The following is a 205,000-nucleotide window of genomic DNA, read 5'->3' as shown; positions in this document are numbered from 1 at the left end:
TGGTCTGATGAGTCCAAATTTGAGATTTTTGGTTCCAACCGCAGTGTCTTTCTGAGACGCAGAGTAGGTGAACAGATGATCTCTACATGTGTGGCTCCCACCGTAAAGCATGGAGGAGGATGTGTGATGGTCTGGGGGTGCTTTGCTGGTGACACTGTCAGTGATTTATTTAGAATTCAAGGCATACTTAACCAGCATGGCTACCACAGCATTCTGTAGCGATTACGCCATCCTATCATTTGTTTTTCAACTGGACAATGACCCAAAACACACCTCCAGGCTGTGTAAGGGCTATTTGACCAAGGAGAGTGATGGAGGGCTGCATCAGATGACCTGGCCTCCACAATCACCTGACCTCAACCCAATTGAGATGGTTTGGGATGAATTGGATTTCGGTTTTGCAGCAAAATGTGTAACTGTGTTTTTTTACATTGGATAAAAGCAGACACAGAGAGCTACAAAATGGTAGATCAAACACTGCATTTGAACAACGGGAAAGTAATTCTGCTTTGAAAGTTTTTTTTATTTAATTTTTACCCCTTTTTCTTCCCAATTTCATGGTCTCCAATTTTTTAGTAGCTACTATCTTGTCTCATCGCTACAACTCCCGTTCGGGCTCGGGAAAGACGAAGGTTGAAAGTCACGCGTCCTCCGATACACAACCCAACCAAGCCGCACTGCTTCTTAACACAGCGCGCATCCAACCCGGAAGCCAGCCACACCAATGTGTCGGAGGAAACACTGTGCACCTGGCAACCTTGGTTAGCGCACACTGCGCCCGGCCCGCCACAAGAGTCGCTGGTGCGCGATGAGACAAGGACATCCCTACCGGCCAAGCCCTCCCTAACACAGACGACTCTAGGCCAATTGTGCGTCGCCCCACAGACCTCCCGGTCGCGGCAGGTTACGACAGAGCCTCGGCGCGAACCCAGAGTCTCTGATGGCACAGCTGGCGCTGCAGTACAGCGCCCTAAACCACTGCGCCACCCGGGAGGCCCTCTGCTTTGAAAGTTGAGAGAATCGTTCACACCCTCTTAAGCTTTAGCCCCACCCACTGCTGACAACAATTTACACTTTTTGACAACGTTGACTGACGCCAGCCATATTCAGTTGGTGTTGAGCGTTTGTAAATTTGTCAGTTATTGTGTGAATTTACCAGCTACGTCTATCAACAGTTGTCGCAGTGACATTCTATTGAAATGGTTAATTGCAAAGTGGAGTCTTTTGTTAAGACATGTAGCTAGTTAGCTAAACAATGAACCATAATCCCAACTGATGACGTTACTACCCTGCATAAATCTGCAGGTAGCCAACCAACCAGGTTTAATGTTAGCTAGTTAACTATAACTAACAAAGCAAATGGCTCTTAGATACGCATAAGATCATACACGTAACGTTAGCTAGCGAGCCAGCTAGGTTCGTAATTTAACAATTTTATTTCCATTTACAGACGGCATACAAATCTGTTATTAAGGCACATGAAATGGCTCTCCTGTGAAGTTGTCACAATCTTGGAGGTGAGCAGACCAAGGAGCAGCGTGAGTATAGTTCCACATATTTACGAAGAGCGTAAGGACGTAGTGCCCAAACACACTAACAAACAATCAATATCCCACAAATGCAGGTGGGGGAAAAACCTACCTAAATATGATCCCCAATTAGAGGCAACGATTACCAGCTGCCTCTATTTGGGAACCACACAAACCACCAAACTAGAAATCTAATCACTAGATAACCCCCCCCCTGTATGTCCATTTTAAAGTGCTTAAAATTCATTAAAATGTTGATGGCGGTAGTAGACTGTGATAAACTAAAGAAAATAAAATGTGACAGTTTATTTTTTGTAAATATTAATGGACCAAAATACCAACAAATCTCAAGATTGATAGGTAGATGCAAAAATGTCATTGCAGCCTGTGGTACCTGGCCATAAATGAGTTCGATGTTCACAAATGTACCCACATTTCTGTGATATGAAAATTATTTATGATTAGTGAATGCCATCATGTAGTTATTTAGATTATTTTAGCTAATAGGGAGAAGTATCTAAGCACTTTCAGCTTTCGCGCTAGCTGTTCTGTCTGAACCTATCGTTGAATAATGGGCATTGGTTGCACGATACAGACGTTGCCTCCCTCCGAGGCAAGTGTTGTAGGCAACCCCCCCTGCAGTTGCCTGGTCAGGCGACACCTGCTAGCAAACATTTGTGTTCTGAAACTAAACAGATAATATACTCTGACCCACAAAATGTATTTTCTATATTCATGATCGCGTGGTGAGACAAAGCAAGGAAAGGGAACTTCAAAATGGGATTATTGGGGTTTGCAGCTGTTGTTGGTAAGTGATGGATCTGCTAGCTTCTGAAATGACTTACTCATCCTTTAAAATGTGCCTTCAACTGACACCAATAAAAACGAGTCATCTGTTCGTGTCTGTCTGTAGCGATGGGAGTATAATGTGCCTGTGTGTTGAAGAGAGAGGGATGACAGGAGGGAGAGAAATAAGCCTTCACTCCCTTAGACACTGGGATCTGAAAGATGAGTGATCTCCCACACATACTGCAGAAATGCTTACTCAAACATTGATCCCTGCTCTCGCTACACACACACACACACACACACACACACACACACACACACACACACACACACACACACACACACACACACACACACACACACACACACACACACACACACACACACACACACACACACACACACACACACACACACACACACGGCAGCTTTTTACGGACACTGCAAACATTGTGACATTGTCAGTAATGTCACATATTGAGTGTGTGAAAAATCCACATGCTGAATATAACTCAAAGCAACCCAGCCCACAATAGCTTTATTTCTAACTTTATTTTATCCGAGAGTGTGTGTGTGTGTGTGTGTGTGTGTGTGTGTGTGTGTGTGTGTGTGTGTGTGTGTGTGTGTGTGTGTGTGTGTGTGTGTGTGTGTGTGTGTGTGTGTGTGTGTGTGTGTGTGTGTGTGTGTGTGTGTGTGTGTGTGTGTGTGTGTGTGTGTGTGTGTGTGTGTGTGTGTGTGTCAGAGAGGGTGATCCCTTGTAGGCAGAGCCGTCCGAGAGCAGGGATGCCCATAGGCTGGCCATCACAGCAGCACCTCCATGGTAAACCCATTGATTTACTATCAGTTATCTGGCCCCGTTAGGACTGTAGATGATACATAGGGGCTGGGGTGAGTGTGCACATGACACATGCCAAGGTTCTGAGAAGCAGTGTGTGAATAGGTGTGCCTATCATAATAATAATTAACTATGGTAGCTATTGGTGATTTATGTTTGAGTTTCTCTATAGTATCTATTGTATTTCTGTTGTTCTATTCGGACCTGACTGGATTTGTATCAATGTGTGTTATTCTGTATCCCTGCTCCATGTATGTTAGAAGCCCTACCTTCACATCCCCTTCTCTCCAGGCCAGTGGCAAGTTCCCTTAGGGCTCAGAGCTCATATAAACACACACACACTGCAGTGTTGGCCTCTCTGTGATGGATGAGTCTTTCAGATAGCTCCACAGACACACCCAGAGAGAGAGGGGGGGGTTGAGAGGGAGGGAGAAGGACCCAGACAGGGATCCCCACCCCCTCAAACAGCCAGGGAAGGACAGAGCCGTAGAGAGAAATTTGTTGCGTCATTATTCAGCTACAGTTGTTCTACCTCTAATGAAGGGGATGTTATATTACATCTGCTTGTGTACTAATGAAGAACAAACCTCCTCATCCAGAACAAACAGACTATAACAACACAACACTTCCTTGACTACTGGAAGCCTCCAACAGGAGACACGGCCCATCTGCTTCCTCACAGTGTCTCATAGGACACACACAAACACACACACACACGCACAAAAACACACACACACACACACACTTATACACAAACACACACACACACTTATACACAAACATACACACCCGCTTATACACAAACACACACACCCGCTTATACCCAAACACGCACAAACACACACACACACCTATACACACATTCAGATACAGACACACACACGGACACGTGTGTGTACGTGTGTGAACAGTTGCAGACTAATTATTGTTGTGTACCATCTCTAGCCAAGCAGAAATAACAGGACAAATGACGACAACGCCACTGTGCTAGCCCAGCAGAAATAGACTTAAGTTTCAGGCTAACAAACTCTCAATAACTTTCGCAATGAAAGGTTCCCCTCTCTGTTGATTGAGGTCATTTCTGTACAGTATGTCCAATCTATATCTAACGTGTGGCTCCCTCTGTCCCCTTCCCTCTTTCCCCTTGTCCATATTTCACCTTCTTAATCCTTCTCTTAACCCTTCACTCTATTTGGGCTTTTTTTTTTGGTTTCCATGACAATCCCTCCATCTCTGCCTACCCTTTTCTAAACCCTTTTCTAAACCCTTTTTGCTTTATTCCCGTCCTCTGTTGATCTGCAGACCATGATGTCATTTTTCCTCCCTGCCTTTTATTTTCCTGCCACGCCCTGTGAAACACTGTTTCATTCCCCTCCACCCTCTCTAGGGGTGAAACACTGTTTAATTCCCCTCCACCCTCTCTAGGGGTGAAACACTGTTTAATTCCCCTCCACCCTCTCTAGGGGTGAAACACTGTTTAATTCCCCTCCACCCTCTCTAGGGGTGAAACACTGTTTAATTCCCCTCCACCCTCTCTAGGGGTGAAACACTGTTTAATTCCCCTCCACCCCCTCTAGGGGTGAAACACTGTTTAATTCCCCTCCACCCTCTCTAGGGGTGAAACACTGTTTAATTCCCCTCCACCCTCTCTAGGGGTGAAACACTGTTTAATTCCCCTCCACCCTCTAGGGGTGAAACACTGTTTAATTCCCCTCCACCCACTCTAGGGGGGAAACACTGTTTAATTCCCCTCCACCCTCTCTAGGGGTGAAACACTGTTTAATTCCCTCCACCCTCTAGGGGTGAAACACTGTTTAATTCCCCTCCACCCACTCTAGGGGTGAAACACTGTTTAATTCCCCTCCACCCTCTAGGGGTGAAACACTGTTTAATTCCCCTCCACCCACTCTAGGGGTGAAACACTGTTTAATTCCCCTCCACCCTCTAGGGGTGAAACACTGTTTAATTCCCCTCCACCCACTCTAGGGGTGAAACACTGTTTAATTCCCCTCCACCCTCTCTAGGGGTGAAACACTGTTTAATTCCCCTCCACCCTCTAGGGGTGAAACACTGTTTAATTCCCCTCCACCCACTCTAGGGGTGAAACACTGTTTAATTCCCCTCCACCCTCTCTAGGGGTGAAACACTGTTTAATTCCCCTCCACCCACTCTAGGGGTGAAACACTGTTTAATTCCCCTCCACCCACTCTAGGGGTGAAACACTGTTTAATTCCCCTCCACCCACTCTAGGGGTGAAACACTGTTTAATTCCCCTCCACCCTCTCTAGGGGTGAAACACTGTTTAATTCCCCTCCACCCACTCTAGGGGTGAAACACTGTTTAATTCCCCTCCACCCTCTCTAGGGGTGAAACACTGTTTAATTCCCCTCCACCCACTCTAGGGGTGAAACACTGTTTAATTCCCCTCCACCCTCTCTAGGGGTGAAACACTGTTTAATTCCCCTCCACCCTCTCTAGGGGTGAAACACTGTTTAATTCCCCTCCACCCTCTCTAGGGGTGAAACACTGTTTAATTCCCCTCCACCCTCTCTTGGGGTGAAAAACTGTTTAATTCCCCTCCACCCTCTATAGGGGTGAAACACTGTTTAATTCCTCTCCACCCACTCTAGGGGTGAAAAACTGTTTAATTCCCCTCCACCCTCTATAGGGGTGAAACACTGTTTAATTCCCCTCCACCCTCTCTAGGGGTGAAACACTGTTTAATTCCCCTCCACCCTCTCTAGGGGTGAAACACTGTTTAATTCCCCTCCACCCTCTCTAGGGGTGAAACGGGGTGAGGACAAGAGCAGAGGCACTTCATTAATCAATCAACCAACTTTGCAAATGAACGTCTAAGGATCTGGGCACCTCGCCAACACTCCTCACATCCTACGCCACCACCCCCGCCGTGCCCCAGACGTACACACACACCTCCTTATTCCCTCCATCCCTCCCCTCCCTCCCTCCATCCATCCACCTTCCTTTTCCTCATGCCACCAACACCCTCATCTGTTAGCTTTCTGAGAGGTAAATACAATTCCTCTTCAATCATCCATCCATCTGTTTTTATTCTCCATTAGAACTTTTGCCACTAAACTCTGCTGGCCCAACAAGGTAGTTTGCAGAGATAGCAGAGATAGCTCATTCATACAACCAGAAGCTCTCGGTCTTACCAGAGAGAGGTCCTGGCCAAACTCATCCATCACGGCTGTCTGGTAGGGCTCCAGTGACTCCGTCCCAAGCTGATGATGCATACGGTTCTCACAGTCCCCCTGCCAGCTCACTTTGCGGTACAGGGTGGCCCGCCAGGCCCGCTGAATTCTGGGTAGAAAAACAAATCTATAAATCACACATAAGGAGAGGTCAAATCTGGAACTGAAAAGTGAGAATGACTTTGCTGCTGCTTTTGGAATTGAGATAACTGTACAGACCACAATATCAGTATCATTCTATATTGTACAAGCACATTCTGAGATTCTCACTGGTCAAGGTCACACACAATGGAGGCTCCTCAGAGGAGGAAGGGGAGGACCATCCTACTCAGTGAATTTCTAAAAAAAATGTCAACATTAACCATGAAAAAAGTTATACTTTTAAGATACAACTATACTAAATATATTAACATGTAATCAAATAACTGATTAAAACACTGTTTTGCAATGAAGGGCTACAGTGGCGTCAACAGCACTCTGTAGGTTAACACTATGGTGTCTCCATTAGACAGCTATTTTCCTTCCTCTGATACACTGACTTCAATAAAAAAAACTAAGAGACTCATGGTTCTCACCGCCTTCCATAGACTTACACGGTAACTATGATGACTTTCAGAGAACATCCTCCGAACCTATCAGAGCTCTTGCAGCATGAACTGACATGTTGTCCATCCAATCAAAGGATCAGAGGATGAATCTAGTACTGAAAGCATAAGCTACAGCTAGCTGGCACTGCAGTGCATAAAATGTGGTGAGTAGTTGACTCAAAGACAGAGAAAAACAATAGTTGAGCAGTTTTGAACACATTTATTTCTTAAAGTTAAGGAGAAGCAGCAGAGAGAGAGACAGCTATAGTTCATTGGCAAGATTGTGCAAGGTGGTACTGCATGTGTCACTGTCTGCCACCTTGATTACTCCAATTTGTCTCTCAACCTGTGCAGCTCTATGTTATAAATGTTCATTTGTAGGCTAGGTTGTAGCAACCTCATGATGGGTACAGGGCAAATTCAAGTATCATGTCGTAGCCTAAACCTATCACTGTTACATTGCGCTGGGTGAATGGAATATGAATGGCCGTCATCAAATATGCTGTAATAGAAATAAGGCCATGCTCATGAAAAAATACATTGTCCTCCCTGATCTTAAACGGCACCAACCGCCATGGACATACTTAGAAGAAATCTCCTGGGCATTTCTACACAGCCCTTAAGTGATGCACTTCCAGATTAAAACACAAGATACAACAGAGTAAGTTTACCGTTGGTTAAGGGGAAATGGCGCCCATGATAGTGAGGACAGTGTGTCTGCTTGGTTCAATGGGTCATATCACTGCCCTTGTATACAGTGATTCCCTCTGGAGAGTGGAGAGAGGCTTGATAACCACATCACAGCGTGGCATATTGCATTTTTCTCTTTCTCTCCCTCTCCCACACTTCATCTCTCTCTTTATTTCTCTCTTCCCTCTCTCCTCTATCCCTCTCTCTATTTCCAATACCCCCAGCTCCAGGGTCCAGGGTGACGTGTAGGATCAATTACTCGATGGAGAAACACATTCACCTTCAGCGGAGCAGGGAGCCAGCTGAGCCAAATGGAACAAATTGAATTAAGCCATAACCCACCACTTCAAAACCAATAGGTTTACTCTTCCCACCTCCCTCACTTCTTCTATACCCCCCTCCATCCCACCACCCATATACCCTCCAATTCATTTACCCCCCCCTCTATCCCTTGTTCTGTCCACCTCCATCCCTCCATCCCTCTCTCTACCTCCATACAAATGTGTTTACTTTATCCCTCCATACCCCCCCGCTCTCAATCCATTCCCTCCTAAATGTGTTTACTTTATCCCTCCATACCCCCCCGCTCTCAATCCATTCCCTCCTAGATGTGTCTACTTTATCCCTCCATATCCCCCCCCGCTCTCAATCCATTCCCTCCTAGATGTGTCTACTTTATCCCTCCATCCCCCCCCCGCTCTCAATCCATTCCCCTCCTAAATGTGTTTACTTTATCCCTCCATATCCCCCTCCGCTCTCAATCCATTCCCCTCCTAGATGTGTCTACTTTATCCCTCCATATCCACCCCCGCTCTCAATCCATTCCCTCCTAAATGTGTCTACTTTATCCCTCCATCCCCCTGCTCTCAATCCATTCCCTCCTAAATGTGTTTACTTTATCCCTCCATCCCCCCCCGCTCTCAATCCATTCCCTCCTAAATGTGTTTACTTTATCCCTCCATCCCCCCCGCTCTCAATCCATTCCCTCCTAGATGTGTCTACTTTATCTCTCCATATCCCCCCCGCTCTCAATCCATTCCCTCCTAAATGTGTTTACTTTATCCCTCCATCCCCCCCCGCTCTCAATCCATTCCCCTCCTAAATGTGTTTACTTTATCCCTCCATCCCCCCACCCCCGCTCTCAATCCATTCCCCTCCTAAATGTGTTTACTTTATCCCTCCATACCCCCCACCCCGCTCTCAATCCATTCCCCTCCTAAATGTGTTTACTTTATCCCTCCATCCCCCCGCTCTCAATCCATTCCCCTCCTAAATGTGTTTACTTTATCCCTCCATACCCCCACCCCGCTCTCAATCCATTCCCTCCTAAATGTGTTTACTTTATCCCTCCATACCCACCCCCCCCGCTCTCAATCCATTCCCTCCTAAATGTGTTTACTCCAGCCTCATAGTCCTTCCAGAGCAGGTAACCTGGGGTGATAGCTGACCCCCTATAACCACGGCTATAAAGGTTGGGTTCATGTTCCTCTCACATGGTGTTGAAGGTAGGCTTTGGCTTCACACAGACGCTGTTGAACTCTGACCCTGCCGTAGAAAGCCAGTCAGAGGGTGAATTGGTTTAAGGCCACGGTGTGATTGATGTCATCACAATAACAACCACAACAACACACCTGGGAATGGATGGGCGACAGGCATACACAATGACAGAGGGGAGAGGGGGACAAACCTGATCATACCCAGGGGCACATGTACACACACACACACATAACACAAACTATTACATTCAAGGAGGAATACAACAACAAAAAAACATTTACAAACACTTCCAGGTGTTCCACTGCCACCAGTTTCTCTCCACAGTGCCCCCTCCTGGTGGTGTGTGTTAAACACAGTACAGTACTACAGGTGGTACTCACACAATGGCCTTGGTCTCCCAGTAGCGTTGCTGCTCAAGGCAACGAGGACTGTTGTCATCCGCTTCCTCACTCCTCAGGTAAACATGTCTACAGTGACACACAGGGGCAGAACAGTCAGGGAAGCCTACAGAGTTAAGGCACTTGAAAGTAACATTCCCTGCTGTGTCGAGTACACGGTTGGTTAAGTGTTTCATACCTCTCCATCTTAAGCATTTGTTGTCCTCCACCATGGTTGCAGAAGCGATGGTACCTCTTCTCCTCCTCCTACACGGGATCACAGAAAGACATGAGCATTTTCTTCTTGAATGGAGGATAAGAGGGAAGATGAAAATGCTCCTGCAAGATTCAGTCATAACTACTCTGTCCTGGTTTTACACCGTCTGTAATGGTACTACCACCCACTCACACTGTCTGGAGGAGCACGGAGGGAGACGCTCTCTATTCTGTCTGCTTGTTGAGACTTGTGTTCTCTCAAATGTGTTTTCTTGTTGGAATGATGTTGAAATGCAGACATTTCGATAATGACCAAGAAAATCACAGTGGTTGTCGATGGTGCAACAGGTCCGCACCTCACGAGTCAATGTCAGTTGGCTTTTCATAGCTGATCATTCAGAGAGGTAGAGATACTCTGAATGATCGGCTATGAAAAGCCAACTGACATTTACTCCTGAGGTGCTGACTTGTTGCACCCTCAACAACCACTGTGATTATTGTTATTTGACCATGCTCGTCATCTATGAACATTTGAATATCTTGGCCATGCTCTGTTATAATCTCCACCCGGCACAGCCAGAAGAGGAATGGCCACCTCTCATAGCCTTGCTTCTACACCTGCATTGCTTGCTGTTTGTGGTTTTAGGCTGGGTTTCTGTACAGCACTTTGAGATATCAGCTGATGCACGAAGGGCTTTATAAATACATTTGATTTGATAGCAGGGCAGAAAGGACGGTATCTGTGTAGACTATTCAGGATAGGAAGCCGGGTCAAAACACACAGTCACACACACATTTGCAGTTTCACATGTAAGAACACTCCACGTGTGAAAATCTCACTTTCACATGTAGAATTGCAAGTTCACATGTGGGGGTGAATTAGGGCGACGGAGCGTTGTGAAATGCCGCTTGTTGGAATTCTTGAGTCAACAAGGTGAAACATCTGTCGATGTTCCCTTAAGCAAGGCACTTAACCCTAATTGCTCCAGGGTTACTGTTGATAATGGCTGACCCTGGCCTTGACCCCACTCTCTGAGGGTGTCTCACGGGGAGTTGGGATAAGCAGAAAACACTTCCAGTTCACACTTGTGTATAACACATATTTGGGTGAAACAGGACAACTATAAGCACCCACATTATTATTATTATTATTATTATTATTGGGTTTTCACATGATTGTTGTGAACCTGCAATTCTACATGTGAAAGGAAGATTTATACTTATGGATTGTTCTTACATGTGAATCTGCAAATGTGATTTCACATGTTAATGTTTTTCAAACATGTGATTCTCCTCACGTGTTCAAATCTTGTGTTACCATGTTATTCTCCTCACGTGTTAATAGATGTTGCTATCATGTGAACTCTAAATGTAATACATGTGAAAATATGGTTTCACATGTGAAATGTAAGTTCAACATGTGAAAACAGCAATTTCACATGTGAAAACGTGATTTACAAAAGGGAAACTGCAGATTTCATGGTTTTTATTTTGTAAGGACACACACACACACACACACACACACACACACACACACACACACACACACACACACACACACACACACACACACACACACACACACACACACACACACACACACACACACACACACACACACACACACACACACACACACACACACACACACACACACACACACTATGTGCCCTGCCTGCTGCCAGAGCTGATAGGCCAGTGAATGGGAGAGATGGAGTGAAGCGGCTTCATGAATGCATCCATCTGTCTGTCCTGTCTAAGTGAAGTTTAGGAGGGGATGGCATAGACCCCACAGGCTCTCTGCCTGGCAGACACAGACGGGGCTGGCCCCTGGCAACTAGCCTCTGACTGGCTCCTGCTTGGCCCCTGTGGCTTCTCTGGCATCTGCACTTCCTGACTGCCAAAAAGCTGCACATTGCTAACACACACACAGACACAAAGAGATGATTCTGAATTAGGGCTGTCAGAGTTTCTAAGTTAACTTTTGTAAATTTAGTGCACAAATTGTTTTCATTGTGATTAATCGCATTATCTGAAAACATTCAAACTAAATACATCTATCAACTAAAAACAACAATGTAATGTCAAAACAAGTTGACATGGAGATGAAAGACAGTGTGCTTTATCAATTTACCAGATTTTGCCAACTGCCACTTTGGACAAAGTCAAGACGTTAAAATTGTTGTAATGCTTTTTGTATAAAATTCTTAAATTACAGCTCAATTTGCGCAAATTCTGAATTTGCAATTAATGGTGATTAATCACAGCAAATCCTTTGATTAAAGGTTTAAATGTTTGACAGACCTATTTTGAATTGAATGGTCAATACTCTGAGATGGATCATAAATATACATGGGAAGAGAAACCCAGTGTCTGCCCTCTCGGTCTAATCCCGCAGGTGACAAAAGCACACATGTTAAATGTAGAATATCACATATGCCTGGAAATACATTTTTACTCATTATTATGTTACGTTTTTCACTTGATTTGATCATACTGTACACGTGTGTTCATGTCTACACGTGTTATTTCTGGCATGTGGGTTTTTATTTTTGGAAGTGTGTGTATCGAGCTCCTTTCTGTTATCTGAATCAGGCTATTCTGAATGCTCCTCGCTCTCCATTAAGTCCGGACAACAGGGATTTCATGTTCAGACATGCCAACTGTAGGCCAGCCTGGTGTTGCAACAAGTGGTCTTATCGTTGGGGTCCTTGTGTTAAATTAAAAACAAAAGTATCTTTGTACGCACTGAGATGTTTTACACGAGAGATTACATTTTACTTAATCTCTGAGCCCCAAAGCACAAACGGAACTCTAACAATCTGTCAACTTTGTAGCACACGTTTATGTGTGCACATAATAGACTACACAAACAACTTCTCTGTAATACATTGTAGCAATTTCTTGAATCATGTAAACACAGTTATTTCAATCCCAACCTGTGTTTGTTGTTCTCCATATATGTGTTGCGCCACTGTTCAGAAACTAGTGCGCATGAATTACAGTGCTTTTCCACATAACACGATGGGGCCGATAGGGGCAATGCAAGCAAGGGTGAGGGAGCGGGGGCGGGACCAAAGTTAGGGAAAGCTGAACTTTATGCAAATACTCCACAATATCGCGACACTATTTACCAGTCAAAGCTCACTATAGCATCCAGTCTCTATTGGATTGGCTGTTTACACATAGCACTACCTATCCTGCTTTCTAGCTTGTTAGCACCCATATGAGGGCCAAGATAGCGTGGTTATCCAAATGATTGTGTTTTGTGGAAATGCACTGTTATAGGGGAATTTTACTATATAAGCAGCACTCGTATAGCCACGCTAGCTTCGCCCTCATGTGGGTGCTATCAAGCAAGCTAGGTAGTGCTATGTATCAACAGCCATGGTCAACCAATCTAGTAGGGTCTGGAAGCTATGGTGGCCTTCGTTTGGTCACTTGCGTTGCGATATAGCAGAGGACTTGCATAAAGTCCAGCTTTCCCCAACTTCAGTCCTGCCCTGTTCAGCTCCCTCGCCCCATGCTCGCTTCGCTCAACGATCCCTCGCCCACTCCGCTTCTCTTTTCTCCCATTGAAATTGAATGGCTTCCGATGTTTCACAGCGCAATGCCACTCTATATTTAACAGCGGCCGTTGCGCTACATTTCCTCACTATGTTGGGTTGGTGACACCGGTAATTCTATTGGTATATTTACATTTGGGATAAATGTTGTACCATTGAGAGGACACACGTCTGATCGGTGCTGGGGGGGTCCGTCTGGGAGTAGAGATGGCAGGCGGAACACTTCTCGGTCACCTCAGGTGAGTCAGCATCAAACTCACCCAGAACCCCTGTTGGCCACATGTTTGTCTTAACCTTTTTTCCTTCACTTTTTCCCCTCTTCCCAGCATAGGGCGCTAGTCAATTCAGGCGCAGCTGGGAACTTTATGGATCGCGGACTCGCCCTTAAGTTAGGGGTTCCCCTGGTGCCGATAGATTCTCCTTTCCCCGTGCACTCCCTAGATAGCCGGCCATTAGGGTCAGGGATGGTCAGGGAGACCACGGTCCCACTGGACATGGTGACACAGGGGAATCATAGGGAGCGTATCAGTTTCTATATTATTGATTCGCCTGCGTTTCCAGTGGTGCTGGGGACTCCCTGGCTGGCCCGGCACAATCCTAAAATTTCGTGGAGACAGGGGGTTCTCCAGGGGTGGTCAGAGGAGTGTTCTGGAAGGTGTTTGGGAGTTTCCATCGGTGCCACGTCGGTGGAGAGTCCAGACCAGGGTCCCACGGTGTGCATTCCCCCCGAGTATGCCGATTTGGCAATCGCTTTCAGTAAAGTGAAAGCGACTAAATTACCACCTTATCGACCGGGAAGGGATTGTAAGATATATCTCCAGGTAGACGCTGCGCTTCCCAAGAGTCACGTGTACCCGCTGTCCCAGGAGGAGACGTTGGCAATGGAGACATATGTCACAGAGTCGCTGGGACAGGGGTACATTCGGCCCTCCAATTCACCCGTCTCCTCGAGTTTCTTTTTTGTGAGGAAAAAGGAGGGAGGTTTGCGTCCGTGTATCGATTATAGAGGTCTAAACGCCATCACAGTGGGGTATAGTTACCCTCTACCTCTCATCGCTACGGCGGTGGAATTGTTCCACGGAGCGCAGTTCTTCACAAAACTGGATCTCAGGAGCGCGTATAGTCTGGTGCGTATTCGGAAGGGAGACGAGTGGAAAACCGCATTTAGTACTACATCCGGCCACTATGAGTACCTCGTCATGCCGTATGGGTTCAAAAATGCTCCAGCCGTTTTCCAATCTTTTGTAGACGAGATTCTCAGGGACCTGTGCGGGCAGGGAGTGGTTGTTTATATCGATGACATTCTGATCTACTCGGCCACTCACACCGCGCATGTGTCTTTGGTGCGCAAGGTGCTTTGTAGACTGCTGGAGCATGACCTATACGTCAAGGCTGAGAAATGCGTGTTCTCTAAACGAGCCGTCTCTTTTCTGGGATATCGCATTTCCACCTCGGGGGTAGTGATGGAGGGTGACCGCATTAGGGCCGTGCGTAATTGGCCGACTCCGACCACGGTAAAGGAGGTGCAGCGGTTTTTGGGTTTTGCCAACTACTACCGGAGGTTTATCCGGGGTTTTGGCCAGATAGCGGCTCCCATTACCTCACTGCTGAAGGGGGGCCCGGTGCGGTTGCAGTGGTCAGCAGAGGCGGATGGAGCATTCAACAAGTTGAAGGCGCTGTTCACTGATGCGCCCGTGTTGGCGCATCCGGACCCCTCTCTAGCATTCATAGTGGAGGTGGACGCGTCCAAGGCTGGGGTGGGTGCCGTGCTATCACAGCGCTCAGGTACGCCACCAAAACTCCGCCCCTGCGCTTTCTTCTCAAGGAAGCTCAGCCCAGCGGAGCGTAACTATGATGTGGGGGACCGGGAGTTGCTAGCGTTGGTTAGAGCTCTGAAGGTGTGGAGACACTGGCTTGAGGGGGCTAAGCACCCTTTTCTCATCTGGACTGACCACCAGAATCTGGAGTATATTCGGGCAGCTAGGAGACTTAACCCACGTCAGTCAAGGTGGGCCATGTTCTTCACCCGTTTCCGGTTTACTTTGTCTTATAGACCGGGCTCCCAGAACGTGAAGGCTGACACACTGTCCCGCCTTTACGACACAGAGGATGGGTCCACCGAACCTACTCCCATCCTTCCCGCCTCAAAGCTGGTAGCCCCAGTGGTATGGGAGGTGGACTCGGACATCGAGCGGGCGTTACGGGCTGAACCCACGCCTCCTCAGTGTCCAGCGGGGCGAAGGTACGTGCCGCTTGGTGTTCGGGACAAACTGATTCGGTGGGCTCACGTCCTACCCTCCTCGGGTCACCCTGGGGTGACGAGGACAGTGGGGAGCCTTCAGGGGAGGTATTGGTGGCCTACGTTGGCTAAGGACGTTAAGGGTTATGTCTCCTCCTGTTCAGTGTGCGCTCAGAGTAAGGCTCCTAGGCACCTTCCTAGAGGGAAGCTACAACCCCTCCCCGTTCCACAGCAGCCATAGTCACATCTGTCCAAAGATTTCCTGACCGATCTTCCGCCGTCTCAGGGGAACACCACGGTTCTAGTGATTGTGGATCGGTTCTCTAAGTCCTGCCGTCTCCTCCCGTTGCCCGGTATCCCTACAGCCCTACAGACTGCGGAGGCATCATTCACCCATGTCTTTCGGCACTACGGGGTACCGGAGGACTTCGTTTCTGATCGGGGCCCCCAATTCACGTCTCGGGTATGGAGAGCGTTCATGGAACACTTGGGGGTCTCTGTCAACCTGACCTCCGGTTATCACCCCGAGAGTAATGGGCAGGTGGAGAGGATGAACCAGGAGGTGGGTAGGTTTCTGCGGTCGTATTGCCAGGATCGGCCAGGGGAGTGGGCACGATACATTCCCTGGGCTGAAATGGCTCAGAACTCACTACGCCACTCCTCTACTAACGTGTCCCCTTTTCAGTGTGTGTTGGGGTACCAGCCGGTCCTGGCACCATGGCATCCGAGCCAGACCGAGGCTCCTGCGGTGGAGGAATGGGTACAGCGCTCCAAGGAGACCTGGAGGGCCGTCCAGGAATCTCTACAACAAGCTAGTGGATGGCAGAAGAGGAGTGCTGACCGCCACCGCAGTGAGGCCCCCGTGTTTGTACCGGGGGACAGGGTCTGGCTCTCGACCCGAAACCTACCTCTCCGCTTGCCCTGCCGGAAGCTGGGTCCGCAGTTTGTAGGGCCCTTTACAGTCCTGAGGAGAATAAACTAGGTGTGTTATCGATTACAACTCCCTTCTTATTATCGTATTAACCCCTCGTTTCATGTGTCTCTCCTCAGGCCGGTGGTAGCTGGTCCCCTGCAGGACAGTGAGGTGCCGGAGGCCCCCCCCCCCTCTGGACATCGAGGGTTCCCCTCAAGACGCCGGGTGAGGGGCCTGCAGTACCTCGTGGACTGGGAGGGGTACGGTCCGGAGGAGAGGTGCTGGGTACCGGTGGGGGACATCTTGGATTCATCCATGTTGAGGGATTTCCATCTCCTCCATCTGGATCGCCCTGCACCTCGTCCTCCAGGGCGACCTCGAGGCCGGTGTCGGCGCGCTGCGGGAGCCGCGCGTCAGGGGGGGGAGGGTACTGTCACGAGTCCGACCGAGGGTGTTTCCCCTTCCCGGGCGGGTGGAGCTCGGCGGTCGTCGTCACCGGCCTATTAGCTGCCACTGATTGTTTTTCCTCCCCCTCCTTGTATGTTTAGTGGTAGCACCTGTTCATGTTAATTAGTTTGTCTTTATTAGACAGCCGGCCTGCCTGGTTATTGTGCGGTTTTATTTCATTGTAACCTTCGGCTCTGTTGTAAAGGTACGTTTTTGTGCCTGGTCGTGATTTTTTCCATTGTATTTTTTGATTTCCTGTGTTTGGGAACGTAACTTTTGTGAGCACCCTGTGGTGCGTTGGTGCTATTAAAAGACACACAGCATTGAACTCTGTCTCCTGCATTTGACTGCACACCCACGACACCCGGAGCATTACAGTTTAAATGCTACCTGTTTGATTATGCTACGGTTATCAATAGGCTGCACTGTAAATAAAACCTATATTTCACCATGTTTTTATTCTCTGGTTTGCTCTGTGTACTCAGACCCTCCAAACAAGACTGACAGATCCTATTTAACAATGCAAACTACCAACTCAACTCTTTTCAGTCAAACTTTTAGTTCCTCCTTGCGTTTACCATTACCCCAGTCAGGAGGATAAATGAGGATAAGTGTACTCAGATTCAGCCTGGTTATTTCGGGAGTGACATTTTTCACGTCTCTGAGGTGGTGTCTGTCTGGCTTGTGTTTGACAACATTGATAGCCTGTCAACTTCAGCCTGATATGAACATGAAGGGAGATAGAAAGAGGGAACTAGAGAGGGGGGGGAGTACGAGAGAGCGGGGGGGCGGTATCAAATGAGCAGAGTAAGATAACTTCAGAGGGACTGTTTATAGGAATCTTATGTTGTGCCGTATGTGGGCCAACCATTGATCTAGTTCTCTTTAAACACAGAGTTCAATACATTATGTAGAAGAGCTGAGATGGCTCTCTACATTACACTGCCTTGAATTAAACAGTGCGACAGTAAGAGAGGAGGGAAGGAAGAGCAGAGAGGAAACACAGCACACACCAGCGACTCCCCCGCCCTTTAATTGAGTTATTAAAATCATCATTTCACAGAGGCCCAGTTCTATCAGAGAGATCGATGGGAAACACACATCCGATAGTTTGAGTATGCGCACACACACACACACACACACACACACACACACACACACACACACACACACACACACACACACACACACACACACACACACACACACACACACACACACACACACACACACACACACACACACACACACACACACACACACACACACACACACACACACAGTGTGTGAGGAATGGTCTGGTGGATGCCCTTCAGACTCTTGTATCGTCCTCCGTCCCATACACACACACACAGTGTGTGAGGAATGGTCTGGTGGATGCCCTTCAGACTCTTGTATCGTCCTCCGTCCCATACACACACACACAGTGTGTGAGGAATGGTCTGGTGGATGCCCTTCAGACTCTGGTATCGTCCTCCGTCCCATACACATGCTCACACACACACACACATAAGTTCAAGTTCAGGTTTATTATAGAACACACTAGTGGACATCAGTTCAAGTTCAGGTTTATTATAGAACACACTAGTGGACATCAGTTCAAGTTCAGGTTTATTATAGAACACACTAGTGGACATCAGTTCAAGTTCAGGTTTATTATAGAACACAACTGCATAACAGGTATGAAATGTGTATTACATGGAGGAGAACAGGAGAAGAGAACACACATTGAAGAATGCTACACATGGATAGACACACACAGGATAACATAACATGACGCATGAACGCACCTGTCGGTCATTACCATTAACGAGTCCACAATGACACACACCTTCAGAGGAGACGCCAATGACACTGACCAAGACCGAAACGTTTGTCCCATTAACCCACCCCTAAATGAAATAAACATTAAAAAGAAACCCCTTTTTAAGTGCGGACCAGCTACACAATTTTGGAATGCACACGCATCTGATTGCTGTGTAGCGTATGCATCATGGCTATCTATCTACCAGTCTTGGCCGGGGGAAATGTCCAATCAGGGAAAAGAGCTGTATCAGTACAGATTGGGAAATTGGAAATCAATTTAAATGAGCTGCACTGGCAGGAGCGGATGTATGGAATGCAACACTTACATTCGCATGACTTGGGAAAAGGGTCTCTTAGAACGCAATCACTTCCACTAAGAGGGATATGTACATATAATGGACACAATCATATGATTACACGGCTTGAGTGGAGACTGGAACAATTAATGTGGATGAAAGTCAATTTGCTGCCTGAATGTAATGACCGTGAGATAAAACAACAGCAGTGGCTAGATTAGATGCCTCCCAGTCCCACTCTCTGTGTCCATAGGAACATCTCTGCATGGTGAGGAAGACGGATGGACGGACGGACAGACGGACAGAGGGGGATGGGTGGACAGATGAACAGACACAGACAGATGACAGACAGGATGATGTGTGTAATAGCCCACACTGGTTCCCAGGATCCTCTGACAGAGCAGCTCCTTATCGCTCGTCTATTGAACACACATCAATAGACAAGCCAAGGAGGCAGGTGGAAACTGATCAAGGAAGCAGCGATAAGGAGCCACCTTGGAGGCGACAACACGCATGCAGATATGGAATTCATTTAATATTTATAATTAAGCAGTCCATTAAGGGTGAGACAACCCCATTTTCACGTGTTGGAGAAAGCCCTGGTATTATGGATGCGATTCAGAGATATCTTCTCCCCCGAAACTCATATTTACAGTACACACACACACCCACACATCTTCAGGGACTAGACATAACAACTCCTCTCTGAGGAGTAAGGAAAGAAAAGTGGATAAGACCACAATCCTGTTCGGCCCCTTAAAACGTACATTTTGATCAATAAATACACACACACACACACACACACACACACACACACACACACACACACACACACACACACACACACACACACACACACACACACACACACACACACACACACACATACACACACACACATATAAATGTACACACACATAAATGCAGACAGACAACACACACATAGCCACACACAAACACTGACAAAGTCACACACATATCTAGGCTGGATGCATGAGAATGGGGTGTTAGGGGAGGACGGAGATGGGAGAGCTGATGAGGAGTGATTGGGAGGGAAGGATCAGAAAAAGGGGAGTGAGAACCTGGGAGAAAGGGAAGAGGGAATGGAGAGGAAGAGGGATGGCTGGGGTGATGGAAAATGCGAGAGTGAGAAAATGATCATATGGTCTATCAAAATGCAAAATGGAGCGGTTGGGACTATTCCCCTGGTGCCATTAGCCAGTGGAGAGCTGCTTTGGTAAACATATGGTGAGAGAGAGAGGAAGGGCAAACCTGCATGGTTTCACACAGTGGAGAGCCTGGCTCTCACAGTGATCAAAGACTGAGCTCAGTCATTTAGTCCAAACCAGTCTTCCACAATATGCTAATGAAATGGAACGTGAGTGAGCACTGCATTGCCAGAAGTGCAGGGGAAAGACTGGCGGAAGGTGTGTGTGTGTGTGTGTGTGTGTGTGTGTGTGTGTGTGTGTGTGTGTGTGTGTGTGTGTGTGTGTGTGTGTGTGTGTGTGTGTGTGTGTGTGTGTGTGTGTGTGTGTGTGTGTGTGTGTGTGTGTGTGTGTGTGTGTGTGTGTGTGTGTGTGTGTGTGTGTGTGTGTGTGTGTGTGTGTGTGTGCGCGCGCGTACGGAATGGAAAGTGAGTGAGCCGCTGCATTGCCAGAAGGGCTGGGAAAAGACTGGTGGAAGGTGTGTGTGTGCGTGTGATGACTGAATGCTCCACTGAGCTCAGCTTTATCAGTCTGAGAGTCTGAGAACACACTTCAGTCATCTGCCTGCCATTCGAGAAACGTTGTTACACATGTTATTAAGAGAATAACCCGCTCAGTCAGTGTAGCGGAGCGAACAAACACACGCAACACATTCCCAAGTCAGATGACAAGGTGCAGCAGGCAGGCGGACGGCAAGGGGAGGGGAGATGTATGTGTTTGCGGGCCGCTGACGGGTTATTAAGACTCAAACCTGAAGCATTTCAGCTGGTGCAGACGACAGTCAGCAGAGTGGAGTCCCACAGGGAAATGGAGACGTTACTCAACAGAGTGGAGTCCTATAGGGAAATGGAGACGTTACTCAACAGAGTGGAGTCCCACAGGGAAATGGAGACGTTACTCAACAGAGTGGAGTCCTATAGGGAAATGGAGACGTTACTCAACAGAGTGGAGTCCCACAGGGAAATGGAGACGTTACTCAGCAGAGTGGAGTCCCACAGGGAAATGGAGACGTTACTCAACAGAGTGGAGTCCTATAGGGAAATGGAGACGTTACTCAACAGAGTGGAGTCCGACAGGGAAATGGAGACGTTACTCAGCAGAGTGGAGTCCTATAGGGAAATGGAGACGTTACTCAACAGAGTGGAGTCCGACAGGGAAATGGAGACGTTACTCAACAGAGTGGTCCTACAGGGAAATGGAGACGTTACTCAACAGAGTGGAGTCCTATAGGAAAATGGAGACGTTACTCAGCAGAGTGGAGTCCTACAGGGAAATGGAGACGTTACTCAGCAGAGTGGAGTCCTACTGGGAAATGGAGATGTTACTCAGCAGACTGGAGTCCTACGGGGAAATGGAGATGTTACTCAGCAGAGTGGAGTCCTAAGGGGAAACGGAGATGTTACTCAACAGAGTGGAGTCCTACAGGGAAATGGAGACGTTACTCAGCAGAATGGAGTCCCAGAGTGGAGTCCTACTGGGAAATGGAGATGTTACTCACAGACTGCGGAGATGTTACTCAACAGAGTGGAGTCCTACAGGGAAATGGAGCCGTTACTCAGCAGAATGGAGTCCCACGCGGTAACACAGACTGCACTCAGCAGCGTGGAGTCCCACGCGGTAACACAGACTGCACTCAGCAGTGTGGAGTCCCATACGGTAACACTGACTGCACTCAGCAGCGTGGAGTCCCACGCGGTAACACAGACTGCACTCAGCAGTGTGGAGTCCCACGGGGAAACGGAGACTGCACTCAGCAGTGTGGAGTCCCATGCGGTAACACAGACTGCACTCAGCAGCGTGGAGTCCCACGCGGTAACACAGACTGCAGTCAGCAGCGTGGAGTCCCACGCAGTAACACAGACTGCACTCAGCAGCGTGGAGTCCCACGCAGTAACACAGACTGCACTCAGCAGCGTGGAGTCCCACGCGGTAACACAGACTGCACTCAGCAGCGTGGAGTCCCATGCGGTAACACAGACTGCACTCAGCAGCGTGGAGTCCCATGCCGTAACACAGACTGCACTCAGCAGCTTGTAGTCCCATGCGGTAACACAGACTGCACTCAGCAGCGTGGAGTCCCACGCGGTAACACAGACTGCAGTCAGCAGCGTGGAGTCCCATGCGGTAACACAGACTGCACTCAGCAGCGTGGAGTCCCACGCGGTAACACAGACTGCACTCAGCAGCGTGGAGTCCCACGCGGTAACACAGACTGCACTCAGCAGCGTGGAGTCCCACGCGGTAACACAGACTGTACTCAGCAGCGTGGAGTCCCATGCGGTAACACAGACTGCACTCAGCAGCGTGGAGTCCCATGCGGTAACACAGACTGCACTCAGCAGCGTGGAGTCCCACGCGGTAACACAGACTGCAGTCAGCAGCGTGGAGTCCCACGCGGTAACACAGACTGCACTCAGCAGCGTGGAGTCCCACGCGGTAACACAGACTGCAGTCAGCAGCGTGGAGTCCCACGCGGTAACACAGACTGCACTCAGCAGCGTGGAGTCCCACGCGGTAACACAGACTGCAGTCAGCAGAGTGGAGTCCCATGCGTTAACACAGACTGCAGTCAGCAGAGTGGACTAGGCAGGATTTCATTAATCCTTGTGAACTCACTAACTACATGTTCAATGGGATTTAGTGGACCAGTGCTCTACCTACACCCTTCAAACGATTCTTCCAGGTTAATTCTGAAATCCATCTATACAACACAGGACACTGCGATAACCTTCACCCACCCCACTGCCACACCTCACATAATTCTCTGTCAGATACAGAGGTACCACAGTCTGGAATTGTTATCTTATCATTTACATTAGTGAATAGTATTCTAAGCATGTCCTACTTGTCTTGGCTGTATAAACATCCTCTGGTCGCTATAGGGGCTAGAGGTTACTGATTTCTTCACATTTTACAAAATACAACTGTCAAATCAAATAGTTTGAGTCTAGCCGGCTGCTGATTGGAATGGTTAGGAATTATTTTTGAGTGGATTAATGCTCTGGGTAACTAACACCAGTCTGTAGTTGCTAAGACCGTACAATGTTAGGAGATCCTATAGCCCACTATCCTATCCTTCAGGAGTGTAAGAAGGCTACAAAAAAACATCATTGATCTAGAATGAGCGTGGTGAACAACCAAGTAGCCTATATATCTGAAAACTAACAAAGTGAACAGGGACGAAAAGCACAGCATGTGATCACCACACTGACAGCGTGAGTATAACATAGCACAGCGTTAGAAGATACGGGATTGGGCTGTGCTTTCAGGCGTTCGTTCTCAATAATCCCCCAAACCTAATAAAGCGCTGCACTATATCATTGGCATTACATATTCAAGAGCTGCGCGCGGCCAGGTGGATTTGTTGTAGGCTGACACATGCACACGGACACACACACACGCACACACGCACGACACACACATGCACGGGCACACGAACGGACACACACGCACTGACACACAGACAAATGGATCAAGCATTGAAAGTTGTTTCTTCCGCTGTGTATCAGTCAGACTGTCAACTTTGGTGTGAGTCTTGTGACTATTTGCCTTTTCTCGACTGGAACATGTTGTTTGGAGTGTGGAGGTTGGTGGACAGGATTTTAATGAGACCTTTTTACAGCTGCGGCTGGCAGACGGAGAAAAGTGCCAGCACACGACTCGAAATCAACGATGAATGACACACGGAATTGATTCAGTCTACTGTACTATTTGAATTGGCTGGTAGACGGTTCACTAAATGACAGTTGGAAGACAATGAAAGTGTATGAGTGCGAGAGATAGAGTGAGAGAGACTACAGACACGCGACTTCGCTGTCCATGGTGCTGAAAGAACAGCTCCCATGCTTAATTGAGCGGGTTGGGTTTTTGTAACTTGGTGCAACTGAGTGCTAGATTGGAAGACTTTCAGCTTCACTGTAGGCTACCTTTTGCACAGTAGACAGCTGTTGAAGGAGACTAAAATGATGTTCTAGTAGTGGAAGGCTTTTCTGTGTGCCCAGAGACCACTCTTATCACATTATCAATCCCAGCAATGTGCTCAAACCACCTGAAATCAGCCAACCAAAGTCCATACACACAAAACCACCCAGAACAATAATTAACAAAAATGCATTTAAAAATCATAGAACTACCATAGGTAGGTTACAGAATAATCGTAAACATGGCGTAAGTCATTAACGCATAGGCTACAATGTCATCTTTAAACGAACGACGTAAATGCATTTGAAACAGCAACGTGACTGCTGGATACTGATGGGTAGCCTACCTGGTTGATGCACAGGGCAAAACGCTTCCTTTCCCGCGCGCCAGCTAGACTCCCGCCACGCAGCCCCGTGCCTTCCCCTTGATACATGTTCCTGGAATGACACAAGCAAAAGTTATGCCAATTAGCCTAATGTCCAAATTTTCACTGTAAATTTCTCCGAGTGAGAAGCAGCTGACTATAGTAAGTCTCTCCGTATAGGTGCTGGCAAAAACCTATAGAGCTTGTTCTGCTCGCTAGAGCCTGATGTAGGATTCCATTACTCAAACTAAATTGAAACAGAATACGTCACTTATCAAACATGCATGACGCATCAACAGCCTATATTATGATTGACTAACCGATAATTGCCGGTCCTCAACATAGCTGGCTGTGCCACTGTCAGATAGAGAGACAGCAGCGGAGAGTGCAGAGAGTAGAGTAGCCCCACCGTCAGATAGAGAGACAGCAGCGGAGAGTGCAGAGAGTAGAGTAGCCCCACCGTCAGATAGAGAGACAGCAGCGGAGAGTGCAGAGAGTAGAGTAGCCCCACCGTCAGATAGAGAGACAGCAGCGGAGAGTGCAGAGAGTAGAGTAGCCCCACCGTCAGATAGAGAGACAGCAGCGGAGAGTGCAGAGAGTAGAGTAGCCCCACCGTCAGATAGAGAGACAGCAGCGGAGAGTGCAGAGAGTAGAGTAGCCCCACCGTCAGATAGAGAGACAGCAGCGGAGAGTGCAGAGAGTAGAGTAGCCCCACCGTCAGATAGAGAGACAGCAGCGGAGAGTGCAGAGAGTAGAGTAGCCCCACCGTCAGATAGAGAGACAGCAGCGGAGAGTGCAGAGAGTAGAGTAGCCCCACCGTCAGATAGAGAGACAGCAGCGGAGAGTGCAGAGAGTAGAGTAGCCCCACCGTCAGATAGAGAGACAGCAGCGGAGAGTGCAGAGAGTAGAGTAGCCCCACCGTCAGATAGAGAGACAGCAGCGGAGAGTGCAGAGAGTAGAGTAGCCCCACCGTCAGATAGAGAGACAGCAGAGAGACAGCAGCGGAGAGTGCAGAGAGTAGAGTAGCCCCACCGTCAGATAGAGAGACAGCAGCGGAGAGTGCAGAGAGTAGAGTAGCCCCACCGTCAGATAGAGAGACAGCAGCGGAGAGTGCAGAGAGTAGAGTAGCCCCACTGTCAGAAAGTGCCGACTTGGGAATTGTTCTCTCATCCAATAAGATGTTTGGGTCGTGTATGATAGGTTATATACTGCATGTGTGCAAAGGGGGAGTGATTTAGTCCTGTAATCAACATAAATCACCAGTTTGTTAGCTCTCTCTGCAAAGCATGGCGGGAAAATATATATTATCTCACTTACGGCTAACCGGGAAGGAATTTACAATCCTCATGTGCCGCCAGTGGACCTTCAGTCGCGAGTCATGGAGTCAGACATGGGAGATGAATATGCTGGGCACATAGATTGAATACCATGTATTTATTTGACAATAGAATACTGATGAAGCTTTAGGCTTGTCTGAGGTGTCCTTGTTTGTGGCCATTATTGTTTTTCTCCTGAAAAGTCCTCATGAAAATCAAAGCACATTGATGATTACATTTTGTCAATGTAATGACAGCAAAACGCTGCAGTATATTGTGTAATGTATGACAGTGCCCAACCCTATAAATATGCGGCACAGATGGAACAAGGAGACAGATGTTTCACCGGATGTATACATCTGAAGCATCCGGTTGGAATCTCCGGCAGTGAGAGAGTATGGCGCGGGAGGGAACTGGAAAACCTTCTGCTGATTTTCTCAATGAAGATAAGCCCGAACTGAATAGTTTTCTGTTCCCCAAAAATATATTACGAAACAGATTGCACTAAGTTTTGTAGATGTGGCCCTTTGCCAAAGTTTTAAAATTGCGTTGTTTACAAGGGCAGCAAGGGCGAATTGAGTTCTTACACACACACACACACACTTCACAGAAATATTCAAATTACATGCCAGAACGCCAATAGGATCTCGCTAGCTTGTGCTTGGCGCTGCCCACCTCCTTGCTTGTTCAACCCACTATAATGAATTATGAACTATCTTGCGTTAGTTATAAATATATTTGTAGGCGGCTTGAGATGGTCTGAGTAGACTGACTTTCTGCGGGTCTCCAACAGTAAGTAGCCAGATATGTTAGTATCAGTGGCATTAACATGGAAACAATGTAATTCCTCATCAGTTTAGCTTCTTGGCTTAGCCTTTTAAATGTAGCTTAGTGTGATTTTATTGATCAAGGCAGGTCAGTTATGTTAGGTTTGACCTAACTTAAACCAGGTAAGCAAAGTGGACAAAAGCAGGTAAGGTCCATCTGTTACAGAGCAGCCAGTAGCTGGAGTCAAGGAGTTGTGTGTGTCTGCCGTCACAACCATGGCATCTTCAGGGACTAGACACAACAGCTCCTCTCTGATGAGTAAGGTAAGAAAAGTGGGTATGACCACCACCATCAGCCTCTAAAAATGTGCACCATCCTACTCAGTGAATTTCATCAAAACAAAAACAATGAAATGTTAAAAAAGTTATCCTTTTTAGATCACCGAATAACTGATTAAAACACCCTATTTTGTAACGAAGGTAGCCTCAACAGCACTCTCTAGCACCATGTGTAGCCGGAGGACAACTATTTTCTGTTCTCCTCTAGGTACATTGACTTCAATACAAAACCTAGGAGGCTCAAGGTTCTCACCCCCTTCCATAGACTTACACAGTAATTTTCAAATCAAATCAAATTGTATTTGTCACATTCACTAAATACAACAGGTGTAGATCTTACCGTGAAATGCTTACTTACAAGCCCTTAACCAACAAGCCCTTATCTCACTTATCTCATCCCCAAAGCCAACACCTCATTTGGCCACCTTTCCTTACATTTGTCTGCTGCCAGTGACTGGAACGAATTGCAAAAATCGCTGAAGTTGGAGACTTTTATTTCCCTATTTCTGCTAAATTGTAATTATTTGCTCATATGGCCTATTTATTGCCTACCTCCTCATGCCTTTTGCACACACTGTATATATACTTTATTTTTTCTACTGTGTCATTGTGTTATTGACTTGTTTATTGTGTTATTGGCTTGTTTATTGTTTACTCCATGTGTAACTCTGTGTTGTTGTCTGTGTCACACTGCTTTGCTTTATCTTGGCCAGGTCACAGTTGCAAATGAGAACTTGTTCTCAAATAGCCTACCTGGTTAAAGAAAGGTGAAATAAATAAAATAACAAATTATTCAGTTAAATAAATAGAGTTAAGAAAGCATTTACTGAGTAAACTAAAGTAAAAAATAAAAGTAAAACAATAAAATAACAATAACGAGGCTATATAAAGGGGTACGGGTACTGGTACTGAGTCAATGTGCGGGGGTACAGGTTAGTCGAGGTCATTTGTACATGTAGGTAGGGGTGAAGTGACTATGCAATGTAAATAGTCCAGGTGTCCATTTGATTAAATGTTCAGCAGTCTTTTTGGCTTGGGGGTAGAAGCTGTTCCAGGCTCCACTACAGCTCATCGACGTGAATGGGGGCGTGTTCCGCCCTCCTGTTCCTGTAGTCCATGATCCTGTAGTCCACGATACGACCACATTACCATAACGCTGTTTATATAATAGCCTCGGATATGAGGTTTACATCTAATTTTTGTATAAGATGAATGAGTGAGGATGATACTGTTTGTAAACTTGTGTAATGTGATTTTGGACTGTTTAATGAAGGAAACTCCAATTCCCTTTTGAGTTGAACTAAATCAGAGGACCGCCCATGAGCCCAGTTAGGGTCAGACATCCTGGAACAGGCCCTTTTCTGCAACTCCCAAATAAAAAACCCACTTTGAGAATTTCTCAACAGACCATGTTTCCCTCAATTACGAGAGGACAAAGGTTGCAGACCAGCTTACCTCGATAACGAGAGGGCCAAGGTTTGAGTAGATGGCTGAATCTTTTAACCATACCACATGGTTAAACTCTTAGACTATCGATACCGACAGAATAAGAACAAGTCTTTGATATTAATTACTAGTCTGCAGCTAGGAATTCGGTATCATTGAACGGTATCAAGACCGACAACCGCCGAAACATCTATCCATAACGACATGAATGAATGTCACTCTGAACTATCCATTCTAACCACGACAGAGAGGGCGGACAAACTCTCCAACAGAAACAAACTTTTCAACAGAGACCCTGATGACACACTGAGCGTACATATATATACTGATTGCAATTGTTCCTGAATGAGTGAGCGTTCATGTGCAAAGGATTAGCATTTCAAATGTTGTAATTATCAACTGTGTGTTGTCTTATCTCAGTTGACCCCCACTTCCCTTTTGTACACCAAGCTGCCATGCCAGTTTAGCCCACAGGGCACATCCCCCTATCATTTCTTGTAACCATATTTACTTTGTTTGTTTGTGTGTGCACTTCTGTGATTGTTTAGTTAGTAATACATTCATGATTTAAGACAATTGATGTCTGGATGACTCATAGTGAAGACTGGGTTCGTGCAGATAACCAACCATTTACAACATTTGGAATGAGACTAACGTGAGATAAAATAAAGAATAAGTCATTAATTCAGAAGACTATTGATCAGATATGAAAATATCTGAAAAGTTATATTAGGAAAATTATAACTTTGTAATCTGAATATTTTCCTTGGTGACCCGACTTCCTAGTTAATTACAGTTATATTATTATTATATTATTATTATTATATATTATGACAACAGAGAGTGGCAGTGGTGTGGAGAGGGGTGACGGCAATGTGAATAGTCTGGGTAGCCATTTGTCCAGATGTACATGAGTCTTATGGATTGGGGGTAGAAGCTATTTAGAAGCCTCTTGTACCTAGACTTGGCGTTCCGGTACCACTTTCCGTATGGTAGCAGAGAGAACAGTCTATGACTGGGTGGATGGAGTCTTTGATAATTTTTTGGGCCTTCCTCTGACATCGCCTGTTATAGAGGTCCTGGATGCTTGGCTCCAGTGATGTACTGGGCCGTTCACCCTACCCTCGGTAGTGCCTTGTGGTCGGAGGCCGAGCAGTTGCCATGCCAGGCAGTGATGCAGTCAGGATGCTCTCGATGGTGCAGCTGTAGGATCTAAGGACCAATGCCAAATCTATTTAGTCTCCTGAGGGGGAATAGGTTTTGTCGTGCACGCTTCATGACTGTCATGGTGTGCTTGGACCATGTTAGTCTGTTGGCGATGTGGACACCAAGGAACTTGAAGCTCTCAACCTGCTCCACTGCAGCCCCGTTGATGAGAATGGGGGCGTGCTCGGTCCTCTTTTTCATGTAGTCCACAATCATCTCCTTTTTCTTGATCACGTGGAGGGAGAGGTTGTTGTCTTGGCACCACACGGCCAGGTCTCTGACCTCCTCCCTATAGGCTGTCTCGTTGATATCGGTGATCAGGCCTACCACTGTTGTGTCATCTGCAAATTTAATAATGGTGTTAGAGTCGTGTCTGGCTGTGCAGTCATGAGTGAACAGAGAGTACAGGAGGGGGCTGAGCACGCACCCCTGAGGGGCCCCTGTGTTGAGGATCAGCGTGGCGGATGTGTTGTCCAGGAACCAGTTACATCCAAAGTGTAATTAATAACTTCACCGTAATCAAATGCATATTCCATTTTTATTTTTTCCACATCTACAGTACCAATAACAGCCCTACTTTGAGAGGCATTGGAAAACCTCCCTGATCTTTGTGGTTGAATCTGTGTTAAAATTCACTGCTCAACTGAGGGACCTTACAGATAATTGTATGTGTGGAGTGCAGAGATCAGATAGTCATTCAAAAATCATGTTATACACTACTATTGCACACAGAGTCCATGCAACTTATGACTTGTTAAGCACATTTTTACTCCTGAACTCATTTATGCTTAGCGTAACAAAGGGGTTATTATACTTGACTCAAGACATTTCAGCTTTTTATTTTGAATTCATTTGTAAATATTTCTAAAAACATAATTCCACTTTGACATGATGGGGTATTGTGTGTAGGCCAGTGACACCACATCTCTATGTAATCCATTTTATGTTCAGGTTGTAACAGAGCAAAATGTGGAAAAAGTCAAGGGATGTGAATGCTTCCTGAAGGCTCTGTAAATTCATTTGATCAGGTTTTTGCTTTGGCGGACCTTATTATATTGGTAAAAAAACAAATGAATGCAACTGTTAATGTCAAATTATTTTGTGTTCTACTTGTATCCCTGGTTGTCCTGAAAATACCATTTAAAAACACTTAATTACAAGGTCTGGACATGCAGATAAATTAAAGTCAGAAAAACGAAAAGCATATTTTTTGGGGGGGGTCTCAGAACTGATAGGGTTAATAGAAAATAAGTATGTATGTGTGACATTTGTCTACAAAGCTACATCTACACTGTCACTGGAAGTACAATAAAATAGTCCTGATCTACACATACGCCCTCTGGTAACCCACGGACTCTGCTGTGCAAGGTTTATGTAGCCCTGGTAATAATCGATTCCTGGAGCGCGTCCTTTATTTGCCCATTCGTCTAGGAGACGTTGATGCCTTAGTAATGGCACACAGGTTGAGGCTTGGGTCCTTACACAAGGCGTAAACAAACAGGGATTCAAGCATTCAGTCATCTCTGGTCACAGCAGTCTTTACACACTGTGTGTCATGAGAGGTCATGTAGGATTTCACTGAAGGCAAGCTTTGGAAAACCCAAACATATACTTGTAAATCTTTTCTAAAACATAGCTTTGGACACACAGAAGTGCACCGGTTCCTCGGGGGTGTCGTACCTGATCGCTGCGCTCCAGTTCAGGACCGAAAAGCTGTCCATTTTAACGTCTGGCTCGGTTTGGGTCCTGGTGACGATAGAGACATCACCAACCCTTGTGTTTGCCCACACCGGGTTTATCAACAACATGACTGTGTGCTATGGCATGACCGACCCTGGCCAGTTCTATACTTACTTTCCTTACGACATGTTTCTGGACATTGTTGGATTCCTGGAACCTTTTATGATTATTATAATCTGTTACTGCTCAATATGAGAGTGCTCTACCGGGCTGGAAGGGACAATTCACCGGGAGAGAGGGACAGAGATTCGAAACAAGTCCCTACGCAACATTCTGCCGGTGTGCTTGATGTTCGTGCTGTGTTTGGTGAAACATCACATTGCACGGACAGTGTACCTGTTCATACGAATCTATAGGTCCAGTGACTGTACAGTCCTCAACTTGGTGATGATCGGCTATAAGATATGAAAACCCCTTGTCAGCTTCAACAGCTGCCCAAACCCACTGCTGTCCTGGGTTGGACAGGCACCGGAAGCAGCTCTGGGTCCAGTTATTTAGGAGTAAGATGGTCCATCCGGTGGTGTGCAGGGTATAACCAGATATACAGTGGCGAGAAAAAGTATGTGAACCCTTTGGAATTACCTGGATTTCTGCATAAATTGGTCATAACATTTGATCTGATCTTTATCTAAGTCACAGCAATAGACAAACACAGTCTGCTTAATCTAATAACACACAAATAATTATATGTTTCATGTCTTTATTGAACACACCGTGTAAACATTCACAGTGCAGGGTGGGAAAAGTATGTGAACCCTTGGATTTAATAACTGGTTGAGCCTCCTTTGGCAGCAATAACCTCAACCAAATGTTTTCTGTAGATCAGACCTGCACAATGGTTAGGAGGAATTTTGGACCATTCCTCTTTACAAAACTGTTTCAGTTCAGCAATATTCTTGGGATGTCTGGTGTGAACGAATCTCGAGGTCATGCCACAGCATCTCAACTGGGTTGAGGTCAGGCCTCTGACTGGGCCACTCCAGAAGGAGTATTTTTTTCTGTTGAAGCCATTCTGTTGTTGATTTACAACTGTGTTATGGGTCGTTGTCCTGTTGCATCACCAAATTTCTGGTGAGCTTTATTTGGCAGACAGATAGCCTTACATTCTCCTGAAAAATGTCTTGATAAACTTGGGAATTCATTTTTTCTGTCGGTGATAGCAAGGTGTCCATGCCCCAAACCATGATGCTCCCTCCACCAGACTTTACAGTTGGGATGAGGTTTTGATGTTGGAGTGCAGTGTCCTTTTTCTCCACACATAGTGTTGTGTTCTTCCAAGAAACACAACTGTAGTTTCATGAGAATATTTTGCCAGTAGCGCTGTGGAATATCCATGTGCTCTTTTGCGAACTTCAGACGTGCAGCAATGGTTTTTTTGGACAGCAGTGGCTTCTTCCGTGCTGTCCTCCCATATACACCATTCTTTTTTGTGTGTTTTAGGTATCGTAGACTCGTCAACAGAGATGTTAACATGTTCCAGAGATTTCTGTACGTATTTAGCTGACACTCTTGGATTCTTCTTAACCTCATTGAACATTCTGCGCTGTGCTCTTGCAGTCATCTTTGTAGGACAGACACTCTTAGGGAGAGTAGACAATTTATAGACCATTTGTCTTAATGTGGACTGATAAACATCAAGGCTTTTAGAGATACTTTTGTAACCCTTTCCATATTTATGCAAGTCAACCATTCTTAATCTGGGGTCTTCTGAGATCTCCTTTGTTCACGGTATGGTTCACATCAGGCAATGTTCCATGTGAATAGCAAACTCACATTTTTATATTGCAGGGCAGCTCTAACCAACATCTCCAATCTCGTCTCATTGATTGGACTCCAGGTTAGCTGACTCCTAACTATCTTTTGGAGAAGTCATTTAGCCTTGGGGTTCACATAATTTTTCCAACCTACACTGTGAATGTTTAGATGATGTATTCAATATAGACAATACAAATACAATAATTTGTGTGTTATTAGTTTAAGTATTTGTGTGAGTTACAGTAGATGAAGTTCAGATAATTGTTTTTGTCAATTTATGCAGAAATCCAGGTAATTTCAAAGGGTTCACATACTTTTCCTTGCAACTGTAGTACCAACCTTCTCTGGTACTGCCAGATATCAATGACTGATTTTCTCATTTTTCTTCTCTGCAAGTCAGAAAAACAGCTAATTATTTTCTGTTAATAGGTAAATGGGCCATTTTGTTCTATGCCTTTTGGCATAGAATTGCCCATTTGTTCAGGCAGGCCTGCTTCATAGAGATGGGTCCATCTTAGCCTCTACTGGACTCTACTCAGCTGCTTAGTCAAAGTGACGAGAGGTTAAAAAAAACATATTATCTGATGTGTTCTCAAGGGCTTTTGTAGCCTATTCTGGAAATGAATAATATACAGGACAACTTTTTCTCGATAGTTCTTTGTAACCAGGATTTTCCATTTCACAAACAACAAAGTACAGAACTCATAACAATACCAAATCTAACACCTTCAAAATATTCAGTCACGAAGGTAATATTCTCACCTGTAGGCATGTTCAACAAAAGGTAGTCCATTCAAATTCACAGAGGTACTCTAACATTGACTTACATATCATATCGCAGATAAATAGTGCCCTCTGGTGTTGACACAGTTGAAAAACATATCCACATTGCTGAGGCACATGCAGACAACAATAAAAACACTCAGAGACTTCACACTTACAGGGCATGGAAAACACATATTATTACACCAAATAGTACTTTAAAGATACAAATATAGTTACTATGTATATATTAGCTCTTTTACACTACCAAATGTAATTCAGTGATTAGCTTAGAAACTGTAATAAACAAGCAAAAGGCATGAGTGTGGCTTCATAGCAATGTATACAAGGTACAGCAATAGCTTATCAGTAACTGCATCAATAAAGGACCTGAAAGAGCATTTAGACATGGACACAGACTCATAGCCACAGGAAGTAGGGGTGCAGCAGCACCCCCTAATTAAAAATAAATAAATCATTATATATATATATTCAATATTTTGTTACTTTACAGCCTTATTCTAAAATGGATGAAAGGAAGAAAAAAAAGCCTTAGCGATCTACACATAATACCCCATAATGACAAAGTAACACGTTTTGAAAATGTTGCTAATTTATTAAAAATAAAAAACTGAAATACCTTCTTTACATTAAGACCCTTTGTTATGTGACTTGAAATTGAGCTCAGGTGCATCCTCTTTTCATTGATCATCCTTGAGATGTCTCTACAACTTGATTGGACTCCACCTGTGGTAAATTCAATTGATTGGATATGATTTGGAAAGGCACACACATGTCTATATAAGGTTTCACAGTTGTCAAAGCAAAAACCAAGCCATGAGGTCGAACAAAGTGTCCGGTGAGCCCTGAGACAGGATTGTGTCAAGGCACAGATCTGTGTAATGGTACCAAAAGATTTCTCCAGTATTGAAGATCCCCAAGAACACAGTGGCCTCCATCATTCTTAAATGGAAGAAGTTTGGAGGCACCAAGACTCTTCCTAGAGCTGGCTGCCCGGCCAAACTGAGCAATCGGTGGAGAAGGGTCTTGGTCAGGGAGGTGACCAAGAACCCGATGGTCACTCTGACAGAGCTCCAGAGTTCCTCTGTGGAGATAGGAGAACCTTCCAGAAGAACAACCATCTCTGCAGCACTCCACCAATCAGGATTTTATGGTAGAGTGACCAGACGGAAGCCACTCCTCAGTAAAAGGCACATGACAGCCCGCTTGGAGTTCGCCAAAAGGCACCTAAAGGATCTCAGACCATGAGAAACAAGATTCTCTGGTCTGATGAAACCAAAATTGAAACCATGATTGGCCTGAATTCCAAGCGTCATGTCTGGAGGAACCCCGGCACCATCCCTACGGTGAAGCATGGTGGTGGCAGCATCATGCTTTGGCGATGTTTTTCAGCAGCAGGGACTGGGAGACTAGTAAAGATTGAGGCAAAGATTAATGGAGAAAAGTACAGAGAGAACCTTGATGAAAACCTGCTCCAGAGCACTCAGGACCTCTGACTGGGGCGAAGGTTCACCTTCCAACAGGACAATGATCCTAAGCACACAGCCAAGACAATTCAGGAGTGGCTTCGGGACAAGTCTCTGAATGTCCTTGAGTGGTCCAGTCAGAGCCAGCACTTGAACCTGATCTCTGGAGAGACCTGAAAATAGCTGTGCAGCAACGCTCCCCATCCAACCTGACAATGCTTTAGAGATCTGCAGAGAATAATGGAAGAAACTCCCCAAATACCGGCGTGCCAAGCTTGTGGCGTCATATCCAAGAAGACTTGAGGTTGTAATCATTTCCAAAGGTGCTTCAACAAAGTACTGAGTAAAGGATCTGAATACTTAAGGCAATGTGATATTTCATTTTTTATTTGTAATACATAAAACAAAAAAATTTTTTAAAGGTTTTTGATTTGTCATTATGGGGCATTGTGTGTCGATTTATGAGGGGCAAAAAACAATTTAATAAACGTTATAAGGCTGTAACCTAACAAAATGTTGAAAAACTCAAGGGGTCTGAATACTTTCCGAAGGCAGTGTATATATACAGTACTAGTCAAACGTTTGGACACCTACTTATTCAAGGGGTTTTCTTTTTTAAATTATTTTCTATATTGTAGAATAATAGTGAAGACAAACTATGTTTAACACTTTTTTTGGTTGCTACATGATTCCATGTGTTATTTCATAGTTTTTGATGTCTTCGCTATTATTCTACAATATAGTAAAAATAAAAACTCTTGAATGAGCAGGTGTGTCCAAAATTTTGACTGTTACTAATATATATATATATATATATACTGTATATGCAACAATTTCACTGAGTTACAGTTCATATAAAGAAATCAGTCAATTTAAATAAATGTATTAGGCCCTAACCTATGCATTTCACCCGACTGGGCAGAGGTGCAGCCAATCAGAATGAGTTTTTCCACACAAAAGGGCTTTATTACAGACAGAAATACCCCTCAATTTCATCAGCTGTCTGGGTGGCTGGTCTCAGACCATCCTGCAGGTGAAGAATCCGGATGTGGAGGTCCTGGGCAGGTGTGGTTACACGTGGTCTGCGGTTGTGAGGCCAGTTGGATATACTGTCAAATTCTCCAAAACTATGTTGGAGATGACTTATGGTAGAGGAATTAACATTCAATTATCAGCTCATGAAACATGGGACCAACACTTTACATGTTGGGAAGGGATATTTTTTTCTCACAAAAGTAATCCTGTATTAGCGGACTGACATAAACCTCCCCCAAACGATTCCTGCAGCTATGGACAGGCTGGGTTTAGATGTCGAGGGGGTTAAGTGCAGAGTAGGCCGCATTGCTTCAGTACACTCCTGCCAGTGAAGACAGGTGGCTACAGTACTGATCTGGGATCTGGAGGAAGGAGAAGGGAATTTAGCATCTATGTGTGTAAAGTGTGTGTGTGTGTGGGGGGGGGGGGGGGGGGTAGCAGTTGCGCAGGCCAAAAGCAGACATGGGCCTGAGTTTGGCCAGTTTCTCCTCAGTCTGCTGACTGACCCTCTGACTCCTCTCAACCCGACATGGACAGCAGTGGCAGTGGAATAATCATCATGGTGAAAATAATTCAAATGGGTCTGTTTTTACAAACTTTTATTTGCCGTCCTGAGACAATACTGTTGTATATAAAAGTCAATTTGATCTGACAGAATGACAATCAGATCTGGCAAGGACACAATGGCCTGATGTTATTTAACAACCACAGTGAACATCAGCTATGTAACAAGAACATCCGCTTGTTTTAGTTATTTTTTTAAACCAAATTGTCATTAAATGTGTAATATTCTAACTGTGGCGATTTAAAATTACGACAAGTATATTATGAAATGTAAGACTACACATGGTACCTCGAGGCCAGGGGGCTCTAACCCTGTTCCTGAAGCACTATCGTCCTGTAGGTTCACTCCAACCCTAATACAGCACAGACGATTCTAACAATTAGCTGGTTGATAAGCTGAACCAGGTTAGTTACAACTGGGGTTGGAGTGAAAACCTACAGGAGCGTTGTTCTCCAGGAACAGGGTTGGAGCCCCGTGCTCTAGGCAGTAGTACCCATAGAACATGTTATTTAGAGCTGGGGTTGGAGTGAAAACCTACAGGAGGGTTGTTCTCCAGGAACAGGGTTGGAGCCCTGTGCTCTAGGCAGTTCTAGGCAATAGAACATTTTATTTAGAGCTGTTAGACATTTGTTAGTTCAACTCAAAAACAGACAGCACTCTTAGTGAAATTTACACAGCCTATTCTACAGCTAAGACAAACAAACAGCCATCACAACTTCAATGGTATATGGATAGGCTTCCTCTACCACAATAATTTGACCTAATACTATGCTACGACAGGCCACTTGGTTCAAGCTCAGGTTGTCCTGCAGAAAACTGTCTCAGGATTAAAGACTGAAGAGATCCTTCATTACAATAGAAAAAAACTATCAAAAGTGATTTTGTCATTAGAATGATCATTTGATTTAGTGGTTTTCAACATATGAAAGTATCTCTTGGCAATTTCCTGAGAATAATCAATCAACATCAACAAAACAAAGTATTTATCCTTTCATTCAGTTGTACAGCAGGGGTTTCCACCCAATTGCCAATGTTATAGTATTGTTAAAAGTCCTCCTTCATACACATAAGCCAGGTCATTTTCTCAAAGGTCAATGTAAAACTGCTGCTTTCAAAATGTGGTGTTATTTTTGTACATTGGGTGAAATGAAATATAAAATGTTTCCCTTTAAAATTCCTTTATCACTTTGAAAGCCTTGACGGTGTGACAGTGTGACGTTTTACGAGCCTCTATGACCAGCCAGGAGCAAAGAAAAGAATTAATGAAGGAACAGCGCTATAAAGAACTAAACCCAATGCCGATTCTGAAATCCTCCAGGATAAATCTGTCAAACTAGATCATGTGTATATGATTACTGTTCAGAATGACCTCACGCTATACAAAAGCCGGGAAAGGAGATTGGTTGGTTTTGTGTTCCCAATTTGATGACATTTTCGTCATGATGATTATACATTTATGGGCGTATTAGAAGTTAAGCACACCAACTGCTTGTTTTGATAATCAAAAACTTGGAAGTGAAAATGTAAAATACTTCTCTGATCAATATTCCTTTTTCAAAACATACATAACATTGATAGACAATCGAAGTACTTTCTAACATCCTGGTTTTAGAGAAAGATGCTTAAAAGATGAAGAAATCTAACCATTTCACCTCTTATGGTGTGGGTGACTTTACTAAGCAAAAAGACATATCTGGATGTGGGTTATCGGTGAATAACTTTACATGTCTGAAGTAAAAGTCACTCAGCCTGGAGTCTTGTTCTAGACATTTATAAACCTTTTAAACAGTGCTTTCTGGTGCCCCACTCTACTGACATTAAAGTATGATTGGTGTGAGGTTTGAGGTTCCAAAGCATGCACACAACACCAATCAGTCATTAGCCAGCCCTTGACACAGCCACTGGAGGGAGCAGTCAGAGAGACGAGGCGGCGGCGTTGGTATGTGATGTCAGAGCAGAGGGGTCAGCATCTGAGCTGTGATGGGTCAGTATGTTGCTGGGAGGGGTCAGTGACAATGCAAGACTGGAGAAGTGAGTAGTGCAGACACGCCCCCTAGCAGGTGATTGACAGCTGTGGTCATGTCCGTGCAGCCAGCTGGTACAGAGGGCCCAGGACTGTGTGACCGCTCACCTGGAAAACAGTACAAGACAGGGCCAATGCATTAGTCTGGGATACTCAGCACACAGCCAGACACAGACCATCTAGAACCATAAATCTGGTCCTTCTCTACTGCCCTTGTTGAGAAGTGAAACAGCTTCATACTGTTTTTCACATCTGCATGGGCAAGTAAACAAGGGCAGAGGGAAAGGGACAATGTGTTGGAGAGGAATTGGGCTGAGGAGTGACACTACACACACGAGCAGAAGCAGGTTGGACAACACATGGGCCACACCCAGGAACAGTGTATGCCGACTTAGGAGAGCCAGAACTGGTTAAGGAGCATGAAAACATTATGCAGATTGTCTATATCAAGAGTTGCTCAAAGTCTAAATCTATTTTACTTAATCCAGAGCGGTCAAATGATATACTACGCTTGCACATGTTTATTCAGAATGTTAACTACAAACCTGAAATGTTTTCATTAAACCCACTTGGGATCATATATGGTAGAGCTTCTCTTACAACTATCTCTGAGCATTCAGATAAGGTGAGAGAGGTTGGGAACCCTAGTGAAGAATATCACAGTTGCAGGCTTTTCTTTTTAGTTCAGCACCAGTTGGATGTTTAATAATAGATTGATAATAGGTCCTTGCCTTCCTCATGAGTGGGTTGAGAACCTAACGTTCAGTGGCTCTTGTCTATTGAGTGCTTCTACACCTGCATTGCTTGCTGTTTGGGGTTTTAGGCTGGGTTTCTGTACAGCACTTTGAGATATCAGCTGATGTACGAAGGGCTTTATAAATACATTTGATTTGATAGCAGGGCAGAAAGGACGGTATCTGTGTAGACTATTCAGGATAGGAAGCCGGGTCAAAACACACAGTCACACACACATTTGCATATATGGCTATATAAATACATTTGATTTGATTTGAGTGTGAGAGGAGGAGAGGGGGGAGAAAGGTGAAAGGTCATGGACACTCACTCTGAATTGGAGTCCTTCAGGAGTTTGGCCCTGGCAGAGGCTGAGAGGTTCAGATCTCCTCCTGAAGAGAGAGAGTGGCAGGGAGAGGAAAAGAGGGAGAAGGACAGAAAGAGAAAGGGTGGGAGAGAGAATGGGAGAGGAATATTAGTGATGATATCATAAGGCACACTCCACTGTGAGTGGTTTAATGGTGTCAGGGGGGCAGGAGGCCCGCTCCCAGCTCTCTTACCTCGTAGATAATCAACAAAGTACAGCATCACTACCGCGATCAGCGCCACTGAGAGAGAGAGAGAGAGAGACATTTATTGGTTGACTCAACACACACACACACACGTTACTCACAGCAGACACACACGTTACTCACAGCAGACACAGGCGGTGAAGAAGACCTCCAGGAAGAGGTATCCCCTGTTGTCCAGAATAGATCCTGCTGCCATGGAGATCAGAGCCAGGCCCAGGTTCTGGATGGACTGCATGCTGGGAGGTAGGAAGGCCATGCGTCATCATCAACAACAGCAGCATCACCACCACCGTCATCATCAACAATAACTACAACAGCATCATCATCACAGTCACACATAATGGATAGAATGCAAACGCCTGTTGGTATGAAGCACTTCTCTCGTTACACAGAAAGGGTGGGTAGGAGCAGGTGTACTTACAAGCCATAGGCGGTCCCCAGCTGATGCTCTGGCACCACGAAGGCCACCATGGGCCACAGGGCACAGGCCAGCAGGGAGTAGGACAAACCCAACAGGGACTGGAGGACAAAGATACACAGTACCATTATCAACACCATTCACTATACCTGGTTACCCAGTCACAATACAACTCAATTACTATGTATAAACTAAATCTAAAATCTGACTTCATTCCTCTGGAAGCAGGATGTAATTGTCTTGCAGGACTAAACAAAAGCAACTGTTAAAGGACCCAGTGATCCAAGGTTGCGTCCAAATCTGGCCCACCGCTCATCACTGCATACACTAGGTTTCTAGTGAATTTCCTACTAAATGTCTCCAAGGTCATATTCTGCTGTGAACCACTCTGCGCCATTCTAACGGTAATAAAATGGAGAATGGTCATCACCATGGCGATCCAGGGGTTCCAGAAGGTGAAGGCGAGCATCATGTGGGCTATGAGTGTCGTGACGACGGCACACAGCACCCAGATCACGTTCTTCCCTGTCCTGTCCACCATGAAGCCCAACACAGGAGAGGCTGGGGCTGAGATGATGTACACAATACTGGGAGAGGGGACACGGAGGGAGAGGGTGGAGAGAGGGGACACGGAGGGAGAGAGTGGAGAGAGGGGACACGGAGGGAGAGGGTGGAGAGAGGGGACACGGAGGGAGAGGTGGAGAGAGGGGACACGGAGGGAGAGGGTGGAGAGAGGTGACACGGAGGGAGAGGGTGGAGAGAGGTGACACGGAGGGAGAGGGTGGAGAGGGACACAGAGGGAGAGGGTGGAGAGGGGACACGGAGGGAGAGGGTGGAGAGGGTAGAGAGAGGGGACACGGAGGGAGAGGGTGGAGAGAGGGGACACGGAGGGAGAGGGTGTAGAGGGTAGAGAGAGGGGACACGGAGGGAGAGGGTGGAGAGAGGGGACACAGAGGGAGAGGGGGACGGAGGGTAGAGAGGGGACAGGGTGGGAGAGGGGAGAGGGTGGAGGGTGGAGAGGGGACACAGAGGGAGAGGGTGGAGAGAGGGGACACAGAGGGAGAGGGTGGAGAGAGGGGACACAGAGGGAGAGGGTGGAGAGAGGGGACACAGAGGGAGAGGGTGGAGAGAGGGGACACAGAGGGAGAGGGTGGGAGAGGGGACACAGAGGGAGAGGGTGGAGAGAGGGGACACAGAGGGAGAGGGTGGAGAGAGGGGACACAGAGGGGAGGTGGAAGGGGGACACAGAGGGAGAGGGTGGAGAGAGGGGACACAGAGGGAGAGGATGGAGAGAGGGGACACAGAGGGGAGGGGGAGAGGGGGACACAGAGGGAGAGGGTGGAGAGGGGACACGGAGGGAGAGGGTGGAGAGAGGGGACACGGAGGGAGAGGGTGAGAGGGGACACGGAGGGAGAGAGAGAGGGGACACGGAGGGAGAGGGTGGAGAGAGGGGACACAGAGGGAGAGGGTGGAGAGAGGGGACACAGAGGGAGAGGGTGGAGAGAGGGGACACAGAGGGAGAGGGTGGAGAGAGGGGACACAGAGGGAGAGGGTGGAGAGAGGGGACACGGAGGGAGAGGGTAGAGAGAGGGGACACGGAGGGGGAGAGAGGGGACGGACGGAGGGAGAGGGGACACGGAGGGAGGGAGAGGGGACACGGAGGGAGAGGGGACACGGAGGGAGAGGGTGTAGAGGGTAGAGAGAGGGGACACGGAGGGAGAGGGTGGAGAGAGGGGACACGGAGGGAGAGGGTGGAGAGAGGGGACATGGAGGGAGAGATAGTGATTGTGTTTAGAAGGGTGGCAGAGACACAGTTACAATGTGTTGTGACGGTTCATAGTCTGAGGTGAGATGAGAGCTAAAACAAACCTCATTTGAAGAACTCCTCACAAAAAGTTGAGTGGCACATCCTCACTCTGTCCAAATTATTAGTTACTCCGGCATCTCAGACTAGGGTAAAGAGTTGTGTGTTACCTGTTAATTGCTCTTGCTTCTTGAGGTGAGAAGTTGAACTTTTCAATGAAGAAAACCCTGCAAGGGAAGACCGACAGAGGTGAGAAGAACAGTCCGTCACACCAGACCAGAGTGGTACGGTGTATGTCCATACTATCACTGCAAGATATCCCACCACCACATTAAGCACATCCCAGTTCTATAGGAATTCATTACAACTCAACACAGAGGAATGTGCTCTTTACGCTGCTATACAGAGCCTTTGGGAGCAATTGACAGTTCCTCAGAGTGCTTTAGCACACAAGCACATGCGCGGACACACACACCAATCACCCACCATCCCTTCCAGCCAGCTACCAAGTAGAGTTGCACCTGATCCACACATTGGTGAACCGCAGAACATGGTATTGAACAGGCTCCAGCAGCCATATCCCTCTCCCCCTGTCCCCCCATATCTCCCCCCCCCCCCCATATCTCTCTCTGCATCTCTCTCTCCCTAGTACTCTCTTTCCTACCCACTCAGGGGGTTAGATTACATGGTCTCTAACAGTTAATTATTTAAAATCAGCTTGGGAACAAAACATTATTCCAAAAGAGTTCATTATATTATATTCACTCAAGGTATTTTACATGATGGAGAATAGACATTGCGTTTGAGGGGACAGGCATGAACAAGTGGCAAAACATAATCCCTGATCTACAATCACCTTGCAGCCCAAATAACTACTTGTGATAAAGCTGACTGATAAGACATGATGACTGATGGTTCGTGTGCTACTCACTGTCCCAGTCCAATGAAAGGGAAGATGGCCACGTAGTAGCCCACACAGATGATGAAGATGAGCCACAGTGGGAAGGGGAAGTCCTTCACATCAGTCAGCTTGATCACTTCCCCTACACACACACACAAAACACACACACAAAACACATGTTCAACACACAGAGCCAGTCTTGGCTAAAGCATCCCCTTGGGAAAGGAGTGTGACAGGCAGGCAATAACCCACAGGAAGTAGTACTATGACCCGTGACCTCCGCCCCTGTCACACTAAAGCCAGCCCAGGGAAGCGCTGAGCACGGTAGAAACACAGGCTAACTTCCCAATAATCAATTCTGACAAGATTACATGCAACACAATGGGGAGTTTGATGTTTCCCAGTTGATAGAGCTCCTTAAATCAACTAAATTCATCAAGGCAAAATGAGATTGGCTAATAGTGACAGGTAAACAGAAGGAACCTACCCTCTACCACAGTCCTCCTCACACCAACATTGTCAGAATACAGTGGACATGATAACCATAGCACATAGATAATGACCATCATCCCAGTCAATGCCATTATCCTGTGTAGTTCAGCTCTGATTGGGACACACATCGGAGGCAGTCACTGACTGCCGTGTTAGCTCACCGGTCGCTCCCTGTTCCTTGTTGAGGATCCTCTCAGCCCTCTTGTCTAGGTAGCCCAACACCAGAGCACAGACCAGAGAGAATATACATGTCGCCCCAGCTGGAGAAGGAGAGAGAGATGGAGAGCACAAGCAAGAGAGAGAAAGGGTGAGGGGGGGATAAAGGAGAGCCAGGAAAATCATTACATCAGCTATGAACAGGTAGGTGTGGCTCATGAACCTACAGCAGTACAATAGGGTAAGTTCTCAGAAGAGCCTGCCAAGGATCTTTAAAGCCCCGTCTAGTTCAGTCTAAATAAGCATCACTGCTTCCTTTAGGACCAACAGTCAGAGTAATTAGATTAAAAAGTAGCTCAAAAAGTTTTACTTTAGATCTTGTGTCGAGAGCGATTGTCGGAATGCTTTTGATTTCTTGGGGGTAATCGAAGAGCTCTACATCACACTCCCTCACATCACATCACATCACACTCCCTCACATCACCTGCTCTACAGTAGAGGGGTTTGTAAGTATGTGGCAAAATCCAGTAGGCTTTGAATTAACAGTAGGATATGGACATATTAGACCCATCTCACAGGCTTAATGTTCATCTGTAGTTTCTGTAAAGCATCAGCACATATCTACTGGGGCTCCATTATTCCATTCTAATGTTACAGGACTGTATGGTTAAGTCCTGCTGGAGAGAACACAGACTGCTGGGCTCCTCTTATTCCCGTGGAGCGAGTGAGGACACCCACCATGAAAGGAGAAGTGAAAAGAGAAGTGAGGCGGAGCATCACGAAACTGAAACCTCCATCACGTGATTCATCAGACAAATGACAGGGGGGGGGGTTCCTCTCCCTCCCCCTCTGTCTGTACTGAGATTAGAGAGCATTTGTAATAGAAGTGGTATGGTGTTGCAGGCAGGGCTGTCTGGGCTGGAGATGTAACCTGAGGCTCAATGTAGACAGTAGGCCTGGGAATTTAGCTCACTCCCCCTCCTGATCAAATGTGGACACGAAACTCACTCACACACACAAAGGGTGGTTCTGTATTATGTCATGTTATATGTGGATCCTAATAAAATATTAAGCACACACACGTGATGCACGTGTTGACTCATAACCCGCAGTCCCTGCGGTTATATCAGCGGGGCGGGTGGGTTTAGGTTCATTCAATATAGTGTGGATGAAGGGCGGGTGGAATGAAGAGAAACAATGTTTTTTTTAAATACATAAATGTATAATTCTGGTAGTCTCACCACCATGAACAGAGGATCTCAGCAAAGGTAACTTTTTATAATAATAATTAGTATTACTATGCCTAGTCTTATTAAATATTCACTTTACAGTTGGAAATGCAAGCAACTAATCCGCAAAGAGACCAAGATTTAACTTCACGGACTGGGAGGACGAGAGATGCCGAAGAGATCGACGAAATCCAAAGGTACAAAGCACTCACTTTTCCCTGGAGGATTGTGTGGAGGAAAGTTTGCTTGCTTTCTGGGAGAACCAGGAGTGTACCTTGCCTCAACTCTGGTCTCTTGCAAAGATAATTCTCTGCATTCCAGCATCAAGCACAGAGTGAATGCGCCTTCAGCACTGCTGGGCGCGTTATTGAAACCAGACGCAACAGACTGAAACCCGGCACAGCGAACGCTATTCTGTTTCTTAAATTAACAGTGCTGCAAAAAAAAGCAAGACAAAGTAGGCAATTATAGCCTCCTAACTGGTCAGTGGGTACTTTCATTTTCTAAACTTTGTTGTGTTGTAGCCAATTGATTTTTGAAGCCATTTTTTTTTCCCCCATTCATTTTTTTATTTTATTAATTCATATACCGGTATAGGATATTAGCCCACACAGGCGGTCAGCCTACAAGATGTCCATTTATTGTTTCCTTTCAGTAAAACAATAGGCTACTGTTCAATAAGTGCAATCCTTTTAAAATGCTCAAGAGAAATGTAATGGTTCAATAAAGTGTGTAAGACAAAAATATATAGAGATTTTTGAAATTTGCTGGTTGGGGTCAGGTGTGGGGCTCAGATTTTCACATAGTAACCCATCCGCAGTCGCTCTACTATCAATTGCTGGTGGGTGCGGGTGAACAAACAGCCGACCCCCACATCACTAAACACATACACTTAACTCACCGATCATGAGCGAGACTCCCAGAGTGGTGTGTCCTGTGGAGCCGACCAGGTCAGCGACACGGTTGTACACCCAGCCCATGATGTTCATGTTGACAGTGCTACCCTGAGGGACAGGAGACAAGCCAACACTCCCTGATCAGCCACAGAAATAAAGCCTTAAGTATGTGCTTCTTTATCTATCTATATAGGGCGTTATATTTAGCTTCTAGCATGTTCTTACCAGCCTGGCCATGCTGAGCTGAAGACCAAACACCAAGTTGAGTTCCTTCCCCTTGAACCAGTTCACTGCATAAGTGTTCTGGGCCACAGCAAGCGACTCACCTCCAATCCTACCCAGAGAGAGAGAGCACTTAGTTAGGGGGAGAGAAGTGGCTTGGAGCTGTAGCAAGGACTAGCTCAGTGACAAAATAGTCTAAAATACATCTTACCCAAACACAAAGCGTCCAATCTCCATTAACCAGAATAGATCTAGAAGTGCCCCTACAGCAACTATAACCTGTGGAAATACACAGTGGTGGAAAAAGTACTCAATGGTCAGTCATACTTTAATAAAAGTAAAGTTAACTAAATAGAAGATGGCTCAGTAAAGGTCACCCAGTAAAATCCTACTTGACTAAAAAAAGTATAAAAGTATCTGGTTTGAAATGTACTTAAGTACAGTGGGGGATAAAACAGTCAATTGTCATACTGGAGTAAAAGTCTAAGTAAATGCTCTACATCAAATTCCTTACATTACGCAAACCAGATGGAACGATTTTCTTGTTGTTATCTACGGACAGCCAACTCTCACATAATGACAAAGTATTTGTGTTTAGTGAGTCCGCCAGATCAGAGACAGTAGAGATGATAACGCGTTATATTGATAGGTGTGTGAATGGGACCATATTGCGGTCCTGCCTGAGCATTTCAAATGTAAACAAATACTTTTGGGTGTCAGTGAAAATGTGTGGGAGTAAAAAGTACATATTCTCTCTGGGAATGTAGTGAAGTACAAGTAAAAACCATGGGGTATTGTGTGTAGATTAATGGAGGGGAAAAAAAACTATTTAATCCATTTTAGAATAAATTTGTAACATAACAAAATGTAGAAAAATTAAAAGGAGTCTGAATAATTTCTGAATTCACTCTAGATTACCACTGGAAATAGATCAATTGCATTTGTACGACACATTTTGTAGAAGAGCAGCTCTCAAACACATCTCCAGCATGTGGTGTGCACCTACCTGTCCAACGCAGACAAACAGGGCAAAGATTATCGTTCCTAGCCTACCAGAAGAGGAGAAGCACAGTGACAGAAACTATGTTTACATGGGGATCATTTGAAGTGAATATAAACATGTTAGTCACAATGTTATCTCTCCTTGTGTTGCTGGAGATGACAGCCCTAGTTCATTATGGATTCAGATTAACCCTCCATACACAATTACCCCTGCATCTGTTGTTGTCAGAGGTTCATGGTGAGACTGGAGATTTCCTACTAACACACTGGCAGACAAACACTACCCATATTACAGTAGGTACACAGGCTGTATTGGCCATGGAGGACAGTGTGGGGAATAACACACCTACAACCAGCATCCACACACCAGGGTGATTACAGAATCCGAAAACAGATTATACAAATGTGATGTAAAAAGGATCCTAGGGTATAAATCTCAAAGTATGTATTGTACACATACAGTTTCTGCTCCGAGAAGCACAGCACTATGCATGCGTTATGTGACTGTAACCAGGTAGTCACTGGACGCAAGAGGTTAAATACCATGTCCGCGCCAGTACAAGACAGTTATCCTTGGATGGCGATAACCAAGTATTCCATCATGTAGGGAACAGGTGTCAGTACAGTAGTGTTTAAGTAGTAACCTGTGGTCCTACCTGATGCCAAAGACCCTGTCGAGCAGGAAGCCCCCCAGGAAACAGAGCACCACGTTGGGCCAGGAGTACCAGGCATAGAGCTGCATGAACATGGACGTGTTGAGCTTCATGTCCTGGTGCAGACCAGAGAGGACAGAGAATGTCAGTGCATTGGTGGCCCAAATTACTAGAAAGGTCTCTTTAAGAAAGCAAAACAAAGGCAAAGAAAAAACACCAATATGAACTGAGAGTGCACGGACCAACCATACACTAACTGGTATGACCTGATATTCGTCTGTTGTTTACAGTATTAGAAAACCTTTGAGCACGATGACGAGAGAGAAAGGTAGCTGTGCTAGTTCTAATGGGCCATTTCCTGGTGACACACTGCTTTGTTTCACTTATCAGCAGGCTTACAACATCATGGTGGTGTCATGAAGAGTCAGACATCCATATAACTCGAATGTGTCCATAGAGTTAGAATAACTACAATAACTATAGTCATTTCCCATACTGAAGCATGCTAGGCTACAATGACGACAGAGTGACATGTTGTGACAGACGGACACTTCAGTCGTCCTTCCTCACCTGTATGACTTGAGTCTGCAAAGCAGCGGGGTTATCATAACAGAAGTAACTTCCTGAAACAAAGTAACGCTGTCAGTGGGTAGAATTGATACATCAAAGTGCTGATACTGTACATTCTAAACCAGCTCGTATTTGATTGACAGTCATAGAAGGCTACATCATTGTGAAAGATAATCAAAGTCTGACATCCAAAAGCAATTAGTCTGATAGTCAGTTAGCTGAATGAAGCCTAAACTCTCTCCAAAGAATTTGGTTGGAATTTGGTTGGAACCGCCCTGCTCACCGAATCCCAGAAAGCACATAAAAAGCAGGACGAAAATGCGGTGAGGCAGCCGCCTCGGGTCACAGAGCGCGGACATCGGTCTAACCGGTCCGCTTTCATTTCTGGGACCTGAAGACGAGATATCCCCTTCATCGTCCAAAAGGTTCTGTCGCTCTTCCGCCATCTTCGTCTGTGTTTTGGAAAGGAAGGAAAAATAATAATACGGCGCAGACAGTCATATGACATACACGTGACTCGTATCCGCTGAGCGCAGCAGTCAAAGGAGTGCAAAAGAGTTCAGCAACAAGCGAATGACCATAAAGGAGCAAAACGCTGATCTTTACATATTCCACTTTAGAATATTCAATACGATGGTGATTTCTAAGGCGGGTCATTCATATATTAGATAATTGAATGAAATTAATTAATTTGACAATATATATTTTTATTCAGATGAAGTCGGACGTTTTTCAACCACTCCACAAATTTCTTGATAACAAACTATAGTTTTGGCAAGTCGGTTAGGACATCTACTTTGTGCATGACACAAGTTATTTTTCCAACAATTGTTTACAGACAGATTATTTCACTTATAATTCACTGTATCACAGTTCCAGTGGGTCAGAAGTTTACATACACTAAATTGACTGTGCCTTTAAACAGCTTGGAAAATTCCAGATTATGATGTCATGGCTTCAGAAGCTTTTGATAGGCTAATTGACATCATTTGAGTCAATTGGCGGTGTACCTGTGGATGTATTTCAAGGCCTACCTTCAAACTCAGTGCCTCTTTGCTTGACATCATGGGAAAACAAATGGAATCAGCCAAGAACTCAGATTTTTTTTTTGTAGACCTCCATAAATCTGGTTCATCCTTGGGAGCAATTTCCAAACACCTGATGAACCACGTTCATCTGTACAAACAATAGTATGCAAGTATAAACACCATGGGACCACGCAGCCGTCATACCACTCTGGAAGGAGGCGCTTTCTGTCTCCTAGAGATGAACGTACTTTGTTGCGAAAAGTGCAAATCAAACCTAGAACAACAGCAAAGGACCTTGTGAAGATGCTGGAGGAAACTGGTACAAAAGTATCTATATCCACAGTAAAATGAGTCCGATATTGACATAACCTGAAAGGCTGCTCAGCAAGGAAGAAGCCACTGCTCCAAAAACCACCATAAAAGAAGCTAGACGATGGTTTGCAACTGCACATGGGGACAAAGATCGTACTTTTGGAGAAATGTCCTCTGGTCTGATGAAACAAAAATAGAACTGTTTGGCCATAATGACCATCGTTTGCAGGAAAAAGGGGGACGCTTGCAAGCCGAAGAATACCATCCCAACCGTGAAGCACTGTGGTGGCAGCATCATATTGTGGGGGTGCTTTGCTGCAGGACGGACTGGTGCTCTTCACAAAATAGATGGCATCTTGAGGAATTAAAATTATGTGAATATATTGAAGCAACATCTCAAGACATTAGTCAGGAAGTTAAAGCTTGGTCGCAAATGGGTCTTCCAAATGGACAATGACCTCAAGCATACTTCCAAAGTTGTGGCAAAATGGCATAAGGACAACAAAGTCAATGTATTGGAGTGGCCATCACAAAGCCCTGATCTTAATCCTATAGAAAATGTGTGGGCAGAACTGAAAAATCTTGTGCGAGCAAGGAGGCCTACAAACCTGACTCAGTTACACCAGCTCTGTCAGGAGGAATGGGCCAAAATTCACCCAACTTATTGTGGGAAGCTTGTGGAAGGCTAACCAAAATGGTTGATCCAAGCTAAACTATTTAAAGGCAATGCTATCAAATACTATTTGAGTGTATGTAAACTTCTGACCCACTGGGAATGTGATGAAAGAAATTAAAGCTGAAAGAAATCATTCTCTCGACTATTATTCTGACATTTCACATTCTTAAAATAAAGTGTTGATCCTATCTGACCTAAGACAGGGAATTTTTATTAGGGTTAAATGTCAGGAATTGTGAAAAACTGAGTTTAAATGTATTTGGCTAAGGTGTTTGTAAACTTCCAACTTCAACTGTGTATATAGTTTATATATATATATATAAACTAACACTGTATACTTATTTTTTGCATAACAATCATCTTTTCTTACTAGCACTGATTTTGCTGGTAGCTGCTTCATTTAAAAAAAAACTTGCAATGACTAATATATGGTTGTTTTTATCTACTTTCTTTGAATGTAAGTTGCTCTGGATAAGAGAGTCTGCTAAATTACCTAAATGTAAAAATCAATAGCTATATATAATTCATTCAAAATTAATAAAAATGTGCTGGCTAACATTAGCTAGCAAACAGTACACTTGAAATGAAACTACTTTCTGTCAAAATTAGAAATGTGTAATATCTGAAAATGTAGCTAGCTAGACTATCTGTAACATGGAATGACGCTGGAGAGACGAAGCAGGTACGGGGAGTAAAACGTTTAACGGACATGGAACGAGACTGGAACAGTGTCAGCAAACAGGTAGCACAAACAAAAGACAATCAATACAGCAGCAAGGGAACTGACAAATATAGGGGAGGAAACAAACAGATGATGAGTGAGTCCAGGTGAGTCCAGTATTGCAGATGCGCGTGACGAAGGAAGGCAGGTGTGCGTAATAGGTGATAGGAGTGATGCAGGGCAGCCTGTCGCCCTCAAGCGCCGGGTGGGGGGAACGGGAGCGGACATGACAGTACCCCCCCCCTCTTCAGGCATCACCCGGCATCCCACCTGGGTGAACCAGCTGAGACATGGGTGCTGGGCAAGCCGGTAGGGGTGTGGGAGCCTGGCGAGCCGGTCGAGGCATCGGAGCCTAACATCCGGCTTAGGAAAGACGCCTGTCAATCCCGCTGCAGAGAGGTAGCCCGACAATCCAGAGGAGCGTGAAGTGGGATGGAAACCTGCCGAGCCAACCGAGGGAACGAAACCTCTCGAGCCAGCCAGGGCGTGGATGCCCGAAGGGCTAGCTTAGGCAACCCCGGTTCCATCGGTGGCGGAATCCACCCCGACGTCACCAACAAAAACAACAATAAAACAAACTCCTGGACCGGCTGGGCAAACAAGAACTGACGATCCGGCTGAGGCCCGATGTGAGATGGGCGCCATCCAAGCCAACCAGGGCAAGGAAGCGTGGAAGCCCAACGAGCTGGCTAGGCACCCCCGGTTCGATCGGCGGCGTCACCATACCAACCGGAACGCCAATACTCCCCGATGCTTCGTATGTTGGCTGCTGTATTCTGTCACATGGAATGACACTGGAGAGACGAAGCAGGTACGGGAGTAAAATATTTCATAAAGAACGGACATGGAACGAGACAGGAACAGTGTCAGCAAACAGATAAAACAAACAAAAGACAATCAATACAGCAGCGGGGAAAAAAACAAGGGAACTGACAAATATAAAGGAGGAAATAAGCAGATGATGAGTGAGTCCAGGTGAGTCCAATACCGCAGATGCACGTGACGAGGGAAGCGGGTGTGCGTAATAGATGATAGGAGTGAGTGATGCAGGGCAGCCTGGCGTCCTGAAGCGCTAGAAAGTGGAGAGCATACACATAACGCCCACTCATTATCTCAGCCAGTCACAGCTAGTGGGAAGTTTTTCTGTGGCTAAACCAACCAGGCTCGTAATTTATTGTATTTGTATTTACAGATGGCATACAAGTTTGACATTAAGGCACATGAAAGTTCCCATGTTCGAGAAGGCATTTCTGACAAAAAAAAAACACATTTTGATAAAAACATATTTTTAAAGTTCAAACGGCTCCCCTGTGAAGTCCTGACTTACGACATACACCTAGTTCCCTGAATCGGGTCACAAATGATGACCCACACACATAAACACCATAATATAATTTGTCCTCTGATACACTCCTCCCCAACTATGAAGACAATTAAATTCAGATGATAAGTTATGACCAAATGATAAGGATTCAGAAATACAATAGACCTGATAAACTACACTCTTCAAAAAAAAAATGTTGCTTCTACATTCACTGGACCATGCAACTGTCATGGAGGTGTGAAACACACTCACGTGATGAGTAACCTTACCTGAGACTTGAGCACAGCGGGCTAACACAGTGTTGTGGTGTGACAGAGACACGGGTTTGAACCCAGCTAGTCACACAACCAATGACCATCTCCAAGGGCCAGCAAGGATGATCTGTTGTGGGATTGTTTCTGGTCAAATCTGCATAACATAAATCTATTTATTTTCATAAAGTGATTTTTCAAGAGGGGGAGGGGGTCAGTAACACATATTTAACCGTTGATTTAGGGAGCAGGATAGTGCAATAAATAAGAAGGTATGAATGAATACGTAAGGGTTTTCTTCTGGGGAAAGAGAGGCGGACCAAAATGCAGCGTGGTGGTTATTCATGTTTAATTTATAAAGACACTCTACATGAACAGACTGAACAAAACAAGAAAAGTGAAAACCTAAACAGTCCTATCTGGTGCAAACACAGAGACAGGAACAATCACCCACAAAACCCAACACAAAACAGGCTACCTAAATATGGTTCCCAATCAGAGACAATGACTAACACCTGCCTCTGATTGAGAACCATATCAGGCCAAACATAGAAATAGACAAACCAGACACACAACATAGAATGCCCACCCAGCTCACGTCCTGACCAACACTAAAACAAGGAAAACACATACGAACGATGGTCAGAACGTGACAGAATAAGCATGCGTTGGATTAGTTCAGGGCTGACCTGATTTGTTCCTTGATTACTAGGAGTGAGGAGCAGCTGAAAGGATGAGAGGCGGCTGGGCAAGTTTGTAGTGGATTGGATCATGGAAAACATGGATGGAACAGACTGGGCGATGACATTAGAAGCCACAGAGAGGGAGATATTAAATAAAACAAATGTAGATGGTAATGGTTGTTGACACGGGGACAGGCAAATCCTTTGTGGTCATTCAAACAGATGGGCAACCGTGGAAAAATAAGGGGAAGGAGGGATATGGGGAGGGTGCTAATAGCAGCTCTTCCAGTGATAAAAGAGGGTGTGTCTTTTTTTTGCAAATGAATGAACAGGCAGATAAGCACTGAGCCAGGCTTTGTAAAGGGTCTCAAAGGAGAGAGAGGCAGTGGGGAGAGCAGGCCACAGACAATAGACTCAACAGAACACCATTATCATTGGTATGTTGTTAGAGAGTCTGATTTCAGGATTCAGTCTGTCAGAAAACTAACATCAGGACAGTGTTTAAGACACTGGTATTTGTGGTGTGATTACTGCATGGTTTGGTGAGCACAGTTTAAACTGTGCACAGTGGAGGTAGAACGGGAAGTGCTTCTGGACCTGCTGAGAATCCGTTGCATGTAAGAAGCAGCCTCTTCACCTGGACTCTAGGATGATGCTCAAGATGGTCCGCTTCAAGGTAAGCCACTATTCTCTGAAGTTGTTGTTTTAGTCAGTGCATGTGCACGGTGCACAATTAGCATAGCGCCGTCCGGGTTTGGCCGGGTTAGGCTGTCATTGTAAATAAGAATTTGTTCTTAACTGACTTGCCTAGTTAATAAAGGTTAAATGTAAATACATGTGAACATTTTATTTAAAGCTTTTTTATTAAACTGTCCCCTTTCCTTTTTATGTCACATGGTCTAGCACCATTATTAAACAATTGCTTTCATATTTGGTCTAATTCTTATTTCTGGAAAAGGCTTAAAATAAAGGTTCAAATCCAGGTCATGTGACATGATGTGGTCCTTCTGTAGCTCAGTTGGTAGAGCATGGCGCTTGTAACGCCAGGGTAGTGGGTTCGATCCCCGGGACCACCCATACGTAGAATGTATGCACACATGACTGTAAGTCGCTTTGGATAAAAGCGTCTGCTAAATGGCATATATTATTATTATTATATTATGATTGACCAAAATACATGGTCCTAGTATGACGCATGGTTCTAGCTATGTTATTGCTTTATTACGTATTTGCTAAATCTGTATTTTCTTTTTACGTCCAGCTTAGTAACTTAAAACTAATGTAAACCTGAATACTTTATTTGTATTTGTTGTTTTATAACCGCTTTATAAGCACTGTAAAAACTTCCAACAATATTTGTCAAGTGTTAAGTACTAGAAAACGTAAATTGTATTTCTAAACTCTATATTTGAAATTCAACATTCAACAGTTGTGTAGTGTCCATGTCACCTGTGTCACATGTGTCACGTTTGGCCATCTTAAACTGTAATTGCCCATGCTCTGACAGACCATTATACGGTTATCCACCCTCTTGATTAATCCTATCTAATACTCACATAGGAGATGGAATGTTGTATTTACTCAGTAGATTAGAGATGATTAAGGCCACTTATTCACAGGCGGTGGACATTGACCTTAGGGCTGCAGTTCAAAGGAGGCCGGCTGTTGTGGCCCATGTGGTTACACCCAGGCGATAATTATGCCACCAGGCTTCTCTTCCTGGGAAAGATAACACAACCTGGTTGGAGGTTGCCTGGGTTAGGGCTTGGGGTTGAGTGTCAACAACGGGCAATCTAGTTACCTTTGAGTAGGAGTTTAATGGTGTAGTAGAATATCATCATAAGACTGTCAGTATCCTTTCTACTCTGAACAGTTGGACTAATCTGATAAAGACATCAAATCTCTGGCATTTCATGGACGCCCAGAGAAGCACTACACTGTATTGTGTCAATTAATTAGGCCTACTAAAATACATTTGCCACTGTATATACTGTATACATGGTGTACTCTGTCAGTACTTCTGCTCAGTAGTCTTTAGTGTCAGGTTGGCAGACCACTCACTTTTCAGTGTTGTTCTCTTGATTTAGGCAAATCAGGATAATGTGAACAAATGCAAACAGTATTGAGCTCTTTTTCCCTGAGAAGGAACTTCCTATTTTTGATCATTCTCACATGTCATCCAGGATGCCAGTTGCCTTATCTGTCCCTTCAAGTCTGCCACTTTTAACAAGGCATACCTGTTAACTGAAATGCATTCCAGGTAACTACCTCCTGAAGCTGGTTGAGAGAATTCCAAGAGTGTGCAAACTGTCATCAAGGCAAAGGCTGGTTACACGGGCACCCTCATGGATATCATCCTAACCAACCTGCCCTCCAAATACACCTCTGCTGTTTTCAACCAAGATCTCAGCAATCACTGCCTCATTGCCTGCATCCGTAATGGGTCTGCTGTCAAACAACCACCCTTCATCATTGTCAAATGCTCCCTAAAAGATTTCAGTGAGCAGGCCTTTCTAATCGACCTGGCCGGGGTATCCTGGAATGATATTGACCTCATCCAGTCAGTAGAGGATGCCTGGTTATGCTTTGAAAGTGCCTTCCTCACCATCTTAAATAAGCATGCTCCATTCAAAAAATGTTGAACCAGGAAAATATATAGCCTTTGGTTCACCCCAGACCTGCCTGCCCTTGACCAGCACAAAAACATCCTGTGGCGTTCTGCATTAGCAGAATTTTACGGAGGCCTAGCAATCCTATTTGTTTCCAATTCCATCGAATAGCCCCAGTGATATGCAACTTTTCAGGGAAGTTAGGAACCAATATACACAGGCATTTAGGAAAGCTAAGGCTAGCTTTTTCAAACAGAAATTTGCATCCTGTAGCACAAACTCAAAAAAGTTCTGGGACACTGTAAAGTCCATGGAGAATAAGAGAACCTCCTCCCAGCTGCCCACTGCACTAAGGCTAGGAAACACTGTCACCACCGATAAATCCACTATAATTGAGAATTTCAATAAGCATTTTTCTATGGCTGTCAATGCTTTCCACTTGGATACCCTTACCCCAGTCAACTGCCCTGCACCCCCCACAGCAACTCGCCCAAGCCTCCCCATTTCTCCTTCACCCAAATCCAGATAGCTGATGTCCTGAAAGAGCTGCAAAATCTGGACCCCTACAAATCAGCCGGGCTAGACAATCTGGACCCTCTCCTTTTAAAATTATCTGCCGAAATTACTTCACAACCATGGCCTAATTATTGCCTTACCTCCCTTATCTTACCTCATTTGCACACACTGTATATAGATTTTTTTCTACTGTATTATTGACTGTATGTTTGTTTATTCCATGTGTAACTCTGTGTTGTTGTATGTGTTGAACTGCTTTGCTTTATCTTGGCCAGGTCGCAGTTGTAAATGAGAACTTGTTCTCAACTAGTCTACCTGGTTAAATAGAGGTGTTCTCAACTAGCCTACCTGGTTAAATAGAGGTGTTCTCAACTAGCCTACCTGGTTAAATAAAGGTGTTCTCAACTAGCCTACCTGGTTAAATAAAGGTGTTCTCAACTAGCCTACCTGGTTAAATAAAGGTGAAATTCCTTTTTTTTCTTTTTTCACTTTGAAGAATATAAAATATATTTTGATTTGTTCAACACTTTTTTCATTACTACATGATTCCATATGTGTTATTTCATAGTTTAGAAAATAGTAAAAATAAAGAAATACCCTGGAATGAGTACTATAGGTGTGTCTTTTGACTGGTACCATATATATATATTTAAAAATGTGGGTCTCAAAACAGGTGGGTCTCTGCCCCACCTACCCTGAATGATGGGTTGCCACTGGCTTGGGCCATGAGAGAGAATGTATGTCTGGGAGAGACAAAAAGAGAGCGTCTGTGTGCGCGTGTGTGTGTGTGTGTGTGTGTGTGTGTGTGTGTGTGTGTGTGTGTGTGTGTGTGTGTGTGTGTGTGTGTGTGTGTGTGTGTGTGTGTGTGTGTGTGTGTGTGTGTGTGTGTGTGTGTGTGTGTGTGTGTGTGTGTGTGTGTGTGTGTGTGTGTGTGTCTGTGTGTGTGTGTGTGTGTGAGAGAGAGAGAGAGAGAGAGAGAGAGAGAGAGCAGAGATGGAGAGATGGAGAGAGACAGAGAGGAAGAAAGAGATGTATAGAGACAGAGAGAGAGAGAGAAAGGAGAGAGAGAGAGAGCAGAGAGGAGAGAGACAGAGAGGAAGAGAGACAGAGAGGAAGAGAGACAGAGAGGAAGAGAGACAGAGAGGAAGAGAGACAGAGAGGAAGAGAGACAGAGAGGAACAGAGACAGAGAGGAGAGAGAGACAGAGAGGGATGGAGAGAGACAGAGAGGAGAGAGACAGAAGAGAGACAGAGGAAGAGAGAGAGAGAGAAGAGAGACAAGGGCGGAGATGGAGAGAGAGAGAGAGACAGAGAGAGAGAGAGAGAGAGAGAGAGAGAGAGAGAGAGAGAGAGAAAGCAAGAGAGAGGCAGAGATGGAGAGAGACAGAGGGAAGAGGAAATTGGATGCATTCTATTAGAGTATGTGGAATTTCCTTCCCATGATGCTTCAAACCTTAGTGGTGCTGTTGTGCGTGACTGACCCACTCCCAAACAGACTGTCAGCCTGATTTTGTTAGGGTCTTCCTTATCGTAACACTCACATGTTATTTTACGGAGGCCAAGCAATCCCATTTGTTTTTCATTTCCTAAAGCAGCGCATGGTATACAAAGGTATATAGTGAAACTGCTATTTGAATCTTAAAACAAAACCACTGTTTTCTTTCAAGTATTTGTTATTTCTGTCAACATTTTTTTGAGATTCAATAATTTCACAGAGACAAGTGGAATGAATTGTGTATTGTACCTCCATTATCTGAATATATTTAGGTTTCTTGACTTAGTTAATCATATTATAGCCCATGTTTTATACCTGTTTAGGATTTCCACCTCTAATTTTAAACTGTCACTGTTTTACACTAAACTCCCACTGGGTGGCACTCTTGTTGCATCATATTCAGAGCACTTCTGTATATCTCTGTATGGTTCTGTGGCCATATGAATCAGGAAACTCAGAGTATGAGTGCGAATGTAGGATCAGTTTTGCCTTTTAGATCATAATGAATAAGATTTCATAGACAGGAGGGACCTGATCCTAGATCACAACTCCTACTCTGATATGCTTCATACAGTACATACAGCCCTCATGTTGATTAGATAGAATATCCAACTGATTCTTGGTCATTTCCAGCTGTTCAGCAGTCTGTTGCAGAGTGTGAACTAGAATGGGAGAAAACATGAAGGGATAGTGAGTTTTGCTGGTTGTTTAAATCCCTCACGGCAACACTACTCAATGTGGTCTGTTGTCATATTCCAGCATAACACTATTAAAATGGAGAGTCATCTACTAACAGTGATTTACCTATTCACATGGTCATCTTGAGTTCTTAATTTATGCTGATGTTAATGTAGAAAATACTAACTAACAAACGAGAAAGGATATGTGGCTTCAGAACAGTAACATTTTACACATTTAGCCTGCAGCTAGTAGAAATATTGAATAATCTACTTGTACTTCTGGAGAAACGGTGACCCATTTCCTTGGAATCTCTGAATTCCTACTCTATTGTCGTCTGAAATCACTCCATGAATTTCCAGACCTGACAACAGTAACTGTTCCAGACCTGGAATAGGTTGTTTTGTTCACCGATTGAGACGCTGAAACCAGCTCAAAGGATCAAGTCGGTGCCTATCAATCCCTTTGACGTCTGTAATGAAGGTTTACTTCAAATTAGGCCCTGGGCCATTCATACATGCCCCTAACAGCCAATAGGAATTGAGTAGGAGGGGGGTAGGCGAAATATGCTATTCATTTCAAATGAAACGAAAGCAGAGGCAAGCTTTCTACTGACACAGCCTGTTGTGTCTTCATTTAGTTTAACAGTGTACTGTATGGATGCATCCCAAATGAAACCCGATTCCCTACATAGTGCACTTGATTAGGGTGCAATTTATCTTGCAACCTATGTGTTTGCAGTATGCAGATCAATAGTGGGCTGTTAATAAAGGGTATATTTAATAGGGGCTCCTGAGATCTTTATGTGTATTTATAGGGTATTTACAGGGACATGGTCTGGAGTAAGTGAAGATCATGTGTGACATACCTACAATACATTCGGAGATGTTCATCCTCCCTAGTTCATGCTCAAATTACACCCACACACACACGTTAAATACTTCATTTGAATCAACCAATCAAATTTACAAAAAAAAAGATCAGGTGCCTGTATGCATGGTACAGAAAGCACCTCCTTCCCCAAACAGCTGGGGTGCCCACGACAGCTGGAACAGAGCAGAATCTAGCCAATTGCTTTGTCCTAGTTTTCGTCAGGCCCTCAATCTGGAGGCCATCCACTGCAAGCATGTGGATGTGGCCGAGACTGACGAATATCAGCGTCACCAGCTTGCACCTACACCAAGGCTGTCCAAGCGAGCCACGAGGGGCTTGTATTTAAGCAGCTTCTAGGCAAAGGCCTGCTCCATGTATCTGAAGATCCTCTATGCAATCAATAGAATAGTCATGGATGTGGATGTAGAGAAAGCACTCAACCACCTGGATGAGGAGAGGCACTCAGTCAGTATTGGTCAATACAACCACCTGGACGAGGAGAGGAACTCAGACAGTATTGGTCAATACAACCACCTGGACGAGGAGAGGAACTCAGACAGTATTGGTCAATACAACCACCTGAACGAGGAGAGGAACTCAGACAGTATTGGTCAATACAACCACCTGGACGAGGAGAGGAACTCAGACAGTATTGGTCAATACAACCACCTGGACGAGGAGAGGAACTCAGACAGTATTGGTCAATACAACCACCTGGATGAGGAGAGGTATTCAGACAATATTGGTCAATACAACCACCGGGATGAGGAGGGGAACTCAGACAGTATTGGTCAATACAACCACCGGGATGAGGAGAGGAACTCAGACAGTATTGGTCAATACAACAATCATTAATTGGGTTTAAAGAGATAATGAGGTACACCTTATTTTCTCATCTCAAGTCTAATATCTGTGTAATGTACATGGGCAGAGTAGCATTCATTATGAATCTTTTTGAAACAGGTACTGTATGCCATACCTACAATACATGTGCAGGTGTTCATTCCCTAGTTCAAGCTCAAAATAATTCCTCATCATTTACACACACACACACACACACACACACACACACACACACACACACACACACACACACACACACACACACACACACACACACACACACACACACACACACACACACACACACACACACACACACACACACACACACACACACACACACACACACACACACACACACACACACAGTGGTTTGGGGGGGAATTTGACTTTGTGCAAGCCTATCTCTGTGGGGAGAGTAATTACATGTAAATAGACGGTTTAGACTTAGCGAAGTACAGACCACGCAAGGTTGATGAAAGAGTGCTGCTGCTTTCCAATCCACAGCTAACTCTGTAGGCAAATAGTTCTCTCCATCTTAAATTACTTCTCCATGTTTGAAAGGACTTTCCAAACATCTGACCCACTTTTGCCTGCCTGCTGATGCTTTTCCATCTTTCATTGAATTTCACATTCATGTTCTTCAAAGTAGTCACCCTTGATGACAGCTTTGCACACTCTTTGCATACTCTCAACAAGCTTCACCTGGAATGCTTTTCCAACAGTCTTGAAGGAGTTCCCACATATGCTGAGAACTTGTTGGCTGCTTTGCCTTCACTCTGTCATCCAACTCATCCCAAACCATCTCAATTGGGTTGAGGTTGGGTGATTGTGTTGGCCAGGTCATTTGATGCAGTACTCCATCACTCTCCTTGGTCAAATAGCCCTTACACAGCCTGGAAGTGTGTTGGGTCATTATATTGTTGAAAAACAAATGATATTCCCACTAACCTCAAACCAAGTGGGATGACATATCGCGGCAAAATGACCTGCAAAGCATCCACATTCCACCACACTTCCTCCTCCATGTTTCATGGTGGGAACCACACATGCAGAGATCATCCGTTCACCTACTCTGCGTCTCACAAAGACTTTCACTGGTCTAATGTCCATTGGTCGTGTTTCTTGGCCCAACCAAGTCTCTTCTTATTGGTGTCCTTTAGTAGTGGTTTCTTTGCAGCAATTCGACCATGAAGGCCTGATTCACACAGTCTCCTCTGAACAGTTAATGTTGAGATGTGTCTTTTACTTGAACTCCATGAAGCATTTATTTGGGCTGCAACTTCTGAGGCTGGTAACTCTAAGGAACGTATCCTCTGCAGCGGAGGTAACTCTGGGTCTTCTTTTCCTGTGGCGGTCCTCATGAGAGCCAGTTTCATCATAGCGCTTGATGTTTTTTTGCGACTGCACTCGAAGAAACTTGCAAAGTTATTGACATTTTCCTGATTGACTTAACTTAATAACTTAATATAGTTTCTCTTTGCTTATGTGAGCTGTTCTTGCCATAATATGGACTTGGTCTTTTACCAAATTGAGCTATCTTCTGTATACCACCCCTACCCTGTCACAACAAAACTGATTGGCTCAAACGCATTAATAATGAAAGAAATTCCACAAATGAACTTTTAACAAGGCACATTTGTTAACTGAAATGCATTCCAGGTGACTACCTCATGAAGCTGGATGAGAGAATGCCAAGTGTGCAAAGTGTGCAAAGCTGTCATCAATGCAAAGGGTGGCAACTTTGAAGAATCTCAAATATAAAATATATTTTGATTTGTTTATCACTTTTTGGTGACTACATGATGCCATATGTGTTATTTCCTAGTTTTGATGTCTTCACTATTATTATACATTGTAGAAAATAGTCAAATAAAGAAAACCCCTTGAATGAGAATGTGTCTCCAAACTTTTGACTGGTACTGTATATATACACTACCGTTCAAAAGTTTGGGGTCACTTAGAAATGTCCTTGTTTTTTAAAGAAAATCACATTTTCTGTCCATTAAAATAACATGAAATTGATCAGAAATACAGTGTAGACATTGTTAATGTTGTAAATGACTATTGTAGCTGGAAACGGCATATTTTTAATGGAATATATACATAGGCGTACAGAGGCACATTATCAGCCACCATCACTCCTGTGTTCCAATGGCACGTCGTGTAAGCTAATCCAAGTTTATAATTTTAAAAGGCTAATTGATCATTAGAAAACCCTTTTGCAATTATGTTAGCACAGCTGAAAACTGTTATTCTGATTAAAGATGCAATAAAACTGGCCTTCTTTAGACCAATTGAGCATCTGGAGCATCAGCATTTGTGGGTTTGATTGCAGACTCAAAATGGCCAGAAACAAAGCACTTTCTTTTGAAACTCGTTAGTCTATTCTTGTTCTGAGAAATGAAGGCTATTCCATGTGAGAAATGAAGGCTATTCCATGTGAGAAATGAAGGCTATTCCATGTGAGAAATGAAGGCTATTCCATGTGAGAAATGAAGGCTATTCCATGTGAGAAATGAAGGCTATTCCATGTGAGAAATGAAGGCTATTCCATGTTAGAAATGAAGGCTATTCCATGTGAGAAATGAAGGCTATTCCATGTGAGAAATGAAGGCTATTCCATGTGAGAAATGAAGGCTATTCCATGTGAGAAATGAAGGCTATTCCATGTGAGAAATGAAGGCTATTCCATGTGAGAAATTAAGGCTATTCCATGTGAGAAATTAAGGCTATTCCATGTGAGAAATTAAGGCTATTCCATGTGAGAAATTAAGGCTATTCCATGTGAGAAATTAAGGCTATTCCATGTGAGAAATTAAGGCTATTCCATGTGAGAAATTAAGGCTATTCCATGTGAGAAATTAAGGCTATTCCATGTGAGAAATTAAGGCTATTCCATGTGAGAAATTAAGGCTATTCCATGTGAGAAATTGCCAAGAAACTGAAGATCTCGCACAACGCTGCGTACTAATCTCTTCAAAGAACAGCGCAGTAATATAAAACTAATGTATATTTTTTAATCAGGAAAATTGTGTGCTTTTTCTGAGGCTATGGGAGCTATATTTGTGGCTATGTTGTTTGGGTGTTTGTATTCTGTCTGTGTTAGAGCCAGGCTTTTTATGAGGCTATAGGAGCTATATTTGTGGCTATGTTGTTTGGGTGTTTGTGTCTGTGTCTGTCTGTGTTAGAGCCAGGCTGACCATCAGCAGCATCACTGGTTAGGTCAGCAATGACAGCTTGAACCAATTATGACAGCTGAGTCCGAGGCTCTGCGCATCTACAAAAGGCAGTTTATGTTCACTTTGACAATAATAGACATGTGATTAATAACTGCCCCAACTAGTTGTTATATTTTATGTTGTTTTCACCACTTACTGTTTTTCTCAGTGACACCTGGCCGCTTGCCCATATTTGACTCAGTCAATCTATATTAGCTGCAAAAAAATATAGTTTCCAATATAAAAGTTTAAGGAATAAATATAGTTCTTTATTTTATGTTGAAGAAGTGAGGTATCTGGTATTAAAATGCAGGAACACAGTAGGTTAAAATAACTAATTGGATGCGTCTTTGGGGCTGTTTCAGTGAAGAGTGCATGCATCTATCTATCTAATGGTTATAATAGTCAACCTCCTCCAAAATATGCCAGTGACTCAAGGTGAACTTGTTTCTGTTTCTGCTTTGTGAGAACAAGTAAGGATTTCTTTAGCCAGAAGAATGACTGCCTTGTGTCCTGCTAGGAGTGGTTGACAGCACAGGAAAACTGAGGGAGGGAGAATGAGAGATAGAGGGGGGGGGGGGAGACAGACCATGTCAGCAGAGCATAGCACAGGACACATTGCTTTGTCACTCTTTTCTTTTTGTCATGACAGTGTGATGTGAGAGAGTGTGTTTAGGACAGGGAGAGCCTCTCAAACATCAGAGCGACTGGCCGCAAAAACAAAACTCCTGCTGCACCTCTCGCTCTCCCCCTTTTGGATTCCATCCAGGCTTTTTTATTTGGGTTTTGCTGTACGTGAAGAAGACTGACAGTGGTGCCCTCTTTGTGACAAGCTGTGTTTGCGCTCAGTCCTGCCGTTTTTCTCTTGTTGTTGCTGGAAACGTACCCTCAGGTGAAGTAAACTTCCATTATGCTTTTTTAGAAGGGTTGACTTTTTCAGACTGACAATCAGCTGGGAGAGTAGCGTTGTCTGAAAGACTCCAGGTGAGACACATTACTCACTTTGTGTTGGCTGCATGTGTAGATCTGTCATTGTTCTAAAGGTCCCTTGACGAGAGTTGATCTATTGGCATGTTATTCAATATAGTTTATTCTTTATTTGCTGTTGCTGGTTTAAAAGAAGGAGAATCATGAATGAACAAATTAGTGGATCATATGCTTGTTTATCTTGGGATACTTTATTGTTGAATTGTAAAGGGTTTAAACAAACTTAACTAAATCTATAACAAAATGTTATAATTCATAGAGATCATGGGGGAATTTGTATAGTCACTCTTGGTTGGATATCATTGGTTGGATATCATTGGTTGGATATCATTGGTTGGATAGCATCTGGTTGTTTGTGTTAATGCCAACCTACAGGAGTGGGTCCTGTGACTGGCCTTGGTTTATCAGAGCCCCAGACAGACACAACACAAGCCTGGGTTGTCCTCCCCTGAGTCTGCACACTGGAAGCTGAGATCTACAGGGCAGATTAACTAGGTAATGCTTTGCTAGCTGGCTACGATGGAGACCAACAGACAATGATCATGTCTGTGTACCTCTGCCTCTTCTAACTGTTCTCTCATAGTCCCTTTGCAGCTTCTCTTTTCAGAGTGGGGGGAAGGAGAGGAGGATAGAGGGAGATGGAGAGAGAAAGGGAGACAGGGGATAGAGACAGGAGAGAGAGAGAGAGAGAGAGGGCAGGCACAGACCCGTTACAGAGGCAACAGTGATTGCCACGTTTAGTCCCTGCTTCTTCCCACTCCTTAAACAGTGGATGCTATTGAGAGAAATAGAGAGGGAGGGAGTGAGAGAGTGGTTTTGCAGTGGGTCAGACACCTTTTGGGGGCCTAGCAGAGAGAAATGTTCCCTAGAAACGGACTTAAACTGCAATAATAACTCCTTTGTTATGAAAGCTTGTTCTGTTCTGTTCTCACAGAAATCAGGGCCATGTTGTAATCACCCAGCCAGTCTTTCAGTGTGTCCTCTGTACTGTGTCAAATGTTACTGTGTTGTTCCACCAGTCCCACTTCTGCTGTGGGTACTGTGCACCGGCCTGTTAATTACTGCTGCTGGCTACCTTGAATGGGATCATACACTCAGAGTTTCCTGGGAATAACCTTTTTGATACTACATAATGGTCTAATAAGATGCATGGTCCCCTTTACACCATTAGAGAAATGCACAGTATTGACAGAACAGAAATAAGTGGTCTACTCTGGTGTGCTCAAGCGGTTAATGACGCTTGCTTCAGGGCATATGTATGCTGGTGCGAGGTCAAATCTGGCCAATGCCCTTCTAACACAGTAACACACTTTCTCCTCCTTACTTCCATGTCTTTCCTCACCGTCTCTTAAATAAACATGAAATGGGAAGTATATAAACAAGATGAAATAGGTTATTTTTGACAGATATATCTTATATATTGTATACAACAGAGCACAAGCTGTCATATACACTGAACAAAAATATAAACACAACATGCATCATTTTACAAAGATTTGACTGAGTTACAGTCAATTGAAATAAATTCATTAGCCCCTAATCTATGGATTTCACATGACTGGGAATACAGATATGCATCTATTGGTCATAGATACCATTTAAAACAAGGTAGAGGCATGGATTTAAAAAACAGTCAGTATCTGGTGTGACCCCATTTGCCTCATGCAGCGCAACACATCTCCTTCGCATAGAGTTGATCAGGCTGTTGATTGTGGGCTGTGGAACGTCTTCCCACTCCTCTTCAATGGCTGTACGAAGTTGCTGTATATTGGCAGGAACTGGAACACACTGTCGTACACGTCGATCCAGAGCATCCCAAACATGCTCAGTGAGTGACATGTCTGGTGAGTATACAGGCCATGGAAGAACATTTTCAGCTTCCAGGAATTGTGTCCAGATCCTTGCGACATGGGGCTGTGAATTATCATGTTGAAACATGAGGTGATGGCAGTGGATGAATGGCACAACAATGGGCCTCAGGATCTCATCACGATATCTCTCTGCATTCAAATTGTCATTGATAAAATGCAATTGTGTCCATTGTCTGTAGATTATGCCTGCCCATACCATAACTCCACCATGGGGCACTCTGTTCACAACATGTTTACAACATTGACATCAGCGAACCGCTCGCCCACACTACGCTGTACACGCTGTCTGCCATCTGCCCAGTACAGTTGAAACCGGGATTCATCAACCATGAAGAGCACACTTCTCCAGCGTGCGAAGGGGCCATCGATTTGCTCACTGAAGTCAGTTATGCCACCGAACTGCAGTCAGGTCAAGACCCTGGTGTGGATGACGAGCACGCAGGTGAGCTTCGCTGAGACGGTTTCTGACAGTTTGTGCAGAAATTATTTGGTTGTGCAAACCCACAGTTTTATCAGCTGTCCGGTGGCTGGTCTCAGACCACCACGCAGATGAAGGAGCCAGATGTGGAGGTCTTGAGCTGGCGTGGTTCCGCGTGGACTGTGGATGTGAAGCCGGTTGGACGTACTGCCAAATTCTCTGAAACAACTTATGGTAGAGAAATGAACATTAAAGTCTAGCAACAGTTCTGGTGGACATTCCTGAAGTCAGCATACTGATTCCATACTCCCTCAAAACATCTGTGGCATTGTGTTGTGTGAAATAACTGCACATGGGACCAACACTTTACACGTTGCGTTTATATTTTTGTTCAGTATAGTAGATTTGTCTTCCTTTTATCTAATGAGGACTTTCCCAAGCTGTGAGGATACTTGTCTGTGGGAGAGTGTTGTTGTTATAAACAGCTGTGTGTTCCGGGGACTTCAGGCCTTTCCAACAGCTGCGACATCTGAGCTTCACACACTACCAGGCGATATACATCTTTATAGATACTGCAGACTGGATGAAGGTCTTTCCTCATGTGATTTCCTTTCCTCGGTCTTGGTCTTTTTTTCCCTCACCTCGAGGCAAGTCCTTCATCCAAAACAAAGACATATAATCAGTGTCAGACTGAATCATCCTTTAAAATCTTTTTTTCTATTTCATAGTCAGTTATTTCCTGTTTGCAAGGACTTGAAGTGAGCTGATCATAAGTCTTCATAATGATATCTTCAAATTGGTGGTTCCAATGGCTCAGAGGGGTAGAGGATGGGGCTAGCAACACCAGGGTTGTGGGTTCCATTCCTTCTTGGTCCAGATATACACACACTGTCAAAATTGGCAGTTATATAAGTTGCTTTAGATAAAAGCGTCTGCTAACCATATTAGCATTCATAGATTTCTTTGGTGGTAGTTGAAACCCAACATTAGCTGATCATCATTATTACTGGTGCAATATCTGAGAACACGCAAGACTGATCGTTGGGGTGTTTTCCAGATGTGTTGTCACGGTAACACATGGTTGGCGGTCCAAACGAGATGTCATCATGTAAGTCACTGGTAACATTTAACACAGTTGAACATTGAACCTGTTTTCACTTTGTCCAAGGAAACCAACTCTCTCTCTGGCTGTTTGTCTGGAAAATGTCTCATTATAGGCCACATCATTTGACTACATATGAACACAAGATGCTTGTCCAAAACAAGAGCTAGAGTACTATGATATATTGCAGGCTTTCAATTCGTATTCACCAGGTCGGAATCTGTGATTTCACTCTGCATGTTGTCTGAACATGAACAATTCAAAATTGCAATGAATAGGAGTAGGAGAAAAAGGAGTAGATTCACCCGCAGAGCACGGCAGATGTCTATTAAGCCTTCGCAGAAGGCAGGAATCGTGGTCGTAGGCAGGCAATGGTCAAACACAGATAGGCAGTCAAAAACAAACAACACCGCACAAACATACAAACAGAAAGAACTGAACTAAATAGGGAGCTGATGAGACCAGGTGAGAAACAAACACAGGTGAAATCAATGAACAAAAATTAAAGACAAGGCTACGTTCCAGAACACAAAGAAACAATTCCAGAACACAAAGAAACAACGTTCCAGAACACAAAGAAACAGGGCTACGTTCCAGAACACAAAGAAACAGGGCTACGTTCCAGAACACAAAGAAACAGGGCTACGTTCCAGAACACAAAGAAACAGGGCTACGTTCAAGAACACATGCTTCACTGAGAAGGGAAAAGCACAACCTTACAGAAATAGAGTTGTTTTGGGAAGGAGATTCTTGAATGTCGTGGAGGGGGTGAAGAGGATGGCTGTCCGTCCATCCAGAGGAGCAGTTTCCATTACTCAAAGGGATATATCCCACACTGTCGTTTCCTCCCCCCACCCTGCTTCCACCTCTTCCTTGTTACTCTGTCTTCTCATAGTGCTGTCCTTAGCAACAACAACAGCCAACACTTTTCCCGTTTTCCTTTCTAGACCAGACTGGGTTTCTGAACTAATTTGTGAAGACCTCTCTCTTGTAACTGACTGACATTTGCCACTTGATGATGAGGAGGACTAAGTGAGAGTCAAAGGGAGAGAGGGCAGGGTGGGTCTGTGACACTCTTGACAAGCAGCATACTGTGTGAAAGGGCTGCCTTTCAACTCCAAAAAGGAGGGAGGGTGGCTGCTGTTTTGTTGCACTGACACACAGGGCCTTGTGTACTTGTTACTCAGCTTATTCTGGCAACACCACATTCAAATTCCTGGCTCGCCGCTCCTCTTTGTCTGTTTTTATTTCTTAAAGAGGGACTGCAAGATTAATGAATAGACCAATACGTCAGTCAAAATACTGTTGGAGAGGCACAGCCTGGTACCAAAGAGTTTGGCAGCAGTTGTGACTCCAGCCAAACGTCACCTGGCTGGTATGGAGTTACAGACTTTTGACTCACTTAGAGAGAGAGAGTGAGAGAGAAGTGCTGCATTTGCCTGCTGTTGTTTCCAGTTGGAGAATTTTCAGTTGAAAAGGGAGGAACTCTGTGTACACTGAGCAAGTCCTGGGACAGCCTGTTCTGAGGATCCAGAAAGCCATGGCACCGGTGTTTCTGCCCACTGACCAGCTGAGGACACTGACCTGAGAGATGGAGCATTATCTCTGTCCAGCTAACATTGGGGTCAGAGTACTCCTGGCGTGAAAGCTCCATACTAAAATCCAGGTTGTATCAAAGGTAAGAGGGAGCATAGAGCTGTAAACATGGAAATGTACAGTTGGATAAATGAGTTGGATTCTTTAGTGAGATTCATAGTTGGCATGTTGTAAGACATAGTGTAACTGACTGTCATATTATTTCTCATTGTATAACAAAAACAGTTAGGGGCCTCCCGAGTGGTGCAGTGGTCTAAGGCACTACATTACAGTGCTAGAGGCATCATTACAGATCTGAGTTCGATCCCAGGCTGTTTCACAACCGGCTGTGATTGGGAGTCCCATAGGGCAGCGCACAATTGGCCCAGCGTTGTCTGGGTTAGGGGAGAGTTTGTGCATGGCGGGCCGGGTGCTTGCTGTTGGATCTCTGTCCCTTGAACAATGTTTCCTCCGACCCATTGGTTAAGCTGGCTGGTGTTAAGAAGCGCAGTTTGGCGGGTCATGGTTCGGAGAATGCACGACTCTACCTTTGCCTCCCGAGCCCGTTGGGGAGTTGCAGCGATGAGACAAGACCAAAATTGGGGTGAAAAATAAAAAAGCTTTAAAAAAGAATTCATTAAAAAAATTTTTTTACAATAACAGTTGGACTGTGGAAATGGAAAGTAGAAATTTGACATTTGGATATGTATACTAATCAACATGGTTTTCCCTCACTCTATCTTTCTCGATTATTCTCTCTTTACATCATGAGGCTAGGATATCTGTTTTCCAAAGGCTGTCGGTCAGCTCTGTTCCCACACACATTGTCCAATAATTCCCTGGTGGTTTCCCTGGCCATGTGCTGTCTGTATCAGCATGTGTGGTGGGGCAACAGTGTGGGACGGCTGGGCCCTGTAACCTAGTGGAGTGGTGGACGGTCCAGTAGCCTAGTCCATTCCTTCTCTCCTCTGGGGGACTATGGACATTGAAAATAGCTTTTTGTGCCGACCAGCACAGGAATTCCTGTAGAGCTCTGTGTCTTTGGGAAACAAACAGCCAAAGTCAATGGAACTTTTGAGCAATGACCCGCATTTGGAGTACCATGGTACCACTCTAACTCTCAAACTCCCCCTGCCCTATCCCCTAATGGCAGTAAGGAAATATCGGAGCTGGAGAAAGAATGACTCACTCCCTAACGGTTGACCTGGCATCTAAGCCACGGGGTTTAGTTTTAGTCAAGCTTGCCTTGCTGGTCCTGCATGTATTAGATAGCGCTTTGTGTTCTGCATGTGAAGGACATATTTTTGTATGGAAACGTTAATCCAATAATTATAGCGTTCCTCTTCTATCCACTGAGCTACATCACTGTAGTTCCAGTATTTGCTGGTATGAGTTGTTCAGTGATGTCAGTGCAGTGGTGAGGAATCAGTCACACAGCATAACATGTAGTCACCCATATCGTAATGACCGACAAGTATTATGAGGAGGCTTGGCATAAGAATGTAAGACCCATTATACAGTCTTATCATCTCATAATGATCACAATTAACTGACTAATGGCCATTTTAAATCAACTGAAAATGTATAAATAAGTTCTAAAGCATTATGACACGTGTATGCTGTCATTAATTAAAGCGTCATACCTTCAACGGCTTTCACGAAGGGTATGATGATCTGTGAGCCTGTGTTCTGTAGCTTTGCTGTTCCCCCCGGTGGAGCAGGTGGTGTGTTTAGCCTGCAGCAGAGAGTGGCTGGGGTCCAGAACGGGCCCAGGGCCCTGAGCCTGTGTGTTTAGAGCACACCATCAGCTGAGGAAGGAATGACAAAAGCTCTTCCAGGCAATGCAGAGCATGTCAATATTGATACCATTGCTTTATCTTCGTTTTGACCCGTGTTTATATTTTTTGCTGCTTGCGGAACATGTTGTCGATTGGTTTGACACTCCTATTATTCCTACTGAATGATTCATTGTAAATCAGAAATAGCTGCACTTGTAACATATAACTCGGCATCAGGAGCGTAAGTGATCATTTAGTTGAGAGATCATTGTACATATCAAATCTCTAATTTAATGTTTAAAACATCTGCATCTGTTGTTAGTAGATGTTAAAAGTCCCGTTTGCATTTCAGTCTGTTGCATCCTGATCTCTTGGACGGGTTTCCCGAACTACACACGGAGATCCTTGTGCTGTCCCTTATATCCTTCTGTTCCTTATATGAAAGTGACAGAGGCCACTATCGGACCCTGGCCTTGGCCTCGGCCCTACAGGAAATGCTTCCTCTGTCGGCCACACAGGATGTCCACATATAGTGACACTCAGAAACGTTGTGGTCAACCTCTTCTAGCTGTCCGTCTTTGTTTGTCATCTTTTTCCTCTCGCTGTCACTCTGTCTTTCCGGGATCCTTCCATGAAGAGGTGCAGTCTCTTATATGGTTCACAGTTCACACAACACGTCCATCTATTGACTTTCTCAGGTCCTATTTTCTTCAACCTTATTTTAAAACCAGACAATAACTCTTCATAGGTGCTTTTGCTTATGTTATATGGAGAATTTTATGAGAAAGTACCATCATACTGGCCAGTTTTAGCTATACATGTCAACCATAACTTGAGTTAAATACTGTGCATTGGCTCACATAACAAATGGCCAAAGACAACACTCTTAGTCATATGCAAAAACAAAAGTGGAAACCTTTTATTCTGTCTGAAAGGCCACATCCATTGGTTGTATCCCATTTACCAATGCTGTTCATGAATCTATTCTTATATTTCAGTTATGATTTGAAAGCTTTGAATGGTTTTTACAATAAATTGTGAAAATTCTAAGTAAATCCAAACTTGTGGGGACCGTTATCTAGTCAAGTAGATCATCTCAGTTTAGACAAATTAAATGTACTGTTTCTCATTCTCTTTGTTACTAGGTTAGATTGACCAACCTCAACCACTGACCCTGACTGTCATTGTACCCTGCCTATTGCAGATTCCCTTTGTTCTATGTGGCCTATAATAAACAGTCATATATCTCACTGGTGTTAAAGAGAAGAAGAGTAGGGAGGGAAGCCTTTGATGCTGCTCACTGTTTAGCCTCCTGTACGGTTTACATATTAGGACATATACCCCTCCTGCCTGTCCCAGGTACAAATGTTTTGACGTTTTGAAATGGAGAGGTACTTACCTGAGTTTGTCCAATGAAAACTGTGTGTCCTACTGAACATGACCCAGATGGAAACAATGACAATCAGATTTTGTGATTATCAATTCAACTATTTGCATTAAAGGAAAACAACTGGTATGATGCATTTTACATCATATGAGGCTGCGTTTTGCAAAAACGGAAGGGATCTGTTGCAGCTCTGTAGAAGCCTGGGTCTGTACTTTGTCAATGGTAGGTTACAAGGGGACTCTTTGGGGAGATTCACCTATTGCTCACCTCTTGGCCACAGTACAGTAGACTATATGATTACAGACATTGGCCCTTTCTCTCTCAGCTCATTGACTGTCACCTCTGTCTGATCACAGCCAAATTACGTAGATCCTCAAAAGAACAGACGTGGAAACAACCACACATTCACAGCCCAGTAAGCTGTACAACATCAGACATTCATACAGATGGGCCCAAAACAGCACAGAAGAATACCAGTAAGCAACCTGTAACCAAAATATCCAAACACTCTTAGATAACTTTCTGGATACCACATTCACTCACAGTAAAGAAGGCATCGATCTAGCAGTACAAAACATCAACTATATATTCAGGCAAACGGCAAAAGAAGCACACTTGAAATTGATAAAAAATAAACAAAAAAGACCACAGATGACAACTGGTTTGTTGCAGATTGTAAAATTCTAAGGAAAAAACATAGAACACTATCCAACCAAAAGCACAGAGACCCAAATAATGGTGAATTACGCCTTCATTACTGTGAGACTTTAAAACTCTAGAAACGTACACTCAGAAAGCACAGTACAACAGCAAGCAGCTGACACTAATTGAGGTGTCCATAAACATAAAGACAACTTCTGGCAAAATTGGAAAAAAAATTAATAAAGCAAAACAAGAGGAATTAGCAATACAAAATGGTGACAGATGGACAACCCATTTTAAAGCACTCTAAAACACCGTTCAAATTAACACAAATGCAGAACAATGCAAAATTCATGAGGAGTTTAATGGATTAGAGAAAGCCATAAAGGACAATCAAAATCCATTGGACTCCCCAATTACTGACCATGAGCTCTATAAGAAACTTCAGTCCCTCAAATTTAAAAAAGCATGCAGACCTGATGGCATCCTAAATGAGATGCTCAAACTCACCAGTGCAAAAATTGTATTGGTTATATTAAAACTGTTTAATTTGATCGTGCGTGTAGGTCATTTCCCTGACATCTGGAATCAAGGACTCATAGCCCCAGTCCTTCTGTAGCTCAGTTGGTAGAGCATGGCGCTTGTAACGCCAGGGTAGTGGGTTCGATTCCTGGGACCACCCATGCGTAGAATGTATGCACACATGACTGTAAGTCGCTTTGGATAAAAGCGTCTGCTAAATGGCATATATTATTATATTATTATATTATTTAACAACGGAGACAAATTTGACCCTCTCAATTACAGAGTCATTTGTGTGAACAGTAACATGGGGAAGGTTTTCTGTAGTATTATAAATGTAAGAGTTCTAAACTTCCTTAATAAGCACAATGTCTTGAGTAAAAGCCAAATTGGATTTATACCAAAACATCGCACGACTGATTATATTACACCTTACACACCCTGATTGATAAACATGTCCACCAAAATAATACCAAAATATGCACTTGCTTTATCGACTTCCAAATAGCATTTGATTCTATTTGGCATACAGGACTGTTCTACAAAGTTATTGAAAGTGGTGTAGGGGGTAAAACATATGACAACAACAATTAAATCAATGTATACTGGCAATATGTGCAGTATTAAAAAACGGCAAGAAAATAACAGAATTCTTTAACCAGGGGTGGGGTCTTCGCCAGGGTTGCAATCTGAGCCCTGTACTCTTCAATATTTACTTCAACGAATTGGCCACTATTCTAGAAAAATCCTCAGCCCCTGGTGTTAGTCTCCACAATTCAGAGGTTAAATGCCTACTTTTCTCAGATGACCTATGCCTGCTGTCACCCACAGCACATGGCCTACAGCAGAGCCTGGACCTGCTAGAGCAGTACTGCCAGACCTGGGCGCTGTCTGTAAACCACAAATATAATAAAATAATGATTTTTTGAGAAGATTCCGATCTCAGGGAATTAGACCAAAGTTCTCATTTGATACAAAATGTATAGAGTACTGCACACACTACAATTACTCAGGTTTAAAAATAAGCTCAACTGGACACCTTAATGAGGCTCAGATTGATGAGACAGTGAATGAATAGAGAGAAAGCACGAAGGGCATTCTACGCCATTAAAAAAACGAATTCAAATTGAACCAATTGCACTTTAGGGCAGCGAGGTGTGGAGTCCACTTGCAAAACAAGATTTCACCAAATGGGACAAACACCACATTGAAACCCTGCATGCAGAGTTCTGTAAGATTCTCCTACAAGTCCAGAGGAAAACTACAAACAATGCATGCAGGGCAGAATTAGGCCAATATCCAATAATAATAAAAACTCAAAAAAATAGCAATTAAGTTTTGGAAACATCTAAATTACAGTGACCCCCTCTCATATCATTACCAAACCCTGCAATGCCAAGAGCTGAGCAAAGAAAGTCCCCTCATCCATCTGGTCCTGAGTTCACAAACCTGCTCTACTAACACACTGAAGCTCCAGGACCAGAAAATCCAATCAATCAGAATTAAACAAATTACAATACAATCAAAACAAAACTACATTGCTTATTGGGAAACACAAGCTAAATGCAGTGCTATCTGGTCCTAATTTTACAGTCCACCATGGCAAACTATTTGAGCATGGTTACTGATCAAAACCTTAGAAAAACCTTGAACAAGTACAAGCTCAGTGAGCACAGCCTTGCCATTGAGAAGGGTAGACACAGGAAAACCTGGCTCCCTGTAGAGGATAGGCTGTGCAACCACTGCACAGCAGCAGAACCTGAGACAGAGCTTCATTTTCCTTATAAAATGTAAAAAATATAAAACAATTAGAGACGGTCATTTCCCCAAATTTGAAACCCTTATTCAAGGTTTCAAATACCTCTCTGATGAGAGTTGGCTACCCATCCTGTTGGGGATGGACGCAGAGAGCTGTGGGTTGGCAGCACACTACATTACTGCTTGCCATAAGATGAGGGACAGTGTCTGACAGACCAATCAATCTGCACATGTCCTCTACTGTATGCTTATTGTTATTGTTCAATGTATGGTTATTTTTGACCCTTGGTTATTGTACCCTTGGTACACAATGCACAGGTACTTACAATAAACAATTCCCGACAAGGACATGGAGGAAACAGAGGGAACATATACAACATGTAATTTGGGAATTGAAACCAGGTGAGTGTGAAAACAAGACAAAACAAATGGAACATAAAAAATGGATCGGCGATGGCTAGAAGACCGGTGATGTCGACCGCCGAACACCACCCGAACAAGGAGAGGAACCGACTTCGGCAGAAGTCGTGACACCATAGCCACAGGCAGAACAGTTGAAATTGGAGCACGAACAGGTGGACTAGGTCCAGCCAGGACTCAGATCCACACAGGACACCCGATAAGACAGAAGAATTACACTGGATATAACAGACTGACCCTAGCCCCTCGGTACGTAGACAACTTCTTGACTGTCCCCCACAATGAAATCGGGGAGGGGCCTGTGGCTCTGTCTCCACGGGTTAGTAAGTGTGTATGTTTATCACACACAATATGTCAGACAGCACTGGCCTGATTTTGACTAAACTTGGGTGAATGATGCGTCTTGCCATAGAGATCTGGCGTTTACAAAAATACACTGATTGGCCAGATGGCGATTGAAACTGCAAACTTATAAAGGTCATGCCCCTAACCCCGCTATTGACCAGTAAACATTCACATGGGCGTGGTATGGCACATAAATGCATATAAATCAGTCAAGTATATTCGTATTGTAACCACAATTGGTACACATGTTTCAAACAATGTCAAGACTCAACATATGCAAGAACATTCATATTGACCCCACAGTGGAGCTATAACGGGCAGACATTTATATCTCTTGATCTGTTTGACTCGGAGGGATGAAATTTGGCACACATGCTCAGGGATATGAGTCTAGCTAACCCACTCGATATCTCAGACAAAACTTTGGCGAATGATTCGTCTTGCCATAGAGATCACTAATTGGCCCACGGAGGGTGCTGCATCATTCATGGGGGACGACATTTTTAACCTTTGCCTTCTTGAATTGTATTGTTGTAGGCATATCCTTGCATTGTGGATATCGCGCAAGTAGCATGAATCTTCTTTATACCATCTGATTTAAGGTATCTGGTAAAGGCTGCCTAAAAGATACATGCTGAAACTCTTCCCATGGTAGTTTGCTACATTTCTGTGGCCTCGCTCTAAAAACAGAAGGTGCTGTTTGGCTCCAGCCACATCCAGTTGTGAAGTGCCAAGGGACATTGCAGAGTACAATTGTCGCCATAAATATATGTTCCCTGAAATGCCAAGTATTTATGTGCAGCCACTTGGTTTCCTATAGTAGGCTGTACATGGTGCCTACTACTAGAACTACTGTCCTCCCCTCTCTAACCTGTTCCCTGACATGTAGGCTACGTTCCAATGTCCATACTAACATACCACTTAGCTAGAATATGTGCCCAATACATTGCTTCATTCTAGGTAGTATGCTAGTGTGAATATCAGAATGGATGATTGCAGAGATGTTTTCTCAGAGTGAAACATTTCCGGGTGAGAAACGCATCAGGTCTCAGGGAGAGACTGCTTTTTATGGAGACAGTGAATATTTCATGACAAGAACCATAAACTACAAGGAGTAGGATGCTATAGTAAATCTGTCATGTGAGCAGATATGGCATTTGTAAGAGAATTGATGGATTGTTCAGCAACACCAGGGTATTTGTGTGTGTGTCTTTTTTGTCTCTCTTTCTCTCTCCAGCCCATCTCAGTTCTAATGCCAGTGTTGAGTAATCCTCTGGGTAGGAAGAAACATGCAGCCAATCATTACCTTACTCCATACGAGACTATTCATTTCTATTTTAATTGCTATTTATTTCCGACGCATCCGCATATCGGAAGCGTACAAAGCGTCTCTTCATTGGAAATTCATGCCCATGGTTTGATAATCTGTGGATAATATTGTCCCATGTGTTTTCATATGCATGAAGAAACCTCCAAATGGTATGTTTGGACAGTAGTGAGATTATATTTTTACATAAGCTACCATAGGATGTCTACGGAGGTAATATCTTGTTGTTGTGTCGAGGAAGTTTGTTCTACACTACAGCTGATGTTTAGGAGTTTCTCTGTCTTGACTAGGGGAAGAAAATAGGGGAGAAATTCCCAAATTCCACAATTATCCCAGATTGTCATCAACGTGTTTGAGTGACGGATTTGTTTGTCTCCTGGGACAGTCGTGGGACTTCGGGTTTTGAAACAATATGCCCCGCTATTGCCCATACTCGCATGCCTTCAGCAAGCCACAAGCTTCCTCCCTCCCTCCAACATTTCTGCTATTCAACTCGATGGCTTCCCTCCCATATCCCCATCAAAAAAGATTCCTTCATGTGTGAGGGAAAGATCCATGCATGCTCGATAGAACACAATGCCTGCCTTTATAGCAGCCACTCCAGTTTGAAAAAAAAGAAAAGTGCCATGCTTTGCATTGTTTCTCCTTTAATCTATGTGTGTGTAGTTAGCAGTGGGCTGGTTCTGTAGAGAACATCTTTAGAGAAAAGGCCATTTTGAGAGAGAGAGAGAGAGAGAGAGAGAGAGAGAGAGAGAGAGAGAGAGAGATGGGAACTGACTGAGAATAGGGGCTGGAATCAGATCAAATCAGACGAGATCACAGAGATACAGTGGGGCAAAAAAAGTATTTAGTCAGCCACCAATTGTGCAAGTTCTCCCACTTAGAAAGATGAGAGAGCCTGTAATTTTCATCATAGGTACACATCTGACCATATGACATTCTCCCAATCTTCTTCTGGATCATCCAAATGCTCTCTAGCAAACTTCAGACGGGCCTGGACATGTACTGGATTAAGCAGAGGGACACGTCTGGCACTGCAGGATTTGAGTCCCTGGCGGCGTAGTGTGTTACTGATGGTAGGCTTTGTTACGTTGGTCCCAGCCCTCTGCAGGTCATTCATTAGGTCCCCCCGTGTGGTTCTGGGATTTTTGCTCACCGTTCTTGTGATCATTTTGACCCCACGGGGTAAGATCTTGCGTGGAGCCCCAGATCGAGGGAGATTATCAGTGGTCTTGTATGTCTTCCATTTCCTAATAATTGCTCCCACACTTGATTTCCTCAAAACAAGCTGCTTACCTATTGCAGATTCAGTCTTCCCAGCCTGGTGCAGGTCTACAATTTTGTTTCTGGTGTCCTTTGACTGCTCTTTGGTCTTGGCCATAGTGGAGTTTGGAGTGTGACTGTTTGAGGTTGTGGACAGGTGTCTTTTATACTGATAACAAGTTAAAACAGGTGCCATTAATACAGGTAACGAGTGGAGGACAGAGGAGCCTCTTAAAGAAGAAGTTACAGGTCTGCGAGAGCCAGAATTCTTGCTTGTTTGTAGGTGACCAAATACTTATTTCACACCATAATTTGTAAATAAATTCATAAAAAAATCCTACAATGTGATTTTCTGGATTTTTTTTCTCATTTTGTCTGTCATAGTTGAAGTGTACCTATGATGAACATCACAGGCCTCTCTCATATTTTTAAGTGGGAGAACTTGCACAATTGGTGGCTGACTAAATACTTTTTTGCCCCACTGTATATTGGATTACATTTACATTTACATTTAAGTCATTTAGCAGACGCTCTTATCCAGAGCGACTTACAAATTGGTGCATTCACCTTATGACATCCAGTGGAACAACCACTTTACAATAGTGCATCTAAGTATTTTAAGGGGGGTGAGAAGGATTACTTTATCCTATCCTAGGTATTCCTTAAAGAGGTGGGGTTTCAGGTGTCTCCGGAAGGTGGTGATTGACTCCGCTGTCCTGGCGTCGTGAGGGAGTTTGTTCCACCATTGGGGAGCCAGAGCAGCGAACAGTTTTGACTGAGCTGAGCGGGAACTGTACTTCCTCAGTGGTAGGGAGGCGAGCAGGCCAGAGGTGGATGAACGCAGTGCCCTTATTTGGGTGTAGGGCCTGATCAGAGCCTGGAGGTACTGAGGTGCCGTTCCCCTCACAGCTCCGTAGGCAAGCACCATGGTCTTGTAGCGGATGCGAGCTTCAACTGGAAGCCAGTGGAGAGAGCGGAGGAGCGGGGTGACGTGAGAGAACTTGGGAAGGTTGAACACTAGATGGGCTGCGGCGTTCTGGATGAGTTGTAGGGGTTTAATGGCACAGGCAGGGAGCCCAGCCAACAGCGAGTTGCAGTAATCCAGACGGGAGATGACAAGTGCCTGGATTAGGACCTGCGCCGCTTCCTGTGTGAGGCAGGGTCGTACTCTGCGGATGTTGTAGAGCATGAACCTACAGGAACGGGCCACCGCCTTGATGTTAGTTGAGAACGACAGTTTGTTGTCCAGGATCACGCCAAGGTTCTTAGCGCTCTGGGGAGGAGGACACAATGGAGTTGTCAACCGTGATGGCGAGATCATGGAACGGGCAGTCCTTCCCCGGGAGGAAGAGCAGCTCCGTCTTGCCGAAGTTCAGCTTGAGGTGGTGATCCGTCATCCACACTGATATGTCTGCCAGACATGCAGAGATGCGATTCGCCACCTGGTCATCAGAAGGGGAAAGGAGAAGATTAATTGTGTGTCGTCTGCATAGCAATGATAGGAGAGACCATGTGAGGTTATGACAGAGCCAAGTGACTTGGTGTATAGCGAGAATAGGAGAGGGCCTAGAACAGAGCCCTGGGGGACACCAGTGGTGAGAGCGCGTGGTGAGGAGACAGATTCTCGCCACGCCACCTGGTAGGAGCGACCTGTCAGGTAGGACGCAATCCAAGCGTGGGCCGCGCCGGAGATGCCCAACTCGGAGAGGGTGGAGAGGAGGATCTGATGGTTCACAGTATCGAAGGCAGCCGATAGGTCTAGAAGGATGAGAGCAGAGGAGAGAGAGTTAGCTTTAGCGGTGCGGAGCGCCTCCGTGATACAGAGAAGACTGATTTGGATCAAGAAGGTCATTCTGAGAGAGATAGCGGGAGAGCTGACCAAGGACGGCACGTTCAAGAGTTTTGGAGAGAAAAGAAAGAAGGGATACTGGTCTGTAGTTGTTGACATCGGAGGGATCGAGTGTAGGTTTTTTCAGAAGGGGTGCAACTCTCGCTCTCTTGAAGACGGAAGGGACGTAGCCAGCGGTCAGGGATAAGTTGATGAGCGAGGTGAGGTAAGGGAGAAGGTCTCCGGAAATGGTCTGGAGAAGAGAGGAGGGGATAGGGTCGAGCGGGCAGGTTGTTGGGCGGCCGGCCGTCACAAGACGCGAGATTTCATCTGGAGAGAGAGGGGAGAAAGAGGTCAGAGCACAGGGTAGGGCAGTGTGAGCAGAACCAGCGGTGTTGTTTGACTTAGCAAACGAGGATCGGATGTCGTCGATCTTCTTTTCAAAATGGTTGACGAAGTCATCTGCAGAGAGGGAGGAGGGGGGAGGGGGAGGAGGATTCAGGAGGGAGGAGAATGTGGCAAAGAGCTTCCTAGGGTTAGAGGCAGATGCTTGGAATTTAGAGTGGTAGAAAGTGGCTTTAGCAGCAGAGACAGAGGAGGAAAATGTAGAGAGGAGGGAGTGAAAGGATGCCAGGTCCGCAGGGAGGCGAGTTTTCCTCCATTTCCGCTCGGCCTTCCGGAGCCCTGTTCTGTGAGCTCGCATTGAGTCGTCAAGCCACGGAGCGGGAGGGGAGGACCGAGCCGGCCTGGAAGATAGGGGACATAGAGAGTCAAAGGATGCAGAAAGGGAGGAGAGGAGGGTTGAGGAGGCAGAATCAGGAGATAGGTTGAAGAAGGTTTGAGCAGAGGGAAGAGATGATAGGATGGAAGAGGAGAGAGTAGCGGGGGAGAGAGAGCGAAGGTTGAAGGATTAGACAGAGTTCGATGATGGCCTATTGTATGTTCTTTATCCAGCTCTCCAGATGACCTACATTGCCTTCATGGAGTTACACTCTGAGTTATTGCATGTTTATATTTCCCTAATAGTGTTAATAATACCGTATAATCACTCTAAAGGCTATTTCTACCCCTCACCTCTCATCCTCTCTCAATTTTCTCTTCCTTTTTTGTCTCTGTCCTTCTCTCCATCCCTCTCTCCTTCTGTTATCAGGGCTTGTGGCTGCCAGGCAAGAATGCGGGCTTAGTTCAGCGTAGCAAGGACAGACAGGTCCGTGCAGTGAATGGGAGCATGTAATGAATCAAGGGTGATTGTTGAGGTAGATGATACCTCAACAATAGTTATAGCAGCTGGCAAGTAGCAGGTACTGTAGCAGCTTTGAAGGAAGCTCTAATTTGCTCACTCTGTAGTCGAGAGTAAGAATCTTTTCGCAATGGAGGCCGTATATGTTATGCAGGTGAATGAGGACCCAAAAGCGACTTGGCGAAAACAGAGTTTTTAATCCAGTAAAGATACTTTACAAAACATTTAACATTTAACATTTAAGTCATTTAGCAGACGCTCTTATCCAGAGCGACTTACAAATTGGTGCATTCACCTTATGACATCCAGTGGAACAACCACTTTACAATAGTGCATCTAAGTATTTTAAGGGGGGGGTGAGAAGGATTACTTTATCCTATCCTAGGTATTCCTTAAAGAGGTGGGGTTTCAGGTGTCTCCGGAAGGTGGTGATTGACTCCGCTGTCCTGGCGTCGTGAGGGAGTTTGTTCCACCATTGGGGAGCCAGAGCAAAACAAAAGGCATAATACTACTCGTAAAGACGAGAACAGACTGGAGACTTGATCAAGAACTGCAGGTTGCCTCGGGAAGGCACTTGAACCTAGCAGACTCAGACACCTGCTCACCACGCAGCATCTGAGGGAAACACGACACGACAGGGCAATACATAGACACAGCACGGTGAATTATAGACAAGGATCCGACAGGGCAGGAACGGAAAACAGGGAGAGAAATAGGGACTCTAATCAGGGAAAAGGATCGGGAACAGGTGTGGGAAGACTAAATGATTGATTAGGGGAATAGGAACAGCTGGGAGCAGGAACGGAACGATAGAGAGAAGAGAGAGCGAGAGAGTGAGAGAGGGAGGGGGAGAGAGAGGGATAGAAAGAGGGAAAGAACCTAATAAGACCAGCAGAGGGAAACGAATAGAAGGGGAAGCACAGGGACAAGACATGATAATCAATGACAAAACATGACAGTATAATTGCTGGACAACTGGTGAAAGGTAATTCCCAGAGAGCCCTACAACTGCACTGTAAGATATGACAAGGGACGTGATGGCTATATCATGAGGTTACTCGGTCTCTCAGACACACAGTATTTTCTTAGTAGGTATAGTCATGTGAAATATAACTTTGATTGAAGTGTTTTGTTCTGATCATAGTGTTTTTTTAAACTGTTAGTTGACATATTCTTTTTGCCATTTCTATAGGTAATGTCAGACATTTTTGTCAATTATTTGGCAGAGTTCTATGACGTTAACAGGGTAAACTTGATGATAAAGAACATTTGAATCTATGTTGTGGATTGGGATACATCAAAAACATACACTATGTGGACATCTGCTCGTCGAACATCTCTTTACAAAATCATGGGCATTAACATGGAGTTGGTCCCCCCCCCTTCGCTGCTAAAACAGCCTCCACTCTTCTTTGGAGGCTTTCCACTAGATGTTGGAACATTGCTGCAGGGACTTGCTTCCATTCAGCTACAAGAGCATTAGTGAGATCGGGCACTGATGTTGGGCGATTAAGTTTGGCTCGCAGTCGGCGTTCCAATTCATCCAGAAGGTGTTCGATGTGGTTGAGGTCAGGGCTCTGTACAGGCCAGTCAAATTCTTCCACACTGATCTCGACAAACCATTTCTGTATGGAACTTGCTTTGTGCTCGGGGACATGCTGAAACAGGAAAGTGTCTTCCCCAAACTGTTGCCACAAAGTTGGAAGCACAACATCGCCTAGAATGTCTTTGTATGCTGTAGCGCTAAGATTTCCCTTCATGGGAACTAAGGGGCATAGCCTGAATCATGAAAAACATTATTCGTCCTCCACTAAACTTTACAGTTGGCACTATGCATTCGGGCAGGTAGTGTTTTCCTGGCATCTACCACTGACTTGTTGGAATTCTATGACAGTGCCATGTTGAACGCCACTGAGCGCTTCAGTACGGGCCGTTCTACTGGCAACGTTTGTCTATGGAGATTGCCTGGCGGTGTACTCGATTCTATACACCTGTCAGTAACGGGTGTGGCTGAAATAGCCTAATCCACTAATTTGAAGGGGAGTTCACATACCTTTGGCCATGTAGTGTATTCACCAACCCTGCACATCATTTTAGGGATGCTAATTACTCTGAGAACACTTATGTCCAAGGCACTTAAATGTACAAAAATGACTATAATTTTGTGTTGGACAACCTTACTTGTGATTTTCTCGACTTAATTTGCCCACAATGGGTGCATAAGTATTTTCTTAGTCTCACATACGCTCACTCTCAAATCTGGTCATTTATGACACGTGCAAATACAGACATGGAAAAGTATGTACAGCAATCTGTTCTGGGCTGACTCGGTGGAAAAGCCAAAAAGAAATGAATAAGAGAGAAGGAATTTGTTGGATAAGGGGAGTGGGGGAGATGGATGGGTGCAGTAGAGACTAAGGGGAGGGCAGAAAGACAGACGAAAGAAGGCTGCAATGCATTCCTGTGTCAGGTCTCAGGGGAGATCACCCTGTGTCTCTGTCTGTTGGCAAAGTGAGGTAATAGAGGATATCAGCAGAATCTGTACACTGTCTTCCTGTGTGTGGTGTATTCTCATCTAATGAATCACATTACTGACTCATCCTGGCTGAGAGGGGCTGAAGGGAGAATCCCAATCAGCAGGGTCTGCCTTTCTCTGAGAGTACTCATTGACCACTTGTAAGGTCTGACGTTTCACAGTCCCTTTGGCCATGGCTAGTTAAGCATTCTGGACCATTCTCTTTCACCTGTAATGTATAGACCCATGTGAATGACCGTGCATGTACAGTATAACGCCACATAAGACGAGACGAAAGACAGAGACACAAAAATTAGATTAAAAAGTATGATTCATGTTGCCTTTTGTAAACAGCAGGAGTCAGTAACGGCAGAAGGCCTTTGAATCCTTCAGAATCCTTTCATCTCTGTCTGTTAGATGTTCCTCTCACAGGTGTGTTGTGTTTTGTTCCATAGGATCCTCATGTGGCAGAGGGGGTGATTGACAACGCAGTAGATATGGACAGTCTGAACAGGAACCTGCCTGAGTGTGGACGGCAAACCCATCAGGTGTTACAGGTGAGTGTGTGTGTGTGTGTGTGTGTGTGTGTGTGTGTGTGTGTGTGTGTGTGTGTGTGTGTGTGTGTGTGTGTGTGTGTGTGTGTGTGTGTGTGTGTGTGTGTGTGTGTGTGTGTGTGTGTGTGTGTGTGTGTGTGTGTGTGTGTGTGTGTGTGTGTGTGTGTGTGTGTGTGTGTGTGTGTGTGTGTCTGTGTGTGTATATGTGTGTATTCTGCAGTCTCATCTCTCTAACCACAGCCTGCCCTTCACTACCACTCTGTGATGAGTGTTCTATTAATGGGGAGTGGGACTGTGAGGCCATTGTGTGAGCGATGCTATAAACTTGGCAAGCAACGTTGGAAACAAAGTCCTGGCCGTCATCGTGATGTGTAATTTTGTTAAATGTTTCCAATGTCAAACCATACCCACGGCATTTTCTCCTTCTCATTCTCTCCTCTTACTGTGTCCACTGGCGTGACATGTCAAGGCTCCCAGAAGACGATCTAGATAAGAGAACAATGAGTCTGTAACAAGCTGCCTCTGTAGCCACCTGGGGTTGGCATGGCTCTGTGTTGCTGAAACCTGGGTTCAAATACTATTTTAAATCATTTTTAAATAATTTAGCTGGGCTTAATTGAACTTGCCTGGCGCAATGGAACCAATAGAATAGTCAAAGTGCAAACTCCGCCCATCTGGCACTCCAGTCAGGCTAAAACCAACGCTTAAGGAATTTGAAAGATGTAAAATAGTCAGTGACTTGGACTTGGACTGAAATAGGTGGCGGTACTTATTTTTGGTCCTGGTACCATTTATATTTAGGTGCAGGAACTTCTCAAAACTTTTGAGCTAACATTTTAAAGAAGGTGCAGAAACTCAAGAAGAAGAACATTTTAGGTGGAGGTATTCAGTTCCAGTGAGCTCCTGCCCAAGTCAAGTACTGCTAATAGTATTTGAATGCAGGTGTGACATGATGCAGTGTAGCTACAGATCACTGTTTTTTAAACGTAGACATCAAAGTCTGAGTCTCCTAATGTGTGTTACAACTTTATAGCACAATGGGCTGCTAGTCTGCTCCTGAAAACCCCTGCTATAGATAAGAATAGATTGAAACAACCTACCAATCAAGGTAAAGGTGAAGGAACAGCTATAATGGCATGGAGAGCAAATGGCAGCGCTTGCCAAACTGCCAGGAATTTGGGTTTGTAATTAAAGGGATACTGACATTGAATGTCTTCTTCCTGTCTGGGTAATATAGTCCTACACCAGCTGTACATCAAGTCAGGTGGTCCATAATGCAATTTGCAATTTGTAGTTTGAAAGGGGGGAAGGGGAGGGTGAGAGAGAGAGAGAGGGAGAGGAGAGAGGAGAGAGGAGAGAGGAGAGAGAGCAGGGAGGGAGGAAGGTCATAGAAATGTGAAGTTGGAGAAAGATGAGGTGGACTTAGAGAGTGGAGAGAGGGAGAGGGGCTGGAGAGTTAGAGAGGGAACGGGAGGCAGGAGGATAGGCTCAGGGCTTAAAGCAGTAGACAGAGTTTCAGAGCTCTGGAGTGCCACAGGGGAGCAGTAGCACACAGGAAACTGCAGCTCGGTGCCACTAATACAGTAACCTATATTGACATGTAGAGAGAGACAATGACTAAACCAGCATAAGACATCAAAGTGAAAAATATCAAAGGGAGGCTGACAGAAGAGATTGAACTTGTTACAGTAGGTCTTTGGCCTATCAAGCAGGAAACACTTGGATGTTTTTTTTCAGAGACGTCTCAGTAAGGTTTAATGAGGATTTTGTGGGGTTGTGTTCAGTAGGGCACACTGTTGCAAAACAAATTGGCAATGGAAAATAAAAATGGTTATTTATATTGGACAGGTTTAGGTAGCATCTGTTTCACTCCGTTTCAAAATGTTTTGTCCCTACTGAACACCACCCTGATGACAGCCAGTAGACAGTGACAAAGAGGCCATGTGGGATTTCAACATTTCATCACCTACTACAAAATGGTGGCATGGTGATTAGGCCTATTACTAGTCCAAAATGTGATTACGCTATCCCCCACAGCACTCCTGGGCCCTCATCTCTGCATCTGGTCACTACTGCTAGCAGGCCTACGCGTTAAAACTATTATCATCTATCACCCCTATCCTCTTCACCCGGGCCCAGCTTTAACTGATCGATCTAATTGAAGGTAGATCATCCTATTTGGACAGCCATGGGTGGCCACCCAACGGAGAGGCTGACTTCATGATCTATCATACTGCTGCTTGGTGTGCAGGGGTTGATTGTAAAGCGGGTGAACGAGAAAGATTATCAGCAAGGATATGCAACAGACTCAAAATAGCATGCCATACATTGGGCTAATGATAACTGGGCTCAACCATTTTACTCCCTCTAGTCTTCTGCAGTACAATGTAAGAGTAGCCTAGGTATCAAATTAATTAATTTGGACTAAAATGAAATACAAACCCCAAGTGTGCTACACATTCAGAGAGATGTTATGATGATGATGACAAAGAGGTTCTTCACAACTTAGCTCATATGAAATGTCTTCCAGGAAGTAATCTCTTAATTGCAGCTCTCAGTGCTTCAGCGGTTTCAAGTGAGTGCTGTTACCATGGCAACTCCTTCTCCCCAAAGCCCAAAACCTCATGCTGGTGTTTTTGCTCTGCGGGCATAACTAGGCTCCTTCACAGCTCACACTCTCTCTGTATAAAGCGATATGTAAACAGCACCAGCAGCCAGCTAGAGCAATGCCATCACGCAGAGAATACATTCATACAGGCTGGATGTCCCTGGGCTATGAAATGGACCATAATGTAGGCCTGTGATCCAGTGTAGCTGCTAAAACAGTGTTGAAACATATTGTACTTATGAATAGATAAATAATGAAAGGGATCATTCTGAATAGCCGACATGGTCATATAAAGTCGTGTTTTGTCCTGACTGTTCGTCTGGATAGTGAACATGTATTGTGTGACTGTCTTTTGAAGTGTAAGGGAGCATCCGTCCATTGAGGATGTGTTAATGGTTAGTCAAAAGGCCAACTGTAGCTTGTGGGTAGTTGTCTAAAGGTCTTTTCTCTATCCCATTTGGCTTTTCCAAAATATTTGATGATATTAAGTCTGCTTCCAATCATTAACATACAACTTTACCCCTTCCCTTTTCCACACACCATACCCCATAACGACAAAGCAAAAACAGGTTCTTAGACATTTTTGCAAATGCATTAAAAATAGAAACCAGAAATACATTATTTACATAAGTATTCAGACCCTTTGCTATGAGACTCGAAATTGAACTCAGGTGCATCCTGTTAACATTGATCATCCTTGAGATGTTTCTACAGCTAGATTGTAGTTCACCTGTGGTAAATTCAATTGATTGGACATGATTTGGAAAGGCACACACCTGTCTATATATGGTCCCACAGTTGACAGTGCATGTCACAGCAAAAACCAAGCCAGGAGGTTGAAAGAATTGTCTGTACAGCTCCGAGAAAGGATTGTGCTGAGGCAAAGATCTGGGGAAGGATACCAAAAAATGTCTGCAGCATTGAAGGTCCCCAAGAACCCAGAGCCCTCCATCATTCTTCAATTGAAGAAGTTCGGAACCACCAAGACTCTTCCTAGAGCTGGCTGCCCAGCCAAACTGACCAAGCTCCAGACTCTGACAGAGCTCCAGACTTCCTCTGTGGAGATGGGAGAACCTTCAGAAGGACAACCATCTCTGCAGCACTCCACCAATCAGGCCTTTATGGTTGAGTGGCCAGACGGAAGCCACTCCTCAGTAAAAGGCACATGACAGCCCGTTTGGATGCCAAAAGGTATCTAAAGGACTCTCAGACCATGATAAACAAGATTCTCTGGTCTGACAAAACCAAGATTGAACTATTTGGCCTGAATGCCAAGCGTCACATGTGGAGGAAACCAGGCACCATCCCTACGGTGGAGCATTATGGTGGCAGCATCATGCTGTGGGGATGTTTTTCAGAGGCAGGGACTGGGAGACTAGTCAGGATCAAGAAAAAGATGAAGGGAGCAAAGTAAATAGAGATCCTTGATGAAAACCTGCTCCAGAGCGTGCAGAACCTCAGACTGGAGCGAAGGTTCACCTTCCAACAGGACAATGACCCTAAGCACACAGCCAAGACAATGCAAAAGTGGCTTCGGGACAAGTCTCTGAATGTCCTTGAGTGGCCCAGCCAGACCCCGGACTTGAACCAGATCGAACATGTCTGGAGAGACCTGAAAATAGCTGTGCAGCGACGCTCCCCATCCAACCTGACAGAGCTTGAGAGGATCTGCAGAGAAGAATGGGAGAAACTCCCCAAATACAGGTGTGCCAAGCTTGTGCTTTTTCAGTATGGGGTATTGTGTGTAGATTGAAAAAAAAATTGCAATCCATTTTAGAATGAGGCTGTAACATAACAAAATGTGGAAAAATACTGTGGAATACTTTCCGAATGCACTGTAGACTGCCATGTGAGGCCAAATGGAGTTAATACTCTGATAATTGAGTCTGTGACCTTTCTGTTCATAGAGCACGCCACTGGATCTGTTTGAGAGTGGCAAGGGGCTGAAGGTCCAGGCAGAGCGCCCCCATCTGGTCAGTCTGGGCAGTGGCCGTCTCAGTACGGCCATCACACTGCTGCCCCTTCCTGAAGGTGAGCTAATATTTCTTCTATCCAAATGTCAATAGTGAAATGTAAAGGAATTGAGTTACTCTGAGGCGTGAGCATTTGGTTGGTTCTTACACTTCTTTTGATTTTTCATGTGTGCTTTTGAATAATGGGGATTTGCGTGCACACACTCAATGGAGCGCATAATACAGGAACATGCATATGCTCACAGCCCCAGGAGATATATTATTATTTATATTAAAACTGACAGTGGCATGTCCCTCACCCTGCAGTGTTCACTTCAGTACCACTATAACCTCTATTGGCTATACACACACACACACACACACACACACACACACACACACACACACACACACACACACACACACACACACACACACACACACACACACACACACACACACACACACACACACACACACCTCAGTCCCAGCAGGATTAGATAGGCTGTGCTCTGACCCTGTTGTCACCTCAATTTCGGAACCATGTGACAGCAGGGGGAGGGGGCAGCACTCTGAAAGCCCCCACCATAACCCATCAGTGAAATTGCCCGAAGGCAGAACAGGTTGATTCGTCCCCCAAATAATTTATTTTAAAAAATGCCCCCACCCCCCGACATCATACGTCATAAGCAATGGCAAAATGCGTAGAATTGCAGGAAATGTTCTTTAATTGTCGACTTTGGGCTTGAAAAACTGTCCAATTCCTTCTCTTTCTCAATTTTCAAACAGAAATGGGGTGTGCCCTTGGAGGTTTATCGATATGTCATTCTGGTCATGCACACCGCAACCGATGTAGCTTGGTCGTTAGCTAAGCTAGCCACTTGTAGGTAGCCAGTAACTTCTCCAGTATGTATTGAGGTAATTTCACAGGATTTGTTTTTGGATGGAATAAGTAGAGACCACTAAAAAATGGCACTTCTGTAGCTAAATATCTTATTCACTCATTATAAAAAATGTTTTAGCATTAAATTACCTGATATGATGGTGCATTGATCATACCAGGTGAATACATAAAAAATGTCATAAATAAACATTTGAAATAAAACCATTATTTTTGCATTTATGCCCAAAGTCGACCTTTAATGTAACTGTCCAGTGTTTCCAGATTTCTGTGAAATATTACCAATAATTAAGTTAAATAGTTTTACTTCCTTTCACCAGTTGTCCAGCAAAATGGTAATTAATGATGCTAAAAAACAACTTTCTGTGTTGGAATGGTGCAAGCATTTTTTAAATAGTCTGTTTGAGTTACAAGTTTGAGGTGGGTTTTTTAAGTGTTTTTCTCTCCAATGTATGCTTTGGACAGAAATATGAGTATGGGATGAGTCAACCACATTATTTGGGTATGAGTTAACAGAAAATTAACTTTTAAAAGTGAGATTTTCGCTGGCCAGATGCGGCTACCCAATATACACAGGGTCCATTGTAGGTTCTGTCAGATCCATAGTTACGAATTACTATGTGGCTATGTTTGCATCAACTATGGGTAGCTACCGCAAGAGTTTGAACTTCTGTTAACATTACGACGATGGAAGTAGCTAGCTAGCTAGGACACCGGTACACAATGTCCTTCGCCCCCGTCTCGGAAGTGGTTCATTACTTTGGGTAGCATGATCACGGGCTACCCAATTAGGGTCCATTGTTAGCAAGGACATAATGTCGTAACGTTAACAGAATTCCATACCCTCACGGTAGCTACCCATATTTGATGCTAATGTAGCCATCTTGAGCAACGTACAGTAGCTATCAAAACAATGTCATTCATCACCATGGGACCGACGGAACCTTGCTAACAATGGACCTGGTGCATATTGGGTAGCCACACAGTTAATTTAAAACAGCAGCATTTTCTCTCAGCCTCATGGCAAAATATGTAGAATTGCAGGAAAATAGCTTTAAAACTGCAACATTTTCTCTCAGTGTCACGCCTTGGTCATTGTATCTTGTGTTTTTGTTATATGTTTGGGTAGGCCAGGGTGTGACATGGGTTTATGTTGTATTTCGTATTGGGGTTTGTATTAATTAGGAGTGTGTATTAGTAGGGGTGTGTCTAGTTAGGCTTGGCTGCCTGAGGCGATTCCTAATTGGAGTCAGCTGATTCTCGTTGTCTCGGATTGGGAACCGTATTTAGGCAGCCTGAGTGCGCGTTGTATTTCGTGGGCGATTGTACCTGTCTTAGTGTTAGTCATCAGATAGGCTGTATTAGTTTCATTCGTTTGTTGTTTTCTTCTTCCGTTATTTCATGTACCGTATTAGCTTCATTAAAAGTCATGAGTAACCTACACGCTGCATTTCGGTCTGACTTTCTACAAACAACAGACGAAGTTCATTACACTCAGACTCATTACAAAATGTGTAGAATAGCCTTATAAAACTGTACATTTTTCTCTCTGCACCATGGCAAAATGGGTTGAAATGCAGGTTAGCTGTCCCCCCCTTCAAAGATTGGGGGAGGCCTTCCAGCTATCCTTCCACTTATACTGTGTATTCAAAATACCCCTCCATATACCCCGCAAAAAAACCCAAGAGATACATAATAAGTCATATCGAGCTGTGTAGAATTGCAGGAAATGTGTTTTAATATATCCCCAAAAATGTCCCCAATGGCCGTGGACCCTCGGTCTACTATTCGTCCCCCCCCAATATCTACACCACAATTTGGCCCTGACCTCAACCCCCACCACCATCCCTCCCTAACACCCCTTTAGTACCCCCACCCCACCTCCTGCAATGTCCACCACTGCTACCCATTCATCTGGGGAATTCCTTTCTCCAAGCCCCTCTCGGTTTGTCTGGAGTTCTGCGGGGAGTTGGGTATGGAATGCAATGAAAAGGCTGCATCCCAAATGACACCAGATACCCTATATAATGGCAGCTTATTCCCTATGGGCCTTGGTCAAAAGTAATGCACGTTATAGGGATTAAGGTGCTATTTGGGAGGAAGCCTTGGTCCAGGGGGGAGAGAGGATGAGAATGCGTATTGCACTGTGATGTGACATTCCACTGGGTTTTCTCCTCTTATCTGGAGCCCCAGTAGAGATGAGGCTGGACAGGGTCAGTGTTGGGTGGAAGGAGGGGTTTGTGGAGGGTGGAATGTGATTTACCAACAAAGCATTTCTATTTAGCATGTCTGCCTAGTTTAATGAATGACTGCTGGATATGACATTGACTCTCGCCATGAGTTACAAAGACTTGTACAACGGATTAAACCAGAATGAAACAAGATTACGCAATCATTCACTTATTTTCAGGGTTTCACTTCTCTTCCAAGTTGTTCTGTCACTTAATTAATAGGTAACTTTGTCATTATACAGTAACAACATGGACGTTGAACACAATAAGTAAAACACCGTAGTTGAGGTTCAATTTACAGCCACAAACAACCACAGTCAACATACAGCCACATTCTTCTCTTGGCAACATAGTTTGATGAGACTGCTTCTATGAACATTGAGGGATCATTCTAGCCTGGCAGTAATATTTTAGTACTTCTTTAGCCGACTCCGTTTATTGTATGAACAGATCAGGCTACCACCAGGCTAGAATCTCTCAGTTACAGTGTCCAAAGTTTTCTCATACTCTTCTGGGTGTTGCTCCTGAAGGCAGGACCACGTTGGGCCATGGGGCGATGGACATCAGCATCCAGGGCCCAGGAGTTGCCGCCCAGCACTGCTACATAGAGAACCGGGCAGGGATCATCACTCTCCACCCCTGTGGGAACCAGTGTGCCACAGACGGGCTTCCTGTCACCAAACCGGTCCGCCTGTCACAAGGTATGGCTCCTTACAAACAAACTGACTCGTTGAAATAAACCTCAATGGCAAGGAGTATTTGTTGACTATATATATACTTTATATACAGTACCAGTCAAACATTGGGACACCCTTACTCATTTAAGGGTTTTTCTTTATTTGTACTATTTTCTACATTGTAGAATAACAGTGAAGACATCAAACAATGAAATAATGCGTATAAAAAAATAGGAGGAAGGGAAACTGGGCAAAATGCCAAGAATAGGAAAGCAATCTATTCCATAGTACACTAGAACACAGTAAACATGGACAACAACCGTCTAAACATAGCTGAGGGCAATGGAGCAAAATGTCCACTAGAGGACAATAAATAGACCTATCACAACCCTACAGGAAATGTAAGAAATCCATATCTTCATTTAAACCAGGGTACTTAGTGACCTGAAGTTTGTAAATCCATATCTTCATTTAAACCAGGGTACTTAGTGGGCTGCAGTTTGTAAATCCATATCTTCATTTAAACCAGGGTACTTAGTGGGCTGAAGTTTGTAAATCCATATCTTCATTTAAACCAGGGTACTTAGTGGGCTGCAGTTTGTAAATCCATATCTTCATTTAAACCAGGGTACTTAGTGGCCTGAAGTTTGTAAATCCATATCTTCATTTAAACCAGGGTACTTAGTGGGCTGAAGTTTGTAAATCCATATCTTCATTTAAACCAGGGTTGCATTTAAAAGAGCCCCTGGGTTTGTGGTCTAGCCAAGTTTTTTGAGAGTCACCAGGAAGATAGCTGTGGACTAATTTGTAATTTAGTGTAGGACATCTATTAAAGCTTATGACTGGTGGCTCTGGGAAGACTTGGCGTAGTAGACTATCACTTTGGATGATTCCCCAATTGTTTTTAATTATTATTTGAATGTTATCTGCTGTATTTTATAACAAAGTACACTCTCTCTGATGTATCACAAGTCTCTGATGTATCACGAGTCACTCCCCTGTTCTCTCTGTCAAGTCAAAATAACGCATATGGAATCATGTAGTAACCAAAAAAGTGTTAAACAAATCAAAATATCTTTTATATTTGAGGTTCTTCAAAGTGGCCACCCTTTGCATTGACGACAGCTTTGCACACTCTTGGCATTCTCTCAACCAGCTTCACCTGGAATGCTTTTCCAACAGTCCTGAAGGAGTTCCCACATATGCTGAGCACTTGTTCACTTCTTTTCACTCACTCTGCGGTCCAACTCATCCCAAACCATCTCAATTGGGTTGATGTCAGGTGATTGTTGAGACCAGGTCATCTAATGCAGCACTCCATCACTCTCCTTCTTGGTCAAATAACCCTAACACAGTCTGAAGATGTTTTGGGTCATTGTCCTGTTGAAAAACAAATGATAGTCCCACTAACTAAGCGCAAACCAGATGGGATGGCGTAACGCTGCAGAATGCTGTGGTAGCCATGCTGGTTAGGTGTGCCTTGAATTCTAAATAAATCACGACAGTGTCACCAGCAAAGCACCCCCACATCATCACAATTCCTCCAATCTCAAATTTGGACTCATCAGAACAAAGGACAGATATCCACTGGTCTAATGTCGATTGCTCATGTTTCTTGGCCTAAGCAAGTCTCTACTTATTATTGTGGTTCGTTAGTAGTGGTTCCTTTGCAGCAATTTGACCATGAAGGCCTGATTTACGCAGTCTTCTCTGAACAGTTGATGTTGAGATTCTTGACTTGCCTCGTTAAATAAAATAAAATTCCATATGTGTTATTTCCTAGTTTTGATGTCTTCACTATTATTCCACAATGTGGAAAATAGTAAAAATAAAGAAAAACCCTATAATGAGTAGGTGTGTCCAAACTTTTGACTGGTACCTTATATGTATATACATGGACGGATGGTGCTGGGCTCACAATTGGCCCAGCATCGTTAAGGTTTGGCCTGGGTAGGCCGTCAATGTAAATAAGAATTTGTAACTTGCCTAGTGAAATAAAGGTTAAATAACAAAAATATTGTTCCATTGGGAGGAAACCTCCTGATTTTCAATACATCACATTCTTTCACCAGGATTTGTGAATTTATGCTGAAGGAACAGGCCCTCCCCTCCCAGGCCCTTCCTCTCTGACATTAGTCACAGTACTTACATTATCTCAGCAGCTTCTTGGCTCCATAGAATCACTACAATTTGGTAGTCATAAACTAACTCATTCAATTTTTAGATAGTAACAAGAGAGCTAACAGTTGGATGCTGGTGTCCCCCAACCTGGATTGTCTTGTAAATCCAAGCGGGGATATGGCTATTTTTATTCCACACCTCTTACTCCAACAGATCCCCTTCTACCCCTGGGGGTGAAAGGTGAAATAATGATTTTTGAGGGAATAATTGTATTTCTATACTATATCTATATATATCTATATACAGTGGGGCAAAAAAGTATTTAGTCAGCCACCAATTGTGCAAGTTCTCCCACCTGCATAGTGTAACTATGATGAAACTTACAGGCCTCTCTCATCTTTTTAAGTGGGAGAACTTGCACAATTGGTGGCTGACTAAATACTTTTTTGAGGAATAATGGTTTGAGGCTGTTTTTCATGGTTCGGGTTAGGCCCCTTAATTCCTGGGAAGGGAAATCTTAACGCTACAACATACAATGACATTCTAGACGATTCTGTGCTTCCAACTTTGTTGGAAGGCCCTTTCCTGTTTCAGCATGACAATTCCCCCATGCACAAAGCAGAGGTCCATATAGAAAGGGTTTGTCGAGATCTGTGTGGAAGAACTTGTCTGGCCTGCACAGAGACCTGACTTCAACCCAACCGAACACCTTTGGGATGAATTGGAACGCCGACTGTGAGCCAGGCCTAATCGCCCAGCATTAGTGCCCGACCTCCCTAGTGCTCTTGTGGCTGAATGGAAGCAAGCCCCAACAGCTCTGTTCCACATCAGGTGTCCACATAATTTTGGCCACATAGTGTATCATAAACAGAAAGTCATGCCATGACTAACCTGGTAGACAGTCAGACAGACTCAGAGGATACACAACTACTATTGGAGGAAATGGGTGAGGTTGATTCAGACGAGACAGATTTGGGATTGCACAAAGGAGCTCTGACTCAGGGTTACCCCCCCCTTTCTCTCTGGTGTGGATATTAGTTTGAGCCTGTCGGAGACAGCTGCGGTTTCAACACCAACCATCTCTCTCCCGCTGCCAGGAGTCACGTCGAAACAATCATGCGCGTGTAGCCTACTGCGATAGTTAGTGACTGACTGTGAAATCGGGCAATACACGAGGCTGCGTTGGAAGGAACAATAGACAACAACGAATTGTAACGCAAAATATTTAACTGAAATGGATTGCATCCCTACGCGTTGAATTAACTAATTTTTCTGCTGGCTCCACTAGAAGGCAGGTGGAGAGCGCTCTTTGTGAAAACATAACGTAAAACTATATGAGTAGCCTGTGGAAGAATACTGATAAATATTATCATAACCAAAAGAATCGTCAAGACAAGCACGCATGAAAGCTTTCTGTTCTTCAACAATCATTTGCCGTTCAGGAAAAACACGTGGCTCGTTTTAAAGGAGCAGCTGCGATGTTAACAGCGGAGGGCAAGAGGACTTTCATTTGGATTTAAAGTAAGCTTTTCTTCAGAATTAAAGATAATGTGTATGCTGTAGAGTGTTTCAACTGTGTGTTGTATCTACATTTTTTTGCAATTGCTTAAACATCAATTAAGGCCCACAAACCGAAAACGAGTCGCTTGATTCGCTATAGTAGATGGGTGACGTTATACAGCAGGTATTACATTGTAACATCCAAATTATACATTTGACCCTAATCTCGAATCATGCATATATGATACAAAGTATTCTCAATAACGTATATTGTAAAAAAATATGATGTACCTGAACCATTGCACCAGTAAAATAACATTGATCTTTTGTATTAATATTGAGTAATGGCAATACATCACGCTGGTTCCGCACAAAATGTGTGATTTTGTTTTGTTTGTAATATATTATATATATATATATATATATATATATATATATATATATATATATATATATATATATATATATATATTTGTCAACTTTGAATATGACTTTTATCTCATATTTCTGCAATAGTATTGTTTATTCCACTGAACTTCCTCATCCACCTGAGTTCAATTTACAGACAGAAAAACGTACAAGGGTGAAATCACTAGCCAAATCCGGATGCCTGTTTACGGGATACATCTCTATTTCTGCCCTGGTCGATGTGACCTAAGCATGCTGTTAACCCTGTGTAGAATCGAGGTGCGGTCTATTCTCATATTAGCAAACCCACTCAAAACTCCCCCGTCCAACATTCTGTCATTTCTGACACATTGCATTGACCCTCATTGTATGCATAGGAAGTAAAGAGACATGAGGTGCACCCCCTCTGCAAACAAGCATCGGGCTGTCATACAGTTCCCTCCTTTTTTTCAGCTTGGTGAGCCCCATATCCTCCTGCTCATGCTTGGTGGGACCTGGACTCCTCTGTTTGTGAGGCCACGTCCACAGAGCGTGGACAGAGAAGTAACCCATAGCCATCTGTTTCTCTGACATGACCAGCAGGACTATTTATTGTCTTATGATGTTCCGGCAAAAGGAGGTGAGGGTGAGAGTGCGTTCAGTGCACATCTGTTACTAGACCCCCCCACACCTCATTGTGCCACTCACAGAAGGTGGCAGATAGTTTCAATATATTGTATCTGGGACAGATGTTATTGAATACATTTCTCAATTATGAAAGTATATGAAGAGGAAGAAGCTTATTGGTGGTATCAAATCCCACATGATATACTGTAGATGGTTGACTGTGTTACTTATTTTAGCACCAAATGAACAGCAGTGTGTCTTACCAAAATACTGACACCCTCATTCAATTTATTATTCACAAGCTTAAAATGTACTTTCTCATCGGGTATTGCTGTATAGGTTACCTTTAAAAAGTAGGCTGACATCCTAATTCTGACATCCAACTCAGTTATGTTGGTGAAAATAGAATGGACATATGAGAACGTGTTCTTCGCAGATGAACTTCCACTGCTTTCCTGTGAATCTCCTATCTATCTTTTGGTATTGTGTGGCCAAACTTTATGTCCTCTTCATTGGCTAAAGCATTGAGTGATTAACTGGCGAGCTTGAAAGTGTCTGGCCTTTCCTTAAGCAGTAAAACACAACAATGCCGCGGCAACTGTCTTGCTTACTTTTTTGGCATCCCTTTGTCCAGGATGTCCTCTGCTTTAGAGATGTCTGACACTCTAGGTCAAAGGGAGTCGTTCTTTGTTGAAGCCAACTGAAACATCTCAGCTGATCGCTATTTTTTATACATGACCTCACGCTATCAGAATAATCAGAAGTATTTGCTATCAGCCAAGTTTCCTATATCTTATTTCAGTGGTCCCAATGGCTCACTTTCCAAAGCGTAATAATGAAGATATTTTTGGCAAGCATTAAAATGATGATGTGAAAATGCTTTCATATTGTTGCTTGACAAGGTTAAAGCAAGGGTTTAACTCCAGGGAATGTGGTCTAAATGTGACTCTACCGTGATATAAGACAATGTAGTACCCCTCAGGTATGCCAACCCAACCTTCTCCTAAGGTTACTTTCATCTACCAGTTTTTCATGAAAGAATATCTCTTGAGGTGATGCTGTTGTCCTTGCAGATCAGGGTCTGTCATTTCCTGGAGATTTGAATCCCCGCCAGTGCCAATGTGTTTTCAGGGAATAATGGTCTGTGCTCGTTGGTGTCACTTCTAGTTGTGTCAAAGTGCCCTTGAAGTAAAGACATATCCACACCCATCTCAGACAACCTCATCTGTGCTTTTCGGTTTAGAATATTGAAAATATAGTCTTGTCAAATCACCCGTTGACTTCTCTTAAGTCTTTATTCTTGAGTAGGATACATGGTTCACTTTTTGGTTGTAATGGAATAACATGAATGTGGTAACTTGCAGAGACAGCCCCATACGAGATAAGAAAGATATACATTGGAGCCATTCCCAAAGTGCACTCACTGTGATGAGAACCCAATGACTTCTGCCATTAATGTAGTGGTAAAGGAGAACTCTGCCTCGCGATGTTGAGAGAATCAATCTCGCTGATTAACTGTGAGGATCTTGGCTGCTCAGCCGCCAGTCCCGTTCTCTTCCAACAGCCCCAATTCATTATTTTCTGTGAAGTTTTTTTTTTTTCATTTACCATTGAACCGTGTCCTCACCCAAATGACGTCATGAATTTTAATTATAAAAATGGCAACGTGTCATATTTTACTGTCAGGTCGCTTTAGCAAAGAACACTCTCGTGCTGTTTGGAGATCAGAGGTGAGTTTTTTTAAAGCTCAGCCTTCTGCTGAACAGCGTAATGAAATATTGCTCTTAATCCCATCTCTTATTGGAATCCATGAGATGCTTGTCTCTGGTGAAGGGGTTCTACACTTCAAGTCTGAGGAGAGCTGAAAACATATGATTACATTTTTTATTATTTTTATTAATTGAACCTTTATTTAACTAGGCAAGTCACGACACTGGGCCAATTGTGCGCTGCCCTATGGGACTCCAAATCACGACTGGTTGTGATACAGCCTGGAATTAAACCAGAGTCTGTAGTGATGCCTCTAGCACTGAGATGTAGTGTCTTAGACTGCTGCGCCACTTGGGAGCATGAGAGGAGCTGGGACCAAAAATCGTCCCTGGCATTTCTAACACCATACCCAAACCATACGCTTGCTGTTGCTAGATAATTTGTCCTGGGATATAAACGTTGAGTTGTTATTTTACCTGAAATGCACAAGGTCCTCTACTCAGACAATTAATCCACACATAAAATGGTCAACCGAATAGTTTCTAGTCATCTCTCCTCTTTCCAGGCTTTTTCTTCTTTGGACTTTATATGGCAATTGGCATCAAACTTTCATAGGTGTATTACCACGACCGACTGACCTCAGTTCATCTTTCAATCACCCGCGTGGGTATAACCAATGAGGAGATGGCACGTGGGTATCTGCATTTATAAACCAATGAGGAGATGGGAGAGGCAGGACTTGCACCACTTTCAGTATGGAACTGAATGGAACCGACTTCTATTTTAGCGCTTGTCAATACAGATGCTCATTGGCACGCGTGAGCGGTGTGGGTGCAATGATTGAATGACATGTATGTGTACATTTATTTTGCAATGCTCACGCACGCAACGCGAGTGGTGTGGTCAGCATGTAACACCCCTGCCCATTATTTTCCTTGAGGCCCCCACACCGGGCCATTTTTCCTCTTGAGACCCCCACACTGGCCCATTTTTGAGCCAGCTAATGTTAATTTTGCACAAAAAAATGTTAGGCAGACTATCTGGTCTAAAAATGGACCAGCCCAACTGGCATTTGCCAGAAGTATGTCCAGTCTGCCCCTGGAGTGAGATCCCTATAGGGGAACATGATCAACCAACGATCTATTCTACAACCCTGTCACTGGTTTAGTGCACCCACTGCCTATACTCTGTCCTCTCCTATGATTAACCAAAGGTGATTGACTAGGGAATGTCCAATGGGAATGTGACCCCTACAATGTTATGGAAGTGCTCTAGTGGAGATCTCCACGGACCACCTAGGGAGTTGGGTTAGGTATCTCTGTGTTATGATTTGGTATAATCGTGGTCTGGTTAATAGACAGTAGATTGACATTTGCTCAACAGCTCTGTCTCAGTAGAAATAAGCTGAGGATGAGCCCCTGGACAGAGGCATGGTGGGACAGCATGAACAGGGCATGGAGGTGAAGGGAGGTGCTGCAGTGAGGAGCTCACAACCTGAGGGTTTTTACATAGGGGAGGTCTCTCACACTTCAGTGTTGTGATGCCAAAATATTAGCAACATCCACACAATCACATATCATATCAATAATTTATCCTAAGGTCTTAGTAGGTTGCTCATTACTTAGTGCCCTGAGTTTTCCCCGGTCTGGTCAAATGGTTTGGAAATACTCTGGGCCCTACGCTTAATACAGAGAAATTGTGAATAAAGAGATTAAGTTAAGTATGGAAGCCTCCAGTCTCCAGACACAAGTTCACATCCAGGTAAGTCTGATGACAAGATGCAAATGATTCAAGCTCAATGTGTTACCACCATCGATCAATCTTTATGTCTCTAAAGACGTTCTCCATTTATCTGTTCCTCTGTACTGCAAAAGATGACTGCTAGATTTATTGAATTCCAGCATAGTGATTGCCTGGGGATCTGGCTAATGGTATTGACTCACTCAATTACTATTTGTTGTACATTGTAGAATAATAGTGACGACATCAAAACTATGAAATAACACATATGGAGTCATGTAGTAGCCAAAAAAGTGTTAAACAAATCATAATGTATTTTATATGTCAGATTCTTCAAAGTAGCCACCCTTTGCCTTGATGACAGCTCTGCACACTCTTGGCATTCTCTCAACCAGCTTCATGAGGTAGTCACCTAGAATACATTTCAAATAGCAGGTGTGCCTTGTTAAAAGTTAATTTGTGGAATTTCTTTCCTTCTTAATGCGTTTGAGCCAATCAGTTGTGTTGTGACAAGGTAGGGGTGGTATACAGAAGATAGCCAGCCCTATTAGGTAAAAGACCAAGTCCATATTATGGCAAGAACAGCTCAAATAAGCAAAGAGAAATGACAGTCCATCATTACTTTAAGACATGAAGGTCAGTCAATCTGAATCATTTCAAGAACTTCAAGTGCAGTCGGAAAAAACGTCAAGCACTATGATGAAACTGGCTGTCATGCTGCGGAGGATAAGTTCTAGTTAACGGCACCTCAGATTGCAGCCCAAATAAATGCTTCGCAGAGTTCAAGTATCCGACACACCTCCACATCAACTGTTCAGAGGAGAATGCGAGAATCAGGCCTTCATGGTCAAATTGATGCAAAGAAACCACTAATCAAGGACACCAAGAAGAAGAAGAGACTTGCTTGGGCCAAGCAACACGCGCAATGGATATTAGTCTGGTGGAAATCTGTCCTTTGGTCTGATGAGTCCAAATTTGAGATTTTTCAACCGCTGTGTCTTTGTAAGACGCAGAGTAGGTGAATGGATGATCTCCACGTGTGTGGTTCCCACCGTGAAGCATGGAGGTGTGATGGTGTTGCGGTGCTTTGCTGGTGACAATGTCTGATTTATTTAGAATTTGAGGCACACTTAACCAGCATGGCTACCACAGCATTCTGCAACAATATGCCATCCCATCTGGTTTGCGCTTAGTGGAACTATCATTTGTTTTTCAACAGGAAAAATGACCCAAAACACACCTCCAGGCTGTGTAAGGGCTATTTGATAAAGAAGGAGGGTGATGGAGTGCTGCAACAGATGACCTAGCCTCCACAATCACCCAACCTCAACCAAATTGAGATGGTTTGGGATGAGTTGGACCGCAGAGTAAAGGAAAAACAGCTAACAATTGCTCAGCATATGTGGGAACTTCTTCAAGACTGTTAAAGTTGGTTGAGAGAATGCCAAGAGTGTGCAAAGCTGTCATCGAGGCAAAGGGCGGCTACTTTGAAGAATCTCAAATATACATTTGTTTAACACTTTCATAGTTTTGATGTCTTACTCTTATTCTACAATGTAGAAAATAGTAAAAATAAAGAAAAACCCTTGAATGAGTAGGTGTGTCCAAATCTTTGATTGGTACTGGATATTTTACCGCTAATCTTTAAAAATGCTAAATCTCTCAGCTTCATGGCAAAATGTATAGAATAGCATGATAAGCTATAAAAGTGCGCACATTCCTCTCTGCCCCATGGCAAAATAGCAGGAAATTAGCTTTAAAATAGCAACATTTTCTCTTAGCCTCATGGCAAAATCTGTGGAATAGAGATTAGCTATAAAACTATATTTTTTTCTCTTTGCCCGATGGCAAATTGTGTTAAATCTATAGACACATACTGTTGATTAGTGTTTCCCTATGCCAAGGGATCCATCAATATAATTAGGTCTGTAATGGCTGAATTGATGAGTCTTAATTGACATTGATGTGGTTGACAGAAAATGACCCTGTCCTGTCACTGCAGGTGGCTACTGACTAGCCATTTATGCAGCTGTTGTATTGCAGGAAGATCTTCAGAATGTTGTTGTCTGTACACTAACTTACACTCAACAAATCATACGGTTATTTTGCGATATTTTCCTTGCATTGTTATGATCAACCACCGGTACATGACTAGATGTAATGGTTTTGCTCTCCTCCCTCTGAGGAAATTCAGAGATTAATTAATCTTATGAGTCATATTTCAAGGTTCACCCTAGCTAGCTATTCAACGGTTGTTAGTTGAGAGAGATTGGAAATTCTTGAACTTGTTATGTCCTTGACACACTTGATGCCTGTGCTTGTCCAGTGTGTTGTCTCACTCTGTTGTTCAGTCCTGGTTATAGGCTTATGAACACACACACACACACACACACACACACACACACACACACACACACACACACACACACACACACACACACACACACACACACACACACACACACACACACACACACACACACACACACACACACACACACACACACACACACACACACACACACACTGCTGTAGCTTGGAAATTGTGTAAACGAGCAGCTCTTTGTGTGGTTTGCTGCCTCATCCTGCCTGTCTGATCCCTGATGGCCTGTCGTGTCACTGCTCAGCTGTAGAGGCAGCAGGATGGGGCACTGTTACCCCTTTGCCCTGGGCCTGTGGTGTGTGTGCAGGCATGTGTAACGCTTCTTCATATAACGCTTCTTCATCCACTGCCTGTATTCCAATAGAGATGTACAGTTGTATTGGGTAAAGTTAACAGGGCCATGTTAGCCTGACAGGTTTTTTCTGCTGTGGGTGACCGATACAGTTCTGCATTCACAGTTCGTATCTGCATTCTGCACAGACTACATACTTTAAAAGCGTTTATTTTATTTTCCCCTATGGAACTTCATTTGTGGTGTCAGATACAACCACATACAAGTAATTGCAATCACACATAACTGTGTTTTTCTTCCTCACTCTGCAATTTTTACATTTTTATATGACCCTGATGGTATGATGTGCAACATCTATGCTATTAATACTTTGGATCAAGTCTGTACAGCACGCGCGTGCTCTCTGAATAGCCAATGAGTTGTGAGGTAGAGTTGGCTTACAGTGTGTGAGGGCTGTAGCCCGGAGCTATGTCATTTGAAGGGTGGGTCTGACACTGGGCGTGATTGAGTTTTCTCTCCCTCAAATCGTGTTGATGCAGGTCAAAGCCATGCCTCTGTTCTCCTTGGCTCTGACTCAGGCCTGCCAAAACGCACAACCTCTGTCTCCTGAAGAAGAACAGAGAGCGTGTACAGACAGATATTCAGCTGATGTGGCGCTCTCCTCTACAATTTTAAGTAATACTGTTATAAAATGTAATACGTCTCAGTACTACCCATCACATCACTTGTTTTTATGTTTGCCTCCCCAGAGACATTAATTTCATATTTTTTTTATCAAATGTAGACATAAACATAAACATCATATATAATAGAAAGGGCCTGCAACTTTTCAAATTTTCCCCATTAGTCAAACAATTAAAGCTAAGCTCAACTCTTTCGACATAAAGAAAAAAATGTATCTGCTTCTTCGCTGCATTGGCACCATCTCGTCTCCCTACACTGATGTGATAGCTACCACGGTAATTCAGCTGTGCCTGTGTCTGTGTCCTAATCACGTCCTGTCCAGTCAGAGCCTGTGAAGTAATCAACTGTTTTTCCCCACTGCCATGGAATAACAAGGCATCTGGATGCATTGTACACACTGTATGCATCCCAAGTGAAATCGTATTCCCTATATAGTGCACTACTTCTGAACAGGGCTCTATGGGCCCTGGTTAAAAGTAGTGCACTCTAAAGGGAATAGGGTGCATCTGGATCTCACCCAATGATGGTGCTCTGATTGAACAGTTTCCATGAAAGCCTTTTTACCCCCAGGTTCTCTGGTTGCTCAATCTAAAATATATTTTCAGCTATTCACTGTATAATGGGACTATATTTGGACAGTACAGTAGCAATCTTTGCTTTCTCCTGATTGCTTTTAGTTAGTAGGATACAGGACTGAATTAGAATATTTCAGATTGTTCAAACAAGGCTTTAAGTCGATCAGAATAGGCACTACAAGCACAGGGTCTTTTCCATAGAGATAAAACTAAATATATGGTCTTTACTCACAAGGCAATGTGCAATGCTTACATAGAAGTGAGTTACAGGCTTTTTCATATCCTGTTGTTATGCAATGTCTATCAAACCCCTCACTACCTTATCAATCTGTCAGACCCCAGTGACTTGTAATAACTGATGCTGAAAAGATCAAGTATATTTCCAGTAACATTGTCCAGACTAATATTGGATGTGTTTCACTCATATATTACAGAGGCAACATCAGTTGAAGCTAAAGCTGATGAACTGAAGATACAGATGACAGATATCAATGTGACAAGCCTGGCCTTAGGGAGTTAATGCAAGTCTTTAGGTCTCAGGCAAAGTTACTCATCACATGAGCATGGTTCACTGAACCACCTCCCTTACAAATGCTGTTTTCTCAACCTCCCATGTTTTCTTTTACAGGCTGTATGCTGTGTTTTGGCCAGTCAGTATTTTTCCGCTTCAACCACCCAGAGGAGGCGTTCAGGATGAAGAGCATGATGCCAGGGGGAAGCAAGGGCTCCGGTGGGAACTACAGAATCCACTCAGGTAATATAGTACTGTCACGGGTAATATAGTACTGTCACAGGTAATATAGTACTGTCACAGGTAATATAGTACTGTCACAGGTAATATAGTACTGTCACAGGTAATATAGTACTGTCACAGGTAATATAGTACTGTCACAGGTAATACAGTACAGTCATGACACACTCAAGGTATAGGCCCAACAGGTGTATGAACTAGATTAAAATATTTGCTGAAAAAATAAGCAGAAAATCTAACGTAGATGTCTATCTGGATGTTACAAGATACATTTTGTGAGCACTTTACTTGAACCCTCTCAAAATACAAAGCTTGCATAATACTCAGAATACATGGCCGATGTCAGCTTATGGCGACCAATGTTGGAGTGCAATGACACACATTGAATATAAACTACTGGGGTAAATCTAAAGGTAAGCAAAGGGTTAAAAGCAAGGTATTTTAAAGACATTTTTTAATACCCCTTCAAATGAAAATACACTGAATAAACTACACTTCCTCCACCAAGGTCCTTGTTTCTGTTCCACACAGCTTAAGGGCTCAGATTGTTACCGTGACTAAGGTGGCAGCTCCCTTACAGGTGCTGAGTTTCACACTCCACAGATGGCCCCCTATTGCCTTTCCATTTCCGGCCTTGGTGAAGACAGGGTGCAACAGAACCCTGGTTGCCTGGCCTGCTGGCCCTGGTTTCACACCATGCATGATTTATGAGCACCTCATTCCTCTCTGGGTCTCTAGGCAGAAGTGTTCAGCTGCCTAGCCCTGCCCTGTCCTCTTCTCGCAGGCACAGTGGAGTGTGTTTCCCCTTCTTGGCCGCCTTTGGGGGATCTTGACTACCCGGTGTCTGTATGTAGCCTCGCTACTTTTATAGCCTGTCTTTTTACAGTTTTTTAAATTTCTTTACCTACTTATTGTTCACCTAGTACCCTTTTTGAACTATTGGTGAGAGCCTGCAAGTAAGCATTTCACTGTAAGGTCTACCTACACCTGTTGTATTCGGTGCACGTGACAAATCATTTTGATTTGATTCTTGGGGATCTGTCCCGGCATCTTGTTATTTCCTTATTTTTTTTGTGCGTTGACGATGTGCCCCCTGCGATAAGTATGGAGCATATACATATTGGGTGTTGAACTTCCCCGTTTGTTAATGAATGCTTTCCGCTGTTGTTAAAAAGGATTCATATCTCCTTAGATGTGCATTCCTTGGTGTGGTCGCTAGAGAGGGTCTGTTCTTACCTTTGATGTACTTAAACTGTGTATTATTGTGTGTCACATTAAGGTTGCTAGATCTGATTTATGAGTGTAATTTCTAGTAACCCCCACTCACATATCGTACATTGCAGTAGGCCCATACAGTAGTTAGAGTTCTGACAGGCACTACTAGTCTCTTCAGCCACCCTCAGTGAGCAGCTCCGACACATTTCCTACCAGGCTCATTCGTATGGCAGCCAGGCAGACAGCTTTGTTGGCTACACACGGCTTATTTTAAGTTGAGGGGTATCTTTTACGGTTTCTATTTTTAAACCTCTACCCTATTCTACTATCTTCCCATCTCCACTTCCTGTGTGTTTCCTCAAACGTTCCTGCACCGCACCATTTCCCTGTGTAGTTAACAGGGGATTTAAATGCCTTCTCTATCTTCATTATCTCCATTTACTTCATTATCTATTTACTTCATTATCTCCTGGCCACATCGCATCCATTTTAATATTCCATCATTTCTGCCTAAAAAGTCTAATATAGCTTACACATTCTACAACTGTTATTTGATGTAGTCAAAATCCATTGGTTCATTGTCTATGCAGTAAAAATTACATTAGGCAAGGAAATGTATCACCGTTTAGATAACTTAGAAGACTCACTACTATATAGCCTAGGCATATTATTAAATTAAGTATGAATGACAGTATGATTTCATACTAGTTTCAAGTTTTAATATCACATGAACAAGTACAGTGAAATGCCTTTCTTGCTAGTGTCAGAGTCGTGTGTGTATAGGTGGCAGGGAAGTCAGGCGCAGGAGAATCAAACTGAGTGTAATGGAGTTATTAAATAACAATAAACAAAAACACACTCCAAACACTAAATGTAACAATAAACAAAGTGGGTACGAGGACCCGTCGCGCACCAATACAACACTGAATAACAAACAATCTCTGACAAAGACATGAGGGGAAACAGAGGGTTAAATACACAACAGGTAATGCATGGGATTGAAACCAGGTGTGTAGGAAGACAAGACAAAACCAATGGAAAATGAAAAATTGATCAATGATGGCTAGAAGACCGGTGACGTCGACCACCGAGCACCACCCAAACAAGGAGAGGCTTTGACTTCGGTAGAAGTCGTGACAGTTAGCTCTAACCCCAACAATGCAGTAATTAGGGATGCATAATATATCGGTGAACATATCGAAATCGGACGATATTAGCTAAAGATGTCAAAGCTGATGTTCATACCTATTCAATGTAGGTACATGCCGTAATGACACCATGTAAAATGTTGCGCTACATGTGCAACACAGCATTCCTAACCTAGCCCACAATGTCTGCTGTGTGGATCGAGCAGTCAACAAGTCGAGTAGTCATTTAAAAGAGCAAGTACATTTCAGCGAGACAATGGTGAAATCCATTAAAGCCAAGATAATGCAATTAATTGCCCTTGACAATCAACCGTTCTCTGCTGTAGGTGCTGTTGGCTTTCGCCGACTGGTCGAGCACCGGTACACACTACCAAGTGAGCTATTTTTCAGATGTTTCCCTACTAGAGTTACACAGTAATAGCGTCACTGCTATTACCTTCAAGACATACATACTATGGAACGCCGTCTGTGTCTTCGCACGTCAAAAAAGATACAGTAGCATTGTCAAAGCTGTACAAAAAAGTCTGCAAACACTGGCCACTAACAATGTGTTTACAATACTGCATTGGTAATAAACCATCTGTTCAACTGCAACTTCTGGGGTAGCTAGCTTTAGCTTGGTACCTAGCTAGCACCAATACAACCAGCCTGAAAACAATGACCAGTAGAAACTGCAGTCATTTTCATTATTCTTAGCAATGATTAGTATTAGCTAGGTTGCCACTTGTTGTTCGCCTATTGAAAATGAACTTCAGTTTCTGAAAATAAATAGCTAGCCAGCTACTTAACCCGGTTGCCTAAGATAACGTTATAAGCAGCCAGCTAGCTTCATCTGGCTAGTGTGGCTAGACCGGACTTGGTTATGTGTTGTGAAACTAATAAGGATTAGGCACAATATTGGAATTTGTGGCTTGCCTTCAAAATGAAAGTATGCCATTGACAGTGATGCAAATGAATACAAATAGAATTATGCAATACTTTTATTTTGAAGGCTAACCGCAAAGTATATTTACATGATGGGAAATGATGTAAATATATCACTAGCCACTTTAAACAATGCTACCTTATATAATGTTACTTACCCTACATTATTAATCTCATATGCATATGTATATACTGTACTCTACATCATCGACTGCATCCTTATGTAACACATGTATCACTAGCCACTTTAACTATGCCACTTTGTTTACTTTGTCTACACACTCATCTCATATGTATATACTGTACTCGATACCATCTACTGTATGCTGCTCTGTACCATCACTCATTCATATATCCTTATGTACATGTTCCTTATCCCCTTACACTGTGTATAAGACAGTAGTTTTGGAATTGTTAGTTAGATTACTTGTTGGTTATCACTGCATTGTCGGAACTAGAAGCACAAGCATTTCGCTACACTCGCATTAACATCTGCTAACCATGTGTATGTGACAAATACAATTTGATTTGATTTGATTTGAAAGTCCACAATTGTGGCTAATCCTTATTGTGGCTAGCTTCACATAGATGGGTCCGACCACGATTAATCAAATAAAAGCTGTCTTATAAATTAGGGTTATTTTAGAGAGGATGACCCCTAGCTATATAGTTAGCTAGCTAACTATTGCTACTGAAACAGATGTCATTTTGCTATGTTTTTGGGGAAGAACATTGTTTGCATCCATGAGCTAACTGGCTTTTTTTAATGACCAGCACTGTAGGTGCGCGAGACAACTTTACCAGCATCATAGCATACGTATCGATGAATCGTTGTGACATGAAATACAAGTGATACATAAAAAATGAATGGATGCGTTAAATTATTATGTGACGTGAAGTCATATTCAGGTCCTGATTGGTCAACAAGCTTATTTGACACGGTGTTAGTGTTATAGTGTTATCTACTGGTCATTGTTTTCTTTTTTGACACGCAAAGACCCGAACGGCGTTTCATAGAATCCTGGTTGAGAATGAAACGACTGAACAAATGACCAACAAAATAGCACGTAAGCAAGTAAGTGAAAGAAATAGGTTGTCACGTTCGTTGAATGGAAGAGACCAAGGCGCAGCGTGATATAAATACATCTTCTATTATTTAATGAAGAAACATAAACAAACGTGACGCTATAAATATAACGCGTGCTGACACAGGCAACTAGACATAGACCATAACCCACAAAATACCCAAAGAAGATGGCTGCCTAAATATGGTTCCCAATTAGAGACAACGATAAACAGCTGCCTCTAATTGAGAACCAATCTAGGCAACAATGGACATACATAAACACCTAGATAGTAAATGACCCGATAAACCTACAAAACAGTACAAAAACACATACATCACCCATGTCACACCCTGACCTAACCAAAACAATAAAGAAAACAAAGAATACTAAGGTCAGGGCGTGACATAGGTTTTGATTATGTTTTACTGGTAATGGGGGCATACGTAAATGCCAACAAAATAACAGTTTGGCCAGTGTGGTGTGTGTGAGTGTAACCTTTATTTAACTAGGCAAGTCAGTTATTCTTATTTACAATGACAGCTTACCCCGGCCAAACCCGGATGACGCTGGGCCAATTGTGCGCCGCCCTATAGGACTCCCAATCACGGCGATACGGTGATACAGCCTAGATTCGAACTTCGGGACTGTAGTGATGCCTCTTGCACTGTGATGCCGTGCCTTAGACCGCTGCGTCCATGTGTGTGTGTTAACTATTTAACTGTACTAGAATGCTTAAAAGGCAGCTAAAATTGTAAATATCGGTTGTCGGTATCAGGGTTTTTGACAAGGAAAATATTGGATATTGGTATCGGCCGAAAATGTAATATCGGTTCATCACTAGCAGTAATCATTAACAATGTATTACAAAAAATAACAAGGGAGAACAAAAACACACAAGATATTAAAAATAAGAAGAACACGATAAAGTGAGTAAGCATACTATATACAGGGTCAGTTCCACTACCATATTTACAATGTGAAAGGATACTGGATTGATAGAGGGAGATACTGTATGTACAGGGGTAAGGTGACTAGGCATCAGAATATATGATAAACAACTTCTAACAGCTTCTATCTCAAGGCCATCAGACTGTTAAACAGCCACCACTAACATTGAGTGGCTGCTGCCAACACACTGTCATTGACACTGACCCAACTCCAGCCACTTTAATAATGGGAATTGATGGGAAATGATGTAAATATATCACTAGCCACTTTAAACAATGCTACCTTATATAATGTTACTTACCCTACATTATTCATCTCATATGCATACGTATATACTGTACTCTACATCATCGACTGCATCCTTATGTAATACATGTATCACTAGCCACTTTAACTATGCCACTTTGTTTACTTTGTCTACATACTCATCTCATATGTATATACTGTACTCGATACCATCTACTGTATGCTGCTCTGTACCATCACTCATTCATATATCCTTATGTACATATTCTTTATCCCCTTACACTGTGTATAAGACAGTAGTTTTGGAATTGTTAGTTAGATTACTTGTTGGTTATCACTGAATTGTCGGAACTAGAAGCACAAGCATTTCGCTACACTCGCATTAACATCTGCTAACCATGTGTATGTGACAAATAAAATTTGATTTGATTTAAGCAGAGTAGCAGCAGCATATACTGTGCCTTCGTAAAGTATTCAGACCATTTACATTTTACATTTAAGTCATTTAGCAGACGCTCTTATCCAGAGCGACTTACAAATTGGTGCATTCACCTTATGACATCCAGTGGAACAGTCACTTTACAATAGTGCATCTAAATCTTAAAGGGGGGGGGGGGGGTGAAAGGGGGGGGGTGAGAAGGATTACATTATCCTATCCTCCTTAAAGAGGTGGGGTTTCAGGTGTCTCCGGAAGGTGGTGATTGACTCCGCTGTCCTGGCGTCGTGAGGGAGTTTGTTCCACCATTGGGGGGGCCAGAGCAGCGAACAGTTTTGACTGGGCTGAGCGGGAACTGTACTTCCTCAGTGGTAGGGAGGCGAGCAGGCCAGAGGTGGATGAACGCAGTGCCCTTGTTTGGGTGTAGGGCCTGATCAGAGCCTGGAGGTACTGAGGTGCCGTTCCCCTCACAGCTCCGTAGGCAAGCACCATGGTCTTGTAGCGGATGCGAGCTTCAACTGGAAGCCAGTGGAGAGAGCGGAGGAGCGGGGTGACGTGAGAGAACGTGGGAAGGTTCAACACCAGACGGGCTGCGGCGTTCTGGATGAGTTGTAGGGGTTTAATTGCACAGGCAGGGAGCCCAGCCAACAGCGAGTTGCAGTAATCCAGACGGGAGATGACAAGTGCCTGGATTAGGACCTGCGCCGCTTCCTGTGTGAGGCAGGGTCGTACTCTGCGGATGTTGTAGAGCATGAACCTACAGGAACGGGCCACCGCCTTGATGTTAGTTGAGAACGACAGGGTGTTGTCCAGGATCACGCCAAGGTTCTTAGCGCTCTGGGAGGAGGACACAATGGAGTTGTCAACCGTGATGGCGAGATCATGGAACGGGCAGTCCTTCCCCGGGAGGAAGAGCAGCTCCGTCTTGCCGAGGTTCAGCTTGAGGTGGTGATCCGTCATCCACACTGATATGTCTGCCAAACATGCAGAGATGTGATTCGCCACCTGGTCATCAGAAGGGGGAAAGGAGAAGATTAATTGTGTGTCGTCTGCATAGCAATGATAGGAGAGACCATGTGAGGTTATGACAGAGCCAAGTGACTTGGTGTATAGCGAGAATAGGAGAGGGCCTAGAACAGAGCCCTGGGGGACACCAGTGGTGAGAGCGCGTGGTGAGGAGACAGATTCTCGCCACGCCACCTGGTAGGAGCGACCTGTCAGGTAGGACGCAATCCAAGCGTGGGCCACGCCGGAGATGCCCAACTCGGAGAGGGTGGAGAGGAGGATCTGATGGTTCACAGTATCGCAGGCAGCCGATAGGTCTAGAAGGATGAGAGCAGAGGAGAGAGAGTTAGCTTTAGCGGTGCGGAGCGCCTCCGTGATACAGAGAAGAGCAGTCTCAGTTGAATGACTAGTCTTGAAACCTGACTGATTTGGATCAAGAAGGTCATTCTGAGAGAGATAGCGGGAGAGCTGGCCAAGGACGGCACGTTCAAGAGTTTTGGAGAGAAAAGAAAGAAGGGATACTGGTCTGTAGTTGTTGACATCGGAGGGATCGAGTGTAGGTTTTTTCAGAAGGGGTGCAACTCTCGCTCTCTTGAAGACGGAAGGGACGTAGCCAGCGGTCAGGGATGAGTTGATGTGCGAGGTGAGGTAAGGGAGAAGGTCTCCGGAAATGGTCTGGAGAAGAGAGGAGGGGATAGGGTCAAGCGGGCAGGTTGTTGGGCGGCCGGCCGTCACAAGACGCAAGATTTCATCTGGAGAGAGAGGGGAGAAAGAGGTCAGAGCAGAGGGTAGGGCAGTGTGAGCAGAACCAGCGGTGTCGTTTGACTTAGCAAATGAGGATCGGATGTCGTCGACCTTCTTTTCAAAATGGTTGACGAAGTCATCTGCAGAAAGGGAGGAGGGGGGGGGAGGAGGATTCAGGAGGGAGGAGAAGGTGGCAAAGAGCTTCCTAGGGTTAGAGGCAGAAGCTTGGAATTTAGAGTGGTAGAAAATGGCTTTAGCAGCAGAGACAGAAGAGGAAAATGTAGAGAGGAGGGAGCGAAAGGATGCCAGGTCCGCAGGGAGACGAGTTTTCCTCCATTTCCGCTCGGCTGCCCGGAGCCCTGTTCTGTGAGCTCGCAATGAGTCGTCGAGCCACGGAGCGGGAGGGGAGGACCGAGCCGGCCTGGAGGATAGGGGGCATAGAGAGTCAAAGGATGCAGAAAGAGAGGAGAGGAGGGTTGAGGAGGCAGAATCAGGAGATAGGTTGGAGAAGGTTTGAGCAGAGGGAAGAGATGATAGGATGGAAGAGGAGAGAGTAGAGGGGGAGAGAGAGCGAAGGTTGGGACGGCGCGATACCATCCGAGTAGGGGCAGTGTGGGAAGTGTTGGATGAGAGCGAGAGGGAAAAGGATACAAGGTAGTGGTCGGAGACTTGGAGGGGAGTTGCAATGAGGTTAGTGGAAGAACAGCATCTAGAAAGATGAGGTCGAGCGTATTGCCTGCCTTGTGAGTAGGGGGGGAAGGTGAGAGGGTGAGGTCAAAAGAGGAGAGGAGTGGAAAGAAGGAGGCAGAGAGGAATGAGTCAAAGGTAGACGTGGGGAGGTTAAAGTCGCCCAGAACTGTGAGAGGTGAGCCGTCCTCAGGAAAGGAGCTTATCAAGGCATCAAGCTCATTGATGAACTCTCCGAGGGAACCTGGAGGGCGATAAATGATAAGGATGTTAAGCTTGAAAGGGCTGGTAACTGTGACAGCATGGAATTCAATGGAGGCGATAGACAGATGGGTAAGGGGAGAAAGAGAGAATGACCACTTGGGAGAGATGAGGATCCCGGTGCCACCACCCCGCTGACCAGAAGCTCTCGGGGTGTGCGAGAACACGTGGGCGGACGAAGAGAGAGCAGTAGGAGTGGCAGTGTTATCTGTGGTGATCCATGTTTCCGTCAGTGCCAAGAAGTCGAGGGACTGGAGGGAGGCATAGGCTGAGATGAACTCTGCCTTGTTGGCCGCAGATCGGCAGTTCCAGAGGCTACCGGAGACCTGGAACTCCACGTGGGTCGTGCGCGCTGGGACCACCAGATTAGGGTGGCCGCGGCCACGCGGTGTGGAGCGTTTGTATGGTCTGTGCAGAGAGGAGAGAACAGGGATAGACAGACACATAGTTGACAGGCTACAGAAGAGGCTACGCTAATGCAAAGGAGATTGGAATGACAAGTGGACTATACGTCTCGAATGTTCAGAAAGTTAAGCTTACGTAGCAAGAATCTTATTGACTAAAATGATTAAAATTATACAGTACTGCTGAAGTAGGCTAGCTGGCAGTGGCTGCGTTGTTGACTTTGTAGGCTAGCTGGCAGTGGCTGCGTTGTTGACACTACACTAATCAAGTCGTTCCGTTGAGTGTAATTGTTTCTACAGTGCTGCTATTCGGGGGCTAGCTGGCTAGCTAGCAGTGTTGATTATGTTATGTTGCGTTAAAAGAACGACAATAGCTGGCTAGCTAACCTAGAAAATCGCTCTAGACTACACAATTATCTTTGATACAAAGACGGCTATGTAGCTAGCTATGTAGCTAGCTACGATCAAACAAATCAAACCGTTGTACTGTAATGAAATGAAATGAAAATGTGATACTACCTGTGGAGCGAAGCGGAATGCGACCGGGTTGTTGAGTTCTATTCGGAAGACGTTGGCTAGCTGTTGGCTAGCTAGCAGTGTCTCCTACGTCAAGGACGACAAATAGCTGGCTAGCTAACCTCTGTAAATTAAGATAATCACTCTAAGACTACACACTCTAAACTACACAATTATCTTGGATACGAAGACAGCAAAGACAGCTATGTAGCTAGCTAACACTACACTAATCAATCAGACCAATTGACTTTTTCCACATTTTGTTACGTTACAAACATATTCTAAAATGTATTAAATCAGTTTACAGACAATACCCCATAATGACAAAGAAAAAACAGGTTTAGAATTTTTTTCTAATGTATTATTTAGAAAAAACTGAAATACTACATTTACATAAATATTCAGACTCTTTACTCAGTACTTTGTTGATGCAACGATTACAGCCTCGAGTCTTGTTGGGTATGACACTCCAAGCATGGCACACCTGTATTTGGGGTGTTTCTCCCATGCTTCTCTGAATATCCTCTCAAGCTCTGTCAGGTTGGAGGGGGAGCGTTGCTGCACAGTTATTTTCAGGTCTCTCCAGAGATGTTTGATCGGGTTCAAGTCCGTGCTCTAGCTGGGCCACTCAAGGACATTCAGAGACTTGTCCCGAAGCCACTCCTGCATTGTCTTCACCTTGCAGTGAAATGCTTACAAGCCCTTAACCAACAATGCAGTTAAGAAAATACCTTTAAAAAAGTAAGAGATAAAAAGAACAAATTCTTAAAAAGCAGGAGTTAAATAACAATAGCGGGGCTATTTACAGGGGGTACTGGTACAGAGTCACTGGTGTCGAGGTAATTGAGGTAATATGTACATGTAGGTAGAGTTGCTTCTTGCTTTTTCCCCAACGCAGTTAAGCCAAAACCACGCCCGTTATCCAGAGCGTTCTACAACGCTTTGCGCTCTCTCCAAGTCCGGAAGTGAATATCACGTAGTGCTGTATAATAACATTTGCCCTTGTATTTCAAGATTGAAAAGTATAATAACATAATGTCGTGGACCGAACTAGCCATTAACATCCCTTAACGCTCAAAGACAGATTCAATGGCTGTAGCATAGCGTATTTGACTGAATAATTAGCTAATAAATATTTGAGAAATTATGAATAATAAGTATAAGCTTTTACCTGATCATTTTTACCTGATAATAGACTACTAATGATAATATAACAACTTCAAATACCGAGCTAGTAACGTTAAGTAGCCGAGGTTAACTTAGCTGACCTTCAATTGAGGAAATTCAGCAGAGTTCTGAGACATTTTTACAACTAATTGGAACTCTGAAAATAAATACATGGGCAATGTTACCAAACATGATAATAATAGGCCTGCATTATTGTAGGCAGTGAATTGATTAATTACACTTTACATCCTTACCTTGGAAGGTCACTGTCTCTAAGCTGAGAGGTCCAGGATGGCAGGAAGCTTGGCCCCAGTGATGTACTGGGCCGTACGCGCTACCCTCTGTCGTGCCTTGCGGTTGGAGGCCAAGCAGTTGCCATACCAGGCAGTGATGCAACCCATCAGGATGCTCTCGATGGTGCAGCTGTAGAACCTTTTGAGGATCTGAGGACCCATGCCAAATCTTTTCAGTCTCCTGAGGGGGAATAGGTTTTGTCGTGCCCTCTTCACGACTATCTTGGTGTGTTTGGACCATGTTCGTTTGTTGGTGATGTGAACGCCAAGGAACTTGAAGCTCTCCACTACAGCCCCGTCGATGAGAATGGGGGCGTGCTCGGGCCTCCATCTCCTGTAGCCTACAATCATCTCCTTTGTCTTGATCATGTTGAGGGAGAGGTTGTTGTCCTTGCACCACATGGTCAGGTCTCTGACCTCCTCTTTATAGGCTGTCTCATCGTTTTCGGTGATCAGGCCTTCCACTGTTGTGTCATCGGCAAACTTAATGATGGTGTTGGAGTCGTGCTTGACCGTGCAGTCATGAGTGAACAGGGAGTACAGGAGGGGACTGAGCACGCACCTCTGAGGGCCCCCCCTATTTACGATCTGCGCGGAGGATGTGTTGGTACCCACCCTTACCACCTGGGGGCAGCCCGTCAGGAAGTCCAGGATCCAGTTGCAGAGGGAGGTGTTTAGTCCCTGGGTCCTTAGCTTAGTGATGAGCTTTGAGGGCACTATGGTGTTGAACGCTGTTCTGTAGTCAATGCATAGCATTCTCACATAGGTGTTCCTTTTGTCCATGTGTGAAAGGGCAGTGTGGAGTGTAATAGAGATTGCATTATCTGTGGGTCTGTTGGGGTGGCATGCAAATTGGAATGGGTCTGATGGTGTTGATGTGAGCCATGATCAGCCTTTCAAAGTATTTCATGGCTACCGACGTGAGTGCTACGGGTCGGTAGTCATTTAGGCAGGTTACCTTAGTGTTCTTGGCCACAAGGACTTTGGTATTACAGACTCAGACAGGGAGAGGTTGAAAATGTCAGTGAAGACACTTGCCAGTTGGTCAGCGCATGATTAGAGTACATGTCCTGGTAATCTGTCTGTCTTGTGAATGTTGACCTGCTTAAAGGTCTTACATCGGCTGCGGAGAGCGTGATCACACAGTCGTTCGGAACAGCTGATGCTCTCATGCATGTTTCAGTGTTACTTGCCTCGAAGCGAGCATATAAGTTATTTAGCACGTCTGGTAGGCTCGTGTCACTGGGCAGCTCTCGGCTGTGCTTCCCTTTGTAGTCTGTAATAGTTTGCAATCCCGGCCACATCTGACGAGCATAGGAGCCGGTGTAGTATGATTCAATCTTAATCCTGTTGTGATGCTTTGCCTGTTTGATGATTCATCGGAGGGCATAGTGGGATTTCTTAAAAGCTTGCAGGTTAGAGTCCCGTTCCTTGAAAGTGGCAGCTCTACCCTTTAGCTCAGTGCGAATGTTGCCTGTAATCCATGGCTTCTGGTTGGGGTACGTACATACAGTCACTGTAGGGATGACGTCATTGATGCACTTATTGATTACATTTACATTTTACATTTAAGTCATTTAGCAGACGCTCTTATCCAGAGCGACTTACAAATTGATAAAGCCAGTGACTGATGTGGTGTACTCCTCAATGCCATCAATAGAATCCCGGAACATATTCCAGTCTGTGATAGCAAAACAGTCCTGTAGTTTTGCATCTGCTTCATCTGACCACTTTTTTATTTACCGAGTCACTGGTGCTTCCTGCTTTAATTTTTGCTTGTAAGCAGGAATAAGGAGGATAGAATTATAGTCAGATTTTCCAATTGGAGGGCGAGGGAGAGCTTTGCTCGCATCTCTGTGTGTGGAGTAAAATGTGGTCTAGAGTTTTCTTCCTCTGGTTGCACATTTAACATGTTGATAGAAATGAGGTAAAACTGATTTAAGTTTCCCTGCATTATGTACCCCGGCCACTGGTAGCGCCGCCTCTGAATGAGTGTTTTCCTGTTTGCTTATGACGGTATACAGCTCATTGAGTGCAGTTTCAGTGCCAGCATCGGTCTGGGGTGATATGTAGACATCTACGAAAAATACAGATGAAAACTCTCTAGGTAGATACTGTGGTCTACAGTTTATCATGAGACACTCTACCTCAGGCGAGCAAAACCTTGAGACTTCCTTAGATATCATGCACCAGATATGGTTTACAAATATACGTAGGTCGCTACCCCGTGACATAGGCCACCGCCCGTGACATAGGCCGCCGCCCCGTCTTGGCTGTGTGCTTAGGGTCGTTGTCCTGTTGGATGATGAACCTTCGCCCAAATCTGAGATTCTGAGTGCTCTGGAGCAGGTTTTCATCAAGGATCTCTGTACTTTGCTCTGTTCATCTTTGCCTCGATCCTGCTCGATCCTGACTAGTCTCCCAGTCCCTGCTGCTGAAAAACATTCCCACAGCATAATGCTGCCATCACCATGCTTCACCGTAGGGATGGTGCCAGGTTTCCTCTAGGCGTTGCACTTGGCATTCATTTCTCATGATTTGAGAGTCTTTAGGTGCCTTTTGGCAACTCCAAGCGGGCTCTCACGTGCCTTTTACTGAGGAGTGGCTTCCGTCTGGCCACTCTACCATAAAGGCCTGATTGGTGGTGCTGCAGAGATGGTTTTCCTTCTGGAAGATTATCCAATCTCCACAGAGGAACTCTAGAGCTCTGTCAGAGTGACCATTGGGTTCTTGGTCACCTCCCTGACCAAGGCCCTTCTTCCCTGATTGCTCAGTTTGGCTGGGCGGCCAGCTCTTAGAAGAATCTTGGTGGTTCTAAACTTTCATTTAAGAATGATTGTGGCCACTGTGTTCTTGGGGACCTTCAATGCTGTAGAAATGTTTTGGTACCCTTCCCCTGATCTATTCCTCAACGCAATCCTGTCCCGGAGATCTATGAACAATACCTTCAACCCCATGGCTTGGTTTTTGCTGTGACATGCACTGTCAAATGTGGGACCTTTTATAGACAGGTGTGTGTCTTTCCAAATCATGTCCAATCAATTGGATTTACCACAGGTGGTCTCCAATCAAGTTGTAGAAACACCTCAAGGATGATCAATGGAAACAGGATGCACCTGAGCTCAATTTCTAGTCTCATAGCATTTGGTATGAAAATATGTTTTTATTTTTTAATACATTTCAAAAAATGTGTAAAACCTGTTTTTTTGCTTCATCATTACGGGGTATTGTGTGTAGATTAATCACAGAATGTGGGTTCTGGGGTCTGATTACTTTCCGAGGGTACTGTATGATGATTGTATTTTTTTATTTAACCTTTATTTGACTAGGCAAGTCAATTAAGAACAAATTCTTATTTACAATGACGGTCTACCCCGTCCAAACCCGGACGACTTTGGGCCAATTGTGCGCCGCCCGATGGGACTCCCAATCACGGCCGGATGTGATACCGCCTGCAATCGAACCAGGGACTGTAGTGACGCCTCTTGCACTGAGATGCAGTTCCTTAAACCCCTGCGTCACTTGTGAGTCACACACGCCGTGTGTTGGAGTATCAGTGTGCGTCGTGTGTAGAGTCCAGTGAGTGTGCATAGACAGTGCAATAATAAGAATAAAATACAAAGGTCAACTCAGATAGTCTGTTGAGACATTTTGTTAGCTATTTAGTTAGCTATTTAGCAGTCTTATGACATGGGGATAGAAGCTGTTCAGGTGCCTGTTGGTGTCAGACTTGATGTACCGGTACCGCTTGCCGTTCAGAAGCAGAGTGAACAGTCTATGGCATGGGTGGCTGGATTCTTTCATGATTTTCCGGGCCTTCCTTTTACACCTCCCGATACAGAGGCCCTGGATGGCAGGGAGCTCAGCTCCTTGGTCTTACTGATGTTGAGTGAGAGGTTATTGTTGGGGACACTGCCAGTCACTGACCCCTTCCCTGTAGTCTCTCTCATCGTCGGCAGTGACCAGGTCTACCACCGTCGTGTCGTCATCAAACTTTTTTTACCTTTATTTAACCAGGCAAGTCAGTTAAGAACATATTCTTATTTTCAATGACGGCCTGGGAACAGTGGGTTAACTGCCTGTTCAGGGGCAGAACGACAGATTTGTACCTTGTCAGCTCGGGGGGCTTGAACTCGCAACCTTCCGGTTACTAGTCCAACGCTCTAACCACTAGGCTACGCTGCCGCCCCAACTTGATGATGGAGTTGGGGTTATACGTGGCCACGCAGTCATAGGTGAACAGGGAGTACAAGAGGGGTCTAAGCACACACCTCTTTGTGGCCCCTGTGTTGAGGGTCAGCGTGGCAGAGTTGATGTTGCCTACCCTCCCCACCTGGAGTTGGCCCGCCAGGAAGTCTAAGATCCAGTTGCAGAGGGAGGTGTTTAGTCCCAGGGTCCTAAGCTTGGTGACGAGTCTGGAGGGGACAATGGTGTTGAAAGCTGAACTGTATTTAATGAACAGCATTCTCACATACAGTAGGTATTCCTCTTATCTAGGTGGGTGAGGGCAGTGTTGATTGCAACTGAGATTGCGTCATCTATTGATCTGTTGGGGCGTTATTGCAAATTGGAGTGGTTCTAGGGTGTCTGGGGTGATGGAGTTGATGTGTTCCATAACCAGTCTCTCAAAACACTTCATGATTACAGATGTGAGTGCTACAGGGTGGTAGTCATTGTGGCATGAAGCCTTAGAGTTCTTGGGAACAGGGATGATATGATGGTGGTCATCTTAAAACATGTTGGGAATACAGACTGGGACAAGGAGATGTTGAAAATGACCGGGAATATACCTGCCAGCTGTTCTTCACATGCTCTGAGAAAGCACCCTGGAATACTCACGTTGGCCTTGGAGAGCGAGATCAAACCCAATCTTCTGGGTCGGTGGCGGCCCTCACACCCGGTACGATGTTGGTGTTATCAAGGCGTGCATAGATTGCATTGAGTTTGTCTGATAGAGAGGCATCTGTTATCGCTTTTATCCATAATCTCATGTAGACTGGCCTACCCGCACTGTATCTGCAAGCTGTGGGCTAGAGCGCAGGTTCCCAGACCAGAGTAGAAATTTGCATATTTTCTTCATGCAGATTCTAGAATATTTACATGAAAATCTGTCGCCAATTGGATGGAAACCTAGCTACGGTGATAGTTTTAAATTAAAATGGCAAAAATAAACAAATATCTTCTTAGCAAAAGGCTATTTCTCATACACAATTTATCTTGGACAGTCTGGGAGTGGTTTGAGTTAGGGACCTAATTGGAGTAGCCTAATGGGAGGGATATGTAACTTGAAAACTAGCTGTCATTGACAGAGGGTCGAAACGCTCTTTGTTATTGGTCTATTAATTTACTAATTTACTTGCTTTGGCAACATTAACTTATGTTTTCCATGCCAATATAGCCCCTTGAATTGAATTAATTTATACTGCCTAATTTATTTATTTTATTTAACCTTTATTTAACCAGGTAGGCTAGTTGAGAACAAGTTCTCATTTACAATTGCGACCTGGCCAAGATAAAGCAAAGCAGTTAGACACATACAACAACACAGAGTTACACATGGAGTAAAACAAACATACAGTCAATAATACAGTCGAAAAATAAGTCTATATACAATGTGAGCAACTGAGGTGAGATAAGGGAGGTAAAGGCAAAAAAAGGCCATGGTGGTGAAGTAAATACAATATAGCAAGTAAAACACTGGAATGGTTGATTTGCAGTGGAAGAATGTGCAAAGTAGAGATAGAAATAATGGGGTGCAAAGGAGCAAAATAAATACAGTAGGAAAAGAGGTAGTTGTTAGGGCTAAATTATAGATGGGCAATGTACAGGTGCAGTAATCTGTGAGCTGCTCTGACAGCTGGTGCTTAAAGCTAGTGAGGTTAGATAAGTGTTTCCAGTTTCAGAGATTTTTGTTTTGGGGGTGACCAGAGAGATACAGTGGGGCAAAAAATTGTTTAGTCAGCCACCAATTGTGCAAGTTCTCCCACTTAAAAAGATGAGAGAGGCCTTTCATTTTCATCATAGGTACACTTCAACTATGACAGACAAAATGAGAAGGAAAAAAAATCCAGAAAATCACGTTGTAGGATTTTTTATGAATTTATTTGCAAATTATGGTGGAAAATAAGTATTTGGTCAATAACAAAAGTTTATCTCAATACTTTGTTATATACCCTTTGTTGGCAATGACAGAGGTCAAACGTTTTCTGTAAGTCTTCACAAGGTTTTCACACACTGTTGCTGGTATTTTGGCCCATTCCTCCATGCAGATCTCCTCTAGAGCAGTGATGTTTTGGAGCTGTTGCTGGGCAACATGGACTTTCAACTCCCTCCAAAGATTTTCTATGGGGTTGAGATCTGGAGACTGGCTAGGCCACTCCAGGACCTTGAAATGCTTCTTACGAAGCCACTCCTTCGTTTCCTGGGCGGTGTGTTTGGGATCATTGTCATGCTGAAAGACCCAGCCACGTTTCATCTTCAATGCCCTTGCTGATGGAAGGAGGTTTTCACTCAAAATCTCACGATACATGGCCCCATTCATTCTTTCCTTTACACGGATCAGTCGTCCTGGTCACTTTGCAGGAAAACAGCTCCAAAGCATGATGTTTCCACCCCCATGGTTCACAGTAGGTATGGTGTTCTTTGGATGCAACTCAGCATTCTTTGTCCTCCAAACACGACGAGTTGAGTTTTTACCAAAAAGTTATATTTTGGTTTCATCTGACCATATGACATTCTCTCAATCTTCTTCTGGATCATCCAAATGCTCTCTAGCAAACTTCAGAATGGCCTGGACATGTACTGGATTAAGCAGAGGGACACGTCTGGCACTGCAGGATTTGAGTCCCTGGCGGCGTAGTGTGTTACTGATGGTAGGCTTTGTTACGTTGGTCCCAACCCTCTGCAGGTCATTCATTACGTCCCCCCGTGTGGTTCTGGGATTTTTGCTCACCGTTCTTGTGATCATTTTGACCCCACGGGGTGAGATCTTGCGTGGAGCCCCAGATTGAGGGAGATTATCAGTGGTCTTGTATGTCTTCCATTTCCTAATAATTGCTCCCACAGTTGATTTCTTCAAACCAAGCTGCTTACCTATTGCAGATTCAGTCTTCCCAGCCTGGTGCAGGTCTACAATTTTGTTTCTGGTGTCCTTTGAGAGCTCTTTGGTCTTGGCCATAGTGGAGTTTGGAGTGTGACTATTTGAGGTTGTGGACAGGTGTCTTTTATACGGATAACAAGTTCAAACAGGTACCATTAATACAGGTAACGAGTGGAGGACAGAGGAGCCTCTTAAAGAAGAAGTTACAGGTCTGTGAGAGCCAGAAATCTTGCTTGTTTGTAGGTGACCAAATACTTATTTTCCACCATAATTTGCAAATAAATTCATGAATAATCCTACAATGTGATTTTCTGTAGTTGAAGTGTACCTATGATGAAAATTACAGGCCTCTCTCATCTTTTTAAGTGGGAGAACTTGCACAATTGGTGGCTGACTAAATACTTTTTTGCCCCACTGTATACCTGCTGGAGCGTGTGCTACAGGTGGGTGCTGCTATGGTGACCAGCGAGCTGAGATAAGGGGGGACTTTACCTCGCAGGGTCTTGTAGATGACCTGGAGCCAGTGGGTTTGGCGATGAGTATGAAGCGGGGCCAGCCAACGAGAGCGTACAGGTCGCAGTGGTGGGTAGTATATGGGGCTTTGGTGACAAAACGGATGGCACTGTGATAGACTGCATCCAATTTATTGAGTAGGGTATTGGAGGCTATTTTGTAAATTACATCGCCGAAGTCGAGGATTGATAGGATGGTCAGTTTTACAAGGGTATGTTTGGCAGCATGAGTGAAGGATGCTTTGTTACGAAATAGGAAGCCTATTCTAGATGTAACTTTGTATTGGAGATGTTTGATGTGAGTCTGGAAGGAGAGTTTACAGTCTAACCAGACACCTAGGTATTTGTAGTTGTCCACATATTCTAAGTCAGAGCCGTCCAAAGTAGTGATGTTGGACAGGCGGACAGGTGCAGGCAGCGATCGGTTGAAGAGCATGCATTTAGGTTTACTTGTATTTAAGAACAATTGGAGGCCACGGAAGGAGAGTTGTATGGTATTGAAGCTCACTTATACAAAATTAGTTGAAATTTCAGGCACTTTTCAAACTGCTCTTACACTCAAAATGTATTATAAGAATGTAGACAAATTCACAGTAATATTCCAAGCTCATAGTGTGGAAATATATATAAAACACGTTTTTGACTGCACTGCCCCTTTAAGAAGAAAAACAGACGCCATAGTTCCCGCCCCGGTAAACTACCAGGCTGTCACATCAGCACGGTGGACAGGGAAGGGAGGGAGAGCGAGCTAGCAGGGTAGCGGAGCCTGGCACACGAAACCTGGCTGGAATATCACTCTGTCAACCTTCCCGGGTGCGGAGAGCCGGGTAGGCTACGACAGGCTTCGTTAAATGCATCTTTATTGAGGTAGAAATGCCGGCTCCAGCGTTTGGGTTTTTAGCTGGGTTAAAGGTCATTATATCTTAGTCGCAGGCTTGCCCATTCATGTAAGTACTGATAATTATTCATATTTACCGCTGTCCAGGGACAGAGACTAATGTATTTTCACGGTCATTCTCTACGTTTTTGACATTGTGGGTCTATTCATCTTCTGAGACGTTTGACAATCGGAATGCTGGCGACATCCTACGACCATGTGGCCTGTTCTGGGATGAATAAATAACGGGGAAAATGAATAACCAAGTAACCGACAAAATATCCATATAATTGTAATTTACACCAACATGTATTGGGGCCATATGGTGGTCGCGCTGTCACTCAAAATTACATGATGCTTGAATAGTTTTTCTGCTTGGCAGATGAAGAACTCTGGTTGAGTCATTGTAGAAAGACCAGGCAGATAGCCTACTCCCAGCTCTTTGCTGAACAAATAGTGCTTATGCATTATTTGTAAAGCCTCTTCATCATCCAGGGCTATGAGGTCATATTTATGAATAGAAATCAAAATGAAGGTGGTTATTTACTGCAGTGATACACAGTAGCTTGTTTATTCTAGACTGAAAGTACCCTATTTGAAACAGAGCTGTATTTGGAATGGCTTTCATATTTGACATGTGCATGATGTCTATGTTACAAAAATATGGTCATATACATATTCACATGCATACAGTACATATTTCCACATACAGTACATATTTCCGCATACAGTACATATTTCCACATACAAGAGTTGCCAAAGATGCATGATCTCACTAATTTGTTTATACATACTGAGTATACCAAACATAAACAAAAATTATAATATTAAGTTGCACACCCCCACCCCTTTGCCCTCAGAACATGTCTCAATTTGTCTAGTTGACAAGGTGTCGAAAGTGTTCCACAGGGATGCTGGCCCATGTTGACTCCAATGCTTCCCATAGTTGTGTCAAGTTGGCTGGATGTCCTTTGGGTGGTGGACCATTCTTGATACACACGGGGAACTGTTGAACATGAAAACCCAGCAGTGTTATTTTCACATACATCAGATGGGTGCAGTGAAATGTTCTATTACAGGGTCAGCCATAGTAGTACGGTGCCCCTGGAGCAAATTAGGGGTAAGTGCCTTTCGGCGCAGGTATTCAAACCAGCGACCTTTCGGTTACTGGCCCAACTCTCTAGGGTTACCTGCCATCATACAAATGATCACATTGCTTATTCCTGATTTCAGCCTATTAGCATATCATATTAATACCATAGATTACACCTGGATGTCCCCTTGTGCTCCCTAATCTACAACGTTGACATTATGGGGAGACTGAGGGTTGCCTGCGATTTTGATTGAATTACCACTGTGCCCTGGCTTGCGCTGCTCTCCAGCCACACAGTAATTGAGTTCTACTGGCACATTTTCCCCTCAATCTTTCCAAAGCCTGTCTTTTGCTGCCTTTGTCACTCTCTCACTCTCTCTCAATCTCTCCCCCTGTTTCTCTCACTCTCTCTCAATCTCTCCCCCTGTTTCTCTCACTCTCTCTCAATCTCTCCCCTGTTTCTCTCACTCTCTCTCAATCTCTCCCCCTGTTTCTCTCACTCTCTCTCAATCTCTCCCCCTGTTTCTCTCACTCTCTCTCAATCTCTCCCCCTGTTTCTCTCACTCTCTCTCAATCTCTCCCCCTGTTTCTCTCACTCTCTCTCAATCTCTCCCCCTGTTTCTCTCACTCTCTCTCAATCTCTCCCCTGTTTCTCTCACTCTCTCTCAATCTCTCCCCCTGTTTCTCTCACTCTCTCTCAATCTCTCCCCCTGTTTCTCTCATCTCTCTCTCAATCTCTCCCCCTGTTTCTCTCACTCTCTCTCAATCTCTCCCCTGTTTCTCTCTCTCAATCTCTCCCCCTGTTTCTCTCACTCTCTCTCAATCTCTCCCCTGTTTCTCTCACTCTCTCTCAATCTCTCCCCCTGTTTCTCTCACTCTCTCTCAATCTCTCCCCCTGTTTCTCTCACTCTCTCTCAAATCAATCTCTCCCCCTGTTTCTCTCACTCTCTCTCAATCTCTCCCCCTGTTTCTCTCACTCTCTCTCAATCTCTCCCCCTGTTTCTCTCACTCTCTCTCAATCTCTCCCCCTGTTTCTCTCACTCTCTCTCAATCTCTCCCCCTGTTTCTCTCACTCTCTCTCAATCTCTCCCCCTGTTTCTCTCACTTCTCTCAATCTCTCCCCCTGTTTCTCTCACTCTCTCTCAATCTCTCCCCCTGTTTCTCTCACTCTCTCTCAATCTCTCCCCTGTTTCTCTCACTCTCTCTCAATCTCTCCCCCTGTTTCTCTCACTCTCTCTCAATCTCTCCCCCTGTTTCTCTCACTCTCTCTCAATCTCTCCCCCTGTTTCTCTCACTCTCTCTCAATCTCTCCCCCTGTTTCTCTCACTCTCTCAATCTCTCCCCTGTTTCTCTCACTCTCTCTCAATCTCTCCCCTGTTTCTCTCACTCTCTCTCAATCTCTCCCCCTGTTTCTCTCACTCTCTCTCAATCTCTCCCCCTGTTTCCCCTGTTTCTCTCCCTGTTTCTCTCTCTCAATCTCTCCCCTGTTTCTCTCACTCTCTCTCAATCTCTCCCCCTGTTTCTCTCACTCTCTCTCAATCTCTCCCCCTGTTTCTCTCTCTCTCAATCTCTCCCCCTGTTCTCTCTCAATCAATCTCTCCCCCTGTTTCTCTCACTCTCTCAATCTCTCCCCTGTTTCTCTCAATCTCTCTCCCCCTGTTTCTCTCACTCTCTCTCAATCTCTCCCCCTGTTTTTCTCTCAATCTCTCCCCTGTTTCTCTCTCTCTCAATCTCTCCCCCTGTTTCTCTCACTCTCTCTCAATCTCTCCCCCTGTTTCTCTCACTCTCTCTCAATCTCTCCCCTGTTTCTCTCACTCTCTCTCAATCTCTCCCCCTGTTTCTCTCACTCTCTCTCAATCTCTCCCCCTGTTTCTCTCACTCTCTCTCAATCTCTCCCCCTGTTTCTCTCACTCTCTCTCAATCTCTCCCCCTGTTTCTCTCTCTCAATCTCTCCCCCAATCTCAATCTCTCCCCCTGTTTCTCTCACTCTCTCTCAATCTCTCCCCCTGTTTCTCAATCTCTCCCCCTGTTTCTCTCACTCTCTCTCAATCTCTCCCCTGTTTCTCTCACTCTCTCTCAATCTCTCCCCCTGTTTCTCTCACTCTCTCTCAATCTCTCCCCCTGTTTCTCTCACTCTCTCTCAATCTCTCCCCCTGTTTCTCTCACTCTCTCTCAATCTCTCCCCCTGTTTCTCTCACTCTCTCTCAATCTCTCCCCCTGTTTCTCTCACTCTCTCTCAATCTCTCCCCCTGTTTCTCTCACTCTCTCTCAATCTCTCCCCCTGTTTCTCTCACTCTCTCTCAATCTCTCCCCTGTTTCTCTCACTCTCTCTCAATCTCTCCCCCTGTTTCTCTCACTCTCTCTCAATCTCTCCCCTGTTTCTCTCACTTCTCTCAACTCTCTCTCAATCTCTCCCCTGTTTCTCTCACTCTCTCTCAATCTCTCCCCCTGTTTCTCTCACTCTCTCTCAATCTCTCCCCCTGTTTCTCTCACTCTCTCTCAATCTCTCCCCCTGTTTCTCTCACTCTCTCCCCCTGTTTCTCTCACTCTCTCTCAATCTCTCCCCCTGTTTCTCTCACTCTTTCTTGGTCTCTGTCGCCGCTCTGTATCTTTCTCTCACTTCTCTTTCCTTTTTCTCATTAGCATTTCTTCATGCAAATTGTGATTTGGGTGGATTAAGTTGGACAGTGGGCAGGTTTAAATGTAGAAGCGCTCGAAGGTAATTGATGGCTTAAACCAACCAACCAATAAAACATAGGAGCCAATTGAAGGTACTTGTGCTAAAGGCTTAGGTTCTATAATAAAAGTAACAAGGCACTTTATGTAAATGAGTGGTGGTGCAACCGCAAGATACAGTCCATTTATGAACTTTACGGTCCATTCAATTCTCTCAATATCATCTCATTATCTATTCAGCTCTTAGAGCTCATGTCTGTTTCTATTTGTCATGTTTTCAGGGATATACCATACTGAAAAAAAAATGTTTTAACCGTATATATTGCAGTGGTCATAGTCTTCACTCATAGTATAGCCTAGTGAGTGATATTAGTTCTGTTTTACCTACAGACTCAAAGAGCCTGGTCAATGGGAACCATCAATCAGGAGCATCCCAGTCGCACCACCCAGCCCCCGGTGAGAGAGTCCCACGCTCCGAGCATAGTGCCATCGTCAGCTCCATCGAAAAGGACCTCCAGGACATCATGGACTCCCTAGTCATGGATGATCCCCAGCCTTCCTCTTCAGACTCAAAAAATCCAGACCACCCCATCCCCCACTCCCCGCTGTCCCCCATGGTCAACGGAGGAGGCCGCTACCTCCTCTCCCCTCCCACCAGCCCGGGGGCCATGTCAGTGGGCTCTAGCTATGAGAACACCTCCCCGCCCTTCTCCCCTCTGTCCTCTCCCTCGGCGGCCAGCAGCGCAGGCAGCTACACCAGCCCTTCTCCCAGCGGCTGCCTGGACCCCCAGGACCTATCCCTGCCCCCCGTGCCAGTCCGCTCATCCAGCTACAACTACACAACTACACCACCCATCCCCCAGCCAAGGACCATAATGACAAACTACAGCCCCGGTGGTGGGGTGCAGAGGGTTCCTGAGAGCCCCAGGCTCCAGAGGAAATGTCTCCTGGAGGCCCCCCAGAGCCCCAAGCCGGCCCGCAGAGGCCAGAGCCTGGACAGCCCAGGGGTGATGGGTTCAGAGAGCCCCAGACTGACCCACCTATCTGTTGCATCAGCCGATGCCGGGTACATGGGCAGGAACGCAGTGCCAAGTAACCCCAGACTCACCTCCAATTTCTCCTACGCCGCCACGTCTTCCTCCCCATCCAGTCCCAGGACGAAAGCGGGCAACATCCTCCAGGAGCGTCCGGCCAGCCCCTTCAGAGAGCAGGTGGACCGCTCCCTCACCTCCAGCGCTTCCAGACAGCTGCTATCCCAGCCCAGCAGGGCCTTCCAGCCTCCCCTGGACCCCATCGTCCACATAATCCAGGGGGGCTCTCCACTCCAGCAGCACCACCCCTTTCCCCACCCTCTCACGCTGCAGCCACCAAAGAGCCCTCGGCTCTCCCACAGGAACCTCGACCTCAGCGGCGGTGGTGGCAGCAGCATGAGGGAGCTCCCCCCTCTCAGCCCCTCCATGGCTCGCAGAGGTGTGCCTGTTCTCCCGGGGGCTCTGCCTGGAAGTATCCCCATGTTGAGAACGCCCGAGAGCCCATCATCATTGGGGAAGCTGGGAGTCCCGGAGAGCCCCGGGCTCCGACGCAAGGCCGGCTCCCCCCCGGAGGACCAGTTTGGCGGTAGTGTGGTCCGAGCCCGCAGCCCCTCCCCTACCTTGGGGCTGATGATGATGGAGAGCGGGGGAGGGGGAAGGAAGGCCAGCTTTGGGAACGCCCTCTCCCCTGCTTACAGCCTGGGCTCCCTACCTGGCTCTTCGCCTCTCGCCAGCCCTAGGGGCCATAGGAAGATGTCCGGGGGCCCCCGGGATCAGAGGGGCCCCCACCCGGGCATGCGGGAACGGAAAAACAGCATCTCTGAGATCAGCGACAACGAGGACGAGCTGTTGGAGTACCACCGGCGCCAGAGAGAGGAGAGGCTCAGGGAGCAGGAGATGGAGAGACTGGTAAGTGTAGTAGCCTACTGTTAGCTTTGAGTTAGGCTACCTATCCACACAATTCATCATTGACCTATGTGGTACAGGGTAATAGCAAACTAGAAGTTATTCGAAGTAATGCTATCAATTCAATTACCATTCATTTTGATACTTGTCCTCAAGGAGATAACTCTGCTGCCTGGGAAATATGCCCCTTATCCAGCTCCTGACGTTGACACAAAAATCTCTGTCTTTCTTTCTCCGTCTCTCACGCCACTATCTATCAAATAAAAATAAAATATGAAAGGGTGTGAATTCCCACCCTAAAAAACAACAACAAAACCTGAAGTTTTTTAGCAACTGGATCTGCTGAGCTGTAGTTCGGCTTATAGCCTTTTTTAACCAACATTTTTAGTCTGTCTCCACTCAAGTGTTCCTCCACATCACCAGATAACCATTTGTTTAACCTAAAATGATGGGAGTGGAGAGCACCGTGAAGTCCAAATTTGTGAGGAAAAGCGAGGAGTGAAACTATCTTAACTGCTGACGTGTGGTGACGGAGCGGCCATGTTTTTCCAAAGCAACCCCATTGTTTGTTGTCCCTTTTGCGCTAAAGGGAGGGAGGGAGCAGTAGACTTGGACATATGTCCCTAATGAAGTGCCTGAGACAATGACCCGTAAAATACTTTTGTATGCTTTTATATTATGCTGTGTGATAAACTATTTTCTACCTCCTTGTATTAGTAGTAATAGAATGACTAGAATGGGGAACCCCCTTCAAAACATGACAATATGAAGGTACAGTCATGGGTACATTCTATTTCTATGAGTAGGGTGCTGCTGCCAAAATGAGGGTCGAGGAGGAATGACGTGCCCTAGCCTCTCTGTGTATACTGGGCTACCCTATGGTTCCCAACAGGAGCATTACTTCCATTATACAGCAGTAAAATCATGCCTGGCAATCCCAGAATGGACACAATCTGTCTTTGTCTCCTCTGTCACCCCCATGTGTTGGAATAGTCTGTAGCCCTAAATGTTAGAGAAATGTCTTTCTCAATTCAACGAGAAAAGCAATTGTCAGGAAGAAGGCAATTTTCAAATCTAGATCAAGTTAATGATAGTTCCTTTTTGATTAAGGACAACAAGATCCCCCAACCTTTAGGCCTATCAGTTCAATTGTATTTGCGATTCTCTCTGTATGCATGGGGTTTCAATTGAAATGATGGTTATTACAGCGAACCATATATTTTTGACAACTTTTACTTCACGACATTCCTAAAGAATATAATGTACTTTTTACTCCATACATTTTACCTGGCACTCAAAAGTATTTGCTACATTTTGAATGATTAGCAGGACAGGAAAATGGTCTAATTCACACCTTTATCAAGAGAACATCTCTGGTCATCCCTATTGCCTCTGATCTGGCCGACTCACTGAACATGCATGCTTCTTTTGCAAATGACGGCTGAGTGTGCCCCTGGCTATCTGTAAAAACAAGAAAATGGTGCCGTCTGGCTTGCTTAATACAGTATAAGGAATTTGAAACTATTTATACTTTTACTTTTGATACTTAAGTATATTTTGGTAATTACATTTACTAGTAATACTTATTTAAAACCAAATACTTTTAGACTTTTACTCGTATTTTACTGGGTGACTTACTTGAGTCAGGTTCTATTGAGGTATCTTTTGACTCAATTATGACAATTGAGTACTTTTCCCACCACTGTACATAAACCATGCAGATACGTAATGTAACTTAGAAAGGGAGGTACTACGAATGCAGACAGGTTGTAGAGACTTTGTCACCTGCAGGTCGGACTTTCAAAATGTAAGAGGGGTGGTTTAGTGAATTACGTAATGCCTGCGTGATTAGTAACCTAGTCTGAAGCCAGAAGGTTTGCATTAGCTCCCTGAGCAAATGCCTAGACTTTAGCTTAGTGCCTAGGCTTTAGCTTAATGAGCTATCTATCCCAGTTATAACAAGATTAAGCCCCTGGCATATGAACTTTGCAACTGGTATGCTAGTATTTACATTGCGGGATCAAGAGGGGAGTACGAGTATTATATGCATTCATTGTGAACCCAGGTGTGCTCAGCTCATGCAGCACTGAATTAAGGATTTGGATCCCGTAACCATTATTACCATGAGGTATTTCTGCATCTGTTTAAATCCACCCAAAGATTCTGTTCTGTCCTGGTCTTTGAGATCCAGCAACAAGACCCAGACCGAACTGTGCAGAGCTAACCATGACATACGGTCCTTGTAAGTGGAAGGCGTTAGACTCCTGCCGTGGTGAGAGATGGCGAGAGGCAGTGCCGCGAGCCAAGCGTGACACAGGTCCTCAGTGTCTCTCACTGGAGCTGCCAGTGGGGGGGTGGATGGGGACATCGCCATGTGACTGGACATCATTTCTTTTGGAGGGGGAGGGGAGGTGGGGGGCAATTTACAGTCCATTCATCAAGGATAGATTTGCTACACTTTCTGTACCCAAGGACCGTCTGTCTGTCTGCCTGCTCGCCGTCTGTCCATCTGTCTGTCAGAAGTCAGTCTGTCAGTCTCCCAGCAACATGCTGCAGGTCCGGCCAGGGGTAACTAACTGCACTTTGTCGCTGAGTTATTTCCGGATGCAGTCAGTCAGACCCTGGGGATCAGTGTCATGCCTGAAGCAAAGGGGTATGCTGGGTACAGCTATCTATCCCTGCAGAGAGAGGCAGCACAGGCTCTCTGGCGTCCTGATAAAATAACAGCGCTGTTTATACATAGGACTTGTTTACTGTACCAAGGATACTCAATTATTTCTGTGATCTGGAAAGACGTTTATGTGTTCTGTGGCCCGAGAAAACATAAGTGTTCACCAGGGACGACGTCATTCATACCATCTGTTTACAATGTTTATACAGCGCCTTTATTCTCTTTCATCCAAGTAGCGTGTGTCACATAAACCAGTGAAACGGTATCTTAAGATGTTATTTTTTGCCAGCCAATCAGAGGTAAGCTCTATGTCATGTAGGAGTCCAGGTAGTTAAGGAGATAATTTCTCACATCTGAGCTGCATTTGAGTTGTAGTGCTATACATGGTTGATTAGTGAAGCGCTGCCTTGGCCAACACACTAGGCATATGGCGTTCGTCACTGGCTGACTGTCAGACAGACAGGGTTATGAAAACGGCAGTCTACTGAAGATGACCTCAATGTTGTAACGAGTGGTCCAAGGATGACGACACCACATATTCCATTACCTTATAATTCTGACGTTTCGTCATGCTCGCAGGGACATTTCTAAACGTAGCTAAACAAAAATAGCCACATTTCTTTCAGCTGACTATCTCAAAATGTGCATGGATACAATTTAGACTATTATTGTTAGTTCTCTCTAGCTCAAGGGGAAATATTTGTTCTCCCGAAGAGTTTAAGACCTTCATTGAAGTTTCTATACTGCTTTACCTTGAGAGCATTATTTCCTCTCTACGTCGGTCTCTTTCGGCCCCTCTCTTTCCCTGTCTCTTGTGCAATTCTGTCCGGGAAGAATTTCCATCGAAGGGAAAGACATTTCAGAGTCGGTGAGAATGTCAGAGAGAGCGGTCGCCTCTTCACGGGAGAGAGCGAGGTCTTCTCTGCATGACTGGCATCCTTGTCAGTGTACACATGGATTAGCACACCAAATATACCCAGCGCACCAAACATGTTCTCACCCGTATCGTCCTGTCATCGGGCAGCATGGCCTAGGTTTAGACCGAGAACAATGGCCTCTCTGTCACTGGTCTAGTTCTGTGGTCAAGCAGCTGGGGTTGATTTTAATGCCGTTTTTATATTTTGTAGTTGTACCAGTATATGACTTTATAATTGTAACTACCATTAGGCTAGAATATGAACCATCCGTGAAGGCTTATACGTGCGTGTGTGTGTGGCGGGGTTGAAAGCACGGTGGGTATCGAGTTTACTAGCCAGGGCAGATTATAGTGATCCTCACAGCTGGATTGAGAAAAGAGAGTGAGAGAAAGGGTGGGGGAAGATACTGTCTCCTCACTTCATAGATAATCTGGGTCAGTGGCAAATCTCTCATTCATACTCCTTTTGAAGGGACGCTGTTTTCATCTAGTCTGTGTAAATATGCTCCGTGTCTGTGTGTAGGTTCTCTGTGTCAGTTCTACCGCGCCATTGTCATGATTTTCCAAATACGACACGCTACCATGCTGTTTTAAAGCAGTCGTTGGTTGTTTCAGACGGCATGTGATGGGGGCACGAAGATATGTCAGGCTATCTGCATTCAGAGAACATTCAGGGAAGGGGGGAGGTCATAGGGCTGTCACAATTATCATGGAAACGGACAATTATGGGCATAACCGTGAACTGAAAGATGTTTTCGTCTTAATACATTAATTTTAGATGAAGGGGGATTCAACTTTATATTCAAGTAGATAAAGTTGACCCAATAGCGGTTTTTAATTTTTACGTTTAATTGGGTGAATTATTTTACAAGCAGATCGCCACGGTTGAGTGGAGACCCATAATTTCCAAAAGTTGCAAGCGATCAAAACATTTGTTTTTGAGACGGGTGTCACCAAAGCTGCTGTTGTATTCCCTCGTAGCGAGTTTTCAAAGATGCATTACAAGAGCAAAACATTTTGTTTTTATCCAAATGTAAATTATGCCAGTAACCGCAGCCATTTTCATGACAATTAATTGTTACCAAAAATTCCACAATTGTCACAGCCCTAGGAGAGGACACCTTTGTCTGAAAAAAGGAAAGTTCAGCAATTTTTAACAGGAAAAACAAAAAAAAACATTGTCTAAGAAAGGCTAGTCTTTCCACTAGAGTTGGTATTCTCACCTTACTCTGTTTTAGTAGAGCTCCATCTCTACAGTCTCCCAAGGGAGTGCAGAAACAAGTCTCAAGATCAGAGCATTGTAAACAAATACCTCTGACCCCTCTCCCTAGTTTGTAAGCCCCTCCCACTTGGCCTGAGGACAGGGGAAGGATCTCCATCTGAGCTCGGTTCAAACGTGAGGTGAATGACTGAGAACAGAACCTAGCAATAGAACCATAGTACAGCCACAGTTTACTGTACATACTACACTGATCTAGGACCAGTAATAGATTGACGTAAAGTCCTCAGTGGAAGCGGATCGGAAGCACACAGAGCGGGACAGAGCAGGGACCAGCAGGGGTGTGTGTTCCTGCCTATGCTGAAGTTGGTGGGTGTGTTTTGTTCAGGGCTTTTTACAGTTTGAAACAGTTTTTAGACTTTGGAGATTTGCACAACATGCACAGCTAGATTACATGTGTATTTGTATTAGTAGAAGCAACGTTTTACATTAAGCCAAGTCTGTATTGTTGAATTAACAATGGTTGTGCTAAAATGATTTTACTTGAGTTGATTCAATTCTCCCAGAGAAACATACCATGAAACTCTTACGCTTCCTTTCAAAGGGCATCCTATTCACTCACTGTCAAACACCGTCAGCTTCAAGACACCTGCGTTTGTCACTGAGAGATTGTCTTGACTCTAGAGTCGTGTTCATTAGGAACCAAACAGACTGAAACGGGGGAATAATTTCCATTGTAAGGAAACCAATATGTGATTTTGTTACTTGAGTGAAAGGACCCTTTTAATGAACACAACCTAGGCCACAGTGAACTCCAACCTGAGGGTGTAAATGCTTGGAGGTCAGGGGTCATTCTTCTGCTGTGTAGCTGTGAGGTCTGAGTTTAGCTAGTCGACATCCTGCCGTGCCAGTGGGTTCTGTCTTCTCAGACGGACCCAGCTGAGAGAGGGAGGAAGAGAGCGCGAGAGAGAGACCGTATGTTAGTTCAACCTCACCTGGCCAAACCTGGTCTTAGGAAGATCATATAAAGCATGCTGCAGTATCAGAAAAGCTGTTCTAGTTGTATGGTGGTGTAGACTTGGTGCTTCCATGGACTCCTGTAGTGCATTGTTTTGCCTTTTAGATGTTGTGGAGTGGATGTCGGGCACAACACACATTTGCTGCCCTATAGAACTAGCCTATAGGCTAGCACATATCTATTTGTAAAGCTTATGCAGTACCCAGGGGTTGGAAAGGTTTGTCAAGCTAGTTCGCTTCTAAAATGGCACCCTATTTTACCCTATGAGACCTGGTCAAAAGTAGTGTACTACAGAATATAGTGAATGGGGTACCATTTGGGACAGCACAACATGCTGCTGGAGGGCTCGTCTTCCATGTGGCTGTTTGAAGCTGCCGCTCCAATTAGCACTCAGTGTACATGAAGGGGAGGAGACAGGTTAAAGATCATGGATTGTGTGTGTGTGCCATTCAGAGGGTGAATGGGCAAGACAAAAGAATGAAGTGCCTTTGAACACGGGGTACGCTCAACAGTTTCCCGTGTGTATCAACAATGGTTCACCATCCAAAGGACATCCCGGCCAACTTGAAACAACTGTGGGAAGCATTGGAGTCAACATGGGCCAGCATCCCCGTGGAACGCTTTGACACCTTGTAGAGTCTATGCACTGACACATTGAGGCTGTTCTGAGGGCAAAAGGGTGGAGTTTAAACTCAATATTAGGAAGGTGTTGTTTTGTACACTCGGTGTAATTTGACCATGCCATCAGAAAAGGCATCATAATGACGTCACTGTAACTAGTTTGCTCACTGGGAAAAGGATGCAGAAGTGCATAGCAAGAAGGACAGAAGACGGAGAGAGAGAAAGAGGAACAGAAAGTAGAAAGAAGAGCAAGAGACTGACATCACTGATTCACATTGGAAAGAAGGCAAAAATGAGGAAGAGATGCTTGGATACAAAGAGTAGGCTTCGTCGTTTTAATTGTTAGGGAGAGTGGGAAAGATACTGACTTACTCAAAGGAAGAGGATGTTGCGAGAGTGAGGGAAAGACAGAGTCCCGGTGCTCGGGGAATGCCTGGAAATAGCTGGCTAGAAATGAGTGTGCCGGAATGTCCCAACGAGGAGCATCAATCACTTTCTGTAAGATGCCGAATCCATGCCATTAATCCTCACTCCAGACTCTTTTCCAGATCTCTCACATGCCAAGCAATTACCCTGACATTTTACTGCAGCGTTATCTTCTTTGACATTCTTAACTGTACACTTCATTTACTAGTTTCGTCACTTTCATTCGGTTAGCTTAACAGGCTAAATACATTCTGCTAATATGATAAGGAAAGCTAATGATGCATAGAACGCTTGCCGCGAGTTTGTGTTGTGCGGTCACAATTTGACCAATTGTAAATGGCGGTGGGAGGAAGAATGACTCCGTAAACATAGCAGAACAACATGTAATATCCAGGAATGAGTCATGGCTAATTGGAACGTTGGTGGAAAGAACTGCCATCTCTGAATTGCAACCAGTTTGACTATAGAGCAGTACTGTCAACCTGGACCTAGGCTTTTCTGGGTCTGTGGGTTCAAATCCCAGGTTGGCCATAGTAGGGATGGACCCTGCTATGGGTCAGTATTTCTCTTCTCATAAAGTATTTTCCTATGGAGCAGACAGACTCTGGATGTGGCTTAGGCTTGTGGCTGAGCTTATTCCTTGAGTCACACTTTAGCAGATAAGGAAAGAGGCCCATATGGAATAAGTCTCTAGTTTGGCTGGGAAATCCAGTCCGTGTTCCTCCTATTAGCAAGCTGGACCTGCTACTACCGCACAACGCTACCTCAACGCTGAGGCAACATCGAATTAAACTCCATCTGAATAGGTCGGAAATGAGAACATGCAGTATGTACACTAGGTAGGAATGTGAGTCAGAGGCTTGTTGTTTATTGAGGGCACTAAATGTCTTTTATTGTCAGCCCAACACCTCCCTGTGTACACAGGTCTGGAGACAGTGGAAGGGTTTGAGGGTGGGACTCTGTAGAAGGGTTGTGTTTGTTCATCTGTCTCAGGGAGAGAGACTTGGATTTGCTTGAGTGTGATTTCAATGAGCCTCACTGACCTCCTAGAGCTGTGCCTTTTCACATGTCCACAATGAGAGTAAGTAGCCCACTTGGATTTGCTGACTTTTATTTGCTGTACTGTAGATAATCAAATTGAATTTTCATTGGCTGATTAAAAGTTTGGTTGATTTCATAATTGATAGTTGTTTTTAAACTCTTGAACATGGTGAACTTTATACAACTAATTAAACAACTTAGTTATGAGGGAGTCTAATTGAATAATCAAAATCTATAACACAATCTTTGAAATCGGTTGACCAGTTGTCTCTATTCAGATTTATGTAGCTTTTAACCCGTTTCTGATTATTCTCACTGCTTATACTATATAAAGCGTTGCAGATATTGTTTAGTATTAGGTCTGTGGCCTACATATACTGAAAAAATATATACATTTGTGCACAAAATGAGAGTAATGCGCTATTAGTGCGTCTTGAACAATTCTGGGATCTTTTATTTCAGCTCATGAAACAGGGGACCAGCACTCTACATGTTGCATTTATATTTTTGTTCAGTGTATATTTGACCTACATAGTTTTGTGTGGATGCTGGTTGTGGAACTCAAGGAAACTCTTGGAATTCTATGGGTCACATAATGAGTGTCAATGCACTAGACTAGTGGGAGCTAGACCATAAACAGCCATGTGTTTAATAGACAGTGGATTGGAAGCCATATGCTACAGTATGCTGTGATTGGAACCAGTCAGTAACTTAGACCTACAGGGATCGGAAGCTGCAGGATCAGAGTGGGACTCCGTGTGGGCCAACTTGGAGATCCACACTCCGTGTGGGCCAACTGAGTCGCCCTCGCCTCCTCTCCACGGGTTCCGACTATGCCACCAGGTCTTTGTATCATGTGCATTAAAGGTTCTAGGAAATCTCTAGTAACACCTTGCCTCTGTCGTGCCTTTCCCCCGGGGGAGCCAGTTAATGACATCTACGGAGACCGTTTGAGGCTCATAAACTGAGGGAATGTATTTTTTTTTTTTAAGGTTGCACTATGCAGAAATCGCTCTGCCGTTTTCTGGTTGCTAAAATGTTAGTTTGCCTAATTTAAATTTGTGACAAAATAAGCTAGTATAGTGTAGAGAATCATTGTACCATCTAAACCGCTGTTAGATGTATTTTCCATAACCAAAAATATTGTTTCAGCTGAGGTACAAAACCGAAAGTATAAGACGCATAAAAAAAACTTAATAACGTGAAGCATAGAAATGACTCAAAACAAGAGACTTCATGCTCAAAGAAGAGTAGAGGTGCTGAAGCAGTGCATTAGAGGTGAGGTGCTGAAGCGGTGCATTAGAGGTGAGGTGCTGAAGCAGTGCATTAGAGGTGAGGTGCTGAAGCAGTGCATTAGAGGTGAGGTGCTGAAGCGGTGCATTAGAGGTGAGGTGCTGAAGCGGTGCATTAGAGGTGAGGTGCTGAAGCGGTGCATTAGAGGTGAGGTGCTGAAGCGGTGCATTAGAGGTGAGGTGCTGAAGCGGTGCATTAGAGGTGAGGTGCTGAAGCGGTGCATTAGAGGTGAGGTGCTGAAGCGGTGCATTAGAGGTGAGGTGCTCCACCATTAAAGCTATTTTTAGGAACTAGCTCTGCTTGCAAAAAATGTACTAGAAATTTGCTGGAGAAAGCAATATCCCATAATGTGCAGGTTGCAACACTGTCATGCTGATTTATGTACAGATAAACACCATGGTTTTTATTTATTTTTATTTAACTAGGCAAGTCAGTTAAGAACAAATCCTTTATTTACAATGAAGGCCTAGGAACAGTGGGTTCAAGGGCAGAACGACAGATTTTTACCTTGTCAGCTCTGGGATTCGATCTAGGAACCTTTCGGTTACTAGTCCAATGCTCTAACCACTAGGATACCCGCCGCCCCCGAGCTATTACAGCAACATAAATCTGTCTAGGCTCTTTGAACCTAGCCAGACAGTAGGCCTACTATGTTCAGTCTGGTGGAATGACACAGCGATTATGTTGACTGTCGCTTAACTTCTAACCGTATCAAAGAGACAGTCTGCAAAAAGTAAACATGCCCAAAGTGAGTTGGTGGGAATAGAGAGAACATACAGTATACTTTCTCTGCAGACCTGGGTTCAAATAGTATTTTATTCCAAGTATTTAAGCAGCACTGTCTGGCAATGGTATAGTCCCAAAAGTGCAAACCTGCCGGTATGGCACTCCAGGCAGGGTCGATCAAATGCTCAAAGTATTTGAAAACCAAAACAAATGCTATTTGAACCCAGTTGTGATTCTCTATAGCCCAGGGCCTTGCACTACCAGCCAGGTCCTGTTACATGGTATGAGAGAAAAAGAGAAAAGCTGCTGGATTTGTTGTGCCATTCAAACTTTAAAACCCCAGGAATGCCTGCTGTCTGTATACTTTGTCCCTTAGTAGACTACATTCTTAGCAAACAAAAAATGCAAGAACAGGAGACGCCACATTTCCTATGTTTGCGTCAGCTGTTGATGTTGTCAGGCCTGCATTTATTAGGCTTAATTCCCTAATCATTGAATCCAGAGAGGGAAGGCACGGTGTCATTTTCAGACGAAAGCCAGTGAGATGTGGGTGTTGTGCATTGCAAATGGAGGGTCCACTGTTGTTGTGCTTCCCCCTCATATCTCTAGTGAACATATTGTAGCCCAGGGCTTGTTCTTCTAACCCTCTGTTAAGTAAAGCTGGCTGGCTCAGATTACAGGTTAAGCTAATGTAGGGTTTGGTGTGTAGAACCCCCATCAGAGGACCCCACTTACCTAAATCACAGGGAATGAGGGCACATCAAACAGGTCTAGAGCCTGCCTCCCCCTACCACCTGACAACATTAGTCATATACTGCATGTATCCATAGTTAGTTAGGTGTAACTAGTTTGTTTTGGTTGAGTAATGTTGATCTCATGGAAATAAAAACAGCACTACAAAGTTGATCAAAACGTCTCCTTCATATGAAAATGCAAAACATACCTCATCTGAAAAAAAAAATACATTTGTGATTTACATTTTATAATATTATTTGTCTGTGTTTCTGTCCGATCATTGTATTCTACTGATTGCCTAATACCCCTTTCACACTGCTTAGTCGAGCCGAGCTGTACTGAGCTGGCCCGGTTACCTTAACTGTGCTGGAATGAATCATGTAAAAAGACAATCCAAGTTCAAGTCAGTACAGTTGGTTTCGACACAATAGAGTGAAAAGGCTACTAGTGTCTCTGTCAGACCAGAGACGCTGTGTCTGCAGCCCGGGGTTAACAGCAGGGGCCAGTTGACCTTTAGGGGTTAGAGGTCACCTCAGATGTCACCTGGTGATTCAGCAGTCCATCACTGCTCAGAGGTGGGCCAGCACAGAGCTTAGAATGTCACCTGTTTCTACAATCACTGTGTTTGTGAGACCCCCTGAGAAGGAGCTCTGGAGATTGGCAAGCTGTTGTTTCAGGGGTGCATGGGCATAGAGGTCAACCGAATATGATTTTTCAACGCCGATACCGATTATTGGAGGACCCAAAAAAGCTGATACAGATGAATCGGCCGATTCTATTTATAAAAATAAATAAATAAATACATTAAAAAAATATTTTTTTTATATTTTTTTTACATGTATTTTATTTGTAATAATGACAATTACAACAATACTGAATGAACACTTATTTTAACTTAATATCATACGTCAATTAAATCAATTTAGCCTCAAATAAATAATGAAACGCGTTCAATTTGGTTTAAATAATGCAAAAACAAAGTGTTGGAGAAGTAAAAGTGCAATATGTGCCATGTAAGAAAGCTAACGTTTAAGTTCCTTGCTCAGAACATATGAAAGCTGGTGGTTCCTTTTAACATGAGTCTTCAATATTCCCAGGTAAGAAGTTTTAGGTTGTAGTTATTATAGGACTATTTCTCTCTATACGATTTGTATTTCATATACCTTTGACTATTGGATGTTCTTACAAGCACTTTAGTATTGCCAGTGTAACAGTATAGCTTCTGGAACACATCGACAACAGCGTTACACATTTTTTATTATTCCGTTATTTTACCAGGTAAGTTGACTGAGAACACGTTCTCATTTGCAGCAATGACCTGGGGAATAGTTACAGGGGGTGAATGAGCCAATTGTAAACTGGGGATTATTAGGTGACCGTGACAGTTTGAGGGCCAGATTGGGAATTTAGCCAGGACACCAGGGTTAACACTCCTACAATAAGTGCCATGGGATCTTTAAGGACCTTACATTTACATTACATTTAAGTCATTTAGCAGACGCTCTTATCCAGAGCGACTTAGAGAGTCAGGACACCTGTTTAACGTCAGAAAGACGGCACCCTACACAGGGCAGTGTCCCCAATCACTGTCCTGGGGCATTGGGATATTTTTTATTTTTTTTGACCAGAGGAAAGAGTGCCTCCTACTGGCCCTCCAACACCACTTCCAGCAGCATCTGGTCTCCCATCCAGGAACTGACCAGGACCAACCCTGCTTAGCTTCAGAAGCAAGCCAGCAGTGGTATGCAGGATGGTATGCTGCCGGCACAATACCTTTGACCCATGCAGCCCAAGGGTAACAACTACTCCAAGTCTCAGAGCGAGTGACGTTTGAAACGCTATTAGCGCGCACCCAGCTAACTAGCTAGCCATATCACATCGGTTACACCAGCCTAAATCTCAGTGGTTGATAGGCTTGAAGTCATAAACAGCGCAATGCTTGAAGCATGAAAGCATGCTGTTTGAATGAATGCATGCAAGCCTGCTGGTGCCTACCATCGCTCAGTCAGACTGCTCTATCAAATCATACACTTAATTATAACATAATAACACACAGAAATACGAGCCTTAGTTCATTAATATGGTCGAATCCGGAAAGTATCATCTCGAAAACAAAACATTTATTATTTCAGTGAAATACGGAACTGTAATGGGTGGCATTCATAAGTCTAAATATTCCTGTTACATTGCACAACCTTCAATCTTATGTCATAATTACCTAAAATCCTGGCAAATTAGTTCGCAACGAGCCAGGCGGCCCAAACTATTGCATATACCCTGACTCTGCGTTCAATGAACACAAGAGAAGTGACACAATTTCACCTGGTTAATATTGCCTGCTAACCTGGATTTCTTTTAGCTAAACATGCAGGTTTAAAAATATATACTTCTGTGTATGGATTTTAAGAAAGGCATTGATGTTTATGGTTAGGTACACGTTGGAGCAACGACAGTCCTTTTTCGCGAATGCGCACCGCATCGATTATATGCAACGCAGAACACGCTAGATAAACTAGTAATATCATCAACCATGTGTAGTTAACTAGTGATTATGATTGATTGTTTTTTCTAAGATAAGTTTAATGCTAGCTAGCAACTTACCTTGGCTTCTTACTGCATTCGCGTACAGGCAGGCTCCTCGTGGAGTGCAATGAGAGGCAGGTTGTCAGAGCGTTGGACTAGTTAACTATAAGGTTGCAAGATTGGATCCCCGAGCTGACAAGGTAAAAATCTGTCGATCTGCCGCTGAACAAAGCAGTTAACCCCACTGTTCCTAGGCCGTCATTGAAAATAAGAATGACTTGCCTATTTAAATAAAGGTGTAAAAATATATATATATATGCCAAATCGGTGTCCAAAAATACCGATTTTTCGATTGTTATGAAAACTTGAAATCGGCCCCAATTAATCGGCCATTCCGATTAATCGGTAGACCTCTAACGGGCAGCCTATATGTCTGCTCATTGGGATCAAAACATGGTCGTAGGATAGTACCTACTGTTAGCAGTTTAACTTCCATTGCCTTCGATTTGGGTTTTTCCCTGACCACGTGACCTGGCTCTTGGCGTCAGCTATAGACAATGACACATTAACTATGAACACACCAACATCCACAGACATGTCGGTTAATGGAGTTTTGTTATGTTTGGTAGGAGTGTGCTCTGTACTTCATATTAGACAGGCTTGGGCTGGCCTAACCATGGCTGGAGCTAGATCTGTCCCTGATAAGACCTGGTTCCTCCACACAGGAAAGATGCCATCACTGAGGGGGAAGGTGGGTTCTGGGGAAGGGTCCTTTTAATCTCCACCCACCTCTGAATTGCTCATTTCCAGATTGGCATCAGTGGCAGCCACACACACAGGAAATGAGATTTGGGGCGAGGAGGAGGACATATTTGCCTTTGCAGCAGAGGCTGGATGTAATCAGTTCCTCTGCTTCTGTCTGTCCACAGGAGAGGCAGAGGCTAGAGACCATCCTGAACCTGTGCGCTGAGTACAACAAGGGCGACGGGCCCTTTGGAGGCGAGACAGAGGGGAGGATGGGCTTCCCTGGGGGCCTGGGACCGGGGGAGGGGGCGGCCAGGAGACCCTCTATGGACAGCTTGGTGGGGGCCGGCTCGCTGCATCGTAGCATGGCCCAGAGACAGCAGAGGGAGAGCGATGAGGAGAACCTCAAGGAGGAGTGCAGCAGTACAGAGAGCACCCATCAGGAGGTGAGGACGCCACTTCCTCCACAGGCCCTCCACAATGGAGACCGATACCAGGTCAGACGTAGGGCCGTCTATTATCACTTTCATCATTTCTACTACTTACTATGAGAACTACAGGCATGACATACTAGTACTTACTATGAGAACTACAGGCATGATATACTAGTACTTACTATGAGAACTACATGCATGACATACTAGTACTTACTATGAGAACTACAGGCATGACATACTAGTACTTACTATGAGAACTACAGGCATGACATACTAGTACTTACTATGAGAACTACAGGCATGACATACTAGTACTTACTATGAGAACTACAGGCATGACATACTAGTACTTACTATGGGAACTACAGGCATGACATGACATACTAGTACTTACTATGAGAACTACAGGCATGACATACTAGTACTTACTATGAGAACTACAGGCATGACATACTAGTACTTACTATGAGAACTACAGGCATGACATACTAGTACTTACTATGAGAACTACAGGCATGACATACTAGTACTTACTATGGGAACTACAGGCATGACATACTAGTACTTACTATGAGAACTACAGGCATGACATACTAGTACTTACTATGAGAACTACAGGCACAACATACTAGTACTTACTATGAGAACTACAGGCATGACATACTAGTACTTACTATGGGAACTACAGGCATGACATACTAGTACTTACTATGAGAACTACAGGCATGACATACTAGTACTTACTATGAGAACTACAGGCACAACATACTAGTACTTACTATGAGAACTACAGGCATGACATACTAGTACTTACTATGGGAACTACAGGCATGACATACTAGTACTTACTATGAGAACTACAGGCATGACATACTAGTACTTACTATGGGAACTACAGGCATGGCATACGAGTACTTACTATGAGAACTACAGGCATGACATACTAGTACTTACTATGAGAACTACAGGCATGACATACTAGTACTTACTATGAGAACTACAGGCATGACATACTAGTACTTACTATGAGAACTACAGGCATGACATACTAGTACTTACTATGAGAACTACAGGCATGACATACTAGTACTTACTATGAGAACTACAGGCATGACATACTAGTACTTACTATGGGAACTACAGGCATGGCATACTTACAGTACTTACTATGAGAACTACAGGCATGACATACTAGTACTTACTATGAGAACTACAGGCATGACATACTAGTACTTACTATGAGAACTACAGGCATGACATACTAGTACTTACTATGAGAACTACAGGCATGACATACTAGTACTTACTATGAGAACTACAGGCATGACATACTAGTACTTACTATGAGAACTACAGGCATGACATACTAGTACTTACTATGAGAACTACAGGCATGACATACTAGTACTTACTATGGGAACTACAGGCATGGCATACGAGTACTTACTATGAGAACTACAGGCATGACATACTAGTACTTACTATGAGAACTACAGGCATGACATACTAGTACTTACTATGAGAACTACAGGCATGACATACTAGTACTTACTATGAGAACTACAGGCATGCCGTTGATATAACAGCATGAAAGCACTTACTGCATGCATTGAAAGTGGAAATTGTTAGACATGGCCTGGCCTAGACATGGCGTGACCAAGAATTCTGAAACGATTGATGGACAAAATGACACAGCATGAAGATAATGACATTTGTTTGCCAAGCAACAGTGTTTTACATGGAGACATGTGATGTGTATAGTCCCTCCTTAATGTGTGGATCAGTGTGTGTGTGTGTGCATGCAACATAGTCTGAAACAGTTAACTACTGCACATGGGCCATGCTCTTTGCACTTATATGCAACAATGTGCCTGCCTCTTCTGTCTCTCTCCCCCTTCAGCATGAGGAGCAGTCTGTTTCTGGCGGCGTGGAGCGGACAGAGCTGGGTTACCTGGAGGACGAGAGGGTCAGAGTGCTGGCCCGAGTTGACGAGCTCAAATCACAAATCACAGAGCTGGAGCAACAGCTACAGGAGTCCAAGCAGGAGGTAAGAAAGTCCATCAGTTCAATTTCCAGATAGTAGGCTACTAATATAAGGAATGATATGTGGGGAAGATAAAATTAAACTGGTGTGTGTGTGCTTCATGCATGTTTAGTGACACAAACAAGCAGAAAGTGATAGAATGTCACACGCACCGCTAGGCTGTGATTGGTCTGCTGTCTGTGGGGAAGCCATGTGATTGGAGCAGGGGGGCTCATGTGTGACGGGTGTGTCCCGTTCCCAGGCAGAGATGGAGCGGGCCCTGCTGCAGGGGGAGAGGCAGGCAGAACTGGACCAGGTAGAGGCAGAGACGGAGATCATCGGACAGCTGCAACACAAGCTCAACGAGCTGGAGAATGCCATCCAGAGGGAGAAAGACAAGGTCGGACCCTGGGGGAAAACACACACACCAAGCATACTGTCCTGTACACATTAAGCAGTCTTACCACCTGCAGATTAGTTCTTGCTCAACTTATAAACTTCTCATTCCAATGTTACGGTGTTGTATTTTAATGGAGAAAACCAATAGGAAAAGTGCATTTGTTAGTGAGCTGTTTTTGCACTCTGAGACAGTCCTTATTGGGAAGACGGTGGGTATGCAGACAGGGAGGTGAGATTTTCGTTGATCTCAACATTGTGTTTAAACACAACAGACACAACCCAACCCGCTTTTCCCTGCGCTGGACTGTCTGTTATAGGGCCTGTTCAGGAGGATGGAACGTTACAGAACGTTCACATAGAAATGTATCCTGTGGAACAGATATACGATCTTCTGACGGATAGAAAAGGGATTCATGGCAGTTCTGTTCGATATTTCGATCTGCAGCGTTCCGAACGTTTCACATCACTGAATATACATCTGCTAAGCCTCAAAGGGACTGAACAGCCTTTCTGGTCTCTTGTCATTCCTTAAAGACATTGCCAAATCCTGGATGGCCTCCCAAGACCGTATCTAGTTGGTTTTGCCATCCCAAGGTACAGGCATAGCACTCGCTCTTCAACCCCTCCCCCCCAGCGAGGAATGCTCCAACCTTTCACCTGTTATATGCATTGATGTTTTACCTTAGAAGAGCTGTGGATGAAGGTGCTTAGACTTATGTATGGGTGTTTTTTCTGTCTTTTTTTCCTTTATTTTCCCTTGGTGGTTTCTCTCTCGCCAGGGCTTTTCTTCTTCTTCTGCAGCTTCACTAACCAGCCTCCATTAACTTCTAATCCTCTCACTGCTTCACTCAGCAACCTTCTCTCCTCCCCCACTGTCAGCCTGAAATCCATGTAGGTTATTAGCACTTGTCTTAAATGTGTCTCAAATGGCACCCTATTCCCTATATAGTGCACTACTTTTGACCAGGACTCATAGGGCTCTGTAGGGAATAGGGTGCCATTTGGGACATAAGTATGAATCGGTCCTTTGGGTTTGTACTTGGCTGAAGCTGGGACTGGATGCTAGTGGGTATGAGTGGCTGGCTACTAAAAGTATATCTGTCCACCATATAGTTTACAACATTACAGAGGGTCTCTATTTGAAGGCTTTACACAACTCTGTTGTTTCAGCTAGTCATGTCACTCCACTCTTATAGGCTTTATGTAGACACACTTAAACTGACAACCTGAAATGGGGGATTTTCTTGGCTTTCCTTAAGGCTCTTTTAAATCTTGTGATTTGTATATTACTTACCATTTCGGAGAGTGTCCAGCTTCCTGTGTTCAAGTTAGACCGTCAGGGTCTCACGGTTCTGTCTCAGCTACAAATTAAAACAAAAGCTTCAACTAGGAAAACGACCTGTATTGTCGCCTTCTCTACTTTTATTGCCATTGGTCACAGACAGAGGTGGAGCCAGAGCAGAAAAGGAGTGCCACTCAAACCCCAAAGCACCACCCACACCCCTCTCCCACCCAGTGACTTTAGAGAATGTAGTAATGATAAAAAAGATTCTGCAGAACGTTTCCCTCTCTCTCCTGCATGGTCTAGTCTACTGGCTATACAGTGGTGGCCCTCTAGAGGTAGTTTACAAGACGCTTTCACGACAATCAGACCCAAACTCTGTCTCTCCTTATTCCACACATCCTCTCTTCTTCTCAAAACATGTTGGAGGAAAAATATCCAAGGTTTTTCCATTTTGACCATCCATTGCGTTTTGAAGGAGGTCGAGGAGAGCCGACGCGGGGAGCCTATTGCGAGCTTCTATTCCCTCCAGGGGTTTTGATATCACAGCCTGGGTGTCAGTAGGGCAGTGGTGTAGAGCACTAGAGTTACCCATGCTGACACCGCCTGCACTCAAATGCAATAACAACAAAGACCATTCAGGCAATACCTACATCCAGTTCTAAACCTGTTCAAAACTAACTGGACTGGCCTAAAGTATTCATACCAAAGTCACATGACAATCTGGATGGGCTAATAATAATAATAATCATCGTCATTTTAAAGCCACATGAAAATCTCTTCAGAAAAAAGTCACCACCCAAAATAGAGCAATCTGACGTGAAAAAACAGCTGAGCCAAAACAAATACACTTCCCATTTCATGTTTGATGAAATAGCAACATCTCGTTTTCAATCGCAGACCAGTGTTTTCATGAGCATCGAACCCTGCAACTTAGAAATGTCTGTGAACAAGAAGTCTGTTCAGACCTGTTTGAGGCATGGGACATGTTTTATTAGGCACCGAATGGTGGGGAAAACTGACTTAAACAAGGAGGACATTTTTGCTTTCTATTGCAAAACATTTTGAAAGGTTTTCAGCGTTGTGCCCTAATGAACACGGCCCTACAGTCCAGCACTTTTAAAGCTAGTCTCTGGGGGATTGATTTCACAGTATTATAAACTCCATAGATGCCCCATGTCACTTTTGGCTTATCCACTGTTGTGACCTCTAACATCGGAAGCTTTTTGCATGGCGTGGATTTGAGCAGGTGTGCTTTTTTTGCTTTCTCTCTGTTGTCCCCCACTTCATCTCCTCCCTCCCACCCCGGACGGTGTGTTCTCTTTCTAGGAGAGGGCAAATGTTGACGCAGAGCGCCGAGACCTGGCGAGCCTCCAGGAGGGTTACAGTGAGCTGAAGAACCAGCTTCATAACTGCCCCGAGTCACTGAGGGAGCAGTTACAGGAACAGCTCAAAAGGGTCAGTCGTCAATCCACCACCAAGACCGTCAGCCCAACCACCCCTGAGATCCACCACCAGAGACAGCAAGCGTACCACGCCCCCACCCACTCCCTCCACCCTTGTCTCGGAGCTACACCTATCCACCATTTATCAAGGGAAATTCCAGCAGCGCCACATCGCTATTAGAGTATACTTACCTCCAGATTATTAAAGTACCCCGTAAGAGAATTACATGTTCAGGAGAAGTAGAAGTTGTGTACTTATGGATTTACAAGTATGTCTACTGAGCTCCTGGGTATAGTGCATAGAATGCTGCACTTAACTGTCAAAGATACTGAACTGGAATTCTAATTCTATGATAACTAATGTAAAACATTCCTAACATCCAAGAAGATGGCATACCAATTTAGGATAGGTTTCCTGGACACAGATTAAACCTAGACCTGGACTAAAAAGTATGCTCAATGGAGATTCTACATTGAAAGTGCTTTATAGCTCTGGGCTAAGCTTAATCTTTGTACGGGAAACCTGCCCTTAATGATTATGCCAGATGCCAGTCAGTGATTGCTGCATAGTAGGCTACACTATCTTGGTATGATAAGACCTGGTGCATATCTCCTCAGATAGAGTTACTGGGACCTTTACCCCTTTAGCCCCTTGCCTACGTGCTAATGCCACAAGCTGCTGGAATTTCCCCTCTCTCCGCCACACCTATGTGCTTTGCCTCTGAGCAAGCGGCAGGAGTGTCAAAATGGCTTCTGGTGACGTCGGGGCGAGGTGCTGCATTGTGGTGATTCCTGGGTCATATGTGCATTGCATGCGTTTCATACAGGAGTGTGTGTTGTCTGTCTGGTTGATACCATCTCTGAGTCTGGAAGCATCCCTCTCTTCTTGATTTGTGATGGCTTATAACCCCTTAATAACTGCTTACTAATCTATTAATGTTGACACCTACCCCCTCCTTCCTGTCCTACTCTCTTTTCAAATCTTTCCTCTGAATGGAAATGTGTGTTTTGTGTCTGAATAATGTTTTATATCGTCAGCTCTCTGAAAAGTCAGTCCATAGAAAGTGAATCTTGCATTTTGTCAGGCGGTGCAACTATTTATCAGCCAATTACATTTAGCACGTTAGCTCTATTCACTTTGCTGTCCTATCCACGTAGAGTAGCATGACACATTGGCTGACTGACTTGACATGAGAAAAAATGGGGGGAGCACATGGACAAAAATACATGTAAAAATGTTTTCCGTTGCGTGCACTGATGAACACGTCCCAAGTTTGCTGAAGACATCCTTCAGAGGTACGACAGGGGCCCTTGAGTGACCTGCTCTCCAAACACGAGGGTCTGGAGATGTCAGTGACGACATAAGTGTTCCGACGCCCCGAGCCTTCACTCGTTATCGTCAGTAACGCTCTGATGAACTGACCACAAGGGCAGGCCCTAGTCTTTCCCCCTCCAAAGCATAAGTGGCCCTCTCTCACAAATATGTGTGTGTGTTTCTTGGGTTTATCGATCTAAAGGGTCAAGACATTCAGTTGGGCTCTCACATTCAAATCAGCTATAAAATGCAGTATAGAAGGTAGTACTTAAGTATTACTACAGTAAAAGCACAGTATTACCTTTCGTAACATATAGATAGTGGCCCTTTTGGTTTCTCATTTTTGGGATTAGTATTGGTGCAGCAGAGAAGACTGCTTGTCACCAATCAATCAAACTACTGGGCTATAAAATGTTCCAACTTATTAGACTCACATGAGCAGAATGCCTGTAATATTGATAGCTGTGTATACCACATCATTTTCACAAGGGTACGGTGCTTTTGTATTGGTGGCATAGTGAAGTACAAACCTAGGACACAATAAAGAGTCGAATAGTAAAGTTAACCCAAACAACATAATATTCAAGTCTATCAAAGTAGTCATATAGTGCTAAACAGAACTCCACCAATCCTTAGATAGAACCTCCATATGCAGCTTAGTCTGTCTAAAATGACAACGCAGTACTCTTTTGAATCACGTTCTTTCTCTGGCCTACCACCCCTGGTTGTGCTGGCTTGGCTTGGGCCTTGACTGCCCTGGCTCAGGAACATGGTCATTGGAGAGAGCCAGGGGTGCGGAGGGGGTGACCCTGTGGTGACCTTGTGGGTCTGTCTGTCTGTCTCTTGGGGTTGGTAGTTGTTGGTACTTTAGAACCCTTTTCACACTATTGTGCCAACCATACCAGACTCTGCTGGCTCAGGTATTTTCTCCACACATTGTGCTTTCTAGCACAATTCTAGCATCTATGGCGAATGGATGAATACGTTACCAGGCCAGCCAAATACAGCTTGGCTCGGCTTTGCTTGGCTCAGCAGTGTGAAAACGGTATATTATAGGAGGCTGAGGCCTGGTGTGGTTGTAACCCATTGTGATGGGCTCTGTGTGGGGTTCAACAGGAGGGAGAAACCCTGGAGTCAGAGACAAAACAGTTTGAGGACCTGGAGTTCCAGCAGCTGGAGAGAGAAAGCAGCCTGGAGGAGGAGAGGGAGACCATCAGCCAGCAGCTGCTGCAGGAGAGGGCCGAGTACCACACCAGCGTGGCCAAGAGGAAGGTAATGGACTGGACCACAATGGCTGCTCCTATCAATTCTGGCAACCCTTCATCATATCTGGAGCTGTGAATATGAATGTCTGTCAGATAAACTTCCTAATTTCTGATGATGGCCAAATACCTTTCCAGGTTGAGTGTAAATAGTATGATTATTCACGTCAAGAATGGTGTTGGTGGGGATACCTGACAAAGACATGATAGACGATTACTGCTTTGTTTTTGGTGTAGTGTATATTTGTCATCTTGTTGAGTACCCCTTTAATTCCGCAATAACGCTCTAAACATGTCTTCCAGGACAAGGTGGCAGCTCTGGAAGGCCAGGCCAGTCAGCTGGGACAGCAGGCGTCTCAGGAGTGTGATAGGCTGGCTAAGGACAGGAACCTTACCCTGCAGATTCTCCATAAGGTAACATTACAATACAGTTCATATCTGTCCCAGCAGCTACTCTACAATCTACACATATACAGAAATGACATTGTTGGTTATTACTACGTTTTTTGTCATTGGACTGGTGATTCCCATGAAACCACTTTTGAAAATAACTAATTTGAATCATTATCGCTCTCTGGTCTTGTTTGACAATGTGAGAATCACACACAAAGGCATTACCACCTGCAGGGCAATGTGCCATGCCAGCCACCTCATATTAAGTCAATTAATTAAGAGCTTGTTGGCGGATTTCCCATTTGTTGACATTTCACTTCATTACTCGGCACATGTGCTGCCTTGTCCCCGGCTTGTCCTCTGCAGTGGCACATTTTCTAATTTGGTAAAGAAACTATGGCAATCCATAATCAGGACAGAGTCAGTAATGTAAGGTACAAGAAGCTATGTCTTAATACGAGCATACTGTAACCAGGGCATAGTGATGGGTGAGGTAAGCTGTCCTTTGGTCTTGTCACAGTCTCATGTGTTTCTGGTGTCTCTGTGTTCCAGGAGAAAGAGAGGCTATCGGCCTTAGAGAAGAGGTACCTCAGCCTTACCGGAGGAAGATCTTTTCCTAAGTGTTCCAGCAACATGAAAGAGGTGAGGGGTGTTTATCTTACCGACTAAGAGGTCACTTCTACATATATCAGTTATCTATCATGACCCAGACGGATGAACGGACCTCCACTCTAATCACTTGTCTAAAAGCCACACTCCTTCATTTGTGAAAGACCAACAAAGACTACCAACAAAAATGAACAATGGAGAAAATGCACTCCTAGATATTTTCATTTGCAAATAGTAGGCTACTAGATTTCTATGATACATCTGTTGTCCTCAATGATTTATTTCCCATGAGTGCAACATTACTTCAAGTACAAAATGACAGACTGTGGCTTTAAAGAGAAATGTTATGGTTTTCATAGTTGAGGTTGTTTAACTGGTCAATGGGACTTTTTTTTTACCTCAGGTGTTGGTCTGGTGTGTGCTTGTTCTACTGCTTGTGTGCCAGAGTAACCGTTTATTTACTGTGTTTAACACGATGTGGTGTCGGCTTGTGAAGTATGACCTTGTTTTACATTGTGGTCGGATACAGTTGATAACATCAGTCAAACTGGTTTGATCGGATAATTCAGATCCGACCGATGTATTTTTTGGGATTGGAAACATCTGCAATTTGATGGTGGATTGCACATAATATCTCAACTCAGGCCAGCGAGATACGAATCTGGCCTGAATCCCTGGGCTGCATTGTTTATTCTGAAAACATGAACCAATTAGTCTCGTGCTAAACTCCCATTCGGACATAACCTATCAACCTGCGTTCTCATGCATTTAGAGCAAGTTCATTACATGAGATGCCTATCAGTTTCTTTGTTGAATTGGATATAATGGGCTCTTTTAGACCACTGTAAACTAGCCCTATTAAACTGAGTATAACCCTTACAGGGGCACTCATTGTACATAACACCTATGTTTTTCAAATCAAATCAAATGTATTTATATAGCCCTTCGTACATCAGCTGATATCTCAAAGTGCTGTACAGAAAGATTGACACTTATTTTTGTGATTGACACTTATTATCCCAGTACTGTATTGACACCAAGTGTAAGTTAGAGGGACACACACCGTAACTGTACACTACAGCAACAGGAGATGAAACCAGTGTCCCTGACTTCCTATTGAAACAGGAATTGCTCCATATCAGCCAGACTGACCTGTTAGAGGACTCCCACTCCCAGCATCCTCTCTGCCGTCCCGCTGCTTCCTATTTAAGCGCCGCCTCTCAGTTATACCCAGGGGGCAGCCCGACAGAGGTAACCAGACTGTCAGTGTAACTGTCCCTGCACGACACCTGAGCTCACTCACTGTAACCCCCCTATGCACAGTCTGTTCGTCTAAAACTTAAAGGCCCACTCTGTGATATTTACAGCTTTATAGGAAACCAAGTTCCAACGCTGGTGTTTTTAATGTTGTTTTTTCATTAAGGAGTGGGTCTTTCAGAAGTCTGAGTTATGTCTTGTTACACCCAATCACTCCCAGCAAATTGCACCCCATCTCCCATATGTAAAAACACATTCGGTCACCCTGTGAGACCCTGGAAGTACAATACTGATTTGAATGCCGTCATTGTTTGTCTTTATGAAATACTTGGTCTGTTGGATGAACTATGGACATTTTAATTGATGTTCTCTTCAACTTGTAGAATGGGGAAAAAGCATAAACAACTCTTGCTACAACTGGGATGTTAAGATGCTGTGTTTGTGTGAAGGTTTAGCCAGATGCTCACATGCACAGTGCTTTCTCTCATTGAAGTGTACTACTCTGTTTGGTTTGTGTAGTGCACTTCTCTCTATTAGCATTTTGCTATCCTTTGAAGATGGGTAGAGCTTGTTGACATCTCTGTTATTGTATTCTTTCACCACGTGTTTTCACCTCTCCAGCTCGATGTGAGCCTTGGGGAATTATAGGGTAGAGAAATGCTGTGTTCTTTGTTTTTTTCCGTTCATATAGTTGTTCGTGCTTTTCACACAGGCTTATGTGTTTGTTTTAAAAACACGATAAAACAGCAGCTTGTCCCGGAAGGTTGTAAAGTGTGTATCTGCACGAGTACATTTTTGACATGGGTGCACATCCGTGTGTGTATGAGAATGCATATTATGAAAAGGACGTGTCATGGAGTGAGCTCATGGCCTCTTGTCCTGTTTGGTCTGCGTTGCTTTGCGTTGGCTCTCAGGAGTACATGAAGCTATCTGATGTCTATGAGAAGTTTGGGAGTGATTGCCATGACACCCAACTCACCACCTCTGCTCAGCACGGCCTCTCGCTCACCCTAGATGCAGCTGTACCCTGCGAGGTACCATTGCCCTCTCTCTCTCTCACTATGCCTCTCTCTTTCTCTCCTTATCACTTGTCCTCGGTTTCTGTTTCTCTCTCTCTCTCACTATGCCTCTCTCTTTCTCTCCTTATCACTTGCCCTCGGTTTCTGTTTCTCTCTTTCTCTCACTCCGTCTTCTCATTCTTTCACCTGTTGCTCCTCTCTCTAGCTGTCCGCTTCTAGGTATCTTCCTGTAGTGTATTGGCTTTCTGCTAAATGGCCCTGTCCTTGATATAATCAGCTCTTCTGCATTACTGAATGAGGATAATGTTACCAGACCTGGATCAACTACATACATTGCATTCGGAAATTATTCAGACTCCTTGACTTTTTCCACATTTTGTTACGTTACAACCTTATTCTAAAATGGATGAAATAGTTGTTTTCCCTTATCAATCTACACACAATACCCCATAATGACATAGCAAAAACAGGTTTTTAGAATTGTTTTTTTAAAATAAATTAAAAATAACATTTACATAAGTATTCAGACCCTTTACTCAGTACTTTGTTGAAGTACATTTGGCAGCGAGTGCAGCCTTGAGTCTTCTTGGGTATGACTCTACAAGCTTGGCACACCTGTATTTGGGGAGTTTCTCCCATTCTTCTCTGAAGATCCTCTCAAGCTCTGTCAGGTTGGATGGGGAGCATCGCTGCACAGCTTTTTGATGTTAGATCGGGTTCGTCCGGGCTCTGGCTGGGCCACTCAAGGATATTTAGAGACTTGTCCCGAAGCCAGTCCTGCGTCTTCTTGGCTGTGTGTTTAGGGTTGTTGTCCTGTTGGAAGATTAACCTTTTCCCCAGTCTGAGGTCCTGAGAGCTCTGGAGCAGGTTTTCATCAAGGATCTCTTTCTACTTTGATCCATTCCTATTTCCCTCGATCCTGTCTCGTCTCCCAAAAATGTCAAAAAACCTGTTTTCGCTTTGTCATCAATTTTAGAATAAGGCTGTAACGTAATAAAATGTGGAAAAAGGGAAGTGGTCTGAACACTTTCCAAATGCACTGGATGTCATATGCATTCAAGTACTTGCCAGTATTTTAGGTGAGCTTGATTTAGCTTGGGGCTTGCACTTTTGGAGCTTTTTCATTGATTCCATTGTACCAGGCAAACTGAATCAAGCACAGCTCAAGTATTTGACATATGTATTTGAGCCAGGTTTGGATGGTACGATGGGTTGATATTATAGAAAGACTATCCATGTGTGAGTCAGGTTTACTGCCATCTATTTCACATGCTGTCCTTGTTGCTGCTGTTTTTTTCCCTGTTGACGTGTCCTCTGCCGTTGTTTCCCTCTTTCCTTCTTTGCCCTTTGACCTCCTGTCTGCCTTACTATCTGTGGCTCCCTGAATGAAAGGAGTACGTGACTGTGGGCCAGTTAACTCAGTTCTTTGGGATGCCGAAGGTCGAGTCCTCCCCTACCTCTCCTCTCCGGCCCCTCCAGTCAGGAGCTGGAGACCCCGCCTTCTCCTGCCTCTCCTTTCGTCACGGCTCCTCCCCCCCTCTCTCTGTTGAGGTGTGTCTGGTCTCTCGCTCTGTTTCTTCTCACCCACCTCTCCTCCACCCTTTGTTTGAAGATGCCCTGAATGCCCCGTCTACCCCAGTGGCCAAAGCTGGTTGGAATGACGTCATTACAACCAGTTTTCAATCATGTTTGTAATTGGTTGTAAACTGGTTCTATTGACGTCATTTCAACCAGTGTTTCCCCATTGAGGCACTTTTATGTTAGCATTTGCTGATATTTCAAGAAGATGAACATTGACACACACAAAAACCATAACATTTAGAAAAAGTATGTATATTTCTATCACTTTAACAGATCCTCTTATTTGCTCATTAATGCTTTATTTTCTTAATTCTCTTCCTCCTCCACCCCTTGCTCTGTCCACTCTGTTTTTTGTCTCTCTGCTGCCTCTTACTGTGGACTCTTAACTGCGGCCCTGCAGTATCAGCCTGAGTGCAGTAGGCCTCAAATCCCCACTCTCGATTTAGAGCAGTGGTACCAGGAGGTGATGGCTGCTGTGGAGAGCAGCCAACACTGCCCCCCTCCCCCTCTCCCAGCTAAACCTCTCTCCACTCGCAGGCCTATGCAGGTAATTCTGAGGCGCTGCTGTCTCCTCCTTTCTCTTCCTCCCCTCTTCCATTGTTTCTGTTCTGTCTTCCCATGAAAATGGCTTTTCCAAGTGCATTGTGCTTTGTTGATTGATTTAATACATCAATGATGGTCTGTCTGGTCTTGCATGTCACTCATGCGTTGTGAATTCTTTGAGCACCTTCCACATGCTTTACGGTAATCTGTTAGTATGTTTTATCAGTATTCAATCAAGCAGTAGTACCACTCATGGATGTCATTACATTGCACTGGAATATAAAATGTTCAACCTGGTTGAATCTTTAAAAATTATTCTGTATTATGTGCATTGTATTCGATTTACTACCAGGTTTTACTACAGTACACACAAGCACAGCCAAAGGGTTGAGGTCAATTCCAAGTACTAAATTGACCCTAACCTGGGTATAGCCTAGACTGCAATCAATCTCTGATGATTTACTGGCACAATGAAAAGCCATAAGACCTCATACTGTATGGCCAACTGAGGTTGTGGGACAAACCACCTGCAGGTTGTGGTTACACACCGACATCTGCCAGTATAGCACTTTGACACTGACTCTGTCATTACACCTGTGGGAGGAATCAGAGCCCCAATAAAAGGGATGCTGCTGGTGCTGACGTAATAATCACTGTCTCTGGCTGTGTCTGATGACAGTAGTAGTAGTAGTAGCAATTAATGTTCACTCACCAAAAGTAGGTTGCTTTAGCATTTCAAAGATGTCAATCAATATGTTGGTTGAATTGAAATGTCAATAAATGTGCCTTTTTTTTGAAACGCTAAAGAAACCTATTGTTTTGTATTTGTACTCTCTCTACTTCTCACAGCATCTCCCACCAGACAAGTTTGGAATAAGCACCACAGTTTATATTCCTCATTCCATTTAATGTAATACATGTTTTACTATGTGCGTGGTAACTGCAAAAAAATGTGTCTACGGCGTTTTGATAGCTGATCCTGGTCCGTCTTCACTCCTCCTCCCAGGTGTTCCGTTCCAAGCTGGACAGTGATGCTGGACAGACGGTACATCAACCCAAAGCAGGCTCCGGATCCCATCTGCAGTACGTAGCCACTACACTGGGACGCAACACGACCTCCAAGGTAAACCTCATCACCTCCGCTCCATCACTACTGGTTGGTTAGTAGAGTCTTCAGTGATTATGTAGTAATCAACTATTATTATTTAAGGTTCATTTGAATAGTACACATTTGCTGCTAAATCTGAATTGCAGCCTACTCAGGCCTAAAATGCATACAACCAAATGAAAATAGAAGGTACTGGTGTTGGCGGGTGGTCAAGTTCGTGGCTGGATTGTGTAGTACTCTTCTGAGGCAGCCATTTGCTGTAATCTTGTGATTTAGCTAGCTTCATCATAATAGTTCAGTTTCCATGAGAAAGGCCACAAGCACATAGGGCCCTTGTACACAATCAATTTGAAGGTACACTACATGTGGACACCTGCCAGTTGAACATTTCATTCCAAAATCATGGCCATTAATATGGAGTTGGTCCCCCCTTTGCTGCTATAACAGCCTCCATTCTTCTGGGAAGGCTTTTCACTAGATGTTGGAACTTTGCTGCGGGGACTATCTGCCAATCATCCACAAAAGCATTAGTGCGGTCGGGCACTGATGTTAGGCGGTTAGGCCTGGCTTGCATTCAGAGTTCCAATTAATCCCAAAGGTGTTCGATGGGGTTGAGGTCAGGATTCTGTGCATGCCAGTCAAGTTCTTCCACACCGATCTCGACAAACCATTAATTTTTTTCCTTTTTGTGAATTTTACCCCTTTTTCTCCCCAATTTCGTGGTATCCAATTGTTTAGTAGCTACTATCTTGTCTCATCGCTACAACTCCCGTACAGGCTCGGGAGAGACGAAGGTTGAAAGTCATGCGTCCTCCGATACACAACACAACCAAGCCGCACTGCTTCTTAACACAGCGCGCATCCAACTCGGAAACCAGCCGCACCAATGTGTCGGAGGAAACACCGTGCACCTGGCAACCTTGGTTAGCGCGCACTGCGCCCGGCCCGCAACAGGAGTCGCTGGTGCGCGATGAGTCAAGGATATCCCTACCGGCCAAGCCCTCCTTAACCCGGACGACTCTGGGCCAATTGTGCGTCGCCCCACAGACCTCCCGGTCGCGGCCTGTTGCGTCAGAGCCTGGGCGCGAACCCAGAGTCTCTGGTGGCACAGCTGGCGCTGCAGTACAGCGCCCTTAACTACTGCAACCCGGGAGGCCCGACAAACCATTTCTGTATGGACCTCGCTTTGTGCACTGTGCATTGTCATGCTGAAACAGGAAAGGGCCTTCCCCAACAAAGTTGGAAGCACAGAATCGTCAAGAATGTCATTGTATGCTGTAGCGCTATGCCTTTTTTAAAAGGGGTATAGCCCGAACCATGAAAACAGCCCCAGACCATTATTCCTCATCCACCAAACTTTACAGTTGGCACTATGCATTCAGGCAGTTAGCATCCTCCTGGCATCCGCCCATATTTTGTCTGTCGGACTGCCAGATGCTGTAGCGTGATTCATCACTCCAGAGAATGCGTTTCCACTGCTGCAGAGTCCAATGGCGGCACACATTACACCACTCCAGCCGACGCTTGGCATTGCACATGGTAATGTTAGGCTTGTGTGTGGCTACGCTCGGCCATGGAAACCCATTTCATGAAGCTCCCGACGAACAGTTCTTGTGCTGACGTTGCTTCCAGAGGCAATTTGGAACTCAGTAGTGAGTGTTGCAACCGAGGACAGATGATTTGTACGCGCTTCAGCACTCGGCGGTTCCGTTCTGTGAGCTTGTGTGTCCAACCACTTCGCGGCTGAACCGTTGTTGCCCCAAGAAGTTTCCACTTTACAATAATGGCTCTTACAGTTGACCGGGGCACCTCTAGCAGGTCAGAAATTTGACAAACTGACTTGTTGGAAAGATGGCATCTTATGACGGTGCCACGTTGAAAGTCACTGACCAATCTACTGCCAATATTTGTCTATGGAGATTGCATGGCTGTGTGCTCGAAATAGCCGAATCCACTAATTTGAAGGGGTGTCCAAATACTTTTGTGTATATCGTGTATGTATCCTGCTCCGGTCACCTGGTGATTGATTAGACCTAGCATAGTGTTTACATACTGGTAAACAACGGTAGGCATGTGTTACATGATAGTATCAGATTACATTTGATAGTATTAGATTATACTGCTCACAAGAACGAGAGCTTGATGTTTATCTGTAGCTGTTGTCATGCGTCAAAGGTTAATGCATAGCATATTCCATGTGCAACTCTGTGTTGTTGTTTGTGTCTCACTGCTTTGCTTTATCTTGGCCAGGTCGCAGTTGTAAATGAAAACTTGTTCTCAACTAGCCTACCTGGTTAAATAGAGGTTAAATAATAACATTTTAAAAATGTTTTATGTAAGTCCCATTCACTGAATGTCTTCTTGGCCAGTCAGTGACGACCACGTTGGAAGTAAGTATTTTTGTGTAAACCTTGATGGTTTTTAATATGTGTACTTCCATTGCATTGATATGTTGTTGTATGTGTTTTTAATATATATATATTTTTTTCATTTACCTTTATTTAACTAGGCAAGTCAGTTAAGAACAAATTCTTATTTTCAATGACGGCCTAGGAACAGTGGGTTAACTGCCTGTTCAGGGGCAGAATGACAGATTTGTCAGCTCGGGGATATGAACGTTTCGGTTACTAGTCCAACGCTCTAACCACTAGGCTACCCTGCCGCCCCAATTTTGAATTTAATCAATCACTCTCCTTCTTTTGTGTCCTTCCAGAGCCCACTGATGGTTCCCAACAGTACAGGCAGTTTGCCACGGAACTTGGCTGCCACCATGCAGGACATAGAGACCAAGAGAGCGCTAGCCTTACAGCAGAAAGGTAACCGCCTTTTGGGAGGTTTACACCAGGCTACTCTGTCCCATGTTCTGGTCTGAGGCAAGAGTTTCCTTCTAGGGTTCCAGCAGTAAACATCAACATGGAACTAGTATAGTTATGTGTTTAAGATGGTCCTCTCCAGGTTTCTGTTAACCACATTTGTTGTTTGTTATTTCAAGATTTCCTGTCATGCTTCAGAGAAACCACACCCTGTCCCTGTCTCCATCACACCACTTCCCCCTCACCCAGTCTCTTCCTCCATGGTTGCGACCCCTCCCTCGCTTGCCGCCTCCAGATCCTATTTAACCACCATGTTGTCCTGTTTGTCTCTCTGTCACCCTGTCCATCCGTTCCTCCATCCCTCTCTCCATTACTGTCCTCCACTCTCTGTCACAGAGTTCTCCTTGCCTTCCACGTCTGAGTCTCCCTGCTCCACCATGGACAATCCCACAGACAGACAGATAGACAGACAGACCACTCAACCTGGGAGTGGGTTTGGTCTCGTGTTCAACTCATATAAACTCTCCCTTCTTCTCCATGTTCTTGTCTGTCTCCATCCTCCTGCTGAGAATCAACAATGCATGCATTTGGTGGAAGCAGTGCTTTTCATCTGTCGGGGCCACCTTTTGTTCCCCTTTTAACTTTTCAGATGTTTTTAGATGTCTGTCAGTTATATCATGGATAGCGAGCATGGGTTTGAATTGAAGATGACTTGATCATGTAGTATTTGTATTTTTGCTGCTACTGTACATACGGAAGCTTTGGTGATGAGGAAACATGTTGCTGGCTGAATTGAGCTTGGGCTTTTGATAATGCCAAGTACATATATGTTGTATGTTTGATGTATGTGTGGGGCCTGGTTTCATCTGTCGCATGGACACCAGCGTCTCCACAGGCAACAACTCGGCCTGCTCCCCCGACAACATGTCCAGGTCAGAAAAACACACACATGCATATCCTGGAACACACTCACACTGGCTAATTTCTGCCAAGGGATCTCCGACAAGTAACCACATGGGTCAAATGACTCCTCCCCACGTCCTGTCTGACTGTGAATTGTGCACCATCTGTTAAGCTGTGTCGCGTATCATTAGTCTGTCTAATAGTGACAAAAGAAGCCTGTGTGTCTGCTCAGCTGTTGTCCATCCACTGTTATCACTATTCCAGTGGATATTTAACGTACAATAGAGGGCTTTTTACACTACTGAGCAGAACTAACCCAGATTGTCTGTCCTGAGCTGGCGTGCTGGAACCATGCGGAAAAGGTCGATGTGTAAAGTATCCGAGGCAGCACAGTTTGGTTTCAGTCGACACGATAGTGTGAAAAATGGAAAATATTTCTCTAAATCTAGTTCAAACATGCTGTCTTTATCACAGTCAGAAGGTATTCCCAGTTCATACAGAACTCGTCAAGTTTGTTGTCGTGCATGAATTATCGCCGACCATAATGAACAGCGAATCGCTCTTCCATAAACACATGCCAGAGACTGTTTGCTGAACACTGCCTTCCTCCCAAATAATTTATTCACCATATTTTATGATCTTGGCCTGGGTGAACACACTGCGTTGTGCCCAAATGGCTCCCTATTCCTTATATAGTGCACTACTAATGACCAGAGCCTATGAGTTTTGGTCAAAAGTAGTGCACTATATAGGGAATAGGGTGATATTTGGGATGCAGAACTGGATACATGTGTAGGCTACAGCAGATGGGATGTTCCCTTTACTGTCTGTGATTGGTTAAAAGTCAACATTTGTATTTTGGCCAGTTAAACATCTGGGTGAGTGACTGCTGAAATATAGTCAAATGACTAGTTAAAGACACTGCACAGATAGTGGTTGCTCTGAGCCAGTTGATATGAAAGGTAGGGTGTGTGTGGTTGCACATAGACAAGACAGATGTGTCCATTCCCTTTGCACCTGGTGAAAGCACAGCTGTTTCTCCACTTTAAAACAGGACATCAAAGATTGCTTGTAATCATCGGGCCTAAGCACTCATTAGGGTTGTGTTCAGTAGGCAGGAAATGGAAAATAAACTGTCCAAAGCGGAGTGAAGAGGGGAGGTTACTATCTGGACATGTCCAATGAGACAGTCATTTGTCTTCTGTTGCAAAACGTTTTAGAATGTTGACCTTAATGAACACAACCTTGCACCACCTGGCCAAGACGGGACATTTCCAGTGTATACAGCATTGAATCTCTAAACAGTTACACATTTCATGACCCATTTTATAACACTCGTGATAGTTAATAACTGTTTGCGGTAGTTAGTGTCCACATAGTAAGTTACTGTTTTTATGACCAGTGATGAACAGCTTTTTAGGACTTACTTAATCCTCTTTGTTCCTATGTAAGAAGCTTGATGATCTTTAGCCATTTTGGGGCTGGTTTTTCAGAACGGGACACAGTTTGACTTTTTAATACACTGTAACCCATAAATATATTGAATGATGGATGTCATTGCTATTTGAGATGTATCTCTGTGTCTGGTTTGCAGTGCCAGTGGGATGGATGCGCTGAAGATCGAGGAGATGGAGAAGATGCTGAAGGAAGCCCACCTAGAGAAGGCCAGGCTCATAGAATCCAGAGTAAGACATTACCTCACATGCCATGGCTAGCTTCCTATCAGATCCCATACTGATGTCTTACTTCAGTGTTACAGCCAGATTAGGACTGGCCACCCCTCAGAGCCTGATTCCTCTGTTTCTTCACTGTTTCCTGCATTCTTTCCTGTGCCTCTGAATTGCCTGGTCTTTGAGGTATTAGGCTGGGTATCTGTAAAGTACTTTGTGACAACTGCTGATGTAAAAAGGGCCTATGTTCATGATCTTTTTCCACCTTTTCTCCAGGAGCGAGAGAGCCATGCCCGTAGGCAGATGCTGGAGGAGGAGAGGAGGCGGCGCGAGGAGGCTGAGAAGAGGCTGCAGGATGAGACGGTGCACAGGCAGCAGCTGGTGGACAAGGAGGTGAAGATGAGGAGCAAGAACTTCTCCCAGGTGAGCCTGAGGCCCAATAACAAAAAAAATAACAAAGAATATACAGTTTGAGATCTCTCTCTCATCCTGTTAGTCGTACAGACTTTTGAAACACTCGTTACAAGTTTGTTTCCTCCTTTCCTCAGGCCCGTCCTATGACTCGTTACCTGCCCATCCGCAAGGAGGAGTTTGACCTGCGCTCCCACATCGAGTCATCCGGCCACAACGTGGAGACCTCTTACCACGTGATCCTCACAGACAAGATGTGTAAGGGTTACCTGGTCAAGATGGGCGGCAAGATCAAGTCGTGGAAGAAACGCTGGTTTGTCTTCGACCGCCTCAAAAGGACCTTCTCCTATTACGTTGGTAAGGAAAATGCTGCCATTTATATACAAACACATTAGTGCGCTGATCGAGCCAATGGGAGATACAGTAGATGGCATATTCATACCCTTTGACCTTAATGTAGACTGTATTTGTGAAAGGTGGTGGAAATGAGTTTGATAGAGATGAGCATTAGGATACAGAAGGGAAATACACATTTGTGGGTAGAGCTTTGGTAGTAGACAGTAATGTGCAAATTATAAAATAATTATTCAATTTAAAATTGCAACTACTTTTCCTAAAAAGTTAGTTTTATTATTTTTCTGTAGCAAGGATCTAGTGCAGTTTATGCCTGAAGGTAAAGGGGGCATAAAGTTACCCCTGGTTGTGTTTTTGTAGTGGTTGATGAAATGAGCTGCTATATTTTACCATAAGGGTAGAATTTCGAAATCAGGGGCTCTATTCAATCTGCAACGCTGAGGCGTTACAAATTCTGCAATTTATGAATGAAAGGTCATTTCTGATTTAAGCAGACATTCCGTGTTTATTCTGAATGTAGTCTCCACTAAAGGGGGAACATTGCCCCTTTACACTACATATAGTATATTCCATGACTCTCTATCAAAGAAACTACTCTAGGAATCGCAAATGTGATATTTTTACCCAAGCATTTTGTCATGTTAATTTACTCAACAGACAAGCACGAGACCAAACTGAAAGGAGTCATTTATTTCCAGGCCATTGAAGAGGTTTATTACGATCACCTGCGTAGCGCCACGAAGGTACTTTCTACCCAACACTCTGAGAACAATCTTTATACGGAACCAAATGAAATCTTCTATAATCACTTTTTATACTTTCACTGTACTGATGCAATATTTGAGATGTTTAGTTTTACACACATTCTGCTTCTTCCACGCTTTCATTTCTCTTCACTCTTTTACTGACTGGTTTCACAGAAAAGATTTTTCAACCTCAATTTGACCAATGTACGTACTACTTGTCTCAGTGAACTCACCCTTTGCTTGTTCTCTACCCTCTTTACCCAAGTGCGTGTTTGGTTGTTTACATGGAAGTGTATCATGTGGAATAAGGATTTGTCAGCTCTACATATTCCATTGAATACCCACCAGGGATGTGATCATGCATGTTTAATACAAGACAGAATGAAAACCCACAGCCATTGCAGAACAGCGCACCTCTGGATCCTCACATTCGTCTTTAGTTCCTGCATTGGAGTTGTTTGCCAAAGCAAGCCTTAGTGATAATTCCCTTCCTCTGTGGAATTGGTTGTTTGAATCTGTCCCTTCAATTAAAACAGACCAAATATGGGTGGATTATCCAGGTGTGTGTATATAGCTTATGAACTCTAAGTGCATGTGTGCAACTGTAAAATGTGCATTGGGTGTCTTATGGTATGTGGACTGTCCTGCATCCTGTTTTGACTGTCTCCTTCAGCACTTTTCTGAGCTCCTGCCTTAGTTTCGAAGAGAGGCGTGTGTGGTGGAGCAGCGTAAGGCTGAATTCTTAACAGGTTCAGTTGTGTGACTGTCGGCATAGACTCCCCATTGTCCATCGAGACAATCAGTATTTGAAAAAAAAAGATATGGGCAAACGTAATACACAGGTTTTGGGGTTGTTTAAGATATTTGATTGTAGTGCACCCATTGTACTAATTCATTTAACCAAGCTCTAGTACTGTAGTTGAATCGGAGACTATGTAACCTTTAACCTACTGTTCTTAACTGACTTGCCTAGTTAACTGCCTGTTCAGGGGCAGAACAGATTTGTACCTGCAACCTTTCAGTTAGTCATTAAATGACCGTGTCATCTCCACATTACTGACCTTCTGACCTCTCTCCCCTGCAATCCCAGAGCCCCAATCCCTCGTTGACCTTCTGTGTGAAGACTCACGACAGACTCTACTACATGGTGGCCTCTGCCCCGGAGGCCATGAGGATATGGATGGATGTTATAGTAACTGGAGCAGAGGGCTACACGCAGTTCATGAACTAAGAGACTTGTGTACGGTGGCCTAGCAGTGAAACGATCATAAGGAGACTGCTGGGACACACTTCAATAGACTCAGGCCTTATCCCTCCCAGTATTGGGAAATTGCCTTTTACGTTCATTGTATCTATTTTTTAAATCACTTTACAATAGACGTTTTCTACTTCTGCCCGCAGATTGAAAAAGACACTGTATATAACCAATGTCAGACTTTCCGCTCAAAAGCCTTTATTTTTGCCAAATTGAGTGTTACAGGCTCTTGCTTGTGAGACCTACTTTGTGTATCAGTGTCTAATAGTTCCCTTTCTTTCCTTACACTGGAATAGTGGAGAATAAACCTAATTGAAACCAGTGAGGAAGACGAACTGTTGAGCCATCGGCTTACTGCTGAACTAGATTCCACTAATGTTGCCAAGTCCTGATGACAGCCATTCCACTGAGACCAAACAGTACAATAATGCTAATCAGTCTGTGCCTTGAGGTCATAATCCTAGTCGGTTATTGTCACTGAACAGTTCCAGCCCCCCTGTAGATCTGATTGGATAGGTGGTAATGTCATGATCTGGTAGCTTGACGTTTTAAAGGATGCTGAATGCGTTTAGGTTTATAGTACCTCAGGCAGGTTAACCATGTCACTCAAGTGTGAGAAAAGACCGTGATATATTTTCCCCACACCGTAATGGGTATAACTAAATGTTCAGTGTTAGAAAAAGGTTTTATACTGTAAAATGTCACTCATTCAACCAGTGTCGTACAAAAATACATTTCAAAAGAAGTCTAATGGCCAAAGACACTGTAGAACATAGCTCCCATCTGAAACACCATATGTTGACTGTACACTTTCATGTATGGATTCTCAATTCAGATCTATTAAACCAGACTCTGTAACATTTGTTTTTAATCAATAGCATGGTTTTATTAACATTTCAATTTGCAGTAGAAACACTACAATCACTTCAGCAGGATTACAACTGAAGTAGAGGTAAAATCTTAAGGCCCAGCTATTCAATTGTGTTCACTTAAAGTTAAACAGATTACAAGTTGGTCAATGGGTAACCAGGAACTGTAAGCACCAAATAGAACCCCTCCATTTTATGAGCTCTTCCTAAATAGGAAAGCAATTGGCTGAGCCCAGGTCCAGTCAGCTTGATCGGCTGTCTGTCACACTTCATTGACGATCACCTGTGAAAATGACAATCAATAGAATATTCCCTGCTTTGCCTAGGATTTTACTCCCTATAAAAAACAGCTTAACTGACAGATTTAGATATGACAAATGTCAGTTTGTGAAATTCAAGTATTAGAGATGTAGTTTATGTACCTACTCTGCACACGGGGAGCTGTATTCACTCACAGCTTCATCACCTGAGAACAGAAAAGAGGAACGCAGAGGTCAGTTCCTTTAGAATGATAATTCCCACTGCAGGGGTGAACAAATGGGCCCATACTGGTGATGTCTTGTTTCCTTTTAATGAACCGGAGTTATGTACGTAACCTTGACACGTATGCCAGTAGCAAATATTTCAGAGAATGGGGTGGTTTGGAAACTGGTATTCCATTAGACAAAAAAAAAAAAAAAAAAAAAAGCATCCCTTTGTTTATCAAAGATTAGTAAGAGTTACACTTTCCTATGCTTCTGGAATGGTCGTTAATACACTAACAGCTTACAGACAGCGTGAATGCGCCAGAGGCATGAGGACTGCAGATGTGGCCATGGCAATAAATTGCAATGTCCGTACTGTGAGACGCCTAAGACAGGACGGACAGCTGATCATCCTCGTTGTGGCAGACCACGTGTAACACCTGCACAGGATCAGTATGGCAACAACTGCCCAAGTTACACCAGGAACGCACAATCCCGCCATCAGTGCTCAGACTGTCCGCAATAGGCTGGATTGAAGTCTTATAGGCCTGTTTAAGGCAGGTCGTCAGACATCACCGCCAACAACGTCGCCTATGTGCGCAATCCATCGCTGGACCAGCCAGGACAAGCAAAAAGTGCTCTTCACTGACGAGTAGCGGTTCTGTCTCTTGGATCGGAGGGCGAGGGCCATTCCCACCAGAAGTGTCCGGGAACTTGCAGGTGCCTTGGTGGAGTAACATGTCTTAGATGTTTAAATATTTGTATGAACATGTTAAGTTTACTGAAAACAAATGCAGTTGACAGTGAGGACATTTTTTTGCTGAGTTTATATTACATCACAGTGCATTTCTAGTAAAAGCTAACAAGTTGACACTTATTGTCTAATCCAAGGGGTGTCACTCATTTAATGGAGGGCCTCATCTGCTGGATTTAGTTTCTCAAGTCGTAGACCAGGTGAGGAGACTTCCTTACTAATTTCATCCCACTCCTCTTCCCTGGAACTATTCCCCAGGTACTTGCTGCAAATGAGAATGTGTTCAGTCAACTTACCTGGTAAAATAACAAATAAATAGGTCACCTTAATTCAAAATTTTACAAGGGCGGAGCAAAAACTCCCACTCGGCCCTCTGGAATGGGTTTGACACACGGTCTAATATCTAGTTGAGTGTTAATATTTTTCCATTTGAGAAAGAGTATCAGTTTATGATAACCCTTGGGGAGCACAATGTTTTCTGCGAATGACATCACTTAAGGTTGCAGAATTACAGGAAACTTAAATACCCTGGTATTCCATAAATCCTGATAGGAGGATAATGAGATCCTGCTTATTCTCCCTTTTCTGTGAAAACCACGTCATTTATTTAAAGTTCTTGGCAACCCTACACATTTCACTGTGTTAAATGGAATTCTTACTTGTCTGGTAGTAGTCATACACTTTCACCACAGCTGGTTTCAGATTCCTCACAGGCACATCCTCCTCTATGGCCAGGCTGTAAGTCTTCGTTTCCTTCTGCTTGAGCTGGAAGAAAAGGAATAATACATTTGACATTGCAGTTCAATGTTAGATTCACATAGTGTTACTGTGTAAAACCTCCACTACAGTCTTTGATGTTACTGTTCAAGTTAAATCCAGTGTGTAGATGCAAATGAGACCACATCCAACTAGGTTCTGTAACCGATAAAGACAGCCCCGTTTAGATGCAACATTCATGTTCCTACCCCATCTAGGTAGATGATGACATGTCCTTCCTCCAGGTCAACACGTTTGACAGTGGGGTCATTTTTCAACTGGAAGAACAGAACACAGGATAAGATCGTGTCAGACAGTTCAACTGATACGTTCGAAGGACAAATACAGGCATTACAATTAGAACAGACGCCATTATCATGTTATACATCAACTAATCCTCAAGGGGATTATACTTAGGGCCAGGACTGTTCCCTAAACTGGTAACTCCTGGCCCTGTTTAAAGGGTGCTCCCTCAACTGAGGTTCTCTTATTGACTCACAGGCCCAAGGGAGGACTTGTCCAGGACGAAGCCGGAGAGAAGCTTGACATTGATGATCACCATGTTGGTCTCCTCTCGCCGACCATTGTACCTGTCAGTCACAGAGTCAGATGAAGTTAGTGCAGCTTTAAACACGCATTTTAAAATGCATCTACACACTGGTGGTTCAGTCATTATTTTCAGCTGCCATTTCAAGGGTAAAAGGAATACCACTGTACCTGACAGCCACAGACACGATCAGAGATTTCTTGGTGCCGTCACATTTCCCAAGCGTCTCTGTTGAGATGTTGAAAGCAGAGAAGTCAGGAGGAGGGGGAATATTGTAGTGCATGGCGATCTGAAAAGACAGACGATACTACTGAGATGCATGAAATCAACATACACATTTCAATGAACAGTAGCACACACGCATTTCCATTAATGCTGAAATTCTAGGGTTGAAACGTTAGTTTTTGTGCAACAGTGTGCTCTACTGAACACAAACCAGATACTCAGTACATGCAGTACTGAGAGGCAGCAAAGGGAAAAACGACTGGAGCCTGACCTGCACAAACACGCAGCTCTTGCCCTGTGCCTTGATGTTGTAGTCCCCAGGGACCTCCCTCAGCTGCACCTCCTGATAGAGCAGCCGGTTGTTCTGATTCACAGTAAACTTCATCTTCAGGCCGCCGGCCGAGCTCACACTGACTGTACTGGCGCCCTCTGGACTGAAGGTGGCAGCACCGTACTTGGCCAGGGCCTGCAGTGCTACCACTGTGTCCTGGTGACAGAGGGCAGGGAATCAAATTCAGCACAACAATTCAAGGAAATCCATGTGTTGTGAAATGATTGTTAAGGCTTTAATACAAATGTCCAATTTGCTACATTTCATATACAAATAAGGATGGTGTGATCCATGTTTGACCATGTACTAACAGTAGGATCTATTGGCAGAGGAGTTGCTAGAGTGAATAAATGTCTACCAGACCAATAAAGTACCTGTGTGGAGGCGAATCCTCCGTAGGGGTTCTGCTGCTGGGCCAGCCATCGGACGATGCCAGTGGAGTATTCCAGCCCAAAGCCTGGCATGGTGGGACCGGAGAGCAGCGCCAGCAGCACATAGGATGTCATCTCCACCTCCAGAGAGTCTGTCTTTGTCCCAGAAGCCTCTGCTCTCTCCCAGTGACGATTGCCACCTGTGGGAATTTTCATTGTCAGTTTCCCAGCAGTCAGAAAGGTAGAGAGACAATTTCACAAAGAGACAAGACATACCGGAGGTAGCAGATATCTTGTCCAGGTGGGTGATGAGCTTCGCCCTCATGTCCTGGTTTTGGGCCAGGGTGAAGGTGTAAGATAGCAGGGCTATGGTGTAGGTGTTCTCCAGCTTGTCAGACACTGCTGCCTTCAGACACATCAGACTCTTCTCCACCATGGGGTCCTGACACACCCACAGACAACAGGATTGTGTTTATTCGGCACCAAACAGAGGAACACTGATTGAAATTACGGAATATCTGGACCAATTAAAATGGGTTGTCCATTCAAGTCTCATTGCAGAAGATCTGAATACTTGTGTAAATAAGGAATCTGTTTTTTTATTTTCAATAAATTTGCAAACATTTCTACAAACCCGTTTTCACTTAGTTTTTATGGTGTATTTTGTGTCGACCGCTGAAGATTTAAAAAATGTTAAGGCTAATGTAACAAAATTCTGAATACTTTTCCAGAAGGAACTGTATATTGGGATGTTTAACAAATTAGAATATATGACAAGTGAGGCGTTGTGTGGGTGATATCGTCTTACTTAGAATTGTGTGAAGTAGTTGGACATATGTATAAAACTACAGCACCTTTCCAAATATCCACTAGGGCAATGAACTTGTTAAACATGTTGTGATAAAAGCACCTGAGCTCAATGTGGCCTTGTTATTCAATAAGATTTTTAAAATACATTTGGATATGGAAGAGGTGATAACTAAAAAGAAGTGTTGCCATCCAGCTCCAGCAGTGACAGCGTTGTGTGGGTGATGTCAGGCAGTGAGTGACACTTGATCCCAGAAACACACTCCCTATGACAGCAAAGGATTCAATAAGATTTTTAAAATACTTGGATATGGAAAGGTGTTAGTTTGCCATCCAGCTCCAGTCACATTGATATCAACTGATATCAGGTAAAAACATTGCACTGTATAACACATTCACATAATGGTGCACAAAGATAAAAAACAGGGGGCAAAACAACTGTGTATTGTTTTGGAGATGCACAAATGCTGTTGGGACTAGTCAGACTGAGGTCCCTTTAGGGAGGTGGTGTGTTCTCAGGACCGGCTAAAACATGCTTGGGATTCTTGTGCTCAGTATGTGCTCCTTTGGGGCACACGTGGGGTCCTAAGGTCCTCCTGAACAGTACATTTTGCTACAAGTCAGTGCAATATGAAGTATGTAAAGTATTCATATTTGATGTTAGACTATGTATTATCAAGTCTTTTGTTAGTCATCTAGGATTTTATGCAGACTCCACCATTGCACTCTAAATAGAAGGGGACACTTGCACCAGAACCTCCTGCTGAATCTCTGCCCATAACGTTACCTTCTCACATTTGGTGGCAGCAGTATAATACTCCTCTTATTACCCACTGAGGTCTGACTCCCCTTTACCTTCATGCCGTTATGGAAGAGTTTCCCCACTGACGCGATGCAGCCATCCGTCTGCTGGTGACTGGCCAACCAGGCCTTGGCCTGGGCAATGTGTGCGGGGTCCACAAAGATGTAGGGCTTGGCCCCTCCAAAGGACTTCAGAACAAAGGAGGTGAGCCTGAGTGGACACGGGTCAGATGTCACTGGAGTTACACGGACTAGATGCCGTGAGCCTTGCCTAAACTATGAATCATAGACTCGATAACAGAAGCTAGTAGCCATACTGTATGTGCTGAAGCCAACTATATTTGCGATAGCACATACTAGTATGGATTTGAGACCATCACATTCTTACCTTGATAACATACTGCAACCCCCTATAATCTAACGTCATTTTCATGACTTAAAAAAAGAAGTAAATTGAGGAATAATCTAAGAGAAGGTATTAGGACTGTGGACAATTGAACTGACCACGTGTTTCCAGACTCATCGCTCTTCCCAAAGGCACTGTAGGAGCCATCGTCATGCTTGTAGTTGAGCTCTCTCTGGTAGCCTGCAACACAAATGGCCAAGTGAACAAAGACACTCCTTCTAGGGACGTGTACTGTATGTGGAAGATGACGTTAACTGGTTCAGAGCCAAATATAAAGAACAGGTTGTTGCTAGTCAGAGGTGAGATTCACACAGGACCAGACTGCTTATTTAAAAAGTACAAGGCTTACTGCAAATTATATTGTCATATCCCAGGGCATGCCATGTGTGCCATTAAACATTTCATTAACCGTTGCAGTCCATGTCACCAGGGTTGTGTCCAGTAAGAAGATTGTAATTTTAGGCTGTAACTGAACAGGTCGGATAATAATTGCTTGGTTTTCATTGCAACACATGTTGTGCCTTACTGAACTGGATCCAGCTCACTCACCACTGTCTAGGAAGCCTGTGGCCCTGGTCTGGATCTCCTCGGTGAGCTGCCTGGTGCTTTGCAGGTAGTTGAGGATGTAGATGTTGGGAGCAAAAAGCACCATGTTCTGCTCTCCACAGCCATAGGGCATCTGCAACAGGCTGTCCAGGTTCTTCATGGCCCGACCCATCAGGTCACCTGGTGAAAGAGACCAACCATTGAGACAATCGCAGTGGATAGTCGACCAGCAGAGCTCCATTTCTTACCTTAACCATAAAAATAACCAATGCTTATCCTGATCCTCACCCATAACCTAAAGGCAATCATAGATCTGCAGGTGGAATATCCACATCCATGAATAGAGGGATGAAAAATCCTTGCCTACACTTCATCTGCACCAAAATGGAAAACATATCCTGAAAATGTTATAAAACTCTAAATAATTTGGTGTGAAAATTCAGCAAAACAGATGGATAATTCTCACCCAGTACTGAGAGGGAGGCCTTGGCAGAGCCCTCCACAAACACCTTAGGCAGCTTCAGAGAGATGTCCTTCTCCACCGGGCCCTCTGGTGACGCGAGACAGATAAACGAGACAGACGGAGTGACTTGAGAACCGTTTTAACCAATTAAAAAGTATCTGTCATCTAAACCACAACAAATGCACGTCAACTTAATCATCGGGGTAATTATGAGAACGTATGACTGAGACGTCAGGAGATTACCTGCAGGGCAGAGCAGAGCGTTGTGGCTGACCGTCTCCTGGGTTCCCTCAGCCTGATAGCGGGAAAGGGAAACGGCACCAAAATAAATGTAAAACATTTTATTTAAAAAAAAGTCTCATGATGACAACACAAGTTAATTTCACTCCAAAGTCTAACTAGAAACACCAAAATTTGTATGGTCAAAAACAACATAAAATAAGGGGATATACATTTCACTGCCCTAGTGTTACTGAAAAAGAACTCTTTTTAATTAACTGCATTTGGGCTTGAAACACCAAACCATGTTTGTCTCCTCGCATCAAAATATGCAACATAAAATAGCAGGGGATATAAATTCTACTGTAGTCACCCTTGCCCTAGTGTTACTGAAAACCCAGAACTCTTTTTAATTAATGTGGGAGAAAAACAGTGGACTTGATATACAGGACAGACACTCACCTCCACCAGCAGTGTTTGCACAACGGTGTCAATACGTCCTTTCTCTGGCACCGTGGCCACCTCTTTGCCGCAGAGCTTCTCAGTTTTCAATGCCTCGGCGCTCACTTTCACACTCACCTCCCCTATAGTTCAGTCCAGGGAAACATTAACATTCCAGTCTAGACCAGTCACACATGAACCTGCCCCTCCATCAGCTTGCTCCCTTTTACCCACTCCACCTCCAGCCTCATGTACTCTGGCTCAACTGTTCCCTCCCTCCATTTCTCTGATAACCCCTGAGGGAGATCTTTGAGCATGTCATATTCAAGGAATTTGTGTATCAGATAAACGTCAACAACGTACATTTCAGTTCAACGAGAGCCGTGTGAAGTCAACAACCTGTCTTACAGTAGCATCACTGCTTCCAAATCACTCCCTACCCCTCTGGCCATAACCCTTCACTATTTGAAAGGTGTGGATGGGTATAAGCAGTGTAGTAGAGCTTCTACCATATTTCTAACACCTTACAGCTCTGCAAACATTGAAGGGTTAGGAGGTAAGGGCCTAGGTGTAGGGAGTACATGGAGTCTATTGCAAGAGCCTTGTGATAGATTGACAGAGTACTGTATGGCAAACCTAGAGCAGTTGGGGTGAGGATCCACGTGAAGGTCCTGCTCTCTTCAGCACACAGACACAGTGTGTACTGGCAGCCTTCACATGTCCTGGCTTTGAACTGCTTGGACTCAGCTAGAGTCACCTTCACCTAGGAGAAACACATGGGGTCAATTGCAACTTTACTAGATTTCTCAAAAACAGAGCGTCTACAGATTGTCGGCAACAGGCAGCTCATGGGCAAAAACCAGCCCGTGAGTGATTTGTTCCCCCAAAGTTGAGCAAAAATAACCCATTCAAGGGTTTCTTTATATTTTCTACATTGTAGAATAGTGACGACATCATAACTGACATAACCAAAATAATAATAATTTAGATTCTGCAAAAAGCACCCTTTGCCTTGATGACAGATTTGCACACTTAGCATTCTCTCAACCAGCTTCATGAGTAATGCTTTTCCAACAGTCTTGAAGGAGTTCCCACATATGCTGAGCACTTGTTGGCTGCTTTTCCTTCACTCTGCGGTCCAACGAATCCCAAACCATCTCAATTTGCTTGAGTTTAGGTGATTGTGGAGGCTAGGTCATCTGATGCAGCACACCATTGCTCTTCTTGCTCAAACAGCCCTTACACAGCCTGGAGGTGTGTTGAGTCATTGTCCAGTTGCACTAAGTGAAAAACAGATGGGATGGCATATTGCTGCAGAATGTTGTGGTAGCCATGTTGGTTAAGCGTGCCTTAAATTGTAAATAAATCACAGACAGTGTCACCAGCAAAGCACCCCCACACCATCGCACCTCCATGCTTCACGGTGGAAACCACATGCGGAGATCCGTTCACCTACTCTGGGTATCACAAGACATGGCGGTTTGGACTCAGACCAAAGGACAGATTTCTACTGGTCTAATAGCAATTGTGTTTTTCTTGGTCAAGTCTCTTCTTATTAGTGTCCTTTAGTAGTGGTTTCTTTGCAGCAATTTGACCATGAAGGCCTGATTCATGCAGTCTCCTCTGAACAGGTGATGTTGAGATGTCTGTTACTTGAACTCTGAAGCTTTATTTGGGCTGCAATTCCTGAGGCTGGTAACTAATAAACTGATCTTGTGCAGCAGAGGTAAGTCTGGGTCTTCCCTTCCTGTGGCGGTCCTCGTGAGAGCCAGTTATCATAGCGCTTGATCGTTTTTTCAACTGCACTTGAAGAAACTTCCAAAGTTCTTGACATTCTGTTTTGACTGACCACCATGTCTTAAAGGAATGACACTTGTTTCTCATTGCTTATTTGAGCGGTTCTTGCCATAATATGGACTTGGTTTTACACCAAATAGGGCTCTTCTGTATACCACAACACAATTGATTGGCTCAAACACATTAGAGGAAAGAAATTTCACAAATTAACAAGGCACACCTGGTAATTGAAATGCATTCCAGGTGACTACCTCAAAGCTGGTTGAGAGAAAGCCAAGAGTGTGCAAAGCTGTCAAGGCAACAGGTGGCTACTTTGAAGAATCTCAAATACAAAATCTATTTTGATTTGTTTAACATTTTGTTACTCCATGTGTTATTTCATAGATGAGTTGTCATCACTATTATACAATTTACAATTTTGTAAAAAATAAAAAATGAATTAGTAGGTGTCCAAACTTTTGATTGGTACCGTACACTGCCTTTCAAAAGTTGAGTCCTTGTTTTTGAAAGAGCACATTTTGTCAATTAAAATATCAAATTGATCAGCAATACAGTGTAGACATCGTTAATGTTTAAATGACTATTGTAGCTGGAAACGGCAGATTTTTTAATGTAATATCTACATCAGCCCATCACCAGCAACCATCACTCCTGTGTTCCAATGGCAGGTTGTGTTAGCTAATCCAAGTTTAGAATGTTAAAAGGCTAATTGCAATTATGTTCGCACAGCGGAAAACTGTTGTGCTGATAAAACTGGCCTTCTTTAGACTTGAGTATCATTTCTGGGTTTGATTACAGGCAGAAACAAAGGACTTTGTTCTAAAACTCGTCAGTCTATTCTTGTTCTGAGAAATGAAGGCTATTCAATGCGAGAAATTGCAGAAACTGAAGATCTCATACAACGGTGTACTACTCCCTCAGAACGCAAACAGTCTCAAACCAGAATAGAAAAGAGTGGGAGGCACCGGTGCACACCTGAGCAAGTACATTAGTGTAGAGTTTGAGAAATAGACACCTCACAAGTCCTCAACTGGCAGCTTAATTAAATAGAACCCGCAAAACACCAGTCTCAAAGTCAGTGAAGACGCAACTCCGCGATGCTGACCTTCTAGGCAGAGTTGCAAAGAAATATCCATCTCAGACTGGCCAATAAAATTAACAGCTTAAGATGGGCAAAGTAACTGACAGTGGACAGAGGAACTCTGAGTCGATGCTGTTACGTTATCGTCATCATCTGCCCCCCCCCCCCCCACACATTTGCTCCAACACAAATTGGCCTGCAGCTGAATCTAGTTGCCTACCCCTGGTCTACCCAAATGAAGTGGGACTGGAGAGGTAAAGAAAGAGACAACCCTGGGAGGGCTTACCATGATACACTTGGAGAGGTAGTTGAACACTGTGGCCTTGAGTGTGAACACCTCCCCCCGGATGACAGAGTAGGGCAGCGTCAGGCTCACAAAGAAGGGTTGGAAGGCAGTGAGGCCAGTGTTGGGAGCCAGGCCAAAACCCACTGGGGAAGTACAGAACGCCCCTGCAGCCCACTTAGTGATGGTGTCTGGGACAGTCTTCTCAACATTCACTTTTCCTGTAAGTCTGGTCGTGGCGAAAAGGGCGCAATAAAAACCATGTTAATATACATCAGAACACATAACATGGTCAATAAAATAGCGGACTAGGTGATTATTTTTAAATCAACCCCTAGGACAATGACATGCCTGTGGTTTCAGTATTGCCATTTCAGTAGGCATGGTCAGCCCAGCACCCCATGGAAAGGAATGTGTGTTGGACTACAAATATGGCGTCTGTCAGAAAGCTTACCCCACAGGAACCAGGTCCCAGATCCAGGTCTCAGGGAAGTACGTGCGGACGGTCTCCTTAGGCCTGTCAGAGGCGCCAGAGGTTGGTGCATTCTCCTCATTTGGCATCATGTTCATGGGACGAGCTGTAAATAGAAACAAATCCTTCATTAGGTTGAGACTAGGAAGGTTTATACATTAGCATATCAAATACAGATTTGCAGGCGTAGCGAAATGCTGGCATTACTAGCTCCAACAATACAAAATAAAAGATTAAGAACAAACAATCCAAGTAGATATTAGAGTGGGAATATAAATGGTGTGTAGACAGAATACAATTTGGAAAAGGTACAGTAGTAGTTATATTAGGATGAGCCATGTTGAGAACACAGTATTATCATACACATTATATAAACAGAATGAGGTGACCAGCATTCAATGACTGTATACAATACCTTCTATTATATCATTTTCGTTCCTTGCAAAGAATGTGTTGCAGTCGTAAGGTTTTTTCACGTCAGAGTTGGTCAGGATCTTGATTCCAACTTCCTAAAATGCGAAGTAAAGCAATAGAACAGTCAGTGTAAAGGCCATACCATACCTATATTTCAGTTTTGCTCAATTATGTGGGTATTGGTTGAAGCAATTTAAAACCAAACATCTTTACTTATTTCTGAAAAGTCAATTCATAGACTGAATGAATTAAAATGGAATGCTGTGTCTACTTTACAAAGACGCCATTTTAGCCTGAGTCTTTCATATACATTTTCAAAACAGACACATTTATTTGAGTCTCGTACTTTAAAGATGCTGTAGACATCGTTTTTGTCGTCGCTGGGGCCAAACCTGAATGAGTGTCTCCCCCAAACAGGTACAACCAACTCTGGTACAGGTGGAAGGGGCCTAATCATCGCCTCTTCAAATCTTGGAGGATATCGAAGGCATGGGTAGGGGTCTTCTACCATGTATGAATATCCAGACAACTTCTGAACAGGCAGCTGACTGAAGACCTGCAGAGAGGAAAGTAATATACTTCTAGTAATACTGACTTAATAACCCGCAGCATCTTGACAAGTCAGAGAGTGGTCGGTGCATGATCAGAGCGTGGTCGGTTCATGGTCAGAGGTTATAGGGTCAGTACATAGTTAGGACAATGTTAGTGCATAGGATAACACCTGGGTTAAATGCGTATAGCCAATACTTTATCTGCACTCGATTTAGTGGTACAACAGAACCAACTAAATAGTCCCACAAGTTAAAACTTCTAAACTTTAATTATCAGACAGTGGTTTAGACATGATTAGAGGAAGCTGAAAATGAGCCAAATCCCATCTTGAAAAACATGGGTGCACAAAAACAATGCCAAAGGTGGTGTGTGTGATCATGGTTAGGCTTCAGCTTAGTGTGTCGAGTCAATGGTTAGTAAGTGAATGTGATGGGCTGTGTCTTGTCCCAAATGGCCCCCAAAAGTAGTGCACTACATAGGGTATAGGGAGCCATTTGGGACGCAGAACCATGGAGAACGTACAGAGTCTAGGCTGAGCTCCCGTTCAGGCTGCAGCAGCAGCACACTCTGGTCAATGGCCCTGAGAGAACACAGAGACCCTGGGTGGGCCTGGAGGCTCAGAGAGGTCTTCTCCCCTGGCAACTCCTGGAGGGACGAGAACTTCAGGGACACCTGGAGAGGAGAAAAGGAAGAGACATCACAGCTATGTTTAAATATATCTATACTAGCATACATGTCTAACGCATTGGTTCATTCCAAGTATAGTAGCATACTGGTACAGAGCCCATAACATAATGGTAGTACTGTGTAGAACAGGGGTCTCCAACAGGTCGATCACAAGCTACCAGTAGGTCGTAGGCCACCTAGGAGTAGCTTCTGAAAGTACATGCAATTCTCACGTGTTCTACAGCAAACTATCAAACACCGTGTATCTGTGGGGCTGGCGCAGCAAAAGCCTCAGCTTAGATATTCATACTTTTTCAGGACGCTACTCCTCCTACACCATTTAATCTAGACACGCAGTTCAAACTAAAATGTGCGGAATGGTCTCACTCAAGTTACTTGTATACAACTTTGTGTTCTGACTGGAAAGAGCAGGTTAGGAATAGCTTCTATCAATAAAAATAATTAGCCGTTTGTCAGAGTTCAGAATTACAAAAAAAAAGTGGCATGCTGAGGTCTACTAACAGCTGCGTGTCATTATGGAGCAGCCCAAACAGAGCCATTGCTATGGGTACTCGCCAAACAGAGGGCAAAAAAAGAGGGTGACCACAATCACACAAATATTGACCACAACTGCTTACCAGATCCATTGACCACAACCACACAGCTAGTTATCACTCAACTGCTGCCCACAACTACATATCTTCCGACCATTCATCTTCTGACCTCAACCAACACAACACCTGGTGACCAAAACCACTGACTTTCATCTACACCACTACTGAGCACGCAACAACTGACCAACGAATTTGTGATGATCTAAAAGGTGCAGTTGAAAGACGCCTAGTTGCCTACCTTGTTTTTAAGGCAGAGTTGAATGGGGAAGTCTCGGCTGTCTGCTACTGCCTCCCCATCAGGCAACACGGTGTACACCACTACCTGGGCAAAAGGGGTCAGCTCAGGCATCCGCTGCAGCGAGAGCATCAGCTGCCCTTGGTTAACTGAAAGAGATGGACAATGGGATGGCCATTAGCCACCAATACGGACAAAGGCTAGTCACTGAACACTTTGAAATATACTGTGCAGTAAGAGCTTGTATTGAAGATGTAATCTGGATGATTGAATCCTGTCGTGACAGCTTTTTATCCCATGCCAGCTTAATGCCATTAGGCATGTTCTCTAATCAAGTGGGGTTCTGAGAAGTTCTAAAGAAAAAAAAAGTCAGGAAGCAGTCGGGAGAATCCAAGACCACTTCATTTACCTTTTCTTTCTTTAATGGTCACAGGAATACGGCCGTGCTGCCGAATGCTGCCTCTAGATATAACCTGGGACATAAGAGACAGCCAGGTGGCAGCGTCAACATTAATAACCAGAGAGTTACTGGCCAAAACCTGGAGATCAGATATATTACTAAAGCAATGTATTACTGTGTATCAGCTTAGGTGAAATATTCAACTGGAAGTGAAGTACTGTATGGTTTTCCCAAGCCATTCAAATATTTCCAGACAAAACAATCAAATACTGAAGTAAAATATCCCAAATCTTGTAGTGGAATCAATAAAAAAAAACATATTTTGAGTGAAACATCCCTTTAATCTTACCAGATAGAAAAAGTCCAGGGTCGTCTGTCCCTTTTTCAGCTCCACCCCTTGGATGATGTAGTGAGCAAGAACAATACCGTCCTTCTCACAGGAGAACTTCCCTTCGCCCTGCATTATCTTCACAAAGCTCTTGCTCTTAGAATAAAATTCTCTTACGAAGTGGTAATCCGATGAATATTCTGGTCTACGCACACCCTGCTCATACAGATAATCCTCCTCAACCTTTTGATAACGAGCCTGGTTCGAGAAACACAGAAAATATATGAAAAATAAACTATTGTAGTAACCTTGGAGAATACACTAGGAGAAATTGATCAGTCAGAAATGAATATTTACAGTAAATAATATATGATTAAATATTCAGAGGAAAACATGAGTGAGTGACCACTGACCGACAGAGAGACAGAATCAGAACTCCATAGAGAAGTGTCTAGAGAGAAGGAAGCAATGCCCTTGCTGTCTGTGGTGAGAGTCCAGTTCTCAGATTTGCCACTGTTTTGTAGGAAGAGATACACAGGCTCATTGGGAACGGGACTAGAGTCGGGACCGGTCACCTTGATCTGAAAACACAGGACAGGATGACTACAGACATCCAATATACTAAATGTACACTCCCATTGCAAACAAGACATCAAAAGCCCAGTTTAGACATCCAATATACTAAATGTACACTCCCATTGCAAACAAGACATCAAAAGCCTAGTTTAGACATCCAATATACTAAATGTACACTCCCATTGCAAACAAGACATCAAAAGCCTAGTTTAGATGCTCCAAATTACATGTTAACATTTATCACCACTTCATGTTCAAATCCATAAAACATTCTCTGCAGTGTTATTAAAAAGGCATTTGTTAATATAGTTTGTCCTCACCTTCCCCTCGTATGCAATTCCTGGTTTATATGCTTGGGGCACGTCCTCAAAACGAACAGTTACGATGACATTGGTGAAGCTTGCCTTGCCACTACCTTTAAGGATGACCCCTGGAGAGAACACAGGCAAGGTCAGAGGTTAACAGTTCAGCATGTAAACACCTCTACGTTCAAGATAAGGTTCTCTCCTACCAGTTCCATATTCTTCCAGCTCAGTCTCCACTTCGAAGTCCCCAAAAGATTCATGTAGACGGAACCGGGTCAAGTCGATCATTTGGGTTGCACAACCAGTTTTGTCAGTCTAGGATGAATGAGTAGTTGTAGGTCATCTTAGCTAAGCTACAGAAACCAACATTTTGTCCACAGTGTTCTTCAAAGAATTCGGCGTAACAATAAAAACACTTACTTTGATAAGATACACCTCGCAGATATTACTAGAATCAAATAACCAGTAATATTGAACGGCAATTCTGCAAACTTTTGCAGTGACAGACCCAACCACTGGTTTTCCATAAGTGTATCTACAAATAAAGTCACCAGAAGACAGACAATTAACTGTTGCAAAAAAGTAGAAAAAGCTTTGAACATGAGCAAGTATCAAACATGGCACAGTCTCTAAAGTGGTCTATGCAACACACAAATTAAGGCTTAATATTCTGTCCATAAAGTGTCCCAGTTTACATTATCATCTTACTGTCTATCATCTTATGCACTTACTTTCCACAAACTCTCAGTGTTGCTTGCTTGTCCAGAATAGTGATTGTTTGGGGTAGATAGACTTTGACCTCATATTTGGGTAAAACTGTAAAAATACATGATGTTATTTCCTCATTGTCTATTAAACTACACAAAAAAACATGGAATCACCATGTAAAAACAATATAATCTGATTTTTTTTTATCCCATGCCAATTTCCTCACCATATTCTTTGATGTCAAAGGTTTGGGAAGTTTGCTCTCCCTTCTCATTCCATGCAGTGATGATGTAACTTCCTTGCGTTGCCTCTGCAGACATGGGGTGGGACAGGTCCAGAATTCCACTCACTGTTGACTGGTTCAACCACTGAGCAATGCGGTTGGAGTTCGGGTCCTGTATACAGATTCATAATAGGTTGAAGGTAGGTATTTTTGTTAGGCATTGTATAATATCATGCCACAGTACATATTGGCAGGTAACATTTTTTTTTTATATACAGCTTTGGCTTTTAGTTGCAATGGATTTTAAATTGGTCTCACCTGAAGCTCCACTGTTAGATACTAGAAAAGAGAAAAACATTCAGCATTTAGCCCCCCCAAAAAATGCCAACTTTATTATTTCCCAAAATTGTTTTTACCGTAAGCCTAACTGAAACTTTAGTTTCACGACTCCCCAAAACAGTTTCTACAGTAAAGGCATCTTTATCTACAGAGTTACAGTAGAGAGCAAATAAACTCTGACCACGTTTGCCGAGCCAGCTACACAGTCTCTCTGACCCAGACAATACTGAAAGAGTAACTTACCATCTGATTGAATGACAAGAAACTGGCATCCAGCGAGACGATTCGGAACTTGACTGGAAAAGGGGTAGAAACATTTGTCTATATGTGTACAGTATATCCATCCTCCATTTCAGGAATGACCTTTCCTCAAGCTTATGGCCTCACAAATATACTGTAAAGTACACAGACATTTCAGTGTTCATCAAAGATTGTAGCTAACTACCTGTCTGTCCAGGTTTGTAGACTGGTTTGTCGGTCTGGAAAATGGTGAGGAATCTTTTAGGCTTGATAAGGATCTTGGTCTTGTTACTCATCTCATCCTTTCTCCCCTTGATGCTGACAAGAACAGTGGCCACACTGTCAGCCTTCACTGGGGGTACCTACAATGAAGATCAGAAGCTTGGTAAAACTTCTACAATCCTCTAGCTCCTAACCAAAGTATGGCTCTCTGATGGAGTAGCTTGAGAACAGAGGGCTTTTTGTTAAGTGGTAGATAGCAAAGTATGATTAATATAACTGCTATTGCCTTTCATAGGATCATTTTCTATAAAACATGATTGACTACTCAGAATAAAATAATTAAGTGTTGAATGAATGTGCATAGCCAGCTTGAGTCTAGTAAGACTTGTATTCTTTAGATGATGGTAGAGGATGACCAGTACTAGTTTCCATAGTATTATAGAAGATCCTGATATATAGCGCATCACATCATTGTGGAACCTTGCAGTTAGAAATGTCATACAGAGCTGGCTTGATGCCTCTCTGACATGTAAAGTATGTTGGTTCTACATGAAATATTTATATCAGAGCGGTCCACAACGTTGTAGCCTGCTGAACACAGCACAGTTACAGCTGACCTGGAAGGAGATGCAGCGATAGAAGTCCTGTGTTACGTCTTCCTCCAGTAGAGTGGTGCCGCTGCCACCCTCCATTTCCAGCGACACCTTCAACAACAGAGGCTCTGTGGCTTGGTAGACCTGAGCACAAAGTTTCTCTGTGGTCCCTCCTACCACCTCCGAGCTGACCGTCACCAAGTAAATCCTAAAAGGGGAAAGAGTCAGCATGAGTGCAGCTGTGGTAATTACATTTACATTTAAGTCATTTAGCAGACGCTCTTATCCAGAGAGACTTAAAAATTGGTGCATTCACCTTATGACATCCAGTGGAACAACCACTTTACAATAGTGCATCTAAATATTTTAAGGGGGGTGAGGGGGGGGTGAGAAGGATTACTTTATCCTATCCTAGGTATTCCTTAAAGAGGTGGGGTTTCAGGTGTCTCCGGAAGGTGGTGATTGACTCCGCTGTCCTGGCGTCGTGAGGGAGTTTGTTCCACCATTGGGGAGCCAGAGCAGCGAACAGTTTTGACTGGGCTGAGCGGGAACTGTACTTCCTCAGTGGTAGGGAGGCGAGCAGGCCAGAGGTGGATGAACGCAGTGCCCTTATTTGGGTGTAGGGCCTGATCAGAGCCTGGAGGTACTGAGGTGCCGTTCCCCTCACAGCTCCGTAGGCAAGCACCATGGTCTTGTAGCGGATGCGAGCTTCAACTGGAAGCCAGTGGAGAGGGCGGAGGAGCGGGGTGACGTGAGAGAACTTGGGAAGGTTGAACACTAGACGGGCTGCGGCGTTCTGGATGAGTTGTAGGGGTTTAATGGCACAGGCAGGGAGCCCAGCCAACAGCGAGTTGCAGTAATCCAGACGGGAGATGACAAGTGCCTGGATTAGGACCTGCGCCGCTTCCTGTGTGAGGCAGGGTCGTACTCTGCGGATGTTGTAGAGCATGAACCTACAGGAACGGGCCACCGCCTTGATGTTAGTTGAGAACGACAGGGTGTTGTCCAGGATCACGCCAAGGTTCTTAGCGCTCTGGGAGGAGGACACAATGGAGTTGTCAACCGTGATGGCGATAATAATACTTAAGTGGCAGTGTACTCAAACAGCTCTTTAGTTCCTTTGTACCCTACTGATTTTTTAAAGTTGGGGACAAAGTGACCTTATTTGTCTCTGGCTATGTGCCCCACTCAGTCCAAAGGAGGGCACAATTGATTCTGTTTTGGAGAGTGTAGGAATGGATCCCAATGAGTTGTTTTCATGGACTGTCAACCATGTGTTGGGGATGATTAAACAGAGGGAAAGTGAAGGAAATCAGACCAAAAGGGGGAAGTGTTTCAACATCTAAGATGCACATACAGTGCATTCGTATTCAGACGCCTTGACTTTTCACATTTCTTTACTTTGGCCTTATACTAAAATGGCTTAAATAAATGTTTAACCGCAATATAATTGAATTTACCACAGGTAGATGCCAATCAAGTTGTAGAAACAGCAAGGATTATCAATGGAAACAGGATACACTTGAGCGCAATTGCGAGTAATTTATTAATTTAACCAGGCATGTCAGTGAAGACCAAATACTTATTTACAATGACGGCCTACCGGGGAACAGTTGAGTGGCCCAGCCAGAGCCCTGACTTGAGCCCAATCGACATCAAAGGAAAGACCTGAAAATAGCTGTGAAGAGATGCTCCCCATCCAACCTGGAAGAGCTTGAGAGGATCTGCAGAGAAGACTGGGAGAAACTCCCCAAATACAGGTATGCCAAGCTTGTAGTGTCATACCCAAGAAGACAAGGCTGTAATCATGGCCAAAGGTGCTTCAACAAAGTACTGAGTACAGGGTCTGAGTACTTACCGTTGAAGTTAGAAGTTCACATACATCTTAAAGCATTTGTCTAAGTCAGTTTCACAATTCCTGACATTTAATCCTAGTAAACATTCCCCGTCTTAGGTCAGTTGATCACCACTTTATTTTAAGAATGTGAAATGTCAGAATAATAGTAGAGTGATTAATTTCAGCTTTTATTTATTTCACCACATTCCCAGCGGGTCAGAAGTATACATACACTCAATTAGTATTTGGTAGCATTGCCTGGCAATTGTTGAACTAGGGGCAAACGTTTTAGGTAGCCTTCCACAATAAGTTGGTTGAATTTTGGCCCATTACTCCCGACAGAGCTGGTGTAACTGGGTCAGGTTTGTAGGCCTCCTTGCTCGCACATGCTTTTTCCAGTTCTGCCAACAAATTTTCCATAGGAAAATGAGGTCAGAGCTTTGTGATGGCCACTCCAATACCTTGACTTTGTTGTCCCAAAGTTGTTGCAAAATGGCTTAAGAAGTATGCTTGGGGTCATTGTCCATTTGGAAGACACATTTGCGACCAAGCTTGAACTTCCCAACTGATGTCTTGAGATGTCGCTTCAATATATCCACATCATTTCCCTACCTCATGATCTCATCTATTTTGTGAAGTGTACCAGTACCTCCTGCAGCAAAGCACCCCCACAACATGCTGCCACCCCCATGCCTCGTGGTTGGAATGGTGTTCGTCGGCTTGCGAGCGTCCCCCTTTTTCCTCCAAACATAACGATGGTCATTATGGCCAAACAGTTCTATTTTTGTTTCATCAAACCAGAGGACATTTCTCCAAAAAGTACGATCTTTGTCCTTACGTGCAGTTGCAAACCGTAGTCTGGCTTTATGGTGGTTTTGGAGCAGTGGCTTCTTCCTTGCTGAGCGGCCTTTCAGGTTATGTCGATATAGGACTCGTTTTACTGTGGATATACTTTTTTACCCATTTCCTCCAGCATCTTCACAAGGTCCTTTGCTATTGTTCTGGGATTGATTTGCACTTTTCGCACCAAAATACATTCATGTCTAGGAGACAGAACGAGTCTCCTTACTGAGCGGTATGACGGCTGTGTGGTCCCATGGTGTACTATTGTTCGTACAGATGAACATGGCACCTTGAGGCATTTGGAAATTACTCTCAAGGATGAACCAGACTTGTGGAGGTCTACAAATTATTGGTCTTAGCTGTTTTCTTTTGATTTTCCCATGATGTCAAGCAAAGAGGCACAGAGTTTGAAGGTAGGCCTTCAAATACATCCACAGGTACACCTCCAATTGACTCAAATGTCAATTAGCCTATCAGAAGCTTCTAAAGCCATGACATCATTTTCTGGAATTGTCCAAGCAGTCAACTTTGTGTATGTAAACTTCTGAAGCACTGGAATTATGATATGGTGAATTATAAGTGAAATAATGTCTGTAAACAATTGTTGGATAAATTACTTGTCAGGCACAAAGTAGATGTCCTAACCAACTTGACAAAACTATAGTTTGTTAACAAGAAATATGTGGAGTGGTTGAAACACTTATGTTGCCGTCATTAACTTGGTTTATGTAAACTTCAACTGTATGTAACATGTGAGCGTTCTCTTTAATACATTTGCAAAATTAAAAACAAAAAACAGGGTTTGCTGTGTCTTTATGGGGTTCTGTGTCTAGATTGATATTTTCTATTAAATCAATTTTAGAATAAGGCTGGAACTTAACATTTCATAAAAGTCAAGGGGTCTGAATACACTGTATAACAGCTATCACAAGTAGGATTTTTTTCAACCCAAAAATCTATAGTTCAATTTGGCAGCATGTCTCATAACAAATGAAAAGCCTCACATGCAGAGAGACAGAGGTACTGTATGTATAACAGCGACGTCCTGTGGCCTGACCACCATCTTATTTTGTATTATTCACAGAGATGCTTGCAATTGTCTCTATTCAGTTGTCAGTGCAGTGAGCATAGAAAATACTGTTTTATATTTAATATGTTTATAACTAAAATATTTACATCGTTTCAGTTGGCTATTCTACACCTGCATAGCGTGAAGAATTCGGAGTATAATTAATTCCTACATTTGAAGTCTGTTGCATCCAGCCAGACATGTAAATACAAATAGATGATTGTGTGTTTAATCTACTGCTTTCTTCATCAAATGTTTTTTGGTGTACTTACGATTTGAAGGTGCGCGATGTCGCGGTTTGTATAATCACTGATGTGATCAATACAAAGAAAAGTGCATTGAGAGCCATAGCTTCGGGAAACAGCCAGTCTTCCTCCGCACTTCGTGATGACCCCTTCTCTTCCTCGCCCAGGGAGATTGTCAGAAAAGTTGCACAAACGGTGCTATATATACCCAAATGCACCCTCCGGTGTCACTCCCTTCCAAATAGTTTGGAACACTGCAGCCAGCTCCCGTTTCCCCCCAATTACCGCTGAAGTCCTCAACTAGTCACAGCCCCCGACCAATGGGATGGTCAGAATGATGATGAAATCACCTCAGGCTATTTTGGCCGGAACACCTGAGGAAGAAATACCTATGTAGCCTGGCTAACCTGTCGATTTAGTCCACCTGTCAATTTCGCCATTATTCATGTGAAAAGCCACCATAGCCTACAGCTTTCTGCGTTGACTGATAAAATGCAACACATTAGCTAACCAACTTTACTTTACTATTGATAGTTTTGACAACTTGTACTTTTACTTCACTACATTCCTAAAGAAAATTATGTACTTTTACTCCATATATTTTCCCTGACACCAAAAAGTACATGTTACAGTTTGAATGCTTAGCAGGACAGGAAAATTGTCTAATTCACACACTTATCAAGAGAAGATACCTGCTCATCCCTATACTGCCTCTGATCTGATACTCACTAAACACATGCTTCGTTTGTAAATGATGTCTGTAAATTTAAAAAACAAGACAATTATGCTGTCTGGTTCCATTTATACTTGTACTTTTACTTTTGATACTGAAGTATATTTTAGCAATTACATTTACTTTTGATAGTAAAGTATATTTAAAAACCAAATACCTTTTACTCAAGTAGTATATTACTGAGTCACTTTCACTTTACTATTAATTTTCTATAAAGGTATCTTTACTTTTACTCAAATATGACAACTGGGTACTTTTTCCACCACTGGTTATTGTAAACATTTGTTTCTGGGTGCTGAAATGAGTCACATGTCAATGTGAACAGTTGTTATGCCATTATAATGTGGATATCAGGCCCTGCTGGGCATTAAGAAGATAGATACATGGGGTCAGATGTTCCCCCAGGAATGAAGAGGAGTAAGTTAATAATGTGGATATCATGGAGAGAGTTTTCCATAAGCCAACCATGGCTGATATAAATAATATGAAGATGGTGAAACTAAAACAATGACATTTCCTAAAGAAAATATGTATGCTTGCTCGTCTTGAAGTATTATGATTTAGTTTAGTTTACTAGGATCCCCATTAGCTGCTGCACATACAGTAGCCACTCTTACTGGGATCCACATGAAATACAGTCACATCTGAAATGTATTAGCACCCTTGATAAAGATGAGCAAAAAAGACTGTATAAAATAAATAATAAACACTGAGCTATAATGTATGCTAAAAAAAAATTCTGAGAAAAATATTTACTTTAACAGGTATTGTTTTTGAAATCTAAAAAGATAGGTGTGGCCAGTCCTTGCAACCATAGCTCTGTGTATGGATGCAGAGAAGTTCTCAACTCGTCGCAGCCTTCTGACCAATGGGACGGTCAGAATGACGACCAAAATAACCCCAGGCAAAAAAAACATTTTTTTACACATGTTGGCAGTAACACTTGAGAGAAGAAATACCTGTTTAGCCTGGCTAACCTGTTGATTTAGCCCACCTATCGATTTAGACATTAGCCATGAAAAAGCCACCATAGCCTACTGCTATGTGCTTGGACGGATAAAATGCAACATATTAGCTCACCAATAGCATATTTATTTCCCATTGTGTGAGCAGGAAATGTCCTTTTCTAGTTTCACTATCTTCATATTATTTATATCAGCCATGGTTGGCCTATGCAAAAGTCTCTCCATGATATCCACATTACTGACTGATTTAACAGTAAACCTAGTGGATCAATATACAACAACAAGTGTAATTTCATACAATGGCTATTGTATGCTCCAATGCAGGAGGATTAGGCCTCTTGTTATTCTAAACATTTGGTTCTGGGTGCCGAGATTAGCCTCCGCAATCCAAAATGTGTTGTTAGGAATAATGTGGATATCAGGCCATGTTCCTTCAGGAACTAAGAAGATTAAGTAAATAATGTGGATGTCATGTAGAGAGTTTTGCATAGGCCAACCATGGCTGATATAAATTATATGAAGACATTGTGAAACTAGAAACGTTGTATGCTTTCTAGTCTTGAAGTATTATGGTTTAGTTTCATTTAGTTTATTAAGATCCCCATTAGCTGCTGTAACTCTTCCTGGGTCCAACATAAAACTTTACATACAGTCACATCCAAAATTATTAGCACCCTTGATAAAGCAAAAAATTACTATAAAATAAATTATACAAATACTGAGCTGTATTGTATGACCACATTTTTTTGTACATATATATATATATAATATTTATATATTCAATTATATTATTTTATACTAATACAATTTCCTGGTAATGACTTAAACTACCCAAGGAGGTTCTATCAAAATAATTATATTAAAATAGGTGAAATCAACACATAAAACCAGACACTTTATCCTTTCAAACCCTTCATTCTATGTTGTACAATCTAACAAGTAAGTCATACCGTTACACACATGCTTCATTACACAATTTCATTCATGGAAATACTATCATCATAATAAAGCTTAAGTCTACAGGCAAGGTATTACTTCTGTCAACGTGACACATACACAAAGGATCTGTAGACACAAGAGGTAAATACATCTCAATGTTTAGCCATTGTTTTCATAGCTCTTACCACAATGGGGTTGCATTGACATACAGTACCAGTCAAAAGTTTGGACACGCCTACTCATTCAAGGGTTTTTTCTTTATTTTTACTATTTTATACATTGTAGACTAATAGGGAAGACATTAAAACTATGAAATAACACATATGGAATCATAGTAACCAAAGAATTGTTAAATAAATCAAAATATATTTTATATTTGAGATTCTTCAAAGTAGCCACCCTTTGCCTTTGCACACTCTTGGCATTCTCTCAACCAGCTTCACCTGGAATGCTTTCCCAACTGTCTTGAAGGAGTTCCCACATATGCCGAGCACTTGTTGGCTGCTTTTCCTTCACTCTGCGGTCCAACTCATCCCAAACCATCTCAATTGGGTTGAGGTTGAGTGATTGTGGAGGCCAGGTCCACATTCACAGATGTGACAGGCTTAAAAAAATAAAAATAAAAAGTCTAAAAATATTATAATAATACATTTGAAAAAAACAAACAATTAAAATGAAAGATTAAGAAAAATAACAAGTGTTTTTATTTTATTTTATTTATTCATTTTCCTCGGTTCATATATATATACATACATACCCACACATACACACACACACACACACATATATATATATACATAAGCACACGTACTCAAAAATAAAAAAATATTTAAAAAAAAACATATATAACACTTGCAGCAGCACTATCAAGGTTCTTATTAGCTATTTCTAGCCTTCGTTGAGACGACGGGCCAATAATTAGTTTTTAGATTTTACAGCACCTTACACAACATGTATCTGCACATTTCCCTAGTCACCCCGTTCACTCTGTCCAGTTTGAAATATAGTTGAATAGTAGAGACCAGAGTCTATCCAACTTGGGCTGTCTCTTGTGGAGGTCATAAGTGAGCTTTTCAAGAGGAAGAAAGTCAACAATCTGGTCAATCCACATTTTAAATGTAGGAGGGGTATGAGAGGCCCACAATAGAAGAATACATTTCTTAGCAAAGTATGTAATAGTCATAAGCAAATTTTATCTGTCAGGATCAAGAACAAAGTCCTGCTGGGCATTAAGAAGATAGATACATGGGGTCAAATCAAACTGTACATCTAGTATCAGAATCTGGCAATCTCTCTACAGCTCCAAAATACATGCATATAGGTTCCACTTTACATCTTTTACTCAGAAAGGAGTCTATAGATGTAAGATATTTTGTCTTTAATGGATTGTGCTGTGACAAGAAGGGTTTCAACTTCATTCAACTGAGTTCTAAACCTCCTCTTGGATGTAAATGAGGAAATTACATGTCTAATTTGAAGATATTATTTTTTTTTAATGGGATCTTGGCACATCAAATTCACTGCAGAGCTCTTGAAAGGATTTCAGTGTAGTGGTTTTCTGATGAAATATGTCATGCAGGTGAAAGAGGACCCAAAAGCGACTTGGCGAAAACAGAGTCTTTAATCCAGTAAAGTAAATACAATCAAAAAACACAACTTTCACTCGAAATGACGAGGACAAACTGGAGACTCGATCTTGAACAGCAGGTGAACAGTAGGTTGCCTCGGGAAGGCACTTGAACCAAACAGACTCAGACACCTGCTCACCACGCAGCATCTGAGGAAAACACGACACGACAGGGCGATACACAAACACAGCACGGTGAATTCTAGACAAGGAACCGACAGGGCAGAAATGAATAACAAGGAGAGAAATAGGGACTCTAATCAGGGAAAAGGATCGGGAACAGGTGTGGGAAGACTAAATGATTGATTAGGGGAATAGGAACAGCTGGGAGCAGGAACGGAACGATAGAGAGAAGAGAGAGCGGGAGAGTGAGAGAGGGAGGGGGAGAGAGAGGGATAGAAAGAGGGAAAGAACCTAATAAGACCAGCAGAGGGAAACGAATAGAAGGAGAAGAACAGGGACAAGGCATGATAATCAATGACAAAACATGACAAAATAGGTCTGAAACGGTCCTGATTCCTAGAGTATGCCAAAGATTAAAGTTGGCATCCCTCAGGGCTTTTGGCAAGTCTGGGTTGCCTACTATAGGCGAGTGAGAACATATTTGGGAGGAAATGCCCAGGTATTTCTTACAGTCCCTCCACGCTAGTAGGGTGCTGTAAATCACAAAGGTTTTGGATATGTTGCCCACTTCACTAAAGTTATTAATAAGTTGAGAGCATAACGCCAGGGAGTGGGCGATTACGTAGAATGTATGCACACATGATGAACCTTTGGACTAAATGGCATATATTATTATTATTATTATAATTGAGCTTAAGGGCAATGAACCACAGGATTGGGCTTCTATCTGAATCCACATTGACTCTTGTCTGTTTGTGATCCATGTAAGCATGTTGCGGATTTGGGCAGACCAGTAGTACAATTGAAGGGAGGGAAGGGCAAGACCACGCTTAGATTCAGGTTTCAATAGAGTGGAAAACTTGATCCTAGGTTTTTTATTGCCCCATATAAATTTGGTGATGCTTTGGTTAGTTGTTTTGAAAAAGGAAACTGGGAGATAGCATGGGAGCATCTGAAATAAGTAGTTCAGTCTAGGGAGGACGTTTATACGGATGACATTCATTCTTCCTACTAAGCTAATTGGGAGGGAGATCCAGGTTTGGAGATCGTTCTTGATTCGATCCAGGAGTGTAAGATAATTTTCCTTGAAAAGGCTATTCAAATCTGGTGTTATGAAGATCCCGAGGTATTGAAACTCCTGTGTTTTCCATTGGAAAGGACATAGTGTCTTCATAGACCTGGTGAGTGTAATATTGAGAGGGCAGACAGTGGATTTGTTAAAATTGATCTTATAACCTGAAAACTTGCCATACTGAGCAATTGTGTCAAAAATGAGAGGGAGGGATTTCTCAGGGTGGATATGTGGAGCAAGACATCATCCGCGTAAAGCGAAATCTTGTGCTGCAGGCCGCCTGCAGAAACACCCATAATACTTGGATTGCTCCTTATCAGCTCTGCCAGAGGCTCCGCCCCCAACAAGTAGAGCAGGGGCGACAGCGAGCACCCTTGTCTTGTGCCCCGTTCCAGAGGGAATCTGTCAGAGTTCAGTCAATTAGTAGTCACCATGGCATTTGGATGAGAGTATAGTGATTTGATCCATTTAATAAAATTTGGGACCATATTGAACTTTTCTAAGACTGAAAACAGAAAGCTCCACTCCATCCTCCTCCAACACCTTCTCAGCATCCAGTGAAGCCAGCAGGACAGGGGTCTTCTGTGCGTTTACTTGATCAATAATATCAAAAAGACGACGAATGTTATCAGAAGAGTATCTGTCTCTAATAAATCCAGTTTGGTCCGCTTTTATTCTTTTGGGAAGAAGAGTGTTTTGTCTTTTGGCAAGCAATTTGGTAATTATTTTATAGTCGAAATCCAACAAGCTTATGGACCGGAAGGACGAGCAGGATAGGGGGTCCTTGTCCTTTTTTAGCAACACTGTAATTGTCATGTTTTGTCATTGGTTATCATGTCTTGTCTCTGTGCTTCCCTTCTATTCGTTTCCCTCTGCTGGTCTTATTAGGTTCTTTCCCTCTTTCTATCCCTCTCTTCCCCTCCCTCTCTCCTTCTCTCGCTCTCTCTCTCTATCGTTCCGTTCCTGCTCCCAGCTGTTCCTCATTCTCCTTACTACCTCATTTACTCTTTTCACACCTGTCCCCTATTTTGCCCTCTGATTAGAGCCCCTATTTCTCCCCCTGTTTTCCGCTTCTGTCCTTGTCGGATCCTTGTATGATGTTCGCTGTTCTGTGTCCTTGTTTCGCCCTGTCGTGTTTTACCTTCTTCAGATGCTGCGTGTTAGCAGGTGTCAGTGTCAGCTATGGCCGGTGCCTTCCCGAAGCGACCTGCAGTCTGTGGTCGAGTCTCCAGTCATTCCTCTCTACTGACGAGTGGATTTCAGTTTTCCTGTTTTTGCTTTCACCAAGATAATATCCAGGATTATCACCTTTGTCTAAAACTGGAATAAAGACTCTGTTTTCGTTAAGTTGCTTTTGGGTCCTCATTCACCTGCATAACAGAAGGATCCGACCAAGAATGGACCCAGCGACTACGGATTCTCGCAACACTGCCGTCGAGATCCAGGGAGCAATGCTCGGCAGACACGAGCAGGAATTGTCTGCTGCTCGTCATGCCGTTGAGACCCTGGCCGCCCAGGTTTCCGACCTCTCAGGACAGTTTCAGAGTCTTCGTCTCGTGCCACCAGCTACTTCCTGGTCTTCCAAGTCTCCGGAACCTAGGGTTAATAACCCACCATGTTACTCTGGGCAGCCCACTGAGTGCCGCTCCTTTCTCACCCAGTGTGATATTGTGTTCTCTCTCCAACCCAACACATACTCAAGAGAGAGAGCTCGGATTGCTTACGTCATTTCACTCCTTATTGGTCGGGCTCGGGAGTGGGGCACAGCTATCTGGGAGGCAAGGGCTGAGTGTTCTAACAATTATCTGAACTTTAAAGAGGAGATGATACGGGTTTTTGATCGTTCAGTTTTTGGTAAGGAGGCTTCTAGGGCCCTGGCTTCCCTATGTCAAGGTGATCGATCCATAACGGATTACTCTATAGAGTTTCGCACTCTTGCTGTCTCCAGTGACTGGAACGAGCCGGCGTTGCTCGCTCGTTTTCTGGAGGGACTCCACGCTGAGGTTAAAGATGAGATTCTCTCCCGGGAGGTTCCTTCCAGCGTGGACTCTTTGATTGCACTCGCCATCCGCATAGAACGACGGGTAGATCTTCGTCACCGAGCTCGTGGAAGAGAGCTCGCGTTAACGGTGTTCCCCCTCTCCGCATCTCAACCATCTCCTCCCTCCGGCTCAGAGACTGAGCCCATGCAGCTGGGAGGTATTCGCATCTCGACTAAGGAGAGGGAACGGAGGATCACCAACCGCCTTTGCCTCTATTGCGGTTCTGCTGGACATTTTGTCATTTCATGTCCAGTAAAAGCCAGAGCTCATCAGTAAGCGGAGGGCTACTGGTGAGCGCTACTACTCAGGTCTCTCCATCAAGATCCTGTACTACCTTGTCGGTCCATCTACGCTGGACCGGTTCGGCTGCTTCCTGCAGTGCCTTGATAGACTCTGGGGCTGAGGGTTGTTTTATGGACGAAGCATGGGCTCGGAAACATGACATTCCTCTCAGACAGTTAGGGAAGCCCACGCCCATGTTCGCCTTAGATGGTAGTCTTCTCCCCAGTATCAGATGTGAGACACTACCTTTAACCCTCACAGTATCTGGTAACCACAGTGAGACCATTTCCTTTTTGATTTTTCGTTCACCTTTTACACCTGTTGTTTTGGGTCATCCCTGGCCAGTATGTCATAATCCTTCTATTAATTGGTCTAGTAATTCTATCCTATCCTGGAACGTTTCTTGTCATGTGAAGTGTTTAATGTCTGCTATCCCTCCTGTTTCTTCTGTCCCCTCTTCTCAGGAGGAACCTGGTGATTTGACAGGAGTGCCGGAGGAATATCATGATCTGCGCACGGTCTTCAGTCGGTCCAGAGCCAACTCCCTTCCTCCTCACCGGTCGTATGATTGTTGTATTGATCTCCTTCCGGGGACCACTCCCCCTCGGGGTAGACTATACTCTCTGTCGGCTCCCGAACGTAAGGCTCTCGAGGATTATTTGTCTGTTTCTCTCGACGCCGGTACCGTGGTGCCTTCTTCCTCTCCCGCCAGAGCGGGGTTTTTTTTGTTAAGAAAAAGGACGGTACTCTGCGCCCCTGCGTGGATTATCGAGGGCTGAATGACATAACGGTTAAGAATCGTTATCCGCTTCCCCTTATGTCGTCAGCCTTCAAAATTCTGCAGGGAGCCAGGTTCTTTACTAAGTTGGACCTTCGTAACGCTTACCATCTCGTGCGCATCAGAGAGGGGGACGAGTGGAAAACGGCGTTTAACACTCCGTTAGGGCATTTTGAATACCGGGTTCTGCCGTTCGGTCTCGCTAATGCTCCAGCTGTCTTTCAGGCATTAGTTAATGACGTACTGAGAGACATGCTGAACATCTTTGTTTTCGTCTACCTTGATGATATCCTGATTTTTTCACCGTCACTCGAGATTCATGTTCAGCACGTTCGACGTGTACTCCAGCGCCTTTTAGAGAATTGTCTCTACGTGAAGGCTGAGAAGTGCGCCTTTCATGTCTCCTCTGTCACATTTCTCGGTTCTGTTATTTCCGCTGAAGGCATTCAGATGGATCCCGCTAAGGTCCAGGCTGTCAGTGATTGGCCCGTTCCAAAGTCACGTGTCGAGTTGCAGCGCTTTCTAGGTTTCGCTAATTTCTATCTGCGTTTCATTCGTAATTTCGGTCAAGTTGCTGCCCCTCTCACAGCTCTTACTTCTGTCAAGACGTGTTTTAAGTGGTCCGGTTCCGCCCAGGGAGCTTTTGATCTCCTCAAGAAGCGTTTTACATCCGCTCCTATCCTTGTTACTCCTGACGTCACTAAACAATTCATTGTCGAGGTTGACGCTTCAGAGGTGGGCGTGGGAGCCATTCTATCCCAGCGCTTCCATTCTGACGATAAGGTCCATCCTTGCGCTTATTTTTCTCATCGCCTGTCGCCATCGGAACGCAACTATGATGTGGGTAACCGCGAACTGCTCGCCATCCGCTTAGCCCTAGGCGAATGGCGACAGTGGTTGGAGGGGGCGACCGTTCCTTTTGTCGTTTGGACTGACCATAAGAACCTTGAGTACATCCGTTCTGCCAAACGACTTAATGCACGTCAAGCTCGTTGGGCGTTGTTTTTCGCTCGTTTCGAGTTCGTGATTTCTTATCGCCCGGGTAATAAGAACACCAAGCCTGATGCCTTATCCCGTCTCTTTAGTTCTTCTGTGGCTTCTACCGACCCCGAGGGGATTCTCCCTGAAGGGCGTGTGGTCGGGTTGACTGTCTGGGGAATTGAGAGACAGGTAAAGCAAGCACTCACTCACACTGCGTCGCCGCGCGCTTGTCCTAGTAACCTTCTTTTCTTTCCTGTCTCTACTCGTCTGGCTGTTCTTCAGTGGGCTCACTCTGCCAAGTTAGCTGGCCACCCCGGCGTTCGGGGTACGCTTGCTTCTATTCGCCAGCGGTTTTGGTGGCCTACTCAGGAGCGTGACACGCGCCGTTTCGTGGCTGCTTGTTCGGACTGCGCGCAGACTAAGTCAGGTAACTCTCCTCCTGCCGGTCGTCTCAGACCGCTTCCCATTCCTTCTCGACCATGGTCTCACATCGCCTTAGACTTTATTACCGGTCTGCCTTCGTCTGCGGGGAAGACTGTGATTCTTACGGTTGTCGATAGGTTCTCTAAGGCGGCACATTTCATTCCCCTCGCTAAGCTTCCTTCCGCTAAGGAGACGGCACAAAACATAATTGAGAATGTGTTCAGAATTCATGGCCTTCCGTTAGACGCCGTTTCAGACAGAGGTCCGCAATTCACGTCACAGTTTTGGAGGGAGTTCTGTTGTTTGATTGGTGCTTCCGTCAGTCTCTCTTCCGGTTTTCATCCCCAGTCTAACGGTCAAGCAGAAAGGGCCAATCAGACGATTGGTCGCATATTACGCAGCCTTTCTTTTAGAAACCCTGCGTCTTGGGCAGAACAGCTCCCCTGGGCAGAATACGCTCACAACTCGCTTCCTTCGTCTGCTACCGGGCTATCTCCGTTTCAGAGTAGTCTTGGGTACCAGCCTCCTCTGTTCTCGTCCCAGCTCGCCGAGTCCAGTGTTCCCTCCGCTCAGGCTTTTGTCCAACGTTGTGAGCGCACCTGGAGGAGGGTCAGGTCTGCACTTTGCCGTTACAGAGCGCAGACTGTGAGAGCCGCCAATAAACGTAGGATTAAGAGTCCTAGGTATTGTCGCGGTCAGAGAGTGTGGCTTTCCACTCGTAACCTTCCCCTTACGACAGCTTCTCGCAAGTTGACTCCGCGGTTCATTGGTCCGTTCCGTGTCTCTCAGGTCGTCAATCCTGTCGCTGTGCGACTGCTTCTTCCGCGACATCTTCGTCGCGTCCACCCTGTCTTCCATGTCTCCTGTGTTAAGCCTTTTCTTCGCGCCCCCGTTCGTCTTCCCTCCCCCCCTCCCGTCCTTGTCGAGGGCGCACCTATTTACAAGGTACGGAAGATCATGGACATGCGTTCTCGGGGACGTGGTCACCAGTACTTAGTGGATTGGGAGGGTTACGGTCCTGAGGAGAGGAGTTGGGTTCCTTCTCGGGACGTGCTGGACCGTTCGTTGATTGATGATTTCCTCCGTTGCCGCCAGGGTTCCTCCTCGAGTGCGCCAGGAGGCGCTCGGTGAGTGGGGGGGTACTGTCATGTTTTGTCATTGATTATCATGTCTTGTCTCTGTGCTTCCCTTCTATTCGTTTCCCTCTGCTGGTCTTATTAGGTTCTTTCCCTCTTTCTATCCCTCTCTTCCCCTCCCTCTCTCCTTCTCTCGCTCTCTCTCTCTATCGTTCCGTTCCTGCTCCCAGCTGTTCCTCATTCTCCTTACTACCTCATTTACTCTTTTCACACCTGTCCCCTATTTTGCCCTCTGATTAGAGCCCCTATTTCTCCCCCTGTTTTCCGCTTCTGTCCTTGTCGGATCCTTGTATGATGTTCGCTGTTCTGTGTCCTTGTTTCGCCCTGTCGTGTTTTACCTTCTTCAGATGCTGCGTGTTAGCAGGTGTCAGTGTCAGCTACGGCCGGTGCCTTCCCGAAGCGACCTGCAGTCTGTGGTCGAGTCTCCAGTCATTCCTCTCTACTGACGAGTGGATTTCAGTTTTCCTGTTTTTGCTTTCACCAAGATAATATCCAGGATTATCACCTTTGTCTAAAACTGGAATAAAGACTCTGTTTTCGTTAAGTTGCTTTTGGGTCCTCATTCACCTGCATAACAGTAATGCGAGCTGTGTGCATTGAGTCTGGGAGAACTCCGTTTTTGCAAAAATCCTCTAGCATTGGCATGAAGACAGGGCTGAACTGGGGCCAAAAAGCTTTGTAGAACTCTTTGGGGAATCCATCTGGGCCTGGGGACTTATTAGGTGGCATGGAGGTAATTGCCTCCAGGATCTCCTCAGGAGTGAAGGGGTAAATGAGATCTTCTTGATCGGTCTCTGATAGTTTAGGTAGCGAGATTCCCTCTAGGAAAGAGTGGAGTTCTGCCTCCGTGTGTTTTCTCTCAGAGTTATAGGGTTATAGTTTGCAGTAAAAATCATGAAAAGTTAAATTGATCTTTTTTGGGTCATATGTGACCTCGTCCTCTGCTGTTCGGATAGCCATGATTGTACGCTCTGACCGCTCCTTTTTTAATTGGTAAGCAAGCAATCTACTGGGCCTATTGCTATACTCGTGGTATTTCTGTTTAGTAAAGAAAACATTTTTTTAATATCCCGAGTGTAGTCCAAATTCAGTTTGGCTTTGGCTGCTTTAAGATGACTCCAGGAGGTGCTGTCTGGGGATTGTTTATGTATTTTTCACAGCATTCCAGCTCCCTCTCAAGATCTAGCCTGTGTGCTTCCATTGCTTTTTTCTTAGAGGAAGTATATGCAATTAGATGGCCCCTTAGTGTGGCTTTAGCAGCGTCCCACATTGTGGCCGGAGAAACAGGAGAATCTTTGTTGTCTTGTGTGTAGTTGTCTATCCATGTATTTACCAATGTATGGAACGCTTCGTGTGATAACATGGAGGTGTTGAATTTCCAGCTCTTTGACCTCGGGGTGTTTTTGCAGAGGTCAATGCGGAGGTGGACAAAGGCGTGATCTGAAAGTGCTATGGGTCCGACTGTACTTGTCGCTGAATTTATGAAACTCTTTGGGATTAAAATGTAATCTATACGGGAGTAGGTGTTATGGACATTAGAGTAGTATGTATAGTCCATAGATGAGCTATTAGTCTCTCTCCAGATATCTATCAGCCCCATCTCTTTAGTAAGAGAGTTCAACATCTTTGCAGATCTAGGATTTGTGGTGGGGACTAGAGATGATTTGTCGAGGGTTGCGTTAAGGGTACAATTAAAATCTCCGGCCACCACGCCAAAGGAGACACAATGCTCATTGAACAGGGTTATCATTTTTGACATGAAGGCAGGAGTATCTGTGCTAGCGTTCAAGAACTCATCGTCGATCCTAAAAAAACAAATTAATGTAAGTCTACTGTTAGCTTGCTAGCTAGTTAGAATAACGTTAGCATGCTAATTAGTTAACCTAACATTAGCTAACCTAACTAGCCCACATTTGCGAATGCAACAAGCAGTGTTAGTTGTTACTAGCTAATCCTATATAGTTCACTAGCTAGTAGCTATCTACTTTAGCTGGCTAAAATGTGCCCAGATTCAGAAGCTTTGTTAGCTAAAGCAATCTTTTTGCAAGACGGTGCCGATAGAGATGGCAGTTTCGATTCAAGTCCTTGGGAACCTGCAGTATTTTTTGTTTTTTTAGGTGGTATAATTTCTTAAGTGTTATTACACACACGGGAAGAACTATTGGATATCAGAGAGATGTACATTTACCAAAAACAATCAGCACTACGACCAGGAATACGACTTTTCCAAAGCGGATCACTAGTCTGCAATTGAACTGATTCCAGAAGTCGACCAAAAACAACAACGTTGGAGGAGAGGGTGCTGGAGCGGTCTTCTAGTGAGGCTGCGGATCCGCGCACACCACTCACCGCTTCCGAGTATATTACTCACTAATGTCCAGTCCCTAGTTAACAAAGTCGATGAAAATAGGGCAAGAGTTGCTTTCCAAAGAGATATCTGGAATTGTAACATAGTCTGTTTCAAGGAGACATGGCTAGCTGGAGACGGCTAGCTGGGGACATGATGTTGGAGTCCGTACACCCAACAGGATTTTCAGTGCATTGCGCAGACAGGAACAAACATCTCTCTGGTAAGAAGAAGGGCGGGGTGTATGTTTCATGATTAACGACTCATGGTGTAATTGTATCAACATAGAAGAACTCAAGTCCTTTTGTTCACCTGACCTAGAATTCCTCACAATCAAGAGAACTCTCCTCGGTTATCGTCACAGCCGTGTATATCTCCCGCAAGCGGACACCAAGACGGCCATCAAGGAACTTCACTGGACTTTATGCAAACTGGAAACCATATATCCTGAGGCTGCATTTATTGTCGCTGGGGATTTTAGAAAAGCTAATCTGAGAACAAGGCTACCTAAATTCTATCAGCGTATCGATTGCAGTACACGAGCGAGTAACACACTCGATCACTGCTACTCTAACTTCCGCGATGCATACAAGGCCCTCGCCAGTCCGCCTTTTAGCAAATCTGACCATGACTCCATCTTGTTGCTCCCCTCCTATAGTCAGAAACTAAAACAGGAAGTGCCCATGCTTAGGTATATCCAACGCTGGTCTGACCAATTGGATTCCACGCTTCAAGATTGCTTTGATCACGTTGACTGGGATATGTTCCGGGGAGCCTCAGAAAATAACATTGATGTACATGCTAACTCGGTGAGCGAGTTTATAAGGAAGTGTATAGGAGATGTTGTACCCACTGTGACTATTAAAATTTCCCCTAACCAGAAAACGTGGCTTGATGGCAGCATTTGTGCAAAACTGAAAGTGCGTACCACCGTTTTTAATCATGGCAAGGCGACTGGAAACATGACTGAATACAAACAGTGTAGTTATTCCCTCCGTAAGGCAATCAAACAAACAAAGC

At 44.2% G+C, this 205,000-nt stretch overlaps 4 protein-coding genes across 5 annotated transcripts in view; 1 reads left to right on the top strand and 3 right to left on the bottom strand.

The window, feature by feature from the left end:
* The window catches only part of LOC124004896 (IQCJ-SCHIP1 readthrough transcript protein-like), a 396,927-nt gene extending 372,381 nt beyond the window's left edge, over positions 1-24,546 (bottom strand). The window contains exons 1-4 of the mRNA XM_046313718.1: positions 24,472-24,546; positions 9,716-9,783; positions 9,520-9,606; positions 6,327-6,474 (exon numbers count right to left, since the gene is read on the bottom strand). Coding sequence (XP_046169674.1) covers positions 6,327-6,474; positions 9,520-9,606; positions 9,716-9,732 — 252 coding nt within the window. The 5' untranslated portion in view covers positions 9,733-9,783; positions 24,472-24,546. The remainder of the gene's footprint in view (positions 1-6,326; positions 6,475-9,519; positions 9,607-9,715; positions 9,784-24,471) is intronic.
* A 12,378-nt stretch (positions 24,547-36,924) lies between these two features.
* On the bottom strand, positions 36,925-49,081 carry mfsd1 (major facilitator superfamily domain containing 1). 2 transcript variants are annotated; one of them, XM_046315204.1, is made up of 16 exons: positions 48,861-49,078; positions 48,578-48,630; positions 48,011-48,123; positions 47,359-47,401; positions 46,564-46,631; positions 46,356-46,464; positions 46,136-46,238; positions 44,011-44,109; positions 43,388-43,499; positions 42,627-42,683; positions 41,083-41,239; positions 40,656-40,753; positions 40,358-40,470; positions 40,223-40,270; positions 39,994-40,054; positions 36,925-39,038 (listed from the first exon to the last, which is right to left on the bottom strand). In XM_046315204.1, the coding sequence occupies exons 1-16, from the start codon at positions 49,021-49,023 to the stop codon at positions 39,035-39,037; spliced, it is 1,401 nt and encodes a 466-aa protein (XP_046171160.1). In that variant the 5' UTR covers positions 49,024-49,078; the 3' UTR covers positions 36,925-39,034. The 2 variants fall into 2 exon arrangements, with proteins under 2 accessions (XP_046171160.1, XP_046171161.1); XM_046315205.1 differs by lacking the exon at positions 36,925-39,038 and having other exon boundaries at positions 39,990-40,054; positions 48,861-49,081.
* Positions 49,082-54,206: 5,125 nt separating this feature from the next.
* On the top strand, positions 54,207-169,361 carry LOC124004895 (pleckstrin homology-like domain family B member 1). Its single transcript, XM_046313717.1, has 24 exons — positions 54,207-54,248; positions 85,240-85,341; positions 89,854-89,977; positions 93,561-93,731; positions 106,355-106,480; positions 130,186-131,735; positions 145,851-146,111; positions 148,003-148,149; positions 148,388-148,525; positions 153,683-153,838; positions 154,132-154,242; positions 154,774-154,863; positions 157,002-157,121; positions 158,499-158,657; positions 159,088-159,234; positions 160,237-160,353; positions 163,052-163,154; positions 163,548-163,787; positions 163,972-164,083; positions 165,649-165,739; positions 166,001-166,147; positions 166,273-166,492; positions 167,147-167,232; positions 168,326-169,361. Exons 1-24 carry the CDS (start codon positions 54,222-54,224, stop codon positions 168,464-168,466), a joined length of 4,686 nt encoding a protein of 1,561 aa, XP_046169673.1. The 5' UTR covers positions 54,207-54,221; the 3' UTR covers positions 168,467-169,361.
* On the bottom strand, positions 169,348-190,821 carry LOC124004894 (alpha-2-macroglobulin-like). The gene is made up of 36 exons (XM_046313716.1): positions 190,560-190,821; positions 186,563-186,746; positions 185,929-186,085; positions 185,727-185,779; positions 185,463-185,483; positions 185,148-185,316; positions 184,945-185,029; positions 184,634-184,748; positions 184,420-184,528; positions 184,229-184,338; positions 183,746-183,913; positions 183,354-183,590; positions 183,014-183,077; positions 182,608-182,753; positions 181,612-181,761; positions 180,884-181,093; positions 180,539-180,632; positions 180,106-180,229; positions 179,655-179,880; positions 177,127-177,253; positions 176,512-176,633; positions 176,074-176,125; positions 175,834-175,917; positions 175,371-175,547; positions 174,920-175,001; positions 174,402-174,626; positions 173,793-173,880; positions 173,084-173,249; positions 172,811-173,007; positions 172,377-172,592; positions 172,051-172,169; positions 171,833-171,923; positions 171,543-171,611; positions 171,237-171,342; positions 169,786-169,825; positions 169,348-169,642 (listed from the first exon to the last, which is right to left on the bottom strand). Exons 1-36 carry the CDS (start codon positions 190,634-190,636, stop codon positions 169,639-169,641), a joined length of 4,464 nt encoding a protein of 1,487 aa, XP_046169672.1. The 5' UTR covers positions 190,637-190,821; the 3' UTR covers positions 169,348-169,638.
* Positions 190,822-205,000: the final 14,179 nt, after the last annotated feature.

Source organism: Oncorhynchus gorbuscha, linkage group LG19 (assembly GCF_021184085.1).
Source record: "Oncorhynchus gorbuscha isolate QuinsamMale2020 ecotype Even-year linkage group LG19, OgorEven_v1.0, whole genome shotgun sequence".
NCBI classification, from domain to species: Eukaryota; Metazoa; Chordata; class Actinopteri; order Salmoniformes; family Salmonidae; genus Oncorhynchus; species Oncorhynchus gorbuscha.
The sequence above is the reverse complement of the archived record's forward strand: the minus strand, read 5'-3'. Positions and strand labels throughout refer to the sequence as shown.

Excerpts from the sequence above, each read along its gene's own strand:
- LOC124004894 (XM_046313716.1), bottom strand. The coding sequence starts at position 190,636 with ATGGCTCTCAATGCACTTTTCTTTGTATTGATCACATCAGTGATTATA. Across the intron at positions 175,548-175,833 it reads GGCCTCCCTCTCAGTACTGG|GTGACCTGATGGGTCGGGCC; the intron begins GTGAGAATTATC and ends CTCTTTCACCAG. Across the intron at positions 171,612-171,832 it reads ACAAGTCCTCCCTTGGGCCT|TTGAAAAATGACCCCACTGT; the intron begins GTGAGTCAATAA and ends CTGTTCTTCCAG.
- LOC124004895 (XM_046313717.1), top strand. The coding sequence starts at position 54,222 with ATGATGCTCAAGATGGTCCGCTTCAAG. Across the intron at positions 154,243-154,773 it reads CCCTGCAGATTCTCCATAAG|GAGAAAGAGAGGCTATCGGC; the intron begins GTAACATTACAA and ends TCTGTGTTCCAG. Across the intron at positions 160,354-163,051 it reads GACGCAACACGACCTCCAAG|AGCCCACTGATGGTTCCCAA; the intron begins GTAAACCTCATC and ends GTGTCCTTCCAG.
- mfsd1 (XM_046315205.1), bottom strand. The coding sequence starts at position 49,023 with ATGGCGGAAGAGCGACAGAACCTTTTGGACGATGAAGGGGATATCTCG. Across the intron at positions 48,631-48,860 it reads TATGTGCTTTCTGGGATTCG|GAAGTTACTTCTGTTATGAT; the intron begins GTGAGCAGGGCG and ends ACTTTGTTTCAG. Across the intron at positions 40,471-40,655 it reads CTGGGGACCGCCTATGGCTT|CATGCAGTCCATCCAGAACC; the intron begins GTAAGTACACCT and ends CCTACCTCCCAG.